The sequence below is a fragment of the Oncorhynchus tshawytscha genome, linkage group LG08, assembly GCF_018296145.1.
Source record: "Oncorhynchus tshawytscha isolate Ot180627B linkage group LG08, Otsh_v2.0, whole genome shotgun sequence".
NCBI lineage: Eukaryota > Metazoa > Chordata > Actinopteri > Salmoniformes > Salmonidae > Oncorhynchus > Oncorhynchus tshawytscha.
Window position 1 is genome coordinate 65,070,737 of NC_056436.1, and position 288,358 is coordinate 65,359,094.

A 288,358-nucleotide genomic window follows, 5' to 3' on the forward strand; every position below is an offset into this window, starting at 1 on the left:
TGCAGAATCAAACTTTAGCATGTTCTAAACGTGCAAAACAATCCTTAGCTCGAACAGACAAACCTACAACGTTTGGTGAATCTTGGAACAAAGGGAGCTCAAGACCCGACGCGCGCATGAAAGTACATGTATTTTCGCGTGACCCGGAGGTTTCAGCCCGCCAAAACTCGAGGGAGCGCGATTCTCACAATGAGAGGCCCCACTGAAAGGGGACATCGCGCTGAAGAGATAGGAACTGTTCCCAGATCCGTAGCTGGTTGGGAAGGGTGGGGGCGATGACGTCAAAGTTGGGCCAACTTTCATGATGGCAAGAGAGAGTTTGGGAGAATGGCTGCCCTGAGAGTTCTGCTTTACATACAGACATAATTTGAACGGTTTTAGAAGCTTTAGAGTGTGTTCTATTCAATAATAATTATTATATGCATATATTAGCAATTTTTGACAGATTTTTTTTCTGTTTACTATGGACACGCAATTCCTCCAAAGGGGGCAGTAGTCAGCCCTATCTTTAACAGGTTCTAAAGAAGCCTGTGACTGACGATGTATATTCCTCAATGTTGATGGATGAGTCCTGGTTGAATAATTCTTTGAACAAATAATTCAATCAGTATTCTCAAAACAATCCTGCAGCAGTGAGTCTGCCTCCTCTGTCCAGCCTCTCACTATTCTCTGTGTCGGTGGCTCCCTCTTGAGTTGCTGCTTGTAGGTGGAGAGTAGGAACAGAGAGACATGATCTGATTGGCCGAAGTGGGGGCGGGGAAATGCAGTAGATGTAGTAGATTTTGTCTTTCGTGTTACAGTAGATGTGTCTTTAGTGTTACAGTAGATGTGTCTTTAGTGTTACAGTAGATGTGTCTTTAGTGTTACAGTAGATGTGTCTTTAGTGTTACATTAGATGTGTATTTGTGTTACAGTAGATGTGTCTTTAGTGTTACAGTAGATGTGTATTTGTGTTACAGTAGATGTGTATTTAGTGTTACTGTAGATATGTCTTTAGTGTTACAGTAGATGTGTATTTGTGTTACAGTAGATGTGTATTTGTGTTACAGTAGATGTGTATTTAGTGTTACTGTAGATATGTCTTTAGTGTTACTGTAGATGTGTCTTTAGTGTTACTGTAGATGTGTTTTTAGTGTTACAGTAGATGTGTATTTAGTGTTGTAGTAGATGTGTCTTTAGTGTTAGTGTAGATGTGTATTTAGTGTTGTCTTTAGTGTCACAGTAGATGTAGGAGTTGCGGTAGCAATGGGCAATATCATCATTGATGATTTGGTAGTGTCAGTTGTGCAGTGATCTGTGCAAAGTTTATACTGCACAATGTATTCACTTCTGGCTGTAGAGAACGAGACAATATCTCGTCTAAAGTATTACACTAGTTTACTGTTGCAGTGGTATTAGACTGTGAGGAGGGTCCCACTCTGCTCTGAGCCGGTCCTGTTCTGAAGACTGTGCTGTTGTTCCCTCTTAACTCCCTGGGTTGTGTTGTAACTGCCCTCCTATCTAATAACTACTGGGCCCTCTACATCCCTCTAATTAGTGCTGCTGGGCCTTCACATTGACTCACACAATTACATGAGAGTGTGTGCACAGTCCAATTTACCCCCTGCCCCCTCATCTCTCCCTCTCTGTCCCCCCCCGTTCTCTCTCATGGGGCCCTCTCTTGCTAACAAAAAGAAAGTCCTTAGTCAGCTGCTGGCTGGCGGTATGACTCTTCAGGCCATCCGCTCATATGCTGGGAAAGGAGAAATTAGGAAGACGGCCAAGATTGAAAACAGACATGGGCACTCTGGTGTGGAGGGGTTAGAGAGAGAGAGAGAAGAGCAGGGCTGTGACGGTCATAACATTTTGGATGATGGTAATTGGTCAGCTAACTGACTGTGGTCACTGTCATAACCGTTCAAATTGCAACAACAAAATAGTTATTTAAAAATAAATTAAGACGCACATTTTCTCCTCTTTTCCCCTCCTGACTCCATGCGCAGCCATAGAAATAGAATGAATAGAATGGGCGTACAATCAAGTCAATGATGTCATAATGGGGGGACTGGCGGCCATTGAGATGAGCAAAGCAGGAAGTAAAAGCAGGAAGTTTACCCATCAATATGGTTCCACGGTAGATGGTCAAGTCAGTGTGTAACCAGGGTAGCTGTTGCTTTAAGCTACCCTGAGTTGTTGTACATGCAAGCCTATAACTGCACAGGATTATTTTCAGCGTCAAACCAATCAGAGCGCAGAATGTTTTCCCAGCCTCTCGAGCGGCTAGCACATAAGTTAGCAGCATGCCAGGCTGACAGTACATTGCTGACGGGCAGATTTTCTTCTCGTTCACTGATTCGTAATGACAGAAAACATATGATTTCGCTACCTGTGTAGCTTCTGTCAACTTGCTTCTGAAACTGAATGTGTTTTGTGCATAATCCGCTTTTTTACTCAAGCCTCCGATCCATCCTGTTGCCAATTTAACATGAATAGCCCATAGCCTATAGATGATTGTCTTATCCACTGTTTTCATAAAAGAAAACCAATACAAATGTTCGTCAGTGTTTGGTTACTCGTTTCATAGTTCAACTTGATAGAAATAAGTAGAACTTCAGAACTTCCCAGTTTAAGATCATTTAGCAGCCTGGGGTCCCTTCATGGGCCCCTGTGGCACAGAACACATCTTCTGATCTGAGGGGTGGAGTCTTTGTTTACAGGCCCCGTGGGAAAGTTGGCAAAAGCTCCACCTCTTAGTGATCACCTAGGTGACTCAGTGATCAAGTCTCAGTGGCAAGGGGTCAAAGAGAAATGCCTACATAGAGTACCTGAGGAAGAGACAAAACATTCCTATGAGGTAAGTTGTTATCTCCTTATACCATTACGCTGTTATAACAAAACAAATATCTATTCTGAAGTAATGGAAAGATAAAAGGGTGCATGGGTTAGTATCCACATTAATGACAACGTAGAGCTCAAGTCAAGTTTTTCAGTTGTCTATACTACCAAAACACCTGGAGGACATAAACCAAATGCTTTCTGGTAGTTTCCGAATCACACCACACACACAAGAAACAAAAAGGAGAGCCTGAGTGTGGTCAAATACAAGTTGTTGCAATTTCCTCAATGGTTTGGCAAATCGTGGGGAAATCCCATTCACTCCAAACAGTTAACAAAACCACCAAAACAGTTATGGTCAAATGGCTTTTCGTATAGTAAAGAAACCAAGGTATGCTAGAATAGGGTTTGCTGACAGAATAAGGGCAGCCCATGTGTGGTGGCATTGTAGTTTACCATCTTGATGGTGTTGGGGAAAGAGGAAGGCATATCCAAAAGGAGGCAGTAACAGCCCTCAGCCAGAGAAAGGAGGGGGTTAGTGGGAGCGCACCTATGACCACACAGTACACAAGATAAAACTAGCTGACCACCCCCCACAACATATAAGCTCATCGCTTAGGGGATGCCACTACACCCCCAGCCTATAACCCTAAGACAAGACTAAGAGTAGCATGAGACATCAGGGGTGCGACCTGAGTTGATCTCCTCCACCGCATGTTCCTCACATTATGCCAAACTAATCATGTAAAACTGTAATTCTGCACATCATATCCCTGTCCAGAAACAACCCCTAACCCCTGGCCACTTTATATTTAGGCAAAATAATTAGACAGGACATGTAGGGCTTTGTAATCGTTGGTATCAGTGGCAGATTTAGGCATAGGCGACATGCGCAGACACCCAGGGCGACCTCTCGTCGGGGACAGCATGGTTCACCCGCACAAAAAAAATATATATATATATTCGTATATGGTTACATTTGCGTAATCGGTTTTCTATCGCTCATTTGCACATCACGTCAATGATATCATGTCACCATGTGGGACTATGGGTCCATTAACCTTGTCGGAGTGTTGTGAGCTAGGCGGGCTACTGCCTGGGAAGGTCTCCCACTCAGAAGTACGTGATGGGGAGGGGGCCGGGGTTAGGTTGACCTCACATCTCCCCACTGGAAGCCCGAGGTAGGGGGAGCGGGAGAATCTATCAAATAGCGCACCTCTAACTTTGTGCAACTAATGCAATTAGTTGTGCAATTTAGTTTGTGTGTTACTTGTTTGAAGTGCAATAGTGTAATAATCTGGTTCTCTTCTTTATAAGTGTGTTATTCTATTTGTGTATTTGTGTGATATAGGATTTGTGCAATTTAGTTTTATTTGTGTGGTTTTTGTATTTATTTGTATTTATATACTACAATTAGTTTCTATTTGTTTTTGTTTCTTCTTTTTGATATTTATGAGTCTTATTTTTGTATATATTTTTATATTTACATTGTTTTAAATGTTATGATTATTTATTTGTGCTGATCCAAATGTCAGTGACAGTTTTGGGCTGAAGCGGGAGTTCGCCCAGGGAGCCATACCAACTACAACCTCCACTGGTTGGTATCAGTTATGTAAAAGTGAATGCAATTAGGTGATAATCTGGTCCTGTATTCATAAAGCATTGCAGAGTAGGTGTGATGATCCAGGATCATGGCTCCCTGTCCATGTATTCATTATGATATAAAAGGTATAACTGACAGCAGGCTGTTGTTTTGTTGTGGTGTTTCCTGTGAAGCGTACTATTGAGCTATTTTGGTTGCCATTTCTTCTTTCCTTTTCAAGTGTAGAAGAGGGCCTACTGAAACTGACAAAAGTTTCAGAAGAGTGGCATGCAATGCCTATCTCCTTTACTCTGCAGTCCAGGCCAGACTTCATGGTTGTTATAGAGAGGCTGTATGACATCCACAACGGCCATGATCCCTCAGATTCCCAAGATCAACACTGTGGCAGATCCACCCTATCTTGAGGAAGGAAATTCAGAGCTGGCTGCGTATTAGGATAACACCGTCAGTGATTCGGGTACTTTCACAGAATTTGCCAAGGCACACAGGCTCATGAACTTATAATTGAACATTGTTGTCACACCACAATGAAATCTGGGAGAGGACTGTGGATCTGTCTCTGTCCGTTCATACATAAGTCACACTCAATCATTCGTGTGGGACGACATGTTTCCTGTTGCTTTGTTTAGGTGTAATTTAAATGGAGTCAGCTATGTTTTATGTATAATATTAGAAATAATTCAGTTCTATACGAGCACCCTCTCCGAAAATCACTTTTCCCAGAGCATTAATAAGTGGAAAAATACCAGTCAAAGTATCAGTCAAAAGTTTGGACGCACATACTCACTCATTCAAGGGTTTGTCTTTATTTTTTACTTTTTGCTACATTGTAGAATAATAGAAAAGACATCAACACTATGAAATAACACATATGGAATCACGTAATAACCAAAAAAGTGTTAACAAGTCAACATTTATTTTTAATTTTGAGATTCTTCCAAACAGCCACCTTTTGCCTTGATGACAGCTTTGTACACTCTTGGCATTCTCTCAAACAGCTTCATGAGTTAGTCACCTGGAATGTATTTCAATTAACAGGTGTGCCTTGTTAAAAGTTAATTTGTAGAATTTATTTCATTCTTAATGCATTTGAGCCAATCAGTTGTGTTGTGACCAAGTCCATCATTACTTTAAGACATGAAGGTCAGTCAATAGGGAAAATGTCAAAACTTTCTTCAAGTGCAGTCGCAAAAACCATCAAGCACTATGGTGTAACAACAGAGATACCTCTGCTGCAGAGGAGAAGTTCATGAGAGTTACCAGCCTCAGAAATTGCAGCCCAAATAGATGCTTCACAGAGTTCAAGTAACAGACATCTCAACATCAATTGTTCAGAGAAGACTGCATGAATCAGGCCTTCATGGTAGAATTGCTGCAAAGAAACCACTACTAAAGGACACCAATAATAAGAAGAGACTTTCTTGGACCAAGAAACACAGCAATGGACATGAGACTGGTGGAAATCTGTCCTTTGGTCTGATGAGTCCAAATTTGAGATTTTTGGTTCCAACCGCTGTTTCTTTGTGAGACGCAGAGTCGGTGAACAGATGATCTCCGCATGTGTGGTTCCCATGGTTCAGCATGGAGGAGGAGGTGTGATGGTATTGGATTGCTTTGTTGGTGACACTGTCTGTGATTTATTTGGAATTCAAAGGCACACTTAAACAGCATTCTGCAGAGATACGCCATCCCATCTGGTTGGCTCTTAGTTGTTTTTCAACAGGACAATGACCCAACACACCTCCAGGAGGTTTTATTTTATTATTTTTTTGTTATATCATTCTATAGATGATGTTTATGTTTATTTTAATTGAAGAGGTTAATGTAAATGATATGCAGTGCCCTCGGGAGCCCATGCTTCACCATAGGGAGTTTGCCAGGTTTTCTCCAGACGTGATGCTTGGTATTCAGGCCAAAGAGATCTGTGTTAGTTTCATCAGAGAATCTTGTTTCTCATGGTCTGAGAGTCCTTTAAGAGCCTTTTGGCAAACTCCAAGCGTGCTGTCATGTGCCTTTTACTGAGGAGTGACTTCAGTCAGGCCACTCTACCATAAAGGCCTGATTGGTGGAGTGCTGCAGAGATGGTTGTCCTTCTGGGAGGTTCTTCCATCTCCACAGAGGAAGTCTGGAGCTCTGTCAGAGTGACCATCGGGTTCTTGGTCACCTCACTGACCAAGGCCCAGTTTGGCCGGGCGGCCAGCTCTAGGAAGAGTTTTGGTGGTTGCAAACTTCTTCCATGTAATAATTACGGGGGCCACTGTTCTTGGGGACCTGCAATGCTGCAGATATATTTTGGTACCCTTCCCCAGATCTATGCCTTGACACAATCCTGTCTCAGAGTTCTACAGACGATTCACTCCACGCCATGGCTTCGCTTAGTTTTTGCTCTGACATGCTCTGTCAACTGTGGGACCTTATATTGATAGGTGTGTACCTTTTCCAAATAATGTCCAATGAATTGAATTTACCACAGGTGGACTCCAATCAAATTGCAGAAACATTTCAAGGATGATCAATGGTAACAAGATGCGCCTGAGCTCAATTTCGAGTCTCATAGCAAAGGGTCTGAATACTTCTGGAAATAAGCTATTTCTGTTTTATATATTTTTTTATATTTTTGCATACATTTATGAAAACCTGTTTTAGCTTTGTCATTATGGGATATTTTGTGTAGATTGATGAAGGTGGAAAAATGTAATACATTTTAGAATAAGAAGGCAACCTAACAAAATGTGGAAAAGATCAAGGGGTCTGAAGACTTTCCGAATGCACTGTATATATTACAAAATACAGTGCTAGAGCGTTTGCCACTTGACGTACCCTGTACCCATACCTGAGACAAAGCCCATCGCGGCAGGTAATCTAGTTGTTGGAGAGTTGTGCCAGTAACTGAAAGGTTGCTGGTTTGAATCCTCGAGCTGACAAGGTAAAAATCTGTCGTTCTCCCTCTGAACAAGGCAGTTAACCCACTGTTTCCTGGTAGGCAGTCATTGTAAATAAGAATTTGTTCATAACTGACTTGCCTTGTTAAATAAAGGTTAAATAAACCTGTTGGCCAAAGCACATCACAACAAGAGGGATATCACAACGCCACATAATGTAAACCTGTTGGCCAAAGCACATCACGACAAGAGGGATATCACAACGCCACATAATGTGAAACCTGTTGGCCAAAGCACATCACGACAAGAGGGATATCACAACGCCACATAGTGTGAAACCTGTTGGCCAAAGCACATCACAACAAGAGGGATATCACAACGCCACATAATGTGAAACCTGTTGGCCAAAGCACATCACGACAAGAGGGATATCACAACGCCACATAATGTGAAACCTGTTGGCCAAAGCACATCACGACAAGAGGGATATCACAACGCCACATAGTGTGAAACCTGTTGGCCAAAGCACATCACAACAAGAGGGATATCACAACGCCACATAATGTGAAACCTGTTGGCCAAAGCACATCACAAAGACAAGAGGGATATCACAACGCCACATAATGTGAAACCTGTTGGCCAAAGCACATCACAACAAGAGGGGGATATCACAACGCCACATAATGTGAAACCTGTTGGCCAAAGCACATCACGACAAGAGGGGGCCACATAATGTGAAACCTGTTGGCCAAAGCACATCACAACAAGAGGGATATCACAACGCCACATAATGTGAAACCTGTTGGCCAAAGCACATCACAACAAGAGGGATATCACAACGCCACATAATGTGAAACCTGTTGGCCAAAGCACATCACGACAAGAGGGATATCACAACGCCACATAGTGTGAAACCTGTTGGCCAAAGCACATCACAACAAGAGGGATATCACAACACCACATAATGTGAAACCTGTTGGCCAAAGCACATCACAACAAGAGGGATATCACAACGCCACATAATGTGAAACCTGTTGGCCAAAGCACATCACAACAAGAGGGATATCACAACGCCACATAATGTGAAACCTGTTGGCCAAAGCACATCACAACAAGAGGGATATCACAACGCCACATAATGTGAAACCTGTTGGCCAAAGCACATCACGACAAGAGGGATATCACAACGCCACATAATGTGAAACCTGTTGGCCAAAGCACATCACAACAAGAGGGATATCACAACGCCACATAATGTGAAACCTGTTGGCCAAAGCACATCACAACAAGAGGGATATCACAACGCCACATAGTGTGAAACCTGTTGGCCAAAGCACATCACGACAAGAGGGATATCACAACGCCACATAATGTGAAACCTGTTGGCCAAAGCACATCACAACAAGAGGATATCACAACGGGATATCACAACGCCACATAATGTGAAACCTGTTGGCCAAAGCACATCACAACAAGAGGGATATCACAACGCCACATAGTGTGAAACCTGTTGGCCAAAGCACATCACAACAAGAGGGATATCACAACACCACATAATGTGAAACCTGTTGGCCAAAGCACATCACAACAAGAGGGATATCACAACGCCACATTTTGAAAAAAACTATGAAACACATTATAAAAGCACAAGGGACAAAGTACCCGCTGGGCAAAAAGTCGTTGAATCAATGTTGTTTCCACCTAATTTAAACCGCACAAATCTATGTGATGTTGAATCAACGTTGAAAACGAATTGGATTTGCAAAAAGCAATCAAATCAAATCAAATCAAATCAATTTTTATTTGTCACATACACATGGTTAGCAGATGTTAATGCGAGTGTAGCGAAATGCTTGTGCTTCTAGTTCGACCATGCAGTAATAACGAACAAGTAATCTAACTAACAATTCCAAAAAACTACTGTCTTATACACAGTGTAAGGGGATAAAGAATATGTACATAAGGATATATGAATGAGTGATGGTACAGAGCAGCATAGGCAAGATACAGTAGATGATATCGAGTACAGTATATACATATGAGATAAGTATGTAAACCAAGTGGCATAGTTAAAGTGGCTAGTGATACATGTATTACATAAGGATGCAGTCGATGATATAGAGTACAGTATCAACGTATGCATATGAGATGAATAATGTAGGGTAAGTAACATTATATAAGGTAGCATTGTTTAAAGTGGCTAGTGATATATTTACATCATTTCCCATCAATTCCCATGATTAAAGTGGCTGGAGTAGAGTCAGTGTCATTGACAGTGTGTTGGCAGTAGCCACTCAATGTTAGTGGTGGCTGTTTAACAGTCTGATGGCCTTGAGATAGAAGCTGTTTTTCAGTCTCTCGGTCCCAGCTTTGATGCACCTGTACTGACCTCGCCTTCTGGATGACAGCGGGGTGAACAGGCAGTGGCTCGGGTGGTTGATGTCCTTGATGATCTTTATGGCCTTCCTGTAGCATCGGGTGGTGTAGGTGTCCTGGAGGGCAGGTAGTTTGCCCCCGGTGATGCGTTGTGCAGACCTCACTACCCTCTGGAGAGCCTTACAGTTGAGGGCGGTGCAGTTGCCATACCAGGCGGTGATACAGCCCGCCAGGATGCTCTCGATTGTGCATCTGGAGAAGTTTGTGAGTGCTTTTGGTGACAAGCCAAATTTCTTCAGCCTCCTGAGGTTGAAGAGGCGCTGCTGCGCCTTCCTCACGATGCTGTCTGTGTGAGTGGACCAATTCAGTTTGTCTGTGATGTGTATGCCAAGGAACTTAAAACTTGCTACCCTCTCCACTACTGTTCCATCGATGTGGATGGGGGGTGTTCCCTCTGCTGTTTCCTGAAGTCCACAATCATCTCCTTAGTTTTGTTGACGTTGAGTGTGAGGTTATTTTCCTGACACCACACTCCGAGGGCCCTCACCTCCTCCCTGTAGGCCGTCTCGTCGTTGTTGGTAATCAAGCCTACCACTGTTGTGTCGTCCGCAAACTTGATGATTGAGTTGGAGGCGTGCATGGCCACGCAGTCGTGGGTGAACAGGGAGTACAGGAGAGGGCTCAGAACGCACCCTTGTGGGGCCCCAGTGTTGAGGATCAGCGGGGAGGAGATGTTGTTGCCTACCCTCACCACCTGGGGGCGGCCCGTCAGGAAGTCCAGTACCCAGTTGCACAGGGCGGGGTCGAGACCCAGGGTCTCGAGCTTGATGACGAGCTTGGAGGGTACTATGGTGTTGAATGCCGAGCTGTAGTCGATGAACAGCATTCTCACATAGGTATTCCTCTTGTCCAGATGGGTTAGGGCAGTGTGCAGTGTGGTTGAGATTGCATCGTCTGTGGACCTATTTGGGCGGTAAGCAAATTGGAGTGGGTCAAGGGTGTCAGGTAGGGTGGAGGTGATGTGGTCCTTGACTAGTCTCTCAAAGCACTTCATGATGACGGATGTGAGTGCTACGGGGCGGTAGTCGTTTAGCTCAGTTACCTTAGCTTTCTTGGGAACAGGAACAATGGTGGCCCTCTTGAAGCATGTGGGAACAGCAGACTGGCATAGGGATTGATTGAATATGTCCGTAAACACACCGGCCAGCTGGTCTGCGCATGCTCTGAGGGCGCGGCTGGGGATGCCATCTGGGCCTGCAGCCTTGCGAGGGTTAACACGTTTAAATGTCAACGTCAGGTCATTATGTATTTTCACCAATGACATGGTGAAACCTTCTGTTGGTTTCACGTTGACTTCACATTGACAACTCAACCAAATGTTCATCAAAACTAGAACTTGAACTGACATCTGTGGGAAGTGGGAAGGCCGCAAGATAAAACTGAAAAGACGACAGAGAGGCATAACAGACCAAGAACCATGTTACATCCAGAATAACTCTGATGCCGCTGCTATCAATCCACACAGAGAGACACTTTTCGTTTTACTTCTGATATATACAGTTATACCTTTCTCCTCTGGGGCCATGTCACCAATTATTGTGTCTACTGATGCAGACTTGCCCATTAGTCCAATGAATCTCCTTAGCCATGTCCCTACACTCATCTTCAAACAATGTATTAAACATTGTGGCGTTCGCCTCTTTCTCCTGTCCTGCCCCTGTCTTTTTTTTCTATGACCAAGATCTTTTGAAACACCAATTGAAAAAAATGGTGGCACAGCAAAAAGTAAGATAAATAAATAAATATCCATTAGAACATTTGCAGAACTGTCAGTGAAAATAGCCATTGATCTGAGCACCATGTGGTGACCGAAGGACTACTACTACCATACTCTCAGGTAGTTGCAGAGGGCTGTGTCTGACATCTTCTCTGGCCCATCAGTACGCTTCTTAATCTCCTCCAACTGATGCGGTATGTCCTTTTTTTTACCCATAATCCCCAGAACCCTTATCACGTGAATGCCTTCAAAAGATAAGTCAAATCATTTAAATCCACAGTAGCTGTGCTGCTTTTCTGGCAACCCGTAGCGTACAGTATTAACCTCTACTATTCGTGAGGGATAAACGCAGACCCTCTGTACATCATCTGGAAATAATGGACAACATAGTAGGGACGACACGCCGTATGTTTTAGGTATTCAAAGCCCTGCAACAGACTAACCTCCTGTCCAGGGGGTGTACTTGTACGTCAAGCTGCCTCACACCACAGAAACATGAGATAGGGCTGTCTTTAGATAATGTATTGGGTAGAGACATCTACTGTACATACATGCACTCCTCTCTGTGTCCTCTGTCAGCTGATTCATCTCCTGATCTGCATGTTCTCTGCAGTTAAAACACGTCCTTGGTCACCAGTAAATCAGGGTTTCTTATTATACCTGGTTTTGGAGATGTTTGAACATGTTGTTCCAGCCCAGTAGTAACACATTGATACGCCAATCAAGGGCTTGATAATTAGTTCATTCTAAGCTCGTCAGGCGTATTGGTGGCAGTGATTAGCTAGAATTAAAATGCACACATACACACATTACGAACTCTCTCTCCAACGCTCCCCTGTACCTCTCTCTGTGACAGTCGTAGCATATCATATCTAGCTAGCTAGTTAGCTAGCTGTATGTTCTAGTTAGCTAGATAGTTAAAACATTCATGGTTATCAAAACGTCAAGCCAGTATGCCTACACAAAACACAGCCTGAATGGTGGGAAAATGATTGGAAACATTTCCCTGTTGGACCACTAGGTTTTATGGGTATTATGACACCTCCAGTGTGGGGATCTATTGCGAGTGTACCCATGTGTTTACCAGTCAAATTGTCAGGGTTAGCGCTTCCAATTCTATTCATTCTATTTTGATGTGTGCTGCTGCTGCAAGAGCAACAACGTTTCATAATGTTGTTGAGTCCATGCTACTGCAGAAACAGACTCAACCGCACGCATGCCCGGCCACCCCGTCTTCTTTCCATTTTAAAACGGTTATTTTCATGACGATGAGAGAGAGAGCGAGACACAGAAAGAAACAGGGGGGTGAGATGAAGAGAGGGAAGGTGTGACTGTAAGAGAGAGACATTCTTTCAAGTTGAAAACAGAGCTCCTATGCACCATATGCACCTATGCACTCTCTCTTTCATACTTTATGCAGATGGGGTGATTATTACAGAAAGTGAAGCTGAGTTATTCCACTAAGAGAAAGAGAGACTTGTTTTTTATTTTATTTCTATAGCCTGGCACTGAGGTGTTTTCTTGTGGACCTCTCTCTCTCTCGTTCTCTCTCTTTCTCCCTCTCTCTCTTTCTACCTCTCTCTCTCTTTCTCCATCTCTCTTTCTCCTTCTCTCTCTCTTTCTCTCTCTCTCTCTAACTCTTGTGCTTCTTTTGACTCCTAGGTGTAGTCCAGTCCTGTTGCTAGTGGAGACTGTCGGAACTGCTACAGTTACACCTCAAACAAATCCCTTCAGTGTGTTTTTCTCTTACTCCTTTTCTCAGTTATCCCCTTCTCTCTACATCTCCCCCCTCTGTCTTCCTCCCTGGCCCTCCCTCCCCCTCTCACTCTCTCTCCCTCCCTCCCCTTTCTCTCTCTCTCTCTCCCTCCATCTCTCTCTCCCTCTCCGTGTGTTAGAGGCTCAGCAGTTGTGGACCACTGACACTATCCTCTGAGAGAGAGACAGTGTATGTCTCTGTTCACTGTTTGGCAGAGCAGTAGGCTGGCTTTATCAGTGTGTGAGAGGAGAGGAGAGGAGAGGAGAGGAGAGGAGAGGAGAGGAGAGGAGAGAAGAGAAGAGAAGAGAAGAGAAGAGAAGAGAAGAGAAGAGAAGAGAAGAGAAGACAAGACAAGACAAGAGAAGAGAAGAGAAGAGAAGAGAAGAGAAGAGAAGAGAAGAGAAGAGAAGAGAAGAGAAGAGAAGAGAAGAGAAGAGAAGAGAAGAGAAGAGAAGAGAAGAGAAGAGAAGAGAAGAGAAGAGAAGAGGAGAGGAGATCCCCTGTGATGTGACTATGTAACCAGAGAGCTCAGAGTGGTCACTCCTCCGGTGGAACTCCCAGGACACTGGAGAGTAACTCTAACCCACAACACTACAGCCCTGCACTTCAGAGGGATCTAGTCCAACCCCTAAAAACACAACTGGCTGGAGACTCTGTCCTCAGAAGGCGACTGACCGCCGGCTAGAGCACTTCTCTGATAGAGAGAGCGTTGGGGAGAAAGAGAAAAAGAGGGAGAGAGAAGAAAAGAGGGAGAGAAAAAAAGAGACACTAACAGAGACTTGATTATGTTTTAGGAGCCAAGACACAGCAGAGAACTGATACACTGAAGGTAAGAGGATGTCCCGTCTTATTGGCTCTTTACAGTTTTCTCACCTTGACTAACACATGTTTGACAGCTATAATAGAGACTGATTTACTGGACATGAAGGAAGTGTAAATTAAATCAGTCGAGACAGAGATCTCATTAGAACTAATCCAACTAATGTGTGTCACCTCAGTCATGCACTACTGTACTGTAGCTGTCCACAACTGGATAATGCCATCTCGTCTTAAAACATATTTATTCTACAATGATTGTCAAAGGATATTTATTTATTTTTGCTGAATTGTGCATACCGAAATGTCTGTTTAATATCATGAAATATCTTGCCAGACGTACACCCTTGTGAATGTGTGTGTGTGTGTTGGGGGGTATGTTTGTGATGCTTACACTTGTATGCACATTCTACACATTTGAATGTCTATGGAGTGACGAACCTGAGTCAACAACACCTTGGTTGTAGAGGTATTTTACAACATGGTGTAGCATCTCTGTACACATGTCTGTTTGTCTGTCGCCGCCACGGAACTTTAACAATGTTTACATTCTCACTATAGACGATACGCTTGACAAGGAGTCCCGGGGTGTCCGACACACACACACACGAATGCACACACTGTGTACCTTGGCCACTTTGTGCATTAGTGCTAAAGGGGCTGTTTGTACAGCTCTCTCAACTCACCCTCGGTGAAGCGCCGGTCCCCACCAGTGAATCATTGGTGCCCTGCATCCCTGTGTGAATGACCTTAACAGAATCAATCTTGTACGCATAGCTACACAGGGGAGCCACTCACAGCCATGGAGCATTATCATAGCGTCATTCACATCATTGGAGTCCTCAGTCTTCAGTTGAGGAGACAACTCTGTGTTGTTAAACCACATAGTGTTCCCCGGGAGCCCAGTGTGGCAGAGGAGGCTGGTGGGGGGAGCTATAGGAGGATGTGCTCATTGTAGTGCCTGGAATGGAATGGACTCAAACGTGTGGTTTCCATATGTTTGATGTGTTTAATACGGTTCCATTTGTTCTATTCCAGACGTTCCAATGAGCACGTCCTCCTATAATTCCTCCCACCAGCCTCCTCTGGTGTGTGTATGTGTGTGTATCTTTCGGAGGGGTTGGGTTAAAAGCGGAAGTCACATTTTGTCTGGAGCTTGTGTGCATTTGACCAATAAAGTGTTCATGTTAATAAGTGTACTACGTAGTTTAAACTCTGTTCGTGGTGAGCGTGTGGCTCTTGCAAACCAGTGAGTTGTATCTGTGTCATCCCGCCATAGAAGAGACATGCATAGGAACATACTGCTCTCTGACTCATCCCCACAGACCCCATCACTGTGGAGGTCTCCGTTGTTGAGCTGGCATACATATGACATACTGCAGGGTTATAGTAGTCATCTCTTCTCATAACACAAACATGTGTGGAATGTTACTCTGTCATCCAACAGACGTTGTCCTCCTGCGACTGCTTATCCATGACTACGTGCTCTAAGCGTTTGGTATGCCGGTGCTCTGGCATGGGCCACGTTACCTAGTAGTGCCACAAACAGACAACACTCAAGCACTGTAATGCAAATGGTTCCTTTTGATAGAACCGATGTTAGTATGTTTTATGTTGTCTCCCTTCCTCTTTAAAGGACAGTTCTTTATCTTGGGAAACCATCTTGTCACGAGACGTTTGGATATTTATTGCATGCATCTTAAAGAATTGTGTTCATATTATTTTAGAATGAATGTTTTAATGTATTGTTTTATAATTCTCCTCTATCTTAGAGCAGTTTATCACTCACATGCTATGTTAAACCTACGCTAAATCTATTCTCTCTCACGTTCTAAAACATCCAAAAGTTTAAATTAAGACAAGTTTTGAGCGTTGTGGGGATTTTTTCTTACAGTGTGTCAGGGGGTTGGTATGTTGGGGAGAGAGAGAGTTCTCCCTGCTCTGATGTAGTACTACACTCTGGAAAAAAAAGGTGCTATCTAGAACCTAAAAGGGTTCTTCGGCTGTCCTTTTTTCTAAGAGTGTACAGACCTCCCCTCTCCCCTTTCCTCCCATCCTTTCCTCGCCCCTCCTCTAAACCCCTTCCCTCTCCTCCCATCCCTTCCCCTCCCCTCTCCTCCCATCCCTTCCTCTCCCCTTCTCTAAACCCCTTCCCTCTCCTCCCATCCCTTCCCCTCCCCTCTCCTCCCATCCCTTCCTCTCCCCTCCTCTAAACCCCTTCCCTCTCCTCCCATCCCTTCCTCTCCCCTCCTCTAAACCCCTTCCCTCTCCTCCCATCCCTTCTCCTCCCCTCCTCTAAACCCCTTCCCTCTCCTCCCATCCCTTCTCCTCCCCTCCTCTAAACCCCTTCCCTCTCCTCCCATCCCTTCCCCTCCCCTCTCCTCCCATCCCTTCCTCTCCCCTCCTCTAAACCCCTTCCCTGTCCTCCCATCCCTTCTTCTCCACTCCTTTCCTTTCCCCTCCCCTCCCCTCCCCTCCCCTCCCCTCCCCTCCCCTCCCCTCCCCTCCCTCCCCTCCTCTCCTTTCCTCTCCTCTCCCCTCCCCTCCTCCGCTCCTCTCCCCCATTGGTCGTCAGCTGTGTCCCGGCTCTCAGAGCAGTGCTTCCTGCATGCCAGCTAAACTGAGAAATGTGCTTTACATTATGGCCATGCAGAAGACATGCAGTGTATCTAATTCAACAGGCGGCTCACAGACACTACCCCATACGGTCTGAAGTACCAGTGTGGTAACTTATAGCTACAAGTTTTGCAGCAAATTGAATAAGCCCCATGCTGTCTATACAGTGATTGATATTTTTCAGTCAAAGCCATACTTGTTTAGAATCAAGAACATACACTAATGCTGTTTAGATATTGGTACTAATAAAGGCTTTACCACCTGCCATTTAGCTCTCTCTCTCTAAGTGTTGCCATTTAAACTTTTACTCCAACACAAGCCTTAAAGTGGAGATCAACACTGCATCTTCCTGTTATCCCCAGAACAAAGAATTTGTCAATCATCTCCCAGTGGTCAATCATCCATTGATTCATTATGTATGACCTTCATACTTCTGGACGAAGAGATACCACTCTGACTCCAGTAAGGCCAGAGCCCGCTACTCCAAGCATATGCCTTCCTCCTCCTCATTCTCCTCCTCACTCCTCGTCCTCATCCTCCTCCTCCACCTCCCTGCTCGTCCTCCCCCCTCCTCCCCTCATTCTCCTCCTCCTCCTCCTCCTCCTACTCCTCATCTTCCCTCCTCCTCCTCATTCTCCTCCTTCTCCATCTTCCTCCCTCCTGCTCCTCCTCCTCCTCCCCCTCCTCCTGCTCCTCAGTACTAACCATTCCACTGACAGTCATTAGAACACAGACCACTAATGACCACTCCTCTACATCCGACCTCCTCCTCCTCCTCCTCCTCCATCACCTCCCTCCTCGTCCCTCCTTCTCAGTACTAACCATTCCACTGACAGAGTCATTAGAACATAGGCCATTAATGACCACTCCTTTCTGTCCCACCTCCCACACAACAACACTAAGAGAAGCAGCTGCATCATATCTGAGAGAGGGTGTGCCAGCTATCCAGCTGTGGAGGAGGACATTAGAAATAGAAGGGTTCATAAAAGCTTCGTTACAGAGTAATAAGGCTCTGTAACAGAGTAATAAGGCTTTGTAACAGAGTAATAACACAGAGTACTCCCAAGTGGCGCAGCGGTCTAAGGCACTGCCTCTCAGTGCAAGAGGCGTCACTACAGTCCTCGGTTTGGATCCAGGCTGTATCACATCCGGCCGAGTTCCATTGTCACGACTTCCGCTGAAGTTGGTCCCTCTCCTTGTTTGGGCGGCGTTTGGCGGACGAAGTCACCGACCTTCTAGCCATCGCTGATCCACTTTTCATTTTCCATTGGTTTTGTCTTGTCTTCCATCTCACCTGGTTCCAATTCCATCAATTACATGTTGTGTATTTAACCCTCTGTTCCCCCCCATGTCCTTGTCGGTAATTGTTTCTTGTAGTGCTTATGCTTGGTAAGCAGGTATTTACCAGGTTTTGTTTGACCCATGTATTGTATTGTTCTGTTGACGGTGGTTTATGGATATTAAACGACACCGTTGTAAATCAATTTTCGCTCTCCTGCGCCTGACTTCTCTGCCGCCAGTACGCACCTCACTACACCCATAGGGCGGCTTACAATTGGTCCAGCGTCGTCCGGGTTTGGCCGGGGTAGGCCGTCATTGTAAATAACAATTTAGGTTTCATTTAAATAAAACATATTTTTTAAATAAGGCTTTGTTACAGAGTAATAAGGTTTTGTAACAGAGTAATAAGGCTTTTTCTTAGGGATGGAAAGACTAAATAACCACTGTATGAGTATCTTAATAAAAACAGAAAAATTATTGTTTCATTTGAATATGTCTAATCTGTAAGGTCAGTTGACCCCCAGAGACTAAAGCTGCTGTGATGCACAAACTAACAAAGATCCCCCTTTCTCTCTTTCTCTCTTTCTCTCTTTCTGTCCTTCCTTCCTTCCTTCCTTCCTTCCTTCCTTCCTTCCTTCCTTCCTTCCTTCCTTCCTCTCTCTCTCTCTCTCTCTCTCTCTCTCTCTCTCTCTGAATAAGCATAAATATGGGTTGTATTTACAATGGTGTTTGTTCTTCATTGGTTGCCCTTTTCTTGTGGCAACAGGTCACAAATATTGCTGCTGTGATGGCACACTGTGGAATTTCACCCAGTAGATATAGGAGTTTATCAAAATTGGATTTGTTTTCGAATGGTTTGTAGATCTATCTGTGTAATCTGAGGGAAATATGTATCTCTAATATGGTCATACGTTGGACAGGAGGTTAGGAAGTGCAGCTCAGTTTCCACCTCATTTTGTGGGCAGTGTGCACATAGCCTGTCTTCTCTTGAGAGCCAGGTCTGTCTACGACGGCCTTTCTCAATAGCAAGGTTATGCTCACTAAGTCTGTACATAGTCAAAGCTTTCCTTAAGTTTGGGTCAGTCACAGTGGACACGTATTCTGCCACTTTGTACTCTCTGTTTAGGGCCAAATAGCATTCTAGTTTGCTCTGTTTTTTTGTTAATTCTTTCCAACGTGTCAAGTAATTATCTTTTTGTTTTCTCATGATTTGGTTGGGTCTAATTGTGCTGCTGTCCTGAGGCTCTGTGGGGGGTGTTTGTGTTTGTGAACAGAGCCCCAGGACCAGTTTGCTTAGGGGACTCTTCTCCAGGTTCATCTCTCTGTAGGTGATGGCTTTGTTATGGAAGGTTTGGGAATCGCTTCCTTTTAGGTGGTTGTAGAATTTAACAGCTCTTTTCTGGATTTTGATAATTAGTGGGTATCGGCCTAATTCTGCTCTGCATGCATTATTTGTTGTTCTACGTTGTACAAGGAGGATATTTTTGCAGAATTCTGTATGCAGTCTCAATTTGATGTTTGTCCCATTTTGTGAACCCAGACCTCACAACCGTAAAGGGCAATGGGCTCTATGACTGATTCAAGTATTTTTAGCCAGATTCTAATTGGTATGTTGAAATTTATGTTCCTTTTGATGGCATAGAATGCCATTCTTGCCTTGTCTCTCAGATCGTTCACAGCTTTGTGGAAGTTACCTGCGGCGCTGATGTTTAGGCCAAGGTATGTACAGTGTCTAGATGGAATTTGTATTTGTGGTCCTGGCGACTGGACCTTTTTTGGAACACCATTATTTTGGTCTTACTGAGATTTACTGTTAGGGCCCAGGTCTGACAGAATCTGTGCAGAAGATCTAGGTGCTGCTGTAGGCCCTCCTTGGTTGGTGACAGAAGCACCAGATCATCAGCAAACAGTAGACATTTGACTTCGGATTCTAGTAGGGTGAGGCCGGGTGCTGCAGACTTTTCTAGTGCCCGCGCCAATTCATTGATATATATGTTGAAGAGGGTGGGGCTTAAGCTGCATCCCTGTCTCACCCCACGACCCTGTGTGAAGAAATGTGTGTGTTTTTTGCCAATTTTAACCACACACTTGTTGTTTGTGTACATGGATTTTATAATGTTGTATGTTTTACCCCCAACACCACTTTCCATCAATTTGTATAGCAGACCCTCATGCCAAATTGAGTCGAAGGCTTTTTTGAAATCAACAAAACTTTGCCTTTGTTTTGGTTTGTTTGGTTGTCAATTAGGGTGTGCAGGGTGAATACATGGTCTCTTGTACGTTAATTAGGTAAATAGCCAATTTGACATTTGCTCAGTACATTGTTTTCATTGAGGAAATGTACGAGTCTGCTGTTATTGATAATGCAGAGGATTTTCTCAAGGTTACTGTTGACGCATATTCCACGGAAGTTATTGGGGTCAAATTTGTCTCTTCAAATTTGTCTATTGGGGTGATCAGTCCTTGGTTCCAAATATTGGGGAAGATGCCAGAGCTAAGGATGATGTTAAAGAGTTTTAGTATAGCCAATTGGAATTTGTTGTCTGTATATTTGATCATTTCAGGGATACCATCAACACCACAGGCCTTTTTGGGTTGGAGGGTTTTTATTTTGTCCTGTAACTCGTTCAAGGTCATTGGAGAATCCAGTGGGTTCTGGTAGTCTTTAATAGTTGATTCTAAGATTTGTATTTGATCATGTATATGTTTTTGCTCATTATTCTTTGTTATAGAGCCAAAAAGATTGGAGAAGTGGTTTACCCATACATCTCCATTTTGGATAGATAATTCTTTGTGTTGTTTGTTTAGTGTTTTCCAATTTTCCCAGAAGTAGTTAGAGTCTATGGATTCTTCAATTACATTGAGCTGATTTCTGACGTGCTGTTCCTTCTTTTTCCGTAGTGTATTTCTGTATTGTTTTAGTGATTCACCATAGTGAAGGCGTAGACTCAGGTTTTCCGGGTCTCTATGGTTTTCTTGGACAGGTTTCTCAATTTCTTTCTTAGATTTTTGCATTCTTCATCAAACCATTTGTCATTGTTGTTCATTTTCTTCGGTTTTCTATTTGAGATTTTTAGATTTGATAGGGAAGCTGAGAGGTCAAATATACTGTTAAGATTTTCTACTGCCAAGTTTACACCTTAACTATTGCAGTGAAACATTTTACCCGGGAAATTGTCTAGAAGGGATTGAATTTGTTGCCTAATTGTTTTTTGGTAGGTTTCTAAACTGCATTCCTTCCATCTCTAGCATTTATTAATGTTACTCAGTACCTTTGGCGTTGATGCCTCGTGATTTGGTATTGCTCTGTTCAAGTAGACTGTGATTTTGCTGTGGTCTGATAGGGGTGTCAGTGGGCTGACTGTGAACGCTCTGAGAGACTCTGGGTTGAGGTCAGTGATAAAGTCGTCTACAGTACTACTGCCAAGAGATGAGCTATAGGTGTACCTACCATATGAGTCCCCTCGAAGCCTACCATTTACCATGTACATACCCAGCATGCGACAGAGCTGCAGGAGTTGTGACCCGTTTTTGTTTGTTATGTTGTCATAGTTGTGCCTAGGGGGGCATATGTGGGAGGGAATGCTGTCACCTGTACCAGCTGTTTGTCCCCTCTCTCTCTCTCTCTCTCTCTCTCTCTCTCTCTCTCTCTCTCTCTCTCTCTCTCTCTCTCTCTCTCTCTCTCTCTGCTGTATTGTTGGAAGCTGCCATGGAAAACTAGATGAATTTAAAGCCAGTCAGAGCTGTAATTGTATTCATCTGTTTCTTTTTCTTTCCTTTATTTGAGGGGTGTGTGTGTGTGTAGGTGTCCTCTATTTCTCACGGGCCGGGGAAGGTTATAGGATGGGGGGGTCTGCTATTCCTTTAAGTGTTTGGGCTGGGGGTGAGGGGTATTTGACTTGCCAGATGGGGAGGGCTTAGTGAAGTGGGGTGAGGGTGTAGAGGGGAGAGGGCTGGGGTTAGTTTTCAGTGTCTACATCCGGTATTGTCCCTCTGAGTGGGAAGACTTCACTAAGGGTTTCAGTTGTCATTTTACTGGAACTCTGCCCTTAGTCTTTTTATAACATTATATCGTTGGCTGGCCTCACAGATACAAATGATGATGTCTCATTGGAAGTGATAGATAGATAGATAGATAGATAGATAGATAGATAGATAGATAGATAGATAGATAGATAGATAGATAGATAGATAGATAGATAGATAGATAGATAGATAGATAGATAGATAGATAGATAGATAGATAGATAGATAGATAGATAGATAGATAGATAGATAGATAGATAGATAGATAGATAGATAGATAGATAGATAGATAGATAGATAGATAGATAGATAGATAGATAGATAGATAGATAGATAGATAGATAGATAGATAGATAGATAGATAGATAGATACGTTTTTCCTTGTTAATGCTTTTCAAGCCTTTTCCTTCATTTTGTTTTTCAAATGAGCTGCAAACAAGATCATTAATCAGATATCAAACATCAGCCACATCTGAAGACTAGCACCCCTTTAAAACACTGGTTTTACCATAACCCTCTCATTTCCCCTCCTCTCCTACCATCCCCTCTCCTCTCCTCCTCTCCCCTCCTCTCCTACCCTCTCCTCTCCCCTCCTCTCCTCTCAGTTCCCCTCCTCTCCTCCTCTCCACTCCTCTCCTCTCTCTTCTCTCCTCTTCTCTGTAACGTAACAAATTGTGAAAAAAGTCAAGGGGTCTGAATACTGCACTGTAACAGTTAGTCTATAGAAGATTATCTGTGTGACCCTTACCAAAAGGTCAGTAGTATAATTGCTGGAAAGCTAAGATCCGTGAGGCTTGTAGAGCTGAGTTAACAAGGTGTTGTTGGTCCTATAAACACAAGTTACAGTTAATTTGCCAAAGATACTGCGACACAGTGTGAGGCAACTTTCAGTAGTGCGAAAAATGTATGGAATTTCCGCGATGGTGAAGTCTTTCTGGTTTAGTCTGTGTTGTCTGGCACTTTTGAAGCCGTTCTTACAGCCATGATCAAACCCAAAGTGCAAACCTAATAATAAATGCGTCACTTGTAGAAATAGGTCAATTCAAGAATGTTAAACAACTGTCATGTAGATGTATCTGCAATAGAATACATCTGTGTTCCAGTGACATATTGTTTACACACTACAGTTATGGATGGAAAATGGTCCTACACTAGTAGTGTTACTTATATCCCCTCTCACAGACTGACAGAGTGGTTATGGTACAGGTGTCATATGTTCATTTGACTCGTTTCTCACAGCTTGAAAACAATCTTGCATCAACAGGAAATGTGAATCATTATGTGGATTATAATTAACTGACATTGTGTACAGTATGTATAGCATGCTGAAGATACTATATATCTATAAAATCTCCCTATTTTGGGTGTGGGTTTGGGCATGTCAGACCTTAGTTTTACTGTCTCTCCTTACCCACTGGGCAAAAACTGGCTGAATCAACTTGGTTGGCATATCATTTAACAACAAAAAGTTAATGTGATGACGTTGAATCAACGTGGAAAACTGAGTGGATTTGCAAAAAGTAATCAACATCAGGGAATTGACTCTTATCCCCCCCCCCCCAACTAATTTAAGTTAGTTGAAAAATCAATTTAAATTCAAACTAGATGTTGAAATGACATCTGTGCCCAGTGGGTAAGTCAAAGAGGATAAGACTTAGGTTGAGGCAGCGTTAGGTGAGAGAGGGGGGCTGGAAGCAGTTCATTGTGGTTCAGATGCTCAGAGACCAGGAGTCTTGTCTCAGGGGGATTGAGTTCCTCTGTGAGGAATGATAAAAAAAAGAGGCTTATTTTAACAAGGACTCTCTGGATAAAACATTTTTTCCCACAGACCATGCCATGGGCCTGCTTTAGGGTCAATGTCAGAGACTGACTCTGTTATCTCAAGAGGGCTCCAGAAAGAGCTGGGGGATGACAATGATGTGTACACGTATGCTACTATTAGTTTTGTGATTTGGAAGTTGTCCCCTCCATGTACTGTATAGTTTTTGCTGTTAGTCATACTATTGACCACTACACTAGTTATATCACTGCACAGTTATGTAATGAAAAAAGGTGACCACAAAGTTCTAGAGGTTTGCTTTGTTCCTGTCCTGTACACATGTTGAGGATAGAAGGTACGCTTTGTGTTTGTTCTCTGTTCTGTACTGTTCTCCTGTCTTTGTGGTATTGTATCATAAACTGTGTTCAGCCTGTAAGCGTGTCACTTCTCTGTTTTGTTTGTAACGTCTGAGGTTGTGTTCTATCCATTGTTGAAGGTATCTCTTGTTCTTCTGTTCCACAATGTGTTTGATCTGATTCATATTCTGTCCCTTGTGTTGTCCTGTGTCGAGTTTTCACGTTGGAATGTGTTGATTTGTCTGTTTCAACCTGTCTTGTACTTTGTGTTGTGCTTCTCTCTGTCTCTAGTTTTCTTGTGCCGTGTTCAGTCTCTGGCCTGTGCTGTGTTCAGTCTCTGGCCTGTGCTCTGTTCAGTCTCTGGTCTGTGCTGTGTTCAGTCTCTGGCCTGTGCTGTGTTCAGTCTCTGGCCTGTGCTATGTGTCTGGCCAGTGGTCTCGGTGGTCTGCAGCATCACTGATTCATCACCCCCTCACACCCACACAGGGCTGCATGTTTCCCCATACAGGAAGTCAAGGCTCTCCAGATGTGCTCAGAAAAGCTTTTTGGAAACATTTCTGTCTTTTGTTATTGAACGTCTTTTTTTTTGGTTTCAAACACTGCCTCCCGCTTCCCCTCGGGACACACTCACTCAGTAAGGAAAACTCTCGGTTGAAAATGTGATTGGGAAAGTGGTTCCCACCTCATCATATACTGACTGCAACATCATTGCCAGATGTCCAACTCAAACACGGCACAGTATATATAGATAATCCCCAGAGATACAGAAAGTTTAAAGGCTGCCGAGGGACGTCAGTTTACACACTAACTGTATCCTGGCCTGTGCGTGGGCCTGGCCGCCTGCATGCTCCCTGGTGGGGTGGGTCAAACCATCTTCCATGTCAGGGGGATGGGGGGGTGACACTTTGAGTGTGGTGGGGTTAGTAATGAATGCTGGGAATACCAGCATCCCTGGGAAAATGTACACTCTGGGAACACAGTTTATTCTGCATGGGGATTACAATGACATCTCTAACGCAAACACTTTTCTTCACCCATGGCCAATGGGGGAATGGGACATCAAGTACTAGATCACTGTATTTGACCACTTAAGCCTGATAACACCCTTCAATTGTAGCATCACAATGAAGAAATAACATTGCTTACCATGGAAACAAATTATAATTGTGACATCACTCAAGAGTGGTAAAGCAGCTTTTACTGGTTCTAACATCAGACCTATAAGCTTGCTAAACAAACTGTTGGAAAAAATGGTTTGACCAAATACAATGCTATTTCTCTGTAAACAAATTAACAACAGACTTTCAGAATGCTTATAGAGAAGGACACTCAACATGTACTGCACTGACACAAATGACTGATGATTGGTTAAAATACATTGATAATAGATTGTGGGAGCTGTACTGTTAGATTTCAGTGCAGCCTTTGATATTTTTGACCATAACCTGTTGCTGAGAAAATGTATGTGTTATGGCTTTTCAACCTCTGCCATATCGTAGATTCAGAGCTATCTATCTAATAGAACTCAAAAGGTTTTCTTTAATAGAAGCTTCTCTAATGTCAAACATGTAAAGTGTGGTGTACCGCAGGGCAGTTCGCTAGGCCCTCTACTGTTTTCTATTTTTACCAATGACCTGCCACTGGCATTAAACAAAGCATGTGTGTCCATGTATGCTGATGATTCAACCATATACAACATCAGCAACCACAGCTAAGGAAGTCACTGAAACCCTTAAATTCTTATGAGCAGGTGGGACGGTCGGAACCCCTCGAGAACATTCCGCTGAAATTCAAAAATATTTTTTAGGAATATGTAACTTTCACACATTAACAAGTCCAATACAGCAAATGAAAGATAAACATCTTGTAAAAAAATGCTTTACAGCTAAAGCACAACATATGATTATGTTAGATCACTGCCAAGTCGAAAAAACACAGCCATTTTTCCAGCCAAAGATAGGAGTCACAAAAAGCAGAAATATATATGAATCACTAACCTTTGATGATCTTCATCAGATGACACTCATAGGACATCATGTTACACAATACATGTATGTTTTGTTCGATAATATGCATAATTATATCCAAAAATCTCTGTTTACATTGGCGCCTTATGTGCAGTAATGTTTTGATTCCAAAACATCCGGTGATTTTGCAGAAATACCCATAATAAACATTGATAAAAGATACTAGTGTTATTCACAGAATTAAAGATAGACTTCTCCTTAATGCAACTGCTGTGTCAGATTTCTTTTTTTTTTACGGAAAAAGCATAATCTGAGAACGGCAATCAGAACCCAAAACAGCCAGAGGAATATCCGCCATGTTGGACTCAACAGAAGTCAGAAATAGCATTATAAATATTCACTTACCTTTGATGATCTTCATCAGAAGGCACTCCCAGGAATCCCAGTTTGACAATAAATGACTGATTTGTTCCATAAAGTTCCATCATTTATGTCCAAATAGCCACTTGTTGTTAGCGTGTTCAGCCCAGTAATCCATCTTCATGAGGCGCAGGCACTTCATCCAGGCGAAAACTCTAAAAGTTCCGTTACAGTCCTTTAGAAACATGTCAAACGATGTGTGGAATCAATCGTTAGGATGATTTTAACATAAAACATCAATAATGTTCCAACCGGAGAATTCCTTTGTCTTCAGAAAAGCATTGGAACGAGAAGTAACTCTGTCGGGAGCGCGCGTCATGAGACCAAGGCTCTCTGCCAGATCACTGACTCAAAGAGGTCTCATGAGCCCCTCCTTTATAGTAGAATCCTCAAACCAGTTTCTAAAGACGGTTGACATCTAGTGGAAGCCCTAGGAAGTGCAACCTCATCCATATCTCAATGTGTATTCGGTAGGCCAAGCTTTGAAAACTACAAACCTCAGATGTCCCACTTCCTGGTTGGATTTTTCTCAGGTTTTCGCCTGCCATATGAGTTCTGTTATACTCACAGACATAATTCAAACAGTTTTAGAAACTTCAGAGTGTTTTCTATCCAATACTACTAATAATATGCATATATTAGCATCTAGGACAGAGTAGGAGGCAGTTCACTCTGGGCACGCTATTCATCCAAAAGTGAAAATGCTGCCCCTTATCCCAAAAAGGTTAACTTCTTGTTAATCCAGCCGCTGTGTCAGATTTCAAAAAGGCTTTACGGCGAAAGCAAACCATGTGATTATCCGAGAACAGCGCCCCGCATACAAACACATGAAAATCATATTTCAACCAGGCAGGTGCGCACAAAAGTCAGAAATAGCGATATAATTCATGCCTTACCTTATAAGATCTTCTTCAGTTGGCACTCCAAAATGTCCCAGAAACATCACAAATGGTACTCTTGTTCGATAATGTCCCAAAAATGTCAATTTATTTGGTGCGCTTGATTCAGAAATACATCGGTTTCAACTCGCCCAACATGCCTACAAAAGTATCTAATAAATTGCCTGTAAACTTGGTCCAAACATTTCAAACAATGTTCCTAATCCAACCTCAGGTACCCTAAAATGTAAATAATCAATCAAATTTAAGAAGGAATAAACTGTTTCCAATACCGGATAAAAACAACTTGAAGCGTACTCCAGTTCACGCGCATCAAAACAGTAGAGTTCACCAGGAGTGACACTTACAATGAATAGCACTACTTCTTCATTTCTCCAAAGAAAAATGTCAAACAATTTCTAAAGACTTTTCACATCTATAGTGGAAGCCATAGGAACTGCAAGCAGGTTCCTAATAATAAGGGCATCCCATAGAAACCTAATGGAAAGTCCTATGACAGGGTTTCGCTTGCTATATCAGTTCTGTTATGCTCACAGACAATATTCTAACAGTTTTAGAAACTTTATAGTGATTTCTATGCAAATCTACCAATTATATGCATATCCTAGCTTCTGGGCCTGAGTAACAGGCAGCTTTCTTTGGGCACGCTTTTCATTCGTAGGTGAAAATACTGCCCCCTACCCAAGAGAGCTTAACAAAGAGTTGTAGTCTGTTTTGGAATGGGTGGCCAGTAATAAACTAGTCCTGAACATCTCTGAAACTAAGCGCTTTGTATTTGGTACAAATCATTCCCTAAATTTTAGACCTCAGAATCTGGTAATGGATGGTGTGGTTGTTGAACAAGTTGAGGAGACTAAATTACTTGGCGTTACCTTAGATTGTGACCTGTCATGGTCAAATCATATAGATGCAATGGTTGTAAAGATGGGGACAGGTCTATCCATACAAAAAAAATGCTCTGCTTTTTTGACAGCACATTCCAAAAACAAGTTCTGCAGGTCAAGTTTTGTCTAATCTTGATTATTGTCCAGTCATGTGGTCCAGTGCTGAGACGAAAGAGCTAGTTAAGCAGCACATGGCCCAGGACAGAGCGGCACGTCTTGCTCTTCATTGTTGTCAGAGTAATTAAAAAATACTATGCTGCCAGTTTCTCTTGGCTAAAAGTTGAGGAGAGACTGACTGCATCGCTTCTTTTTATAAGAAACATTAATGTATTGAAATTCTCAAATTGTTTGCATAGTCAATGTACACACAGACACACACACTTACCCCACCAGACATGCCACCAGGGGTCATTTCACAGTCCCCACATTCAGAACAAATTAAAGAAGGCATACCGGGGCGGCAGGGTAGCCTAGTGGTTAGGGTGTTGGACTAGTAACCGGAAGGTTGCAAGTTCAAACCCCTGGGCTGACAAGGTACAAATCTGTCATTCTGCCCCTGAACAGGTAGAACTGTTCCTAGGCCATCATTGAAAATAAGAATTTGTTCTTACCTGACTTGCCTAGTTAAATAAAGGTAAAATAAATAAATATAGAGTCATTATTGCATGGAACTCTGTTCTATCTCATACTGCTCAAATAAACAGCACACCTGGTTTCAAAAAACAGATAAAGCAACACCTCATGGCACAACACCTCCCCAATATTTGACCTAGATAGTTTGCGTGTATGTATTGATATGTAGGCTATGTGTGCCTTCATTTTTTTTTTTATGTAGTTCGGTTCTTGAGCTGTCATGTCATGTTTCAGATTTTGTGTGGACCCCAGGAGGTATAGCTGCTGCTTTTGCAACAGCTAATGGGGATCCTAATAAAATACCAAAATACCAAAATACTCATACCTCCCTAATGATAACAAGATTGTACGATTCCAATTGTGGTTAGTGTGGTGATTGTGACATTGTCCAAAGTTACTCAACAGTGTTGCTTCATGTGCATCAAGTCACTGTGGTCCAAGTCAATGTATTTTTATCCATCTCCTTTGGGATCAACAGGTTCAACTGCAGATGAACGAATGAATGAATGAATGAAATTGTATTTTTGTGTCAAATCGCCAATTGGCAACCCATCCTTTATGGGATTAACTAACACATAAACAAACATTACAATAATTCACTGTGGTAATTAAATGATCATTCTTCTTCCGGCGTTCTCTGCATTGCGGATCTCATAAAGAGTGAAACAATTTAAATAAAAAGTTAATCAATACGTAATAGTAAATAAGGTTATCCAAACAATAATTACATCCCTAGAGCAGTAAAATAACATACATACATACATACATACATACATACATACATACATACATACATACATACATACATACACACACACACACCATATACACACACACACACACACACACATACATACATACATGCATACATACATACATATATACATACATACATACATACATACATACATACATACATACATACATACATACATACATACATACATACATACATACATACATACATACATACATACATACATACATACATACATACATACATACATACATACATACTGTATATATACACATACCTACAGTTGAAGTCAGACGTTTACATACACCTTAGCCAAATACATTTAAACTCAGTTTTTCACAATTCCTGATATTTAATCTAAGTCAAAATGTTTTAGGTCAATTAGGATCACCATTTTATTATTAGAATGTGAAATGTCAGAAAAATAGTAGAGAGAATTATTTATTTCAGCTTCATCACATTCCCGCTTCAAGGTTGGGATGTTGTTCTTCAGCTTGAAAGCCTCCCCATTTTTCCTCCAAACATAACGATGGTCATTATGGCCAAACAGTTCTATTTTTGTTTCATCAGACCAGAGGACATTTCTCCAAAAAGTATGATCTTTGTCCCCGTGTGCAGTTACAAATCGTAGTCTGGCTTTTTTATGGTGGTTTTGGAGCAGTGGCTTCTTCCTTGCTGACTGGCCTTTCAGGTTATGTCGATATATTTTGTACCTGTTTCCTCCAGCATCTTCACAAGTTCCATTGCTGTTGTTCTGGGATTGATTTGCACTTTTCGCTCCAAAGTACGTTCATCTATAGGAGACAGAACGTGTCTCCTTCCTGAGCTGTATGATGGCTGCATGGTCCCATGGTGTTTATACTTGTGTACTATTGTTTGTACAGATGAACGTGGGTCCTTCAAGCGTTTGGAAATTGCTCCCAAGGATGAACCAGACTTGTGGAGGTCTACACTTTATTTTCTGAGGTCTTGGCTGTTTTTTTTTACATTTTCCCATGATGTTAAGCAAAGAGGCATTGAGTTTAAAGGTAGGCCTTGAAATGCATGCACAGGTACATCTCCAATTGACTCAAATTATGTCAATTAGCCTATCAGAAGCTTCTAAAGCCATAACATCATTTTCTGGAATTTTCCAAGCTGTTTAAAGACAAACTTAGTGTATGTAAACTTCTGACCCACTGGAATTGTGATACAGTGAATTATAAGTGAAATAATCTGTCTGTAACCAATTGTTGGAAAAATTACTTGTGTCATGCACAAAGTAGATGTCCTAACCGACTTGCCAAAACTGTAGTTTGTTATCAAGAAATGGTGGTGTGGTTGAAAAACTAGTTCTAATGACTCCAACCTAAGTGTATGTAAACTTCCGAATTCAACTGTATGTCCAGGTCATGCCTCTGAGTGAGGAATGGAGCTTTATGAAGCGTTATGAAGCGGGATGAGAGGGTCAGAGGATCTATACTGCACATGTGTATCTTCTTACACAGTCTCACAGCCTCATTCTATAAAACCACAGAGTCCCTGATGCAGTCTGTCTTTCCCAGAAGCATGTTAATGCCCTAAGCACAAGCAGTGAGAGTGATTATCTATCCTAAGGGTCACCTCTGATGCCAACTCTAAAGACCTTTCCACTGGGATGTTTTGGCCTTCTGATCTCAGATGGTTTGTCCCAGTCAGCTCCTTAGGGTTTACTGGTCAATTTCTTCCTCAAAGACCCTCATTCAAACCAACGTCCTCACTGGACCACCAGGGAACACACCACCCTTCTCATGTCCACTACCCCCCCCCACACACACACACACCTCCTCTGAAGTCCTTTCAACTCCTAAAACAAGATCAAACTGGCAGAGATTACAGTTTCTCATTGAAGGGTTAGGTTACATGTGGTTTGAAGTAAGATGCAAGGAATGTCATGCAATTCATTTGCAGTAAAACAGTCATTTGTTTTCTAGTGTTCCACAGCAGTTTTCCCTTGCATGCTCAATGACGTTATTAATCACTGTCATAATAGCTACAATCGGAGTTCACTCCGTGAACCAAGTGACACATGCACTGCTGTCACCAAATTTGACACTCATCATCGTACAATCTTCAATCTTCTGTGACACTGAGGTGACTTGTGCTCATAAATAATCATGTGTGGTTTCCCGGGTAGCCAGTCGCTCTCTGAGTGTTTTGACGCATGGCCTTCTGGGACAGCGTGACCTCTGGGCCCTGGTGGTCCTGCCACTGTCCCCAGTGGATCATCGGGCCTGGGAACGTTTCACATGAACACTGTGGGAACTTGAACTGTACTGTACACCAGTGACACAGAGGGGGTGAACTGTGTATGTGTGTGTGTGTGTGTGTGTGTGTTAGTGTGTGTGTGTGTGTGCGCGTGCGTGCGTGCGTGTGTGTGTGTGTGCACATGTGTGTGTGCGTGTGTTTGTGGAGTGTGTGTGGTGTATGGGGGTGTGTGCACGTGTGCTTGTGAGTGTCTTTGTGAATGTGTGTGTGCATGCTTGCCAGTAAGTGTGCCTGTGTGTGTGTGTGTGTGTGTGTGTGTGTGTGTGTGTGTGTGTGTGTGTGTGTGTGTGTGTGTGTGTGTGTGTGTGTGTGTGTGTGTGTGTGTGTGTGTGTGTGTGTGTGTGTGAGAGAGAGAACAACAACAAAAACCTAAAACGGGAATCAGTCAAACATGACACGGGGCCCTAACTAGTATCAGGGTGATGGAGATTGGGAAGGAAATGTACGAGTCATGTTGTTGGAATAGTTTAAGGGTTTCAGTTTGGGGAATGGAAGTGCTAGTTTCTTTACACAGGCTTCAAGCTCTAAAGATGCACTATATCTATGTTCGATGAACTGTTAGCTGGGTAATCAGGGGATTTAACATTTTAAGAAATTCATCTTATTTATTTAGAACCTTTCATAGGCTACAATACCCAAAGTGGTTTACAGTAAGCTTTACAGTAAAGCAAACTAACACTAAAACTTTTTTTCAGCACGTTTTATGATTCTGTTATTTACTTCTAACAGAACAGTTCATACATTTACAGTATTTCAACCTGAATATAATGTATGGGACAATTAATAAAAGTTTGCCTTGTGCCACAGATGTATCATGATTAGATTAGAATTTGGAGAAGTTTTACTACACATGCTTTTAATTGTACACTTTCAGTCATCCAGTTCAAAATAGAAATAAACACATTTTAATACCCCAAATAATTTTGAAGATGTTTTTTTATCCACTGACTCCTTCAAAGGTTTTCCTCATCCTCATCCTTCTCCTCCCTCTCTTCCCAAGGCTCCTTTCTTCCACCCTCTCTCTGTTTCCCACCCTCGTCCTGCATACAGACCTGTGATCTATCCTTAACTGTTTCCAGACGTCTGCTGCTGCACCCCTCCAACACAACAACAACCACCCCTCCTGTCCTCCTCCCCTCCACCCCTACTTCCCTGCTTCTGTCACATTCTCTATGTTCTAGATCTCTCCCTCTGTCTTCCAAGATTATGATGAAGTGTTTACTCAGGAATACATTCCTGGTCTGTTATTGGCTGTATGTGGTCTGTGAGGGATGAGCCATGCCACCTTTGGCACATATTGACCTCTGCCTTTAAAGTAACAAAATATGTCTGCATCTCGAATGTCACTAAAGGGGTCTGGTAGTGAACTATATGTTGGAATGTTACTAAAGGTGTCTGGTAGTGAACTATATGGGGGAATGTTACTAAAGGGGCCTGGTAGTGAACTATATGTTGGAATGTTACTAAAGGGGCCTGGTAGTGAACTATATGTTGGAATGTTACTAAAGGGGCCTGGTAGTGAACTGTATGGGGGAATGTTACTAAAGGGGCCTGGTAGTGAACTATATGGGGGAATGTTACTAAAGGGGCCTGGTAGTGAACTATATTGTGGAATGTTAGCAAAGGGGTCAGGTAGTGAACTATATGGGGGAATGTTACTAAAGGAGCCTGGTAGTGAACTATATGTTGGAATGTTACTAAAGGGGTCTGGTAGTGAACTAAATGTTGGAATGTTACTAAAGGGGTCTGGTAGTGAACTATATGTTGGAATGTTACTAAAGGGGTCTGGTAGTGAACTATATGGGGGAATGTTACTAAAGGGGCCTGGTAGTGAACTATATGTTGGAATGTTACTAAAGGGGTCTGGTAGTGAACTATATTGTGGAATGTTACTAAAGGGGTCTGGTAGTGAACTATATGGGGGAATGTTACTAAAGGGGTCAGGTAGTGAACTATATGTTGGAATGTTACTAAAGGGGTCTGGTAGTGAACTAAATGGGGGAATGTTACTAAAGGGGTCTGGTAGTGAACTATATTTTGGAATGTTACTAAAGGGGTCTGGTAGTGAACTATATGGGGGAATGTTACTAAAGGGTCTGGTAGTGAACTAAATGTTGGAATGTTACTAAAGGGGTCTGGTAGTGAACTATATTTTGAATTGTTACTAAAGGGGCCTGGTAGTGAACTATATGGGGAATGTTACTAAAGGGGCCTGGTAGTGAACTATATGTTGGAATGTTACCAAAGGGGTCTGGTAGTGAACTATATGTTGGAATGTTACTAAAGGGGCCTGGTAGTGAACTATATGGGGGAATGTTACTAAAGGGGCCTGGTAGTGAACTATATGTTGGAATGTTACCAAAGGGGTCTGGTAGTGAACTATATGGGGGAATGTTACTAAAGGGGTCTGGTAGTGAACTGCATGGGGGAATAGGGTATCATTTAAGATTTTGCCTCAGCGTTGAGTGTTAAAACACAAAGCTACACATTGTATCACCATAGCACACCATCAGTTTATAAACAAAACCTCAAATTTGGTTTGTTATTGCTGTTTTGTGGTCGCCCCTTTTGCCTACTTACATTTGTTTACTTGGAAACCAATTAGTGGTTGAACACAACAGCTGAATAGTTTAAGACCCTGCAGCATTGTTTCTGACTGAGTGTTAAGGAGGCTCACACTGACCTGTTTGTTAGTTGGACAGAACACTGGCAAAACAAGAACAAAAACTCTCCAACATTGTTCTGTCCGTGTTCAGCAAGCCATCACATACCTCTCCTCTGAACCCATTCAGGACATAGAACCGGAATGTTGTGTTCAGAAATCCACATCTCTTTTTTGAGAGGGGAGTGAACTTACATTGTATTCTAAGAGCCACATCTATTCTGTTTATTCTATTTCCATGATTAGGCCAGGGCTCTTTCTGTGGCAAATAGTATTTTTGGATAAGGAACAGATTGTGCAGTCATGACATGTGATTTATATTGTAAGCTCCCAACTTTGTTAACCCTAACCCTGTTGGTCTTCCAGGGGTAAAATACATCCATCATGATATGAGCGTATCAGTTGTGTATGTAAAGAGATATTAATGTTCGGACCAACTGTGAGTACTGCTCTCCCCATGCCCAGAGTTCTGAGCTGTCATCATGATGAGTGAGCTCACTGGTTAAGCAGCGTAGGAGAGAACAACACCCGGACCCTAGCCTTGGAGTCATCTATATCTCTCTCTCAATCAACTTGTTTGTCAAATCAGCCTTTGGCTGTAAATCAGCCTTTGACTGTGAATCAACCTTTGACTGGGTGGGGAGTGTGTGTGGGGTTTTGTCTTTAACACACGGGTAAAGCTCAATATACTGGGAGGAATGTAGTGAATAAAAACAAGGGCTATCATGTAGATGATATTATTCAGTGTTTTTATTTTGAATATGTTTGCAGAATACATCTCTCCTGCAGCCTGTCACCATGAGGAGTGTCAGAGTGTCCACTCTCCATCTGACAGCCCTACTAACAGGTGAGAGGAACAACCTAATGAAATACCATAAAATATACTGTATTGACTGGAGTGTTTCCTGGTCAGGTTACATGGTAGGGGAAAAACGCCTAGCTCTAGTGTCCAGCTAAGTTGCCATTGAGATTGTTGCCTGTGTTCTTTAATATGGAAGGCAAAGAGCCTGTATCAGTTTAAAAATATAATTATCATCCCTCCTCCTTTCACCTCCAGACTCTTCACATCCCTCATCACTGTGTAATTGGATGGATTTCTGAGTTGTTATTGCTATATTAACCTTTGACCCTTGACCTGGGGATCTAGCTATTTGACCCCAAACCTGATCTTTCCTTGTTTGTGTTGACTGCAGCTCTTTTGCACTTCTGCCCTGAGTACCGTTGCGTGGAGATCTCCCCTAGCAACAGCGAGGTCGTCATGACACCGGGCGACTCCATGATCTTCACCTGTTCTAGCTGGGGGACAGTCGGATGGAGGTTCAAGCGGAATGACGACATTCCTTATTTTGGAGTGGAGAACCAGAACACAACCAGTGTTCTCATTCTGGACAACGTGACGTGGAAACACACAGGAGTGTACGTCTGTGCCGAGGCTTTGACGGACGAGGCTAGAGAGGTGGCAGTCTTTGTGCCGGGTGAGAACACCGTCATAACTATACACTCTGTCACAGATAATAACCTAGGTTAGCTTAATCAAATGTTTTGTTCCCAATTCCCAGGTAAATATTGTATATTGTAACAGCAATCTCAGCTCTTAGGCCTCAATATCTTGGTTCAATCATGATATGAATTAAATCTTCTTATCTCTCACATGGTGTGAAGTTATTTATCTTATTCCTCCAGCTAAGTCTTCCTCTCCTCCACACAGACCCTGAAGTGTGGTTCATTGAGAGCTCCCACGGCATGGTGACCAAGACCAGCGAGGAGGGGACCATCCCCTGTGTGGTCACCAACCCCCAGATCAACGTCACCCTCTACGAGACGGACAGTGACATGCACCTAAAAGGGGTCTACATCCCCAGTGAGGGCTACAGGGCATCCCTGGAGGACAGGACCTATGTGTGTCGTGGGGAGCTGAAAGGAGAGGAGAAAGAGTCCCAGGAATTCTACGTCTTAAGTATTGTTGGTGGGTACCTGGAAGGGGCAGGGGGTCGGTGATGGGGCTGGTATAGAGAAGAACACTATTGTCTGCTCAAACCTATAGCTTGTTTATTTATTTATAGGGGACAATGCACATTAATCAACATCAATATTACAATAATGCAACCTCCATGTGAATGTTGCCCGGGTTGTAATTACATGCCCTGTACTGTACAGCATTGTTGATGTACATGTCTGAATTAAACAAAGTATTGCAGTATTGCACAAGGGTATTCATCTATTGGTCTCACTTAAAAGGCTATCAAGCTGTTGTATGTCAGACTCAAAAATAACAATGAACTACTTTTCTCCTTCCTGCTCTCTGCCTCCCTCCCTCCCTCTTCTCCTTTCTCCCTCTCTCTCCACACACTTCTCGAGTTAGTCCCGGAGACAATCGACGCCTACATCAATGCGTCTAAGACGGTGCTGAAGCAGGGTGAGCCTTTGACAGTGAACTGCACGGTGCATGGAGTGGAGCTGGTCTTCTTCTCCTGGGACTACCCCAACAGAGACGTGAGTGGGAGAGAAGAGAGGAGAAGAGAACAAGGGCCTTTTGTTTGACTTTCCCTTCACTCGTCCCGGGGAGGCATAGAGTAAATTACATCAAGATGTCTGTTCAGCCACACCTAGATGTGTTAAATCCCGTTTCAATCTCACTCACAACAGACACATGGTTTTCATATCATTATTGATAATACAGTAAATTGACGGTGTTAAAATTGTTTTAAGTTTGAAGGCCCTTGCTATAGGATTTCACTGACATAATACTTATACAAGTGTATAAAATCAAACCTTCTTGTTAAACTTGTTGAATCTTATATTACTTAAATAGCCGGGGGACTAACTGCAGAAGATGTTTTGAGTAATTTTTTTATATGTTTTATTCCCTTTATATTAAAGCATTTGCGTGCATCTATAATCTCGTTTGCATAGTGGGATACAGTCGAGCAGAGGCGTTTAAAAAATTTCTACACAAAGGTTTTTAGCAGGGTAATAAAAGGTTTTATGAACGCATTTCATGCAATTCTTTGTCATTTATGACAGAAAACAATAGTAGAATATTTATTTAATTCCACAAATGACTGAAATAAGTGTCTACTCTGACAGTGACAAACTGAGACCAATAAAAACGCCCTGGTCTAGAATGCAAACAGGCCAATGAAGAGACACAGATTGCACATATTAGTAGGAATATATATATATATTATAGGCTTCAGTAGGCTACTAAATAAACGTTCCAGTGGCACTAGCTAACCCAGTGTTGACGATGAAGCCTTGCTTTCTCACCGGTGCTGTTCGCTCAGAATCGCTCAAACATCGTTGAGAAAAAAATGATTAGCAGACAGATTAATCTTTTCAGCAGTAGGCATTTGCTTTCCAAACTGTACATTTTTCTCCCGATTGTATTTAGAAATTTGCGAAAGGCAAACCATGGCAATATAATACATAGATGGCAGTTCCCATTCCAGTCAGGACTGGCAGCCATCGCTAGCGTTTAAAGGAAAACTCCACCCCAACATTTTTCTGCATGTCAGCAATCATGTTTTCAAGATATGTAACTTTCAAAATACTCAAATACAGCTGGTATGATGCATTGTGCATGATATGATGCTGTGTTTGCATCATATGACGCAACATGCATCATACTGGCTGTATTTGTGTATTTTGAAAATTAAATACCTAGAAAACTTGATTTCTGACATGCAAAACATTGTGGGACTATATACACAATGGACTAATGAAACAAATACCAAAATATAGTTGTGTGGAATTTTCCTTTGACATTCAAATGACCAGGTTTAGTGGTTCCAAGACACTTCTATAGATGATATGTCTATTGCCACAATGGAACAAAGTTGGTATTTTTTTAATATAATTTGAAGAAATGTATTTAAATTTATCAGGGGGTTCTGCAGCACCTCCAGCACCCGTACTTCCTGTGGCTATGATTACTTAGTTTGTACTTCAAAAGTCTTCTCACAGACTTCAAAATGTTACTGATGCATCCCTTTCCTCTCCTGTGTCTGCCAGGTGGACTTCATCGAGCCATTGACAGACATCCTGTTGTCCCAGAGCATGCGCTCCTGCCTCACCGTCTCTAAGGCGACGCTGGCCAACACAGGGCAGTACGTGTGTCACGTTCACGAGAGTGTCCAGGACCAGAGGGCAACCGCCAACATCAACATCACCGTCCTCGGTGAGAAGGAGACAGGGAGAGACTCTCTCAAAACAAACTATGACTGGATTGCTTATTATTATGGGTCTTTTTTAGACTGAAAGAGCTCCATTCATAACATGAACCTCCATGCACTAGGTGAGAGAGAGTTCTGTTCAAATAAACCACATTTGATTTATTTTACTTTTTCATGTAGCTTGCTATCATCATTGAGAATACAAGCATCTGTGTTTTGTGAGATCACCATCAATTAAAATCAAATTAATATTGAATTATTATTTTTAATAACATTAATCTACAAAATTCTCCAATCTGAGGGTTTGTATAGAATCAGAAACAGCAGTGCAAACTGGAAATATTTTTTATCTGTGTTTTTAACTTCTGAAGTTACTTAAAATGATAAAAAATCATTCAACTTAACTGCAGCTAACTGCTAATGTTTTTTGAAGGGTAAAACCAACATTTTTCTCTTTCACCTTCTCCGTCTTTGAGTATTGGATGTAGCCTAAGCTACAGTCGTGCCTCTGCTTACTCTGATCCCACTGAGGTGTGTTATATTTAGGCCACAGTAACCAGACATGTATAAACTGCCTAATTCAGAGCCAGGGTATGCTTGCTGTGAATCTGTCTCTCTCCAGTGCTCTGGACGAATGCTCTGGACAGCCCACTGGAAATGACAGATCCTCCTTTCAACCATTTCAATAGAGCACGCCATCAATCAAATCAAATTGTAGTTGTCACATGCACCGAATAAACCTTACAGTGAAATACTTACTTACAAGCCCTTAACCAACAACGCAGTTCAAGAAATAGAGTTAAGAAAATATTTACTAAACAAACTAAAGTAAAAAATTGAATAAAAAGTAACAAAATAAAATAACGAGGCTATATACAGGGGGTACAGGTACCGAGTCGATGTGCAGGGGTACAGGTTAGTCGTGGTCATTTGTACATGTACAGTAGGTAGGGGTAAAGTTACTATGCATAGATAATAAACAGCAAGTAGCAGCAGTTTAAACAATAACTACCTCATTGTATACAGTACCTAATTAGCAATAAACTGAATACAGTGCATTTAATACAAGGTACGTTTGATATCATAGTGTATAGGTTATCCCATACTGGGCACCAGATTATAAGAACACTGGGTATAGAGCTATGGATCACGATGTAAAGGCCTTAATGGTTTCTTCCCTTGCCTGGGTGCCAGTCTTTCACCGAGGCAAGGGAAGTTTTATCCTATTAGTCTATTTCTTCGCTCCTGCAGGCCACATGTTCTTTCAGGAAGTAAACAGAGGTGCTCTACTTATAATGTGGTCACTAATGACAACCTTCCTCCTCCGTCAGAGCGAGGCTTCGTGGAGCTGAGGTCTGTCCAGGAGCGTAACGTCTCGGCCCAGCTGCACCAGAACGTAGAGCTGAGGGTTGAGATCGAGTCCTACCCTGCTCCACGTGTCCGCTGGACCAAAGACAACGCCACCGTCAACGGAGACAACACCGTCATCACCAGGCAGGAGCACGAGACCAGGTGAGACCACCTGGACGATCATCAATTCTAATCAATTTGGAGATTGAATTTATCAATGACTTGGTCTATTTGTCATTGTATGAAAGCAGAACAACAGATCAACAGGATTTACAAGTACACTTGCATGGTATGCAATGCATCATGTTAGCCACTCATTGGGGAATTTACCCTCTCTGGTTCCTGCGGGTGTTAAATGATGTAGCCTTGCTGTCTGAGAGGATTGGGTTACCTGTTGGTATTATCTTGCATTGACTGATAGGGACTGGATGTCTCAGAAGTTCTTAGGGTCTTACAGATGTTGATGGATTGATTAAGATGCTTTGGTCCTGCTAACATATGGTTTTTCCAGGATCAGTTGTGAATGATTTCATGACGTTTATAACGGTGTGGCTCTCATTTTCTCTTCTAACTCAGGTACGTCAGCATATTGACCTTGGTGAGGATCAGGACGGAACAGAAGGGACTTTACACTGTTCTCGTCGCCAACGGAGACGACACCAAGGAAGTGACATTTGATCTGGAGGTCAAAGGTGAGTAGCCTTTAAAGAAATATAAACCATTGGGGTGTATCTCATTAGTCTTATGTGACTCCTCCTTTTCGTCATCAGCACTGATTTGAAATAACTACATCCACCGTGGTCCATTGCTTTCACCCTCCCTACGCTTTGAGATCAGTGCAAATAAAGGAGAGGCGATGAGGATAAAAAAGGATATTCAGACTTAAGGCTATGGAGAGGCAACATGGCTCAACATTGACCTATACTTATCATCTAGAGTCGGGGGATATGTAGTTCCTAACCCTGTATCCCTGTCTGTGTAGTTCCCCCTCAGATAACAGACCTGTCGGACCACCACCTCCCAGGGAAGAGGCATGCAGTGACCTGTGTGGCCGAGGGGGTCCCCTCCCCATCCATACAGTTTTTCAGCTGTGACAGCATGCTCAAGTGAGTCATGTCATCATCATCATCATCATCATCATCATCATCATCACAGTCTCTGTCACACTGTGAACACTAGAGGGCACACTTTGCTTACACTCGTTTTTGCCATTTGTGTTTTAGTAATTGCAGTTTAAACTGAAGTCAGGCCAGCTATGGGTTATTAGACTGCTACTATACCCGAGTCTGCTCTGAGGGGATTAGCTGACAGCATTTACCTCTGACACAACTGAGTAGAGGAAGCAGTAGTAGTACACCTGTACTACTGCATTATTGATTATCATTAGAACATCTCTCCCAGGTGCAGTAACCGGAGCACAGTGTGGCATCCCCTGGTGTCAGACCCTGAGACCCTGAGTATCCAGACCAACATCAGTTTCAATGAGAGCCGTAAGGTGGGCCAGGTCCGCAGCCAGGTCACCTTCCACAAGCCCCAACAGGTGACCGTCCGCTGTGAGGCCAGCAACGAGGGAGGAGTCCGCAGGAGAGACGTCAAACTGGTGTCCAGCAGTACGTATCTCAAATAGAAGACAACATATTGATGATATTATATGAAGACATTATTTTATCTATTGGGTTCTATGTATCTACGTACACATACTCTATTCAAGGAAGGATAAAGTAGGCAACTCAAGTCCTGAAGAGTTGCAGGGTATGCAGGCTCTTAGTTTATGTTCTGGGTGAATGTTTTACCAGGAAAAAATCTGTAGACTACTGTATTTCTACTATGTAATAGTTGGATGTTAATGTTCTGTGTTGTGTTCCAGCTCTGTTCTCCCAGGTGGCAGTGTTGGCTGCGGTTCTACCCCTGGTGGTCATCCTCATCACCTCCATCATCATCCTCATCGCTGTGTGGAGGAAGGTGAGACTACACAGAGAGGACACAGTGAATAATGTTTAAACAACAACTACAATCAACTCACTCATAGTATCTCAATGTCCCTGAGTGATTGGGTAACTCTAACTATTCTGTGTTGCCTCAGAAGCCTCGCTATGAGATTAGATGGAAGGTGATAGAGTCAGTGAGTCTGGATGGCCATGAGTACATCTACGTCGACCCCATCCACCTGCCCTACGACCTGGCATGGGAGATGGCTCGAGACAGCCTGGTGCTGGGTAAGTAACATGAACCACGGGAGAAGGGGGGTACCAATGCACAATATACACTGCAGTGGCGGTCTTGCCGTTTAAGATGAGGGAGGACAATTATTTTTTTCATGAGAATGGCATTATTTCTATTACAGCATAATGGATGACTGTCATTCGTATTTCATTCACCCAGTTCAATGTAACAGCGATAGATTTAGGCTACTACATGATACTAGAATTTTCCATATACCCATCATGAGGTTGCAGAACCTAGCCTGTGAATGAAAGTTATTCAATACCGCCTTGCACATTCAAGTATGTTTATCCCCGTTTCATTCCGTTTGCTTCCGTTTAAGAAACGTTTTTCAACAGAATCGACGGAATGAATACACCCCTGATCATACGCAAACACAGTTCAGTTTCATAGTAGCCACATACAAACAGCATGATCATGTTGCTCATTGTATAATTCCTTCTCGCATCTACGCACTCTCCTCCTCACCTTTTTGCTTTGCTTGTGGACTTCAGTGCACAACACATCAGCTGTCTGTGACCAGGCAAAAAAAACTTTCCAAGCCAAACCAATCATCACAGCTAACCGCTACACACAGCCTCCATCATTGTCACCACATTAATGTTATAGTAAACATACACAATATATACAAAAGTATGTGGACACCACTTCAAACTAGTGGATTCAGCCATTTCAGCCACACCCATTGCTGATAGATGTATAAAATTGAGCACACCTCCTTGCAATCTCCATAGATGGTAGGGTAGCCTAGTGGTTAGAGCATTGGACTAGTAACCGGAAGGTTGCACGTTCAAATCCCCGAGCTGACAAGGTACAAATCTGTCGTTCTGCCCCTGAACAGGCAGTTAACCCACTGTTCCCAGGCCGTCATTGAAAATAAGAATTTGTTCTTAACTGACTTGCCTAAAAAAAAAAAAAAAATAGACAAAACAATTGCAGTAGAATGGCCTTACTGAAGAGCTCAATGACTTTCAACATGGCACCGTCATAGGATGCCACCTTTCCAACAAGTCAGTTCGTAAACATTGTCTGTCCTCGGTTGCAACACGTGACCGCTGGAAACAACGTCAGCACAATAATTGTTCGTCGGGAGCTTCATGAAATGGGTTTCCATAGTCAAGCAGCCGCACACAGGCAATGCCAGGAGTCGGCTGGAGTGGTGTAAAGCTTGCAGCCATTGTGCTCTGGAGCAGTGAAAACGCATTCTCTCGAGTAATGAATCACCTTTCACCATTCCGACTAACGAATATGGGTTTAACGGATGCCAGGTGAACACTACCTGCCCCAATGCATAGTGCCAACTGTAAAGTTTGTTGGATGAGGAATAACGGCTGTTTTAAAACGGTTAAACTATGAAACTATTGTCTATCTCTTTCTTTGAGTCAACTACTCACCACATTTTATGTACTGCAGTGCTAGATAGCTGTAGCCTTTGATTTCAGTACTACATTCATGCTCTCATCCTTTTGGGTGGACAACATGTCAGTTGATGCTGCAAGGGCTTTGATAGGTTGTAGGACGTCCTCAGAAAGTTGTCATAATTACTGTGCAAGTTTATGGAAGGGGGTGAGAATCATGATCCTCCTAGGTTTTGTAATGAAGTCAATGTACCCAGATGAAGACGGAAACTAGCTGTCTTCCGGCTTCACCATGATGCTACCTTACAGTGTGCTGTTAAAGCTATTGTAGACCTTCATTGCAAAATAGTGTGTTTTAATCAATCCTGGTCTCCTTGTCCCTGATGCTGAAAGAACATCCCCACAGCATGATGCTGCCACCACCATGTTTGAGAGTCATGTAGGTGCATTCTGGCAAACTTCAAGCAGGCTGTCATGTGCCTTTTAATGAGGAGTGACTTCCATCTGGCCACTCTACCATAAAGGCCTGATTGGTGCAGTGCTGCAGAGATGGTTGTCCTTCTGGAAGGTTCTCCCATCGCCACAGAGGAACTCTGGAGCTCTGTCAGAGTGACCATTGGGTTCTTGGTCACCTGGCTGACCAAGGCCCTTCTCCTCCGATTGCTCAGTTTGGCCGGGCGGCCAGCTCTATGAAGAGTCTTGGTGTTTCCAAACTTCTTCCATTATAATAATGATGGAGGCCACTATGTTCTTGGGGACCTTCAATGCTGCAGACATTTTTTGGTACCCTTCCCCAGATCTGTACCTCAACACAATCCGGTCTCGGAGCTCTACGGACAATTCCTTCGACATCATGGCTTGGTTTTTGCTCTGACATGCAATGTCAACTATGGAACCTTATATAGACAGGTGTGTGCCTTTCCAAATCATGTCCAATCAATTGAATTTACCACAGGTGGTAAACATTTCAAGGATGATCAATGGAAACAGGATGCACCAGAGCTCAATATCGAGTCTTATAGCATAGGGTCAGAATACTTATATAAATAAGGTATTTCTGTTTTCGCTTTGTCATTATAGATTATTGTGTGTAGATTGATGAGGGATTTAACAAACCACAATGATAAGTATAGGTCAGTCAGATGATAAGTATAGGTCAATGTTGAGCCATGTTGCCTCTCCATAGTCTTAAGTCTGAATATACTTTTTTATCCTCATCGCCTCTCCTTTATTTGCACTGATCTCAAAGCGTAGGGAGGGTGAAAGCAATGGACCACGGTGGATGTAGTTCTTTCTTTTTGACGTAACAAAATGTGGAAAAAGGGAAGTGGTCTGAATAATTTCCGAATGCACTGTATATGCGGATACCACCGCCAATATTTATTTGATCGTGTATTTAATAAGGACAATACAAGTTAAAACGTTGACATATTGACTGTTCTGATTTGGGCAATGTTTGTGTTTCTGACTTTAGCCATGTTTGTGTTGTGTTCCAGGTCGTACTCTTGGGTCCGGGGCGTTTGGCAGGGTGGTCGAGGCGACTGCCTACGGTCTCAGTCATTCCCAGTCCAGCACGAAGGTGGCAGTAAAAATGCTCAAATGTAAGTGGTAACAATCATCTGCAGTTTTGATTCAGTATGTTTCTGCTTTAGCCAACTTGTCCTTGGTTTGTTTGGTAAGATAACAATCCAGTTTCAGTCTTAGTTCTTGTTCACTAACCTTTGTGTCCTCTGACCTCTGACCACCAGCCACAGCCAGGAGGAGTGAGACCCAGGCTCTGATGTCAGAGCTGAAGATCATGAGCCACCTGGGGCCTCACCTCAACATCGTCAACCTGCTGGGAGCCTGCACCAAACAGGGTGAGCTCCGCCCCCATCACCACAGCAACAATCCCAAACTAAAGTCATTAGCCTCTGAAATCCCATGCCTAGGGCAACACCATGTATACTGGAACATTGTTAATGTGGGAGGCAACCCATCTGCCTAGGGAGACTATAACGTCATAGCTACATACGTTCAATTTGATTAACCACATAATTGCATGTGTGACACACAAATGATTCTCTGATGAAGAGAAATAAGTGTCCTTTATTTGTGACTTTCACATCTCAGGTCCTCTCTACCTGGTGACGGAGTACTGTCGCTATGGAGACCTGGTGGACTACTTACACAGGAACAAGCACACGTTCCTGCAGTACTACGCTGAGAAGAACCAGGAGGACTCTGGTTGCCGCATCTCTGGAGGGAGCACCCCTCTCAGCCAGAGGAAAGGGTGAGTGCTACCTCCTCTTCTGGGGCTCGGGTCTGTGTTTGGAAGATGAAGTAGAGGTTAAATGTATAACCACATATGAATGGGAGCAAAAAAGACAAGCTGTCAATTACAAAAATGAGGCCATACATACATTGAGCATTTGTTTGTGGTTTTTTCCACTATCCTAATGTGTCCCAAATATCTTGGCAGCTACGTGTCGTTTGGCAGTGAGTTTGACGGTGGCTACATGGACATGAGTAAGGACGAGCCCACGGTGTACGTCCCCATGCAGGAGCTTAAAGACACCATCAAATACACTGACATCCAACCTTCTCCATATGAGTCGCCCTACCAGCACCACCTTTACCAGGAACAAGGTATGGAGTCCAATAAATACATGCTAATAACAAAGCCAAAGCGTACTGTATACTTTCTACAATGTAGGTCTATTGCAAGGGAGCCTGGTATAGGAGAACTGTCTCGTTGTAATGGCTGGAATGGAATATCAAACACATCAAACATATGGAAACCACATGTTTGACTCCGTTCCATTAATTCCATTTCACCCATTACAATGAGCCCATCCTCCTATAGCTCCTCCCACCAGCCTCCTCTTGTCTATTGCATGCCAGACATATGGGAAACACATGTGAAAGGATGGGCGGACTGACTGGCAGACAGGAAAGGACAGTGATATTGTTTATTTGACCTCCAGAAGCCTCTCTGTGTATTTTAGCAAGTCGGCGTCACTATACACATACTGTATATGCTGTCCATGTGTAACACCTGAACACCGATTCACCTTTACATTGTCTCCTTCCTCTTTTTGACCTCTGAACCCTTCAATCAATGTCTCTGCCCTCCCTGCCAGACCAGACCACAGTGGACAGTGCCCTGGTCATCAGTGACTGCCCTACCCTCAGCTATTCTGACCTCATTGGCTTCAGCTACCAGGTGGCCAAGGGCATGGAGTTCCTTGCCTCCAAGAACGTATGTTATGTTATATTGTATTATTTTAGATGAATCAAAACTTTATTGCTCTATATTTATGTATTATTCTTTATTGTGCCAGGTTAGTAAAGTACAGACCTGGATATAGAATATACTTCATCATCTGTACTAAATGTCCCAGCAGACCATTTCTCCCTGTAACCCTGTTGTTGAACCCTGTCCTCCCTAGTGTGTCCATCGTGACCTGGCCGCCAGGAACGTGTTGATCTGTGAGGGGAAGCTGGTGAAGATCTGTGACTTTGGTCTGGCCAGAGACATCATGCACGACTCCAACTACGTCTCCAAAGGCAGCGTGAGTGGCAGGCTCACTCAGGGTCACTCAGGGTCACTCAGGGTCACTCAAACACATGAAACATTACATGACCATTATGGTAACCACTACGTACATTTTGAAAGATAACAGTAAGACAACACCATAGATTATGACCTTCAACCTACTTCAATTGTAATTAGCCATAACTGCTACTGTAACCTACTTCTCAGTACCTGGCTGATGCTAATCTTACCTCTGACCTCTTCCCCCTCTCAGACCTTCCTTCCTCTTAAGTGGATGGCCCCAGAGAGTATTTTCCATAACCTGTACACCACCCTGAGTGACGTGTGGTCCTATGGCATCCTGCTCTGGGAGATCTTCACCCTGGGTAGGAGGACATACATGAAACAGAACCCCATTAATTATTACTAGATAGATGGAGGACAAGAGATTACTGTTTGATTAAACCAAAACAAACTATTAACTGGAGTTCATTTACGTTCAGAAATATTAGTAGTAGTGTGGGTGCAACTTTTGATTACATGACCCTGTTTATTTAATATGAACGTATAAAGGTTTCACTCTGTTTTAACAGACAGGCCATGAAGTTGTCTATCAGATTATCTAATCCTGAGTCTGTCTTCAGGGTCAGATGAGTTCTTGATGTTATCTACAGTCAGGGTTCATAATCAATTCATTTGGGGATTTTTTAAATCTTTTTGAAACTGCCGTGACAACAAGAGCACCTATTGAGAAGTTGTTCATTTAGGGTGAAGCCGCGTGATTTGTAAACAACCTTTTTCTTGGAAAACAAAACTTTTGGAAACTCTTGATTCAGCATGACTTTAAGATTTTCAAAGTACATTCAGACTGATCAGCTTTTAAATATTGTTTTATGTTCTGACAGGAGGAGCCCCCTACCCTGATCTGCCCATGAATGAGCTGTTCTACAGTGCCTTAAAGAGAGGATATCGCATGGCCAAACCTAACCACGCCACTGATGAAGTGTAAGTCTCTAGAATGGCACCAAGACCATCCCTCCCAAAGACCTCTCAGGATTCTAGTATTGTGTGTCAGAGAGAATTTAAGAAAGTAAATTTATATTTTCTGTACCTTGTCCTTCAGTTATGAAGTCATGCAGAAGTGCTGGGATGAGAAGTACGAGAGAAGACCAGAGTTCTCTTTTCTGGTGCACACAATGGGGAACATGCTCACAGACAGCTATAAAAAGGTACCTTATTAATATACAGGGTTCTTCTGCTTTACATGTATCTGTGCATCTGAGGACCAAGGTGTTTCCACATTGACATACACTACCATTCAAAAGTTTCACTTAGAAATGTCCTTGTTTTTGAAAGAAAAGCAAACATTTTTGTCCATAAAAATAAGATGAAATTGATCAGAAATACAGTGTAGATATTGTTAATGTTGTAAAAGACTATTGTAGCTGGAAACGGCTGATTTTTAATGGAATATCTACATAGGTGTACAGAGGCCCATTATTGGCAACCATCACTCCTGTGTTCCAATGCCACGTTGTGTTAGCGAATCCAAGTTTATTATTTTAAAAGGCTAATTGATCATTAGAAAACCCTTTTGCAATTATTTTAGCACAGCTGAAAACAATTGTTCTGATTAAAGAAGCAATAAAACTGGCCTTCTTTAGACTAGTTGAGTATCTGGAGAATCAGAATTTGTGGGTTCGATTACAGGCTCAAAATGTCCAGAAACAACTTTCTTCTGATACTTCTGATACTGATCAGTCTATTCTTATTACTGAAAATGAAGTGAAGAGGCAACTCCGGGATGCTGGCCTTCTATGCAGAGTTGCAAAGAAAAAGCTATATCTCAGACTGGCCAATAAAAAGAAAAGATTAAGATGGGCAAAAGAACACAGACACTGGACAGAGGAACTCTGCCTAGAAGGCCAGCATCTCGGAGTCGCCTCTTCACTGTTGAAGTTGAGACTGCTGCTGTACTATTTAATGATGCTGCCAGTTGAGGACTTGTGAGGCGTCTGTTTCTCAAACTAGACACTCTAATGTACTTGTCCTCTTGCTCAGTTGTGCACCAGGGCCTCCCACTCCTCTTTCTATTCTGGTTAGAGCCAGTTTGCACTGTTCTGTGAAGGCAGAAGTACACAGCTTGGTACAAGATCTTCAGTTTATTGGCAATTTCCCGCATGGAATAGCCTTAATTTCTCAGAACAAGAACAGATGGACAAGTTTCAGTAGAAAGTTCTTTGTTTCTGGCCATTTTGAGCCTGTAATCGAACCCACAAATTCTGATTCTCCAGATACTCAACTAGTCTAAAGAAGGCCAGCTTTATTGCTTCTTTAATCAGATCAAATGTTTTCAGCTGTGCTAACATAATTGCAAAAGGGTTTTCTAATGATCAATTAGCCTTTTAAAATGATAAACTTGGATTAGCTAACACAACGTGCCATTGAAACACAGGAGTGATGGTTGCTGATAATGGGCCTCTGTACGCCTATGTAGATATTCCATTAAAAATCAGCCGTTTCCAGCTAAAATAGACATTTACAACATTAACAATGTCTACACTGTATTTCTGATCAATTATTTTAATGGAGCAAATAATTTGCTTTTCTTTCAAAAACAAGGACATCTCTAAGTGACAACCAAACTTTTAAATGGTAGTGTATGTGAAATATGTATGCATTGTTTATGGATGTATGATTCATGCATCAGTTTGGTATTTATTGATTGTAGATATATGTTATTGATTGTTTATTGGTGTAGAGATACTGCCAGGTCAACGATGAGTTCTTCAAGCGTGACCACCCAGCCGTGGTCCGCACCAAACCCAGGCTCTCCTCTCACTTCCCCACTCCGGCCCTAACCCCGTCCACCGCCCCTGCTACCCCCCAGGACACAAACCCCTACCCCCTCACTGGGGACTTCAGATCCGAGGCAGATGGTGAGGAAGCTTCCTACAACGACTACATCATCCCCATCCCAGACCCCAAGCCTGAGGAGGAAGTCTGCTCCGAGGCTAACGACATGCCAACGAAAAGCCTCGCAAGGTATAGCCGTCTGACATACGTCTGCCTGACTGACTGACTGACTGCAGATGTGTGCCAAGTGCTTGGTATGCAGGACAGATGAGTCAGATTTACTCTAGAGGATCTTGTATTGTTACAACACCAACCCACACAGCCAGATGTGGGATTTAGACAAAAGCTGTTTTATGTTACGATGTATACATTGTGAGCAATAAGGATTGTGCATACAGTGCACAGGATATTTAAGCAGAAATCTAAGATGAGCATAGATGGCTTAAAAGTGATAGTTTACATGGAATTTATAGGCGCCTTACTGTGATTAATGCATAATTTTCACCTGAAATAAACCATAGAATCACAGAGAGGTTTGTGAAAGAACATGTGTGTTGTTATTCCCTGTAGTTCTCGGGCTCTGGAGGACGAGGAGGCTGATTCCATCTCCCAGGAGACAGTGGAGGCAGACACCATTCCAGAGGAGAAATATCTCCATGCCAACCAGGCCCTGATTCCACTGGAGTCCTCTGGAACACCGGAAGCGGAAGACAGCTTCCTGTAAGCCTTTCAAGGAACTTGGTGAAAGTATGACATTCCTGAATAGCTTTAGTGGATTAAGAGAAAAATGTAGCAAATTCAATTAGAAGGTGACTTTTACAACACAAACGACTCCCACTGCTTTAGCAAATATTCCACAATTGGTGCTTTCAAAAGAATGCTGTGTTGAAAATCTATTCAAAATCTATATTTACTATGAGAGTGACACATTTAATCATTGATGTTGATTGATGATGCAAACTACTCCATCTTGAATAAAGTATCATTTGCAAAGCCCTCGCATAAGAAAATAAGTATTAGTATCACATAAGAAGTTACTTTTAAGTTAGGGATTCATGATTTGTAAAATACTGTATGTAGCATTGTGGTCACTATTGCAGTGTTTCTATGGTGATTTGTATTCACATTTTTCCTTTCACATGTGTTGTATTTTTATGTTATTTTGTATTTTATTTGGATCCCCATTAGCACCAGCTACTCTTCATGGGGTCCACACGAAACATGAAACATAGCATAATACAGAACATTAATAGACAAGAACAGCTCAAGGACAGAACTACATGCAGAACTATATACATTTTGAAGATACAAACATTAAGCCTCCAAAACCCTTTCAGTTTTGAAAATCACTAAAAGTGGAGCATGTACTGTTACATTTTGCTTGTGTGAAAAAGTTCCAGTTTTCTGACAGGTACTTTAGTTGGTAAAAAAAAAAACATTAACACAATCTTATGGCATCTATACTTCTCAACATTAATTGAATATGATATTCTAGTTGCACTGAGGATTTTTTTGTTTTGTTTGTGTCCTTAAGTTACAAATGCGTACTTTCTATTTTCTACTCCAGGTTATTTTGCGAGAATGTAATTCATTTTGAGAAGAGCTAAGCATACATCAGCCTTAATTGAGCAGAACATTATACACTCAGTAAATGATATGTCTCAAATTATCATTTTATGTTGTCTTTAGTTTTATATAGATTTATTTTTTCATTTTATGTAGTGTTTGTTTTAAACAGTTCTGTATAAATGTTGCACTTTACAATGTTTAGGAAAACATTTCCAAGAAAAGGATTTGAGGTACAGTAGATAAGAGAGTGAATGATTATGAGAGATATGAAAGAAATGTATGTTTTTATTACAGCGGTACTGACTGAATGAGAAATAATCTGAGCATATCACTGCCTTAGCACACCTGGTACAAGATTAGTACGTTGTTTTGTACTGTGACTAATAATTGAGATATTTGAAGTGCTTTTGTATTGTATAAAGTTCTATGAAAGAAACAAATATATGGCCTATAGTATCCATACGAAAGGATATACAATAAGCATTTCTATGGAAGGAGATCTTCTACAGAAATATGGCTATAAATATTTGAATCTATTTTCTTCAAGCAATTATATGATACCTGAGATAATTTGTCACTTGCTGGCAGAGGTTCTCCTATTGTTACATACACTACCAGTGAAATATAAATGATATGCTTCCTTGTACATATTTGTCACATGGTATAGGAACACAGAATGCAGAACACTACATATTGTAGAATATTCACCACACACACGCTATTGTACCAAAACTTCTCTGTATGTTTACGAATGTATTTTTGTATGTAGTTTATAAACGTTTATGTGAAAATAAAAGTTTATAATGAAAATATGATAGATCATTTCATTGTGTCCTTACTGTCTTCTTTTAAACTAGCTAATGAGGGACAGTTCCTGTTGTCTATTTTTTAGTAGTTCAATGACATGCAGAGTACTGCTATTTAACAGAAAATATGAATTGTGTTGTTCAGCTGTCATAACTTCAACAACAACACATACTTGCTACACAGACTTGTCTTCTAATGCATTGGCTTTATTCAATCAATGTAGAAGAGATAAATCGTCCCCACATGAATTGAGCCTAACTCGAAGAGCTAGCTGTTGAGAATCAGCAAATCCAAACAAACTTTCCCAAGCCCAGCTAGACTTATATCATCCCTTATAAACCAGTCCTATCAAAGCCTCTCTTTTTTGAGCCTTCAGCAGAATCCCCCCCACACACACACACACACTCACACACACACACACACACACACACACACACACACACACACACACACACACACACACACACACACACACACACACACACACACACACACACACACACACACACACACACACACACACACACACACACACACACACACACACACACACACACACACACACACACACACACACACACACACACACACACACACACACACACACACACACACACACACACACACATACACTCTCTCTCTATTCCCTGGTTGCATTCTGAGGGCCATCAAAGAGGTCTTTTTACTGTCCTCCCAGAAGCCCCAGCCCTCTGCTCCACTTGTGGCTGAGGACCATGGAGGCCTGGGTTGGGGCTGGCTGGAACAGGCTGGGGCTGGGGCTAGGCCGGCAGGCTAGGCAGCAGTGCAGCAGTGTGACCACCATCACAGGAGATTAGTCTCAGCTCTCAGCACCATGGCATTAGGATTGGGAGGGCCGGCCTGTTTGCTAACCAAACCGAGACGCATAGTCATTAGCGGGGAGCGTGACACCTCTGTCTGTCCGTCTGTCTGTTTATATCTCTTTTACTGTCTCCGTGTCAGACTAAGAGAGACGGAGACTGAAGAGAAACAGGGTTGGCGGGACTTTACTCGCTCCTGGATGCTGGACCCATACAGCTTGGTGAGGTCAGATCTTACCACGGTGCTGAAGACATCTACAGGTACAGTAGAGTTCATCTGATGTTTACAATCTTAGCCATGTTCAAATCACATTTGAATCGGCATTCAGTAAGGTATGGCCTATATTTCCAGATTTCAAAGTGACAAATCCTGTATGTTTTGTTTTCCCACTCGTCCTTAGAAAAGAAGAAGTGTATGACAGCAGAGTTCCAACCTGATGACTCCTCATTTCTCTCCTTGACCACAGACGCAATAACAACACTCCGAGACATACAGACATACAGCCAGACACAGAGCTGGAAAAGTTCCAGGATGGTGCTGTACCTGGCCTTTCTGCTGGGGATCCTGCCCACTGCAGCTCAAGGTAAGTCTCAACACCTGTTGAGTACTGGATTATATTGGGATTCAGGTTCATGACTTGGTTTGGTTCTGTCGTTTAAAGGTCTTTTTTATTTGAAGGAGTGGAGCAGTCCCACACCTTTTGTAATTATTTTGCTTTTTGAATAGATAGTAAAGTTTGGAAAGACAGGGGAGATAGTGGGAGGGTGAGTCAAAGGGGAGGTGGGCCTGATTTGAACCCTCTGGCATACGTGTGTAACAGTTGGACCACACGGGCCACTTGGTAGTATTGTTGATATTGTATTTAATGCAGCTCTTGTGTCCTCCATACTTTTACGTGGATAATGCCAGACTAAAAATGCAATTTAAAGCTCCAATTCAGCAGTTAAAAACAATAACAACACGTTTTCCCCGCTACTGTTATTGTTTGGAGAAATGTAGCCACTCTCAAAGCAATAGACATGGCTATGGATGCAAAGACTGACCATCCATGATATCAAAATTATATTTTTAACCATGTTTTGAGGCTATTTAGTGCTTGTTTACATTTGCATTGTAGTAAACCAAGCTCATATTTTGGGTTCTCCCACATGAAAAAAATACTATAGTATACTATGGTATACTGTAGTATTCACTGTAGAGTTTTTGCAGAGTTTACTGTAGTATTCAATGTATTGTTTTTGCGGACAAAAGTCAGTACTGTAGTATTTAGTATTTACAGTTAACTATAGTATAAATACTGTAGTAAAATAATACTGTAGTTTATACTATAGTAATTAATGTAGTGTTTTACAGATTGTAGTATACTGTAGTATTTACTGTAGTGTTATTGCGGACATTATTGTAGCATTTACTACAGTGTTTTTGGGGGGGATAATACTGTAGAATTTACTATAGTGTTCTACAGTATACAGCATTCTATAGTAAGTACACACATGATCGAGGTTTACTATAGTGTGTATTATAGTATTCTACAGTATAATACAGTTTACTACAGAATTCTATAGTAAGTTCTGTAGTATTATATAGTAAACTGTAGAATTGTTTTCATGTGTGCTGATGGAGTATGACAGTTGAACTTAGCTCATGGGGCATTTCTAAGTTATATTCTTCAAGAATCAATGAGTACATACCATTTATTTGTTACTCCAAAAATGGGTGTAGCAACTGCTGATTGCCCCTTTAAATGTCACATCACATTTATCAGACAACATATCAAAGAAGCATGTGTCTGAGGTCTTGAATATGAACAATCATATGTAGGACAGTACTGTCCTGTACATATGGCTGAGGTCTTGCTCCATTGTATCACAGCCATATGTATTTGATAGGCAGCTAGTATACTTGGAGTCCATAGGGAGGTGGTGTGTAATGTTATCAGGAAATCTGGACCCAGAATGCTGAATGGCACAAAACCAAGAACAGCCCCCTCCCTCTGACCCTCTAAAGTTGAGCTGTGTACTGTGATAAATAAGAACATCTGCTGAACAACAAATCTCAGTTCTGCTTTGAGATAAAACAAGAAACAAACTTTACGTGTAAGAACAAATGGAGGGAACACTTAGGCTGCTGTAGTGTTGAGATGTTTCATGATGATGCTTCATCTGCTTCATGGTTGCCAAATACAGTAGAGTGAATGCTGAATAAAACTGCACCATGAGAAAGCCCAAATGAGGTTTTATAGATTTAAAAGAAGAAAACAACTAGAAATGTCCTTTAAAGCCATCTTCTACTGGAGATTTGTCTTGATGTTCTTAAAACCCCCTTGACCCCAATAAGTTGTTGGAGTGTCTCAAAGAAGGCATTGTTTCTCTGTGTGTCACCAGGCAGCAGTTAGCTTTGTCACACCCCAAGGGAGAACATCTCCATGGTCTTTACACCCCATATAGCTCCCTCTGTCTCCCTCTGTCTGCATCTGTCCCTTCTGTTTTTGGACGAGAAAACACTGAGTCAACTCTTTGTTTGTTTTTTCTTGTGTTTGAGGGTGTAAAAGGGCAAGGCAATAAGAGGGTATGGGTAGCCTATAGTAGACTTTGCATGCTGGGGTCATTGCTAGTTAGTAAGTCTCCTTTCATCATGACATAGATACAGAGTTGGAAAGCAGAAGTGAGAGAGGGAGTGAGACCTCTCCTTTAGGGCCAGCTCTGCAATGTGTTTCCTGAATTTGCAGTGTCCAAGTTAAATGTTTAACGCAGAGTGACCAGGACGACTTTCAGTTCTCCTCGGTCTTCATGGAAAGGTCAAAACAGAAGGAAATAGTGATCTGAGTTGAGTTGATGAACACCAATTGATTTAATCATGTTTTGAGTTTCCTGGTCTGTTCACATGGTCAAGAAGTAGTCCGTCCTAACCATTAAAGTGTATGTCCATGTACTGCTATAATAACAATCCATCAGCCCAATATAGTGATGGAGTTTTAACGTCTCTGGTCTCTGTTTCCCTCAGCACAATGGCGGCATCCTGTAATCAAGCTCAACTCCCAACTCGTGGTTGGGTCTGAGGTAGTACTGAACCCTGGCACCCCATTAGTCCTGAGGTGTGAGGGTGATGGGCCAGTCAACTGGCTGACCCGGTTGGCCAAACACAAGCGCTTCATCTCCAAGGTCAAGGGGAGAGTCAGAACCTTCAGGGTGGACCGTCCCTCTGCAGAACACACTGGGACCTATAAGTGTGAATATACCAGTGTGAACGTCAAGGGCCAGAACTTGTTTTCTACAGTGCACGTGTATGTGAAAGGTAAGCTCAGAAGAGTACTGAGTTGCTGTTAATTTACCATACCTGTAGAGAGAGTGATGATTTTGATTTTAAAAGTCTTGGGGGCATGGTTTTTGTTTGCTTATCTCCCCAGTATCTCTCATTCTAACACATCCCACCTTCTCCATCAGACCCAGACAGCCTATTTTGGACCAGCAGCACGTCCCTGAGTGTGGTGAGGAAGGAGGGGGAGAACTATCTGCTCCCCTGCCTGCTAACTGACCCAGAGGCTACAGACCTGGGGCTCCGCATGGACAACTGCACCTCCGTACCCCCAGGCATGAACTACACAGCAGACCCCCGCAGAGGCATCCTTATCCGCAACCTCCAACCCAGCTACAATGCAGACTATGTCTGTAGCGCCAAGCTCCATGGGGTGGAGAGGACGTCCAAGGCTTTCTCCATCAACATCATTCAAAGTGAGTAGGTTGAGTGTTGTGGAGGGATACTTTAGATAAAGTGACCAGACCTAAGTCAAAGCATACTGTACAAACTTGATCAGGCCCATGGTTCGTACTGTACCATACTGTACAATGTGTACAAATTTGATATTTTCAAAATTGAGTTTAATTGAAAAAGGAGTATGTTGCTTTATTATACATGTCGTGTATCTGGTTCCCTCTGTGTCCAGGGCTGCGTTTCCCACCTTACGTATTCCTGGAGAAGGATGAGTATGTTCGTATCGTGGGAGAGAAGCTGAGAATCCACTGCACCACACACAACCCTAACTTCAACTACAACGTCACCTGGAATTACAAGAGGGCAAGCACTGTCAGAGTTTCTGAAACAACCTATTTGTTCCACTGTCAGAGTTTCTGAAACAACCTATTTGTTCCACTGTCAGAGTTTCTGAAACAACCTATTTGTTCCACTGTCAGAGTTTCTGAAACAACCTATTTCTTCCACTGTCAGAGTTTCTGAAACAATCTATTTGTTCCACTGTCAGAGTTTCTGAAACAACCTATTTGTTCCACTGTGTCACAAGCTGTAGCTCTATCCAAGAGTTGGCCAAAACAAAGTGCATGATAATAGGTCTTCGGGATAAAAAATGTTTCCTGTCTCTTCTTACTTCTTACAGAGATCCACCATAGAGGAGAATGTCCAGTCTAAGGACAGCCGTCTGGACATTGAGAGCATCCTGACCATCCCTGCAGTAGACCAGTCAGACACAGGGAACATTACCTGCACTGGAACCAATGAGGCTGGAGTCAATAGCTCTGCCACCTACCTGCTGGTCGTAGGTTAGTTAATGCTGTGTCGTTCCACCAATTTTATGAAGTTGGCTTTAGCTAGCCCAGATAAGTTCCCAATCTCCCAACCTGCTGCATGTTTGAACAGATCATTTGCACCATTTGCACCATGTACTTTTAATGTAATCTCAATTGCAATCCAGGTCAGTTGGTTCTGTTATTAGATGATGCATAGTGATAACACATTCAGCTGTTGCATAAATAAACAAAATATCTGATATTACTGTATATTCACATTTTAACGTTGATGTGATTTTAAATGGTTGAAATCGTAGTGATAGACATCTGGGTGACAACTAAATAAAACATCTGACATTGTTTTTCCTTTGGAATTTGGTTGTGGTTTGTGGTTGATAACACATTGGAAACTCAACAACATTTTGGCGGTCTTTTTGAGTGTATGAATATAGGTTGTTATCTCATTGATCAATCTCATTGTCCAAATAGACAACAGCCGTGAAAAAGACAACCAATGGTTATAACCAACCAGCATCCAGGATCAGACAAACCCATTGTATAATAGAACACATTCCAGTCACATAACTGGATTGTATTCATTAGGGCAAACTGCAGCAAAACTTTTTACAAGGGAAAGGAAAATCTATATTTTTCATTTTCTTTGGTTTGGTGCCTAAGGAATACAACCCTGGCTAACCTTAAATATAACCCTTCCATGTTTCTCTGTGTCCCTGTCCAGAGGAGCCCTACATCCGTCTGTCCCCCCAGCTGTCCTCCAAGCTAGCCCACCAAGGCCTGTCCATTGAAGTGAACGAGGGGGAGGACCTGAAGCTCTGTGTCCTGATCGAGGCGTACCCCCAGATCATAGCCCAGAGCTGGGAGACCCCAACGTCCTCGCCCACACAGGAACACATCTTCACGCGCTACAACAACAGGTGAGCACAACAAGGTGAAGGGAACTGACTGAATGAAGCTACTGTATTGGGAAGACGTTTGGGCCTGTTGGACAAATGCGCAGCAACAGAAAACGGGTGTGAGACAGTGTCAATGTGAAATGTTCACAGATCAGAAGCTGACTTGTTCACAGTAAAAATGTAGAATGGGTAAGCAGCAGCAGCAGTGTATTAGTTGATCTGACACAAACTCAGCGGTCCAGAGAGTTCTGTACTATGAAACCAGAAGGAAGGAGCTTCTGTAATGTTTTACTTCTGTGATGAGGCATAGTAGCAACAGTCTGAGGAGAACCATGATGTAGTATTCAGCACATCACACCATCTGCACTCATTGCTCTTTGGTTAAAGAGCTCCAGTAATCTAGTTCACCAGCCGGCTCCCCCTCTTTCTATATGCGGTAACAATTGAGCATGGTGGTTAGACTCCAGTGGTTATTTCTTCAGTGGTTAGATCTCCAGTGGTTAGATCTCCAGTGGTTAGATCTCCAGTGGTTAGACTCCAGTGGTTAGATCTCCAGTGGTTATATCTGCAGTGGCTAGATATCCAGTGGTTATATCTGCAGTGGCTAGATATCCAGTGGTTAGATCTCCAGTGGTTAGATATCCAGTGGTTGGACTCCAATGGTTAGATCTCAAATGGTTAGATCTCCAGTGGTTAGATATACAATGGTTAGATCTCCAGTGATTAGACTCCAGTGGTTAGACTCCAGTGGTTATATCTCAAGTGGTTAGATGTCCAGTGGTTAGACTCCAGTGGTTATATCTCCAGTGGTTAGACTCCAGTGGTTATATCCCAAGTGGTTAGATGTCCAGTGGTTAGACTCCAGTGGTTATATCTCCAGTGGTTAGACTCCAGTGGTTATATCCCAAGTGGTTAGATATCCAGTGGTTAGACTCCAGTGGTTAGATCTCCAGTGATTAGATCTCCAGTGGTTAGACTCCAGTGGTTAGATCTCCAGTGGTTAGAATCCAGTGGTTGTAACTCAAGTGGTTAGATCTCCAGTGGTTTGATCTCCAGTGGTTAGACTCCGGTGGTTATATCTCAAGTGGTTAGATCTCCAGTGGTTAGACTCCAGTGGTTATATCCCAAGTGGTTAGATATCCAGTGGTTAGACTCCAGTGGTTAGATCTCCAGTGATTAGAATCCAGTGGTTGTAACTCAAGTGGTTAGATCTCCAGTGGTTGTATCTCAAGTGGTTAGATCTCCAGTGGTTAGACTCCAGTGGTTAGATCTCCAGTGGTTAGACTCCAGTGGTTATATCTCAAGTGGTTAGATCTCCAGTGGTTAGATCTCCAGTGGTTAGATCTCCAGTGGTTAGACTCCAGTGGTTATATCTCAAGTGGTTAGATCTCCAGTGGTTAGATCTCCAGAGGTTTGATCTCCAGTGGTTAGATCTCCAGTGGTTATATCTCAAGTGGTTAGATCTCAAGTGGTTAGATCTCCAGTGGTTAGACTCCGGTGGTTATATCTCAAGTGGTTAGATCTCCAGTGGTTTGATCTCCAGTGGTTAGATCTCCAGTGGTTAGACTCCAGTGGTTATATCTCAAGTGGTTAGATATCCAGTGGTTAGACTCCAGTGGTTAGATCTCCAGTGGTTAGATCTCCAGTGATTAGATCTCCAGTGGTTAGACTCCAGTGGTTCGATCTCCAGTGGTTAGACTCCAGTGGTTAGATCTCCAGTGGTTATATCTCCAGTGGTTATGTCTCCAGTGGTTATATCCCAAGTGGTTAGATATCCAGTGGTTAGACTCCAGTGGTTAGATCTCCAGTGATTAGATCTCCAGTGGTTAGACTCCAGTGGTTAGATCTCCAGTGGTTAGAATCCAGTGGTTGTAACTCAAGTGGTTAGATCTCCAGTGGTTGTATCTCAAGTGGTTAGATCTCCAGTGGTTAGACTCCAGTGGTTAGATCTCCAGTGGTTAGACTCCAGTGGTTATATCTCAAGTGGTTAGATCTCCAGTGGTTAGATCTCCAGTGGTTAGATCTCCAGTGGTTAGACTCCAGTGGTTATATCTCAAGTGGTTAGATCTCCAGTGGTTAGATCTCCAGTGGTTTGATCTCCAGTGGTTAGATCTCCAGTGGTTAGACTCCAGTGGTTATATCTCAAGTGGTTAGATCTCCAGTGGTTAGACTCCAGTGGTTATATCTCAAGTGGTTAGATCTCCAGTGGTTTGATCTCCAGTGGTTAGATCTCCAGTGGTTAGACTCCAGTGGTTATATCTCAAGTAGTTAGATATCCAGTGGTTAGACTCCAGTGGTTAGATCTCCAGTGATTAGATCTCCAGTGATTAGATCTCCAGTGGTTAGACTCCAGTGGTTCGATCTCCAGTGGTTAGACTCCAGTGGTTAGATCTCCAGTGGTTATGTCTCCAGTGGTTATATCTCAAGTGCTTAGATCTCCAATGGTTAGATCTCCAGTGGTTAGACTCCAGTGGTTATATCTCAAGTGGTTAGATCTCCAGTGGTTAGACTCCAGTGGTTAGATCTCCAGTGGTTAGAATCCAGTGGTTGTAACTCAAGTGGTTAGATCTCCAGTGGTTGTATCTCAAGTGGTTAGATATCCAGTGGTTAGACTCCAGTGGTTATATCCCAAGTGTTTAGATGTCCAGTGGTTAGACTCCAGTGGTTATATCTCCAGTGGTTAGACTCCAGTGGTTATATCCCAAGTGGTTAGATATCCAGTGGTTAGACTCCAGTGGTTAGATCTCCAGTGATTAGATCTCCAGTGGTTAGACTCCAGTGGTTATATCTCCAGTGGTTAGATCTCCAGTGGTTAGATCTCCAGTGGTTAGACTCCAGTGGTTATATCGCAAGTAGTTAGATCTCCAGTGGTTAGACTCCAGTGGTTAGATCTCCAGTGGTTAGACTCCAGTGGTTATATCTCAAGTGGTTAGATCTCCAGTGGTTAGATCTCCAGTGGTTTGATCTCCAGTGGTTAGATCTCCAGTGGTAGACTCCAGTGGTTATATCTCAAGTGGTTAGATCTCCAGTGGTTAGATCTCCAGTGGTTAGACTCCAGTGGTTATATCTCAAGTGGTTAGATATCCAGTGGTTAGACTCCAGTGGTTAGATCTCCAGTGGTTAGATCTCCAGTGATTAGATCTCCAGTGGTTAGATCTCCAGTGGTTTCATCTCCAGTGGCAGTGGTGGAAAAAGTTCCCAATTTACATACTTAAGTACACACTTGAGTAGATACCTTAATAGAAAGTTACTCAAGTAAAAGTGAAGGTCACCCAGTAAAATACTACTTGAGTAAAAGTCTAAAAGTATTTGATTCTAAATATACTTAAGTATCAAAAGTAAAAGTAAAAGTGTAAATCATTTCAAATTGCTTCTATAAAGCAAACCAGACAGGACCATTTTCTTGTTTTTAAAATAGAAGGATAGCCAGGGGTACACACTAACACTCAGACATCATTTAGAAATTATGCATTTGTGGTTAGTGAGTCAGCCAGATCAGAGGCAGTAGGGATGACCATGTGTTCTCTTAATAAGTGCGTGAATTGGACCATTTTCCTGTCCTGCTAAAAACTCAACATGTAATGAGTACTTTTGGGTGTCAGGAAAAATGTATGGAGTTAAAAGTACATTGTTTTCTTTAGGAATGTAGTGAAGTAAAAGTAAAAGTTGTCAAAAATATAAATCGTAAAGTACAGATACCCCAAAAAACGACTTAAGTAGTACTTTAAAGTATTTTTTCTCAAGTACGTTACACCACTGTCCAGTGGTTAGATCTCTAGTGGTGCTACGACAGATCCTGCCTGGTTTCCCCTCAGGTATTCCGCTACCCTGCTGCTAAAGAGAATGATTGCACAAGAGCAAGGCCAGTACACCTTCTATGCCAGGAGTGCCATGGCCAACGCATCCATCACATTCCAAGTCCAAATGTATCGTGAGTAAAGTATCAGTAGTGTCAATATCTATACACACAGACATAATGATACAGATGCACTGCATCAGTTCATACAACAACTCTCTGAGGAATACACGTTTTTATCAAGGCATCTATTGACTATCTGTATCTGTATTTAAAACATGGTTTAGTTAACCATGCTCTCTCGTGATTGGCAGAGAAGCCGGTTGCAGTGGTGAGATGGGAGAACATCACCAGCCTCATGTGTACGTCGTTCGGTTATCCTGCTCCCATCATCCTCTGGTACCAGTGCTCTGGAATCCGAGCCACGTAAGTGTTTGCATGAGGGTTACTAGAGGGCAGTGGTATGATATTGATGTGGTAAAATAGAGACTTAATAAGCACAGAAATACCCATCATTGATGATAGGAAAGACTAAATAGGTATAATGGATCATTCCACCAATTCAATGCCTTTTGAGAAGTGTAACTTGGTAAAAAAAAAAAATAATCATAATCATAAAGAGCACATGTTCAACTTCATAAAAAACATTTTTTCACATCGCAAAGATGTTAAATGACAAAAATGACTTCAGTAAGTGCCTATTAAGTGCCAAATAAAGTAACGGTTGACCATAACAGGGTTGACCATATCAGGGTTGACGACTTCATCTTAAATCAACCATGAACCCCCTTGTGACAGTGGGAATGGAAGCTTGTTGTTTGCAACAGCGAGTGGCAATTGAATGCAAACTTCACCCCCACAAAAGAACTGTTAATACTTCTCTAGCCTATCTATCTATTGGTAACACGGTTGACGTGTTATACACGACACGCTCAGTTTTCCACCACAAAAGAACTGTTATTACTTCTCTAGGCTATCTATCTATTGGTAACACGGTGGACGTGTTATACACGACACGCTCAGTTTACCACCACAAAAAAACTGAAAATCGCCTGAAGGAGTAGAACCAGCTCACCTGCTTTTACATTATGTTTTGATTATTAGATGTTTGTTCCTTTTGAATGAAAAAAACAATTTCACCATGTTAAAATGAGAGTTCAATTCACGTGACAGAGTTGACATTAAAATAAGCGACATATGTAAATGAATGACACAAAATAAATAGTAATCCTCAGAAATGACTCTGTCAAACCAACAAAATAGCTTGGAGAAATGTTGGGATTAAGTGGGTTAAAATCGACCAAGAAGTCACAGAGGCACTGAGCCACAAAATGCTGAATTTTTGCACTTCAGCAAGTCTTTATATATATTAAAAATGAGATGTATAAATTCTCCATGTTGTCTATGTTAAAGGGCACTACATTTAATATAACAGGCTTTAAAATTCAATATTGGTGCCAAATTTCTACTTAAAATATCAAAAGGCACTCTTCGCAGAATATCACTCCTATGGTGTTTTTTTTATATAATAACGTATTGGATGTCATAACTAAATGAGGGAGTCAATCTATCTCTTTCCCTTTCTATGAGAACAGGTGCAATGAGAACAACACAGGTCTCCAGATGCCTGCTCCTCTCCTGGCACAGACGGTGGAGGTCCAGAGGGAGGAGTATGGGCCGGTCGAAGTCGAGAGCGTCCTAACCGTGGGACCGTCCAACCGTAGGATGACCGTGGAGTGTGTCGCCTTCAACCTGGCCGGAGTTGGCAAAGACACCTTCGCCATGGAAGTTTCCGGTAAGAGTCAAAGCACAGTCATCCATGGCTATCCTCATGGTTACTGTCTAATCCTTAGTTCACACTCCTTGTTTCTGTGTCATCATAGTCAAGTACATGAACTGTACATGAACTGTCCGTTCATTTGTTGATTCAGATTCACATAATCTGTTACTTTAGCTACAGCTATTCATCCTCAGTTCCACATAAACCCATTCCAAAACCATTATACATAGAACATTCCGAGTGTCATCTACCCTCTCCCTCCTGACTCTCCGTCTGCTCTCTAATTGGATAGATAAAGTGTTCACCTCCACCCTATCGGGAGCAGCTGGTGTTCTGGCCTTCCTCATCCTGCTACTCATCATCCTGCTCTACAAGTACAAGCAGGTAGGACACACAACAGCCTCTGCCATATACAAAATACACTGAGAGACCAGTATGCAATCTCGTCTAAAATAAACCTTGGTAATAAATGGATATATCTATGAATAGAGTATTCACAAATATCTCTAGTTTCAAATCATTGTTTCCTTTTAGCTTTTCAAATGATTGACTAATGAACATTTCCCTCCCTTTGCAGAAACCGAGATATGAGATCCGGTGGAAGATCATCCAGGCCAGTGATGGAAACAACTACACCTTCATCGACCCAAGTCAGCTGCCATACAATGAAAAGTGGGAGTTTCCCAGGGACAAGCTCAAGCTAGGTTTGTGACCTTTTCTTAAACAGGATACTGTAGTGGTTTGGTACTTTGGAGATAGATATTCCACTCTTGTGTAATACATTGTATCTTGATTTGAAAAGGCAGTTCTTGCTGGTTGGCGAATGCATGGAATCTCAACTAAATGTACAACTATAAATTGTATTTACTTACGAAAATAAAGTATATTGACTTACAGTTACGTTTGTAAGTGATGTGTTGGCTGTGTGACCTGCAGGGAAGATCCTAGGAGCCGGGGCCTTTGGGAAGGTGGTGGAGGCCACAGCTTATGGTCTGGGGGAGGACGACAACGCGATACGAGTGGCTGTCAAGATGCTCAAAGGTCAGAATCCATTGAAAAGAGAACGCTTTTTAATCCAGGAGTAGAATTGATTAAAGCTGCAAAAATGGCTGTGATCTGAGTGGTACAGGGTAATTTCTCTCTCTCTGCAGCCAGGGCCCACTCAGATGAGAGAGAGGCTCTGATGTCAGAACTGAAGATCCTGAGTCACCTGGGACAGCACAAGAACATTGTCAACCTGCTGGGAGCCTGCACTCAGGCAGGTGAGAACGGAGCACTCTCCTTAAAATGCATGGAAAATACATATTACGTATGTATCATATCACGTATTTGAATCAAATTCGACCAACATTTTTAGCTTAAAAAATACAGTATATTTGGAAGTTTAAAATCTCTCAATTTCTATAAAATAATATTCATGAATCTTCTCTAAGGACCCGTACTGGTGATCACCGAGTACTGTAGTCATGGAGACCTTCTGAACTTCCTGCGACACAAGCAGGAGACCTTCCTGAACACTGTCATGAACATGCCAGAGGTACCAGAAGAGACCAGCGACTACAAGAACGTCTGTGAGGAGAAACAGTTCATCAGAAGGTATAGATCATATTGGCATGCACCAAGCTCATGAAAAAGCAGGTGAACTCTCAGTAACCTTTATTCAACATACAGCAGCAGCCTGGTGACGTAACCACTTTGTCTGATTAGCCTCCTCCCGAACCTCCCCCTCCCCCTCTGATCCCTTCCTCCCCTCCCCTCCCCTCTACCAGTGACAGTGGGATCTCCAGTGTGTCTTCTGATAGCTACCTGGAGATGAGGCCTGGTCCCCAGCCCGTCAACTCCTCTCTGGGTAAACAATCTGTCGCTCTACCTTCTCATTTATCAAGCACCAGTCACTGCACAAGTTTTCCATTGTATTGTTCTTTGACTAAGTTAGACATTTGGGTGGACATCGATATATTCTATTCTATTTTATTTTATTCTATTCTATTCTATCAGACTCTCTGTGTGAGGAGGGAGGGCCAGACTCATGGCCATTGGACATGGATGACCTGCTGAGGTTCTCCTATCAGGTGGCTCAAGGTCTGGACTTCCTGGCAGCCAAGAACGTGAGTCACATCAACACACAGTTTCAAAACAAAGCTTTCGAAACAAGGCTTGTGTAACTAGGCATTTTTCACAGTTTGAGATTATGTTTGGTGATAATTGGTCACACTATATATTTTTTAAATATCATCTGACAGGTAGAGATTACCCACGGGGCACAAACTGGTTAAATCAACTGTAACGGTTTTCTAGGTGTGAAGGAGAGTCGGAACAAAATGCAGCGTGTAGATTGCGATCCATGTTTAATGAACAAACGTAACACGAATCTAAATACAAACACTACAAACAATAAACGTAACGAACGAAACGAAACGAAAACCGAAACAGCCTACACTTGTGTAAACTAACAAAAACAGGAACAAGGACACTAAGGACAATCACCCACGACAAACTCAAAGAATATGGCTGCCTAAATATGGTTCCCAATCAGAGACAACGATAAACACCTGCCTCTGATTGAGAACCACTTCAGACAGCCATAGACTTAACTAGAACACCCCACTAGCTACAATCCCAATACATACACACCACATACAAAAACCCATGCCACACCCTGGCCTGACCAAATAAATAAAGATAAACACAAAATACTTCGACCAGGGCGTGACAGAACCCCCCCCTAAGGTGCGGACTCCCGAACGCACCTCAAAACAATAGGGAGGGTCCGGGTGGGCGTCTGTCCATGGTGGCGGCTCCGGCGCGGGACGTGGACCCCACTCAATCAATGTCTTAGTCCCCTCTCCTCGCGTCCTTGGATAGTCCACCCTCGCCGCCGACCATGGCCTAGTAGGTTCACCCAGAACCCCACTGGACTGAGGAGCAGATCGGGACTGAGGGGCAGCTTGTGACTGAGGGGAAGCTCGGGATTGAGGGGAAGTTCGGGAGTGAGAGGAAGCTCGGGAGTGAGAGGAAGCTCGGGAGTGAGAGGAAGCTCGGGAGTGAGAGGAAGCTCGGGAGTGAGAGGAAGCTCAGGAGTGAGTGGAAGCTCAGGCAGGTTGATGGATCTACCAGATCCTGGCTGGCTGGTGGTTTCGGCAGATCCTGGCTGACTGGCCGATCCTGGCTGACTGGCAGATCCTGGCTGACTGGCAGATCCTGGCTGACTGGTGAATCTGGGAGATCCTGGCTGACTGGCGGATCCTGGCTGACTGGCGGATCCTGACCGACTGGCAGATCCTGGCTGACTGGCAGTTCTGGCAGATCCCGGCTGACTGGCGGATCTGGAAGAGTCTGGTTGACTGGCAGATCTGGAAGAGTCTGGTTGACTGGCAGATCTGGAAGAGTCTGGTTGACTGGCAGATCTGGAAGAGTCTGGCTGACTGGCAGATCTGGAAGAGTCTGGCTGACTGGCGGATCTGGAAGAGTCTGGTTGACTGGCGGACCTGGAAGAGTCTGGTTGACTAGCAGATCTGGAAGAGTCTGGCTGACTGGCGGATCTGGAGGAGTCTGGTTGACTGGCAGATCTGGAAGAGTCTGGCTGACTGGCAGATCTGGAAGAGTCTGGTTGACTGGCGGATCTGGAAGAGTCTGGCTGACTGGCGGATCTGGAAGAGTCTGGTTGACTGGCGGATCTGGAAGAGTCTGGTTGACTAGCAGATCTGGAAGGGTCTGGTTGACTGGCAGATCTGGAAGAGTCTGGCAGATCTAGAAGAGTCTGGCTGACTGGCAGATCTGGAAGAGTCTGGCTGACTGGCAGATCTGGAAGAGTCTGGCTGACTGGCAGATCTGGAAGAGTCTGGCTGACTGACGGATCTGGAAGAGTCTGGTTGACTGGCAGATCTGGAAGAGTCTGGTTGACTGGCGGATCTGGAAGAGTCTGGCTGACTGGCAGATCTGGAAGAGTCTGGTTGACTAGCAGATCTGGAAGAGTCTGGCTGACTGGTGGATCTGGAAGAGTCTGGCTGACTGGCGAATCTGGAAGAGTCTGGCTGACTGGCAGATCTGCAAGAGTCTGGCTGACTGGCGGAACCTGGCAGACTGAAAGATCTGGCTGCTCCATGCTGACTGGCGGCTCTGGTTGCTCCACGCTGACTGGCCGCTCTGGCTGCTCCATGTAGGCTGACAGCTCTGGTGGCTTCTTACAGACTGACAGCTCTGGCGGCTCCTTGCAGACTGGCAGCTCCTTGCAGACTGACAGCTCCTTACAGACTGACAGCTCCTTGCAGACTGACAACTCCTTGCAGACTGGCAGCTCCTTGCAGACTGGCAGTTCCTTGCAGACTGGCAGCTCCTTACAGACTGACAGCTCCTTGCAGACTGACAACTCCTTGCAGACTGGCAGCTCCTTGCAGACTGGCAGCTCCTTGCAGACTGGCAGCTCCTTACAGACTGACAGCTCCTTGCAGACTGACAGCTCCTTGCAGACTGACAGCTCATTGCAGACTGACAGCTCCTTGCAGACTAACAGCTCCTTGCAGACTGGCAGTTCCTTGCAGACTGGCAGCTCCTTGCAGACTGGCAACTCCTTGCAGACTGGCAGCTCCTTGCAGACTGGCAGTTCTGGCAGATCCCGGCTGACTGGCGGATCTGGAAGAGTCTGGTTGACTGGTAGATCTGGAAGAGTCTGGTTGACTGGCAGATCTGGAAGAGTCTGGTTGACTGGCAGATCTGGAAAAGTCTGGCTGACTGGCAGATCTGGAAGAGTCTGGCAGACTGGCAGATCTGGAAGAGTCTGGTTGACTGGCGGATCTGGAAGAGTCTGGCTGACTGGCGGATCTGGAAGAGTCTGGCTGACTGGCAGATCTGGAAGAGTCTGGTTGACTAGCAGATCTGGAAGAGTCTGGCTGACTGGCGGATCTGGAAGAGTCTGGTTGACTGACAGATCTGGAAGAGTCTGGCTGACTGGCAGATCTGGAAGAGTCTGGTTGACTGGCGGATCTGGAAGAGTCTGGCTGACTGGCGGATCTGGAAGAGTCTGGTTGACTGGCGGATCTGGAAGAGTCTGGTTGACTGGTAGATCTGGAAGAGTCTGGTTGACTGGCAGATCTGGAAGAGTCTGGTTGACTGGCAGATCTGGAAAAGTCTGGCTGACTGGCAGATCTGGAAGAGTCTGGCAGACTGGCAGATCTGGAAGAGTCTGGTTGACTGGCGGATCTGGAAGAGTCTGGCTGACTGGCGGATCTGGAAGAGTCTGGCTGACTGGCAGATCTGGAAGAGTCTGGTTGACTAGCAGATCTGGAAGAGTCTGGCTGACTGGCGGATCTGGAAGAGTCTGGTTGACTGACAGATCTGGAAGAGTCTGGCTGACTGGCAGATCTGGAAGAGTCTGGTTGACTGGCGGATCTGGAAGAGTCTGGCTGACTGGCGGATCTGGAAGAGTCTGGTTGACTGGCGGATCTGGAAGAGTCTGGTTGATTGGCAGATCTGGAAGAGTCTGGTTGACTAGCAGATCTGGAAGAGTCTGGCTGACTGGTGGATCTGGAAGAGTCTGGTTGACTGGCGGATCTGGAAGAGTCTGGTTGATTGGCAGATCTGGAAGAGTCTGGTTGACTAGCAGATCTGGAAGAGTCTGGCTGACTGGTGGATCTGGGAGATCCTGGCTGACTGGCGGATCCTGGCTGACTGGCGGATCCTGACCGACTGGCAGATCCTGGCTGACTGGCAGTTCTGGCAGATCCCGGCTGACTGGCAGATCTGGAAGAGTCTGGTTGACTGGCAGATCTGGAAGAGTCTGGTTGACTGGCAGATCTGGAAGAGTCTGGCTGACTGGCAGATCTGGAAGAGTCTGGCTGACTGGCGGATCTGGAAGAGTCTGGTTGACTGGCGGACCTGGAAGAGTCTGGTTGACTAGCAGATCTGGAAGAGTCTGGCTGACTGCCGGATCTGGAGGAGTCTGGTTGACTGGCAGATCTGGAAGAGTCTGGCTGACTGGCAGATCTGGAAGAGTCTGGTTGACTGGCGGATCTGGAAGAGTCTGGCTGACTGGCGGATCTGGAAGAGTCTGGTTGACTGGCGGATCTGGAAGAGTCTGGTTGACTAGCAGATCTGGAAGGGTCTGGTTGACTGGCAGATCTGGAAGAGTCTGGCAGATCTAGAAGAGTCTGGCTGACTGGCAGATCTGGAAGAGTCTGGCTGACTGGCAGATCTGGAAGAGTCTGGCTGACTGGCAGATCTGGAAGAGTCTGGCTGACTGACGGATCTGGAAGAGTCTGGTTGACTGGCGGATCTGGAAGAGTCTGGTTGACTGGCGGATCTGGAAGAGTCTGGTTGACTGGCAGATCTGGAAGAGTCTGGTTGACTAGCAGATCTGGAAGAGTCTGGCTGACTGGTGGATCTGGAAGAGTCTGGCTGACTGGCGAATCTGGAAGAGTCTGGCTGACTGGCAGATCTGCAAGAGTCTGGCTGACTGGCGGAACCTGGCAGACTGAAAGATCTGGCTGCTCCATGCTGACTGGCGGCTCTGGTTGCTCCACGCTGACTGGCCGCTCTGGCTGCTCCATGTAGGCTGACAGCTCTGGTGGCTTCTTACAGACTGACAGCTCTGGCGGCTCCTTGCAGACTGGCAGCTCCTTGCAGACTGACAGCTCCTTACAGACTGACAGCTCCTTGCAGACTGACAACTCCTTGCAGACTGGCAGCTCCTTGCAGACTGGCAGTTCCTTGCAGACTGGCAGCTCCTTACAGACTGACAGCTCCTTGCAGACTGACAACTCCTTGCAGACTGGCAGCTCCTTGCAGACTGGCAGCTCCTTGCAGACTGGCAGCTCCTTACAGACTGACAGCTCCTTGCAGACTGACAGCTCCTTGCAGACTGACAGCTCATTGCAGACTGACAGCTCCTTGCAGACTAACAGCTCCTTGCAGACTGGCAGTTCCTTGCAGACTGGCAGCTCCTTGCAGACTGGCAACTCCTTGCAGACTGGCAGCTCCTTGCAGACTGGCAGTTCTGGCAGATCCCGGCTGACTGGCGGATCTGGAAGAGTCTGGTTGACTGGTAGATCTGGAAGAGTCTGGTTGACTGGCAGATCTGGAAGAGTCTGGTTGACTGGCAGATCTGGAAAAGTCTGGCTGACTGGCAGATCTGGAAGAGTCTGGCAGACTGGCAGATCTGGAAGAGTCTGGTTGACTGGCGGATCTGGAAGAGTCTGGCTGACTGGCGGATCTGGAAGAGTCTGGCTGACTGGCAGATCTGGAAGAGTCTGGTTGACTAGCAGATCTGGAAGAGTCTGGCTGACTGGCGGATCTGGAAGAGTCTGGTTGACTGACAGATCTGGAAGAGTCTGGCTGACTGGCAGATCTGGAAGAGTCTGGTTGACTGGCGGATCTGGAAGAGTCTGGCTGACTGGCGGATCTGGAAGAGTCTGGTTGACTGGCGGATCTGGAAGAGTCTGGTTGACTGGTAGATCTGGAAGAGTCTGGTTGACTGGCAGATCTGGAAGAGTCTGGTTGACTGGCAGATCTGGAAAAGTCTGGCTGACTGGCAGATCTGGAAGAGTCTGGCAGACTGGCAGATCTGGAAGAGTCTGGTTGACTGGCGGATCTGGAAGAGTCTGGCTGACTGGCGGATCTGGAAGAGTCTGGCTGACTGGCAGATCTGGAAGAGTCTGGTTGACTAGCAGATCTGGAAGAGTCTGGCTGACTGGCGGATCTGGAAGAGTCTGGTTGACTGACAGATCTGGAAGAGTCTGGCTGACTGGCAGATCTGGAAGAGTCTGGTTGACTGGCGGATCTGGAAGAGTCTGGCTGACTGGCGGATCTGGAAGAGTCTGGTTGACTGGCGGATCTGGAAGAGTCTGGTTGATTGGCAGATCTGGAAGAGTCTGGTTGACTAGCAGATCTGGAAGAGTCTGGCTGACTGGTGGATCTGGAAGAGTCTGGCTGACTGGCGAATCTGGAAGAGTCTGGCTGACTGGCAGATCTGCAAGAGTCTGGCTGACTGGCGGAACCTGGCAGACTGAAAGATCTGGCTGCTCCATGCTGACTGGCGGCTCTGGTTGCTCCACGCTGACTGGCCGCTCTGGCTGCTCCATGTAGGCTGACAGCTCTGGTGGCTTCTTACAGACTGACAGCTCTGGCGGCTCCTTGCAGACTGGCAGCTCCTTGCAGACTGACAGCTCCTTACAGACTGACAGCTCCTTGCAGACTGGCAGCTCCTTGCAGACTGGCAGTTCCTTGCAGACTGGCAGTTCCTTGCAGACTGGCAGCTCCTTGCAGACTGGCAGCTCCATGCAGACTGGCAGCTCCTTACAGACTGACAGCTCCTTGATAACTGACAGCTCATTGCAGACTGACAGCTCCTTGCAGACTAACAGCTCCTTGCAGACTGGCAGTTCCTTGCAGACTGGCAGCTCCTTGCAGACTGGCAGCTCCTTGCAGACTGGCAGCTCCTTGCAGACTGGCAGTTCTGGCAGATCCCGGCTGACTGGCGGATCTGGAAGAGTCTGGTTGACTGGCAGATCTGGAAGAGTCTGGTTGACTGGCAGATCTGGAAGAGTCTGGTTGACTGGCAGATCTGGAAGAGTCTGGCTGACTGGCGGATCTGGAAGAGTCTGGTTGACTGGCGGATCTGGAAGAGTCTGGTTGACTAGCAGATCTGGAAGAGTCTGGCTGACTGGCGGATCTGGAAGAGTCTGGTTGACTGGCAGATCTATAAGAGTCTGGCTGACTGGCAGATCTGGAAGAGTCTGGCTGACTGGCGGATCTGGAAGAGTCTGGTTGACTGGCGGATCTGGAAGAGTCTGGCTGACTGGCGGATCTGGAAGAGTCTGGTTGACTGGCGGATCTGGAAGAGTCTGGTTGACTAGCAGATCTGGAAGAGTCTGGTTGACTGGCAGATCTGGAAGAGTCTGGCAGATCTAGAAGAGTCTGGCTGACAGCTCCTTGCAGACTGACAGCTCCTTGCAGACTGGCAGTTCCTTGCAGACTGGCAGCTCCTTGCAGACTGGCAGCTCCTTGCAGACTGGCAGCTCCTTGCAGACTGGCAGCTCTGGCTGCTCCATGCACACTGACAGCTCTGGCTGCTTCATGCAGACTGACAGCTCTGGCTGCTCCATGCAGACTGACAGCTCTGGCTGCTTCATGCAGACTGACATCTCTGGCTGCTTCATGCAGACCGACAGCTCTGGCTGCTCCATGCAGGCTGGCAGCTCTGCCTGCGCTGAACAGGCAGGAGACTCCAGCAGCGCAGGAGAGGAGAAAGGCTCCGACAGCGCTGGAGAAGTGGGAGACTCCGACAGCGCAGGAGAGGCGAGGCGCACTGTAGGCCTGATGCGTGGTGCTGGTACTGGTGGTACTGGACCGAGGACACGCACAGGAAGCCTGGTGCGGGAGCTGCTACCGGAGGGCTGGGGTGTGGAGGTGGTACTGGATAGACCGGACCGTGCAGGCGCACTGGAGCTCTTGAGCACCGAGCCTGCCCAACCTTACCTGGCTCGATGCCCACTCTAGCCCGGCCGATACGAGGAGCTGGAATATACCGCACCGGGCGATGCACCCGCACTGGGGACACCGTGCGCACCACTGCATAACACGGTGCCTGCCCGGTCTCTCTAGCCCCCCGGTAAGCACAGGGAGTTTGCGCTGATCTCCTACCTGGCATAGCCATACTCCCTGTGAGCCCCCCAAAACATTTTTTGGGGCTGACTCTCGGGCTTCCATCTGCTCTGCCGTGCTAGCTCCTCATAATGCCGCCTCTCTGCTTTTGCTGCCTCCAGCTCGGCTTTGGGGCGACAATAATCTCCAGGCTGTTCCCAGGGTCCTTTCCCGTCTAGAATCTCCTCCCAAGTCCATTTCTCCAAGTAGTGCAGCCTCTCCCACTGTAGTTGCTGCTGCTCCTGCTGCTGCTGCTGCTGCTGCTGCTGCCTCTGTTGCCTCTCCTGCGGCTCCTGCCTGTTGACACGCTGCTTGGTCCGGTTGTGGTAGGTGTTTCTGTAACGGTTTTCTAGGTGTGAAGGAGAGTCGGACCAAAATGCAGTGTGTAGATTGCGATCCATGTTTAATGAACAAACGTAACACGAATCTAAATACAAACACTACAAACAATAAACGTAACGAACGAAACGAAACGAAAACTGAAACAGCCTATACTTGTGTAAACTAACAAAAACAGGAACAAGGACACTTCTGTAAGTCTTCACAAGGTTTTCACACACTGTTGCTGGTATTTTGGCCCATTCCTCCATGTAGATCTCCTCTAGAGCAGTGATGTTTTGGGGCTGTTGCTGAGCAACACGGACTTTCAACTCCCTCCAAAGATTTTCTATGGGGTTGAGATCTGGAGACTAGCTAGGCCACTCCAGGACCATGAAACGCTTCTTACGAAGAAGAAGAGTCTGGCTGACTGGCAGATCTGGAAGAGTCTGGCTGACTGGCAGATCTGGAAGAGTCTGGCTGACTGGCAGATCTGGAAGAGTCTGGCTGACTGACAGATCTGGAAGAGTCTGGTTGACTGGCGAATCTGGAAGAGTCTGGTTGACTGGCGGATCTGGAAGAGTCTGGTTGACTGGCAGATCTGGAAGAGTCTGGTTGACTAGCAGATCTGGAAGAGTCTGGCTGACTGGTGGATCTGGGAGAGTCTGGCTGACTGGCGAATCTGGAAGAGTCTGGCTGACTGGCAGATCTGGAAGAGTCTGGCTGACTGGCGGAACCTGGCAGACTGAAAGATCTGGCTGCTCCATGCTGACTGGCGGCTCTGGCTGCTCCACGCTGACTGGCGGCTCTGGCTGCTCCATGTAGGCTGACAGCTCTGGCGGCTTCTTACACACTGACATCTCTGGCGGCTCCTTGCAGACTGGCAGCTCCTTGCAGACTGACAGCTCCTTACAGACTGACAGCTCCTTGCAGACTGACAGCTCCTTGCAGACTGGCAGCTCCTTGCAGACTGGCAGTTCCTTGCAGACTGGCAGCTCCGTGCAGACTGGCAGCTCCTTGCAGACTGGCAGCTCCTTACAGACTGACAGCTCCTTGCAGACTGACAGCTCCTTGCAGACTGACAGCTCCTTGCAGACTGGCAGTTCCTTGCAGACTGGCAGCTCCTTGCAGACTGGCTGCTCTGGCTGCTCCATGCACACTGACAGCTCTGGCTGCTTCATGCAGACTGACATCTCTGGCTGCTTCATGCAGACTGACATCTCTGGCTGCTTCATGCAGACTGACAACTCTGGCTGCTCCATGCAGACCGACAGCTCTGGCTGCTCCATGCAGACTGACAGCTCTGGCTGCTTCATGCAGACTGACAGCTCTGGCTGCTCCATGCAGACCGACAGCTCTGGCTGCTCCATGCAGGCTGGCAGCTCTGCCTGCGCTGAACAGGCAGGAGACTCCAGCAGCGCTGTAGAGGAAGAAGGCTCTAGCTGCGCTGAACAGGCGGGAGACTCTGGCAGCGCAGGAGAGGAGAAAGGCTCCGACAGCGCTGGAGAAGTGGGAGACTCCGACAGCGCAGGAGAGGCGAGGCGCACTGTAGGCCTGATGCGTGGTGCTGGTACTGGTGGTACTGGACCGAGGACACGCACAGGAAGCCTGGTGCGGGGAGCTGCTACCGGAGGGCTGGGGTGTGGAGGTGGTACTGGATAGACCGGACCGTGCAGGCGCACTGGAGCTCTTGAGCACCGAGCCTGCCCAACCTTACCTGGCTCGATGCCCACTCTAGCCCGGCCGATACGAGGAGCTGGAATATACCGCACCGGGCGATGCACCCGCACTGGGGACACCGTGCGCACCACTGCATAACACGGTGCCTGCCCGGTCTCTCTAGCCCCCCGGTAAGCACAGGGAGTTTGCGCTGATCTCCTACCTGGCATAGCCATACTCCCTGTGAGCCCCCCCAAAACATTTTTTTGGGGCTGACTCTCGGGCTTCCATCCGCTCTGCCGTGCTAGCTCCTCATAATGCCGCCTCTCTGCTTTTGCTGCCTCCAGCTCGGCTTTGGGGCGACAATAATCTCCAGGCTGTTCCCAGGGTCCTTTCCCGTCTAGAATCTCCTCCCAAGTCCATTTCTCCAAGTAGTGCAGCCTCTCCCACTGTAGTTGCTGCTGCTCCTGCTGCTGCTGCTGCTGCCTCTGTTGCCTCTCCTGCGGCTCCTGCCTGTTGACACGCTGCTTGGTCCGGTTGTGGTGGGTGATTCTGTAACGGTTTTCTAGGTGTGAAGGAGAGTTGGACCAAAATGCAGCGTGTAGATTGCGATCCATGTTTAACAAACGTAACACGAATCTAAATACAAACACTACAAACAATAAACGTAACGAACGAAACGAAAACTGAAACAGCCTATACTTGTGTAAACTAACAAAAACAGGAACAAGGACACTTCTGTAAGTCTTCACAAGGTTTTCACACACTGTTGCTGGTATTTTGGCCCATTCCTCCATGTAGATCTCCTCTAGAGCAGTGATGTTTTGGGGCTGTTGCTGAGCAACACGGACTTTCAACTCCCTCCAAAGATTTTCTATGGGGTTGAGATCTGGAGACTAACTAGGCCACTCCAGGACCATGAAACGCTTCTTACGAAGCCACTCCTTCGTTGCCCGGGTGGTGTGTTTGGGATCATTGTCATGCTGAAAGACCCAGCCACGTTTCATCTTCAATGCCCTTGCTGATGGAAGGAGGTTTTCACTCAAAATCTCACGATACATGGCCCCATTCATTCTTTCCTTTACACGGATCAGTCGTCCTGGTCCCTTTGCAGAAAAACAGCCCCAAAGCATGATGTTTCCACCCCCATGCTTCAAAGTAGGTATGGTGTTCTTTGGATGCAACTCAGCATTCTTTGTCCTCCAAACACGACGAGTTGAGTTTTTACCAAAAAGTTCTATTTTGGTTTCATCTGACCATATGACATTCTCCCAATCTTCTTCTGGATCATCCAAATGCTCTCTAGCAAACTTCAGATGGACCTGGACATGTACTGGCTTAAGCAGGGGGACACGTCTGACACTGCAGGATTTGAGTCCCTGGCGGCGTAGTGTGTTACTGATGGTAGGCTTTGTTACTTTGGTCCCAGCTCTCTGCAGGTCATTCACTAGGTCCCCCCGTGTGGTTCTGGGATTTTTGCTCACCGTTCTTGTGATCATTTTGACCCCACGGGGTGAGATCTTGCGTGGAGCCCCAGATCGAGAGAGATTATCAGTAGTCTTGTATGTCTTCCATTTCCTAATAATTGCTCCCACAGTTGATTTCTTCAAACCAATCTGCTTACCTATTGCAGATTCAGTCTTCCCAGCCTGGTGCAGGTCTACAATTTTGTTTCTGGTGTCCTTTGACAGCTCTTTGGTTTTGGCCATAGTGAAGTTTGGAGTGTGACAGTTTGAGGTTGTGGACAGGTGTCTTTTATACTGATAACAAGTTCAAACAGGTGCCATTAATACAGGTAACGAGTGGAGGACAGAGGCGCCTCTTAAAGAAGAAGTTACAGGTCTGTGAGAGCCAGAAATCTTGCTTGTTTGTAGGTGACCAAATACTTATTTTCCACCATAATTTGCAAATAAATTCATTAAAAATCCTACAATGTGATTTTCTGGATTTTTTCCCCCTTGTTTTGTCTGTCATAGTTGAAGTGTACCTATGATGAAAATTACAGGCCTCTCTCATCTTTTTAAGTGGGAGAACTTGCACAATTGGTGGCTGACTAAATACTTTTTTGCCCCACTGTACATACAGGTAGGGGTAAAGGGATTAGGCAACAGGATAGAAAATAAACAGTAGCAGCAGAGTATGTGATGAGTCAAAAGAGTTAGTTCAAAAAGGGCCAAATCAAATAGTCCATCCTGATGTACTTTGTGCCCCCTCAGATTTTTGGGGTGCATGACGCCCCTGGTTTACTGCAACAATAGATGTCTACTTATGTAATCATTGAAACTGTACATGTTCATGGTCTCAGATCAGTGGAAATCTTGGCATTACTCACTTGTACCATGTACTTTAATGTAATATCAACTGCAATCCAGGTTATTTTGTTGTGCTATTAGATGAAGCACAGTGATAATCGTTGGACTAGTAACTGGAAGGTTGCAAGTTCAGACCCCCGAGCTGACAAGGTACAAATCTGTCGTTCTGCCCCTGAACAGGCAGTTAACCCACTGTTCCTAGGCCGTCATTGAAAATTAGAATTTGTTCTTAACTGACTTGCCTGGTTAAATAAAGGTAAAATTAAATTAAAATAAATAACCCATTAAGTTGTTGTATAAATACACAAAATATCAAATCAAACTTGATTTGCCACATGCGCCGAATACACCAAGTGTAGACTTTACCATGAAATGCTTACTTACAAGCCCATAACCAACAGTGCAGTTCAAGACGAAGAAAATATTTACCAAGTAGGCTAAAGTAAAAAGTAATTATAAAAAGTAACACAATAAGAATAACAATAACGAGGCTATATACAGGGGGCACCGGTACTGAGAGAGTGTGCAGGGGTACAGGGTAGTTGAGGTAATCTGATTTTTATGAATCGTTCAGCAGTCTAATGGCTTGGGGGTAGAAGCTGTTGAGGAGCTTTTTGGTCAGCTTGCCGTGCGGAAGCAGAGAGTCTATAACTTGGGTGACATGAGTCTCTGACAATTGTATGGGCTTTCATCTGACATCACCTATTATTTACGACCTAGATGGCAGGAAGCTTGGCCCCAGTGATGTACAGGGCCGTTCGCACTACCCTCTGTAGCGCCTTACGGTCAGATGCCGAGCAGTTGCCATACCAGGCAGTGATGCAACCGGTCAGGATGCTCTCAATGGTGTAGCTGTAGAACCTTAAGTACACGTCCTGGTAATCCGTCTGACCCACTGGCTTTGTGAATGTTGACCTGTTTCAAGGTTTTGTTCACATCGGTTTCCGAGAGCGTTATCACACAGTCATCCAGAACAGCTGGTGCTCTCGTGCAAGCTTCAATGTTGCTTGCCTCGATGCGAGCATAAAAGGCATTTAGCTCGTCTGGTAGGCTCGCGTCACTAGGCAACTCGCCTCTGGGTTTGTCTTTGTAGTCTGTAATAGTTTTCCAGCCTTGCCACATCCGAAGAGCCGGTGTAGTAGGATTCAATCTTAATCCTGTATTGACACTTTGCTTGTTTGATGGTTCGTCTGAGGGCATAGCGGGATTTATTCTAAGCATCCGGATTAGTCTCCCACTCCTTGAAAGCGGCAGCTCTAGCCTTTAGCTCGATGCGGATGTTGCCTGTATGGCTTCTGGTTGGGATATGTTCGTACAGTCACTGTGGGATGACATCATCTATGCACTTATTGATGAAGCCGATGGCTGATGTGGTGTATTCCTCAATGCCATTAGATGAATCCCGGAACATATTCCAGTCTGTGCTAGCAAAACAGTCCTATAGTGTAGCATCCGCATCATCTGACCACTTCCGTATTGAGCGAGTCACTGGTACTTCCTGCTTTAGTTTTTGCTTGTAAGCAGGAATCAGGAGGATAGAATTGTGGTCAGATTTGCCAAGTGGAGGGCGGGAGAGAGCTTTGTATGCATCTCTCTGTGTATCTGACTGTATTCCCAATTGAACGTTAGTGTGGTTTAAATGGTTGAAAGCGCAGTGATAATACATTTATGTCAAAACTAAACCAAAAATCTGAAATAGATTTTCCATTGGAATTGGGTTGTCCTTTTAGATCAGGGGTCTTCAACCCTTTCTTGCCCAGGGACCCCCTCCCAGGCAACCCAGCGACCCAGGGACTCCCATTATACGTTACCAGGCAAATGTGACCCCCGTCAATTTTTTGTATTTTTTATTTATTTATTATTTAGGGGTCATATGTTAGCAAAAAACATATAATTCACATGTCAGGTGAATTATAATGGCAAGGAGATGTGATCAACATTTTAAAATGAAAAGATTTGGTAGATAGTTTTTCATTATGTTGACCTCCCCACATTATAACAAGAAGATTCTAACAGCCTATTAGCTAGAAAGGTAACGCCAAACACATTTTCACTAAGAACAGTTATTTAGCTGGTTAAACAAAGGTTAGCAATAGTGTTGGCAAAAATGAATGTCCAAGTCAAGAAAGCTTACCAGCAGCCAGCGGTACTTGCCTCACTGGTAGCCTATTGACGGGTAGCCTATTGACTGGTAGCCTATTGACTGGTAGCCTATTGACTGGTAGCCTATTGACTGGTAGCCTATTGACTGGTAACCTATTGACTGGTAGCCTATTGTCTGGTAGCCTATTGACTGGTAGCCTATTGACTGGTAACCTATTGACTGGTAGCCTATTGACTGGTAGCTTATTAGCAGGTGCTTTTTCAAGGCTTATGTGAGATACTCCAGTGAGTGTGATCAGCTCCAGTGAGTGTAAATTGCTCAATATTAGGAGTTGAGAAACAAAGTCGACATCATTATAGATAATATATTCTCCTCTTTTCTACTGTAGGTATGTAATTCAAAATGTGTTTTGTCTGTTGTTGCTCGCGCTATTTATCAAAACATTGAAAATAAAAAATATTTTTTCAACTTTTTAATTTAAACAAATATTTTTGCAGTACCTTTGCTTTAGCCATGGACCCCTGGTCCAATACCCCTGTTTTAAATTGTGGAAAGTGTAGTGATAACACATTGGGAATTCATCTAACTGTTGGCTGTCTGTTTGAGTGGGTGAAAATATGTTGGAATCTCATTGATCAACATATCTAGCAAGTATTACACAATTCCCCATGTTGTCATGATGTGGTGTGCCCAGTGGATAGAGATGAGAGCTCTTTGTGAGGTTGTGGTAAGCCACTATAAGTGATCCTCTCTCTGTCTGTCTCTTTCTCTCAGTGTATTCACCGGGATGTTGCAGCCAGGAACGTCCTCCTGACAGACCGCCGTGTGGCTAAGATCTGTGACTTCGGCCTGGCACGTGACATCATGAATGACTCCAACTATGTGGTGAAGGGCAATGTGAGCGAACAACAACAACCTCAAATGAACAACCACCTCAATAACAACATTTTCTGTGTCAGTAACAACTATTTCATGTGTTTAGTAAGGGCCCGGGCCTGGGTTTCTACTACACTATATGGAATTGTTTTAAGATGGTCATACCAAGAATCATTTAGATATTTGAATTTAGAATTTTAGGCCCCTTGTCAGTATATACAAAATATTTACCAAAATGATGAAACATTGAATTTGGCCTGACTGCTATTATCCCATAGAAACACATTGAATAATTGTACATGGAACATGTACATTGTACATGGAAAAACAGATTGTAAAAAATAAATCAAAGGAAGTTTGTTTGGAAGTGTCCCATATCTGAGAAATATAAGAAAGATCAGGAAACTATTATAGTTTTGTTTAACCATATTTAGCCCCTTTATTAGGCACTAAACTACTTTAATATAGAGTATACTGTATACCTTTGTTTCCTGGTTAAACTCAAGGTTAAATAAATAAAATACTTCCATTCATTTTATAAACTTCCGGGGGACCTTCAGACGAGCCTTGTGATGCTTGTGGGTGTCCTAGAGCGTTTGTGAGAGTCTCGCCTTTCGATGGTGAGTGTTGAGCCCAAACTGTTCAGACACTACAGACAGAAGTTGGTAGATCAGCGGTACCGACTTCAGACGAGTCCCATGGCGCTTGTGGGGGTCAAAACGGAGAACACCATCGTGTTTGTGAGAGTCTCAACTTTCTAAACCAAACTGAACCATTCTCCTGGTCTGACAAACACCACTGTAGCTCTGCCACCTTCCACCGCAGATGCGGAAGGCCGACATGGGCGGATGTGGTGGACTGAGTCTATGCAAAACAGATATACAGATATATCAAGCTTAAACAGACATATTTTAATGGGGACTTTTGTATTAAGCTAATTGAAGTACACGTCGCGCTGACTTCGACTCTAGGGGGAAAAGGTCAAGACAGTCCATATCTCTGTTGCCTGTAGTCATGGCAATTGTAGTTTGCTTTTGAGGTTGTGTTGCGTATTAAATATAAACTGTTAAATATACACATTTTAATATGTATTTCCTCACACTATGTGTCTGTAGGCGCGTCTGCCAGTGAAGTGGATGGCTCCAGAGAGTATTTTTGATTGTCTCTACACTGTCCAGAGTGACGTCTGGTCCTATGGGATCCTGCTATGGGAGATCTTCTCTCTAGGTGAGCTGGCATAAACATGCATATCTTAACACAGTGGAAATTGACATCTCAATGTCAAAGTCATTCAGTCGTTCTTCTTAAATTGATTGTGTTTTGTTTAATTTCTGTAGGAAAGAGCCCCTACCCCAGTATCCTGGTGGACACCAAATTCTACAAGATGATAGAGTCTGGTTATCAAATGTCCCGGCCAGACTTTGCCCCTCCAGAGATGTAAGTTACACATTAAGGTCTTTTAGGTTTCAATAACCTTGTCCCCATGCTAAAATGAGGCGGAAGTTTTTAAGATTTAAAGCACCATATTTTTCCCCACTGAGTAAGCCTAGCTTCATTGAGATACAGATTCATGCATATTACAATATCCTTTTATATTTTTCTGGAATACTTAACAAAGACCCCCTATATTCCAATCATACTCCTTTTTCAGCATTTATGATAAAAATAAATATATTTATTGTGCCTTTTATTAATGCATTAAGCATGGCCGATTCCAGATTACTTCCTCTGAGACCCAAGTTACAAAGCTCCCCTCAAACATCAAACACACCACAGAAACAAGAAATAAATAGTGTATTTTTCCCCCGAGGCTCTGCACATCTGTGAGTGTCAATTTTCCGTGGTTGTCCATGGTTGTACCCAGAATATTTGTGTTGTGAGGCCAGAGACAGATAGACAGAGGCTACAGAGACTGAGTTATAACCTAGTCATCAGGGACCCTTTGTGTGGGGGTAAGTTAGTCCTCGATCAGGCATGGTACTGTGTGGTGGTGAGGTAGTCCTTGATCAACCATGGTTCTGTGTGGGGGTGAGTTAGTCCTCTGTCAGGCATGGTTCTGCGTGTTAGCCACATGATCAGCAGGCTGGAGTCCGGAACAGTGTCATTTCACAGCCCAGGCAGGGAGAAGACTGGTGGGACTGTGGTGGCGTTTATGGGGGGTGCCTCTCTGTGCGTCACAATCAACCATGCTTATCATTGTAGTGTCTAGAGACATAGAACACTTTTTGACCAAACTTTGGGATTGTAAGTAGTACAAAGCAGAAGTATGGCAGGTGAAAAGTACACCTTACAGTAGCAACAGTCATCCAAATTGTTAAAAGGTTTTAAAAACAATTATAGGAAATGAAACAGTTGGACAATGGATGAAGATACTTCAAACCTTTAGAATGTTTAAAGGCACGGGATAATTTAAAGGCACGGGATAATAGGCGTGTGTGTCTTCTCTAAATAAACAATTGAAATAGGGCTGCAATGCAACACATTAAAGCAGAACCTTTACATGTTTATGTTTCATAATCATCACAGTTAAAACAGGAGAGCAATATCTATCTGGTAAAGTCCACAAAACATAGATTTACAGTATAAAACAAACAGTTGGATGGTCACACTATTGATTCAGGAGGACAGTTACCACAGCCGTCGCCAAGAGAACAAGAGTGTGTGCCGCCATTTCAGCACCACCAGCTGGCTGGACAGAGCCTCTCCAGCCGTCTATAGCGGACCAGCATTCAAATCAAATCAAATTGTATTTGTAACATGCGCCGAATACAACAGGTGTAGTAGACCTTACAGTGAAATGCTTACTTACAAGCCCTTAACCAACAATGCAGTTTTAAGAAAATACCTAAATAAATGTGCGGGGGCAACGGTGCCGGGGTAATGAGGTAATGTGTATATGTAGGTAGAGTTATTAAAGTGACTATGCATAGATAATAACAGAGAGTAGCAGCAGCGGAGAAGAGGGGGGGTAAATGCAAATAGTCTGGGTAGCCATTTGATTAGATGTTCAGGAGTCTTATGGCTTGGGGGTAGAAGCTGTTTAGAAGCCTCTTGGACCTAGACTTGGAGATCTGGTACCGCTTGCCGTGTGGTAGCAGAGGGAACAGTCTATGACTAGGGTGGCTGGAGTCTTTGACAATTTTTAGGGCCTTCCTCTGACACCACCTGGTATAGAGATCCTGGATGGCAGGAAGCTTGGCCCCGGTGATGTACTGGGCAGTACACACTACCCTTTGTATAATGCCTTGCGGTCAGAGGCCGAGCAGATGCCATACCAGGCAGTGATGCAACCTGTCAGGATGCTCTCGATGGTGCAGCTGTTAAACCTTTTGAGGATATGAGGACCCATGCCAAAACTTTTCAGTCTCCTGGGGGGGAATAGGTTTGTCGTGCCCTCTTCACAACTGTCATGGTGTGCTTGGACCATCTTAGTTTGCTGGTGATGTGGACAACAAGAAACTTGAAACTCTCAACCTGTTCCACTGCAGCCCTGTCGATGATAATGGGGGCGTGCTCGGTCCTCCTTTTCCTGAAGTCCACAATCATCTCCTTTGTCTTGATCAAGTTGAGGGAGAGGTTTTTGTCCTTGCACCACACGGTCAGGTCTATGACCTCCTCCCTATAGGCTGTCTCATTATTGTCAGTGATCAGGCCTACCACTGTTGTGTCATCAGCAAACTGAATGATGGTGTTGGAGTCATGCCTGGCCGTGCAGTCATGAGTGAACGGGGAGTACAGGATGGAACTGAGCACGCACCCCTGAGGGGCCCCCGTGTTGAAGATCAGCGTGGCGGATGTGTTGTTACCTACCCTTACCACCTGTGGGTGGCCCGTCAGGAAGTCCAGGGTCCAGTTGAAGATGGATGTGCTTAGTCCCAGGGTCCTTAGCTTAGTGATGAGCTTTGAGGACACTATGGTGTTGAACGCTGAGCTGTAGTCAATGAATAGCATTCTCACATAGGTGTTTCTTTTTGTCCAGGTGTGAAAGGGCAGTGTGGAGTACAATAGAGATTATATAATCTGTGGATCTGTTGGGGCGGTATGCAAATTGGAGTGGGTCAAGGGTTTCTTGGATAATGGTGTTGATGTGAGCCATGGCCAGACTTTTAAAGAATTTCATAGCTACAGATGTGACAGTCATTTAGGCAGGTTACCTTAGTGTTCAATATCACAGGGACTATGGTGGTCTGCTTGAAACATGTAGGTATTACAGACTCAGACAGGGCGAGGTTAAAAATGTCAGTGAAGACAGTTGGTCAGCGCATGCTCGGAGTATGGCTTCTGGTTGGGTTATGTACGCACTGTCACTGTGGGGACGACGTCATCAATGCACTTATCAATGAAGCCAGTGACTGATCTGGTATACTTCTCAATGTCATCGGAAGAATCCCGGAACATATTCTAGTCTGAGCTAGCAAAACAGTCCTGTAGCTTAGCATCTGCGTCATCTGACCACTTTTTTATAGACTGAGTCATTGGTGATTCCTGCTTACATTTTTGCTTGTAAGCAGGAATCAGGAGGATAGAATTATGGTCAGATTTGCCAAATGGAGGGTGAGGGAGAGCTTTGCATTCATCTCTGTGTGTGGAGTTAAGGTGGTCTAGAGTTTTTTTCCCCTCTGGTTGCACATGTAACTTGCTGATAAAAATTAGGTAAAACTGATTTAAGTTTCTCTGCATTAAAGTCCTCGGCCACTAGGAGTACCGCCTCTGGATGAGTGTTTTCCTGTTTGCTTTTAGTGATATACAGCTCATTGAGTGGGGTTTTAGTGCCAGCATCGGTCTGTGGTGGTATGTAGACAGCTACGACAAATACAGATAAACTCTCTAGGTAGATAATGTGGTCTACAGCTTATCATGAGATACTCTACCTCAGGCGAGCAAAACCTTAGATACCGTGCACCAGCTGTTGTTTACAAATATACATAGGTCCCTGCCCCGTGTCTTACCAGAGGCTGCTGTTCTATCCTGCCAATAGAGTGTATAACCTGCCATCGGTATGTTATTAATGCCACGACTCGGTGAAACATAAGATATTACAGTTTTTAATGTCCCGTCGGTAGGTTAAACATGCTTTCAGTTCGTCCCATTTATTTTCCAGCGATTGAACGTTAGCTAACAGTTCGGAGGACAAAGGCAGATTAGCCACTCGTCGCGTGAACCTCATAAGGCACCCCGATCTCTTTCCGCGAAATCTCTGTTTATTTCTCCAACGAATGACGGGGATAACGGCCTGTTCAGGTGGTTGGAATATATTGTTCCCGTCCGACTCATTGAAGAAAAATTGTTCATCCAATTTGAGGTGAGAAATCGCTGTTCTGATGTCCAGAAGCTCTTTTCGGTCATAAGAGAAGGTAGCAGCAACATAATATGTACAAAATAAGTTACAAAAATAATAATAAATAGCACAGTTGGTTAAGAGCCAATTAAAATGACAGCCTTCCTGCCTGGGCCCCAAATGATACATGTCAGTCAAATATATATATATACAGTACCAGTCAAAAGTTTGGACACACCTACTCATTCAAGGGTTGTTCTTTATTTATACTATTTTCTACACTGTAGAATAATAGTGAAGACATCATAACTGTGAAATAACACATATGGAATCATGTAGTAACCAAAAAAGTGTTAAACAAATCAAAATATATTGATGTGGTTACTCGTGGTCTGTAGTTGTGAGGCCGGTTGGACAAAATGCAAAATTCTCTAAAACGACGTTGAAGGCCGCTTATGGTTGAGAAATGATCATAAAATTCTCTGGCAACAGCTCTGGTGGGCATTCCTGCAGTCAGCATGCCAATTGCACGCTATGTGGCATTGTGTTGTGTGACAAAACAGCACGTTTTAGTGGCCTTTTACTGTCCCCAGGACAAGTTGCACCTGTGTAATGATCATGCTGTTTAATCAGCTTCTTGATATACCAAACCTGTCAGGTGGATGGATCCTCTTGGCAAAGGAGACATGCTCACTAACAGGGTTGTTAACAAATGTGTGCACAACATTTTTGACAAATAAGCTTTTTGTGGGTATGGAACATTTCTGGGATCTTTTCTTTCAGCTCATGAAACCAACACTTTACATTTTGATACGGACATGGAGTGGTTTGAAAGACCATAGAGCCTCATATTGAGACAATCTTCTCCCTGATTCTTGAGGGCCTTGCATGATCTAGTAAAATGTAGTATTTTTAATACTGTATTGTGACCAATAACAATATGATCTTGATGCCCCACCAGGTATACGATCATGAAAATGTGCTGGAATCTGGAGCCAACAGAGCGACCCACCTTCAGTAAAATCAGCCAGCTGATTGAGAGAGTCCTTGGGGAGCAGCCCGAACATCTAGACCAGGTAACACAGAGAGGGAGATGGATGTTTAACATGGTAGATATCTCTCTTATCAGAATAAAACAGCATCGACGCTAAGGAGAACATAAAACATCTTCCATTGTCAAACTGGATTGACCATACAAAAGCATTATCTGAAGATAGGGTACTGCTAACTTCTAGGTGTTCTCCTCTCCCAGCAGTACCAGAACATCCAGCAACAGGACATGGTGATTGAGGAGTTGGAGCCGTGTGATGATGATGACAAGACAACGTTTTGTGATGGCTCCTGTGACCAGTCCTGTGAGCATGAAGAGGAGGAGCAACCTCTGATGAAGACCAATAACTATCAGTTCTGCTAAAAGCTCCCTGGCATCATCGAACTATCCACATTCTGATTTGAAATTCTTCATTCATTCTATCTTCTGCTCACTGTAGAATCATTCTAGGAGCGTATATCCATAGAAATGGAATTGGGATATTTTCGTAAAGCAATGAATGCCTGAAAAGCAATTTTTAAGTTCTCTTTTGGCTTGTAGATAGACAGGCAGCTGAAAAAGTAATGTGACTTACTATATACTGTGACTTGAGATACCATGTCTTACGCAGGAGATAATTGATCTAATCACAGATAGTGCCTTAGTTATGTACTTAATATATGTAATGCCTCATTGTATGTTCATTAATTACTTTTTCTTCTTCTATGGTTTGAGATTTTCTCTTTTAAGTCTATGCACCAACGATGGACATACTGTTCTGTCCACAGGCTTCTAGTTATTTCCTCTGTTCGTACATACTGTGCTGTTGGCACTATGGTGAGATTGAACAGACTGTTCTGTCCACAGCCTTCTAGCTATGTCCTCTGTTCGTACATATTGTTTTGTTGCCACTATGGTGAGATTGTTGATTTCTTAGTTGTAGAAAAGAGTGCTGCTGTGGTGTTTTAATTCACGTTTGTCAGCGGGTTCACTTCCACATTGTTGAACAAGCTTTTTTTAACATGCTATATGCAGTTTTCAGAGGCAGCAACAAGACAGTAGCAAACATAGCAGATTTTTGAATGTTTGCCTATATATGTTGGGCCAGTAATTGAAAAGTCACTGGTTCAAATCCCTCAAGGTGAAAAATCGGTTGCTGTACCCCAATTGCTTCAGGGACGTCATTAATAATGGCTGATCAAGGCTGTGACCCCACTCTCTGTGGGTGTCTCGGGGAGAGTTGGGATAGAGAGAGAGACATTATGTAACATTATATGCTATGGTAGGGAACGATCAGGATGAAAGGAAGGTAAAAATGTGGATCCAAGTATGGACAATACAAACATGTGTTTGATGGCCATGTACTGTTATAATCGCCACCCGGCACAGCCAGAAGAGGACTGGCTCAGAGCCTGGTTCCTCTCTAGGTTTCTTCCCAGGTTCCTGCCTTCTAGGGAGTTTTTCCTAGCCACCGTGCTTCTACATCTGCATTGCTTGCTGTTTGGGGTTTTAGGCTGGGTTTCTGTCTAGCACTTTGTGACATCGGCTGATGTAAGAAGGGCTTCATAAATAAATGTGATTGATTTATTTGATACCATTCCACTTATTCTGCTCCAGCCATTACCACAAGCCTGTCCTTACCAATTAAGGTGCCACAGACCCCCTGTGATATCTATACCGCTCAATATTTTGATGTTCATCATCAGTATGATAAAAGGTGTGAATTATGGCACAAAAATATTGCTTCATTGTTTTGAATGTAGCATTCAGCTAATACTGCCTACTGTAATTACCACGATGTCAGATAAAAGCAGCTCTTCTGAATACTGTTGCAGTGGAAATGAGAGAAAAGTAAGAGATTTCTAGGTAGTGTATGTATGGTGTAATGTAAATGAATAAATGTTTATTTTCACTTTACTGCTTGAAAGCCAAAAACAGATTCTTTGTCATTAAATCCTTTTAGTTGTTTGCTAACCAAATCACTGTACTGTCTTGGAAGGAAGGAGTGTAATTATATTCAGACAATATGCAAAAAAAAAAAAAAAGAAACTGAAATAAAGATGTCTCGCTTCCCTTGGATATACATTATATTTCCCTGTGGACTTGTTTCAACAACATTTCAGCCGACTCCATAGTACGTCATATGACAGTGAACAAAAATCTTTTTACCTCAGTTCCCGTTTCAAATGAAAATGCCTTCTCTGCAATCTTCTGAAGTTTCATTCCCTGTTCACATGGGAGGTTGAGCAATACCAGACCACCTAAATAGGAAGTAACAATCCCACAGAAACTTGATTCAACATTAGGAAATACTTTATTTGCTTTATTTATAATTCCTTAAGCAAAATTATTCAGAAATGGCTACATTCACCATATATTTTCTTATACCCCCTTGAGTGGGTATCAAGTTCCATCCGCAAATTGTAATAACTATGTCCATCACAGTTACATCATCAAGTCAATCATTGTCTTCTTTAGATTCCATTCAAGCAGCTGAGAGTAGATGATAGAACAGTCCTGACATTCAGAGCCACCCCTCCAATAGGAGCTCAGGCAAGAGTCTACTGTGGTCAAAAACACAATCAAAGGCCACAAGAACTACAGATTCCATCAGCCCATGAGGCAGATGTGAAAGGTTGTTTACCTTGAATACATTTCAGCCCAAAGGGCAACAACTGAGGTACAAGAAGATAGCATAGAACAGTGTGAAAGGTCTTACTAAGGATGAGAAAGCACGAGGACTCATTAAATACAGTTATTAAATAATAATAATTATTATTATACTTCTAGAAAGAACATTATGCACTCCAACAATGAAGTTAGTCAACATAAACAATGTTTTTAAACGTTGTTATCTATTCTAAAACTGTGAACCTTCCTTCAAAGTAAAGCAGAGCAGTTAGTAACATTCACGTTTTTACACTCTTCACTGGTTCTGCTCCTCTCACAAAGAAAACGAAGTGCCATTCTTTCATTTCAAACCAGCAACAAAGTCTCTGCTGGACTGATAAGTTACAGACTATCTGTCTGGTTAGCAGCAACACCTCTGTTCTTTGGAAACACTCAAGCATATTTTTGCACAGTACATTCAAGGACTACCAGCCTCCACACTACACGCTAGCTTTTTTGAACCAGATATCTCCATATATATATATATATATTGCCTTCTTTCTAAAAAAGGACTACCTCATAATGTGGCCCATATGTCCATAATATTAAACATTATCCCCCAATGTCAGGAAGTTATATTGGTTTGTTTACTTGTTGGGTCACAGCACAAAATAAGTCTCCAAAAAGTCACGGTCTGTCACTCTCAGAGAACCACTACCTCCTCATACCCAGTGTCTCCCTCCACCCCCCCGTCTCCTTCCCCCTCCTCCCCTTCCTCTGTGTTGATCTGTGCCACCCCCAGCCTGTAGAGGGCATCCCTGATCACCACCTCCCCAGGCTGGCAGGCCTTCAGCACTGTGCTGATCTGCTGGTCCACCACCTCCCGGCTGGACAGGAAGTCCTGCAGGCGGTTGTACAGGTAGTAGTAGGCCGTGTTGTCAAAGGCCAAAGGTCGCCGCCGCAATGATGTCACCAAACCCTCAGAACATTCCTCCTCAGTGATGTCTGACCCTTCTGTTACCTCGGCTTCAACCTTGAACCCATCCTTCCTCTCCTCCTTCCCTTCGTCCTCTTCTTTCTCGTTGTCTCTCTCCAGGTCTTGTACCAGGCTGCAGTAAGGTTCCAGCTCATTGCAGAGCCCCATTGAGTGGTGGTCCAGACAGGGGGGCTCCTGGCCATCTGTAGGCCCAGCAGGGTGCACTATCCAGCGGGAAGAGGACTTGGTGACAGGGTGGACCTGGGGGTTCTCCACCACGGAGGACAGGTCAGCACAGTAAGGCTGGTCCTGTAGCTCAGCACACGACACAAACTGATGGAGAGAGAGAGAGGTGAGATAAACAATAATAACATCCACAGTACCTAGTTTATCTATTATGTAAATAGAGACCAATTCATTCTTCAAATTGTATTGTCAAATCAGCATATTACAGGTTAAAAAACCTTCCGACACCATCCTGATTTGACCTCGGTTTCCCTCCTAGTACAATAATCAGACGTCAATAACTAAGTCCTTTCCATGCCCATTGTGAGGGCCTACCTCTGGTTTGTCCATGGGATCAGAGAAGCAGCCCTGGTTCCTGCCCCACATGGTGGAGGCCAGCTCAGGGTACTGCACGTCTGTACACAGCGCCACCTGGCGGGCAGAGTCGGTAACGTAGACGGGAGGCCAATACCGGGAGGACACCAGCAGGTCCACGTGGTCGCGTGCCGTCTCACCCTTCACCAGGTACTTGGAACCACACACCACCTGGAGGAGTATGGGAAAAGTAGTCTTCTATCATCTGTCTGGTTCTCATTATGTTTTTATTGGTCAATAGATTTTGTTATTGTGTGAGGCCTGATTGTCAGTCTATGAAAAATGATAGGTTAGCCAGATTAAATGCTTGATTGACAGAGTAATAGTTGAATGGATTCTGGTGGACGACTGATTGATTGACATTGATGGGTGAGATGTGTGCAGTTACCTGATGGGGGCAGATCTTGGACAGCTTGCCTGCTGTGAGGTGTGGAGGGGCTGGGGGGCCGTGGAGAGGCCGTTCTGAACACACGTACACAGGGAGATCAGAGAGACCAGCAACTCATCCTGACAGAGAGAGAGAAGAGACATGTGTCAATCTCCTAAACACACACAAGCAAACCAGAAATATACATACATAGAGATATCACAGACACACAGCGTTGATCTACACCTTGTTGCTCTCTGGTGCAGTGATCTCGCCACAGCATTCCAGTATGGCTTTGAGCTCCTCTGCACTGTGCTCATCCATTCGGTCCGGTCTGAGTTGGCCCTCGTGGATCAGACGCACCAGAACTGATGGGTCACCTGGAAAACACACACACACACACGCAATAGAATTTTACACACTTACATTTTTATTTATTATTGATAAACAGGGCATGAACAAGTAATGATCAATGAAATCTCTGAAAGACTTGAGAATGATGTTTATCCTTCCAGTGATTGGCTTATTCCCCATCCCTGAGAGAGTGACTTCCTACCTGTGTGCTGTGTGAGGAGCAGGGCCTTGTCCTTCTCTGTGTTGATGACAGTGGAGCTCCTCATTAGTGGTGGGATGAAGGGGGCGATGATGGAGGCGTCGACCCGGGTGATGGGGACGCTGCAGGGGAACGCTGCCTGCTCGATGGCCTCACTCTCCATGGTCAGCCAGAAGTCATCCACATGCACCTTGTCTGGAGCCCCGAAGTCTGGCCACGTAAACTACAGGAGGGAGAGCGAGACACAGGTATCAACATGACTACAACACTATGCACACCAGACAGCTTGACTGTCCTGGAATCAGGCAGGCTAAAACAAATTAAGTAAAGAAAATCATCTTTAATTCTCTATTTTGACGGTTTGGATCTTATCAGTCTCCCCCCGACCTCCCGTCTCCTCAGTCTCCCCCCGACCTCCCGTCTCCTCAGTCTCCCCCCGACCTCCCGTCTTCTCAGTCTCCCCCCGTCTCCTCAGTCTCCCCCGACCTCCCGTCTCCTCAGTCTCCCCCGACCTCCCGTCTCCTCAGTCTCCCCCGACCTCCCGTCTCCTCAGTCTCCCCCGACCTCCCGTCTCCTCAGTCTCCCCCCGACCTCCCGTCTCCTCAGTCTCCCCCCGACCTCCCGTCTCCTCAGTCTCCCCCTGACCTCCCGTCTCCTCAGTCTCTCTCACCTCCACATTCCTAAGCTCCAGCACGTTGTGTGTGTACCGCTGGGCGATCTCCATCTTGGGGGCGATGCCACACACACCACAGATCATGTCGTTGTAGTCCCTCACGGTCAGACACTCAAAGGCCCAGTAGCCACTAACCAGCAGCTCCTGGACATGGACCAACTCCTCAGGACTCAGAGTGTGGACTGATTGATATGGGGGGGAGAGAAGAAAGAAAACAGAGATATTAGAGACATGAACAGAACTCTGTTGAAAACACTCTGAACCGTATGTTGCTCCAAGAAGGTCTTACCAGCGTGGTTGTGGATGTGGTCCAGGATGGTCCTGACTATCTGGTTAGGATGCCGGCCCAGTCTGACCTGACTCCGGATCTTAAAGAACAGGTCCAGACTCACCAGCAACCTGTTGCCAACATTGAACAGACCTGGGTGGAGGTCGGTGAAGCTGTGCAGGGCCAGACACTGGGGGTTGAGACACACCTTCAGCTGGAGAGAGGCGGTCTGGATCAGAGAGTCAGTCAACAGCCAGCAGTCCTCCTGCCCTGCTAAAGAACTATGGTACAAAACACCAGAGAGACATGATAGAGAGACCTTTCCTGAAACCACACTATGGAATATGAAAAATGTCCAGAAATGTCCAACCCCTGTGCACCAGAAACATCCAACCCCTGAGCACCAGAAACATCCAACCCCTGAGCACCAGAAACATCCAACCACTGAGCACCAGAAACATCCAACCACTGAGCACCAGAAACATCCAACCACTGAGCACCAGAAACATCCAACCACTGAGCACCAGAAACATCCAACCACTGAGCCATAATAAACCCAAAACTACACAAACAAATCTTCTTCTCACCTCTGTCCTCCCTTGAATAGCGGGTAGTGACACAGAGCACAGTGTGTGGCTGCAGACTCATAGAACCGCGGCCAGCCTGACTGGACCTGCACCTCCCCCAGGCCCTCCCCTTCCGCTAACACCTGGTCCCCGGCCTGGGTGGTGGTCGTGGTGAGGACCACCTGGGTAGAGTTGAGTTCCTGGATGAGGGCCAGGGTGTCTTGGAGCTCAGCCTCACTCTCAGAGATCTGCAGGGCCTGACGCAGCAGCTGCAGGGTGGACTGGCGCTGAAGCTCCCTCTGGGCTGGGGACAGGGTCCGGTACGGGTCTAACAGAGCTACTGAACCACCCTGAGTGAGTGAGAGAGAGGAGGGTGATAGGATGAGGGAAAAAAACAGAGAGGGTTGGAGGATGAGAACAGAGAGATGAGGAAGAATTCAGACAGACACAAAGAGAAAGACAACAACACCAAAACATAGACCACATCCTAGATGGCTCCCAATTCCCTATAAAGTGCACTATTTTTGACCAGAGCCCGACAGGGTGCCATTTCAGACACACTCATAGTGGGATTCTCTCCAGACTGACCTGTGCCTTGGAGCCCTTGGCGTTCTTCCTGGACAGCTCCAAGCCACAGCAGGGGCACTCCGCAGGCTTGTGTCTGTTCTTATAAACATAGCCACATGACGGGTTCTTACAGCGACCCCTGCCCCGCGCCGTAGACAGACCCAGGTCCTGACACACACACACACACACACGTCAAACAGAGGACATAGTTATACAGACTACACTGAGCCTGCTAGAGGATGTGTGTGGATGGCGTATGCTCCCCAAAATGTAGTTAAAAAGGTGTCACTAACCAGTGTGGAGGTAGAGTTCTGTTTGAGAGGAACCACTGAGAGGATCTTCCCTACTTTATCAGTTACAATATACTGGCTTCTGTCCACAGGAGTAGGGAGAGTCTATAGGACAAAACAACACTGAGAAACCTGGAGACAAACACTTAATCAGCATGGTTCAGCAGTGTGTGTGTGTGTCACTGTGAGTTTGTGTGTACCTGTTCCAGAGGTGGTGTTGTCACGATCTGGCCGAGCTGTTTCAGAGTGTTAGGCTTCAAACCTACGATCATCTCACTGAGCTCTGTGGTCCAAACACAATCACCACATCAAACACGTTTGGTTACCTCAGAAACAACTAGTGTCACTTCCCTTAGATCAAAGTAACCACTTTGAAAACGAGTACCTTTAGCTTGGCTTGGGTAACCATTTTATCATTAAAACATATTATATAGGTACATGTGTGTATATCATACCTGTGGTTGATTTGCTGCAGTTGGTCTCCCCAACTTTGCCTTTATGAGAAGGGACAGTAACCCACTGGACTAAGGCCCGGCCTAGTTTCAGACAGACAAATGTGTGTTTACACCCCAGACAGCATTCGTCTTAACAGACTGACCTGAAATAAGGTTTTTGTATCTGTCCACAGCAGTGCCCACCTGTGTTGAATGGGGCTGGGAGGATGGCTCTCACAGGTCGCTTTTGACCAACCACACTGCTCCTTTCCTGTACTTTGACCCTGGCACCAGTCACAGGTGTTCCAACCAAAGCTCTGCTCAAAGACAGAACAACTGAAACTTAAAAATAAAACATTCTCTTTAACCAATCAAAACATGAAGCCCACTAAGAGAAATACTCTCACAGGGCTTGTTTGAAAAATGGTTTCTTAATGTGACCATTAAATTATAAACCATAAAAGAAGGGCTAAATTAAAGAACTAGATGCTCACATCATAGTAGTTGTCTGTGTCCCTGACACTGCTGGAGCAGGCTGTATGACTCCCTGGCTGTTGGCTCTGCCTCCCTCTAGTGGTGGTCCTGGTGTAACTGCACGCTGCTGCACTTGTCCTCTGGGCTCCCGCAGTCCTCTCCCTCCCTTCCTCCACCCAGACACCTTACTGTTCTGATCATCAGAGGGAGGCACACCAGTCTTAGGGGGGTACCCAGGGGTTTTGGGTGGTTTCTGGGCATAAGTCTTGAATGAAGCAGCAGCACCTGGAGTCTTCACCGCCTGAGACGTAAAACGTGGAAAGTTTGTCATACCTCGGAACTGTTAAGTGTACGACTCATTATTTTCCAACCAATAAAATGTCATATTTACTTCAACATTCATATTATGATGGAAGAGATGTTTAAGCCAGGGAATGTGTAGACTTACAGCAGGCACCCACTTGCCCCCCAGGTGGTTGCCACAATCAGGGCAGAAGGGTGGTTTGTGACGGGTCACGTAGACAAAGGAGCAGCCCGCTGTCTGACAGCTGCCCCGGCCTCTTCTGGTGTATTTATTCGACTAGCGACAAAGATGCTTTAGTAAGAATCTGCTAGTTACAGAGAATGTCTGACTGGTCAAATGACATGTGAGTATATAATACACTATTGTAATATATTGCTTGATGATCTAATCAAAGAAAATTGGATAACGGTGAATTGATGCAGTGGAAGAAAATCAGTCTGAGTAGTTTTACCAGTTTGTATGAGGGATTAGTGTCCCGTATCACCCTAGCTCCTACAGGTACCATGACAACAGAGGCTACAGAGCTGGCTCCTGGCAACGTCCTGTGCTCCATCAGATCCTGGGGAAACAAGCGTTTTATCTACCATTACTGCATTGAACAAACAGAAAAGGCAAATGAATAGTAACCCTAGACTGCTGAATGATCAGCAGTAAGGTAAGCCAACTCCCTGTGTCGTTGCTAACTAACCTGATTGGGTATGATGGTGACCAGCTCTGTTTTCACGTGCTGCACTGACGTCCCGCCCACACGTCTCCCGTCAGTCGCCATTCCAATGACACTATAGCCCCCGCCTACCATCCTGGGCTCCTCCTCCTTGAGCAGCAGACCGGCTGACGCCAGGTGAGGTGCATTGTGGGATTCGTGGGCGGCAGAGACTGAGGAAGAGGAGTGATACGATGAGGAGAGGACCCCCTGCAGGGCCCCGGAGTGTGTCAGGGTCACAGCCTTTTCGTCTGTCAGGCCCTCGATGGCGATGCACTGCTGCGACAGCTCCACCTCGCAGCCCAGCACCAAGGGAGGGTACTGGGGGGAACCAAGGGACAGGGAGGGCATCACCCCTTCCCCCACGGGAGAGTCCAGCCCCTCCATACACACCTCCAGCTGGGAGCCTGTCCTGTCGTCTGACATGGCCCCTTTGGGCAGGAGGACGTAGTTTGCCCTGGGGAGGATCCTACGGAAGCCTGGGAGCTCCTGGGAAGGGCCCATAGATGACTACAGAGGATACAGAGAGATGGAATAGTGTAATCATTATGACTAGGGCTAGGAGTTTCTCCTGACCACATGATCTTAGATAACAGACACACTGGTGGAAATATGAGGTAACCGTACAGTGTCCGTCCCTTCCTTCTCCAGCTTGGCCTTCTCCAGGTAGTAGCCCTTGTCTGCCACATTGAGCCTCTTCCAGCTCACACTGATCCTCTTGTTGATCTCAGACTGGGGCAGGCTGGGGAACTCTTGCTGCATGGTCTGGTGCACATCAAAGTAGTACAGCAGGTAGGCTGATCTGGAGTTGAGAGATCAAAACGTGAGGAATATATGTCATCTTGACCCATACAGCAGTCAACTCAACACAAAGATTGGGTCACTTGGTTTAGCTTTCTCCGCCTATCCAGGCAATCCAAATGAAGAGCACTCAAGTCAGTGTGAAAATAGTATGTCATCTGGGTAATTCTTGAATTGCGGTGGTAAATGCCTTCACTCAACTTTGGCACCACGTTAAAAACCTTTACAATGACAAACACATGACAAATAATACATGTCCTGTTTTATTTAACTGTTATTTAATAAGAAGTCCTTTGTACTGCAACACATATCTTTGTATGCATTGTAGAAAATACTGGGGGCAAATTGGCTTGTCCCATTGGTGTAGAGGTGTAGTAACATGTCTTGGGGATTTAGAGATACACTACATGGCCAAAAGTATGTGGAATCCCTTCAAATGAGTGGATTTGGCTATGGATTCAGCCACACCCATTGCTGACATGTGTATAAATTGAGCACACATCCATGCAATCTCCATAGACAAACATTGGAAGTAGAATGCCCCGTACTGAAGAGCTCAGTGGCTTTCAACGTGGCACCGTCATAGGATGCCACCCTTCCAACTAGTCAGTTGGTCAAATTTCGGGCCCTGCTAGAGCTGCTCCGGTCAACTGTAAGTGCTGGTATTGTAAAGTGGAAACACCTATGAGCAACAACGGCTCAGACGCAAAGTGTGAGGCCTCACAAGCACACAGAATGGGACCGCTGAGTGCATAGTTTTGGCGGATGTCAGGAGAACGCTACCTGCCCCAATGCATAGTGCCAACTGTAGAGTTTGGTAGAGGAAAAAGAATGGTCTGGGGCTGTTTTTCATTGTTTGGGCTAGGCCCCTTAGTTCCAGTGAAGGGAAATCTTAACGCTACAGCATACAATGACATTCTAGATGATTCTGTTGAATGAAAGCAAATCCCTGCAGCAATGTTCCAACATCTAGTGCAAAGTTTTCCCAGAAGAGTGAAGGCTGTTATAGCAGCAAAGGGAGGGACCAACTCCATATTAATGCCCATGATTTTGGAATGAGATGTTTGACGAGCAGGCTTCCACTTAGATACTTTTGGCCATGTAGTGCATCAATTATTTTGAATGTTAGACAGTGAAAAAAATATATTTAATATATTGTATAGATCAATAAAAACAAAGGCGGCTATTTTTTACTAGTACAATGTGTGTCCCTCAGTTTTATGTCATCACTAATTCCAAAGATATTCAAGGACCTTGAGCATTGTCGCCAGTGGAAAAGTGTTTTCGGGGTGGATATTAAATACGACCCATCTGCATTGATAGGAGGCGTTGGTGTTTGATTGTCTGGGAGCAGTAGGTAGACTACCTGGGTTTCTTGGGTTTCTCCATGATCTCCCCCTGCTGAGCCTTGTTCTTCTTCCTCTTCTTGGGAGAGGTGACCTCCATCAGGGTGTAGCAGCTCTCCACCTCCTCCGTCATCCTCCGATCAGTCTCCTCATACACCTCCATGGTCTCCATGGCTAAAGGGAACCGAGGAGAGCCTGGGGAGGTTCAGTAACATTGATTCATTTATTTTGTGTCCATGTGAAACAGAACAAATAATGACAAGGGGATAGGTATTAGGGCTACAGGAGCTATGTACATTGTTTATTAATACATTGAGCACCATCATGATAAGGAAAGTATAACATGTAGGCCACCATTAGGCAGGTGGCCTAGTGGTTGGAGCGTTGGGCCAGTAACCGTAAAGGTTGCGAGATCGAATCCCCGAGCTGACAAAAAAATCTGTTGTTCTGCCCCTGAACAAGGCAGTTAACCCACTGTTCCTAGGCCGTCATTGTAAATAGGAATTTGTTCTTAACTGACTTGCCTAGTTAAATAAAAAAAAATATCACAATTATGTTATGGCAATGTAGATAAATGTATGGCCTTCAAAACAAGAGATAAAAGGCCCTAGCAGTTGTGCAAACTCAATCGCAACCATTGGCAACATTGAAACATGGAAGAGCTGACAGAAGACAACAGCAGACTACCTGCCTGAGAGTGCACCAGTGGAGGCTCCTCAGACGAGGAAGGGGAGGAACATCCTCCTCAGTGAATTTCATTAAAATAGTAAAACATTTAAAAAAGTTATCCTTTTTAAATAAAACTATACTAAATATATTCACGTCACCAAATAATTGATTAAAACACACTTTCGCAATGAAGGTCTATAGTAGCCTCAACAGTACTCTGTAGGGTAGCACCATGGTGTAACTGGAGGACAGATAGCGTCCATCCTCCTTGACAATACAAAACCTAGGAGGGTCATGGTTCTCACCACCTTCTATAAAGTTACACAGTAATTATAACAACTTCTGTAGGACATCTTCCAACCTATCAGAGCTCTTGCAGCATGAACTGACACATTGTCCACCCAATCAAAGGATCAGAGAAGGAATCTACAACTGAAAGCATAAGCTACAGCTAGCTAGCACTGCAGTGCATAAAATGTGGTGAGTAGTTCACTCAAAGAGAAAGACAATAGTTGAACAACTTTGAACCTATTTCTTCAAAAATGAAGGAGAAGCAAGAGAGAGAGAGAGAGAGAGAGATATTTCATCATTCTTTTCACTTTCTTAGCTAGCTAGTTTAGCCTACTCAAACACCGGCTCAATCCTATGTTAGCTAGCTGGCTATGACTATCCAACACAAAACGGGAACTCTTCCAAGTCAAGGTAAGCTTTTGGTTTGACTAATTTATTGCCATTGGGGCCGGCCCGTGTAACTGCTAAACTTCTTACTGACTGTACACAAACGTTACTGCATGATTGTTGCGGGTTTACTAACACTTTAGTTCTATTAGCCATGTTGATTATGATATTACTTTAATATGGTGACAACGATGTAGACTGTGTAGCCATTATGATATGGTTTGGTTAGGAAAGGTTTTTTCGCCTGGTCACATACAGATGATGTGTTGTGCATAGAAGTCCACAAGCAAAGGGAAAACATGAGGACGGTGCGTAGATGCGAGAATGAATACAACATGGCTGCTATGAAAGTGAACAGTGTTTACGTGTGCTCATGGGGTCTTCATTCTGCCGATACTGTTGAAAACGGAACTAAACATACCTGAATTTGTCCAGTAGAAACTCTCGTTTACAACTGTTGGACTAATGATTACACCACAGGAGGCTGCTGAGGGCAGGTCAGCTCATAATGTCTCGAATGGAGTAAATGGAATGGTATCAAACACATGGAACCATTTAATTCAATTCCAGCCATTACTATGTGCCTGTCCTCCCAAATTACGGTTCCACCAGCCTCCTGTGAATTACACCCTCAATTAGTACATTTCTCTCGACCTGTGTGCACTTATGTTGTGAACTTCCATTGATAGGCTTGGTTGTAGCAACGTCATGATTTGTATCATGTAGTAGCCTAAACTGATGTCACATTGAACTGGGTGAATGGAATATGATTGGCAGTCATCCAATATGCTGTAATATAAATAAAGCCATGTTCATAAAAAAAAAATAAGAATCGTCCTCCCTCAATTTAAGGCACTGACCGCCACTGCAGTGCACGTGGGGAAAAATGTGACTATGGACATTCCCGGGAAACGACCGTGAAGTAGAGTTAAATGCAAACATACAAAAGTTGCAAATAAAGTACGGAAAACAACAACACAGCGGATACAACTTTCTAATTATTCTCCCTCCCATGACATTCTCTGATAATTCGTGTATCCTAATACTGACTGCAGACTCGGCAAATTATCCAATGAGAAGCCTCCTTGTTGAACCCTTACCTCTGTTGCCCCGAAGAACTCTCAAACTAGATCTGAGATGGCTTCAAGCGACGCTGAAACTGAACTGCAACGCTCACATTGCCTAGAATAAGTATATTTCTCTATATTTTGCCTTAAACTGGGCTAATTCGTTTTTAATCTAAGGGCCTCAAAGCGCTCGATTTGTCCTAGTCTTGCAGCAAACATGGCGCTGTGTTGTTATGGTTGTCAACCAATCCAGTGAAGGAATGAACAAAAAAAGGCCAATCAGAAAATACGTTTTAGACACGTGAAAGCAATGCGTGAACTGGAAGAGGTAGACGTTTCCATAAAGCACAGATCTAGGATCAGTGTACCCTGTCCATATCCACCTTGATGAGCAAGAGGTAAAATAGCTCAACTGACTTGCAATCAGTACAACTTTACGCAAAAGCAAATAATGTTCCAGGCAAGATAAATTGCTCTGATGTTGGTTTCCACTCCAGGCATACGAGTAGATCACAGAACATTCAATCGAGCAAAAAATGGCGGATGACAAGGTGAGAAGTGATTTTTGCTTCAATCGTATTATTTTCTATATATATATATATATATATATATATATTAGAACAGCATGATCGAGCTCTTCCTACAGCAACATGCTTTAACTCAAAACCGGACAGGCCGGTTTGTTGGTATTCGGGCGTGTAGAAAAATAAATACAATACAGGTACACAAACATAAAGTGTCTATAGGGCGTTGAGTCGCCAGAACAGCTTGACTGCGCCTTGGCATAGATTCTACAAGTGTCTTTAACTGGAGCAATGCGACACAATTCTTCCACGAAAAATTCCATAATTTGGTGTTTTGTTGATGCTGGTGTAAAAGGCAGTGTGGTGCCAAAGCCTCAGTCAGTGTTACCTATGCTCATTGTATTAATTGAATGTATAACTTATTTGTATGTGTTCTAGGATCCTTTCAAACAGATGAAGGATCTCAACCAGCTCAAGAATCAGCTGGAAGAGATCCAGAAACGTGTGGAGAGTGAATTTGCAGAAGGAATCCCGCAGGTATGTTGTTATTATCCAAAGTTAAAAAGTAGGTGAAATGTCACCTTATGAAACAGAACAGCAGACATACTCAGTCCTGAAAAATCATAAAGGATCAACTATTAATTATCTATCATTAAAGAGTTGTAATGTCAAGGCATATTTTTGTATTTTGTGTGCATCCTTTGTCCTGACTGTTTCCTGTTCTTCCTCAGGGGGGCTCTGTGCTGGCATCTCCCTTCCTGAAGGGCTTCCTGGCTGGCTATATGGTGGCCAAGCTCCGCTCCTCAGCTCTCATAGGAGTGCTACTGGGAACATTCACAGGCATCTACGCTGCACAGAACTATCAGGTTCCCAACATCGAAAGCACCCTGAAAGACTATATGAGTTTGTTTAGAAAAGGACCCAAGTAATGGGAATAACCAGGCCTAGGCTTCATCTTCTAACTGCCTGAGGTGTGTGGCACAATCACCATGTCTCTTTGTCAGAGGCTCAAACCTCTCCTTTGTATACTGTAAAAAATAATATTTGGTTTTAACTGGATTTTGGTGTGAAAGAGTGGGTTTACGCAAATGTTAAAGGGTACAATATATTTTATTCTCTGCTGATCAGATTATAAAGTGTGTAAAAGGGGGTAAGGTTATGTGCCTTGAGTGTAAGCTTACATTGCAGGGGTGTTTGACTGCTTGCCTTAGTAACATTGCCTGGTGCAGCCATCTAGGCCTAATTGATTTTGAATCATTGATGTGAACAACAAGACGGTGTCCTTTTTTTGTTTTCTGAGCAGAAATACCTTTTTTACCATCTTAAAATACAAACATACCTTGAATAGATTTGGCCAAAATTATGGGATTTGTTGCTAATTTAGATGTTAAGACTTAAGGTCAGGATATTTGTATATTCAGACATATACTAGTTACTCAGGAGTGTTAGTGACATGCAGTACTGAGAATGAGTGTGATCCAGAACGTGGGGTCTGGGTTCCTGTTGCAGCAGGTGGTGGATGAAGGGGAGTCTTCCTGGCCACTCTGCTCCTGACTGGGTACATGTCTGCCCTGCACATCTCCCTGTCCCTAGGCTGAGGACCAGGTGAGTCCCAGCCTTCACATCACAGCCTGAGGCCTTGTGCTGGTCTACTATTTCATCTCAGGGCTAGTAGCTGTCTACACAGAGCGGTTGCTGAAGAGCCAGCGACTACCCCTGTACCTGCATGTGTTTGGAGTGGCCATCAACTGGGTTTCCCACCTCTCCAGCATGGGGGGGGGGGGAACAGGGTTTCCTGGAGGATTACTCAGGGGTGGTGTGGGCCATTGTGGCAGGGCAGGCAGCTAACGGGTTGCTGATGTCAGTACTGCTGAACGATGGTAGTGGCATCCCCAGGCTATTTGTCATCTTCTGGTCTATGCTGGTCAACACCCTCCTATCCTGGGTTCTACTGGGCCTGCAGTTCACCCCCTTCTTTCTGTTACCCACATCTATGATCAGCCTGGAAGCCTAGCTGTACTACAGGTAGCAGGACTCTGCCTGAACATACCTGTGTTATGGACAGTGGACCTCTGCTGAACTCCCATTCCACTGCTCCACCACAATCTCTGGCAGCATTATTTACCAGATGATGCATTGACATTGCTTGACATTCAGGTTGGAATGTTTTTTTTACGCTGCATTTATATATATATATATATATAATTTTACTTTAGTGACTCAGTATTTTTCATTTAATGTCCCAAATAGTTTATTTAGTTTATTTGAATATTACAATTATGCAATAGAAGCTGTACTTTAGGTGAGTCTTGCAGACCCTTCCATCACATTGTTACTGGTTTATTTGCTACCCATAATGCACAATGCCTATTTTTCAACTAGCCTTTGTTTTCCAGTTTAATCGAATTCTGCCGTATTCATACTTGTCTTTTCTTCAATATATCATTGGTGCACTCATATAAATAGTTGGGTTTGGGTAATACATCTACATTATTTCTACATTACACAATACTTGAGTGGTGCTATGATTGTCAGTATGGGTATTTACCTAGCATTTATCATTTCCTCTGCCAAGTAAAATGTCAAAGATACAATATGGTGCAGAAAGTGTTAATGAAATATTTCATTTTATTTCTTTAGTGTTTTCTATTTAAAATAAAATGCCATGAATTCACAAATATTTTCCCTTTTTGTCACTGTTGCTTGGATACCCTGTCCCATGAGGTCATCCCGCACACAGGATGTCCTTTAGCTCAGCCAATGCTACAGAGGAAAGAGGGAGAGGACATTTGCAGATACAGATTTTTGGATTAACTAGGTTTAGTTAACTTAATGTATGCAATAGCAATGAAATGCATCATTATTTCAGTGATTTAAAATACATTTTCTTAAATTAGGATCTAGGACAGGGATGGGGCCTTTTCTAGGCCCTCGGATGAATTCCCCCAGTTGGTGTCTAAACTTACTGTTGAGTTTGAATAGTAGATTTCACAAGGTGCAATTAAGACATTTCGCTGTGTGCATCAGCAGTTTCTCTCTTGTAATGTCAGTCACTCAATTAGCCAATGCCCATCCTCAAACAGTCTATTTTGCAAGCTCTGTCAAGTTGGTTGAGTATGGCTGTCCAGCAATGATCAAGTTTGCAATAGATTTTTAAGTCGATTTAAGTCAAAACTGTAACTAGGCCACCCGGGAACATTCAATGTGGTCTTGGTAGGCAACATATTTCTGTTTTAGGTTATATCAAGAGAATTTAATTCCAATGATAATCAATAGCTCTTGATCAATCCCCGAGATCTGTAAGACCACGAGTTTAATAATAATTAGTCAAAGACTCAGCTTATGCAAAAAGATAAAGTTCTCTGAATAAACGGTACTAAAGTCAAGAATACAAAGACATCCATTTTATAGCTGCGCACATGCTTCCACACAAACAGTAGGTATCCTACGCACATACCTACACACAAACAGTAGGTATCCTACGCACATACATACAAACAGTAGGTATCCTACGCACATACATACACACAAACAGTAGGTATCCTACGCACATACATACACACAAACAGTAGGTATCCTACGCACATACATACACACAAACAGTAGGTGATTATTATCCTTCTCCACAGTTCTCACCACTGTATCACTACCCAGCCGACAGTTCCATTACCCCGAGATTAGGGAAACCTTGAAGTACTCACTGTCCTCTCCCAAGTCTCTGAGGCCTAGCCAGGTCGGTCCAAACACAGATTGAATTGTTCTTTGATATTTTACTAGGCACACACACACACAAGTTCAAATCCTAAACTACGCCTTGCTCAGTCAGTCTGTTTTTCCACTATACAGATATTGTTTAACCTAATTCCGACTAAAACTACACACATCAGATTATGATCAATTTCATACAGTTAAGGTTTCAGAGTGGAATTATTTTATCAGGTTACTTTCCCGTTGAAAGGTGAATTTGTCTCCAGTGTCTGTTGGAAAGCAGACTGAACCAAGTTTTCCTCTGATTTTCCTTCCTATATATTGAAATACTCCCTAGTCCTTGCCGATGACAAATGTTGTGACATCTTTAAAATATGTTGTGTTGGTGATGTGTTGTATTTGCCCCAAACATAACTTTTTATTCAGGACGTAAAGGTTCAGTTCTTTGTGCCATTTCTAGCAGTTTTACTTGCCTTTTTGCAAACAGGATGCATGTTTTGGAATATTTTTTTAGTCTGTACAGGTTTCCTTTTCACTCTGTCATTTAGCTTAATATTGTGGAGTAAGTACTATGTTGTTGATCCATCCTCAGTTTTCTCCTATCACAGCCATTCAGCTCTGTACCTGTTTTAAAGTCACCCTGAGTGTTTCCTTCCTCTCCGGTAACTGAGTTAGCAAGGACACCTGTATCTTTGTAGTGACTGGGTGGATTGACAAATCATCCAAAGGTTAATTAATAACTTCACCATGCTCAAAGGGATATTCAATGTCTGCTTTCTTAATTTTTACCCATCTACCAATAGGTGCGGTTCTTTGCGAGGCATTGGAAAACCTCCCTGGTCTTTGTGGTTGACTCTGTGTTTGAAATTCACTGCTCATCTGAAGGACCTTACAGATAATGAATTTAATGTGTGTGGTACAGAGATGAGGTAGTCATAAAAAAAATAATGTTAAAGACTATTATTGCACTCAGTGAGTCCATGCAACTTCTCAAGCAAATGTTTACTCATGAATACTTATTGACTCAAGACATTTCAGCTTTTCATTTATCAATTAGTAAAAATGTCTAAACATAATTCCACGTTGACATTATGGGGTATTGTGTGTAGGCCAGTGGCAAAACAATTAAATTGAATCCATTTTAATTTCAGGCTGTAACACAACAAAATGTGGAATGTGAATACTTTCTGAAGGCACCATATGTTATACGTCATACAGGTGAGTAAGTCACCTTTGCGGTGCCGTTTGTTGTCTGCCTGTAGCTGTTGGTTCTGAGGACAGACAGACTGCATCCTGTATGGCTGCCAGCCAGCCCTACCTGCAGACTCTCCTCCTCCCGTGCTGCTGGGTCTCCAGGTCCCTCGGCCTACAGGACCTGTCTCTCTACCCAGGACCAGCAGCTCCCTCTGGTGGCCCTCAGCCTGACCACAAGGGGAGAGTTATGGAAGCAGGACATTTGACGGTTTGATTGTCATAAGACGTTGGCAATATCTTCACTAAATCAATCTCTGTGTTTAACTCTTAGCCTAAAATTTCTGCGCCCCGACAATCTAATTGACCTAATAATAAAATGCCCATCAATCTGTCTAAGCTAGAGATACACTACATGACCAAAAGTTGAACATGTCATGAAAGAAGAGGATGTTATGGCAGCCTTTCCACTAGATGTTGGAACATTGCTGCAGGGACTTACTTCCATACAGCCGCAAGAGCATTAGTGAGGTCGGGCACTGACGTTGGGTGATAAGGCCTGGCTCGAAGTCGGTGTTCAAATTAATCCCAAAGGTGTTCGATGGAGTTGAGGTCAGGGCTCTGTGCAGGCCAGTCACTTTCTTCCACACCGATCTCAACAAACCATTTCTCTATGGACCCCGCTTTGTGCACAGGGGCATTGTCATGCTAAAACAAGAAAGGGCCTTCCCTAAACTGTTGCCATAAAGTTGGAAGCACAGATTTTTCTAGAATGTCATTTTATGCTGTAGTGTTAAGATTTCCCTTCACTGGAACTAAGGGGCCTAGCCCGAACCATGAAAAACAACCCCAGACCATTATTCCTCCTCCATCAAACTTTACAGTTGCCACTATGCATTCAGACAGGTAGCATTCTCCTGGCATCGCCAAACCCCGATTCGGCCGTCAGACTGCCGGATGGTGAAGCATTATTCATCACTCCAGAGAACGCATATCCACTGCTCCAGAACCCAATGGCTATGATCCTTACAACATTCCAGCTGATGCTTGGCATTGCGTATGGCGATAGGCTTGTGTGCAGCTGCTTGGCCATGGAAACCCATTTCATGAAGCTCCCGACAAACAGTTCTTGTGCTGACGTTGCTTCCAGAGGAAGTTTGGAACTTGGTAGTGAGTGTTGCAACCGAGGACAGACTATTTTTATGCGCTTCTGCACCCGGCAGTCCCATTCTGTGAGGTTGTGTGGCCTACTACTTAGCAGCTGAGTCGTTGTTGCTCCTAGTCGTTCCCACTTCACAAAACAGCACTTACAGTTGACTGGGGCAGCTCTAGCAGGGCAGAAATTTGATGAACTGACATGTTGGAAAGGTGGCATCCTGTGACTGTTCCACCCTGTGACTGTGCCACGTTGATCTGATCTTCAGTAAGGGCATTCTACTGCCAATGTTAGGCTATGGAGATTGCATGGCTCTGTGCTCAATTGTATACAACTGTCTGCAACAGATGTGGCTGAAATAGCAGAATCCACCAATTTGGATTCTGGACACCAAGGGATGTCCACATACATTTGTATCTAGTGTCCCTTTCTAACTAATAGACTATGTTAAGAGTTTACACTGCATCTTCCAATGAAATGTGGGCAGGTCAAAATAATCTATTCATTTTAAAATGTTGATTACTTCTACATGCCATTGTTATTTACAGTTTTTGTTATTTTGTGGAGGATAGACTCTAAGAGTCTTGAAACAGTGTTCCAGTAGGAAACAACATACTTTATTAATTCTGTCTGGTTCACATCTCTTGGTAGAATCACTTCCCCAGATCCTCATTCATAATAGTAAAAGCATGCATTAAAGAGATGGACAAATAGATGTTAATCTATGTTATATTATATAGACAGTAAGCCTTTCAAACAAAGCCCTATGGCAATCTATGGGGAGAGGCAGATGAAAAAAAATAGGTGGGGCTAGCCCCCATTAGAGGGGTATGTTTGGAGGACCAAGGTAAGGGACTAGGGGTAAATATTGACAGGAGTAGGGTCAGGGTTTGGGGATGGGAAAGTTTGGGTGTTGTGCGCATGGAGTAAAATGTAACATACACTTCATATGTATATCTCTAGCAATGCTTAACATAGCTGAGCTCACAAGATAACATTTGAATAGTTTAAGCCTTATATGCTGTCCAAAGGCAAATCATCCAGAAATCAAAAGAGAACATTGATCGGTTTGCCTTCCAGGTAACTTAGCTATATGATGATAAAGGAAGAGTGAGAGACAGAAGGAAAATGGTGTGTATTTTTTTTTTTTTTGAGGGGAGGGGTGAGATATAGGAGAGGACACTTGGTGAAGAAGGCCATCAGGTGCTGTGGTTGAGCTGTGGTTTACTCATCTGCAAAATATAGAGAAAAGAGTCAACCATATGTGCCAAACTATCATGCAATGCATTCAGATGAACAGTCTAGAGACACAGTAGACAGACATGTGATCCAAAGCATTGTACATCTCTGTCTGTTTGTTATTGAGTTTCTATCTAACACTCACTCTTGTACTCCTTCATCTGCATCATCCTGGGGTAAGATGCCCTCCTCTGATGGGGTACTGTGGGAAACAAACAGTAACATGAGACAACTGTCCCATCACCACCACTATGTACCTACCAGACATAATGTTCTTGAGAAGAGAGGAAAATAAGAGGAGAGAGGGAAAGAAGAGAGGAGAGGGAAAGAAGAGAGAGAAGAGGGAAAGAAGAGGTAAGGAAGAGGGAAAGAAGAGAGAGGAGGGAAAGAAGGGGGAGAGGGAAAGGAGAGAGGAGACGGAAAGAAGAGGAGGGAAAGAGGAGAGAGGAGGGAAATAAGAGAGGCAAGGGAAAGAAGAGAGGAGGGAAAGAAGAGAGGAGAGGGAAAGAAGAGAGAGGGAAAGGAGGGGAGAGGGAAAGAAGAGAGGAGAGGGAAAGAGGAGAGGGAAAGAAGAGAGAGGAGAGGGAAAGAGGAGAGGGAAAGAAGAGAGGAGAGGGAAAGAGGAGAGGGAAAGAAGAGAGGAGAGGGAAAGAGGAGAGGGAAAGAAGAGAGGAGAGGGAAAGAGGAGAGGGAAAGAAGAGAGAGGAGAGGGAAAGAGGAGAGGAGAGGGAAAGAGGAGAGGGAAAGAAGAGAGAGGAGGGAAAGAGGAGAGGGAAAGAAGAGAGAGGAGAGGGAAAGAAGAGAGAGGAGAGGGAAAGAAGAAGAGAGAGGAGAGGGAAAGAAGAGAGAGGAGAGGGAAAGAAGAGAGAGGAGAGGGAAAGAAGAGAGAGGAGAGGGAAAGAAGAGAGAGGAGAGGGAAAGAAGAGGAAGGAAAGAAGAGAGGAGAGGGAAAGAAGAGAGGAAGGAAAGAAGAGAGGAGAGGGAAAGAAGAGAGCAATGGTGAATTTATATTAAATACTTGGTTTAGGGGTGGGGTGGAAGAAATAAGAGAGGGAGAGAAAAGAGACATGAGGTTATGAGGTGGTGGGGGTGAGGAGGAGGTGGTGAGGATGAGGTGGTGAGGAAGTGATAGTGGGGGTGAGGAGGTGGGGGTGGGGGTGAGAATGAGGGGGTGAGGATGAGGTGGTGGGGGTGAGGATGAGGTGGGGGGGTGAGGATGAGGTGGTGGGGGTGAGGTGGTGTGGGGGTTTGGAGGTGTTGATGGGGGGGGATAAGCTCACCTGGCTGAGGTGTGGGGAGAACAGGGGGCTTCTCCTGGGCCATCTGGAAGAGCAGCCAATAACGCGCCCAGGTCTCAAAGCCCTGAGGGACACAGTCAGGGTTCAGGGTAAGATAGGGTTGGGCGATATGGTATTTTACGTTTTGAATAATAAATGTTCTAAATATGCTTAGTGAGTATCTTATGAGCCTAGGGTGGCAACACATACATTGTAAGTGATTTCAATGGGGCTTTCTTCACTTATACTGTTCAATCGAACTCCAAACTAAAATCATTTTCAGCATTTTCAACCATTTCTGGATTTCCTGCACTTTATTTATAATTTCCACACTGTGCCACACAGCATGATATGGGCAAACATTGGTGAACTTTTAGAATCATGGAAATATAACAATTGTTCTGATTCTATAGTTGGAATATAGTGGGCAGAACCTTGAAAACATTGTTGTTTGACAAGACACTGACTGAATAAGCCATTGAGGAATTATAGACAGGGTAGGAACCAAAGTGTTGGTCTGTGTTTCCAAGTGACCCTCATTAGATGTTAAATTACATGTTGTTTTCTTACTTCGTATAGCTAGCTAACCAACATATTCCTGCTTCGGCTTTTTCCTCTCTGATAAGATACCGTTGCACAAAAATGCTAATCTAAGTCTACACCAGCACTGGTACCAGACAGTATTACCTAACGAGCTACGTTCACTCTGACTGTTAGTACATTTAGCCAGCTAACTAGCGATTAGAGGCTAACAGTAATTATTTTTTACAACACCTTGCCAAGAATAGAAACTAGCAGACCGTAGTTTGCAGACAGCAAGATACACACACTAAGTGTAATTATAGAGTGCTAGTGGAAAGCGAATGTTGCATCCATCTGACCATGCGGAGTGAACGGCAAGAACGTGCTCATGACTCAGTGGTCGAGCAACTGCTCTCTCCTTGAGTGACAGGGGCAGGGCTTAGTGTAGTTAGGAGCACGTAGCGGCAGGAGAGAGAGAGAGCGATTACTTAAGTAGCAAACAGAGTAAACTATAAAAACAGACATTATTCGCGCCGGAGTATCTATCACATTTGGTTTAGAAGGTCATTTAAAAACTCAAACCGGTCCTTGCATCATTACCGATATATAGTAAAACACTGGATATTCATACATGTGTCTTAGGGTTTTATCAGGGTCCCTATACAGTGCACTACTTTTGATCACAGCCTTATGACCCTGGTCAAAAGTAGTGTACTAAAGAGGAATAGGGTGCCATTTGGGACGCATCTAAGTCTCACCTCCCACTCAGTCTCCTCCACCTGTTTCTTCAGGCTCTGCAGGTTGGCAAGGAACGTCTCGTTGAACTGGGGCAGCTGGGGGTTCTGAACAATACAATAATCAATCAATGTCTGATATTTAAACTGTTCCTGTCTTTGTAGAGGGGACTTCAATGCAAAGGGTGGATTTATTAATTAATTTACCTGCAGCAGATTCTTCACTTGCTCCTCCAGGCTCACAATTGCAACTGCAGTGGCCTCCAGGTTCTGATGGGAGAGCAGACAGTCAGACAGACAAAAATACACAATACTCATCTTTTTATTTTAATTTCAAAGGAGCAGGAAGAGGGAGCTTAGTCCTAGGGGACACAAGTTGACATTTGCAAGTGAGCTTGTTGCTGCCATCTAGTGGCTGTTTCCCCTCAGTTCATAAAAGCCTTTAAGACAGCCTTTCTTAAAGTATGGGTCACGGACCTATTAATAATGTATCAACAGACTAATTGTCTTTATTTTTTTAAACTCAAAGGCCATGAACTCCTGAACTGTGTGAAGTGGCATGTGTTATGGTTACTATGCCTGGTCTTGTGAGTGTATATTGTTTTAGTGTGTGTATCGGTCTAATGTATTGGTCTAGTAGTGTGCATGCTGTATCTAGAGAAAATGTTATCTTTTTAATGATTGTGTTTACAGATGTTGGTTCATCATTTGATCACCCTGTTGCAGGAAATTAAACACTTGTAGTGTATTTGAGGTTTAAAAAGACTTGTAAAGTTTGTAATTTCCACTTACAAATTTCAGACTTGATTTTCACATGAATAATATATCAACCCCTACAAAAATGTCCATTAATAGTGGGTCGCGAAAGTGTAGTTATTTCATTCATTACTAGAATTGATTTGGCCATGTGCAACTGCTCTCTCTGTAAGTGCGCTCCATGCTTATCAGTGGTGTCTCTGCTCAGTTTGGCAGCTGCACGAGCGGGAGGGAGACGCCTGTGTGCTTTGCGGTTTACATCATTTTTTTCTCTGCAGTTTTATTGAAGATCCCTCCGCGACCCACACGCTGCAGCGCTGTCGTTCAGCAGCAAAATGATGCCCTCTCAGCCATTGACTTATCATTCCCACTTGCCATCACTCACAGCTGTCATCAAATGGACTCAAGCTAGCCACATGTTCTGACTGAACTCAATCGTCAAGAAACCCAAACACAGCAATGAGTTTCGCTCTTTTTTTCCATACAACCTTTGAGAAATAACGAGGAGCGCGTAGATGTTCTGATCCAGTTTGGCACCACATACCTGTGCGAGTCAAGGTTCTCAACTCTGGCATACTTAAAAAACAAGTACAGAAACAGACTCCATGCTGAGCATGACCTCAGGGTTGCACTGCCAAAAACTGAGCCGAGAATAGACAAGGCTGTTCAAAACTTCAACCAACCACACACCTCTCATTAGGACTGTGTTTGTGTTCTGTTATACATCTGTGTGATGTGATCAATCAGTTTATTCCAGTTCAGAATGAAAATGATTTCTTGTATTTTAACAGCAACAGTTCCAACCTAGACAGATATGCAAGTGTTTTTAAATGGGGAAAAATACATATGAATTGCTATTTATATGGATATTTCATTTAATTTAATTGTTATTTGTTTTTGTCTATATTGCATTTGTTTTATGCATAAGTGCAATGAAATGTACCGATACGTACAATATAGTTGCATGTTTTCATAAGCTTGGATCCCAGGAAAACACAGAATATATCATTTGGGTCCCAGGCTGAAAAAGTTAAACAACACCTGCTCTAAGAAGGGAAAGAGGAGTCATACCGTCATGGGAGTCTTGACGTCCTCATCGGTGAAGTCGATCAGCCGGGCCATGTTGAGCATGGGTGTCTGCATCTTGACAGGGGCCACAGCTGGAGCAAGGAGGGGAAGACGACGACAGGTCAGTGTGAATAAGATAAAACCCTTCCAATTGGGATTGAAGGTGGCCCCTCCCAAATTTCTACATTAAACATGGTTGGGGAGTAATGACAAAAAAAATTGTAATCGTTACATTACCAGCTAAACTATTGTAATGAGATCGCAGAAACTTGTGAAAAACTAGATGCTAACTTTTATCATGACTTTTAAATTCCGAAAGGATGTTTGCGGAAAATTATTTTACACCTTTCTGTTTTCTCAATGACATTCAAATCAGCGTTGAAAAAAGGTTTGTTTCGCCTGAGCGAGTCTAACCACAAATCAGACCACTATGATGACACACCAAATGCTTGATGGGTCGCGGGAAAAGAGCAGGAATAGGCTTTTGTAGGCTACAGTCCAAGCTATGTCTTCCAATGGTGCGACTGCTGTCGGCACCCAAAGATTATCCAACTTGAATACACGCTTGGTGGTAAGGATGATAGCAGTGGTGTAGTCTACAGGCGATACTGATATCACTTATTATTGATATCTACACTATATAGCGCATTGATGAGAATCACAATGCTGCTCTCCCATTTATTTGCGCCTTACGGATTGTGGTTGTTGTGGTTGGCTGTTCACTAATGTACTGTATATTTTGTTTAAGCTGCCTATCAAATCATTGTTTTTGCGTCCAGGGGTGTATTCATTACGGAAACCGTTTAAGAACCAAACGGGAGCAAACGAGAGTCTGTATTGGACAAATTCAGGTAGGTCCCTCCACGTTTCACTTGCTTCTGTTTAAGAAACATTTTGCAACAGAGCCAGAGTCATGAACACCCCCCCCCCCAGTGGGCAGCCAGTGAAAAATGTGCTCTTAACAACAGATGCATAGTGCTGATCTCAGCCTATGGAATAAAAGTTTGAGTTCCTGCCTTCTAAACTCCCCTGTGGTATTGTGCTCCATACTGTCAACAAGCTTTTATTTTCTTAATGGAAAACTACCATCTAGTTTTTCACATGCAAATAGCACTTTCCTGTAGTGCTCAAAGCATGCCATTTCTGAGAGCAGCATTTATTTTTCAACTCGAAGCAATGAGCCCAATCAGTCCTCCATGACAACACAAAAAGAAAAGATTAGGCTAAATAGTCATTTGTTTTTTGGAGTCATGCTCATGTAAAACAAGTTATCTAGATTTCCAAGTCCTATTCTTGAGGATCAAGGGGTATTAAATCATTGGAACGACTAGAAATCTGACACTTTGGTTAAAGATATAATCTAATCGTATTATTATCTGTAGTAGAAAGCAATGGGTTAGAAGAAGCCTACATAACCAACCCATAAAGGAAAATGTAACATCCATTGATGGCCAGCTATGTGAACTCTAACATTGATTTATCCTGCAATAGATGTTCAATTGGTAACATACATTTTTGACTTCTTCTAATGCCTATTAAGCAGGTTGACATTTATTGGGACGAGTCGTCCTTAAGGTAGAATGGGCCAGCTTCAAAGTCAAAATTGGCTATATTGTAAATATATATAAACCAAAAAATTGCTTTTTGGTCTTTATTTAAAGTTATGGTTAGGCATTAGGGTTAGCAGTGTCGTTAAGGTTAGATTTCAAATTTCCAATTTTAATTCCAATTCCAATTTTAAGACGGTCTCTGCCAGCTACTAACCTGTGCCTCTTAGGGAAAGTCATCTAAAAGTAACAAAGTAATCGGATTACATTACTGAGTATGGGTAATCCGAAAGTGACGTTACAGATTACAATAAATGTAATTTACCCAACTCTTACAATAATAATATATGCCTTTTAGCAGACACCTTATCCAAAGCAACTTACATAAAAAATATGGACTCATGACTGTATGGGTGGTCCCTTCTGTGGAATAAAACCCCTACCCATTCCATTCCTCTTTTCTATCCAGTCCCCCCAGTCTCTCTTTCCACATAAGTAGATCTCACTTCCCTCTCCTTTGGCCACCAACTCTACACATCAACACCCCTCCTTCCCTCTCCTCCAATCCCCTACCCGGTGGTCTGTTTCTCAGCTGCTTGCGCATGTTGTCGTTGCTCTTCTGCATGCCATGGATCTGGTCCCTCTGGTTGAAGACCAGGTAGGCTGTGAGGGCCTGGCCGGCTAGGAGAAGACACGCCAGCACTGTGAGCCCTGCTACCTTAAAAGCATGGCTGTTAGAGGCCCTACAGGAGGGAATGAGAGCAAGATCGGTAGATAAAGGGGGTGATAGATTAGACGAGATGGAAAGTAAAAAGAGAGGGAGTAATATAAGGAGAGAAACAAATTGAAATTATTCCTTGATTTATGGAGACCAAACATTATTTACTTTTTTTAAAAGATTATGGGAATCAGAATTGCATTTCTGACATGTATGGGGTTGTCCTTGTGACATCCCTGCACCTCCAAAAACGAATCAGAGACCCGGTGCAGAGACAAAAGCTGATCCTAAACCAGTAAGAATGAAAATGTTCAACACTGTTTTCTGTTCCTCATTCCTGAGCCCATGATAAATACAGGTTTGGGAGACATCAGTAGTTACTAGGCAGAGGCTTCATCTGAGTGTAAAGGAACGATTGAAAGCATAGGGAATGTAGTCAGCATCAGCAGACAACTCAAACCAATGATAATACTCCCAATATCATTTATGCATACTTTCAATAATGACGTGAATTCACAATAGCATACACGTTGTAAATAAGTTATATAAAATATTGCACTTGTTGATGGATTTTCTTTGTGTTTTACATAATATTTTGAGTTTACACATACTTGAACCTTACTTTGGGGAATGAAGAAACATACTATAGACAATACGCAGATGCATGTAACGAAGTAACTGCAACATCTATAAAATGTGTTTCGTAAATTACTGCTAGAAATGTCACCTTGTGTTGTTGGTTGTTATTGGGAGGATAACGTCCTGGCTCCCTGCGCGCTCCAGGAGCGCATCATCGTGTCTCTGCTGCTGTTGCTCCTCCATTCTCTTCAAATCTATGTTCTCTCAAATTCTGCAATCAGTAAAAAGGGAAGAGATCTATTCGGAGAAAGCGTCTGTCTGAAATGACAGGCAGTCGAGCCAGGATTGGAAAGCCCCGAGTCTATAAAGTGATGGGCAGGTTCAACTAGACTGTAGAGTTTGAACTAAGCTGTCATTGGTCAACCTGCACTGCATCACTTGTTGATAGAGGCAGACAAATCTGAAGCGATGAAAAGAAAGTAGTTAAACTTCTCACGAATGAAAAATAGTAGATAGAAAGTAAATAGAAAATCCCTCAGATTTTACATTTGAAAATCGACATCCCATTTGATTGTTTTTAAGGAAATGCATTCATTCTTAAGATCTTAATTCATTCAAAAATGGAGTCCTAAGGTTAAACAACAATCCAGCTATTATCTAGCACTATACCTATGCTGGGCCAGTAACCATAATATGCATTCATTTTTTATCAAATAATAGACAGAATACTTATGGACAGAGGTTTGCACCAGTGCAATATTTAGCTTTTCTTGTTTTCAAGCAGTAATAAAAATACATACAAAAGAAAATCAAGATGATGTTTTTTGTCCTTTATTCTATATTGAAATAGTGTGAATAGGATAGAAATACTTTTGAAGCTACAGTATGGTAATAAGAAAAGTTAGTGGACATTTATGATCTTACAGTTGATAATGATGCAAGATGTTGGAAACCTTTCTCCCTAGAGACAACACTGCCAAAGCTCTATACTCATTGGATGCCTTGAAGGCTTTCATTTAAGTCTGTAAACCAAATCAGTCATTCCATAGAAGTGTGGATCAGAATTCCACTTATTCTATCTACAGTGAATGTTGGGGATTTTCCATTGTGGTAGCGGTGATGAGAAAAGTGCAGAAAGATAAAATCCACAGAAGATGCAATTAAAAGGAATCAGATCATGCCGTAACGTCAGAAAGTAATCAACATAGTACTCATTTACTCTCAAAGACCGTTTGAACCCAGTTTGGACTCTTATGGACAGTTTGAACCCTGGAGGTTGATGTTCGTACTAGAGGTCTTCACGGGTCCAAAAAGTTGGGGGACCCAGACCTGAACGGACCAGAGAACAATCAGACCCGAACCCAAATGGGCTAGACTCTAGGCCAGACCCGATTGGACCAGAGAACAATTAGACCCGAACCCAAATGGGCTAGACTCTAGGCCAGACACAATTGGACCAGAGAACAATCAGACCCGAACCCAAATGGGCTAGACTCTAGGCCAGACCCGATTCGACCAGAGAACAATCAGACCTGAACCCAAATGGGCTAGACTCTAGGCCAGACCCAATTGGACCAGAGAACAATTAGACCTGAACCCAAATGGGCTAGACTCTAGGCCAGACCCAATTGGACCAGAGAACAATCAGACCCGAACCCAAATGGGCTACTCTAGGCCAGACCCGATTCTGGTGAACGGAAAGGCTCTGGAGCAACGAACCGCCCTTGCTGTCACTGCCTGGCCGGTTCCCCTCTTTCCACTGGGATTCTCTGCCTCTAACCCTATTACAGGGGCTGGGTCACTGGCTTACTGGGGCTCTCTCATGCCGTCCCTGGAGGGGGTGCGTCACCTGAGTGGGTTGATTCACTGTTGTGGTCATCCTGTCTGGGTTGGCGCCCCCCCCTTGTGTTGTGCCGTGGCGGAGATCTTTGTGGGCTATACTCAGCCTTGTCTCAGGATGGTAAGTTGGTGGTTGAAGATATCCCTCTAGTGGTGTGGGGGCTGTGCTTTGGCAAAGTGGGTGGGGTTATATCCTTCCTGTTTGGCCCTGTCCGGGGTGACCTCGGATGGGGCCACAGTGTCTCCTGACCCCTCCTGTCTCAGCCTCCAGTATTTATGCTGCAGTAGTTTATGTGTCGGGGGCTGGGGTCAGTTTGTTATATCTGGAGTACTTCTCCTGTCCTATTCGGTGTCCTATGTGAATCTAAGTGTGCGTTCTCTAATTCTCTCCTTCTCTCTTTCTTTCTCTCTCTCGGAGGACCTGAGCCCTAGGACCTGAGCTCCAGGACTACCTGACATGATGACTCCTTGCTGTCCCCAGTCCACCTGGCCATGCTGCTGCTCCAGTTTCAACTTCCACCTGACTGTGCTGCTGCTCCAGTTTCAACTGTTCTGCCTTATTATTATTAGACCATGCTGGTCATTTATGAACATTTGAACATCTTGGCCATGTTCTGTGATAATCTCCACCCGGCACAGCTAGAAGAGGACTGGCCACCCCACATAGCCTGGTTCCTCTCTAGGTTTCTTCCTAGGTTTTGGCCTTTCTAGGGAGTTTTTCCTAGCCACCGTGCTTCTACACCTGCATTGCTTGCTGTTTGGGGTTTTAGGCTGGGTTTCTGTACAGCACTGAGATATCAGCTGATGTACGAAGGGCTATATAAATAAATTTGATTTGATTTGATTCGACCAGAGAACAATCAGACCTGAAACCAAATGGGCTAGACTCTAGGCCAGACCCAATTGGACCAGAGAACAATTAGACCTGAACCCAAATGGGCTAGACTCTAGGCCAGACCCGATTGGACCAGAGAACAATTAGACCTGAACCCAAATGGGCTAGACTCTAGGTCAGACCCAATTGGACCAGAGAACAATCAGACCTGAACCCAAATGGGCTAGACTCTAGGCCAGACCCAATTGGACCAGAGAACAATTAGACCTGAACCCAAATGGGCTAGACTCTAGACCAGACCCGATTGGACCAGAGAACAATCAGACCCAAAACCAAATGGGCTAGACTCTAGGCCAGACCCAATTGGATCAGAGAACAATCAGACCTGAACCCAAATGGGCTAGACTCTAGACCAGACCCGATTGGACCAGAGAACAATCAGACCCAAAACCAAATGGGCTAGACTCTAGGCCAGACCCAATTGGACCAGAGAACAATCAGACCTGAACCCAAATGGGCTAGACTCTAGGCCAGACCCAATTGGACCAGAGAACAATCAGACCTGAACCCAAATGGGCTAGACTCTAGGCCAGACCCGATTGGACCAGAGAACAATCAGACCCAAAACCAAATGGGCTAGACTCTAGACCAGACCCGATTGGACCAGAGAACAATCAGACCCAAAACCAAATGGGCTAGACTCTAGACCAGACCCGATTGGACCAGAGAACAATCAGACCCAAAACCAAATGGGCTAGACTCTAGACCAGACCCGATTGGACCAGAGAACAATCAGACCCAAAACCAAATGGGCTAGACTCTAGACCAGACCCGATTGGACCAGAGAACAATCAGACCCAAAACCAAATGGGCTAGACTCTAGACCAGACCCGATTGGACCAGAGAACAATCAGACCCAAAACCAAATGGGCTAGACTCTAGACCAGACCCGATTGGACCAAAGTGATAAAATATTGATGTTTATCAGCAAAGTTGCTCTTCTTGTTAATGAATATCTCTTTATATGTTGGCTAAGCCTTCTATAAGTCATACATTCACCTTATTAGCGTAAAATCTATATGCTATCGGCTATGCAGAGCCGTGGTCGGGTCCATTTGGGCCTATCAGCTGTAGTTACATAGAACTGAGACCAGATGACAAACAGGATCTGACTCGGACCCGAGGGGAAATAGTATAGTCTGTACTGATATATAGTCTGTACTGATCTGATCTCATACCTAGCTTCAAACTGAAAACATAATACCGGTACTATTCAACTGAAACCATTATACCCCTGTAAAAATATAGTAAAACCTCTCCGTCCCGAGTGAGACATTCTCTCATGCCCCCATGAGAGACTGTGATCTTCATCTCAGGTTTGAGGTGTAATCTGCTTCTCCTTGCCAAATGATATCGTACTTCTCTGAAAACACTTGTGTATCAAACATTCAGAAACACACACAGGGGTCTCAGTGGGGAAAGACAAGAACATTTCTGAAAAATATAAAAAATCAAGTGGTTTTATTTGCTAATTAAAAAGCACTGACAATATTAGTTACACTGTAAAAATGATTGACAACAATTACAAGTCTTTATCGTACAGTCCGGGGAGATTAGTACCATCATTGCTGTTATTGTGTTATTATCATGTCAATAATACTTTAAATAAAGAAATCAAGGAGCTCTGTACAACAATTGGCAGTGTGGGGGTAGTTGAGGGGAGGAACATTCGTATGAACAGAGGATGAAAGAAATCTGTCGGGACTTCAGCAGATGGCACTATATTAAGATCCATAGCAGTGACAATTCAATACTACCTGGATGATTCTGTCCCACTGAATACCTCTTTCGTTGCATTATGAGAGGGGGCTGAAAGAGTTTCACCTCAATCGCATTCAATAATTGATGTCTACAACATTAGATTACAGAGTCAGGAAAGAAAGAAACAAACAGCATGTGCGTTGTTATTAAGTCTGAACAACGTTGTACAAAAGTATTGCGGTAAGAGCAGCTTTTTGTTATGTATGCTTGCAGTGGTAGTACCATGTGACTAATGTCTGAGTTACAACTACTACTATAACTTGGGCCATACTGACTATGTCAGATGTTCATGATTTAGATTCTCCCTGATGCAACTCAGAAATACTATGAACAACTGCTAAAACAAATGAAATGGAACATTCAAAATAAGAATTTGTAAAAAATAATCCTCACACTGCAGATGACTGATGGACTTGAGTGCATTTAAACTTAGCTTATGTCAGACTTCACGTTACCACTGTAAACAAAGTACAACTTATAAACGCTTGAAAGAGCATACATTAAGGCTTTATAAGCACTACATAAACGCTTCACAATTAGCGTATGACACTATGAATGGTGTATAAGCATACAGTGTGTTTGTCACATTTGGCAATTCATCCTACAGTGGGAAGTGTAGTCACCTTTTATACACCATTTAGAGTATGAAATATGATTATAGATGATTTGTGAAGCATTTTTGTAGTGCCTATGAAGCCTTTATGTATACTATATGAAGCCTTCATAAGTTGTACTTTGTTTAACTTGGGACCGACTTCACATACTGTAATATCTGTGTTATGACTGAGCTTTCAGACAAGCTGTTAAACTAGAATGACTGTGCTTTCAGACAACCTATTAAACTAGAATGACTGTGCTTTCAGACAAGCTGTTAATTAGAATGACTGTGCTTTCAGACAACCTATTAAACTAGAATGACTGTGCTTTCAGACAACCTATTAAACTAGAATGACTGTGCTTTCAGACAAGCTGTTAATTAGAATGACGGTGCTTTTAGACAAGCTGTTAATTAGAATGACTGTGCTTTCAGACAAGCTGTTAATTAGAATGACTGTGCTTTCAGACAACCTGATAAATTAGAATATGTGTGTATCTGTAAAGTCTATTTATGAGATGTACCAATACTTTGCATATTGTGCTTTCAATGTGTGCAGCCTGGCTGTCTGCCTGACACTTCCTGTGCTGTGTATGCAAACCCATCTGAAACAGAAACGAAGCAAAATGTGTTTCTGGTCACCTTTTACAATAACATGTCTCCAAATCCCAATCTTAAAAAATAAGAACTGTCAATAGGCCAGGTAATGTAGTGGTGAAGACTCTGTCAGGGCACTGGTAAATGTGTTCATGTCTAGTGTCTAAAGGCCTAGTGAATAAGACCACATCACACCTGTAGCCTGAGTCAATATACATAATACCACCCCCCTATGGTTTTTAGATAGAAACCACAGGCATTTTCAACTAATGTCATTCGTTCTTTAATTGATTCAAGTACTAAATGATCTCTGCTCTAGTGTAATATCTGCCCTTATTTCACCTCACCCAGGCTTAAATGACTGGTACTGTGCAGGCTAGGCAAGTCTCACTCTTCCTCTTCATCCTCCAGTTCCTCTCAAGAGTAAGGTCCAAGTCCATGTGAGGAACGCAAGGGATAGTCAAAGAAAGAGGGGATGAGGGTTGACCACACCCTCCTCTCCATCCCATCCTATCTGTACCGGTACCTTCACACCCCTCCACCTCTGTAAGAGGTGGCACAGTCTTGTGGGTAGTCTCTTCATAGAATGTACCAAGTAAGGGTGGTGGTATTTCATGGGGAGGTACAATTTAGGGAGAGAGAGGAGTGCACTTAGGGCCTAGGTTATGAGACATTGTAGACTCATCGACCACAGGTCACCATCCCTGCTCTCCCTTCCTCCCTGTTCTTCCCTCTTATGAAGAGCACATACAGAAGGAGAGGCCTTCATCAGAACACACCCCTTTCTTACCCTCCTATGGATCCTCCAGGGGATTCATATCATACTCCTCCATATGGGGGGTGGTTAAGCTGTGGTACAGTCCGCTGAGCTGTCCCCCTCCCCCTGCTACCTGGTATGGACCAGTTCCTCTCGGAGCCAGCTGGGCAGGGGCTGGCCCATCCTGTACAGCAGCTTAGATAATGCTATGTTTTGATCCCTGTAGTGCTCCCTGAGGAACAACTGGGACTGGAGGATGGAGAGAGAGAGAGGGAAAAACATGGATTGGAGTGAGGTAGGGAGAGAGAGAGGGATGGAGAGAGAGAGAGATAGATGAGGGATAGAGAGAGAAAAAAGGATAGGAGTGTGGTAGGGAGAGAGAGAGAGATAGAATTATCATTACAGACACAGCCAGGATTCAATCAACGTTATCTGGCGCTCACACACATAAAACCCCCCCTTACCAGTTACAAACAAAATAATCCTAGAGGTAATTAACAAACATGAATCTTAATGAACAAATATCAGTGAACAACTTGCATTGGCAAAGGACAACTCTTACCTCTGGGTCCATGTCAGGGTACCTCCGCCCCTTGCTCTTCCCCAGACACTTGGTCTTCCCTCCCTCCAGCAGCTGACACCAGAAGCCTTTGTTGGGGTCAAACCTGGAGAAAACACATTACATCTTAATCTGGGAGCCTCAGTTTTAAATGCACAGGACAATTAGCATTTTTAAATGCTTGTGGTTACAATACATCTAAGCCCGTATTGCCATATGGAGGTAAGTGGCTAGGGAAGTTATCTGCTCTGTTTGTGAAGTGACTCACGCTAGGATCCTGTGGTAGTTGACCGTGTTGACCAGGCCTAAAAACCTCTGGATCCTGTCCATGACTGAGGCCGGCTCAGTCTTCAGCTGCTGCCCATCCAGAACCAGGACCTGACTGGAGTGGTAGTGGTTGAGCCATCTCTCCAGGTGGATGGCGTACCAGCCCGGAACCAAGCAACGGTTCTGGAGCACACGCAATCTCACCGGGGCATCATGGGTAGCCACGATAACATCATGGAAGGAGTATTTCAGAGCCACTGGGTCGTCATGAGCGCGCTGGTGCTGTAGGATTAGAACATGACGTAGGATTAGATCATGACGTAGGATTAGATCATGACGTAGGATTAGATCATGACGTAGGATTAGAACCTGACGTAGGATTAGAACCTGACGTAGGATTAGAACCTGACGTAGGATTAGATCATGACGTAGGATTAGAACCTGACGTAGGATTAGAACCTGACGTAGGATTAGAACCTGACGTAGGATTAGAACCTGACGTAGGATTAGAACATGACAGTCATACTGAGGAATAGTTATGTATCGTACAGACCTGGTACCATGAGTAGTAATATACAACAGTATTATATACAACAGTTATAAGGAGTTATAAACCAACCTGGTACCAGGAGTAGTAATTATGTATTATATACAACAGTTATAAGGAGTTATAAACCTACCTGGTACCAGGAGTAGTAATTATGTATTATATACAACAGTTATAAGGAGTTATAAACCAACCTGGTACCAGGAGTAGTAATTATGTATTATATGCAACAGTTATAAGGAGTTATAAACCAACCTGGTACCAGGAGTAAGCGCGGTCAGCTGGGTTGATGAGGATGGTGATGATCTTGGATTTAGGCAAGAGGGCACCCGCCCGCTCCGCTGCCACTTCAGAGTCAAAATAGTTGGCACTTTTCTCAAAGTAGTAGTCTGAGCTGGTGTTGGAGGGCAGGGGGAAGTACTCCATGTACCTGTGTGTTCACCAAAAGACAAAACAGATACACTAACTAAACTATACACTAACAGAAAACTGACAGAAGCCAACCCCTGGACTAGAAAACCTGTTTAATGGAAAGTCCCTAGACCAAGGGTGTCAAACTAATTTGGCCCTGGGGGCCACATGCGGTCTTCAACAAGGTCCAGAATGTAGGTCCGTTATAATGTCTAAACAGTTTCGATTTGATTTTAGTGTTTTACATTTGAGTAATTTAGCAGACTCTCATTTAAAGTAGTACTGAATACTGAGTTAGTTCCCCCCACAAAAAAACAAGGTTATAAGGGTACACTTTAGTATTTTTAGATCATAAGGAATAAGATTAGATGGATGGGGGGGGCTGATCCTAGATCAACACTCCTACTCTGAGACCCTTTAAGAATACGTCCCAGAGCTCTTTCTCTGTGGTAGTCGTACCAGTCGATGCCTCTGTGGTAGTTGTGTCCGTTGAAGAACTGGATCTCCTCAAAGGTCTCCTTGTTGGGGTAGTTACTGGTCAGGTCAGGGTGCATGCCCAGGAACAGATAGAGGGCTGTAGAACCTGGGATGGAGAGGGAGACAGAGAGAGGGAGGGAAGGGGGATGAAGCGGGGAGAGAGAGACAGTGAAGAGAGAGTGTATATTTTGAAGCATTAAAACATTGACTTTGCAGCAGCCATGACAATGAATGATCAAATAAATCGTCTCGTGAGTGTCCTGTTCCCATTAGTGTTGGTGAGTGTTTCTCATAAACCGCCTTCTGCTTTCTCTGCGGAGAAGATAGTGTCAGTCGGTCATGTGTGACAGGCCAGTTCCCGTAATTTTGTTCTGTACTGAGAATGTGTAACTCCGAGAGAACAACACCTCCTCTGCAGACCAAAGTCTCAGAAACCTCCCACAGGCCAGAGCAAATACCTGTCAGCTCGAACTACTCATCACTGCGATAATTACATATGAGGAAGGGAAGTGAATCACAAGTGAGGTGAAATCAAGGCTCCGTCCCAAATGGTACCCTATTCCCTATATAATGCACTACTTTGACCAGGGTATGGCTCTGGTCAAGAGTAGTGCATTATACAGGGAATAGGGTGCCATTTGGGATGGGGAGCGAGCAGAAGTGAGATTGTGGACAGAGTCATGGCTAGTGATGTCCACTAGGTGGTTCTGGTGTTCCATCTCTCACCTGTCTTCTGAGGCCCAATGACAAGCAGCTTGGGGAAACGGTCGCATGTCTTCTCCTTTGACCAGATGTCCTTGTGCCTTTTGTCCTCGCAGGGATCCTGTAGGACCAGGGTTTATGAGTCCTTAGTCATTCTTACATGTATCCAGTTGTTTAACCTCTAAAAGTCTATGCTGTTGGGGGGGCTTGGGTACTAAGCTAACATATGAAATTGTTTTAAGATGGTCATACCATGGATAATTTAGCTATCTGATTTAGAATTTTAGGACCCCTTTAGGTATAACATTTTTCTATTAATGTTTTTATTTACTACTGCCAATAGAAACGCATTGAATAACACATTCATAAATGGCAAAACAGACAGTCAAAAAATAAATCATAAGGATTAAGGTTTTGAAGAGATAGAAGAAAGCTCAGGAAATATTTTTGTTTTTTGAAAACATATTTAACCCCTTATTTTTTGGGACACAAAACTACATCCATTCTTCCATTCGTTTGTATGGGTTACCTTCAAATTAGTCCCCTGACACTTGTGGGGGTTGTAGAGCAAAACGGAGAACACCATCGTGTTCGGGAGTCTCCCCTTTCCATAGAGGGGTCATATTAGTTTGTCCAACTGGACGCTTTCATGAGAAGACAGATTATCGGGATGTCTCTTGATCTGACAAACCGCTGTAGCTCGGCCCCCTTCCCCCACAGATGCAGAAGGCCAACATTGGCAAATGCTGTGAAAATAACTGATATCTCTAGCTTAAACTGACGGATGTTGAAGGGGCTTTTTAAAATGATGTTAGATTGACGCATGGGTGCGTCAATAGACTCTTAAGGATTAATGAACCCTGAACAAATACATACAACATCCTGAGGACGTGCGGCTACATTGGAACTGTCAATGGAGATGCCCTTTGAACACAAATACAATACTTGGCAGCAGTTTGTGGTCTACAGGACAAGGATACACCCAGGAGTCATGTTAAAGGCCTATCTAAATGAGACTAAGCTGTGTAGTCAGGTTAAAAGGATGTTCTGCTCAAAATACAACCTAACATGATTTTTCCACTTGTAGTCGATTTCCCAAGATGTTTATCACATCCCAGTATTCGTCAATGCACACATCCAGTTCCAGCCAGTCTCTCTCTGTCCCACAGACTGACCTGCCAGAGTGGGTCTCTCTCGTTAGGGAAGAGGCTGAAGTATCTCTGGGCCAGCTGGATGGGAGGCAGGGTCTGCAGCCGCAGGTTGGTCCAGGTTTGCAGGAAGGCCACCAGGCTCTTAAAGGTGTACAGGCCCAGCCGGTCGTTACCGTAGTTAGACAGGTGGGTCATGAAGATACTGATCTGGAGGAGGAGGAGGAGGAGGAGAGAGAGAGAGGGAAAGACAAAGGTTAACTTAAATTCACTCTGATAGTGGGAGTGGCCAGCAGTGATTGGATGTATAGTGTGTGCGTGTGTGTGTGTTAACTCACAGGGTTGAGTAGAACAGTGAGGAACAGCTCTCCTCCGTTAATGAGTTTGTCCAGTTCGTTGGGACTGCCTGGGTACTCCTTATAGAAGATGGTGTGCGTGAACAGGCCACATGTCTGCCTGGGCAAGACCTGCAAACAAACAAACAAACACTTATAAGTCAATGACACACACAAGCATGCACGCGCACACACCAGCGCCACTGGTCTATTCAATGCAAAACATTCCAAACCCCAGGCAATATCAACACTTTTGCTTTCAATAATCTTCATATTATTATTATCATTTGGAAAGGCCTATATGGAATTCATTAAAAATACACACGCAACTAGAGAGAGTCTGGGGATCTGAATATCAATCGTCTACAGGAAGAGAGAGATGCCGACAGACAGCACGAGAGGAAAACCTACTGGCAGCACAACATAGTGTACTACTGGGGTTTCAGATAGTGTTTTTAAGAAGATTAACTTGTGTATTGGTGGTGTGCCGTCAGGGTTTATGTTGTGGAGGGAAAAGGCTCTCTGTTGTTGATGTTGTTGTTGCATTGTTAAAGGCGTATCCAAGAGGTAGTGTTTGGGGGCCAGTCAGAGCGGTTGGTAGTGTCTGGGGGTCAGGCGGAGATAGGTGGGGTAATAGAGTTATGAAGGTGGTGAGATAGGTGGGGTAATAGAGTTATGAAGGTGGTGAGATAGGTGGGGTAATAGAGTTATGAAGGTGGTGAGATAGGTGGGGTAATAGAGTTATGAAGGTGGTGAGATAGGTGGGGTAATAGAGTTATGAAGGTGGTGAGATAGGTGGGGTAATAGAGTTATGAAGGTGGTGAGATAGGTGGGGTAATAGAGTTATGAAGGTGGTGAGATAGGTGGGGTAATAGAGTTATGAAGGTGGTGAGATAGGTGGGGTAATAGAGTTATGAAGGTGGTGAGATAGGTGGGGTAATAGAGTTATGAAGGTGGTGAGATAGGTGGGGTAATAGAGTTATGAAGGTGGTGAGATAGGTGGGGTAATAGAGTTATGAAGGTGGTGAGATAGGTGGGGTAATAGAGTTATGAAGGTGGTGAGATAGGTGGGGTAATAGAGTTATGAAGGTGGTGAAGAGAGTGGAAAAGAGAAGGCAGCACCATCTTGTTTACACCTATTCTGTAACTTCAGATCTGCAAAGGAAGACAGAACAAACCCAGAGACGGAGAGAGTGGAACCTCTGTGCGTGTAATTTTTACTGTAAATTTGTATTGTTTTTTTCACTTTTGTTTATTATTTACTTCACTTGATTTGGCAATGTTAACATATGTTTCCCATGTCAATAAAGCACTTAAATTGAATAGAGTAACCGTCAGTAGGGTCCCTGTGACTCACGCTGATACCACTGTGTATGAATCCCCGTCTGAAGCGGGCAGGTTTGAGGTGGGGGTACTCCTCCGTGCTGGTCACCCTGATGCCCCACACCTTCTTCCAGGCATCGTACAGCTGCAGGTGGACCGGGTACACCCCAGAGTGGTGGGGTGCCACCGCATAGCCCATGTTAGTGGGGATACCGTGCTCCTGGAAAGAGAGGGGGGGAGGCAGAAGAGGGGTAGATTGGGGGAGGAGAGAGACAGATAGAAGATAGGGAGGAAGAAGGAATCATCATTAAAATCACAGCCAGGAGTCAGACTGATATGACCTGACACACATAACTCATGTCCAAGTGATTTCTCTCATTCAGCACAAGCCCTCACAGTATTGCTCCTCATTAGCAATGATAAGGCTAGCCCAACACAGCACATAAATGGAACCGTAGATCTGTCATGATACAACAGGATGTGTGAGATAAAGAGCAGCATTAGTTCTGGTGTTTTGGACAAGTCATCATTTCAGAGGTGTTAGCATCGTTAGAATTTCAGAAGGGGAGGGGACATTCAGCCCGTAACATACAAAGAGAGAGGGTGGAGCTCTACACTCCAGTTCCGATCCACGTTCTAGCTCTTCTCTTAACAAGTATGGACCCAGAACTTAATTGAACATCTGACCAATTATGCAAGACTTTAGTTCTGGATTAACCGAGATTAGGCTAACGTCAGCATTTCTAATGATGAACAACACAGTGATGTGGGCTAACTGTTAGCATCCCACTGCTAGCCCCCAGACCGACAGAGACTCACCATAGCGAACCTCTTGTTGAGCAGCATCTGTTCAGCTAGCACTGACTGGTTGTGGAAGAGGTGGGGCTGCATGTGGCTCCACATGTGGGGGAACCACCAGAACTCCTTGACGTAGGAGAGGAGCAGGTCATCCCCCAGGTCCTCCTCATCTGACCCTGGACATGAAGGGAGATGGATGGGAGCAGAAAAGGTAAGAGGATGGGAGGTGTGCAGAGGGAGGACAGGGACGGAGCAGGAGAGTAGCAGCGAAAGAATGAAGAGACGGAAAGGGGAGAAAAACATTTGTTTGATGAACAGTGTGGTGTATGTCCTCAAGTTATAAAAGCAATATGTATACTGCTTGGATTTGTTAATGCAATCCCATAATAACCTGTGAAGTGTGTACATTAATGCTGGTGTGAGTTTCATACCGCAGGCTCCCGTCTGTCTTACCTGCATGGAAGAACTTCCCTGAATAGCCCAGGTTGAAGGTGAAGTTGGGTACATGGTTACGCAGCTCTTGCTGGGTCTCCAACAGGGCCTGACACAGGGAGAAGGGGTGGGGGGGTGAGCAAGGCAACACACATACACACACACACCTCATCTTGTTGTTCTGTAACTCTCCCCGTTCACATCCTCATCAACCCCTGGTGGCCTCTATTCTCTCCTCCATTCCACTTGAGATCTCTCTCCTCTGATTTGAGTTTGTTTAATTTATTCTCTGTATATGAATCCACGCTTCATCTCTCTCTCTTTCTCCCAGTATCCCTCTCCTGCCGTGTCAGGTTCCTTCCATAACCTCACTGTTCAGATGCCAAGAGATGAAGGAAGCCTTGATATAGTCCTGGTATTCTAATGTTCTACCCCAGCACATGAGAGGAGGTACAACTCTGATGAGGGATGCAGAACAACACAGACAACCAAAAAAAGTCATATTCTGTGTTGAAATATGAATGAATATGGTTCTTGAGAGAGTGTGTCGCCCTATCAGAACACCTGTCAACTCTGAGGAGCCTACTGAGATGAATACAGAGATAGATGGGGTGGAGGGAGAGAATAGGTTTAATATAATACTAGGAGCGGCAAGATGCCTGTCATGTGCTGTACCAACCCACTTACGGTGTCTTCGGAAAGTGTTCAGACCCCTTCCCCTTTTTCCACATTGTGACTTTACAGCCTTGTTCTAAAAATAAATAAAAATATATAAACAATCCATCAATCTACACACAATACCCCATAACAGCAAAGAGAAAACAGGTTTTTAGCCAATTTTGCAAAAAAATATATTAAAAAAAATACCTGTAATAAATTAAATTGATTGGACATGATTTGGAAAGGCACACACCTGTCTATATAAGGTACCACAGTTGACAGTGAAGGTCACAGCTAAAACCAAGCCATGATGTAGAAGGAATTGTCTGTAGAGCTCCGAAACAGGATTGTCTCGAGGCACAGATCTGGAGAAGGGCACCAAAACATTTCTGCAGCATTGAATGTCCCCAAGAACATAGTGGCCCCCATCGTTCTTAAATTATAGAAGTTTGGAACCACCAAGACTCTTCCTAGAGCTGGCCGCCCGGCCAAACTGAGCAATCGGAGGAGAAGGACCTGGTCAGGGAGGTGCCCAAGAACCCAATAGTAATAACTCTGACAGAGCTCCAGAGTTCTTCTGTGGAAATAAAATAACCTTCCAGAAGGACAATCATCTGCAGCACTCCACCAATCAGGCCTTTATGGTAGAGTGGCCAGACAGAAGCCACTTCTCAGTAAAAGGCACATGACAGCCCGCTTGGAGTTTGCCAAAGGGCACCTAAAGGACTCTCAGACCAGGAGAAACAAGATTCTCTGGTCTGATGAAACCAAGATTGAACTCTTTGGTCTGAATGCCAAGCATCACGTCTGGAGGAAACCTGGCACCATCCCTACGGTGAAGCATGGTGGTAACAGCATCATGCTGTGGAGATGTTTTTCAGCGACAGGGACTGGAAAACTAGTCAGGATTGAAAGATTAACTGAGATCCATGATGAAAACCTGCTCCAGAGTGCTCGGGACATCCGACTGGGTCTAAGGTTCACCTTCCAACAGGACAATGACCCTAAGCACACAGTCAAGACAATGCAGGAGTGGCTTCGGGACAAGTCTCTGAATGTCCTTGAGTGGCCCAGCCAGAGCCTGGACTTGAACCCGATCGAACATCTCTGGAGAGACCTGAAAATTGCTATGCAGCAATGCTCCCCATACAACCTGACAGAGCTTGAGAGGATCTGCAGAGAAGAATGGGAGAAACTCCCCAAATACAGGTGTGCTAAGCTTGCAGCGTCATACCCAAGAAGACTCGAGGCTGTAATCGCTGCCAAAGATGCGTGGCAGAGTTTTAAATGTTTTAAACATAACATTTCTAAAAAACAATTTTTTCTTAGTAATTATGGGGTATTGTACGTAGATTGCTGAGGTTAAAAATACATTTAATACATTTTAGAATAAGGCTGTAACGTAACAAAATGTGGGTCTGAATACGTTCCGAATACACTATACCTGCCTAATGCTTCATTACAAACATATAATGCAGCATAATTACAAGGTGTCAGAGATGGAAACATTGGAAATGGACATTTCTTTATTCTAAGTATACATCACCTTAACATCATCCACCTTCATCCTCGTGCCCTCCTTCCCAACAAAGATGTCATCTATATCGACCAGTAGGTGTCGCTCCAGGGAGAGAGAGAGCCTCTTTCCCGTCAGGAAGCCCACCGCGTCCACAAACACCAGCTTGTGCAGCCAGAAGTTGAGGTTGTTCCCAAACAGAACCCTCTGGATCCCATCATGGAGCCCCAGGTCCTGCACCACGGAGGGAAGCAGTGCGACCGTCGTACCCAGTGAGGGGACACTCTCTGCGGACTGGGTCTTGGCCAGGAGGACGGGCTCGTAGGTGGAGTGGTTGGACTGAAAGACGGTCCAGTCGTCACCGGGGAGGGGGCCTGGGAGGGGTTGGCCGGAGCGGGTGATGAAGAGGAGGGGGGACTTGGAGTTGACCGTGCAGTCTTTCAGGCCCAGGTTGGAGTGGAGGAAGAGGGGGAAGCCTTTGAGCTGGGCACTCAGCAGGCTATTCTCATTGGCCTACAGGAGGGAGGAGGGTGGTCAATTACATCATCAAGAAGGGACAGAGAGTTACAATTTCATTCCAGTAAATTCTATTCAGATCATTGTCGATAGAAATCTGTTGCATTGCATTGAATGGACAAAACTTCCAATCTTGTGGAATAGAAAATCCTTTTAGCTCTGTGGAATACATTTCCAAGTGTCACCCTATTGAATAAGCTTGACTATGAAATACATTCTATAGAGATGAAGGGGGTGGTAATTCAATTCATTAGATCCTATGGATGTCCAATCTCTTTCTCCTAAACTGCCTCTCCCAATCCTCCCTCCCACCCACCCACTCACTCACTGGAGGCTTAGTCAATAACTATCTTACATGGCTGTGTGGGCGTCTAAGAAAACAATGTTATTAAGTTAACACTCACCCACACACACTGAGGATGTTCCCACACACACAAAAGCAACTTTCCCCCAATGCCCACGGAAGTATGAAACATATTCCTGTTCAACATTGATGATGTCATTGAGATTAATTTCTCACCCTCACTTTCTCTCCCTGATAGACTGATCACAAACCCCACTAGATTGACCAGGTATTCATGCTTACCCACCTACCACTCCTCCCTCTACCTCTGCTCTTTCACAAGACCTCCAAACTGTCCTTTGGTTACCAGGCTCTACTGGGATTACTAAGATAGAGGGAGAGGAATAGAGAGAGAGAGGAAGAGAGAGAGAGAGACAGTGAGAGAGAGAAAGGAAGAGAGAGAATGAGAGAGACAGAGAGCAAGAGTGAGAGCACATGAGACAGAGAGAGAGAGAGCCTGCCATAAGATGAGGGACAGAGTCTGACAGATCAATGAACCTGCACATGTCCTCTACTGTATGCTTATTGTTATTGTTCAATGTATGGTTATTTTGACCCTTTGTTATTGTTGTTATAGTTGTCCCGTTGACAATTTGGTTCTTATTATTTTCATATTGTAAATATCCAAAGTAAGCTTTGGCAATATGTACATTGTTACGGCATGCCAATAAAGCAAATTGAATTGAATTGAGAGCACAAGAGACAGAGGACCAGTGAGAGAGACAGAGAGAAGAGAGAGAGCGAGAGAGACAGAGAGACAGAGAGAGAGAGAGACACAGACAGAGACACAGAGAGAGAGAGCAAGAGAGAGAGGAATAAGGAGAGACGCAGCACACTAGAGAGAGAGACACAGAGAGGAAGAGAGAGGATGAGACAGCGCGCGAGAGAGGCAGAGAGAGAAAGAGAGAGAGGAATAAGGAGAGACGCAGCACACGAGAGAGAGAGACACAGAGAGGAAGAGAGAGAGGAAGAAAGAGAGAGAATGAGACAGCGAGCGAGAGAGACAGAGAGAGAAAGAGAGAAGAAGAAAGAGAGAGAATGAGACAGCGCGCGAGAGAGACAGAGAGAGAAAGAGAGAGAATGAGACAGCGAGCGAGAGAGACAGAGAGAGAAAGAGAGAGGAAGAAAGAGAGAGAATGAGACAGCGAGCGAGAGAGACAGAGAGAGAAAGAGAGAAGAAGAAAGAGAGAATGAGACAGCGCGCGAGAGAGACAGAGAGAAAGAGAGAAGAAGAAAGAAAGAGCATGAGACAGCGAGCGAGAGAGACAGAGAGAGAAAGAGAGAGGAAGAAAGAGAGAGAATGAGACAGCGAGCGAGAGAGACAGAGAGAGAAAGAGAGAGAAGAAGAAAGAAAGAGCATGAGACAGCGAGCGAGAGAGACAGAGAGAGAAAGAGAGAGGAAGAAAGAGAGAGAATGAGACAGCGAGCGAGAGAGACAGAGAGAGAAAGAGAGAGGAAGAAAGAGAGAGAATGAGACAGCGCGCGAGAGAGACAGAGAGAAAGAGAGAAGAAGAAAGAAAGAGCATGAGACAGCGAGCGAGAGAGACAGAGAGAGAAAGAGAGAGGAAGAAAGAGAGAGAATGAGACAGCGAGCGAGAGAGACAGAGAGAGAAAGAGAGAGGAAGAAAGAGAGAGAATGAGACAGCGCGCGAGAGAGACAGAGAGAGAAAGAGAGAGGAAGAAAGAGAGAGAATGAGACAGCGAGCGAGAGAGACAGAGAGAGAAAGAGAGAGGAAGAAAGAGAGAGAATGAGACAGCGAGCGAGAGAGACAGAGAGAGAAAGAGAGAGGAAGAAAGAGAGAGAATGAGACAGCGCGCGAGAGAGACAGAGAGAAAGAGAGAAGAAGAAAGAAAGAGCATGAGACAGCGAGCGAGAGAGACAGAGAGAGAAAGAGAGAGGAAGAAAAGAGAGAGAATGAGACAGCGCGAGAGAGACAGAGAGAAAGAGAGAAGAAGAAAGAAAGAGCATGAGACAGCGAGCGAGAGAGACAGAGAGAGAAAGAGAGAAGAAGAAAGAGAGAGAATGAGACAGCGAGCGAGAGAGACAGAGAGAGAAAGAGAGAGGAAGAAAGAGAGAGAATGAGACAGCGAGCGAGAGAGACAGAGAGAGAAAGAGAGAGGAAGAAAGAGAGAGAATGAGACAGCGAGCGAGAGAGACAGAGAGAGAAAGAGAGAGGAAGAAAGAGAGAGAATGAGACAGCGAGCGAGAGAGACAGAGAGAGAAAGAGAGAAGAAGAAAGAGAGAGAATGAGACAGCGAGCGAGAGAGACAGAGAGAGAAAGAGAGAGGAAGAAAGAGAGAGAATGAGACAGCGCGCGAGAGAGACAGAGAGAGAAAGAGAGAGAGGAATAAGGAGAGACGCAGCACACGAGAGAGAGAGAGACACAGAGAGGAAGAGAGAGAAGAAGAAAGAGAGAGAATGAGACAGCGCACGAGAGAGACAGAGAGAGAGAGAGAGAGAGGAATAAGGAGAGACGCAGCACACGAGAGAGAGAGACACAGAGAGGAAGAGAGAGAGGAAGAAAGAGAGAATGAGACAGCGCACGAGAGAGACAGAGAGAGAAAGAGAGAGAGGAATAAGGAGAGACGCAGCACACGAGAGAGAGAGACACAGAGAGGAAGAGAGAGAGGAAGAAAGAGAGAATGAGACAGCGCACGAGAGAGACAGAGAGAGAGAGAGAGAGAGAAGAAGAAAGAGAATGAGACAGCGAGCGAGAGAGACAGAGAGAGAGAGAGAGAGAGAGAAGAAGAAAGAGAATGAGACAGCGAGCGAGAGAGACAGAGAGAGAAAGAGAGAGAGGAATAAGGAGAGACGCAGCACACGAGAGAGAGAGACACAGAGAGGAAGAGAGAGAAAGAAGAAAGAGAGAATGAGACAGCGCACGAGAGAGACAGAGAGAGAGAGAGAGAGAGAAGAAGAAAGAGAATGAGACAGAGTGAGAGAGACAGAGAGAGAGAGAGAGAGAGAAGAAGAAAGAGAATGAGACAGCGCACGAGAGAGACAGAGAGAGAGAGAGAGAGAGAAGAAGAAAGAGAATGAGACAGCGCGTGAGAGAGACAGAGAGAGAGAGAGAGAGAGAAGAAGAAAGAGAATGAGACAGCGAGCGAGAGAGACAGAGAGAGAAAGAGAGAGAGGAATAAGGAGAGACGCAGCACACGAGAGAGAGAGACACAGAGAGGAAGAGAGAGAGGAAGAAAGAGAGAATGAGACAGCGCACGAGAGAGACAGAGAGAGAGAGAGAGAGAGAAGAAGAAAGAGAATGAGACAGCGAGCGAGAGAGACAGAGAGAGAAAGAGAGAGAGGAATAAGGAGAGACGCAGCACACGAGAGAGAGAGACACAGAGAGGAAGAGAGAGAGGAAGAAAGAGAGAATGAGACAGCGCACGAGAGAGACAGAGAGAGAGAGAGAGAGAGAAGAAGAAAGAGAATGAGACAGCGAGAGAGAGAGACAGAGACAGACAAGTCTTTCTCACTCTGAGGATGTCAGTAATATCTATTCCGTTAGGGAGGAAAGAGGAATGAAGAGAGATGTTCTGATAGACAGATGGAGAGGTGGAGATAGAAACACCCTACCGAGTTTCTCTCTGACCTGGAAGACATAGTACTAACCTTAAAGCTAGAACCCTTAAATGAAACAATAACCAAGCATCACGCCACCTCTGTTTTGGCAAAAACAAAAACTGTGGGATGGACCAGAAGAGATATGGATGCAAGGACCATCCACATCATTAAAATTAAAGTTGTAACCATGTTTACACTTACAAGGTTATATTTTGGGTTCTGATGGGGTACAACAGTCGATCTAACCTCACGAGGCATTTTAAGTTATATTCTTTAAATATCAATGGGTATATGTCATTAATTTATAAGCTACAATACCGGTCAAAAGATTTAGAACACCTACTCAAGCAAAGGTTTTTCTTTATTTTCTTAATTGTAGAATAATAGTGAACACATATACTGAGCTGGCTGCTTTTCCTTCACTCTGTGGTCCGACTCATTCCAAACCATCTCAATTGGGTTGAGGTCGGGGGATTGTGGAGGCCAGGTCATCTGATGCAGCACTCCATCCCTCTCCTTCTTGGTAAAATAGCCCTTACACACCCTGAAGGTGTGTTTGGTCATTGACCTGTTGAAAAACAAATGATAGTCCCACTAAACCCAAACCAGGTGGGACGGCGTATCGCTGCAGAATGCTGTGGTACCCACGCTGGTTAAGTGTGCCTTGAATTTTAAATACAGTGAGGGAAAAAAGTATTTGATCTCCTGCTGATTTTGTACGGTTTGCCCACTGACGAAGAAATTATCAGTCTATAATTTTAATGGTAGGTTTATTTGAACAGTGAGAGACAAAATAACAACAACAAAAATCCAGAAAAACACATGTCAAAAATGTTATAAATTTATTTGCATTTTAATGAGGGAAATAAGTATTTGACCCCTCTGCAAAACATGACTTAGTACTTGGTGGCAAAACCCATGTTGGCAATCAGAGGTCATACGTTTCTTGTAGTTGGCCACCAGGCTTGCACACATCTCAGGAGGGATTTTGTCCCACTCCTCTTTGCAGATATTCTCCAAGTCATTAAGGTTTCGATGCTGACGTTTGGCAACTCGAACCTTCAGCTCCCTCCACAGATGTTCTATGGGATTAAGGTCTGGAGACTGGCTAGGCACTCCAGGACCTTAATGTGCTTCTTCTTGAGCCACTCCTTTGTTGTCTTGGCCATGTGTTTTGGGTCATTGTCATGCTGGAATACCCATCCACGACCCATTTTCAATGCCCTGGCTGAGGGACGGAGGTTCTCACCCAAGATTTGACGGTACATAGCCCCGTCCATCGTCCCTTTGATGCAGTGAAGTTGTCCTGTCCCCTTAGCAGAAAAACACACCTAAAGTATAATGTTTCCACCTCCATGTTTGATGGTGGGGATGGTGTTCTTGGGGTCATAGGCAGCATTCCTCCCCCTCCAAACACGGCGAGTTGAGTTGATGCCGAAGAGCTCCATTTTGGTCTCATCTGACCACAACACTTTCACCCAGTTGTCCTCTGAATCATTCAGTTGTTCATTGGCAAACTTCAGACGGGCATGTATATGTGCTTTCTTGAGCAGGAGGACCTTGCGGGTGCTGCAGGATTTCAGTCCTTCACGGCGTAGTGTGTTACCAATTGTTTTCTTGGTGACTATGGTCCCAGCTGCCTTGAGATCATTGACAAGATCCTCCCGTGTAGTTCTGGGCTGCTTCCTCACCGTTCTCATGATCATTGCAACTCCATGAGGTGAGCTCTTGCATGGAGCCCCAGGCCGAGGGAGATTGAGAGTTCTTTTGTGCTTCTTCCATTTGCGAATAATCGCATCAACTGTTGTCACCTTCTCACCAAGCTGCTTGGCGATGGTTTTGTAGGCCATTCCAGCCTTATGTAGGTCTACAATCTTGTCCCTGACATCCTTGGAGAGCTCTTTGGTCTTAGCCAATGGTGGAGATTTTGGAATCTGATTGATTGCTTCTGTGGAAAGGTGTCTATTATACAGGTAACAAACTGAGATTAGGAGCACTCCTTTTAAGAGTGTGCTCCTAATCTCAGCTCGTTACCTGTATAAAAGACACCTGGGAGCCAGAAATCTTTCTGATTGAGAGGGGTCCAAATACTTATTTCCCTCATTAAAATGCAAAACAATTTCTAACATTTTTGACATGTGTTTTTCTGGATTTTGTTGTTGTTATTGTCTCTCACTGTTCAAATAAACCTACCATTAAAATTATAGACTGATCATTTCTTTGTCAGTCGGCAAACCGTATGTCACGCCCTGGTCTTAGTATTTTGTATTTTTCTTATTTATTTGGTCAGGCCAGGGTGTGACATGGGTTTATTTTGTGTTGTGTTTATGTATAGGGTTTTTTTCGTAGGTATTGGGATTGTGGCTGAGTAGGGGTGTCTAGCATAGTCTATGGCTGCCTGAGGCGGTTCTCAATCAGAGTCAGGTGATTCTCATTGTCTCTGATTGGGAACCATATTTAGGTAGCCTGGGTTTCACTGTGTGTTTGTGGGTGATTGTTCCTGTCTCAGTGTGTTTGTATTCACCAGATAGGTTGTATAGGTTTTCACGTTCCGTTTCTTGTTTCTGTATTTTGTCGTGTTTATTCATTTATTAAACATGTATCGAACTAACCACGCTGCATTTTGGTCCAACTCTCCTTCGACGGAAGAAAGCCGTTACACCGTACAGAATCAGCAGGGGATCAAATACTTTTTTCCCTCACTGTAAATCACAGACAGTGTCACCAGCAAAGCACCCCCACACCATAACACCTCCTCCTCCGTGCTTTATGGTTGGCAATACACATATGCGGAGATCATCCGTTCACCCACACCGCGTCTCACAAAGACATGGCAGTTGGAACAAAAAAGTTCCAATTTGGACTCCAGACTAAAGGACACATTTCCAACTGTCTAATGTCCATTGCAGGTGTTTCTTGGCCCAAGCAAGTCTCTTCTTATGATTGGTGTCCTTTAGTAGTTGTTTCTTTGCAGCAATTCGACCATGAAGGCCTGATTCACACAGTCTCCTCTGAACAGTTGATGTTGAGATGTGTCTGTTACTTGAACTCTGTGAAGCATTTATTTGGGCTGTAATTTCTGAGGCTGGTACCTAATGAACCTATCCTCTGCAGCAGAGGTAACTCTGGGTCTTTCCTTCCTGTGGCGGTCCTCATGAGAGCCAGTATAATAATAGCACTTGAAGGTTTTTGCGACTGCACCTGAAGAAACTTTCAAAGTTCTTGAAATGTTCCACATTGACTGACCTTCATGTCGTAAAGTAATAATGGACTGTCATTTCTCTTTGCTTATTTGAGCTGTTCTTGCCATAAAATACTTTTACTAAATACGGCTATCTTCTGTATAACCCCCCCCCACACCTTTTCACAACACAACTGATTGGCTCAAACGCATTAATAAGGAAAGAAATTCCACAAATTTACATTTAACAAGGCACACCTGATAATTAAAATATATTCCAGGTGACTACCTCATGAAGCTGGTCGAGAGAATGCCAAGAGTGTGCAAAGCTGTCATCAAGGCAAAGGGTGGCTATTTGAAGAATCTCAAATATAAAATATATTTCGATTTGTTTAGCACTTTTTTGGTTACGACATGATTCCATGTGTTATTTCATAGTTGTGATGTCTTTACTATTATTATACAAGGTAGAAAATACTCATAATAAAGAAAACCCTTGAATGAGTAGGTGTTCTAAAACTTGACTGGTTAGTGTATATTCTTCAACAATTAGTGTATATTCTTCAACAATCAATGGGTATATATCATTAATTTATAAGTTATACTCGTCAACAATCAGTGGGTATACAGTTGAAGTTAGAAGTTGACATAAACAAGTTTTAATGACTCCCATCTAAGTGTTTCAACCACTCCACAAATTTCTTGTTAACAAACTATAGTTTTGGCAAGTCGGTTAGGACATCTACTTTGTGCATGACACAAGTCATTTTTCCAACAATTGTTTACAGACAGATTATTTCACTTATAACTCACTGTATCACAATTCCAGTGGGTCAGCAGTTTACATACACTAAGTTGACTGTGCCTTTAAACAGCTTGGCAAATTCCCGAAAATATAGGCTTTAGAAGCTTCTTATAGGCTAATTGACATGATTTGAGTCAATTGGAGGTGTAACTGTGGATGTATTTCAAGGCCTACCTTTGACTCAGTGTCTCTCTGCTTGACATCATGGGAAAATCAAAAGAAATCAGCCAAGACCCAGAAAAAAAATTGTAGACCTCCACAAGTCTGGTTCATCGTTGGGAGAAATTTCCAAATGCCTGAAGGTACCACGTTCATCTGTACAAACAATAGCACGCAAGTATAAACACCATGGGACCACGCAGCCGTCACACCGCTCAGGAAGGAGACGCCTTGTCTCCTAGAGAGGAACGCACTTTGGTATGAGAAGTGCAAATCAATCCCAAAACAACAGCAAAGAACCTTGTGAAGATGGAGGAAACAGGTACAAAATTCTCTATATTCACAGTAAAACGAGTCCTATATCGACATAACCTGAAAGGCCATTTAGCAAGGAAGAAGCCACTGCTCCAAAACCACCATAAAAATGCCAGACTATGGATTGCTACTGCACATGGGGACAAAGAGCGTACTTTTTGGAGAAATGTCCTCTGGTCTGATGAAAAAAAAAAAGAACTGTTTGGCCATAATGACCATCGTTATGTTTGGAGGAAAAAGGGGAATGCTTGCAAGCCGAAGAACACCATCCCAACTGTGAAGCACGGGGGTTGCAGCATCATGTTGTGGGTGTGCTTTGCTGCAGGAGGGACTGGTGCACTTCACAAAATTGATGGAATCATAAGGGTGGAAAATTATGTGGATATATTGAAGCAACATCTCAAGACATCATTCAGGAAGTTGAGGCTTGGTCGCAAATGGGTCTTCCAAATGGACAATGACCCCAAGCATACTTCCAAAATTGTGGCAAAAGGGCTTAAGGACAACAAAGTCTAGGTATTTGAGTGGCCATCACAAAGCCCTGACCTCAATCCTATAGAAAATTTGTGGGAAGAACTGAAAAAGCGTACGCGAGAAAGGAGGCCTATACTCCTGACTCAGTTACACCAGCTCTGTCAGGAGGAATGGGCCAAAATTCACCAAACTTATTGTGGGAAGCTTGTGGAAGGCTACCTGAAATGTTTGACTCAAGTTAAACAATTTAAAGGCAATGCTACCAAATACTAATTGAGTGTATGTACTCGTCTGACCCATTGGGAATGTGATGAAAGAAATAAAAGCTGAAAGAAATAATTCCCTCTACTATTATTCTGACAATTCACATTCTTAAAATAAAGTGGTGATCTTAACTGATTAACTTCTTGGATATAGGGGGCGCTCTTTTAATTTATGGATAAAAAAACGTTCCCGTTTTAAACAAGATATTTTGTCACGAAAAGATGCTCGACTATGCATATAATTGACAGCTTTGGAAAGAAAACACTCTGACGTTTCCAAATCTACAAAGATATTATCTGTGAGTGCCACAGAACTGATGCTACAGGCAATGCCAGGAAATGCCTCAGATTTTGAATGCGCTTTGTTCCAATGTCTCCTTATATGGCTGTGAATGCGCAAGGAATGAGCCTACACTTTCTGTCGTTTCCCCAAGGTGTCTGCAGCATTGTGACGTATTTGTAGGCATATCATTGGAAGATTGACCATAAGAGACTACATTTACCAGGTGCTCCGGTTGGTGTCCTCCGTTGCAATTATTGCGGAATCTCCAGCTATGTGTATTTTACCATTTGCTTCAGAGGAGAAACCAAACTGCCACGAATGACTTATCATCGAATAGATATGTGAAAAACACCTTGAGGATTGATTCTAAACAACGTTTGCCATGTTTCTGTCGATATTATGGAGTTAATTTGGAAAAAAGTTCGCCTGAATGTAATGACTGAATTTTCGTTTTTTTTCTTAGCCAAACGTGATGAACAAAACGGAGCGATTTCTCCTACACAAATCATCTTTTTGGAAAAACTGAACATTTGCTATCTAACTGAGAGTCTCCTCATTGAAAACATCCAAAGTTCTTCAAAGGTAAATGATTTTATTTGAATGCTTTTCTTGTTTTTGTGAAAATGTTGCCTTCTGAATGCTAGGCTTAATGCTATGCTAGCTATCAATACTCTTACACAAATGCTTGTGTAGCTATGGTTGAAAAGCATATTTTGAAAATCTGAGATGACAGTGTTGTTAACAAAAGGCTAAGCTTGTGAGCCAATATATTTATTTCATTTCATTTGCGATTTTCATGAATAGTTAACGTTGCGTTATGGTAATGAGCTTGAGGCTACAATTACGCTCCCGGATACGGGATTGCTCGAAGCAACAGGTTAAATGTCAGGAATTGTGAAAAACTGAGTTTAAATGTATTTGGCTAAGGTGTATGTTAACTTATGACTTCAACTGTATACTCTTCACCAATCAGTGGATATATATCATTCATTTATAGAGCTAACTGATTTGTTTTTTGTTTGTCCGATACCGATATTTGGGGGACAACACTTACCGATACCAATATACAGTATCTGCCGATATAATGGTTTAGGGAAATGAAAAATACATATTTTTCCACACAGTTTTCAAATTTCCATCCAAAATGTCAATTGTCCAAGAAATATCTAAAATGTTGATTTCTTATATTGTGAAATGAATGAAATCATGCGATTGTGTTGGGATCAGCATGAGATTGTGTTGGGACCAGCATGAGAACGTGTTGGGACCAGCATGAGAACGTGTTGGGACCAGCATGAGAACGTGTTGGGACCAGCATGAGAACGTGTTGGGACCAGCATGAGAACGTGTTGGGACCAGCATGAGAACGTGTTGGGACCAGCATGAGAACGTGTTGGGACCAGCATGAGAACGTGTTCGGATCAGCATGAGAACGTGTTCGGATCAGCATGAGAACGTGTTCGGATCAGCATGAGAACGTGTTCAGATCAGAATGAGAACGTGTTCAGATCAGAATGAGAACGTGTTCAGATCAGAATGAGAACGTGTTCAGATCATTATGAGAACGTGTTCAGATCATTATGAGAACGTGTTCAGATCATTATGAGAACGTGTTCAGATCATTATGAGAACGTGTTCAGATCATTATGAGAACGTGTTTAGATCATGAGATTTACCTTTTTCATCCTATTTATTAAATAATGGTTATCGGTGGAGTTATCATCTGATAACAATATAGGCTAGAGCTAAAAGGCCAAAAATGTATGTAGCAACTACGGACTCTGACCTTAAAGAAGCCGATGATGCCCACTCCGTATTCCACACAGTACTTGTCCAGCAGCTCTCTGTTCCAGGCGTCCAGGTTAACGTACTTCAGGATGTTCTCATAGATGACCAGCGTGAAGCGTCCGTGCTCCTTATCAGTTAACGTGGGCATGTCCCCTTTACCGGGAGAGATCTCCGTCCGGTACCGGAAACGTCCCGACTCCAGGATGGCCACGATATCCTGGCCCAGCTGAGAGTACTGGCTCTCTACAAACACCAGCACCACAGGGTCTGTCCTCACCCCTCCTTCGCCCCCGGGTCCCCTAGACACCGCCCGCAATGGGAGCAGGCGCGACGGGCTCACCCGGAGGTCATCGTAGACGGCCGACGCCACCTCGCCACCAGCCACGCCCCCTCCTGAGTGCTCGAGCTCCTGTTTCGCGCCGTACAGGAAGTACGCGGAGACGAAGACGCTGACGGTGCAGAAGAGGAAGAGGAGGAGAAGGGAGGTCTGGAGGGGGAGGTGGCGGACAAGACGGACCAGCCGACGCAGGCGGGACACACATCCCAGCATCGTCACGCACAACGCCTGACCCGGCTGAACTACTGACCGAAACGGGCTTGTTGGTAGGGTAGGACAGGATAGTGTAGGCTAGCCTAGGGTAGGCTTAGCAGAAATAAATCAGTCCCAAGTCAGTGTTGTTTTTTCCAGTCTTCTGGTTAGTAATCCACAGGCTATAGAAGTAACAGCAGCAGCAGCAGCTTGAGCAGCTACTGGGGATAGAAATGAGACGGTTTCACCATATTGGTTCTCCCACATGCTGTGTTGCTGATTATGTCACCATGGCAGAGATGTGGGGGGTCTCCGTCCTGGTGGGGGGAGCTGGCACTGCACGCCAGGGAGGGGAGGGAGGGGAGGGGGAATCAGAGCAGGAGGGTGCAGCTAGAGGTCTGGCTGGTCACCTGTCAATCACTGGAACCAGCCAACCACATCCCTCAGGGTTCCTAATTGGTGGTTGATCTTTACGGGGGCGGGCAATGGTGAGGTCACAAAGGTCATCCCAATAGCAACATTCTCCTGGATGGTTTGTGGTTATGACCTAGAATGAAACAAGAAAGAAATATAAAAAAATCAAACAAGAGGGCAAAGCACATTCCCTTTTCATAACTCACACTCATGCCATATTTGTTGTTTGTTTACATGTGTGGGAGAGGTGTAGGATACAGCGCCGGTGCTCCTCTGAAAGTTCATTTTAAAAGCAGTCATTGCATTCACCTACGCACGCTATTAGAGCTGCCAAAACCCCCAACACACACACACACACACCACCCCACCCTTGGCCCTCACACACACAATCGATAGATGGAGAGAGAGAAAGAGAGAGGGAGAAAGAGAGCGAGCGAGAGAAAAGAAACTGGAGGCGAGCTGCTAAGCCAGTCTGTTCAGAGAGGGCTCTGTGGCTGCATGTAAAGTGAAGCCATGGCCCTTGGGGAAACTCACCTCCTGTCCCTCAAACACACATAGGATCAGAGGGGAGGGGAGAGAAACAAGCAGCCAAACCGTAACCCAAAAGAAATGAAGCCAGCGGACAGGGACAGACAGAAACAAATGGGAACTTATATCTCTAAATAGCACACCGTGCTATCACACTGCATCTGCGTTGGATGTGCAAGCTAATTAAACCAATCAAATTACACCAGTGTCTTATTGGCTGTTATTGACCGTGCTCTGATCTCTGAGGATACAGTCCCAGTTTCAAAAGTTTGAAAAAGGTGAGAAAAGCAAAATAATCACCTACATAAAACCATTCTCATTTATCATAGAGAAAAAAACTACTAGAGAAGTGTATTATTTACCACTGACTGATGTACTCAAAGTACTCGGTAGAGCTGGGATGATAAACCAGGAAATGAATCGACGCTGACCATACCAATCACTTATCGCATGCATTTTGCCGATATCATTCATAATGCAATCCAAAAGGTGTTAAAGGGAGAGAATTATCAAAGGTTTATTACAGGACACCACAAAGCATAACACTTCACAACACATGAGTAGATATCTGATATCATTCCATGGTTCTGCATAGAATTCCTCATGGAATTCCATGAAGGAAAGCTCAACATCATTCCATATAGCATTCCCTGTGGAATACCATGGAGAAATTCCTCAAATCTCTCCATACAAAACAATCAACTGTGAGAACTAGGCTATACATTATTGTAAAGTCCCTCTGGTATTCCTTCTTCAGTCACAATCTTCAAAGATGCCCAAATCTCCCTCCCGAGTCGTGCTGCTGCCGTGGAGGATATCACACCTCCAACTGAGCCGCTTCCAAATTTCCATTCAGAGGACCAGAGTTTTTAAACGTAAAAAGAGGCTGTTAAAAAGAGGTGGGTGTGGAGAGAAAGTAACGCTCGAGATCAGACAGAAAAACACACAGCCCTGCTATGCTGAAGACTCCCGTTCCTTCTGTCAGGAGCAAGGTCCGTGCCACGGCATATAAAAACAAGATTAGCCGCTGCGGCACAGCGCAGAGGCTGCTGAAAAGCAAAGCAGAGGACGAGTCGCTCCGAGAGAGTAGTAAGGTTTTCTCAGGTGGGTGGTGGTTCTGCTGCTTTAATAGAAGGTTCGACATATTACTCAGCCACAGATGTGGCTTTGAGAAGCCAATTCTTACCCTTCTTAGAATATTGTTTTGCTAATTAAATCCCACTAATGATATAATGTTATCTAAAGACAAAGGTCTGAGGGGATACAAAGGCTGACGTGACACTGATAACAATGGTGGTGACAGAGGTTAGCAGGTGCAGGTTAAGCAGTACAAGACCATCTATTCATCTATCTACAGTAGGTCTCGGCCATCTATCTACAGTAGGTCTCGGCCATCTATCTACAGTAGGTCTTGGCCATCTATCTACAGTAGGTCTTGGCCATCTATCTACAGTAGGTCTTGGCCAACTCTCAGCAGTGATGACTGCCCCCCCAATGTCGACCTTCAGCCTGGGCCAAAGAACTACAATTAGATCAGAGAGAGGGATGGGGGGGAGAGAGAGAGAGAGAGAGAGAGAGAGGGATATAGAGGGGGAAAGACAGAGAGAGAGAAAGAGAGACAGACAAGCTGGAGGCCTTGGGTATGAGGGGGAGAGAGGGAGGAGAAGAAAGCATTAGACTGTAATGTAGGTTAGTGGGAAGCGATATGTAGCTAGGTACACCAGAGCTGCATTTACACTGAGTGGAAGAACAAAGACTGATGGCTGTTGTAACCCTCTCTATCTCCCCTAACAGCATTTCCTACTCCTCTCTCCACAATCAACAGAGACAGCCTCCTACAAACCCCCCATTCCAAAAAATTATAAAATAAATGTAAAACAACGGCAAAAAGAAAGAAGCATGAATATTTTATGCCCTGAGTAACCTGATGGGATGAGGGCCAACGTATCAACAAGGTTGTACATTTCAGCAGCGGAGCGGTGGAGAGCAGCTGAGAGGTGGAGAGCAGCGGAGAGGTGGAGAGCAGCGGAGAGCAGCGGAGAGGTGGAGAGCAGCGGAGAGGTGGAGAGCAGCAGAGAGGTGGAGAGCAGCTGAGAGGTGGAGAGCAGCTGAGAGGTGGAGAGCAGCTGAGAGGTGGAGAGCAGGGGAGAGGTGGAGAGCAGCGGAGAGCAGCTGAGAGCAGCTGAGAGGTGGGGAGAGCGGAGGAGAGGTGGAGAGCAGTGGAGAGGTGGAGAGCAGTGGAGAGGTGGGAGAGCAGCGGAGAGGTGGAGAGCAGCGGAGAGGTGGAGAGCAGCGGAGAGGTGGAGAGCAGCGGAGAGGTGGAGAGCAGCGGAGAGGTGGAGAGCAGCGGAGAGGTGGGAGAGCAGCGGAGAGGTGGGAGAGCAGCGGAGGTGGAGGTGGGAGAGCAGCGGAGAGGTGGGAGAGCAGCGGAGAGGTGGGAGAGCAGCTGAGAGGTGGAGAGCAGCGGAGAGGTGGAGAGCAGCGGAGAGGTGGGAGAGCAGGGGAGAGGTGGAGAGCAGCGGGAGGTGGAGAGCAGCGGAGAGGTGGAGAGCAGCGGAGAGGTGGGGAGAGCAGCGGAGAGGTGGGAGAGCAGCGGAGAGGTGGAGAGCAGCGGAGAGGTGGGAGAGCAGCGGAGAGGTGGAGAGCAGCGGAGAGGTGGAGAGCAGCGGAGAGGTGGAGAGCAGCGGAGAGGTGGAGAGCAGTGGAGAGGTGGAGAGCAGTGGAGAGGTGGAGAGCAGTGGAGAGGTGGAGAGCAGCGGAGAGGTGGAGAGGTGGAGAGCAGCGGAGAGGTGGAGAGCAGTGGAGAGGTGGAGAGCAGTGGAGAGGTGGAGAGCAGGGATGTGACAAATGTCAAACAAAACATTTATCTTTAAACTGCTATTTTTTCAAATTTAAACGTTTAAAGCAAATCAAACGACGTGGATTCCAAATTCCGATATGGTCACATATGACCCCTAGGGGGCAGTGCAGTTCAATCTACCACAGTCCTGGCTAGTTACTAGACAGCTCACCTTACTGCTGTCCCCCAACCACTCAGCAACGATGCTATTAATGCCGTTTTATGTTCTCAGTACATGAGACTTCATGTCCCATTTGTCATCAATGTGATGGTTCGTTGCAGTGATGTATGACAGCATGTTCATAGATGTTCAAAAATGGTTGTTAACACCACGCATGTTGTTTGAGAGCTCGTGATTTGTATTTGCAGAGCAATCATTCTACAATATCTCCATCAGGGCCGTGCCGGTTTTTCAACATGGTATCTTGTAGCCTGGTTCTAGCTATGCAAACAGGGCAGTGAAGCCGACATCCTTTACCACTGACAATGGTTGCATATAAACTGCAATCATTTCTGTAATTAGCACTGTGATTTTCTCACTCGATCCCCAATGGGTTGGGTCTCATGGTGCCTCTCCTTCAGCATTGCACCTGTACTGCCACTGTAGCTCATTTCTGCCTCGCAAAGTTTGGATTTTATCACCTTCTCATTTAACTTCTCAAAGTATTGCATTAGAGGACTTCACTGGTATTGCTTCCCTGTCATTTTCCCAACTATTAACGACAATGACGTGCGGAGCGCTTTATATCCGTGGCAAATCATTGTAAATATGCACATCTCCTCTTACTGACCTACCTCCTCACAGCATTGTTGCATTAGGTATTTGTTCAAAACAGTTTTTGGCCTTTAAGATGATAATCTCGGGACCTGTTAGTGATAGTTTTGTGTTAACTGCACTGTGATATTAATACAATTTTAAAAATACAAATAAAAAGTCTCTCTCTCTCCCTCCATCCATCTATCATCCCAGTCTGAACAGAGGATGAATCAGTCCTTCCTCTCCTTAATCATGCATAGAGAGGACAGGTAGAGAGGTAGACAGACTGAGACTAACACGTATTTGATAGCTAACCTTTTCAAGCTCTTTGACAGCTAGAGCTCAAAGTGAATATGAGGGTTGTAATTGGCTGTGTGGATGGAGGGAGGTACCATATGAGGGAACATACACAGACGGGGGGGGGTGCAGAGAGAGTGAGACAAGAGAAAGTAAGACAAGAGTGAGTAAGACGAGAGACAGAGACAAGAGAGAGTGAGACAAGAGAAAGTAAGATGAGAGACAGAGACAAGAGAGACAGAGACAAGAGTGAATGAGACAAAGCAAGAGAGGGTGAGACAAGAGAGACAGAGCCAAGAGTGAGTGAGACGAGAGACAGAGACAAGAGAGAGTGAGACAAGAGAGACAGAGACAAGAGTGAATAGACAAAGCAAGAGAGTGAGACAAGCGAGAGAGTGAGACAAGCGAGAGAGTGAGACAAGAGAGAGTCAGACAAGATTGAGTGAGACAAGAGAGAGTCAGACAAGAGAGACCGAGACAAGAGTGAGTCAGACAAGAGAGACCGAGACAAGAGTGAGTGAGACAAGAGAGACAGAGACAAGAGTGAATGAGACAAGAGAGAGTGAGACAAGATTGAGTGAGACAAGATTGAGTGAGACAAGATTGAGTGAGACAAGAGAGAGTCAGACAAGATTGAGTGAAACAAGAGCGAGTCAGACAAGATTGAGTGAAACAAGAGAGCCAGAGCAAGAGAAATGTGATGCAGTAACATAACATATTTTCCCCAATATTAGCTTGGGATTAACGGAAAATACAGTGGGTAAAAAAACATAGCACATGACAGACAAGGCTGAGTACTGTAGTGTTTAGCCTCTAGGTGGGTGGTCAGTCAAACCCACAGCACTACCATTCTACTGGGCACCAGATGAATGAAGAGATGGGGGGGTAACAGAGTGTGGGCCTGGTCTGGGCCTCAGCTGTAACAACTCCACAGATAATCATCCCTAAGGTTGGCCATATGCAGGCAGGCATCTCTCTCAATTAAATGATCAATTTAAGGGCTTTATTGGCATCTCTCTCTCTCTCCCTCCCCAGAGGTGCCCCTTTTTGAGGAAGGTATTGTTTTGGGAGGAAGGTGGCCCTCTCCTCTCAGCCCCTCAATGCCCCCTACGTCCCCCTCCTTACTGACAGAAATAAATGATGACCCTCAGTGTTCCTTTTACAAGTTCCTTGGCAACCGCACACTCTCCATGGTAACGACACAAAGTGGCAACAGCATGGTAACTCTGTTCTGGAGGGAATGAGGCTGTGTGTTATGCCAATGGGACTAATGGGGGCTTGTTGTCGTTTCTTATAGTATAAACTACTGCATTAGGAAGAAGGGATCACTTAGAAGAGGAAATGCTCATACAATACACACAAGTCATTTTTTGCCAAAAACATAAACACACACACAGCAGCACCGTGCCAAACTGGACAGTGCCAGGGTCAGAGCGGTATAATTCCTACAACTGGAGCAGGATTTGAACCAGCGACTGCAGTTATGGGGTGAGCACATTACCACCTGCGCCATTCAAGTACAGACCTCTTCACAGAGTCTGTAGCATGTACATATAGGGAGGCTACGGTTCTTCTGACCACTGATGGTAGCTTTTTTTTTTACAGCAGTCAGATGTCCCTGTCAGAAAGTAGCGGAACTTCTTACAGCTAAACTATATCTCACAATGTGCATTCATCCTGTCCTTTCTATCCTGTAGAAGATTAGGGACTTCAAAAGAAAGTGAAAATTCCCCTTTGCCGTGCGATGCCTAAAGCTAAAAACAACATGCACACATGGAAATGCAAACAGAAACTCATTTTCTTAGACAGGTTGTATTTCAGATCCAGCGACAGTTCCCTCCGTCTGGCCTAAGCCCCCCCATTGCTATCCGTCAATACAGGATCAATAGATCTGAAATTCTAATTTCATTTCATGCATCCTTGTGGCTCCAGCGATTAAAAGCTTAGGCCGTGAAAAAAGTGTGAAGAATTTACTGTGACGGTTTCTCTCTCTCCTGCTCCTCTTCTCCCTCAGCCCATGTGAATGTACAGAACAGGCGCCGTCTCATTTAGCGGCACGGCAAACCTTTAAACTGACTTCTCTCATCGATTCATTTCACGACTGTGAAGGACAGAGGAGTCGAAGCCGGAAAGGAGAGAAAATGCAGTTTTGTATCGTTCTAATTATCAGGGAAAGTGACTTTCAGACCGACCTCCTCCTCCTACAAACCTCCACTGAATTATCACAGAATGTTGCAGTGCCTCAATTTCTTTCCCCAAGACTGAGGCAATTTCACCAAGGAAAATAACTAAAACGTTTTTCCTCAAATGGCCCGTCCTTCCATTTATGACTTTTTATGCCCCCAATTCTGCAGACCCCAGTCCTGGCTCTGTGGTTACTGAAATGATTGCATTGTTATTCAGCAATGAGGTAATGGGACAGAGTGCTTGGGCTGATCTGGAAGTTCACTCTCAGAGCCCAGAGCACACACCATCCCTAAGAGCAATTATGACTAAGAAGACAGTGAAAAGGTATGTTCTAGGAAAGAAATGAGACCGAATGAGGCCATTTCTGTAGACTACCTGCATATTCAGGAGTGGACAAAGCCCCCATTTCTAGCCCCGATAATGTAACCACATCAGCTCAACTGATGTGATTGTATCTGATGGTATCTGGCCCAGAGATCCCCAGCTTGAAGCTAACTGCAGCAGGCACAGTATAATAGCATGATTATACACTCAGAATGTGGAGAGCCGATTAAGGCTGAGAGGAATAAAAACATGGGGGAGAAAGAAGGTTAAATATGTATGGGTCTTCTCCACTCAGATGGCCTGAAAAACCAGCTTCTCCACATTACGAATGTGGGATCTCCGATACTGCCGCGCCTCACTGCAGCTACGGAGGATCTGAGGCGATCGGGAACATGTGAAATGGATTACTACGCTCTGGGAAAAGCAGACGGCATTTTATTCCCACACACTACAGGAGAAAAAGATAAATGAACAGCTTTAACTTTACCAACCACCACCCCCCCTACTGGTATAAGACAAATCGCCACCCCTGCCCAGTCGGCCTCTACGGCTACATATAGACATGTACATTCACTATATCAGACATGAAGACTCAATGTAAAATACATTGGTCCACTCGCCATTGGGAAAAAGGCAACCTTGTAAGTGCTCTGAGCGAGTTCAATAACAGAACAGATTAAAGGTTACATTGGCTGTTACAGGACAGGGAGATAAAGAGTAGCAGTAAGACAGGAATCAGTGAATCCACTTAAAGATCACAACATCTGATGAAGGGACCAAATGTGGTTTGAGCATCTGCTTTTTCTTCTTTATGGCCAACCTCATCCTCTGCGCCAACTCATTTCAAATTCGTTCCAGTTGGATATTGAGTTATGATTAAGCAATCAAGGGGAAAGGATAATTTATATAGTATCCTGTATATAGATTCATTCACTCTACCATGTATCCTGTATTGATATTAATCCCATAGTGTAAACTGTATATAGATTCATCCTACTGTGTATCCCATTTAGAGACTCATCCTACAGTGTTTTCTGTGTATAGAGTGGTTGTCACCGACAGGTTAATGTGTGGAAATTAAGATGGCCTGGGGCAATGAATAAATATGCACGTGCGCACGCACACAAGCACGGAAAAGTGGAGGTTAACTTTTGATTTTTCTAAGAAGGGAAATAAGAAAAAAAAAAAAAAAAAAAAAAAATAGTCCCTGAGACAACCGATGCAACGCAGAAGGGGGGTTGGAGCAATGGTGGTCATTTATCATGTTTTGGCAGGGTTAGAGGGAGAGAAGGGGGTGAGGGGTGGCTTTCATATGAATTGAGTGCATGTGGAATCTGGTGGTGGTGTGTTGAGCTGGGAAGAGCGAGAGATAGAAAGACGGAAAGATGAGCGAGAGACCCTGGGATCTATGTGAGTGGCAGGAGTGTTTGTTCAGATAGTTTATCCACTGCCACCTCAGGACACAATACTGAAGGACACTGGGGCCAGCAGCAATACAATGAGTTTCCATTGGGAGAAAGAGATAGCGGTCTCAAGGAGTGAGTGAACTCAGGATTCCCCATGTGTTTTTCTGTTGCTCATTATGAAAAACGAGATTTCAGTCTTGGGGCTGTGGTTTGATGTGGTTGTGTTATCGTACCCTGGTAGTTACTGTTGTTTGTCGCTTTTGAGACAACATAGCAACAACATAGCCAGTAGTACCACTTCTTCAAAATGGTCAGAATTAATCTAAGATAAATCAGTAAATCTGTAATAAATTGACGTTTTTGTTGAGGTTTTAATCACGCAATTTTACATCTAAGATGTTTGGTGCAGTATTTCTCAAATAAAAAAATGGGAAGGAAAACTAGTAGTACTCCGCAGACAGTATGTACGCTGCTGTCAGGACTGATTTCTGACAACATTCATCAGCAAGATGTCAAACTATGATAGATAAAGCACCAGCTACATGCTGTTAATCAGTGCCCAGCAGGGACATTGAGCAGGCAAGACACGCTAGCTAAATCAGCTTAGCAAGTCACTGGCGAGTGTGACGTGTGTGCTTCGGTGCCGTTATGTTTTTACAGCTATCCTTTTGTGAAACAGATGCTATGGATTTGCTGAGTAAGTCCAAGAAATGAATCTCTCCTATGGACTATAGATCATTTCGACCCACGGTAGCATAACACTAATGTGCACTGACACAATATAGAATATCATGTGAACTCATATGTAGTAACCCATTTATAATATATATGGTGAAACAATAAAATATACACATGCCAAACCTGTCAGAAACAATAAAATATACACGTGCCAAACCTGTCAGAAACAATAAAATATACACATGCCAAACCTGTCAGAAACAATAGAAAATATACATGCCAAACCTGCCAGAAACAATAGAAAATAAACATGCCAACCTGCCAGAAACAATAGAAAATAAACATGCCAACCTGCCAGACACAATAGAAAATAAACATGCCAACCTGCCAGACACAATAGAAAATAAACATGCCAACCTGCCAGAAACAATAGAAAATACACATGCCAAACCTGCCAGAAACAATAGAAAATACACATGCCAAACCTGCCAGGAACAATAGAAAATACACATGCCAAACCTGCCAGAAACAATAGAAAATACACATGCCAAACCTGCCAGGAACAATAGAAAATACACATGCCAATGCTGCCAGAAACAATAGAAAATTCACATGCCAATGCTGCCAGAAACAATAGAAAATACACATGCCAAACCTGCCAGGAACAATAGAAAATACACATGCCAAACCTGCCAGAAACAATAGAAAATACACATGCCAAACCTGCCAGGAACAATAGAAAATACACATGCCAAACCTGCCAGGAACAATAGAAAATACACATGCCAAACCTGCCAGAAACAATAGAAAATACACATGCCAATGCTGCCAGAAACAATAGAAAATACACATGCCAAACCTGCCAGGAACAATAGAAAATACACATGCCAAACCTGCATGCCAAAGAAACAATAGAAAATACACATGCCAATGCTGCCAGAAACAATAGAAAATACACATGCCAAACCTGCCAGGAACAATAGAAAATACACATGCCAAACCTGCCAGAAACAATAGAAAATACACATGCCAAACCTGCCAGAAACAATAGAAAATACACATGCCAAACCTGCCAGAAACAATAGAAAATACACATGCCAAACCTGCCAGAAACAATAGAAAATACACATGCCAAACCTGCCAGAAACAATAGAAAATACACATGCCAAACCTGCCAGAAACAATAGAAAATACACATGCCAATGCTGCCAGAAACAATAGAAACCACATAGGCTGTTTACATAGCCATTGATCTTTTGACCACTCAGATCAACTCTGGAAAAGATCTGATGTGATTGGTCAAAAGAGCAAATAGCAGCCATAGAGGGTGTGCCAAAACAAAAACAAGGCTTCTGAAACACAGGCTCCAGATCACCATCATGGCCATCCTCCTGGCTTCCTCCCACAATCTGGCCCAAACAATCTGTTGGCCGAGGGGAAACACTGGCTCTAATGGCTGATCAGACAGTGATATGCAACACTACAATAGCTGCTCATGAAATGATGAGCTAGATTGAAGAGCCTGTCTGGCTGGGTGTCAGGTACCAGAGCATTATCACCCTCAAGGGATCAAGACTCCCCCCACCCCCCTCTCTCCACCCCCTCTCCATCTCCCCCAACCTCCACCCACCATTCCCCCCTCTCAAGTCCAGATAAGACAAAGGAAAGCAGCTGTACAGATGTGCCTGTGATTCATGCAGCCGAAAGAAGGTTCCCATGGGAATACCGCAGTAAGGAAGAATAGCTGGCATAAGAGAGTTAGAGAGGGAGAGATGGTATTATGCCGCGCCGCCCATATTTTGGCTCAGCCAGATCAAACGAATGGGATTTTCCACTAGCTAGTGAGGATGGGGAGGCATTCAAAATCCTCATCAGCGTGCTTTCAGAGTCTAATCAACAACAGCAGATTGGCCTGGCTGGATACAGAATAACAATCTATATAGACATTAGTCATGCTTTGCAAAAACAGAAGACAGAACTCTGTGCCCTCATGACTGTGAATGGTCTGATGTTACTCACTACTCTATGGAAGACAAACCTACCCAGCCCCGTCATCCGTCTGCCTTTACACCCACAGACTCAGCCAGCTGTCCTACCTTCCCAGCCCAAGTCACTCTCTGCAGTCTCTGCCCCGTCCCCAGCCAACCCCCTACACTCTCCCAGACTCTCCACCCTCCCAGTCCCCTGCTATCGCACAGCCAGCCCCCCATGGATGCTCCCAGCCCTAGGTGAGAGATGTTAGGGAGATGATGGGTCTATCTGGGCTCTGTCTGTTACCCTGCCTCCCTCCATTTCTACCCTTCACTGTTCCTATCCCTCGTCTCCTCTCCTATCCCTTCTCTTGTCGCCTCTTGTCTCCCCTCCCCATGACTCAATCTTGCTTCTCCCCACCTACAAACAAAGACTCAAGAGGGAAGTTCCGGTGGTCTGTACAGCATTGGTCCAACCAATCAAAATTCACACACTTGGACTGGAATATGTTCTGGGTCACTTATGAAGATAATATCGATGAACACGCAGACTCAGACACCGGATTCATCAAAAAAATTCATAGACGACGTGATACTGATAGTATCTTTCAAAACGTACCCGAATCAAGAACCGTGGATTGATAGCAGCCTTGTAGGAAAACTGAGAGAGAGATGGTGCTTATAAACATGGCAAGGTGACAGGGGACAATAGTTTGGTTAAACAGTACAAATACGTCCTATGCAGATCGATCAAGATGCCATAACATAGGGACAAAGTGGAGGAGCAATTCAGCGGGTCGGACACAAGGCGTATGTGGCAGGGGCTCCTAACAATCACGGATTGCTAAAAGAAAGCCAGCCACATCATGGTCAGCAACGCCACCCTTCCGGAGGAGCTAAACACCTTTTAATCACGATTCGAGCACAATGAGCTACTGAGGAGAGCCCCCGATGACAACGTGGAAGTCATTGAAACGCCCTTTGCAAGGCTGTGTGCATGTGAAGACCAGCTGGCTGTTGTGTTCTTTGACATTTTCAATCTCTCCCTACCTCAGGCCGTTTATACCCACCTTCTTCAAGATGTCCACGATCATCCACGTGTCCAAGAAAGGGAAAGAAACTGAACTGAATGACTACTGACCTGTATGTCCCGTCATCATGAAGTGCTTTGAAAGTTTAAAAAAACATATCACCTCCTCCCTCCCGCCACACTCAACCCTCCCCAATTCGCCTACCGCCCTGACAGAACCACAGACAATGCAATCGCCATTGCACTGCACACTGAACTTACCCACACCTTCAACGGTAACTGACCTGTGTCTCCCACGATTCTTTCTCCTGCCCCCCCCAAATCTCTCCCTATGGCATTGGACATGTATTTATGCATCACTGCTACAGTTGTGACGATGTATATAGTGCTATTTCTAGTTACCTTGTTGACTTTCATTAGCATTTTCATTATTTTATTTCACTTAGTTCTGCATGTTGGGGCTCGGAGTTGAAGATTTTCACTGTACCCTGCCATCACACCTGCAACCCTGTGCATGTGACTATTAAACACTGTACCCTGCCATCACACCTGCAACCCTGTGCATGTGACTATTAAACACTGTACCCTGCCATCACACCTGTAACCCTGTACATGTGACTATTAAACACTGTACCCTGCCATCACACCTGCAACCCTGTACATGTGACTATTAAACACTGTACCCTGCCATCACACCTGTAACCCTGTACATGTGACTATTAAACACTGTACCCTGCCATCACACCTGTAATCCTGTACATGTGACTATTAAACACTGTACCCTGCCATCACACCTGTAACCCTATGCATGTGACTATTAAACACTGTACCCTGCCATCACACATGAATCTCTTCTCCTCCTCCCTTCCTCCTGTCTCCTCTTCCCCTCTCCTCCTCCCCTCTCACAGTAGTGGAGCTGAGAGATGCAGGCAGTCAGGGACAGGCTACGTTGTTGTCTGCCCGGTGTGTGTGTGTGTGACTGGAACAGAACGCTTTTGGAATTCAAACTATATATCAGCTTGTCTTTGGGTGGATGGGTGTGTGTGTGGCTCACTGATTTTCGCTGTCAGTTCTGGGGAAGCCTGACTGTCACAGTTCTGGGGAAGCCTGACTGTCACAGTTCTGAATTAAGTTCCAGTGTGCAGCAGCGCATTCACACTGTTGACAGTTTAATGGTGAGTGTATGCGAAAGAGGGGGAGTTAGGGGCAACAAATCACACACACAGCAGCAGAGCTGTGTCAAATGTGAAACCGGTCTCTGGCATCACATACGTGACATGCCACCACCTGCTAACACCAGTTCAGCCACAAATGGTCACCGTAAACCCAATGTAACAGATTTCCCATTTGTTTCGCCACACACACACACACAGCCATGTTCTCTCCTGCTGCCTGCGACAGCTGTGGTAAAATAACAGAATTGGGGAAGGAAAGAGCCCGAGAGAGAGAAAGAAAGAGAGAAAGCGAGAGAAAGAAAGAGAAAGAGAGAGAAAGAAAAAGAGAGAAAGAAAAAGAGAGAAAGAAAAAGAGTGAGAGCGAGGAAGAGGAAGAGTGAGAAAGAGAGCGAGGAAGAGAGAGTGAGAAAGGGAGCGAGAAAGAGAGAGAGAGAGAGCGAAAGAGCAGAAGAGAGAGAGATGATCTACCCTGTAAGAGCCAGTCTGTGACCCTGACTACCACCTCCCCCACTCCTGATGGGAAGTTCCAATCAGAACAGGGGATCAATACATCCTGGGTTTGTGGAGCTGGATCTCTAAAGCTAACGACTAGAACCTTAGCAGAAAGGAAGTGCATATTGATTAAAAGGGCTTAATAAGACCCAGCAGTCTGCCTAACATTGGGTGATTGGGTTGTGTATTGCCTGATTGATTAATTGACACAGACAGTAAGAGTTGACTTACTGTAATGACCCAAGATTATATCTAATATTACTGAAGGTTCATGTTTCTTACTGAATAAAAGATGCTAAGATAATGTCCATGGTAAGATAATGGTGTGTAATATACAGTGGGGCAAAAAAGTCTTTAGTCAGCCACCAATTGTGCAAGTTCTCCCACTTAAAAAGATGAGAGAGGCCTGTAAATTTCATCATAGGTACACTTCAACTATGACAGACAAAATGAGAAAAAAAATCCAGAAAATCACATTGTAGGATTTTTAATGAATTTATTTGCAAATTATGGTGGAAAATAAGTATTTGGTCAATAACAAAAGTTTATCTCAATACTTTGTTAAATACCCTATGTTGGCAATGACAGAGGTCAAACGTTTTCTGGAAGTCTTCACAAGGTTTTCACACACTGTTGCTGATATTTTGGCCCATTCCTCTATGCAGATCTCCTCTAGAGCAGTGATGTTTTGGATGTTTTGCTGGGCAACACGGACTTTCAACTCCCTCCAAAGATTTTCTATGGGGTTGAGATCTGGAGACTGGCTAGGCCACTCCAGGACCTTGAGATGCTTCTTACGAAGCCACTCCTTCGTTGCCCGGGCAGTGTGTTTGTCTGAAAATTACAGGCCTCTCTCATCTTTTTAAGTGGGAGAACTTGCACAATTGGTGGCTGACTAAATACTTTTTTGCCCCACTGTATATGGCTGCTAGAAATCCAAAATGGATGGTGTTGAGAGATACAGTAGATGGGAGGGGTTGAATGGAGCTGAAGGGTGGGACTAATAACAAGATAACCAATGCAAAACATACAGGGTCTGTAAAATGTATATTCGTTTAGAAATGTTGTAAAATAGCACAGTTACAAATAGAAATCAAACTGGATGGACATCAGAAATAGAGGAAGGACTAAAAACAAACCAAATATAACTATTGTAAAATAGATTGTGTCTGTAAAATGTGTACAAGATGTATATACTGAAGGTAGTGTGAAGTGTTATTGTTTATTAGTTTACTCAAATTGGGGGAAGGGTGGTAGGGTTTGTGGGGAATAATAAAGGTATATTCTAAAGATGTATGTATGTCTATATAGGTATGTGTATGTACAGTGGAGAGAACAAGTATTTGATACACTGCCCGATTTTGCAGGTTTTCCTACTTACAAAGCATGTAGAGGTCTGTCATTTTTATCATAGGTACACTTCAACTGTGAGAGACGGAATCTAAAACCAAAATCCAGAAAATCACATTGTATGATTTTTAAGTAATTCATTTGCATTTTATTGCATGACATAAGTATTTGATACATCAGAAAAGCAGACCTTAATATTTGGTACAGAAACCTTTGTTTGCAATTACAGAGATCATACGTTTACTGTAGTTCTTGACCAGGTTTGCACACACTGCAGCAGGGATTTTGGCCCACTCCTCCATACAGACCTTCTCCAGATCCTTCAGGTTTCGGGGCTGTTGCTGGGCAATACGGACTTTCAGCTCCCTCCAAAGATGTTCTATTGGGTTCAGGTCTGGAGACTGGCTAGGCCACTCCAGAACCTTGAGATGCTTCTTACGGAGCCACTCCTTAGTTGCCCTGGCTGTGTGTTTCGGGTCATTGTCATGCTGGAAGACCCAGCCACGACCCATCTTCAATGCTCTTACTGAGGGAAGGAGGTTGTTGGCCAAGATCTCGCGATACATGGCCCCATCCATCCTCCCCTCAATACGGTGCAGTCGTCCCCTTTGCAGAAAAGCATCCCCAAAGAATGATGTTTCCACCACCATGCTTCACGTTTGGGATGGTGTTCTTGGGGTTGTACTCATCCTTTTTCTTCCTCCAAACCCGGCGAGTGGAGTTTAGACTAAAAAGCTCTATTTTTGTCTCATCAGACCACATGACCTTCTCCCATTCCTCCTCTGGATCATCCAGATGGTCATTGGCAAACTTCAGAAGGGCCTGGACATGAGCTGGCTTGAGCAGGGGGACCTTGCGTGCACTGCAGGATTTTAATCCATGACGGCGTAGTGTGTTACTAATGGTTTTCTTTGAGACTGTGGTCCCAGCTCTCTCCAGGTCATTGACCAGTTCCTGCTGTGTAGTTCTGGGCTGATCCCTTACCTTCCTCATGATCATTGATGCCCCACGAGGTGTGTGTCATGTGCCTTTTACTGAGGAGTGGCTTCCATCTGGCCACTCTACCATAAAGCCTGATTGATGGAGTGCTGCAGAGATGGTTGACCTTCTGGAAGGTTCTCCAATTTCCACAGAGGACCTATACATCGCTGTCAGAGTGACCATCGCGTTCTTGGTCACCTCCCTGACCAAGGCACATATACCCCGATTGGAGTTTGCCTAAAGACTCTCAGACCATGCCAGGCATCACGTCTGGAGGAAACCTGGCACCATCCCTACAGTGAAGAATGGTGATGGCAGCATCAATCTGTGGGGATGTTTTTCAGCGGCCTGGACTGGTAGACCAGTCAGCATTGAGGCAAAGATCAACGGAGCAAAGTACAGAGAGATTCTTAATTAAAACCTGCTCCAGAGCGCTCAGGACCTCGGACTGGAGCAAAGATTGACCTTCCAACAGAACAACGACCCAAAGCACACAGCCAAGACAACGCAGGTTGGCTTCAGGACAAGTCTTTGAATGTCCTTGAGTGGCCCAGCCAGAGCCAGGACTTGAACCCGATCGAACATCTCTGGAAAGACCTGAAAATAGCTGTGCAGCGATGCTCCCCATCCAATCTGACAGAGGTTGATAGGATCTGCAGAGAAGAATGGAAGAAATTCCACAAATACAGGTGTGCCAAGCTTGTAGCGTCATACCCAAGAAGACTCATAGCTGTAATCGCTGCCAAAGGCGCTTCAACAAAGTACTAAATACAGGGTCTGAATACTTACGTAAATGTGATATTGGCATGTTTTATTTATTTATACATTTTGCAAAAATGTCTAAAAAACATTTTGCTTTCTCATTATGGGGTATTGTGTGTAGATTGATGAGGGGGAAAACAATTGAATCCATTTCAGAATAAGGCTGTAACGTAACAAAATGTCAAAAAAGTCAAGGTGTCTGAATACTTTCTGAATGCACTCTATGGGGTGCAGGTAGCCTAGTGGTTAGAGCATTGGGCCAGTAACTAAAAGGTTGCTAGATCAAATCCCAAAGTGACAAGGTAAAAATCTGTTGTTCTGCCCCTGAACAAGGCAGTTAACCCTCTGTTCCTAGGCCGTCATTGTAAATAAGAATTTGTTCTTAACTGACTTGCCTAGTCAAATAAAAAATAATCTGTACATATTTAAAAATCTATATATATATATATATATTTTTATAATGGCCTCTGCCATTCGTAATAAAACTAAATATAAATGCCGGGTCTGACAAGCAGAACAGACAATAACGGCTATAGTCCAGACCAAACAAAAATAGGAGAAAAGAATAAGGTTTGAGAATGCAATGACACGCCTTGCACCCAAATCAATAATTAAACACTACCCTTTCAAAGTCTTTAATAATACATCAACGTTAAGATAACAAAGGCTAGGGCACTAGAGCAACTTCCTGTTGGTTCAAAACCCCACCAATGAAACAGGATGTACTGTGGGTACATTCAGGGAGAGGGGAGGAAGATGCCCTTAGGCCTGGTTTCCCAATGTCAAGCTGTCAATTCATGACGTGTCCAAATTGCTCACCGTGTGATCTGAGATCAAAGGGTTAACTGGTGCTCTGGACCCAGTGGGTCTTCATTATTCAACAGGCCCTTACAACAGAGAGAGAGAGAGCGAGACAGACAGAGAAAGAGAGAGACAGAAAGACAGAGAGGGAGTGAGGGACACCGAGAGAGAGACAGTCACAGACAGAGAGAGAGAAAGGCCTAAAGAGTAGGAACCAGAACTTCACCAAATAAATCAGAAATACAGACATTGTCATCCTACAAGAAACATGGTATAGAGGAGATGGACCCACTGGTTGCCCTCTAGGTTACAGGGAGCTGGTTGCCCCATCCACCAAACTACCAGGTGTGAAACAGGGATGGGATTCAGGGCGTATGCTAATTTGGTATAGAGCAGGCCTAAATCACTCTATTAAATTAATCAGAACAGGAACATTTGACATTTGGCTAGAAATTCTAAAGGAAATTATCTCAACAGAGAAAAATGTTTTCCTGTGTGCTACCTATACTCCCCCACTTTAATGAAGACAGCTTCTCCATGCCCAGGGACATGTACTAGTCTGTGGTGACCTAAATGCCAGAACTGGATAATAACCTGCCACCCTCAGCACACAGGGGGAGAAACACCTACCTGGAGGTGATAGCATTCCCTCCCCCATATGCCCCCTAGGCACAACTATGACAACATAACCAACAAAAACAGGTCACAACTCCTGCGTCGCACGCTGGGTATGTACATAGTCAATGGTAGGCTTGGAGAGGACTCCTACGGTAGGTACACCAATATCACTTAGCCATAAAACCTGAGCCTATGCCTTCACTATGGTGAATCACTAAAACAATACAGAAATACACTACGGAAAAAGAACGAACAGAAAGTCAGAAATCAACTCAATGTAATAAAAAAATCCATAGACTCAAACCACTTTTGTGAAAATGGGAAAGAACCAAACAACACAAATAGTTATCTATACAAAACGGAGATATGGCTAAACCCCTTCTCCAATCTTTTTGGCCCAAAAACAAATAACAAACAGAAAAAACATATACATGATCAAATACAAATCTTAGAATCAACTAATAAACACTAGCAGAACCCACTGGATTCTCCAATTACATTGAATGAACTTCAGGACAAAATACAAACCCTCCAACCCCATAAGGCCTGTGGGTGTTGATGTTATCCTCAATTAAATGATACAATATACAGACCACAAATTCCAATTGACTATACTTCAACTCTTTAACATCATCCTTAGCTCGGGCATCTTCCCCAATATTTGGAATCAAGGACTGATCACCCCAATTCACAAAAGCGGAGGAAAATTTGACCCCAATAACTACCGTGGGATATGCGTCAACAGCAACCTTGGGAAAATGCTCTGCATTATCATTAACAGCAGATGGGTACCTTTCCTCAGTGAAAACAATGTACTGAGCAAATGTCAAATTGGCTTTTTACCAAATGATCGTACGACATACCGCGTATCCACCCTACACACCCTAAATGACAAACAAACAAACCAAAACAAAGGCCAAGTCTTCTCATGCTTTGTTGATTTCAAAAAAGCTTTTGACTCAATTTGGCTAGAGGGTCTGCTATACAAATTGATGGAAAGAGGTGTTGGAGGAAAAACATACAACATTATAAAATCCATGTACACAAACAACAAGTGTGCAGTTAAAATTGGCAAAAAACACATTTCTTTCCACATGGATGTGGGGTGAGACAGGGATGCAGCTTAAGCCCCACCCCCTTCAACATCTATATTAACGAATTGGCGAGGGCACTAGAAAAGTCTGCAGCACCTGGTCTCACCCTACTCAAATTTGATGTAAAATGTCTACTGTTTGCTGATGATCTGGTGCTTCTGTCCCCAACTGAGGAGGGCCTACAGCAGCACCTAGATCTTCTGCACAGATTCTGCCAGACCTGGACCCTGACAGTAAATCTCAGTTAGACAAAAATAATGGTGTTGCAAAAAAGGTCCAGTTGCCAGGATCATAAATACAAATTCCATCTAGACACCATTGCCCTAGAGCACACAAAAAAACTAAATATACATCAGCGCCACAGGTAACTTCCACAAAGCTGTAAATGATCTGAGAGACAAGGCAAGAAGGGTCTTATATGCCATCAAAAGGCACATAAAATTCAACATACCAATTAGGATCTGGTTAAAAATACTTAAATAAGTTATAGAACCTATTGCCCTTTATGGTTGTGAGGTCTGGGGTCTGCTCACCAACAAGTAATTCACATAATGGGATAAACAGCAAATTGAGACTTTGCATGCAGAATTCTGCAAAAATATCCTCCATGTACAACATAAAACATCAAATAATGCATGCACAGGAACATTAGGCCGATACCCGCTGATTATCAAAATCCAAAAAATAGACGTTAAATTGTACAACCACCTAAAAGGAAGCGATTCCCAAACCTTCCATAACAAATACATCACCTACAGAGAGATTAACCTGGAGAAGAGTCCCCTAAGCAAGCTGGTCCTGGCAAAACAATTAGACCCAACCAAATCACAACAAAACAAAAAGATAGTTCTTTCCAATGTGTCAAGTAATTAACAAAAAAACAGAGAAAACTAGAATGTCTTGTGACACTAAACAGAGAGTACACAGTGGCAGATAACCTGAACACTGTGACGGACCCAAACATAAGGAAAGCTTTGACTATGTACAGACTCAGTGAGCATAGCCATGCTACTGAGCATAGGATTGCTCAAGAGAAGACAGGCTATGTGCACACTAAGGCTGGGCAGTATACCGTATTTTATGATATACCAGTATTGATGCACGGACCGGTTTGGGTTTTTACTTTACCTTTTATACCGGTATTGGAATGTTCGGTTTGTTAAATGTGATACGCCATGTGTAATGTCAATTTTTATAATTTACTTCGCTACTTGAGTCATCGCTCTCCCTGTGCCACTTTCCATACAGACTTAGCCATGCTCCCTGTCACTCATAGGGCACATTTGATGTTCCTCAACCACCAGACACTTGCGTTCAGTCTGCATGGTCAACGTAGCACATGAAACAATGTTGATGACAACAATGCTGTTTTCACTTTGCTTCTGAATATAAATCCACTAGCGTTCTATAATGACACTATTAGTTTGTGTTTCTTACGTCAGCAAACAGCTAGTTTGTCTTTTCTTAGCAAGTTGCCCTAAATCTTGTGAGATGCTAATTGCTAGCCACTAATAGCTAGCTAGCTAATAAATGTACTGAGTAAGAGCAAACGTAGCTAGCTAATACCAGTGATGGTGTAGACTTGAATCAGAATGTTGTTTGTTCAACAGCATCTTCAAAATCAAAGAGGAATATGCAAAGCAAAAATATGTTAGCTACATGAAGTAGCTAAGAGAAAACATGCAATGTAGCCAAAGCTTATAAAGTCCCCTATGAAACACTTAACACTTTAGTTCCTACCCTGTCACAAGAACTCCTCCCTGGCATTTTAATTTGTTGTCATCTCAAACAACAATGTATCCAAATTGCCCACTATTATATTCTAACTATAGAATTAGAATAGTCATTCTATTTCCATGATTTCAACAGTTTTGCTCTAATTCGCAAGTCAAATCGCAATTGCAACATTTGGTTAAATATAAGTCCTACATTATTTGTCCATTATCGTGCAGCCCTATGTGGCAGTGTGGAAATGATCTCTATTGAGCAGTGGTGTAAAGTACTTAAGTAAAAATACTTTCAAGTACTACTTAAGTCATTTTTTGGTATCTGTACTTGACTATTTTTTATTTTTGACAACATTTACTCTTACTTCACTACATTCCTAAAGAAAATACTGTACTTTTTACTCCATACATTTTCCCTGACAACTAACAGTACTCGTTACATTTTGAATGCTTAGCAGAACAGGAATATCAAATCAAATAGAAATGTTATTAGTCACATGCGCCAAATACAACAGTGAAATGTTTACTTACGAGCCCCTAACCGACAGTGCAGTTTCAAAAAATACGTATAAGAATAAGAGATAAAAGAGGAGCTGTAAAAAAAAAAAATATATATATATATATATATATAATATATATATGGTGCCGGTACGAGTCAATGTGCAAGGGCACCAGTTAATCGAGGTAGTATGTACATGTAGGTAGAGTTAATTAAAGTGACTATGCACAGACAACAACTGAGAGTGGCAGTGGTGTGGAGAAGGGGGGGCAAAGTGAATAGTCTGGTTCGCCATTTGACTAGACATGCAGGAGTCTAATGGCTTGGGGGTAGAAGCTAATTAGAAGCCTCTTGGACCTAGACTTGGAGCTCCGGTACCGCTTGCTGTGTGGTTGCAGAGAGAACAGTCTGTGACTAGGGTGGTTCGAGTCTGACAATTGTCATAGGCATTTCCCTGCCTATGATTAGGGTTTGGCTTTGGAGTGAATAAGCTCACACTAGATCTGTACTTAAGGAGACAGAGCTCTTACCTTCCCAAAACAAGATGTCTGCCAAATGTCCTCCAACGGCTCCCAACAGGTAGCAGACTAACACGCAAACCGGTCTTCTCTCTTCCCTCTGGATTCACCTTGAGAAGAAAACAACCGAACAAGGATACATCCATCAGATGAAAAATGAAATGAGTGAAAACATATTTTGCGAGGGGCTCCTGTGTTAGTAATGGTCCCTCAGTCTATCAGCACTGCCTCAGTGAGCCACCTCCTTTGTTCATTAATTGATTGTCTCTCCCCTGCTGAGCTCCAGTAACTAGGTTACATGGATTCATGAAAAGGCAGAACCGACACCTCTCGTCAAGTGAGACCAGGAGATGAGAGATGGATGAAGACTCCAGGGCATAGAGGAACCAGGAACCACTGGCTCTTAATAGAACTAATGGAGTAAGGTAGAAGATGGTAGCTTTATTGAAATAACTCTCATTTAATTAGCCTGAGTGATTGACGAGAGGAAGGAAGGGGCCGGGGAGATGGGTGAGAGGAAGGAAGGGGCCGGGGAGATGGGTGAGAGGAAGGAAGGGGCCGGGAGATGGGTGAGAGGAAGGAAGGGGCCGGGGAGATGGGTGAGAGGAAGGAAGGGGCCGGGGAGATGGGTGAGAGGAAGGAAGGGGCCGGGGAGATGGGTGAGAGGAAGGAAGGGGCCGGGAGATGGGTGAGAGGAAGGAAGGGGCCGGGGAGATGGGTGAGAGGAAGGAAGGGGCCGGGGAGATGGGTGAGAGGAAGGAAGGGGCCGGGGAGATGGGTGAGAGGAAGGAAGGGGCCGGGGAGATGGGTGAGAGGAAGGAAGGGGCCGGGGAGATGGGTGAGAGGAAGGAAGGGGCCGGGGAGATGGGTGAGAGGAAGGAAGGGGCCGGGGAGATGGGTGAGAGGAAGGAAGGGGCCGGGGAGATGGGTGAGAGGAAGGAAGGGGCCGGGGAGATGGGTGAGAGGAAGGAAGGGGCCGGGGAGATGGGTGAGAGGAAGGAAGGGGCCGGGGAGATGGGTGAGAGGAAGGAAGGGGCCGGGGAGATGGGTGAGAGGAAGGAAGGGGCCGGGGAGATGGGTGAGAGGAAGGAAGGGGCCGGGGAGATGGGTGAGAGGAAGGAAGGGGCCGGGAGATGGGTGAGAGGAAGGAAGGGGCCGGGGAGATGGGTGAGAGGAAGGAAGGGGCCGGGGAGATGGGTGAGAGGAAGGAAGGGGCCGGGGAGATGGGTGAGAGGAAGGAAGGGGCCGGGGAGATGGGTGAGAGGAAGGAAGGGGCCGGGGAGATGGGTGAGAGGAAGGAAGGGGCCGGGGAGATGGGTGAGAGGAAGGAAGGGGCCGGGGAGATGGGTGAGAGGAAGGAAGGGGCCGGGGAGATGGGTGAGAGGAAGGAAGGGGCCGGGGAGATGGGTGAGAGGAAGGAAGGGGCCGGGGAGATGGGTGAGAGGAAGGAAGGGGCCGGGGAGATGGGTGAGAGGAAGGAAGGGGCCGGGGAGATGGGTGAGAGGAAGCCATTATGTGAAACTGATGATTTCACTCGAAAGGATGTGTATCATGTGAATCGATTCAAGGAGAGGAGTTCAAGTTTAAAAATGTATTGTCATGTGCACAAGTACAGTGAAATGTCTTTCCTGCTTACTCTTTCCAACAATGCAGTAATCAATATAGGACTGACCCCATTTAGTCGACCGGTCGATTTAGATTTCTTTCGTAGAGCAGGAGCTAAAAAAATATACATTGCCAGTCAAATGTTTGGGCACACCTACTCATTCAAGGGTTTTTCTTTATTTTTACTACTTTCTACATTGAAGAATAATAGTGAACACATCAAAACTATGAAATAACAAATACTGAATCATCTACAAACCAAAAAAAGTGTTAATCAAATCAATCTATTTTATATTTGATATTCTTCAAAAGTAGCCGCTCTTTGCCATGATGACAGCTTTGCACACTCTTGGCATTCTCTCAACCAGCTTCATGAGGTAGTCACCTGGAATGCATTTCAATTAACAGGTGTGCATTGGAATTTATTTCCTTCTTAATGCGTTTGTGCCAATCAGTTGTGTTGTGACAAGGTAGGGGTGGTATACAGAAGATAGCCCTGTTTTGTAAAAAACCAAGTCCATATTATAACAAGAATAGCTCAAATAAGCAAAGAGAAACGACAGTACATCATTACTTTAAGTGATGAAGTTCAGTCAATCTGGGAAATTTCAAGAACTTTGAAAGTTTGCATGAGGAAGTTCTTTGTTTCTGGCCATTTTGAGCCTGTAATCGAACCCACAAATGCTGATGCTCTGGATACTCAACTAGTCTAAAGGCCAGTTTCATTGTTTCTTTAAACAGAACAACAGTTTTCAGCTGTGCTAACATAATTGCATAAGGGTTTTCTAATGATCAATTAGCCTTTTAAAATTATAAACTTCAATTAGTTAACACAACGTGGAGTGATGGTTTCTGATAAATGGGCGTAGGTACGACTATGTGGATATTCCATTAAAAAAACAGCCATTTCCAGCTAAAATAGTCATTTACAACATGTCTACAGTGTATTTCTGATCAATTTGATGTTATTTTAATGGACAAAAACAATGTGGTTTTCTTTCAAAAACAAGGACATTTCTAAGACGTGCTACTACATATATATATCATGGTGTACAAGACCCCTGTCTGATTGGCGCCTGTGAGTGGACTGATCCATTGTGGAGGCTGTGGGGATGGTACAGTCCATCACAAAGACGTGCTACTGAAATGGTATATGATTATATTACATAAGAACAATGGTGGAACAATGGTGGTCACTGTCCGCAGTTCTGAAACACATCAGTGCGCTGTTGAATTGGCAACATTTCTAGACCATGTTGCTATGTGCATAATAGCCAAGTTAACCACCATATTGGTGTTGAGATATCAGAAGAATGAGGAGATGAGAAAACAGCCCTTGCCTTATTGTCAAAGAATAGTGAAGAGAGCGGAAACCCCAACTTAATTATGTCTACAATCAATGGCCTAACTGTTACATGTGTCTGGCTTTATAAATCATCCATATATATCTACAGAAATAAGACAGCTTCTGCTACTGTTGCCTGTTTGACTGTTTAATATCCTACTGATTCTGTGAGCACCAAGCTTCACGCAGCAACATGTCAAGTAGGGGTGGGCGATATAGGCAAAATATTATATCATGGCATTTGAAAAAAATTGGACAGTATGACGGTATTTGCATTATTTTTGTTTTTGAATAATACAAGTTCTACATCTGCTTTATGAGTAGTGAGTGATCTTAGGGTGGCAACACATACATTCTAAGTGATTTCAATATGTATTTATCCATTCTGATTGTTTTATACTGTTCAATTAAACTTCAACCAAAACAAATTTCAGCACTTTTATCACATTTGCATTTCCTGCACTCAGTTGCAGTGGTGGAAAAAGTACCCAATTGTCATACTTGAGTAAAAGTAAAGATTCTGTAATAGAAAATGACTCAAGTAAAAGTGAAAGTCACCCAGTAAAATAATACTTGAGTAAAAGTCTAAAAGTGCTTGGTTTTAAATACACTTAAGTATCAAAAGTAAATTAATTGATAACATGTACTAAAGTATCAAAAGAAAAAGTATAAATCATTTCAAATTCCTTATATTAAGTAAACCAGATTGCACCATTTTCTTGTTTTTATTTTATTTTACGAATAGCCAGGGGAACACTCCAACACTCAGACATAATTGACAAACAAAGCATTTGTGTAGTGAGTCCTCCAGATCAGAGGCAGTAGAGATGACCAGGGATGTTCTCTTAACAAGTGCATGAATTGGACCATTTCCCTGTAAGTAAGCATTTCACTATAAGGTTGTATTTGGCGCATGTGACTAATAACATTTCTATTTGATTTGATTTTCCTGTCCTGTTAAGCATTCAAAATGTAATGAGTACTTTTAGAGATGTAAGGGAAAATGTATGGAGTAAAAAGTACAGTATTTTCTTTAGGAATGTAGAAGTAAAAGTAGAAGTTGTCAAAAATAAAAATAGTCAAGGACAGATACCAACAAAAATGACTTAAGTAGTACTTGAAAGTATTTTTACTTAAGTACTTTACACCACTGCTCAATAGAGATCACTTCCACACTGCCACATAGGGCTGCACGATATGGGCAAATCTTGGACTAATTTTTAACCAAATGTTGCAATTGCGATTTGACTTGTGATTTAGAGCAACACTGTTGGAATCATGGAAATAGAATGACAATTTTAATTCTATAGTTAGAATATAATAGTGGGCACTTTGAATACAGCGTTGTTTGAGATGACAACGAATTAAAATGCCAGGGAACATTTATTGTGACAGGGTAGTGTTGATAAATGTTTCCTAGGGGACCCTATAAGCTTTGGCTACATTGCATGTTTTCTCTTAGCTACTTCATGTAGCCAACATATTCCTCTTTGATTTTGAAGATACTGTTGAACAAACAACATTCTGATTCAGGTCTGTATCATCATTGGTATCATCAGGCTGTATTAGCTAGCTACGTTTGCTCTTACTCAGTACATTTATTAGCTAGCTAGCAATTAGCATTAGCGGCTAACAATTAGCATCTCACAAGATTTAGGGCAACTTGCTAAGAAAAGACAAACTAGCTGTTTGCTGATGTAAGAAACATGGCTCGGTCGGTGTGGAAAGTGGCAGGGAGAGAAAGAGTGGAGAAAGATGACTCAAGTAGCGAAATAAACTATAAAAATTGACATTACACATGGCATATCACATTTAACAGACCAAACATTTGAATACCAGTATAGAAGGTAAAGTAAAAACCCAAACCGGTCCCTGCATCAATACCGGTATATCATAAAATATGGTATACCGCCAAGTCCTAAACAATTTCAGCTGTTTTTAATCTTTGCTTTACACTTATTTTCCCATTAATACAGTCTCTGGTATTATTTATAATAAGCAAAAAAAGATATGTCCTCTCACTGTCAACTGTGTTTATTTTTAGCAAACTAAACATGTGTAAATATTTGTATGAACATAACAAGATTAAACAACAGACATAAACTGAACAAGTTCCACAGACATGTGACTAACAGAAATGGAATAATGTGTCCCTGAACAAAAAAAGGGGGGGGGAAAATCAAGATCAAAATTAAGTCAGTACTGCAGTGCATCTCCTCCTCATGGACTGCACCAGATTTGCCAGTTCTTGCTGAGCGATGTTACCCCACTCTTCCACCAAGGCACCTGCAAGTTCCCAGACATTTCTGGGGGGAATGGCCCTAGACCTCACCCTCTGATCCAATAGGTCCCAGACGTGGTCAATGGGATTGAGATCCGGGCTCTTCACTAGCCATGGCAGAACACTGCCATTCCTGTCTTGCAGGAAATCACGCACAGAGGCAGTATGGCTGGTGGCAATGTCATGCTGGAGGGTCATGTCAGGATGAGCCTGCAGGAAGGGTACCACATGAGGGAGGAGGATGTCTTCCCTGTAACACACAGCTTTGAGATTGCCTGCAATGACAACAAGCTCAGTCCGATGATGATGTGACACACCACCACAGACCATGACGGAACCTCCACCTCCAAATCGATCCCACTCCAGAGCACAGGCCTCGGTGTAACGCTCATTCATTCAACGATAAATGTGACCATCACCCCTGGTGAGGCAAACCGCGACTCGTTAGTGAAGAGCACTGTTTGCCAGTCCTGTCTGATCCAGCAATGGTGGGTTTGTGCCCATAGGTGACATTGTTGCCGGTGATGTCTGGTGAGGACCTGCCTTACAACAGGCCTACAAGCCCTCAGTCCAGCCTCTCTCAGCCTATTGCGGACAGTCTGAGCACTGATGGAGGGATTGTGCGTTCCTGGTGTAACTCGGGCAGTTGTTGTTGCCATCCTGTACCTGTCCCGCAGGTGTGATGTTCGGATGTACCGATCCTGTGCAGGTGTTGTTACACTTGGTCTGCCACGGTGAGGACAATCAGCTGTCCATCCTGTCTCCCTGTAGCGCTGTCTTAGGTGTCTCACAGTACGGACATTGCAATTTATTGCCCTGGCCACATCTGCAGTCCTCATGCCTCCTTGCAGCATACCTAAGGCAAGTTCACGCAGATGAGCAGGGACCCTGGGCATCTTTCTTTTGGTGTTTTTCCAGAGTCCGTAGAAAGGCCTCTTTAGTGTCCTAAGTTTTCATAACTGTGACATTAATTGCCTACGGTCTGTAAGCAGTTAGTGTCTTAACGACCGTTCCACACGTGCATGTTCATTCATTATTTATGGTTCATTGAACAAGCATGGGAAACAGTGTGTTAACCCTTTACAATGAAGATCTGTGAAGTTATTTGGATTTGTACGAATTATCTTTGTAAGAAAGGGTCTTGAAAAAGGGACGTTTATATTTAGTATTGTTTACACTCTTCCAAATTGTCTGAAAAAGTATATTTATAATAATAACGCTCCTTTTTCCTTGATCTCCTTTGTTATTATTATTACTGTTATGATGATGATGGTGATCATTATAATAACAAGTAATATCATTATCATTAGTAGGCTTGGTATAGCAGCCTTGTATAACCAAGCTGTAGGACTAAGAGTGCATCATATTATGTATTAATACTGTAACTTACTTAGGCCTATATTTCAATACTTACAGTTGAAGTCGGAAGTTTACATACACCTTAGCCAAATACATTTAACCTCAGTTTTTCACGATTCCTGACATTCTAATCCTAGTAAAAATTCCCTGTCTTAGGTCAGTTAGGATCACCACTTTATTTTAAGAATGTGAAATGTCAGAATAATAGTAGAGATAATTATTTATTTTAGTGTTTATTTCTTTCATCACGTTCCCAGTGGGTCAGAGGTTTACATACACTCAATTAGTATTTGGTAGCATTGCCTTTATATTGTTTGTGTGTGTGTGTGTGTGTGTGTATGTACGTACAGTGGGCTACAAAATTACTGGCACCCATGACTGGCAATGCACAAACATACTTTAAAAAATATAAACAATATAATTAGAGAGAAAAACTCAAAATACCAACATGTGAGAAATACTACATTTTATTACATTTTCAATGGAACCCACCAAAATCATTATTGATTTAATTAAAAATCAATGTCCTCCAAATCAAGGTTTCACAATTAATTGCACCCTTAAATATTATTATAAATAACATTAAACCAGGAATTAAATCCCACTTATTTAAATGTATCTAAGTCTTAAGGAACTATTGAGCCATTACATCACTTCCTGTTTCACCAGGGTATAAAAATGAGGTAATGTGCACGCAATATCCCTTTGTCATCCAACACCATGAAGAAAACAAAAGAACTGGCTGTTCAAAAGAGACAGATGGTCGTAGACCTTCATATATCTGGTAATGGCTACAAGAAGATCCACAAACGATTGAATATACCACTGAGCACTGTCAGGGCAATTATTAAGAAATTCAAAAGATATGGAACGGTTGAAAACCTCAAATGCATTTTGCCCCCTGGATAGGGAGGAGGATGGTGAGAGAAGCAACAAAATCCTCAAGATTCACTGTGAAAGAATTGGTAGCATCTTCAGGTCGCCAGGTTTCAAAAAGCACCATCAGACACCACCTCCACAACCACAGACTCTTTGGAACTGTTCCCAGAAGAAAGCCCTTTCTGACCACAAGACACAGACGCAAGGGCCTGGAGTTTGCCAAATGTCATTTAAATTATGACTGGAAGAAGGTGCTCTGGTCAGATGAGACCAGAATAGAACGTTCTGGTCAGATACAGCATCAGCATGTTTGGCGCCGAAACAGAGATGCATACCAGGAGAGGCACCTCATACCCACGGTGAAATGTGATGGTGGGCCAGTGATGTTGTGGGGCTGTTTAATTTCAGAGGTCCAGGGGCACTGGTTAAGATTGATGGCATAATGAATTCCACCAAGTATCAGGCAATTCTGGCTGACAATCTGGTTGCCTCTGCCAGAAGGCTGGGACTTGGCCATAGGCGGACTTTCCAACAAGACAATGACCCAAAACATACCTCAAGATCCGCACAGAAATGGTTCTGTGACCACAAAATCAATGTTTTGCCATGGCCATGTCAGTCGCCGGACCTCAATCCAATCAAAAACCCGTGGACTGAGTTGAAGAGGGCAGTTGATAAGCGCAAACCCAAGAATGTGAAGGATCTTGAAAGGATCTGCATAGAGGAATGGTTCAAAACCCCTCCAAATGTGTTCCTTAACCTTGTCAAACATTACATGAAAAGACTCCATGCTGTTGTCCTTGCCAGAGGTGGTTGCACTTAGTACTAAATGAGGAGTGCCAATAATTATGAAACCCTGATTTTGGTGAAATTTTGTATTAAATAATTGTATGATTTTGGTTGGTTCCACTGAAACATTAATAAAGTGTAGTATTTCTCACATGTTGGTATTTTGGGTTTCTCTCTATAATTATATTGTTTATCTTTTTTTAAATGTATTGCTTGTGCATTGCCAGTCAGGGGTGCCAGTCATTCTGGAGCCCACTGTATGTATGTGTGTATGTGTGTGTAGCAGGATTTAGAATCAGACGGGGGATACCGGAGATGGAGTATAGGCTAGAATTCTCGGCCGTGACATATTTTAACTCAAAATATGGACTTGATAAGATATGGGAACAAGATTGTATTTTTTTATTCTGGACTGGTTGTCATTCAGTTATGTTGTTTATGTTGTGTCTCGTTGACTGTATATGCTGTTGGTAGCCTAGTAGTTGGTTCAGTTGTTTTTGTAAAATGAACAGCGTATTTTGCAATAAACAATGTAAATGTGTTAATGCATGTATTATTTGGGCTTTGTAGTTCCCTAGCCTCAGAGCCCATGCCAGACTAAAATCAGCTGGGGGCCACTCTTTTTGATGCCTTATTAATAGATTTATAAAATCTATGCAACGAATCTTCCACCAACTGGTTTCTGTGCATGCCAATGCACCACAAAGCACTAACATTGTTTCCGATATACACAGGACCAGAGCCATTTATTTGGGCCGGAATAACCAATTATGGGGCCCAGAGGGCAAGAACGTCTTTACCCAACTGTAGTCGCAAAAAAGACATGTAAATCGCAACATGGCGGTGCCACATGTAGTGGCATGTTGGGAAAGCAGAGACACGTGCTGGCCAAATTGATAACACCAGTCTGATCACAACGCAACAACAGAAATGAAGGAATTTACTTTAGGAAACTTTCTAAATGGACATTTAGAGAATTAGGAAACTGACACACGCACACCTGTCAAAAGGACACATCAATCATAGCCACCAGCATATCTTAAACACACAAGAGCAAATCACATTAGTCGTTTCCTAAAAACGTTGGCTATTAAAAACCAATAGGCCTATGTGATAATGCTAAAACAATATAGCCTATCAAATGAATTGACAAGGAAAGTTTGAAGGGGGATAGAGAGACAGCTATGCAATAGAAGGCATATGATGAAGATTAAATGTACAACTATTAGCCATTTGAGTGTGGTTATGCTGATACCACATTTTAATCTAAATCTGTCCCCGGCTGATATTTTTTGTCTCCGTCTTGCATAGCACCTGTTCAGGTGGTATGGCAACATAGGCTTACGAATCATAGACTAATATATGACTTACAATAATTTGTAACACATCTGTGTTCACTGTTCCCGTCTTGCACAATTCACACATCTCTGCTAGCATCAGCTCCACAGGCCTCTCTCTCTTCTGCTCTCCTCTCTCTATTCATAATAGCTCTTCAAACCAGTAGCTCTAAGCTGACTATAAAGTAGGTTGCAGGGTTGGAAAGGCACTGGCGGCAAGTTTGAATGATGGTGGTGGTGATAAACGCAAAGCCTAAATTGCTGAACTGATGTGTTGCAAACGTGAAGGAGATAAATTCATTAGCACAACACCTGCTGTAGATACTGGTGAGGGTAATGTTTTTCATGTGTCCTAGCAAGTATGAGCGTGCTTGATATCAACATTTCCATCCATGTGCCATATTTGAATTGTGTTATCATTCAAAATGCCGATACTGAAATGTAACTGTTCAACAAAAATGCGAGAAGGAAAAAATGTCTAAGCATTATGATGATAAATAAATATGCAACATTAATATTAACAAGTGTTCGAACAAAAATGTCCATATTTAAGCTATTGAAATGTCTGATAAATGCAATTAAAAAATGACAAAGAAAAGAGTCACATCACAACAGAATTCGATCTTGATAAATCCAATACATCAAAGGAATATTGTCCATAAATCAAAATCAAAACCAACATTATGAAATTTAAATTTTTTATACACAGTACCAGTCGAACGTTGACACTGGAGGTCGACCGATTATTATTTTTCAACACCGATACTGATTATTGGAGGACCCCCCAAAAAAAGGCGATACCGATTAATCGGACGATTTTTAAAATGTATTTGTAATAATGACAATTACAACAATACTGAATGAACACTTATTTTAACTTATTACAATACATTAAAAAATCAATTTAGCCTCAAATAAATAATGAAATATGTTCAATTTGGTTAAAACAATGCAAAAACAAAGTGTTGGAGAAGAAAGTAAAACTGCAATATGTGCCATGTAAGAAAGCTAACGTTTAAGTTCCTTGCTCAGAACATGAGAACATATGAAAGCTGGTGGTTCCTCTTAACATGAGTCCTCAATATACCCAGGTAAGAAGTTTAAGGTTGTAGTTATTATAGGAATTATAGGACTATTTCTCTCTATAACATTTCTTTTTCATATAACTTTGACTATTGGATGTTCTTACAAGCACTTTAGTATTGCCAGTGTAACAGTATAGCTTCTATCCCTCTCCTCGCCCCTACCTGGGCTCGAACCAGGAACACATCGACAACAGCCACCCTCGAAGCAGCATTACCCATGCAGAGCAAGGGGAATAACTAAGTCTCAGAGCGAGTGACGTTTGAAACGCTATTAGCGTGCACCCCGCTAACTAACTAGCTAGCCCTTTCTTATTGGTTACACCAGCCTAATCTCGGGAGTTGATGGGCTTGAAGTCATAAACAGCGCAATGCTTGAAGCACAGCAAAGGGCTGCTGGCAAAACACACAAAATTTCTGTTTGAATGAATGCTTTCGAGCCTGCTGGTGCCTACCATCGCTCAGTCAGACTGCTCTATCAAATCATAGACTTAGTTATAACATGATAAACACAGAAATACGAGCCTTAGGTCATTAATATGGTCGAATCCGGAAACGACTATCTTCGAAAACAAGACGTTTATTCTTTCAGTGAAATACGGAACTGTTCCGGGTGACATCCATAAGTCTAAATCGGCCCAAATTAAATCGGCCATTCCGATTAATCGGTCGACTTCTAGTTGACACACCTACTCATGAAAGGGGTTTTCTTTATTTTTACTATGTTCTACATTGTAGAATAATAGTAAAGACATTAAAACTATGAAATAAAACATTTTAGATTCTTCAAAGTAGCCACCCTTTGCCTTAATGACAGCATTGCACACTGTTAGCATTCTCTCAACCAGCTTCATGAGGTAGTCACCTGGAATGCTTCTCCAACAGTCTTGAAGGAGTTCCCACATATGCTGAGCACTTGTTGGCTGCTTTTCCTTCACTCTGCGGTCCAACTCATCCCAAACCATCTCAATTGGATTGAAGTCGGGTGATTGTGGAGGCCAGGTCATCTGATCCAGTATTCATCACTCTTTCTTGGTCAAATAGCCCATACACAGCCTGGAGGTATGTTTTGGACTCATTGTCCTGTTGAAAAACAAATGATAGTCCCACTAAGCGCAAACCAGAGGGGATGACGTAACGCTGCAGAATGCTGTGGTAGCCATGCTGGTTAAGTGTGCCTTGAATTCTAAATAAACCACTGACAGTGTCACCAGAAATGCACCCCCACACCATCTCTTCTTCTTATTGGTGTCCTTTAGTATTGGTTTCATTGCAGAAATTCGAGTCTCCTGTGAACAGTTGATGTTGAGATGTGTCTGTTACTTGAACACCATGAAGCATTTATTTGGGCTGCAATCTGATGTGCAGTTAATTGCTGATTTCTGAGACTGTTAACTCTATTGAACGTATCGTCTGCAGCAGAAGTAACTCTGGGTCTTCCATTCCTTTGGCGGTCCTCATGAGAGCCAGGGTCATCATAGAGCTTGATGGTTTTTGCGACTGCACTTGAAGAAACTTTCAAAGTTCTTGAAATGTTCTATATTGACCGACTGCCATGTGCATGCCACCACAACAGAACAGGGGCGGGTCTGCTTGTTAGACTGGGGTCAAGTTTTACTGACATACAATATTTTATTTTCCAGTCGTCTTGACTCGGGCGTATATATCTGCTCCATCCTCCCAGTCGAAGAACTCACGGTATGTGACTGTTGGTCTTTTTGGCTGTGAGGGTCCTGGCTCTTAAACAGTGGGGGGGACATACGGCTCCGGCTCCACTCTCAAAGCCCAAAGTCACAATGAGCTCTTTGGTTGCCTCCTCTCATGCATCTTCACCAGACACCACTTGGAGGACAAAAACGCTGCAATCATAAAAAGATTGTGGAGAAACCGTAGTCACTAGCCTGCATGCGACTTCAAGCTAGGCTATATGTTGTTTGAGGTCAGTCATTTTGTAGGCCTACCGCTTTAAAGAACAACGTTTTACAATATCATGGACAGAACAAATGTAGTTCAATAAAACAAGAGGCGTTGTGTTTTTAGCCGGCGTGCGGTGAAAATCACCGGCCATTTATTTCTGTAGGCTATAGGATGGCTGCATTAGATTAACTAGACCGATCTGGTTGAATAAAGGTGAAACCTGGTTCAATAAAAATTAAGATTAAATTGTTTTCTTGTTTAGCACATGGGGATGTGTGAAACTCAATCCCCAGTCTGAAGTTTTCAAATTGCGCCAAACAATAGCTTGCTTTTCACATGGCGGATTGGTAAACCGCTTCAGAAGGGCGGTCACATGTGCTAGCAAGGCAGAGGTCCCGAGATGGTGCCAGTTATGGGCCGAATCGGGGGGAAGCACCAAGAAAGCAGAGTGACGTCCTTTACATTTGCATGCATCAAACCTATAGGCATACCCGCATTAATGATAACAAATATATATGTTTTAGCCTTCGTTGTGTTTGTAGAGCAGTGCGAAATAAACTCGATTTAAATGTCTAGTTTTAGCTCGCACTGGCCATCACAGACCGCAAGCAGCAGCTATTCAACACACCACGCACATAGCCATGGCCCAAACCGGCGAGAGGAATGAATGAACTGGAGAGAGGAGAACAATGAATTAACAATGAAATTGCACCAGCAAGACTTATGCGATTTTATAGCGTAGAAATAGTTTATTCAAGATGGTTTGTTAGGTGCTAAGTTACATGTTCGGTGACTTGGTGAGACGTATCAGTAGCTATGTTAGGCTCAATGTAGTCCCCATATCAGCCCTCGTGCGTGCGTGCGTGTGTGGCCAGAGGCCATGACAGAACCCCATCTGAACCAACAGCTCAACAGCTGACCCCACCAACAGACTGGCCCTGGTATGGCCTGCAGGTGACAACTAGCTCCTAGCACCTGCCCAATAATGTGTAGAAAAACTGAGGGTGAGAGGATTGGAATGGGAAGAGTTTACGGTGGTGATATTGGAGTTGTCAGTACTAGGAGTAGAGGTGGTGCAGTAAGGTGAGTCAGGAACGAGTATGAGTGAGCAGTAAGTCCAGCTCAAGGCAGTCGGTAGGCAACATCAAAAGGAACACAAAATTCAACATACCAATTTGGATCTGGCTAAAAATACTTGAAATCAGTTATAGAACCCATTGCCCTTTATGGTTGTGAGGTCTGGGGTCCACTCACCAACCAAGAATTCACAAAATGGGACAAGCACCAAATTGAGACTGCATGCAGAATTCTGCAAAAAAATATTCTCAATGTACAATGTAAAACACCAAATACTGCACGCAGAGCAGAATTAGGCCGATACCCGCTAATGATCAAAATCAAGAAAAGAGATGTTAAATTCTACAACCACCTAAAAGGAAGCGATTCCCAAACCTTCCATAACAAAGCCATCACCTACAGAGATATAAACCTGGAGAAAGCTGGTCCTGGGGCTCTGTTCAAACACAAACACACCCCACAGAGCCCCAGGACAGCAGCACAATTAGACCCAAGCTAATCATGAGAAAACAAAAAGATAATTACTTGACACATTGGAAAGAATTAACAAAAACACAGAGCAAACTATAATGCTATTTGGCCCTAAACAGAGAGTACACAGTGGCAGAATACCTGACCACTGTGACTGACCCAAACTTAAGGGAAGCTTTGACTATGTACAGACTCAGTGAGCATAGCCTTGCTATTGAGAAAGGCCGCCGTAGGCAGACATGGCTCTCAAGAGAAGACAGGCTATGTGCTCACCGCCCACAAAATGAGGTGGAAACTGAGCTGCACTTCCTAACCTCCTGCCCAATGTATGACCATATTAGAGAGACATATTTCCCTCAGATTACACAGATCCAAAGACTTTGAAAACAAACCCAATTTTTATAAACTCCCATATCTGATGGCACACTGGGTGAAATACCACAGTGTGCCATCACAGCAGCAAGATTTGTGACCTGTTGCCACAAGAAAAGGGCAACCAGTGAAGAACAAACACCATTGTAAATACAACACATATTTATGGTTATTTATTTTCCCTTGTGTACTTTAACCATTTGCACATTGTTACAACACTGTATATATACACATAATGACATTTGTAATGTCTTTATTGTTTTGAAACTTCTGTGTGTGTAATGTTTACTGTTCATTTTTATTGTTTATTTCACTTTTGTATATTATCTACCTCACTTGCTTTGGCAATGTTAACACGTTTCCCATGACAGTAAAGCCCCTTGAATTGAATTGAGAGAGCAAGTGTTCAATAGAGTAACTTCTCTTTACTCTGGAAAAGCTGTGATCAGCCACTTTGCAAATTGAGAAATCCTAACAGTCCATCTGAAGCAGGTTGTATCTGTGAGCCTGATCACTAGACTTATTTCCCAGGCAGGCAGTGTTACAGAGTGTATCTTTTAGAAGTCGACCGATTAATCGGAATGGCCGATTAATTAGGGCCGATTTCAAGTTTAAATAACAATCAAAATTGGTATTTTTGGGTGCCGATTTTTTAAAATTATTATTATTATTATTTTGTTATACCTTTATTTAACTAGGCAAGTCAGTTAAGAACACATTCTTATTTTCAATGACAGCCTAGGAACGGTGGGTTAACTGCCTTGTTCAGGGGCAGAACAACAGATTTTCACCTTGTCAGCTCGGGGGACCCAATCTTGCAACCTTACAGTTAACTAGTCCAACGCAATAACGACCTGCCTCTCATTGCACTCCACGAGGAGCCTGCCTGTTACGCAAATTCAGTAAGCCAAGGTAAGTTGCTAGCTAGCATTAAACTTATCTTGTAAAAAACAATCAATCAATCATAATCACTAGTTAACTACACATGGTTGATGATATTACTAGATATTATCTAGCGTGTCCTGTGTTGCATATAATCTGACTGAGCATACAAGCATACAAGTATCTAAGTATCTGACTGAGCGGTGGTAGGCAGAAGCAGGCTCGTAAACATTCATTCAAACAGCACTTTCGTGCGTTTTGCCAGCAGCTCTTCATTGTGCGTCAAGCATTGCGCTGTTTAAGTGCCTATAAGAACATATAAGAACAAAGTGCCTATAAGAACATCCAATAGTCAAAGGTTAATGAAATACAAATGGTATAGAGGGAAATAGTCCTATAATTCCTATCATAACTACAACCTAAAACTTCTTACCTGGGAATATTGAAGACTGTTAAAAGGAACCACCAGCTTTCATATGTTCTCATGTTCTGAGCAAGGAACTGAGTTAGCTTTCTTACATAGCACATATTGCACGTTTACTTTCTTCACCAACACTTTGTTTTTGCATTATTTAAACCAAATTGAACATGTTTCATTATTTACTTGAGGCTAAATTGATTTTATTGATGTATTATATTAAGTTAAAATAAGTGTTCATTCAGTATTGTTGTAATAATTCTCATTATTACAAATACTTTTTTATTTATTTTTTATTTTATTTTTTAAATCGTCCGATTAATCGGTATTGGCGTTGAAAAATCACAATCGGTCGACCTCTAGTACCTTTATCATCCCTCCAATTAACAGCAAGTGGACGAAAGGCCCTAATCAATCAACCTCTGAAAGGAGAACGAGTCACAAACACTGTTCTTGTTCCTCTGCAGAAAACAGGCCTCCACATGTTGGGATTCATGAACGTTCACGTAATCAGCAGTGTTTACACTGCGAGATAAAAAAATATCCTACTGCTGTACCGCATATTAATTCCAATATGCTGTCGTGCTGCGAACGGAGAATGCTTGTTTTTGTATGTTTTAATTAGTCGTATGACAAAGTCTGAGTGACATTGCTGTTGTTGTGCACAACAAAAGGAATGTTGCAGAATGTCCATAACTTTTCAAACTCTCTGTAAATCAATCAATAGAAAAACAAAACACTAAACCTTTATCCCCCTCTCCATCTCTAGCTCTCCCTCCCTCCATCCCTCGCTCCATCCCTCCCTCCATCCCTCGCTCCATCCCTCGCTCCATCCCTCGCTCCATCCCTCTGCTCACACAGGGAAGCTAGACAAATCTAATTAGTGATGCCATATCCTCCGTGTCCCCCAGAGACTCCACGGTTCCCTGTCGCAGTGGGAGATTAACCACAACAACACTAGTAGGAGCCGCCACATCAGCCCCAACATCAACACAATTAAGCAGGAAATTAGACGCATGACATGTCGTCACATCCCCTCGACTTCATTAGATTGCCGATATTTCCTCCACAGGTGTAATGTGAGGAGCCTACATTATAAACGTTGCTAGGGTTAGAGCTAGGATATATATTGTAGTCTAGACTTACGTGACCTCAGCTGCACTTTGAGGTCCCTGTAGGTGGTGTTTTACTTGACAGCACTAGGCCTATATGAAGGCCGGACACACGGACAGACAGATAGGCCGACCGACAAACTGACAGTATTGCCCTCTCATAACATAGCATCACGCCCAACCTTGATGGTTGTTATAACAACATTGACATATAAACAATGCAATTAAGGTTTTTCTGGAGAACATATTTGTTCTGGTAGAGAGCCGTCAGACAGAGGGGAGGGGATAAGCAACAACATGTTTACTGCTGATTTCCATGGCCTCGCTGACTTGTCACAGACAGACGGTAGAACTAGTTTGCCTGTGGCCCTGTTTGACAGCTGGCTCAGCTGCTGGACTCAAGTGGGGATGAAATGGGCCGCTCCACCGCACGCCAGCCTGTCGTCACCAGCAACTAAACCAAACAACTAACTAACTTCAATACCGGTACTAGGTTTAGTATCACGATACCAGGGTTTTGACTTCGATACCGGTACCATGTTTGGTATCAATCGATACCAAAATGCTAGCAAGGTAAAAGTAAAGGTCACAGAATGGCACTTGATCCAGACAGATAAACTCAGCTACTGCTCTGTTCAATCGTTGGGCATCTTTTGAGTTCAATATCATGAACCTCATCATTTTTCAGAGACACAGACATGTATGCATTAATTAATCAATTGTACAATCAATAACATACATAACCTTCAGAATGGTAATCAGAGTCCCACGTGCCCAAGAAAGCAAAGGGAACCTGCCTAAATGATTACCGCCCCGTAGCACTCATGTCGGTAGCCATGAAGTCATGAAGTGCTTTTAAAGGCTGGTCTTGGCTCATATCAACACCATCATGCCGGAAACCTGAGACCCCCTCCAATTTGCATACCTCCCCAACAGGCGGTGTAGGCGGTGTCAGAGGAAAGCCCATAAAATTGTCAGAGACTCCAGCCTTTCTCTTGAGGACCTGTATAAAACTAACTACAGCAAATGAATTGATGTGATAACCACAGATCTTAGAAGATGGACAATTAAGATGTATTGAAGAACAATCAAATGAAATAATTCGGAGAACTAAATTCAGACTTTCATTTGCTAAAGTAAGATTTCTTTCACTAATTACAGGGATTGGGACTGTAGTGACGCCTCTTGCACTGAGATGCAGTGCCTTACACGGAACCCAAACCAGCTGCGCCATCACGCGCTATTGTGCATAGATTTATTTTGTCCCCCTACACCAAATGTGATCACGACACACAGGTTAAAATATCAAAACAAACTCTGAACCAATGACATTAATTTGGGTACAGGTCAAAAAGCATTAAACATGTATGGCAATTTAGCTAGTTAGCTTGCACTTGCTAGCTAATTTGTCCTATTTAGCTAGCTTGATGTTGCTAGCTAATCTGTCCTCGGATATAAACATTGAGTTGTTATTTTACCTGAAATGCACAAGGTCCTCTACTCCGACAACGAATTCACACAGAAAATGGTCAACTGACTCGTTTCTAGTCATCTCTCCTCCTTCCAGGCCTTTTCATCTTTGAACTTATATGGTGATTGGCATCTACACTTTCATAGTATTACCATGACAACCGGCACAACAGATAGTCTTTCAATCACCCACGTGGGTATAACCAATGAAGAGATGGCACATGGGTACCTGCTTCTATAAACCAATGAGGATTTGGGAGAGGTAGGACTTGCAGCGTGATCTGCGTTAGACATAGGAATGACTTCTATTTTATCCCTTGGCAACGCAGACGCTCGTTGGCGCACGTGAGCAGTGTGGGTGCAGTAATTGAATAACATAGATTCCTAAATGTATTTTGCAACGCTCATGCATGCGACGCGAGCAGTGTAGTCAGGGTATTAGACCGCTGCGCCACTGAAACACCCCAACTGGGTAAAAATGAAGAGGGACCACTCTCCCATAGAAAAACACCTAATAAATGAATCACAAAAGGGCAAGTAGTAGTTAACAAATAACAAAACTATACTGCTGTCATGACACAGTAATACTCTGCAAACTAAGTGCCAGTGGGAATTTGAACTTGGGGAGAACATTGAAAATGAAACTTGGGATGCAGTCTGTAGGAATACATTACACACACTCAAACATATGGAAAGAGTATCAAAGGAAAACCATTAGCAGGCACTTTCTAACTCCAGACAAAATGGTGAAGATAAGACAAGGAACAAACATTGGCAGAGTGGACTGGTAGAGTGGAAGAAATGTATTTAATGGAAAAGATGACCCTAAAATAAAACTGCAAACAGATGTATGTGAAACAAAAGATGGGAACCGCACCGTGTAAATAATATTGTGCAGACATAAAACGTATTAGTCTCAAAGCAACCGAACATATGATAAATGTGATGACATAATTTATCATTTTTTTTGAGGGGGGGCTGGACAATAATAATGATTATGCTGAAAATGAAGCCTCCACTACCACTTCGATAAAAAATATATATATATATATATATATATATATATACACACACACAATACCAGTCTAAAGTTTGGACACAACAACTCTTTCAAGGTTATTTATTTCTACATTGTAGAATAATAGTGAAGACATCAAAAGTATGAAATAATACATATAGAATCATGTAGTAACCAAAGAAAGTGTTAAGCAAATATATTATCCAAATATATTTTAGATTCTTCAAAGTAGCCACCCTTTGCCTTGACAGTATTGCACACTCTTAGCATTCTCTCAACCAGCTTCATAAGGAATGCTTTTCCAACAGTCTTGAAGGAGTTCCCACATATGCTGAGCACTTGTTGGCTGCTTTTCCTTCACTCTACGGTCCAACTCAGCCCAAACCATCTCAATTGGGTTGAGGTCAGGAGATTGTGGAGGCCAGGTCAGATGGGATGATGTATCGCTGTTGAATGCTGTGGTAGCCATGCTGGTTAAATGAGCCTTGAATTCTAAATAAATCACTGTCACAGTGTCACCAGCAAAGAACCCCCATACCATCACACCTCCTCCTCCATGCTTCACGGTGGGAACCACACATGCGGAGATCATCCGTTACCCTACTCTGTGTCTCACAAAGGCATGGCGAATGGAACGAAAAATACCCAATGTGGACTCATCAAACCAAAGGACAGATTTCCACCGGTCTAATGTCCATTGCTCATGTTTCTTGGCCCAAGAAAGTCTCCTCTTATTATTGGTGTCCTTGAACTCTGTGAAGCATTTATTTGGGCTGCCCTCTGAGGCTGGTAACTCTAATGAACTTATCCTCTGCATCAGAGGTAACTCTGGGTCTTCCTTTCCTGTGACGGTCCTCATGAGAGCCAGTTTCATCATAGCGCTTGATGGTTTTTGCGACTGCACTTGAAGAAACTTTCAAAGTTACTGAAATGTTCCAGATTGACTGACCTTCCATGTCTTAAAGTAATGGTGGAATGTTATTTCTCTTTGCTTATTTGAGCCGTTCTTGCCATAATATGGACGTGGTATTTTACCAAATAGGTATATCCTCTGTATACCAATCCTACCTTGTCACAACACAACCGATTGGCTAAGACGCATTAAGGAAAGAAATTTAAAAAAATAACACAAGTTAATCCCCTGTAATAATTCCCCAGATCGTTGCTGTAAAAGAGAATGAGTCAACTTACCTGGTCAAATAAGGGTTAAAAAAATAATTATAATATAACTTGGTACACCTGTTAAATTAAATGCATTCCAGGTGACTACCTCATGAAGCTGGTTGAGAGAATGCCAAGTGTGCAAAGCTGTCATCAAAGCAAAGGGTGGCTACTTTGAAGAATCTCAAATATATTTGGATTTGTTGAACACTTTTTTCATTACTACATGATTACATATGTGTAATTTCATCGTTTTGATGCCTTCACTATTATTCTACAATGTAGAAAATAGTTGTTTTTTTTAAGAAAGAAAGAAAAACGCTGGAATGAGTATGTGTGTCCCAACTTTTGACTGGTACTGTATATATATTTTTTAAATAACAAAACGTATAAGATCTTCTAAGTTCGTGTTTACTTACCAGAGACCTTTTTTAGTGTCAATCAGCTTTGAAGTCAACATATTTTGAGTTATGGTTTGCATATTATCACAAAGTACTAGGATAGTGAATTGATGTTAGCTTCAGCTGTCAGCTAGCAAGGAAAGTTAGCCTACACATCTGAAAGCTACCCGTATCTTCTTCCAATGTAAAGGGTTCTAGCCTGTGTGGACAATGTTTTGCAAAGAGTAAATAACAGTTTCAACATTTTGTCTCACATTATTTAAGACTGTGTTAACTTCTGTGCAGAATGAGTGGGGAGCTAACATGATGCAGCCCAGACTCACAGTGCAGCCTAGCAATGAGTAAGTGGACCTAACAGGATGCAGCCCAGACTCACAGTGCAGGCTAGCAATGAGTAAGTGGACCTAACATGATGCAGCCCAGACTCACAGTGCAGCCTAGCAATGAGTAAGTGGAGCTAACAGGATGCAGCCCAGACTCACAGTGCAGCCTAGCAGTGAGTAAGTGGAGCTAACAGGATGCAGCCCAGACTCACAGTGCAGCCTAGCAGTGAGTAAGTGGAGCTAACATGATGCAGCCCAGACTCACAGTGAGTAAGTGGAGCTAACATGATGCAGCCCAGACTCACAGTGAGTAAGTGGAGCTAACATGATGCAGCCCAGACTCACAGTGCAGACTAGCAGTGAGTAAGTGGAGCTAACATGATGCAGCCCAGACTCACAGTGCAGCCTAGCAGTGAGTAAGTGGAGCAGGCAGGGTGAGCTATGATAAGGGGTCGGCTGCTCCGATAGAAAGGCTTGATCTGTGAGACACAATTAACAGAAGTACCGAAAGTAACACAAATTCTAGTAGCGAACAGTTATCATGTTCTAGGATTGAAAAAGTACCTAAGTTTCCGTGGTATACCGTGCAACACCAGAACACAACACAAGAGCAGAGCAAAGCAAAAGACAACACAGCCAATCAGAACATAGAACACAACAGAACCGAACAGACGTTGATTGTGTACAGCTGACCCCTGCATATCCCAGCAGGCATTGCATGATGAATGAGCTCAGGCAATGACTATGACCCACATGCCCCCTCCTCCTCCATCCTCTCCATCACCACTATGACTTTCCTCACTACCAGTCCCTAAACCACAGACATTCAGCCACTGCCATCCTACAAGACTCATTTGCATTCAGTTCACTTAGGCTTGGCATTGTACTCCGGCACAATGACACAGAGCCACGCACAAATACAGCATTGGATAGGTCTATAACAGTAGAGGTCTGGGGTATCTACCTAGGTCTATAACAGTAGAGGAGAGGTATCTACCTAGGTCTATAACAGTAGAGGTCTGGGGGGTATAGTTCTAGGTCTATAACAGTAGAGGTCTGGGGTATCTACCTAGGTCTATAACAGTAGAGGAGAGGTATCTACCTAGGTCTATAACAGTAGAGGTCTGGGGTATCTACCTAGGTCTATAACAGTAGAGGAGAGGTATCTACCTAGGTCTATAACAGTAGAGGACTGGGGTATCTACCTAGGTCTATAACAGTAGAGGACTGAGGTATCTACCTAGGTCTATAACAGTAGAGGACTGAGGTATCTACCTAGGTCTATAACAGTGGAAGGCTGGGGTATCTACCTAGGTCTATAACAGTAGAGGACTGAGGTATCTACCTAGGTCGATAACAGTAGAGGACTGGGGTATAGTTCTAGGTCTATAACAGTAGAGGACTGAGGTATCTACCTAGGTCGATAACAGTAGAGGACTGGGGTATAGTTCTAGGTCTATAACAGTAGAGGACTGAGGTATCTACCTAGGTATATAACAGTAGAGGACTGGGGTATCTACCTAGGTATATAACAGTAGAGGACTGGGGTATCTACCTAGGTCTATAACAGTAGAGGACTGGGGTATCTACCTAGGTCTATAACAGTAGAGGAGAGGTATCTACCTAGGTCTATAACAGTAGAGGACTGAGGTATCTACCTAGGTCTATAACAGTAGAGGACTGAGGTATCTACCTAGGTCTATAACAGTAGAGGAGAGGTATCTACCTAGGTCTATAACAGTAGAGGACTGAGGTATCTACCTAGGTATATAACAGTAGAGGACTGGGGTATCTACCTAGGTCTATAACAGTAGAGGACTGGGGTATCTACCTAGGTCTATAACAGTAGAGGACTGGGGTATCTACCTAGGTCTATAACAGTAGAGGACTGAGGTATCTACCTAGGTCTATAACAGTAGAGGACTGAGGTATCTACCTAGGTCTATAACAGTAGAGGACTGGGGTATCTACCTAGGTCTATAACAGTAGAGGACTGGGGTATCTACCTAGGTCTATAACAGTAGAGGACTGGGGTATCTACCTAGGTCTATAACAGTAGAGGACTGGGGTATCTACCTAGGTCTATAACAGTAGAGGACTGAGGTATCTACCTAGGTCTATAACAGTAGAGGTCTGGGGTATCTACCTAGGTCTATAACAGTAGAGGACTGGGGTATCTACCTAGGTCTATAACAGTAGAGGAGAGGTATCTACCTAGGTCTATAACAGTAGAGGACTGAGGTATCTACCTAGGTCTATAACAGTAGAGGACTGAGGTATCTACCTAGGTCTATAACAGTAGAGGACTGGGGTATAGTTCTAGGTCTATAACAGTAGAGGACTGGGGCATAGTTCTAGGTCTATAACAGTAGAGGACTGGGGTATCTACCTAGGTCTATAACAGTAGAGGACTGGGGTATCTACCTAGGTCTATAACAGTAGAGGACTGGGGTATCTAGCTAGGCCTATAACAGTAGAGGACTGAGGTATCTACCTAGGTCTATAACAGTAGAGGACTGAGGTATCTACCTAGGTCTATAACAGTAGAGAAGAGGTATCTACCTAGGTCTATAACAGTAGAGGACTGGGGTATAGTTCTAGGTCTATAACAGTAGAGGACTGGGCTATAGTTCTAGGTCTATAACAGTAGAGGACTGGGCTATCTACCTAGGTCTATAACAGTAGAGGACTGGGGTATCTACCTAGGTCTATAACAGTGGAGGGCTGGGGTATCTACCTAGGTCTATAACAGTAGAGGGCTGGGGTATCTACCTAGGTCTATAACAGTGGAGGGCTGGGGTATCTACCTAGGTCAATAACAGTAGAGGACTGGGGGTTATAGGTCTATAACAGTAGAGGGCTGTGGTATAGTTCTAGGTCTATAACAGTAGAGGACTGGGGTATCTACCTAGGTCTATAACAGTAGAGGACTGAGGTATCTACCTAGGTCTATAACAGTAGAGGACTGGGCTATAGTTCTAGGTCTATAACAGTAGAGGACTGGGGTATCTACCTAGGTCTATAACAGTAGAGGACTGGGGTATCTACCTAGGTCTATAACAGTGGGGGGCTGGGGTATCTACCTAGGTCTATAACAGTGGAGGGCTGGGGTATCTACCTAGGTCTATAACAGTGGAGGGCTGGGGTATCTACCTAGGTCTATAACAGTGGAGGGCTGGGGTATCTACCTAGGTCAATAACAGTAGAGGACTGGGGTATAGTTATAGGTCTATAACAGTAGAGGGCTGTGGTATAGTTCTAGGTCTATAACAGTAGAGGACTGGGGTATCTACCTGGTCTATAACAGTAGAGGACTGAGGTATCTACCTAGGTCTATAACAGTAGAGGACTGGGGTATCTACCTAGGTCTATAACAGTAGAGGACTGGGGTATCTACCTAGGTCTATAACAGTAGAGGACTGAGGTATAGTTCTAGGTCTATAACAGTAGAGGACTGTGGTATAATTATAGGTCTATAACAGTAGAGGACTGGGGTATCTACCTAGGTCTATAACAGTAGAGGACTGGGGTATCTACCTAGGTATATAACAGTAGAGGACTGAGGTATCTACCTAGGTCTATAACAGTAGAGGACTGAGGTATCTACCTAGGTCTATAACAGTAGAGAAGAGGTATCTACCTAGGTCTATAACAGTAGAGGACTGGGGTATAGTTCTAGGTCTATAACAGTAGAGGACTGGGGCATAGTTCTAGGTCTATAACAGTAGAGGACTGGGCTATAGTTCTAGGTCTATAACAGTAGAGGACTGGGCTATCTACCTAGGTCTATAACAGTAGAGGAGACAGTAGAGGACTGGGGTATCTACCTAGGTCTATAACAGTGGAGGGCTGGGGTATCTACCTAGGTCTATAACAGTAGAGGACTGGGGTATCTACCTAGGTCTATAACAGTAGAGGACTGGGGTATAGTTATAGGTCTATAACAGTAGAGGGCTGTGGTATAGTTCTAGGTCTATAACAGTAGACGACTGGGGTATAGTTCTAGGTCTATAACAGTAGAGGACTGAGATATCTACCTAGGTCTATAACACAAGAAGACTGGGGTATAGTTCTAGGTCTATAACAGTAGAGGACTGGGGTATCTACCTAGGCCTATAACAGTAGAGGACTGGGGTATCTACCTAGGTCTATAACAGTGGAGGACTGGGGTATCTACCTAGGTCTATAACAGTGGAGGGCTGGGGTATCTACCTAGGTCTATAACAGTGGAGGGCTGGGGTATCTACCTAGGTCTATAACAGTGGGGGGCTGGGGTATAGTTATAGGTCTATAACAGTAGAGGGCTGTGGTATAGTTCTAGGTCTATAACAGTAGAGGACTGGGGTATCTACCTAGGTCTATAACAGTAGAGGACTGAGGTATCTACCTAGGTCTATAACAGTAGAGGACTGGGCTATAGTTCTAGGTCTATAACAGTAGAGGACTGGGGTATCTACCTAGGTCTATAACAGTAGAGGACTGGGGTATCTACCTAGGTCTATAACAGTGGGGGCTGGGGTATCTACCTAGGTCTATAACAGTAGAGGACTAACAGTGGGGGCTGGGGTATCTACCTAGGTCTATAACAGTGGAGGGCTGGGGTATCTACCTAGGTCTATAACAGTGGAGGCTGGGGTATCTACCTAGGTCTATAACAGTGGAGGGCTGGGGTATCTACCTAGGTCTATAACAGTGGAGGGCTGGGGTATCTACCTAGGTCAATAACAGTAGAGGACTGGGGTATAGTTATAGGTCTATAACAGTAGAGGGCTGTGGTATAGTTCTAGGTCTATAACAGTAGAGGACTGGGGTATCTACCTAGGTCTAGGTCTATAACAGTAGAGGACTGAGGTATCTACCTAGGTCTATAACAGTAGAGGACTGGGGTATCTACCTAGGTCTATAACAGTAGAGGACCTGGGTATCTACCTAGGTCTATAACAGTCGAGGACTGAGGTATAGTTCTAGGTCTATAACAGTAGAGGACTGTGGTATAGTTCTAGGTCTGTAACAGTAGAGGACTGAGGTATCTACCTAGGTCTATAACAGTAGAGGACTGAGGTATCTACCTAGGTCTATAACAGTAGAGGACTGGGGTATAGTTCTAGGTCTATAACAGTAGAGGACTGGGTATAGTTCTAGGTCTATAACAGTAGAGGACTGGGCTATAGTTCTAGGTCTATAACAGTAGAGGACTGGGCTATCTACCTAGGTCTATAACAGTAGAGGACTGGGGTATCTACCTAGGTCTATAACAGTGGAGGGCTGGGGTATCTACCTAGGTCTATAACAGTAGAGGACTGGGGTATCTACCTAGGTCTATAACAGTAGAGGACTGGGCTATAGTTATAGGTCTATAACAGTAGAGGGCTGTGGTATAGTTCTAGGTCTATAACAGTAGAGGACTGGGGTATCTACCTAGGTCTATAACAGTAGAGGACTGAGGTATCTACCTAGGTCTATAACAGTAGAGGACTGGGCTATAGTTCTAGGTCTATAACAGTAGAGGACTGGGGTATCTACCTAGGTCTATAACAGTAGAGGACTGGGGTATCTACCTAGGTCTATAACAGTGGGGGGCTGGGGTATCTACCTAGGTCTATAACAGTGGAGGGCTGGGGTATCTACCTAGGTCTATAACAGTGGAGGGCTGGGGTATCTACCTAGGTCTATAACAGTGGAGGGCTGGGGTATCTACCTAGGTCAATAACAGTAGAGGACTGGGGTATAGTTATAGGTCTATAACAGTAGAGGGCTGTGGTATAGTTCTAGGTCTATAACAGTAGAGGACTGGGGTATCTACCTAGGTCTATAACAGTAGAGGACTGAGGTATCTACCTAGGTCTATAACAGTAGAGGACTGGGGTATCTACCTAGGTCTATAACAGTAGAGGACCGGGGTATCTACCTAGGTCTATAACAGTAGAGGACTGAGGTATAGTTCTAGGTCTATAACAGTAGAGGACTGTGGTATAATTATAGGTCTATAACAGTAGAGGACTGGGGTATCTACCTAGGTCTATAACAGTAGAGGACTGGGGTATCTACCTAGGTATATAACAGTAGAGGACTGAGGTATCTACCTAGGTCTATAACAGTAGAGGACTGAGGTATCTACCTAGGTCTATAACAGTAGAGAAGAGGTATCTACCTAGGTCTATAACAGTAGAGGACTGGGGTATAGTTCTAGGTCTATAACAGTAGAGGACTGGGGCATAGTTCTAGGTCTATAACAGTAGAGGACTGGGCTATAGTTCTAGGTCTATAACAGTAGAGGACTGGGCTATCTACCTAGGTCTATAACAGTAGAGGAGAGGTATCTACCTAGGTCTATAACAGTAGAGGACTGGGGTATCTACCTAGGTCTATAACAGTAGAGGACTGGGGTATCTACCTAGGTCAATAACAGTAGAGGACTGGGGTATAGTTCTAGGTCTATAACAGTAGAGGGCTGTGGTATAGTTCTAGGTCTATAACAGTAGACGACTGGGGTATAGTTCTAGGTCTATAACAGTAGAGGACTGGGGTATCTACCTAGGTCTATAACAGAAGACTGGGGTATAGTTCTAGGTCTATAACAGTAGAGGACTGGGGTATCTACCTAGGCCTATAACAGTAGAGGACTGGGGTATCTACCTAGGTCTATAACAGTGGGGGGCTGGGGTATCTACCTAGGTCTATAACAGTGGAGGGCTGGGGTATCTACCTAGGTCTATAACAGTGGAGGGCTGGGGTATCTACCTAGGTCAATAACAGTAGAGGACTGGGGTATAGTTATAGGTCTATAACAGTAGAGGGCTGTGGTATAGTTCTAGGTCTATAACAGTAGAGGACTGGGGTATCTACCTAGGTCTATAACAGTAGAGGACTGAGGTATCTACCTAGGTCTATAACAGTAGAGGACTGGGCTATAGTTCTAGGTCTATAACAGTAGAGGACTGGGGTATCTACCTAGGTCTATAACAGTAGAGGACTGGGGTATCTACCTAGGTCTATAACAGTGGGGGGCTGGGGTATCTACCTAGGTCTATAACAGTAGAGGACTGGGGTATCTACCTAGGTCTATAACAGTGGGGGGCTGGGGTATCTACCTAGGTCTATAACAGTGGAGGGCTGGGGTATCTACCTAGGTCTATAACAGTGGAGGGCTGGGGTATCTACCTAGGTCAATAACAGTAGAGGACTGGGGTATAGTTATAGGTCTATAACAGTAGAGGGCTGTGGTATAGTTCTAGGTCTATAACAGTAGAGGACTGGGGTATCTACCTAGGTCTATAACAGTAGAGGACTGAGGTATCTACCTAGGTCTATAACAGTAGAGGACTGGGGTATCTACCTAGGTCTATAACAGTAGAGGACCGGGGTATCTACCTAGGTCTATAACAGTAGAGGACTGAGGTATAGTTCTAGGTCTGTAACAGTAGAGGACCGGGGTATCTATCTAGGTCTCTAACAGTAGAAGACTGAGGTATCTACCTAGGTCTATAACAGTAGAGGACTGAGGTATAGTTCTAGGTCTATAACAGTAGAGGCCTGGGGTATAGTTCTAGGTCTATAACAGTAGAGGACTGGGCTATAGTTCTAGGTCTATAACAGTAGAGGACTGAGATATCTACCTAGGTCTATAACACAAGAAGACTGGGGTATAGTTCTAGGTCTATAACAGTAGAGGACTGGGGTATCTACCTAGGTCTATAACAGTAGAGGACTGAGGTATCTACCTAGGCCTATAACAGTAGAGGACTGAGGTATCTACCTAGGTCTATAACAGTAGAGGACTGAGGTATCTACCTAGGTCTATAACAGTAGAGGAGAGGTATCTACCTAGGTCTATAACAGTAGAGGACTGGGGTATCTAGCTAGGTCTATAACAGTGGAGGGCTGGGGTATCTACCTAGGTCTATAACAGTAGAGGAGAGGTATCTACCTAGGTCTATAACAGTGGAGGGCTGGGCTATCTACCTAGGTCTATAACAGTAGAGGAGAGGTATCTACCTAGGTCTATAACAGTAGAGGACTGAGGTATAGTTCTAGGTCTATAACAGTAGAGGACTGAGGTATCTACCTAGGTCTATAACAGTAGAGGAGAGGTATCTACCTAGGTCTATAACAGTAGAGGACTGAGGTATCTACCTAGGTCTATAACAGTGGAGGGCTGGGGTATCTACCTAGGTCTATAACAGTAGAGGAGAGGTATCTACCTAGGTCTATAACAGTGGAGGGCTGGGGTATCTACCTAGGTCTATAACAGTGGAGGGCTGGGCTATCTACCTAGGTCTATAACAGTGGAGGGCTGGGGTATCTACCTAGGTCTATAACAGTAGAGGAGAGGTATCTACCTAGGTCTATAACAGTAGAGGAGAGGTATCTACCTAGGTCTATAACAGTAGAGGACTGAGGTATCTACCTAGGTCTATAACAGTAGAGGACTGAGGTATCTACCTAGGTCTATAACAGTAGAGGACTGAGGTATCTACCTAGGTCTATAACAGTAGAGGAGAGGTATCTACCTAGGTCTATAACAGTAGAGGAGAGGTATCTACCTAGGTCTATAACAGTAGAGGACTGAGGTATCTACCTAGGTCTATAACAGTAGAGGACTGAGGTATCTACCTAGGTCTATAACAGTAGAGGACTGAGGTATCTACCTAGGTCTATAACAGTAGAGGACTGAGGTATCTACCTAGGTATATAACAGTAGAGGACTGGGGTATCTACCTAGGTCTATAACAGTAGAGGACTGGGGTATCTACCTAGGTCTATAACAGGTATCTACCTAGGTCTATAACAGTAGAGGAGAGGTATCTACCTAGGTCGATAACAGTAGAGGACTGGGGTATCTACCTAGGTCTATAACAGTAGAGGAGAGGTATCTACCTAGGTCTATAACAGTGGGGGCTGGGGTATCTACCTAGGTCTATAACAGTAGAGGACTGAGGTATCTACCTAGGTCTATAACAGTAGAGGAGAGGTATCTACCTAGGTCTATAACAGTAGAGGAGAGGTATCTACCTAGGTCTATAACAGTAGAGGACTGAGGTATCTACCTAGGTCTATAACAGTAGAGGTCTGGGGTATCTACCTAGGTCTATAACAGTAGAGGTCTGGGGTATCTACCTAGGTCTATAACAGTAGAGGACTGGGGTATAGTTATAGGTCTATAACAGTAGAGGGCTGTGGTATAGTTCTAGGTCTATAACAGTGGGGGCTGGGGTATCTACCTAGGTCTATAACAGTAGAGGACTGAGGTATCTACCTAGGTCTATAACAGTAGAGAACTGAGGTATCTACCTAGGTCTATAACAGTAGAGGTCTGGGGTATCTACCTAGGTCTATAACAGTAGAGGTCTGGGGTATCTACCTAGGTCTATAACAGTAGAGGTCTGGGGTATCTACCTAGGTCTATAACAGTAGAGGTCTGGGGTATCTACCTAGGTCTATAACAGTAGAGGTCTGGGGTATCTACCTAGGTCTATAACAGTAGAGGTGAGGTATCTACCTAGGTCTATAACAGTAGAGGTCTGGGGTATCTACCTAGGTCTATAACAGTAGAGGTCTGGGGTATCTACCTAGGTCTATAACAGTAGAGGACTGAGGTATCTACCTAGGTCTATAACAGTAGAGGACTGAGGTATCTACCTAGGTCTATAACAGTAGAGGACTGAGGTATCTACCTAGGTCTATAACAGTAGAGGACTGAGGTATAGTTCTAGGTCTATAACAGTAGAGGACTGAGGTATCTACCTAGGTCTATAACAGTAGAGGACTGAGGTATCTACCTAGGTCTATAACAGTAGAGGACTGAGGTATAGTTCTAGGTCTATAACAGTAGAGGACTGGGGTATAGTTCTAGGTCTATAACAGTAGAGGACTGGGCTATAGTTCTAGGTCTATAACAGTAGAGGACTGAGGTATAGTTCTAGGTCTATAACAGTAGAGGACTGGGGTCTTTCTGAGAGGATTATTCTGATAAATATTAACAGAGCAAGACAAGCTCAATAAAGAATATGACTGATGTACAGCAGCACAGACAGACACTGACAACCAATCTCACCAAGAGTCATTATAGTACAGTTAGATTCCTCCAATATCCAGACGCAATGAGTCAGAGAAGACTTTGGTTGGTAGGCCTAGCAGCAGTAGAAGGAGCCTAGTTCCGTATAGGCTAGATTTGGGCAGTGAGAGTAAGAACAGCAGGAGAGAGGGGAGGGAAAGAGAGCGGGACGGTGTTACTCCATTAAAAGCCCCGAGGATAGAGAAAGTAATGCATGAGAAATTGGGTTTTTCCTCCCTCGCTCTCCCTGCTACTGTTGTTCCATTGAGCCCGCGCGGGTCCTGGGAGAGAGAGTGGGAGACCAAATTAAATTTGCCACAACGTCTCCAGCCATCGCTGGAGAGCGCCTGGGGGCATCAGAAATGGATTCTGGAATTTAAAAATAAAGAAATAAAAAGGAGAGAGAGAGAGAGAGAATTGAATTAAATTGAATTGGGAGAGAGAGACAGAGAGAGACCAGGAGAAGGTGCTGGAGACAAAAGCACAGGGGGAGGTAGAGAGAAATGAGAGCAGTGCTTTTGGGGCTGGGAGGGGGGCGGAGATGGGTGGGAGGGAGACAAGGAAGGGGTGGAGGGGAGCGAGACAAGGGAGGTTTTATATAGGCTGTCTAGATCCACTGTATGGTTCTTATTCACAGGCCAGGAGCTTCATCATATGTAGAGGTCACAGGGTTACTAACACACGGTGAGATCAGCTACCGCGAACAGAGAGACACCTAAACATGGAGGGTTACCGGGAGGTCAATGACCCATTACCTCACCCTCATCCTACAGATGGGTCAGAGTGTGTGTGTGTGTGTTTTTGACCCCAGGGGGGGGGGGGACACCACAACAACCCTACTCTTCTCATTACACAAGACTTCTACTGCAGTGTCTCTCATGCTGGTTCGTGGCCAGTCCCCCATGGCTCATAAGTCAGGTTGTGGATAGAAGCATGGTCTTTGGTCGTGGGTCATAAGAATATCTCAATGTTGGAATGTCTGAAAGGCTTTAGGTGGGTCACAACACATGTTGTAGAAGCTCTGCTCCAAACACAGACAAGTATTCAATAGAATGGAGTAAGGGAAGGAGGATGGGAAGAAGGAAGGAGGGGATGAGGAGGGGAAGAGTGAATGATGAGGAGGGGTAGAGGGAAGGATGAGGGGAAGAGGGAACGATGAGGGAGAGGAGAGTGAGGTTAGTTTGAATATCAAACCTGATCAGGGCTGAAGAATCCTGAGACCTCTTTGGAGCTTGTTTATGTCTGTGTTAGGGAAGTCTGTTTTAAAACCACCCACTCTTCCTCATTATATGAGCCCTTCTCCACTCCTCCACCCCTCACGCAGCAGGCTAGGATGGAGAGACCTACGGCCCATTGAGAGCCACTGAGCTCTGAGCAGGCCTCATTAAGATGATAAAACCAACACACACAATGGGCCTATCATACACACACACACACACACACACACACATACACAGAGCCACAACACACACAAACACCAGGCCACATGCACATGCACACACACACGGCCACAACACACACCAGAACCCAGCAGAAACACACACACACACACAGCCTGGGCCAACACCTGTGTCCCATTCAGGGGAATATCCGGCCACTTAACACTCCTAAAGGGGGAAGGGAAGGGTGCTGTTTTTGTTTGTGTGGACCAGACAAGACCCCATCCCTCAGTCAGTCCCAACACCCAAACAACCCCTGAATCTACTCCTACTGCCACGGGCAACCTGGGGCCTAAACACAGTGACCCAAAAACCCACTGAGTCTAGTCAGTCGTGTTGCCCCTGGTGTCATTTCAAACGAGAGACCCTATTTTAATTTACACTCCCCGACCAACCCCCATCCATCGTCCTGTCACCTGCAGCCTGCGGGGTCCACTTTGTGTATAGGTGACACAGCTGTGTGTGTGGTTGGGTACTGACCCCCTGCATGCCAACACCTGTCCCATAGACCCCCATGCCACCCAGGATGGGCAGACACACAGATGGACAGCAGGCGGGCAGACAGGGCAGCGGAGGGGCACAGTCCAAGCTGGCAGAGGAGCTGGGGGTCAAAGCCAATTCAATTCTCTCCATTCAGTTATTCAAAACAGAGAAAGACACGCTGTGGGGAATTGGCTATGGTCAATTTTGCAGTGGCCGATACACAACTCCCGACTTGGAAATTAAATGGAACTGACCCTAACCAACTCAGCACGTTCTCTAATTGTGTTTACTTGATAGCTACCTACACAAATAGCTAGCTAGAATAAAGTGTTAATAACAAGATAAAAATTCATTAAAAGACTTAAATGCAATACAAGTATCACTCCAGAGGCTACGAGGCTGATCTGTTTAGATGTGGGCGGTTAGCATGAGCATTAACACGCACACAGAGCACTGTGTTTACAGTTGGGCCACATGGAGCCGCTCAGCACCAGATGCCCTGCGGATGGAGCCGCTTGGACACCAGATGAGAGAGATAAGAGAGAGGAGAGAGCGAGAGAGACAGGAGAGAGAGACAGAGAGAGACAGGAGAGAGAGCGAGACAGAGAGAGCGAGAATGAGAGAGACAGGAGAGCGAGACAGAGAGAGCGAGAGAGACAGGAGAGAGAGAGAAAGAGAGATAGGAGAGAGAGACAGAGAGAGACACACAGAGAGTAGGAGAGACACAGAGAGAGAGAGAGTCACAGAGAGTGGAGAGAGAGAGAGAGACTGAGACAGAGAGACAGAGGAGAGAGAGACAGAGAGACAGAGAGGAGAGAGAGATAGAGAGAGAGAGAGATAAGACGAGAGGAGAGAGAAGAGACAGAGAGAGTAGAGAGACAGGGAGACTGAGCGAGAGGGAGAGAGAGAAATTAACCACAAACCATAGACAGATAGAGGTCATGGTGGTTTGTGTGTGGACAGCGCTACGGCTCTGACTGAGGCCTACTGGGTGTGAGTGTGTGAGGTATCAAAGTGCAGGCAGGGCCAAGTGGGTAAACAGAGAAGTGTCCCTTCCACCTGTCACACTTCATACCCCAACTGAGCTTTAATCCCCCACAACCATTATTCCTTAAACCCTGAATCTCAAACTCCCGTACCTACACACACACACACACAACAAGGCGCGCAGGCAGGTGCACGCACACACACACACACAATGACACACACACACGCACAATGATGGTACACACCCGCACACAAATAAATGGCTAAATTGATCCACAAAACATATTTTATTAGATCTGATAAGCGATAGCACTTATCATGAGGACACGATCATAGCATCCAGTGGTGAAGCAGTTCCCATTAACAGACTACACTGCTCTCTCTCGCCCACTCTAAAATGCCTTCATTAAGAGCTAGCGTAGCGCTGCTAGCACTGGAGTGCTTCCATGCTGTGTGACTGTAACCATGCCCCGAGGGCCCGCGCCAAACACGGAGGTGAAGTCCATTACCATCAAGCCAGCTTGTTTTAAACCACTAAATAAAACAGGCAACATTTTACATCTTTGAGTATAAATAACCTTTCGTAGCAGAGGAAGATAAAGAGAGAGAGAGACAGAGAGAGTAAGAGAGAAAGAGAGAAAACAGCAGTTCACTAGGGGTTTGAATGAAAGTCTCTGATATACACTACTAATAATCGGCCAGTCTACGTGGAACTCTCATCTCTATTATTATTCAGCTCTTCTTAGAGTCATGTGTATGAAAGGGCTTTTACATAGCCGTTTGTCACGGAAATGTACAGGACTTAGGCTAACCACAGCCATACACATACAGAGCTCGTGTAGATGGGCAAAACTGGTCCGAACTCTGTTTGAGATTTGGAGATGTAATCAGAGCTCTGTTGGCATCAGATAAAATGCAACTCAGAATCTTATTGGGAAACACTTTACATCAATTGCTGTTATACTTCTGTAATAACAATGTAATTAGCATCCTCTATGACATTGGGAAGATTTAGTGAAACTGTAAAGCAAGGCGAACCAGAAACAGGAGAAGGCAACGTATAGGTGAGCCATGAGAAGACCTAGCCCAGACATGTCTCCTATAACTTTAACTAGCAGGCCTACTGTTAATTTGGCAGGTCTCCTTGTCTCTTATAGGAAACTAGAGCTACATAGAGCTATAAAGAGGCCACCGTTCTCCTCTCACTTTCCCAGCCCTCACCATCCAATCATGTGTGATGTGGTGTAATGCTACACCCCATACCTCCATTATCCCTGGCTAGAGGAGTCTCTGGAATGTATCTGATTCCAGCCCAGGGGGTGAGCAGCACCTTGGAAACGCACCTCCACCTCCCCCCTCTCTCGCGCTCCCCTGCCCGCCTGAGCCCCCCTTCCAACTCCTAACTTTAAAACGAGCTGAATTCCTCCAGAGGCTCGACTGCCTAGTTATGATGTGTTTCTGGCGGCGTTGTGATTTCCGTCTGTCTGACGAGATGTGGACACACAGTGGGTTGTGGGTTTCAAGGCTATTCTGTTTCTGGGACTTCTCGTTTCTTCACTTCAGCCTCATTCACTCCCACTCCCAGTCTCCCACTGACTCCCAGTCTCCCACTGACTCCCAGTCTCCCACTGACTCCCAGTCTCCCACTGACTCCCAGTCTCCCACTGACTCCCAGTCTCCCACTGACTCCCAGTCTCCCACTGACTCCCAGTCTCCCTCCCACTGACTCCCAGTCTCCCACACTCCCAGTCTCCCACTCCCAGTCTCCCACTGACTCCCAGTCTCCCACTGACTCCCAGTCTCCCACTGACTCCCAGTCTCCCACTGACTCCCAGTCTCCCACTCCTAAATCAGCACCAGCCTGAGGGACATCCTACAGGGTCATCAACAGGTTGATCTCCCAGCTATATTATAAGAAACCCATGTATTGAACTTTCTGACCACAAATCCAATAATAAAAAAATCCCCAATGCAGCGTTTTTAAAAAATCTCAATATCAAATCATTTCTGGAAAACAATTAAGTACCTTACCGTGATTGTTTTCGATTCAAATGAAACAAAAATAGCTTTTTAGCTAAATGCAATGTGTCAAGCAACAACTGTCTGGGAGTTGTCTGAGAGAAAGGCCTAATTGGAGGAGCCTAATGTAACCTGAAAACTAGCTGTTATAGGCAGATAGGAGGGCAAACTCTCTTATTGGTCTATTAACTTAGACTGCCTGGTAGTCCAAAAAACCCACCCCACCAAACAAGCTGAAATTTCAGCTGGTCTTTTCAAACAACATAGTGTTGTAAAAAAACAGGATTTTTCCACTATCTCTTTAACCACTAAACATAGGCTAACCTTTTCACTAGTCTAACACACCAGCCGTCCTGGGAATCATTTCAAAGAATAATTCAATTCATTTGTAAAGCGCTTTTCACACACCCCATGCTACCTTAACACCGGCCCTATCTCCTAATCTTTGATTAAGAATAAATGACATACTGTGCTCAGGAAATCTTACAATATAGCCCAATTTCATCCTTCCTACCGTGAGTCATGACCATCTAATGATTACCGTCAAAAGGGGTTTACCTCATCTCCCTTCTCCTGAGAGAGAGTCATCATCACTACCGTGCACAGTAACTAAGCCTATATGGTATGTGTGTATGAGTCACTGGCCAGGATAATTCAGTGGGGGAATTATGACAGAGGAAAATCATTTCCCTGGGCCACTGGGGGAGAGGAGGCCGTGGCTAATCGTTCAGTAATATGATCTACTGCATACTGGCGGGTTCAGGCACAGGCACAGACAGACACACACACACACACACACACACACACATTCAGCTACATACGTTGTACTCACACACAAGGCCACACATAAACACACTGCCACGCACACACACGCAAACTTACACATACAAGTGGACACCCTCCTGACTGCCAAAAATCTGAATACCTTAATATCTTTTCTATTCAAAATAACTCAAGGTTACTATCTGGTGATTCACTAATACTGGTTCCTACTGTAGCAGTAGTAGTACTCTAGTACTGGTTACTACTGTAGTAGTAGTACTCTAATACTGGTTCCTACTGTAGTAGTAGTAGTACTCTAATACTGGTTCCTACTGTAGTAGTAGTAGTACTCTAATACTGGTTCCTACTGTAGTAGTAGTACTCCAATACTAGATTCTACTCTAGTAGTAGTATACTGATACTGGTTTCTACTGTAGTAGTAGCGGTAGTAGCAGTACACTAATACTGGTTTCTACTGTAGTAGTAAGAGTAGAGGTAGTACACTAATACTGTTTTTACTGTAGTAGTAGTAGTAGTAGTAGTAGTAATCTAATACTGTTTTTACTGTAGTAGTAGTAGTAATCTAATACTGGTTTCTACTGTAGTATTAGTTGTAGTACAATATTATTGGTTTCACTGTAGTAGTAGTAGCAATAGTAGAGTCGTACTCTAATACTTGTTTCTACTGTAGTAGTAGTATCCAATACTAGTTCCTACGGTAGTAGTAGTAGTACTCTAATACTGGTTCCTACGGTAGTATTAGTACTCTAATACTAGTTCCTATGGTGGTAGTAGTAATCAAATACTGGTTCCAACTGTAGTAGTAGTACTCTAATACTGGTTCCTACTGTAGTAGTAATACTCTAATTCTGGTTCCAACTGTAGTAGTAGTACTCTAATACTGGTTTCTACTGCAGTAGTAGTACTCCAATACTAGTTTCTACTGTAGTTGTAGTATACTGATACTGGTTTCTACTGTAGTACTAGCGGTAGTAGCAGTACACTAATACTGGTTTCTACTGTAGTAGTAAGAGTAGTTGTAGTACACTAACTGTTTTTACTGTAGTAGTAGTAGTAGTAGTAATATAATACTGGTTTCTACTGTAGTATTAGTTGTAGTACAATAATATTGGTTTCACTGTAGTAGTAGTAATAGTAGAGTCGAACTCTAATACTTGTTTCTACTGTAGTAGTAGTACACTAATACTGGTTTCTACTACAGTAGTATTACTCTAATACTGGTTTCTACTGTAGAAGTAACTGCTCTAATACAGGTTTCTACTATAGTAGTAGTGTTACTCTAATACTGATTTCTACTGTAGTAGTACTCTTACACTTCTACTGTAGTAGTACCACTGTCCAATGTGTTTACTTCTACAACACTCTCCCAGTTAGTGGCCTACTGAAAGCCAATCAGAATTGAATTAGACAGAGAGTAGAAAACTAAATTTCAAGAATGTCTTTTCAAAGACGTCCAATTTCAACATATTGGACAGTCAGCATTATTCTAATCTGAATAAATATTCTATATAAACATCTAAATAAATGCATTCCTTACATTCAATTGGCCAGAGTGTAGAGGACCAGCTCTAGTAGGGGGAGAAGTCATAGCATGACGGACTGAACGGAACAGCCAATGGATGGACTATGGGGGCAGGCAGTCCTGTACTGGGTAGAATGATAGGGTCAGGGGCCCTAATTCATTGGAAGTTTGCCTGGTTCCACTCTCATTCTATAGACTGGGTTCTGGATTGGCCCCCCACACACACTGAGCATGGCTTTGAAGGGCACTGACATGGAAAAATACAAGAACTGGCATGTTGTTGGGACTCTGTGGTTCCCATCAGCATAAACTATCCATGAATAACATGACATGCTATAGGTTAGACAGCAGCATGTTTATAACATGTTTATAACAACCTTACATAGCCAATATAACATCCCATTGGGATGAAGGAGCAGCAGCAGGCATCAGACATTCAGAACACCTGATCACAGAGGGCTTGGTAGTCAGAACTATCAGATGGAACACATAGCATAACCAGACAAACCGTTGGCACAGCTAGACAGAACACAAAAGCAAGTCTCAACATTTCACAATGGATTTAATCAAATTAATGCAATTTTGACTTGAGTTTTTATCCAATAAAATAGCCCTCCTGTTTCCCAACACAGGCTTTTTGGTGACAAGCTTTCTCCCAAAACATGTTCCAGGGTCGTTATCCACAACACGTCTCAGAGTATGGGAGCTGATCTAGGATCAGTACATACAATCATATTCATTCTCATTTAAAAGTCCAAACTGATGCAAGATCAGCATTCCTACTCTGAGACGCTTTGTGGTTAAGGGCCCTGGTCCTGCTTTCTTAAGCAAAGGCTGAGATTGAGAGAATAGATAGATTGCCGAACACAAAGACACAGCTAAATGAATAGTCTCCCTAACTTTCTCTCACACACAATATAAAACAAGACCCCAGGCTACAAATTTCAGGCAGGTCTAGACTGCCCCTGTTCCCGCCGAGGAGTCAAATGTTTATATACAGTATCTGATATAGCACGTCTCTATGTGAAAGCGGTCTGGCTGACTCAATAGGAAAATGTGTGCGTAACAACGTGTCGAAACATATGTGCATCGCCACCACCTCATGAAGGAGGTTATATAGCGTACAGCTAATCAAATATCGAATTTAGTGTGGATACTGTCGTTTACTATACAAGAAGCCTAAAAAGCAAAGAAATACCGTACTGCCTATTCTATTCACATCAGCCAGTCCTAGCGGAACATAAGCAACTTTCCACTGTCATGTGAAACGTTATTGAATCACAAATGAATTGATGGATGCAATCGGGAGGGGAAGAAACGTGTTTTCCAAGCAAACCTTTTTTTTTTATCCTTCTTTAGGTACAATAATATATAAATGTTCTCGCGTAATTCCACTACACATTGCAATAAATGAAGGCATAACACAGCAAGTTGTTTTCCCACGTCAGCAGTGTTTTCAGAATGTTTTTAAGCACACACTCCTCAGGCTACATAACAATAAAAAATACTATACAGTTAACGTTACATTGTATCCTACTGCGTCAGAAACAGCAACAATCAATAACTAGCCTGCTAACGATACTGCCATGCCATAAAGTTACAATAACAAGTTACTTTCTTTCTTGTTCGTGGTAAATTGTATCACGGGGTTTCGCTTGCTTGATGCAGACATTCCAACACCCCTACACATAATTCCAGGCAAAAAACTTCGACAAGAATTCACCAAAACGGTGGCCTTCCTATTGATTAGCCAAAAGCAGCTCTGGGATTCAACTCTTTCCCCGGGCTTCATTTTCGATCCAGGGGAAATTCAGGCCAAAACTGTGGCTGCATTTTCAATCTGCGCCAAGATACAAGCCAGTCGAGGCTAGTAATTGAACGACTGAGCAGCGTTCAGCTCGTCTTGACCAAAACATTTGCACCAGTAAAGGTTTTACTTCGCCACACTCACCTTCGAGGTCCGAGTGAAAGCCTAGAGACGATCTGGTAGAATGAATGTTTGGATTCAACCCAAGCTCACCCGGTGCTTACGTCTTGCTTTACCAGCGGCTCCGGTCTGCCGTTCTACTTCTTACAGACTTGTCTGATGGGAGAGAAATTTGAGAATGTCTCTCTTTTTGCAGAGCTATGCGGCTCTGCCCAACAATGGTCAACAGAGGGCGCCAGCACAGCATTGTCCATGAAGAGGCTAAAGTCTTTAATGGATAGTTAGTTCACGCAATTTACATATGAAACTCATCTTCTTGACAGCCAGTTCACGCAATATTTCAATTTGTTGATTTAGTACTAAAGATGAAAAATAGTTCATAAATAGTTTCTAACTGTTAATAATACATTGGTTGAAAATCTGTGATATTCATTCATTAAAGTACTGCTTGCCAAGTACTGAGATTATTATGGCGGCATTTAAATACCAATCACACAATTCAGACCATTGTCCCCCCCCCACTACTTTCAAGAGGCTCTCCAGACCAGTGAAGACCCCAACCCAGGAGGAATTCATCCAAAAACAACTCAATAGTCATCCGACTTTAGCCTAAGGTGTGCTCTTAAGGAGCGTTACTTCTCAAGGTGAAATGACTTAATATGTAATTTTCAGAGATAGCCTGTCTCTGGCAGCCAAAACAGACTAATACTCCATCTAAACTTGAATTGATTCTCAATTACAATAGGGTCCTAGAAACATAAATCCCTCTACTTTCATATCACATCAAAATAATGTGATATGTGTGTTTTAATCAGCTTCATCCCAGTTGCAGCCGACAGTATTTTTCAGTGACAACACGTTTCTGGCTGGCTTTTCCCCTTACACACAGGAGTTCGTAGCATGCTAGATAGCTGTTTAGCACAGGTGGTCCCTCTGTCTTCCATCTGTAATCTGTAAACACGCGCTGTAACATGGCGATATGGCCGGGAGAGAAGACTAACCCAACAAAGGTGTGTATCAATTTATCCTTTTGTTTCTTTAAAATTATTTCTTGCTGTTGTGAAAGATAAGGTTCCAAAACCGTACCACGAGCGATGCGTGTTCATGTTCAGACAGAGCGTCATGGCTATTAGCGAAACTCCCCTGTACAGAAGAAGCCTTCGTCCGATGACTCTTATGTGTAATGTAATGGGACTGAGAGTCATGGTCAAGGGCTAGGCAGACCTATGAACATGTCATCTGTAATAATAAGTACAAGTAGACTGCCATTTTAACCACACTTCATGTGGACTTGTGTTGCATATCTTTGTCAAGGTTGCTATGGACAACACCCCACTGACAGACTAAACCAAAAACAAACATACTGCGTGTATACAAGATTTACTGTGGACCACTTCAAATGGAGACTTGCAGTTGAAGGCTATGCAAATATATAGCTGGAAACATTGGCCGTTTCCATGGCTTCACCTTTTTTCTTTCTAAAACAGAGAGAGGCAAACAACAAGTGTCTGTGTCAAAGTCGATGTCTTATTCCAAACCCTGTTTACTTTCTCCCCCTCAGCAACTGATCTAGGATCAGCTCTTAATTCCTCAGTCCATACCACAACCACCATGAGCAAATACTAATATGACCCAAGATCAGTTGTTTGGGGAATGAAGTCACCACACACATCTGTCCTCTGACCTTGTGACACATACGGTCTGTGATTTGATTACAGAGGACCTAAACCTGGGACAAAGTCGTCCTTCAAAAAGCTTTTCCTGTTTGACACAGGGGGCAACACAGCTTTGCCTGTCTCACCCAGATCACATGAAAGGGGGAAACACAGCTTTGCCTGTCTCACCCAGATCACATGAAAGGGGGAAACACAGCTTTGCCTGTCTCACCCAGATCACATGAAAGGGGGAAACACAGCTTTGCCTGTCTCACCCAGATCACATGAAAGGGGAACACAGCTTTGCCTGTCTCACCCAGATCACATGAAAGGGGGAAACACAGCTTTGCCTGTCTCACCCAGATCACGTGAAAGGGGGAAACACAGCTTTGCCTGTCTCACCCAGATCACGTGAAAGGGGGAAACACAGCTTTGCCTGTCTCACCCAGATCACATGACAGGGGTCAACACAGTTTTGCCTGTCTCACCCAGGGCACATGACAGGGGGCAAGGGGGGTAACACCACACAACTCAGCCCAGGAAAGACAATGAAGTCAACTCTGAGTTACCTTTTATGTCCTTGTCTTGCCCCGATGAAGCAGACACAGTACTCACTCAATACGCTGTGTGTCCTGCGGCCTAATGGGCGAGAATCAGGCATTTAAACTCATCCCCCCTTCTCCTCATCAGCCCTGGCCACAGCCTGTGGCTACTCAATCAATAAACTGATGTAGTCTGATGAGCACATAATTAAAAACTTTATTGATGTTCTGACGGGAGGGACTGTGGCTGTCTGGCATGAGTCTGGACAGATGACCTCGAATTCACATGGATGTGGAGAGTACTGTGCCATGTGAAAACACAGGAGATTGCTGTACCAAATGACATGGGTGAGCGGGTTCACGGCAGGAGAGGACATGACTGCCTTTGTATGTACCACATCCAGGTTAGATCAAACAAGGTCTTCAACATAGAGGTTACCTACTCAAATCGGTTCAGAAAATTGATTTCAACAAATAAAAAAGGCCTATACTCTCTATGAGAAAGTTCACAATTTCATGAACTTCAAACAACCTACACTTCCGTTCAAAAGTTTGGGGTCATTAAAATAACATCAAATTGATCAGAAATACAGTGTAGAAATTGTTAATGTTGTAAATGACGAGTGTGGCTGGAAACGGCATATTTTTAATGGAATATCTACATAGGCGTACAAAGGCCCATTATCAGAAACCATCACTCCTGTGTTCCAATGGCACGTTGTGTTAGCTAATCCAAGTTTATAATTTTAAAAGGCTAATTGATCATTAGAAAACCCTTTTGCAATTATGTTAGCACAGCTGAAAACAGTTGTTCTGATTAAAGAAGCAATAAAACTGGCGTTATTTAGACTAGTTGAGTATCTGGAGCATCAGCATTTTTGGGTTCGATTACAGGCTCAAAATGGCTAGAAACAAAGCACTTTCTTCTGAAACTCGTCAGGCTATACTTGTTCCGAGAAATGAAGACTATTCAATGCAAGAAATTCAAGATCTCTTACAATGCTGTGTACTACTCACAGAACAGAACAGTGCAAAACAGTACCCGCAAAACACCAGTCTCAACGTCAACAGTGAAGAGGTGGCTCTGGGATGCTGGCCTTCTTGGCAGAGTTGCAAAGAAAAAGTCATATCTCAGACTGGACAATAAAAATAAAAGATTAAGATGGGGAAAAGAACAGACACTGGACAGAGGAACTCTGCCTAGAAGGCCAGCATCCCAGAGTCGCCTCTTCACTGTTGGAGTTGAGACTGTTTTTTTGCGGGTACTATTTAATGAAGCTGCAAGTTGAGGACTTGTGAGGTGTCTGTTTCTCAAACTAGACAATAATGTACTTGCCCTCTTGCTCAGCTGTGCACCGGGGCCTCCCACTCTTTTTATTCTGGTTAAAGCCAGTTTGCTCTGTTCTGTGAGTAATACACAGCGTTGCATGAGATCTTCAGTTTCTTGGCAATTTCACATCTGGAATAGCCTTCATTTCTCAGAACAAGAAAAGACTGGCCATTTTGAGCATGTACTCGAACCCACAAATGCTGATGCTCCAGATACTCAACTAGTCTAAAGTTTTATTGCTTCATTAATCAGAACAACAGTTCAGCTGTGCTAACATAATTGCAAAAGCGTTTTCTAATGATCAATTAGCCTTTTAAGATGATAAACGTGGATTAGCTTACACAACGTACCATTCGAACACAAGAGTGATGGTTGCTGATAACGGTACGCCTATGTAGACATTCCATTAAAAATCTGCCCGTTTCCAGCTACAATCGTTATTTACAACATTAACAATGTCTACACTGTATTTCGGATCAATTTGATGTTATTTTAATGGACAAAAAATGTGCTTTTCTTTAAAAAACAAGGACATTTCTAAGTGACCCCAAACTTATGAACGGTAGTGTATTTCTGGCTGGGACTGTAATGGAGTTGACCCCCAGGTCTGTCCCAGCCCAACCTCCTGCCTTTGTCAAGGTAAGTGTGGCACTGTCAAGCACACGGCTCCAGCCCTATTCTAATCCCTGTCTGTGGTTTCTCAGCAGAGAGCCTCCTCCACAACCTTAAATACATATTAGGGGATTAGGCCTCCATTAGTGTTGATCCCTAATCTGAAACATCCTCCAACCACCTCTCCAATGTTCTAATTAAGGTTTTCCACCCCGGCTCACAAGGCCCTGCTGCAAATAGCATGATGCAGAGTAAACCATCACATACTAGTTAAGGCAAGAGGTTTGATCAGAATAAATACACACACATGCAAACTCACAGGCACTTCTTCAATTCATTTCAGATGTCCATTAATAAAGTTGCATAATGATTAATGAGTGTCGTACAAGGCTTTGTGTTGCATTGTGGGATGTGACTTTATTTTCGTGGCGTTGCATGCGCAGTGGGGTTGTTTTTCCCCCCTACAACAAGTAAAAATGGCGACATCCTTAAGAGCTAACATAATAGGGAAAACGCGGTACGTTTTAAATCGTTGAGTATGTTAACCTGGAAAATGATGGTACATTAATGTATAAACTAAAGGCGTAATTAATTTCAGTATGCCAGTACTTCGATATGTGGATGATGATTTGTTAGCAAAGGCTAGCTAGCAAACGTTAGTATTTCAACAGAAAAAATATACACTTAATGTAGAAGTTTTGCACAGATCCATAAGTTGTGTGCATGCAGTTGACTAACTAAGTTACCTCCACAGTCAAGCTTTTAAATGTTTTGATTTGTATGTAACCTTTTAGTTAAGCTTATGCATGCATAGATGGCAAATTAGCACAGGTGTCAGCCAGTCTTGCTTCTGTAAACTTTAGGGATGCAGGAACAATCGGTACAGTTCCATATCGTATTGTATCGTTTGGTTAATATCGCAATATTATTTTAGCCCTAGTTGACTGTACCTGGACCAAAACTCCAGTATCCCCCCCCCCCCTGCATAGATTGTGATACATATTATTTTTAAATAGGGAGCCAATTTGTTTTCTGTACCTTTTATTTCTATAACTAATCGAAGCTGGTTTCTCATGGCTCTCTCTTGTCCCTCTGCAGCATACATACAGTGAGAAATATGTTTGGAACATCAAATCGCAATAAAATCACAGTATCGAATCTCATAAACAACTGTGAGAATTGCAATACATAGGTGCTGATTGGCAAAGTATCGTGAGAACATCGTATGGTGAGGTCCATGGCAATTCCCAGCCCTATTTAACAAGCGATGTAACGTGGAGATATGGCCGTGTGGGAACCCTAGCCCTATAAAGATGTAGTAATTTACCGTTTAAAAAATATATATTTATTGCTTTTATGAAAGATAAGTTCCTTATTTTTCCCAAAGCAATTAGCTTTTATGAATGGGGTATGTTTGGCTTTGTAAAGATCCTTAACTTGGTGAAACTTCCTCAATTCCCAATTTGGAAGACAAGCAATGTCCATGTCTAGTTTCAGGGGGTTCGTTTAAGGAATAAGGGACGGGGGGATGTGGAATATGGACAATATATGCTGTTCTTAAGCAGGACGCAACTCTGAGTACCTGGGTACAGCCCTTAGCCGTGGTATATTGGCCATATACCACAAACCCCAAAGGTGCCTTATTGCTATTATAAACCGGTTACCAACGTAATTACAAGAGTCAAAATATCACGACTTCCCCAGAAGTTGGCTCCTCTCCTTGTTCGGGCGACGATCGACCTCACCGGCTTTCTAGCCATCGCCGTTCCATTTTTCATATTCCCATTTATTTTGTCTTGTTCCATACGCACCTGGTTTTTATTCCTTAATCACACTGAATTTATTTAGTCCTCTGTTCCCCTCCATGTCTTTGTGTGAAATTGTTTTGATGTTATGTGGGTATTGTTACATGCCAGACTTTTGTTTATGTTATGCGTTTTGGGCACATTTTATGTACTTATGTGCTTTTGTTTGGACCGGAATAAAAAGTGTGCCTGCTCTCCTGAAATCTGCTCTCCTACACCTGACTTCGCCTCCAGTACACACCCTTAACACAAAATATAAATATTTTTTTCATACTATGGTATATGTTCTGATATGCCATGGCTTTCAGCCAATCAGAATTCAGGGCTCGAACCACCCAGTTTATAATTGAATATATAAACTGGCTAGTTTGGGTCCTGGATGCTGATTAGCTGAAAGCTGTGGTATATCAGACAATCTACCACAGGTATGATGCAAAACTAATTGTTTACTGTTCTAATTACTTTGGTAACCTGTTTGTAATAGCAAAATGACACCTCAGGGGTTTGTGGTATATGGCCAATTTACCATGGCTAATGGCGTGACACAACAGAGTATACCATACCTCCTCGGGCCTTATTGCTTAATTAGAAAATGCTCTGTTATGACATTCATTTTTTACTCAATGAAGTAATCCAACAATGTGTACAACTCCATCTTGTCTACTTCAAATCTTCTCTCATTGATGGTTGTCACGAGTTACCACCAGGGGTGAAAGGAGATTTTAATTTCTTCCTGCTACGGGACCTCCTATGTGTGCATGCACCAAAAATGTTTCTGAGCCTAATCATAGAATGGTGTTATATAATCCATATTAATTCAATAAGATCTCTGTGGGCCTGGTCGTAAACATTTGTCATTTCACTTTTAAAATGTTTGACCTTTTATTGTGGCATAAACACAACCAGTCATGATGTTTTCATCTGATTGTCAAACTCACTTTAAAGGGCTCCTTTACTAGGCTACCTGCACACCTTCATCCACTTGCAACATATTTCCAGCCTCCAAAAACTGGTGAATGGAAAGAGACATCTGTGACACAAAACACCAAAAAGTGCCATGACATTTGGTGGTTGTCATTAGGCCAGAATTAATGCGACCTCTGCTGTCTGTGCGCCTCTAGGTATCAGGCCCTTATCTCCTTGGCAAAATGTCAGTGTTCTCGTCGAACCACATTGTAGGCTAAACCACCCGTTTTCAAGTCCATTCGCACATTCTTCATGTCTCACATGCAGTAAAGATAAATAATGGAGTTATAGCCTACAGTTTTCTTGATATTTTGTTGTATTTATTATGATGGGCTCATGTTTTACCGGTACGGTGTACCCCCCGCTATTGTGGTTGCCACAAAGTAATAATTGGCTATAATGTAAAAATTCATAACAATTCGTTTTGGTCTTAATAAAAGGTTAGGCATGATGTTTGCATTGTACTTAGGGTTAGGTTTAAAATCAGATTTTAAGAAGATAAATTGTAAAAAAAATATTTAAAAAATAATAAACTAGTTGGGGGTTAGCCATAATTTTGACTGTGGCGGTGGTAACTAGTTTTCCCTCATATTTGCGTATGTTGTAGCTTAGACCCTAGTCTGACGTTTTTGTGTTGTGCCACCATTGGATGACACACAACATGCTCTTGTCAGGTTGCACAGATAGTATTCTGTGTTGACTTAGGAGGATGTTCCTCTCTTTTCCCAACTACTTGTCCCTGTCCCTGTGCCTCCAGTTCCCATATGGGCCCTGTCTGGCCCGCACACAATGCATTTGTAAAGTATTCAGACCCCTTCACTTTTTCCACATTTTGTTACATTACAGGCTTATACTAAAATGGATTAGATTGTTTTTTTCCCCTCATCAATCTACTCACAATACACCATAATGACAAAGCAAAAACAAATTATTTTTTTTGCAAATTTATGAAAAAAACTAATAAATTATCACATTTACATTCAGTACCACTCAAAAGTTTGGACACACCTACTCATTCCAGGATTTTTCTTTATTTGGACTATTTCTTACATTGTAGAATAATAGTGAAGACATCATGATGAAATAACACAAAATATATTTTATGTCTGAGATTCTTCTAAGTAGCCAAACCAGATGGGATGGCACATTTAGGCTTTCTGGTGAGGTGGTTGATATTGAAGACCTGAAGGTTAGTAGTTGGACTGAGACCAACTTCCTACAAATGGTAGAGTAGGCGCTATTAAGGCGCTTCACCAATCACAGGGCCAGAGTACACACAGTAAGGGTTACGTAAAGAGAGGTGTGGCTTGTGCCCAGAGAAACCACCAGAGGATGTTACAATGATAAAATGGTATTGCTGCGTGCTGGTTGCAATTATGTTTTACTCAACCTGCATATCTTCCTTCTCCAGGATTTCTCAATTCTGCGTCGGACATGTTTGGGGGAAAATCCATACATCCGCATAGTAAGTAGTCTTGATTTGGCAAAATATTTTAGCTGCTAGTTTGCATCTGTCATTTATACTGAACTAAAATATAAACGCAACATGTGAAGTGTTGGTCCCATGTTTCACGAGCTGAAATAAAAGATCACAGAAATATTCCATACTCACAAAAAGCTTTTCTCTCAAATTGTGTGCAAATTTGTTTACATCCCTGTTAGTGAGAATATCTCCTTTGCCAAGATAATCCATCCAAGTGACAGATTAAACAGCATGATCATTACACAGCGCACCTTGTGCTGGGGACAGTAAGAGACCACTCTAAAATGTGCAGTTTTGTCACAACACAATGCCACAGATGCCTTAACTTTTGAGGGAGCGTGCAATTGACATGCTGACTGCAGGAATGTCCACCAGACCTCCACATCGAGTTTCTTCACCTGCAGGATCTTCGGAGACCAGCCAACCGGACAGCTGATGAAACTGGGTTTGCACAACCTAAGAATTTCTGTACAAACTGTCAGAAATTGTCTCAGGGAAGCTCATCTGCATGCTCGTCGTCCCCACCAGGGTCTTGACCTGACTGCAGTTTGACGTCGTGACTGACTTCAGTGGGTAAATGCTCGCCTTCGATGGCCACTGGCATGCTTGAGTGTGCTCTTCATAGATTAATCATGGTTTCAACTGTACCGGGCAGATGGCAGACAGCATGTATGGCGTTGTGTGGGCGAGCGTTTTGCTGATGTCAAAGTTGTGAACAGAGTGCCCCGTGGTGTCTGTGGGATTATGGTATGGACAGGCATACGTTACAGACAACGAACACAATTGCATTTTATCGATGGCAATTTGAATGCACAGAGATACCGTGGCAAGATCCTGAGGCCCATTGCCGAGCCGTGCATCTGCCACCAACACTTCATGTTTCAGCATGATAATGCACAACCCCAAGTCGCAAGGATCTGTACACAAATAATGTCACTTTAATAATGTTTACATTTCCTACATTGCTCATCTCATGTACAGTGAGGGAAAAAAGTTTTTGGTCCCCTGCTGATTTTATATGTTTTCCCACTGATAAAGAAATTATCCGTCTATAATTTTAATGGTATGTTTATTTGAACAGTGAGAGACTGAATAACAATAATAAAAAATCCAGAAAAAGCAATCAATCAATCAAATTCCAAACTCTCCACCATGGCCAAGACCAAAGAGCTCTCTAAGGATGTCACGTACAAGATTGTAGACTTACACAAGGCTGGAATGGGCTACAAGACCATCGCCAAGCAGCTTGGTGAGAAGGTGACAACAGTTGGTGCGATTATTCGCAAATGGAAGAAACACAAAAGAACTGTCAATCTCACCTTGTGGAGTTGCAATGATCATGAGAACGGTGAGGAATCAGCCCAAGGCAACAAAGGTGTGGCTCAAAAAGAAGCACATTAAGTTCCTGGAGTGGCCTAGCCAGTCTCCAGACCTTATTCCCATAGAAAATCTGTGGAGGGAGCTGAAGGTTCGAGATGCCAAACGTCAGCCTCGAAACCTTAATGACTTGGAGAAGATCTGCAAAGGGGAGTGGGACAAAATCCCTCCTGAGATGTGTGCAAACCTGGTGGCTAACTACAAGAAACGTCTGACCTCTGTGATTGCCAACAAGGGTTTTGCCACCAAGTACTAAGTCATGTTTTGCAGAGGGGTCAAATACTTATTTCCCTCATTAAAAAGCAAATCAATTTATATTGTTTTTGACATGCGTTTTTCTGGATTTTGTTGTTGTTATTCTGTCTCTCACTGTTCAAATAAACCTACCATTAAAATTATAGACTAATCATTTCTTTGTCAGTGGGCAAACGTACAAAATCAGCAGGGGATCAAATACTTTTTTCCCTCACTGTATATACTGTATTTTAAACCATCTATTGCATCTTGCCTATGCCGCACAGCCATCGCGCATCCCTATATTTATATGTACATATTCTTATTCCATCTCCTTATATTGTGTGTGTGTATAAGGGAGTTGTTGTGAATTTTTGTTAGATATTACTGCCCTGTCGGAACGAGAAGCACAAGCATTTCGCTACACTCGCATTAACATCTGCTAACCATGTGTATGTGACTTTTTATTTGTTAAGGTATCTGTGACGAAGAGGTGCATCTGTATCCCAGTCATGTGGAATGCATATATTACTGCCTAATTAATATATTTCAATCGACTGATTTTCTTATATGAACTCTAAATCAGTAAAATCTTTGAAATTGTTCTGTTTATATTTTTGTTCAGTGTATGATTCAAGAGAAGTGACTGGCCTGGTATTAGGAGTGTGCTTCACTTGGATCCTGTTTGGTTTATATCAAGCTTCAGAAGCCTGGAGTATGGTACGTCACTGATGTCTTACCTGGAGTATGGTACGTCACTGATGTCTTACCTGGAGTATGGTACGTCACTGATGTCTCACCTGGAGTATGGTACGTCACTGATGTCTCACCTGGAGTATGGTACGTCACTGATGTCTCACCTGGAGTATGGTACGTCACTGATGTCTTACCTGGAGTATGGTACGTCACTGATGTCTCACCTGGAGTATGGTACGTCACTGATGTCAGACCTGGGGTATGGTACGTCACTGATGTCAGACCTGGGGTATGGTACGTCACTGATGTCAGACCTGGGGTATGGTACGTCACTGATGTCAGACCTGGGGTATGGTACGTCACTGATGTCAGACCTGGGGTATGGTACGTCACTGATGTCTCACCTGGAGTATGGTACGTCACTGATGTCTCACCTGGAGTATGGTACGTCACTGATGTCAGACCTGGGGTATGGTACGTCACTGATGTCAGACCTGGGGTATGGTACGTCACTGATGTCTCACCTGGAGTATGGTACGTCACTGATGTCTCACCTGGAGTATGGTACGTCACTGATGTCTCACCTGGAGTATGGTACGTCACTGATGTCTCACCTGGAGTATGGTACGTCACTGATGTCAGACCTGGGGTATGGTACGTCACTGATGTCAGACCTGGGGTATGGTACGTCACTGATGTCTCACCTGGAGTATGGTACGTCACTGATGTCTCACCTGGAGTATGGTACGTCACTGATGTCAGACCTGGGGTATGGTACGTCACTGATGTCTCACCTGGAGTATGGTACGTCACTGATGTCTCACCTGGAGTATGGTAAGTCACTGATGTCAGACCTGGGGTATGGTACGTCACTGATGTCTTACCTGGAGTATGGTATGTCACTGATGTCAGACCTGGAGTATGGTACCTCACTGATGTCTTACCTGCACCACCTTACTACCTGTTTAAGCCACGGCTACTTTGTATTGACTAGAGCTGCCTGTAGAAGTACCAAATCAAAGGTTTTAAGACACCGGGCTGGACATCAATGATGACGTGCCGAAGTCAGACGTAAACAAGGAGCACTACAAACAATATGGAGAGAGACGTATGGAGGGGGAGAGGAGGCTGCAGCCCTGTTATTTCTGTGATCACATATTCAACAGCCAGTGTTTTCCCCTGTTACCGCCCTCATCTCCCCAACTCCCTGTGCCCCCAGATAGGGAACTCTGACAGGACACGGCCGGAGGGTCTCCTGGGTAAGGCCCCCTGCTCCAGTGAGATGCTGCTGAAGCTGGCCCTATTACAAGAGGAATAGACCCCACATCTGCTCCTTCTGGGTGAAGGGAGAGTGCAAGAGAGGAGTGTCCCTACAGGTGAGAATGCCATTAAACGATAGCTCTATCTCTTGTCTTGTTTATACAGTCCAATGACTAAATACAGCCCTGGCTACCTCCTGTCTGAATGACTTGTAATGATGCTGAAATTTCACTTGGTGGTGCTGTTGAGCAATAAATCTCCTGCATTGACTGGGGACAACTCTCCTCCTTCCTGCTTTCTCTTCAACCCCAGGCACGAGAGGCCCACAGACCCAGACGATCCCCTGGCAGACTAGAACATTATGGACCGTTACTATGGTATCAATGACCCTGTGGCTGACAAGCTGCTGAAACGAGCCTCCTCCATGCCCCAACTGGATACGCCCGAGGATACCATACTCGATGTAGGGGGCTTCCGAAATATCCAACAAGGATATTTGGGGCAGTTTCAACGATCTGTGACAGATGGTTGTGGTGTGCTCCTACAGGAATCGCTTCTACCAGATTGGGGAGATCTGGACCACCACCATCATCCAGAAGCAGCAGTGTGCCTTCATCCTGTTTGCCACATGGCAGGCCGCTGAGCTCGCCGCTTAGAAGTCCTTCAACAAGCTCATTATCAACCATGGACGCAGGCTTACCGTCAAGTGGGGCAGGTAAGAGATCAAGAGGAGAGGAACAGAAAGTACTGCATGTCCCTCCTTTCTAACCAGATGGGGACAACCCTGTAGATGGGGCAGAGTGTAAGACTTGTTGACTTATTGGGTATTTGGGCTCCATGTGACAGTCTACCTAGTAATCCTGTACTGCAATGAGTTGTGACTAGCCAGGTCCCAGGCAGCCAGAGGAAAGGAGGCCATCAAGGACAGGGACAGTGAGATGGGAACCAAACTGGACCCTGTACCAGGACTGCCTGGAGGTGAATGTCTGATGTCTGGGATGCATTGAGATGGTGTGTGTGTGTGTGTGTGTGTGTGTGTGTGTGTGTGTGTGTGTGTGTGTGAGCCTGTGTGTGTGTGTGAGCCTGTGTATGTGTGAGCCTGTGTATGTGCGTGCAAGCCTAAGTCTGACCGTCTTCTCTCTCCCAACTGCTCTACTAACTACTTCAACCTGGAGCCTGTTACCTCTCCTAATGTCATGAACCTCTCCCGGTACCTCTCCTAATGTCATGAACCTCTCCCTACCTCCCGGTACCTCTCCTAATGTCATGAACCTCTCCCTACCTCCCGGTACCTCTCCTAATGTCATTAACATCTCCTTGCCCCCCAGTACCTCTCCTAATGTCGTGAACAACTCCTTACCCCCCACTACCTCCAGGTACCAGTCTCTCCTTTGTCCTGTGATGGTTAGGGGAAACTGCTGGCTATACTTGTGCTATATCACTGAGCTACCTCTATGTTGACCCTGCTGTGATTCTGTTGTGCGTATTTCTTCTCCCCTTCAGGTTTTGGTGGTCCTATGTTTCACATGGGTTCCATGGGTCCCCCTCTTCCCCCTTCATGGGTATGAGATCCCCAGGACACATCCACTACCCTTCCCACGATCTCCAGCGCATGGGAGCCCACGCTGCCCGCCACGACGACTAGTTGCCACGTCGGTACTTCGCTATGCCAAACAGCTCTGTGGTCGAGAGAATTGCTCTGGGTAGACGTTTCTCTTAGGTACAGATCTAGGATCAGCTTACCTTCCCCCAATCCTCGCCATAGTTATTAGGGGGAAAAACACAGAACTGACCTGGGATCTGCTTCTAGGGGCAACGTCATCATCTAGGGGCAACGTCATCATCCTACGTCTTGAGGTTCAAATCAAATCAAATCAAATCAAATTTTATTTGTCACATACACATGGTTAGCAGATGTTAATGCGAGTTGTTAACAAGGGTGTTACAAAATGTCTGCCCACTCACTCAGTTTAACCATATCTCAGCAGTGGATTTGAGTTAACAGCAAACAACTAAAGGCGTGAAATCAAATCCAACTCAATCTTGGAATTTGGTATCAAAAGTGTATTCTTTTAAGTTTTAAGGGCTACTGTGTTTTGTGCGTGGTGGTGCATAATGTAATCTGTATACCCACCCGTCATGGATCTGTGTATTTAGTGTACATCATAAGAGTTGTTGAAATGTGCCAAGCATCCTGCAGAGTCGATCTCTTGAGAGGAACATTTTTAGATTCTCATTCATATTATGGATTTGTTTCTCACTTTGATACAATTTTATTATTGTAATGTTTCACGTATGTTGTCCGCTTATGCCATTAAAACAAGTACTCTATCATTTACATTTACATTAATCAAGATCACACTGTCAGTCCTTTATAAACAGGGGGGGTCTGAAAGAGGGAGCGATGAGTGAACAGGGGATGGGAAGGGAGGCAAGTGGTGAGGTGAATGGGGGAGTGAGGATGGGTAAGAGGGCATTAAGATGAAAGAAAGGAGGAGTGACTCAATAACAGGGATCACTCGAGTTACAAGTTGCCCCTAACCACAGATCTACCCTTATCCTAACTATTAAACAGATGAAAATATCTGTATTTAGGGGCAACTTCTTCCTAATCCGGATAGGTCATCTTTGAATCCAGAGGGATGAGGATGGGTAATAAGAGCAGATTAATGCTTCAGTCTTTTCTGTGATGTCACCAGAAGTTTGAAGGACGTGGGTGAGCAGTGGGCCAATCACAGGTCGGTGGATTCAGGGGAGTAGTCATGACCCCATCCCCGTGGTGCTCTGTTGAAGTTGGGCCGTTTACACATGCGGTCCAGGGTCGTACCAGGGAGGTGCTGTGAGTCCAACAGCTCGAACCCCATCACTGGGATCACCCTCTTACTCTGCTGCTGTGGGCCTCCAAAAGGTGTGGCCGCTCTGAGAGAAAGAGGGATGAATGTGTTGTAAGTGTTTGAGTGTATCTTTGAGGGAAGGGAATGACTCGGTATATCCAGCCTTACATAACCTCAAATACATCCGCTGGGTACCAGATCTTTCTCACTCAACAGTCAGATCTAAAGTGGAAGCTTTTAGATTGTTATGTGATGCCCAGTCATCCACACAGCTCTAATGACCCTGCCTGGCATGGACTAGTGACATTTTAGGTCTGAAATAATTCAGGAATCATTTGACTATAGATGGAGCGCTGTGGCCCACACAGTTTGTGTGACTCAGACTTACTTTATATTATACTCAATTAAACCCACATACCTTGTTAATTAAAGGAGTAAACCAATCCATCCATGTGTGGTTCAGTTACTGAATGACTGGCACCACATGAGTGGCAGTGCACTAATGAAGTGTGACGTTTAGCCTTTATTCTGGGAGTTGCCTCACACTGCGTGTGCCAGGGTAAGAGGAGCCCCTTCGTGCACCATCGGTCTTTAAGGGACTGACTCTTCCCCTTCTTTCTGGAGCCTGCTTTAAAATAGCCAAATGCCGGACAGTCACAGTCCAAGGAGGTGCGAGCCAGAGACAGGATTACTTTTCAAATGGAGTGGAAACATGGACGGGCGCCGAGAGAAGCTAATTTGAGATAATTGTGTTAATAATTTGATAGCATGCTTCGGTCATCTGCGGCTTTATTTGAAGATGGGGGTTTGAGATTGGTTGTCTTTCCAAAGAAAACAATGCATAATATTGTCCTGCTTTTGAAGTGTGAAGTCGTCAGAGGTCCTTTAGTCTAGCCTAGTTGTTGTCAGCGTTACACCTCAAGTTAGTGGGCCGGGTCTCTACGTTTGATCTGGCTGCACCTTTTGTTGTCAGGGTTACATCTCTAGTTGGCGGGCTGTAGTGTGGCCCCCTGTGGGTTAGTGAGGTGGTGAGACTGACCTGTTGAAGCACCTGTAGTTGGCAGGCTGTAGTGTGGCCCCCCGTGGGAGCTGGGTGCTGAGAGTCAACAGGAGCCTGTCACTGTCACCCAGGGCTTCCCTCCAGGGGGAACAGTAGGACCTGGTTGTCAGGTTGAACTTCTCACAGGGGATCTCCTTCAGGGGGCTCCCGTAGCCTGAGGTGAGAGGCAAAAGGTCAGACAAGACTCAAGACAGTCCCTGAAAGCACTTAGGGCTTACACATCTACATAAAATAATCACTAACCTAGTATCAGGACATGGTTACCCTGACTAACCTAGTGTCAGGACAGGACATGGTTACCCTCAATAACCTGGTGTCAAGTCATGGTTACCCTGACTAACCTAGTGTCAGGACAGGACATAGTTACACTCAATTACCTGGTGACATGTTATGGTTACCCTGACTAACCTAGTATCAGGACATGGTTAACCTGACTAACCTAGTGTCAGGATATGGTTACCCTGACTAACCTAGTGTCGGGACAAGGTTACCCTGACTAACCTAGTGTCAGGTCAGGACATGGTTACCCTGACTAACCTAGTGTCAGGACAGGACATGGTTACCCTAACTAACCTAGTTTCAGGACATGGTTACCCTGACTAACCTAGTGTCAGGACATGGTTACCCTGACTAACCTAGTGTCAGGATATGGTTACCCTGACTAACCTAGTGTCAGGATATGGTTACCCTGACTAACCTAGTGTCAGGATATGGTTACCCTGACTAACCTAGTGTCAGGATATGGTTACCCTGACTAACCTAGTATCAGGACATGGTTACCCTGACTAACCTAGCGTCAAGTCAGGACATGGTTACCCTGGCTAACCTAGTGTCAAGACAGGACATGGTTACCCTGACTAACCTAGTGTCAAGACAGGACATGGTTACCCTGACTAACCTAGTGTCAGGACAGGACATGGTTACCCTGACCAACCTAGTGTCAGGACAGGACATGGTTACCCTGACTAACCTAGTGTCAGGACATGGTTACCCTAACTAACCTACTGTCAGGACAGGACATGGTTACCCTGACTAACCTAGCGTCAGGTAAGGACACGGATACCCTGACTAACCTAGTGTCAGGTCAGGACATGGTTACCCTGACTAACCTAGTGTCAGGACATGGTTACCCTGACTAACCTAGTGTCAGGACAGGACATGGTTACCCTGACTAACCTAATGTCATTTAAGGACATGATTACCCTGACTAACCTAGTGTCAAGTCAGGACATGGTTACCCTGACTAACCTAGTGTCAAGTCAGGACATGGTAACCCTGATTAACCTAGTGTCAGGACATGGTTACCCTAACTAAACTGGTAACAGGACATGGTTACCCTGACTAACCTGGTGACAGGTCATGGTTACCCTGACTAACCTATTGTCAGGTCAGGTCAGGACATGGTTACCCTAACTAACCTAGTGTCAGGTCGGGACATGGTTACCCTGACTAACCTAGTGTCAGGACAGGACATGGTTACCCTGACCAACCTAGTGTCAGGACAGGACATGGTTACCCTGATTAACCTAGTGTCAGGACAGAACATGGTTACCCTGACTAACCTAGTGTCAAGTCAGGACATGGTTACCCTGACTAACCTGGTGTAAGGACATGGTTACCCTGACTAACCTAGTGTCAGGACATGGTTACCCTGACTAACCTAGTGTCAAGTTAGGACATGGTTACCCTGACTAACCTAGTGTCAAGTCAGGACATGGTTACCCTGACTAACCTAGTGTCAGGACATGGTTACCCTAACTAAACTGGTTACAGGACATGGTTACCCTAACTAACCTGGTGACAGGTCATGGTTACCCTGACTAACCTAGTGTCAGGTCAGGTCAGGACATGGTTACCCTAACTAACCTAGTGTCAGGTCGGGACATGGTTACCCTGACTAACCTAGTGTCAGGACATGGTTACCCTGACTAACCTAGTGTCAGTACAGGACATGGTTACCCTGACTAACCTAATGTCATTTAAGGACATGGTTACCCTGACTAACCTAGTGCGAGGACAGGACATGGTTACCCTGACTAACCTGGTGTAAGGACATGGTTACCCTGACTAACCTAGTGTCAGGACATGGTTACCCTGACTAAGCTAGCGTCAGGTAAGGACATGGATACCTTGACTAACCTAGCGTCAGGTAAGGAGATGGATACCCTGACTAACCTAGTGTCAGGTCAGGACATGGTTACCCTGACTAACCTAGTGTCAGGACAGGACATGGTTACCCTGACTAACCTAATGTCATTTAAGGACATGGTTACCCTGACTAACCTAGTGCGAGGACAGGACATGGTTACCCTGACTAACCTGGTGTAAGGACATGGTTACCCTGACTAACCTAGTGTCAGGACATGATTACCCTGACTAACCTAGTGTCAAGTCAGGACATGGTTACCCTGACTAACCTAGTGTCAAGTCAGGACATGGTAACCCTGATTAACCTAGTGTCAGGACATGGTTACCCTAACTAAACTGGTAACAGGACATGGTTACCCTGACTAACCTGGTGACAGGTCATGGTTACCCTGACTAACCTATTGTCAGGATATGGTTACCCTGACTAACCTAGTGTCAGGACATGGTTACCCTGACTAACCTAGTATCAGGACATGGTTACCCTGACTAACCTAGTATCAGTACATGGTTACCCTGACTAACCTAGCGTCAAGTCAGGACATGGTTACCCTGACTAACCTAGTTTCAGGACATGGTTACCCTGACTAACCTAGTTTCAGGACATGGTTTCAGGACATGGTTACCCTGACTAACCTAGTGTCAGGTCAGGAAATGGTTACCCTGACTAACCTAGTGTCAAGACAGGACATGGTTACCCTGACTAACCTAGTGTCAAGACAGGACATGGTTACCCTCACTAACCTGGTGTCAAGTTATGGTTACCCTGACTAACCTAGTATCAGGACATGGTTAACCTGACTAACCTAGTGTCAGGATATGGTTACCCTGACTAACCTAGTGTCGGGACAAGGTTACCCTGACTAACCTAGTGTCAGGTCAGGACATGGTTACACTGACTAACCTTGTGTCAGGACAGGGTTACCCTAACTAACCTAGTTTCAGGACATGGTTACCCTGACTAACCTAGTGTCAGGACATGGTTACCCTGACGAACCTAGTGTCAGGATATGGTTACCCTGACTAACCTAGTGTCAGGATATGGTTACCCTGACTAACCTAGTGTCAGGATATGGTTACCCTGACTAACCTAGTATCAGGACATGGTTACCCTGACTAACCTAGTATCAGGACATGGTTACCCTGACTAACCTAGCGTCAAGTCAGGACATGGTTACCCTGGCTAACCTAGTGTCAAGACAGGACATGGTTACCCTGACTAACCTAGTGTCAAGACAGGACATGGTTACCCTGACTAACCTAGTGTCAGGACAGGACATGGTTACCCTGATTAACCTAGTGTCAGGACAGAACATGGTTACCCTGACTAACCTAGTGTCAAGTCAGGACATGGTTACCCCGATAACCTGGTGTAAGGACATGGTTACCCTAACTAAACTGGTTACAGGACATGGTTACCCTAACTAACCTGGTGACAGGTCATGGTTACCCTGACTAACCTAGTGTCAGGTCAGGTCAGGACATGGTTACCCTAACTAACCTAGTGTCAGGTCGGGATATGGTTACCCTGACTAACCTAGTGTCAGGACATGGTTACCCTGACTAACCTAGTATCAGGACATGGTTACCCTGACTAACCTAGTTCCAGGACATGGTTACCCTGACTAACCTAGCGTCAAGTCAGGACATGGTTACCCTGACTAACCTAGTTTCAGGACATGGTTACCCTGACTAACCTAGTTTCAGGACATGGTTACCCTGACTAACCTAGTGTCAGGTCAGGAGATGGTTACCCTGACTAACCTAGTGTCAAGACAGGACATGGTTACCATGACTAACCTAGTGTCAGGACAGGACATGGTTACCCTGATTAACCTTGTGTCATGACAGAACATGGTTACCCTGACTAACGTAGTGTCAATCAGGACATGGTTACCCTGACTAACCTAGTGTCAGGACATGGTTACCCTGACTAACCTAGTTTCAGGACACCACATGGTTACCCTGACTAACCTTGTGTCAGGTAAGGACATGGTTACCTTGACTAACCTAGTGTCAGGTCAGGATGTGGTTACCCTGACTAACCTAGTGTCAGGACAGGACATGGTGACCCTGACTAACCTAGTGTCAGGACAGGACATGGTGACCCTGACTAACCTAGTGTCAAGTCAGGACGTGGTTACCCTGACTAACATAGTGTCAGGACATGGTTACCCTAACTAACCGGGTGTCAGGTCAGGACATGGTTACCCTGACTAACCTAGTGTCAGGACACTGTTACCCTGACTAACCTACTGTCAGGACAGGACATGGTTACCCTGACTAAGCTAGGGTAAGGTCAGGACATGGTTACCATGACTAACCTAGTGTCAGGTAAGGACATGGTTACCCTGACTAAGCTAGGGTAAGGTCAGAACATGGTTACCCTGACTAACCTAGTGTCAAGTCAGGACATGGTTACCCTGACTAACCTAGTGTCAGGACAGGACATAGTTACCCTCACTAACCTGGTGTCAAGTTATGGTTACCCTGACTAACCTAGTATCAGGACATGGTTAACCTGACTAACCTAGTGTCAGGATATGGTTACCCTGACTAACCTAGTGTCGGGACAAGGTTACCCTGACTAACCTAGTGTCAGGTCAGGACATGGTTACCCTAACTAACCTAGTTTCAGGACATGGTTACCCTGACTAACCTAGTGTCTGGACATGGTTATCCTGACTAACCTAGTGTCAGGATATGGTTACCCTGACTAACCTAGTGTCAGGATATGGTTACCCTGACTAACCTAGTGTCAGGATATGGTTACCCTGACTAACCTAGTATCAGGACATTGTTACCCTTACTAACCTAGTATCAGGACATGGTTACCCTGACTAACCTAGCATCAAGTCAGGACATGGTTACCCTGGCTATCCTAGTGTCAAGACAGGACATGGTTACCCTGACTAACCTAGTGTCAAGACAGGACATGGTTACCCTGACTAACCTAGTGTCAGGACAGGACATGGTTACCCTGATTAACCTAGTGTCAGGACAGAACATGGTTACCCTGACTAACCTAGTGTCAAGTCAGGACATGGTTACCCCGATAACCTGGTGTAAGGACATGGTTACCCTAACTAAACTGGTTACCCTAACTAACCTGGTGACAGGTCATGGTTACCCTGACTAACCTAGTGTCAGGTCAGGTCAGGACATGGTTACCCTAACTAACCTAGTGTCAGGTCGGGATATGGTTACCCTGACTAACCTAGTGTCAGGACAGGACATGGTTACCCTGACCAACCTAGTGTCAGGACAGGACATGGTTACCCTGATTAACCTAGTGTCAGGACAGGACATGGTTACCCTGACTAACCTGGTGTAAGGACATGGTTACCCTGACTAACCTAGTGTCAAGTCAGGACATGGTTACCCTGACTAACCTAGTGTCAGGACATGGTTACCCTAACTAACCTGGTGACAGGTCATGGTTACCCTGACTAACCTAGTGTCAGGTCAGGTCAGGACATGGTTACCCTAACTAACCTAGTGTCAGGTCGGGACATGGTTACCCTGACTAACCTAGTGTCAGGACATGGTTACCCTGACTAACCTAGTGTCAGGACAGGACATGGTTACCCTGACCAACCTAGTGTCAGGACAGGACATGGTTACCCTGACTAACCTAGTGTCAGGACATCGTTACCCTAACTAACCTACTGTCAGGACAGGACATGGTTACCCTGACTAACCTAGCGTCAGGTAAGGACATGGATACCCTGACTAACCTAGTGTCAGGTCAGGACATGGTTACCCTGACTAACCTAGTGTCAGGACATGGTTACCCTGACTAACCTAGTGTCAGGACAGGACATGGTTACCCTGACTAACCCAGTGTCAGGACATGGTTACCCTGACTACCCTAGTCTCAGGTCAGGACATGGTTACCCTGACTAACCTAGTGTCAGGTCAGGACATGGTTACCCTGACTAACCTAGTGTCAGGTCAGGACATGGTTACCCTAACTAACCTAGTTTCAGGTCAGGACAAGGTTACCCTGACTAACCTAGTGTCAGGTCAGGACATGGATACCCTGATGTACTGAACACTATCAGCCAGAATGTTATCAGATATTCATAAACACTGCTTTATAAACAAACTGTCAATCAAAATAGTTTCCTTACATTGTCCTTCCTGCATACTCCTATAGTAGTTGTTCTTATATACCAACATTGGTGGTAAAACGGAAACTCAAAAGGATATTTCACCCCAAAGTCAAAGTTTATAATTTCCGTACCTCAAAAGTCATCTGAAGTAAAACTGACCCCATATTCCAAACTCTGAATTAGACGTGACCTAGTTCTGTTTACTAATCCCCCCTATCAACTTCTGATTTAGGGGTGACCTAGTTCTGTTAACTAATCCCTCCTGTCAACCTCTGATTTAGGGGTGACTTAGTTCTGTTAACTAATCCCTCCTGTCAACTTCTGATTTAGGGGTGACCTAGTTCTGTTAACTAATCCCTCCTGTCAACCTCTGAATTAGAGGTGACCTAGTCCTGTTTACTAATTAATCCCTTTTGTCAATCTCTGAATTTGAGAAGACCTAGTCCAGTTTACTAATCTCTCCTGCCAATCTCTGAATTAGAGGTGACCTAGTCCTGTTAACTAATCCTTCCTGTCAACCTCTGAATTAGAGGTGACCTAGTCCTGGTAACTAATCCTTCCTGTCAACCTCTGAATTAGAGGTGACCTAGTCCTAGTAACTAATCCTTCATGTCAATTCTGAATTAGAGGTGACCTAGTCCTGGTAACTAATCATTCCTGTCAACCTCTGAATTAGAGCTGACCTAGTCCTAGTAACTAATCCTTCCTGTCAACCTCTGAATTAGAGGTGACCTAGTCCTAGTAACTAATCCCTCCTGTCAACCTCTGAATTAGAGGTGACCTAGTCAGTCCTGTTTACTAATCCCTCATGTCAACCTCTGAATTAGAGGTGACCTAGTCCTAGTAACTAATCCCTCATGTCAACCTCTGAATTAGGGGTGACCTAGTCCTGTTTACTAATCCCTCATGTCAACCTCTGCCAACCCCTCCCCTCCAGGGTTGCCAGCTACCTGGGGCGATGACATTGGGGCTGCCCTTCTTGGCCACAGTTTTCTGTAGGGTGGTGATCAGGCTGTGTTTGCCAGGCATCATATATGCCTGGTTCTCCTTCCCCCCCTGGGGCTCTTCTACTGTCTGGGAAGGCATGGGCTCTGGAAGGCCCTGGACAGGGACAGAATCATTTTCTGTGTTAGTGCCATGTCAACTCTGTATCTCTACTATTTCCTGTTATGTACTTTGTGTGAAAGCTGTACATGGATGGCAGGTGTAACACTGTGCAGTTATCTTGCTCTTATTGGTCTATGCCTAGCAGCTGACCTACTAGATGCATTGTCATGGGAATGTTTGTTCAATGGTCATTTGACCAATGTTTCTTAATGTTCCAATAACCTTGTCCAAGTTGTCATCCTCCAAGGAACCGTGAGCGGGGACAGGCCAAGGTGTCCCTGCCTCATCAAACACAGCTGAGTCATAAATCGAACAGGCTAACAAGCTGCTGTACTGTACGTCAGGGAGACAGGTCTAACAGGCTAACAAGCTGCTGTACTGTACGTCAGGGAGACAGGTCTAACAGGCTAACAAGCTGCTGTACTGTACGTCAGGGAGACAGGTCTAACAGGCTAACAAGCTGCTGTACTGTACGTCAGGCAGACAGGTCTAACAGGCTAACAAGCTGCTGTACTGTACGTGAGGTAGACAGGTCTAACAGGCTAACAAGCTGCTGTACTGAACATCAGGTAGACAGGTCTAACAGGCTAACAAGCTGCTGTACTGTACGTCAGAGAGACAGGTCTAACAGGCTAACAAGCTGCTGTACTGTACGTTAGGGAGACAGGTCTAACAGGCTAACAAGCTGCTGTACTGTACGTCAGGGAGACAGGTCTAACAGGCTAACAAGCTGCTGTACTGTACGTCAGAGAGACAGGTCTAACAGGCTAACAAGCTGCTGTACTGTACGTTAGGGAGACAGGTCTAACAGGCTAACAAGCTGCTGTACTGTACGTCAGGGAGACAGGTCTAACAGGCTAACAAGCTGCTGTACTGTACATCAGGTAGACAGGTCTAACAGGCTAACAAGCTGCTGTACTGCACGTCAGGGAGACAGGTCTAACAGGCTAACAAGCTGCTGTACTGCACGTCAGGGAGACAGGTCTAACAGGCTAACAAGCTGCTGTACTGTACATCAGGTAGACAGGTCTAACAGGCTAACAAGCTGCTGTACTGCACTTCAGGGAGACAGGTCTAACAGGCTAACAAGCTGCTGTACTGTACATCAGGTAGACAGGTCTAACAGGCTAACAAGCTGCTGTACTGTACGACAGGCAGACAGGTCTAACAGGCTAACAAGCTGATGTACTGCACGTCAGGTAGACAGGTCTAACAGGCTAACAAGCTGCTGTACTGCACGTCAGGGAGACAGGTCTAACAAGCTGCTGTACTGTACGTCAGGGAGACAGGTCTAACAGGCTAACAAGCTGCTGTACTGTACGTCAGGGAGACAGGTCTAACAAGCTGCTGTACTGTACGTCAGGGAGACAGGTCTAACAGGCTAACAAGCTGCTGTACTGCACGTCAGGGAGACAGGTCTAACAGGCTAACAAGCTGCTGTACTGCACGTCAGGGAGACAGGTCTAACAGGCTAACAAGCTGCTGTACTGCACGTCAGGTAGACAGGTCTAACAGGCTAACAAGCTGCTGTACTGCACGTCAGGGAGACAGGTCTAACAGTCTAACAAGCTGCTGTACTGCACATCAGGGAGACAGGTCTAACAGGCTAACAAGCTGCTGTACTGTACGTCAGGTAGACAGGTCTAACAGGCTAACAAGCTGCTGTACTGCACGTCAGGTAGACAGGTCTAACAGGCTAACAAGCTGCTGTACTGTACATCAGGGAGACAGGTCTAACAGGCTAACAAGCTGCTGTACTGTACATCAGGGAGACAGGTCTAACAAGCTGCTGTACTGTACGTCAGGGAGACAGGTCTAACAGGCTAACAAGCTGCTGTACTGTACGTCAGGGAGACAGGTCTAACAAGCTGCTGTACTGTACGTCAGGGAGACAGGTCTAACAGGCTAACAAGCTGCTGTACTGCACGTCAGGGAGACAGGTCTAACAGGCTAACAAGCTGCTGTACTGCACGTCAGGGAGACAGGTCTAACAGGCTAACAAGCTGCTGTACTGCACGTCAGGGAGACAGGTCTAACAGTCTAACAAGCTGCTGTACTGCACATCAGGGAGACAGGTCTAACAGGCCAACAAGCTGCTGTACTGCACGTCAGGGAGACAGGTCTAACAGGCTAACAAGCTGCTGTACTGCACGTCAGGTAGACAGGTCTAACAGGCTAACAAGCTACTGTACTGTACGTCAGGGAGACAGGTCTAACAGGCTAACAAGCTGCTGTACTGTACGTCAGGTAGACAGGTCTAACAGGCTAACAAGCTGCTGTACTGCACGTCAGGGAGACAGGTCTGCAGGTCTAACAGGATATCTCACTGGATATGTCTCTACCACAGGAAGTTGGTGGCACCTTAGTTAGGGGAGGACTGGCTTGTGGTAATGGCTTGAGCGGAGTAGGTGGAATGGCATCAAATACATCAAACACATTGTTTAAGGCCATTCCATTGGCTCCGTTCCAGCCGTTATTATGAGCCCTTCTTCCCTCAGCAGCCTCCACTGGTCTCTCCAGTATGGCCTTGTTGTTTTTCCATAGAAATAGAATGTCTTTGAACATTGATTGAACATTCTGTTCTGCATTGAAATGGCATGGCATCTAGCGGATAGATGCAGGGCTATGTGTGTGTGTTCTTACATTGCTGTATAATTCGTTGACTTGGTTCTCCAGAGTGAACCTCTCCACCCTCTTCAGTCTCTCCTGGAACATGCGGGAGCCACGGTTGGACTGAAGGTTCAACTCCTCCATCATCACATCCTTGGGTATGCTGATCTTCTTCCCCAAGTTCAGACCTCCTGGTACACACACAAAAGCACAGAATAAAGAGTATTATATATGACTTTCCCTAGGTCTCAAAGTGCTTTCCATTGTATGGTAACTCATCCCATTTGCCACTAAATAATTAATCAGGGGAAGACATGAACTGACAGACACAAACAGACAGATGCTCACAGAAACTAAGACACTGAAAGCGACACAGACTCAGATCTGAGAATAGAATCTGATTTATCCATTTGACTGGTACAATGGCACCTCCACCCGCTGGCCCGTGTCAGTCAGAGAAACCCAGTGGATGACGCAACAGAGAGAGAACCCGGCTTCCCCCAGCAACATGGGTTGCCTCAGGACTCGTGCTCCCTGTAGTGTTCTGTATGTGGGATATTAAGGTCTATTCTTACTCTCAGCTCCAAACAATTCATTGAGGATCAACTGACCCGACCAAAAGCATAACTCCAACTATCACATCATCACTAATCCACAAGCCTAGTGTTGAGTTTACTACTATGGGCCAAATGTATCACAGTACTACTCTATTGCAACTTTGGAATACCCCTGAGAGTAGAAGGGTGTGTAATGTTTGTTGTGGTGCAGTGTCGGGTATATAAATAGAATGTTTGGAAGAAGCAGCTCTTATAGGAACTCTGTCTCTCCCTCTCTTTCCTCTCACTCTCTCAGTAAAGGGTTATGTGAATTCCTGCCTTATGCCAGTTGCGTTGTCGACAGGAGTTGCCTTTTGACGGGCCTGTATAGTATAAAACCAGCCAGCCGGGGGTCGATCACATTATGCTGAGTCCGATGGGTCTGATGCCAATGCCTGTAACTGGCTAAGACCATCGGAAAACCAACAGACCCAGGCGGAATGCCCCCTGTGGAATGTTCAGCCCTCTGAGACTTCTAACTCCAGAGTTCTACAGTATACTTCTTGAGTTCAGGGGTTTACTCCCCCACATGCTCTTAGCTGAGGAGAATGCTTTGATGCTTTACTATACTACCGATGAAGACCAGAGCTGTGATGACAGAGTCAATCCAGCCTATATTAATCTATACTTATAAGTGTGAGTAATAACATGTCAAAATATGTAGCTAAGTGAGTAATCATTTCTTAACATATATCTAAGTGAGTGTTAAAACGTGTGATTCATTTCCATTCTACAGTATATCCTATGCCTGTGTGTCTGAACGGTTTGCTACTGGTGGCAAACCTAATGTCCCACCTCTGGAATTCAATCAACTGTATTCAATTCCTTCTCTAGGCTGATAGACATTCAAACTCCGCTGTTCTCATAGCTTATTTCCCTCCCCGGAGGACAATGAAGTATAATCAGTTGAATGTCCCATAGAATTAAATAGAATAGTAATTTAATATACAGTGGGGTCCCAAATTATTGACTCCCTTGATAATTCAAATATTTAGCTATATTGTATGCTGAAAAAATTGGGAAATGATATTATTTTATGCTAATATAATTGCTCAAAGACAGAGATTTACTGTTACAAGAAATACAAAATTAATCTCAAAATGGTATGGGTCACAATTATTGACACCCCTAAAGATTTTTATGAATAAAGTAGTCAAAAGTCTAGCATTTGGGTCCATATTCCTAGCATGCAATGACTACACACTTGGATGCATAACGTCCCCTGTTATTGGTAATGGAGAGAGGTTAGCATGTCTTGGGGGTATGATATTTGAACCTATGTAACTTTGTCACTCTTTTTCATGGCCATTTTTATCAAGGAGTCAGTCATTTTGGACCCCACTGTATCTCTAAGTTCTTACCTGGCCCGGCCTCTGAACACAAAGCCCTGGACTGCTGCATCCTCTGCTTGGCCAGGTCATCATAAGCTGATTGCATTATCTTCCTCTAGTGGGGGACAGGTGGTGATGTGGATGGATTAAGAGAGGTTAGGTACTGGTTCAGAAACACACTCGCTCAAATACACCATTTAAATATTTTACAAGATCAGTAGGCTACTGTAGATTAAGCAACAGTTTGTCACTCAAACACAAAAACATGCACATGAATGAATCATAGTATCATTTTAACAGATAAAAAAAGAACAATCTGTCAAGTATGTAAACATGAATAGAACTCATTAATATGTTGTTTGAGCGTATTATATTCTCTCCATCTTATTTAGAAAGCCCCTTGGAGATGAGCTTGTTTTCTGGGATCCTGTACATCACATTGAGATGAGCTTGTTTTCTGGGATCCTGAATATCACATTGAGATGAGTTTGTTTTCTGGGATCCTGAACATCACATTGAGATGAGCTTGTTTTCTGGGATCCTGAACATCACATTGAGATGAGCTTGTTTTCTGGGATCCTGAACATCACATTGAGATGAGCTTGTTTTCTGGGATCCTGAACATCACATTGAGATGAGTGTTCCAGACATAACCCCACACCTGCTCCCCCTTAGCTTGGCTGCTAGCTAGAAAACCAATGAGATGTGTGAACACAGTTGTAAAACCTGGTATGTAGATCTTCACCCCACAATGTGCTGGCCAACAGCCAAGTTGGAGTAAAACCTTGTAGGATTCATAGCTCAACACCAGTTCCTGCTGGCTGTGATTCAGTCTTACCTGTCTCGCCTGTCTCCTCTCACAGATTCAGCAGTAAAGTTGAAGTGATATGAGATTAGTATATCGCTGTGTGGTTTATCCTCCTGAATCTGGGATGCTTCCCTATCCCACTCTGACGCTTCTGATCTGCGAGGCAACAGTTTGTATACCAGTGATCCCTCGGTGCTTACATCACTGGGTTATTTTAGCAGAGGCGAGGGGTGAGAGAGCCAGGGGGCGAGGGGGCTAGATGGGAGGGGGGTGTAAGGAGATGGAGTTGTAGGGGGATGAGAGGGGGGAGTAGGGGGTAAGGTTAAGGATCTACATCTCTGCCCTCCTATGTCCCTGATAATAAAAATCTGATCCCCTCTGTGTGTGTGTGTGTGTGTGTGTGCTGAGAGAACAGCTGCTGACTCAGTGCAGACAGTGACACTGAGCCCTCAGAGACAGAGACCAAACATTCAGCTGCTCCTTGACATGACAAACAGATAGATACACACACACACACAATCTTGTACAGCTAACCTTGTGGGGACACAATTCAGTCCCATTCAAAATCCTATTTTCCCTAACCCTTAATCCTAACCCATACTCTTACACTAACCTTAACCCTAACCTTAATCCAAAAACTAATCCTAGCTCCTAACCCTAAAACTAATCCTAGCTCCTAACCCTAAAACTAATCCTAGCTCCTCACCCTAACCCTTAACATAATTCTAACCCTAACACTAATTCTAAGGTTAAACCTAAACCCCCTTGAAATAGCATTTGACCTTGTGGGGACTAACAAAATGTCCCAAGTTGGTCAAATTTTTGTTTGTTTACTATCCTTGTGGGGACTTCTGGTCCTCACAAGAATAGTTAAACATGTCGACACACACACACACACACACACACACACACACACACACACACACACACACACACACACACACACACACACACACACACACACACACACACACACACACACACACACACACACACACACACACACACACACGCAGGATGACGTCAGGAAGATGCCCACCTGTGGTTCACAGTAATAGACGGCAGAATATGTGAAGTGCCAGTCAAAGTAATGAGATCATTGGGGTGGAAAGGCCATAGGCGGGTCAAGGGTTAAAGGTCAAAGTGCCTGGCAGAGTTCTATTTTAACAACTGTGCGATTTTCCCTGACACACAGAAGACCGTTGATGCATTGTGGAGCTTGTGCTTCCATATTGAATTACTTACAAGTAGTGTTTTTCCACTCACTGCTGTCAGCAACAAGTGCTCAGACATTAATATTCTCTAGCGTAGCTGATCACCATCATTTGAGGTGGTCGTCAAATAATTACCTGTTGTTTTCATGTAAACCTTTTTACTCATTATTTTAGAATATCTACTTTTCTAAAGCCGTAACCAATGTAATCCAAATGTTGTTTTGGGACATTGATTAATGGCAGAGTTTTTCTGGATGTTTTCTCCATAACAGGCATGAGATTGCTAATGGATTGTCTCACCATTAGAAAGGCTCTACAGTCCCCTCTCTGTCCTGACAGAAAACAGCCCAGTCATCCTGACTCATAGTCCCCAGACAGAATTTGACAACTACATAAACTACTGAAAATTGCCCAAATAAATCATATAGTCTAGAGTTTAAGGAACAATGTAAAACCATGTAATTACACTGTACCTGCTAATTTAGCACCACTGAACGTAAAATGTGACACCTTTTGGTTAGTGTATGTTTTTGAATAGATAAATATCATCTTTCTTGAAACAGTAGACAGTGATACATTATCAAACTCTTTTGCACAAAACATAGAGGGGCGGAAACCCACTTGACTTGTGTCTTCTGCTAGTGAGTGCTGGCCCCTATACAGGGTGTTGCTGTCAGCTGGAGGACCACCAGGAAGTGACAGCTGACAACTGTACAATACTCATTGAAGCTCAAAGGTTTGTGTTATGAAGGTTCCTTTTAAATGGATTGTCTAGAGGATCTGTCGATGAAACAGTGGCTGCAAGGAGGAAAGGAAGGAAAGAGGAAGTCTTCAGAAGGTAGTGCTATAGACAACAAAAGAAAATTAGACAGTGCCCTAGGAAAGTGTTTGTAAATGCAGTGTAAAGTCATACAGAGCAACGTCACATTGCTTTTAGACCTTGGTAACAAGGAAACGATTTGATTTTGAACAACTCATCAATCAAATGGACCAAACTGTATAAGGAACCCAGTCTTTGAGCTTGGGTTAACCTTCATTTAATCGTCTGTTGCAGGTGCATGTCAGAGGACTGTTGGCCTATTGAAACTCTCCCTCCTGGACTATGTTTCTCTGAGCTGGTTCTGGGAAGTTCGGTTACGACAGGATCCTCAAGGTGGGCCCAGCGCTGAAACTGAAACTGTCCAAAATATGTATTTTTAATTGATGGTTTGATTGTTCTTCAGAATATTATCTATGTATTGTGTCTGTGATGACTGGTTGTGTTCTGTTCTGTTGAGAAGGGTTTTAGATATCTCTGTATTGTGTCTGTGATGACTGGTTGTGTTGTGTTGAGAAGGGTTTTAGATATCTCTGTATTGTGTCTGATGACTGGTTGTGTTGTGTTGAGAAGGGTTTTAGATATCTCTGTATTGTATCTGTGATGACTGGTTGTGTTGTGTTGAGAAGGGTTTTAGATATCTCTGTATTGTGTCTGTGATGACTGGTTGTGTTGTGTTGAGAAGGGTTTTAGATATCTCTGTATTGTGTCTGTGATGACTGGTTGTGTTGTGTTGAGAAGGGTTTTAGATATTTCTGTATTGTGTCTGTGATGAGTGGTTGTGTTCTGTTGTGTCTGGTACAGTAATGGTGCAGGGCCTCCTCATGCAGTTCCAGCAGGACTTTTATGGGATCAAAGAGAGAACACAGCAGGAAAAGCTCTCTCTCTGTGACGACTCCCCCATCCTGAGTGAGTCTGATCACACCTCTTCAAACTGTCCTGCAGACGAGGATAGTCACCCACCCAGAGCTGAACACACCTCTTCAAACTGTCTCGCAGACGAGGATAGTCACCCACCCAGAGCTGAACACACCTCTTCAAATTGTCCTGCAGACGAGGATAGTCATCCCCCCAGTGCTGAACACACCTCTTCAAACTGTCCTGCAGACGAGGATAGTCTCTCCCCCAGTGCTGAACACACCCAGGTCCCACAACTGACTGCTCCTCCATCATTGAGAGGGATGCACTGAAGGACAAGGTCAGAAAGCTGAGGTGTGACAGAGAGCAGGACACCCCCCCCATACAAGACAGCAGAACAGCCCACCTCATGCCCAGACCACAGCCTCAACGGGACAGACAGCACAGGACCCACCAACCCAACAGACCCCACCCCCTCCTACCAGCCCTCCTGTCAGCTCCCCCAATAGCCCTCCTGACAACACCCCACATCCACTGAGGACACACAAAAGCCAGAGATTGTGCTCCTCATTGACTCAAATGGCAAATACGTTCAAGAGGGTACACTTTTTCCCTAACACAAACTGGCTAAACTCTGGTGGCCAAACACTAGGCATGCCCTGGAGCTGTTGTCAGAGGACAGACTAGGGTCCCCCAGCCGCATCATCATTCACACGGGCACAAATGACCTGAGGGCCCAGCAGGAAAGAGTGACAACAGCACTCAAGGGAGTGATTGAAAAAGCTTCTTCCACTTTCCCCAACGCACAAGTGGTTATCTCCACCCGGCTACCACGAAAGTACTTTCACCCTGCCACCATACAGCAGATGCATTTTGCGAGACTGTGCCTCAAAACCTAATATATATATACACCTGGCCCACCACTCCACTCTGGACTTGAACAGCCTTCACGACCAGGTCCACCTTTTGCCAGGACCCTGAAGGACGTCACTCTCAACCATAGACTCAGCACCTCACACAGGAGCAACAGAGCAACAAACCAGCACGACACCCTCCCGAAGGACCTTTACTGAGAGAACACATGCCAAGAGGACCTACACCCAGACCACAGCATCACCAGCCACACCCCAACCAGCTAAGACCACCCCAAACAAACCCTGGCCAAACTCTTATAGGCCCCCCCATATCAGACCTATGCCTCTTCTGCCCACCCCTTGCCCCCCCGCCCCTGTGGCAAGGACCTCAGCATGACAGCAGGACATATGCCCAGGCTGTGACCAGAGTAACAGGCCCAACCCCCACGATTACACCTGCCCAAGCCCCATCCTGCGACATAAGAGGTATGTATCAGATGATCAACATGCTCTGCTCACACCTACTGTGATGGTCCAGGCCTAAACCACACAAAAACAACACTAGACACAATGGAACACAAAGCTTTTACTATCTCATCCTGGAATATACAAAGTCTGAGGTCATCTGCCTTTGGCCTAAAGAGCAGTAACCCAGACTTCATCACAGAAATTGAAATACAGACATTGTCATCCTACAAAAAACATGGTATAAAGGAGACGGACCCACTGGTTGCCCTCTATGTTACAGAGAGTTGGTAGTCCCACACACCAATCTACCAGCTGTGAAACAGGGAAGACACTCAAGGGGTATGCTAATTTGGTATAGAGCAGACCTAACCCACTCTATTAAATTAGTCAAAACAGGAACATTTTACATCTGGCTAGAGATGTCCTTTATCCCCCCACTAGAATCCCCATATTTTAACGATGTCGGCTTCTCCCTCCTAGAGGGGGAGATTTCCTGTCTCAGGGACATGTACTAGTCTGTGGCGACCTAAATGCCAGAACTGGACAAGAACCCGACACCCTCAGCACACACAAACACCTACCTGGAGTTGACAGCATTCCCTCCCCCATATGCCCCCCTAGACACAACTACGACAACATAACCAACAAAAACGGGTCACAACTCCTGCAGCTCTGTCGGATCCAGGGTATGTACATAGTCAATGTTAGGCTTCGAGGGGACTCCTATGTTAGGTACACCTATAACTCATCTCTTGGTATGAGTACTGTAGAATACTTTATCATTGACCTCAAACCAGAGTCTCTTAGAGCGTTCACAGTCAGTACACTGACACCCCTATCAGATCACAGCAAAATCACAGCAAAACAGGCATCAAAGCCAAAGGAACTAAATTGAATTTACTATAATAAAGAAATGCTATAGATATGAAGCAGAAAAGTGTGGAAATCCACCCCAAAAAAATTAGGCAACAACAAATTCAATTCCTTTTAGACAATTTCCTCGAAAAAATTTTGCACTGTAACAGTGAAGGTGTAAACTTGGCAGTAGAAAACCTAAACAGCATATTTGACCTCTCAGCTTCCCTATCAAATCTAAAAATGTCAAGTAGACAACCTAATAAAATGAACAATGACAAATGGCTTGATGAAGAATGCAAAAACCTAAGAAAAAAATTGAGAAACCTATCCAAACAAAAACCTGAGCCTGTGCCTTCACTACGGTGAATCACTAAAACAATACAGAAATACACTACGGAAAAAGAAGGAAAAGCATGTCAGAAATCAGCTCAATGTAATTGAAGAATCCATAGAATCTAACCACTTCTGAGAAAATTGGAAAACTCTAAACAAACAAGAACATGAAGAGTTATCTATCCAAAACAGAGATGTATGGTTAAACCACTTCTCCAATCTTTTCGGCTCTATAACAATGAACAAACAGCAAAAACATATACATTATCAAATACAAATCTTAGAATCCACTACTAAAGAGTACCAGAACCCACTGGATTCTCCAATTACACTGAATGAACTACAGGACGAAATGCAAACCCTCCAACCCAAAAAGGCCTTTGGGGTTGATGGTATACAGACCACAAATTCCAATTGGCTATACTTAAAACTCTTTAACATCATCCTTAGGTTTGGCATCTTCTCCAATATTTGGAACCAAGGACTGACCACCCTAATTCAGAAAAGTGGGGACAAATTTGACCCCAATAACTACCATGGGATATGCAACAAACAGCAACCTTCGGAAAATCCTCTGCATTATCATCAACAGCAGACTCATACATTTCCTCAGCGAAAACAACGTACTGAGCAAATGTCACATTGGCTTTTTACCAAATTACCGTACGACAGACCACGTATTCACCCTGCACATTGACAAACAAGCAAACCACAACAAAGGCAAAGTCTTCTAATGCTTTGTTGATTTCAAAAAAGATTGACTCAATTTGGCATGAGGGTCTTCAATACAAATTTATGGAAAGTGGTGTTGGGGGAAAAACATATGACAGAAAATCCATGTACACAAACAACAAGTGTGTGGTTAAAATCGGCAAAAAACACCCACATTTCTTTCCAGAAGGCCGGGGGTGAGACAGAGATGCAGTTTAAGCCCCACCCTCTTCAACATATATATCAACGAATTGGTGCGGGCACTAGAACAGTCTGCAGCACCCGGCCTCACCCTACTAGAATCTGAAGTCAAATGTCTACTGTTTGCTGATGATCTGATGCTGTTGTCCCCAACTGTGATAAAGTCATCTCGGTGAGAGTTGTAGGAGTCAGGCACAGGAGAGCAGGGATTTTTTTGAGAAGCGTGTTTAATGTAGAGATCTGTACACATAGTCCACCAATACAAAATTGGCCCAGATGAATGTCCAAGCAAACTCGTGTCAGTACACGGAGGAACAACTGCAGTTCCGACACTACCTACACATACGTCAATGCGAAAACAATAAACAGCATAGAACACTGAACGCTAATACTCACAAGCTTAATCCTGCACGAATTACGGCAGGTGCCCTATATACCCACAGAAATCAAAGCAATTGAAACCAGGTGTGAAAAGGAACACAGACAAAACAACCAGAAAAAGAAAAAAGGATCGGCAGCGGCTAGTAAACCGGCGACGCCGAGCCCTGCCCGAACAGGGAGAGGAGTTACCTTCGGTAGAAGTCGTGACACCAACCAAGGAGGGCCTCCAGCAGCACCTAGATCTTCTGCACAGATTCTGTCAGACTTGGGCCCTGACAGTAAATCTCAGTAAGACAAAAATAATGGTGTTACAAAAAAGGTCCAGTTAGCAGGACCATGAATAAAAATTCCATCTAGACACCGTTGCCCTAGAGCACACAAAAAACGATACATACCTCCGCCTATACATCAGCACCACAGGTAACTTCCACACATCTGTGATCGATCTGAGAGACAAGGCAAGAAGGGCCTTATATGCCATCAAAAGGAACATAAAACTCGACATACCAATTAGGATCTGGCTAAAAATACTTGAAACAGTTATAGAACCAATTGCCCTTTGTGGTTGTGAGGTCTGGGGTCCGCTCACCAATAAAGAATTCACAAAATGGGACAACCACCAAATTGAGACTGCATGCAGAGTTCTGTAAAAAATATCCTCTGTGTACAACGTAAACCACCAAATAATGCATGCAGTCTCAAGTAGAATTAGGCCAATACCCACTAATTATCAAAATCCAGAAAAGAGACGTTAAATTGTACAACCACCTAAGGAAGCGATTCCCAAACCTTCCATAACAAATACATCACCTACAGAGAGATAAACCTGGAGAAGAGTCCCCTAAGCAAGCTGGTCCTGGGGCTCTGTTCACAAACACAAACAGACCCCACAGAGCCCCAGGACAGCAACACAATTAGACCGAACCAAATCATGAGAAAACAAAAAGATAATTACATTGGAAAGACTTTACAAAAAAAACTGAGCAAACTAGAATGCTATTTACTCTCCCTAAACAGAGAGTACATGTGGCAGAATACCTGAAATTTGACTATGTACAGACTCAGTGAGTGTAGCCTTGCTATTGAGAAAGGCCGCCAAAGGCCGCCGAAGGCAGACCTGGCTCTGAAGAGAAGACAGGCTATATGTACACTACCCACAAAATATGGATGGAAACTGAGCTGCAGTTTTTAACCTCCTGCCAAATGTATGACCATAGAGACACATATTTCCCTCAGATTACACAGACCCACAAAGAATTTGAAAACAAATCCAATTTTGATAAACTCCCATATAATATTGGGTGAAATACTACAGTGTGCCATCATAGCAGGAAGATTTATGATCTGTTTCCACAGGAAAAGGGAAACCATTGTGGAAATAAGTTATATATATATTTTTTAATTCATTTTCCTTTTGTACTTTAACTATTTACACATCATTGTAGCAATCCAACACTGCTTGGACCGACCAAGCTGATTCCACACTCCAAGACTGCTTCCATCACGTGGACTGGGATATGTTTCGTATTGCGTCAGACAACAACATTGACGAATACGCTGATTCAGTGTGCGAGTTCATTAGAACGTGCGTTGAAGATGTCGTTCCCATAGCAACGATTAAAACATTCCCTAACCAGAAACCGTGGATTGATGGCAGCATTCGCATGAAACTGAAAGCGCAAACCACTGCTTTTAATCAGGGCAAGGTGACTGGTAACATGACCGAATACAAACAGTGCAGCTATTCCCTCCGCAAGGCTATCAAACAAGCTAAGCGTCAGTATAGAGACAAAGTAGAATCTCAATTCAACGGCTCAGACGCAAGAGGTATGTGGCAGGGTCTACAGTCAATCACGGACTTCAAGAAGAAAACCAGCCCAGTCACGGACCAGGATGTCTTGCTCCCAGGCAGACTAAATAACTTTTTTGCCCGCTTTGAGGACAATACAGTGCCACTGACACGGCCTGCAACGAAAACATGCGGACTCTCCTTCCCTGCAGCCGAGGTGAGTAAAACATTTAAACGTGTTAACCCTCGCAAGGCTGCAGGCCCAGACGGCATCCCCAGCCGCGCCCTCAGAGCACGCGCAGACCAGCTGGCCGGTGTGTTCACGGACATATTCAATCAATCCCTATACCAGTCTGCTGTTCCACATGCTTCAAGAGGGCCACCATTGTTCCTGTTCCCAAGTAAGATAAGGTATCTGAGCTAAACGACTACCGCCCCGTAGCACTCACTTCCGTCATCATGAAGTGCTTTGAGAGACTAGTCAAGGACCATATCACCTCCACCCTACCTGACACCCTAGACCCACTCCAATTTGCTTACCGCCCAAATAGGTCCACAGACGATGCAATCTCAACCACACTGCACACTGCCCTAACCCATCTGGACAAGAGGAATACCTATGTGAGAATGCTGTTCATCGACTATAGCTCGGCATTCAACACCATAGTACCCTACAAGCTCGTCATCAAGCTCGAGACCCTGGGTCTCGACCCCGCCCTGTGCAACTGGGTACTGGACTTCCTGACGGGCCGCCCCCAGGTGGTGAGGGTAGGCAACAACATCTCCTCCCCGCTGATCCTCAACACTGGGGCCCCACAAGGGTGCGTTCTGAGCCCTCTCCTGTACTCCCTGTTCACCCACGACTGCGTGGCCACGCACGCCTCCAACTCAATCATGAAGTTTGCGGACGACACAACAGTGGTAGGCTTGATTACCAACAACGACGAGACAGCCTACAGGGAGGAGGTGAGGGCCCTCTGAGTGTGGTGTCAGGAAAATAACCTCACACTCAACGTCAACAAAACTAAGGAGATGATTGTGGACTTCAGGAAACAGCAGAGGGAACACCCCCCTATCCACATCGATGGAACAGTAGTGGAGAGGGTAGTACGTTTTAAGTTCCTCGGCATACACATCACAGACAAACTATCATCCAGAAGGCGAGGTCAGTACAGGTGCATCAAAGCTGGGACCGAGAGACTGAAAAACAGCTTCTATCTCAAGGCCATCAGACTGTTAAACATCCACCACTAACATTGAGTGGCTGCTGCCAACACACTGACTCAACTCCAGCCACTTTAATAATGGGAATTGATGGGAAATTATGTAAAATATATCACTAGCCACTTTAAACAATGCTACCTAATATAATGTTTACATACCCTACATTATTCATCTCATATGTATACGTATATACTGTACTCTATATCATCTACTGCATCCTTATGTAATACATGTATCACTAGCCACTTTAACTATGCCACTTTGTTTACAAACTCATCTCATATGTATATACTGTACTCGATACCATCTACTGTATCTTGCCTAAGCTGCTCTGTACCATCACTCATTCATATATCTTCATGTACATATTCTTTATCCCCTTACACTGTGTATAAGACAGTAGTTTTTTTTGGGAATTGTTAGTTAGATTACTTGTTGGATTATTACTGCATTGTCGGAACTAGAAGCACAAGCATTTCGCTACACTCGCATTAACATCTGCTAACCATGTGTAAGTGACAAATAAAATTGGATTTGATTTGATTTGATTTTCTGTACATGGACTTAATAGGACAACGTCTTTGTGATTGTAATGTTTACTGCTAATTTTGTATTGTTTATTTATTTCACTTGCTTTGGCAATGCAAACATATGTTCCCATACAATTCCCCTTAAATTGAAATGTAAATGACAGAGGAGAGAAAGAGAGAGGAGAGAGAGATGGGAGACAGAGAGAGGAGAGAGAGAGAGGGAGAGAGGAGACAGAGAGAAGAACAAAGAGAGAGCGAGAGAAGAGAGAGGAGACAGAGAGAAGAGAGAGAGAGAGAGAGGAGAAAGAGAGAGAGATGAGAGAGATAACAGTATTACTCCACCAACCATTCACCAACAACACTCTCACCCCTCCCCTCCCCTTCCATCTGTGTCCTGTAGGAGTAAGCATACAGGCTACCTGCACTACACCATAGGCCAGTTGAGGCAGATGGAGAAACAGTTCTACGACACAGACATCCATGTGGAGGTGCTGTCTGAACAGGGGACTACTCACACGTCACCATGAGGTCAGAAACATTTTTTAAACAAATCAACCTGCATTAGATTCATAAATGTCAGATTTGTAAGTCTGAAGTCATAAAATTGATAATCATGGATTTCATCCACAGTTGAAGTAAAAAATACATACGCTTAGGTTGGAGTCATTAAAACTCATTTTTCAACCACTCCACAAATTTCTTATTAACAAACTACAGTTTTGGCAAGTCAGTTAGGACATCTACTGACATAAGTCATTTTTCCAACAATTGTTTACAGACAGATTATTTCACTGTATCACAATTCCAGTGGGTCAGAAGATGACAAACACTAAGTTGACTGTGCATTTAAACAGCTTGGAAAATTCCAGAAAATTATGTCATGGCTTTAGAAGCTTCTGATAGGATAATTGACATAATTTGAGTCATTAGGAGGTGTACCTGTGGATGTATTTCAAGGCCTACCTTCAAACTCAGTGCCTCTTTGCTTGACATTATGGGAAAATCAAAAGAAATCAGCCAAGACCTCAGAAAAAAAATGTGGACCTCCACAAGTCTGGTTCATCCTTGCGAGCAATTTCCAAATGCCTGAAGGTAGAACGTTCATCTGAACAAACAATAGTACGCAAGTATAAACACCATGGGACCACGCAGCCGTCATACCGCTCAGGAAGGAGATGCGTACTGTCTCCAAGAGATGGACGTTGTCACGCCCTGGCCATAGAGAAGCTTTTATTCTCTATTTTGGTTAGGCCAGGGTGTGACTAGGGTGGGCATTCTAGTTTCTTTATTTCTATGTTTTCTATTTCTATTTTTTTTTTTGTGGGCACACGGGGAGATTGGCGGAGTCAGGTTGTAGACCTGAGCCAACTCCCCGTGCTTACCGTAGGGAGAGAATGACTGGTCAAGCACCGTGTTATCCGGTTCTGCGCACCATGCCTTCGGTGCGTAGCCACAGCCCTGTGCGCTCTGTGCAAGCTCCCCGCAGTGGCCGTGCTAGGGTGGGCATTCAGCCAGGACGGATTGTGCCGAAGAACACCATCCCAACTGTGAAGCACAGGTGTGGCAGCATCATGTTGTGGGGGTGCTTTGCTGCAGGAGGGACTGGTGCACTTCACAAAATAGATGACAACATGAGAAAGGACAATTATGTGGATATATTGAAGGAACATCTCAAGACATCAGCCAGGAAGTTAAAGCTTGGGTCTTACAAATGGACAATGACCCCAATCATAGCTATTGGAGTGGCCATCACAAAGCCCTGACCTCAGTCCCATAGAAAATGTGTGGGCAGAACTGAAAATGCGTGTGAGAGCAAGGAAGCTACAAACCTGACTCAGTTACACCAGCTCTGTCAGAAGTACTTTGTTAGTAATTTGAGTAACAAATTAATATTTCTTAACACACAATTACTGCACTGTATCAGTGTGCTAAAGCCACACTAAAGCTATCCATGCTAAAAGCTTAGCTATCCATGCTAAAAGCTATCCATGTTAAAAGCTTAACTATACATGCTAAAAGCTTAACTACCCATGCTTAAAGCTATCCATGTTAAAAGCTTAGCTATCTATGCTAAAAACTATCCATTCTATAAGCTTAGCTATCCATGCTAAAATATATCCAGTCTATAAGCTTAGCTATCCATGCTAAAAGCTTAGCTATCCATGCTCAAAGCTTAGCTATCCATGCTAAAAGCTTAGCTATCCATGCCAAAAGCTAGCGTATTTCATTGATCTCTGTGTGCTCTATGTAGGTCATGGTAGGGCACTACGTGGGCTCTAGCATGGCCAGTCTTCCTTGACCTGGATGGGAGGAGGATCAATGATGCCTTCCTGACTGTGTTAGTGCTAGGGCAAAAACTAAAATGTGCACACCTTTGAGTCCCCAGCTCCAGGATTGAGAAACACTCTCACATCAACACTAACCTAACCCTGGGGAAAGGGGGATACCTAGTCAGTTCTACAACTGAATGCCTTCAACTGAAATGTGTCTTCCACATTTAACCCAACCCCTCTGAATCAGAGAGGTGAGGGGGGGCTGCCTTAATGTGTGTTTGTTTTTGATGCAGTGATAGCAGCCGCTGTCTGAAACTGAAGGGTCAGATGAGATACATGACTGAGTCAGAGTCCATCATCTTCCTGGGACGGCGGGTAGCCTAGCAGTTAAAGTGCTGGGGTAGTAACCAAAAAGGTAGCTAGTTCGAATCCCCGAGCCAACAGGGTGAAAAATCTGTCAATGTGCCATTGAGCCTTTGTTATTGGCAGACCCTGGCCGTTACCCCACTCTCTGAGGGTGTCTCAGGAGGAGTTGGGATATGAAAAAAAAACAATTCCAGTTCACTCATGTATAAATACGCACTATAGGACACATACTGTATAATCACCCACCTAATTATTATTATTACAAACATCAAAAATCTAATCATATTGAGTTACTTCCATGCATTTATTCCAATATCTTGTTGGTTACCAATATCATTGTTGGTTACCCCTTTTCTCTTGAATAGCGTTAGTTAATCATAATCATAATTTTTTTATACAACACCAATTATCTCTGTTTCTGATGCTCTTCAAACTTGGCAGCGCTTCAAAATTAGTACCTCAACAAAGCACACTGAGAGTCGGGAAGAAAGTTCAGAGAGTGAATACTTAATAACTATATGACCAAAACAAGACACACAAACAGCGCACCGACATGAAACAGGAACAATGACGACTGGGGAAGACACCAAAGGGAGTGACTTATAAAGGGCAGGTAATCAAGGAGGTGATGGACTCCGGGTGAGTGTCATTATGTGCGTACCACTGGTGACAGGTGTGCACCATAACGAGCAGCCTGGTGACCTAGAGGCGGGAGAGGGAGCACACATCATTTACTAAGCACATCATTAGCTGCCAATGAGGTTTTAATCAGGCAGTCTGGTTCTTTTACAGCTAATTGGCCAGTGATTGTTCTTCTCTGGAGTACATTCACAGGTGGCCGTTGGCACCTTAATTGGGGTGGATGGGCTCATAGTAATGTCTGAAACGGAATCAATGGAACGGTATCGAACACATCAAACACCTGGCTTCAGTGTGTTTGATACCATTCCATTTACTCCTTTCCAGACATTGTTATGAGCCGTCCTCCCCTCAGCAGCCTCCTGTGACATTACAAGATACAACATTACTTAATCAAGTTACCTTAATACACCCACCCACACTCAATCAATCACATTTATTTTATAAAGCCCTTTTAACATCACAAAGTGTTTTACAGATTCCCAGCCTAAAACTCCACAGAGCAATGCAGATGCACAATCCTTTACACTGGTTTTCCCTCTCTCTCTGTTTACAGGTGTTCATTTCTGCATACCGGTAATAACATAGGCATGTTCATGTTTATCTCTAGACAGTGTTAGCTCACTGAACTAAAGGTAATAGCTCTGGGATCTGTGTGTGTACTTCTTCAGAATGGAGAGTCTGAGTGCCATGTTTAAAACCGGTCTCTATATCAACGACCTGAGTATGCATGAGTCCAGTAGAGCCGTGGTACTGGCACTATAAAGGGAATAGGGTGCGACCAACGGTACGTCTATGGTCAGATTGACTCAGTGCTGTTACTCCTCTCCGTCGCCCCCTGTGGTGATTGTAGGAACAGAAGAAGTGGAGGACAGTATGAAGATGCTGGACTTGGCAACGAAGAAGACAGAGGATCTGCTATACGGGATGATCCCCAAACCCGTGGCCAAGAGACTGCGCAAGGAAGAGCCTGCTGTCAACATCTGTGAGGTCAGGACTACGTGCGTGTGTGTAATAGGTTAACCCATTGCTCTCCTCCTAGTTTGAGACCATAGGTGATGCATGCATTGTGGTGGCAGGGGCTCCAGAGAAGACCACGCCCACAACATCTGTGACATGGTGGCGGCTGGGGTATTGGGTCATAAAAAGCCATGCTACAGTCTCCATGGCGACACAGTCCACACTGCATCAGAGAGAGAGAGAGATTCTGTTTATGGCCATCTCACTTACAACACAGCTGGAGGACGAAGGCCATCATAACTGACATTATTTCCAAATCACTGCCATCAAAACATTATTATATTCTGTAATCAGATGTTTTTGTAACATGATACTCCCTGCCGTTGAACCACTTTGTTGCAAAGGTTTCTGAGAGAATCTGAGAACGAGGGAACAAATATATTATTGTGTGAACTATTTTAATCAACATCACCCTAAACTGTCATTCACAAACGCTAGCTTGGAGTTGGGGCTTTAACTGTCATCACTGGTCTGTCTATGAGTCTGTGCATTAAATTAAGTGCTAAAGTCAATGACTGCTAAAGGTTTGTGAGCCAGCTAGCCGATCATCAGGTGGCAGCAGTGACTCACCTTCTCACCAAAGGCTCTCTGACCGTCTGCTCTCTGCAACTTTAATGATCAACATCCCAGCTGTCCATTTAAACCAACACTCCTTATCACTTACTCACACAGTGTGTGTGTGTGTGTGTGTGTGTGTGTGTGTGTGTGTGTGTGTGTGTGTGTGTGTGTGTGTGTGTGTGTGTGTGTGTGTGTGTGTCTGTCTGTCTGTCTGTCTGTCTGTCTGTGGGTTTCTCAAAATGAATACTACTGTGCTCTGAGCACAGAGGGCACTACTCAATGCATCAATGCAAGCTTCAACTGAAAGTATGCAAAGAAATATGATGCAACCACATTACGCAAAAATTCTTGAAATCAATTGTGGCCATTATTTAAGCTGAAGTTTACTCCAATTAGGGGAGGTGTGGTAGGCTTAGGGGAACATAATAAAGGAAAATATATAATTTCCAATCCCCCATATATTTATTGTGTAAATGTATACACAACCGTTCAACAGTTTGTGGTCACATAGAAATGTCCTTGTTATTGAAAGAAAATCATATTTTTTTTGTCCATTAAAATAACATCAAATTCATCAGAAATACTGTGCAGACATTGTTAATGTTGTAAATGACTATTGCAGCTGGAAGCGGCAGATTTTTTATGGAATATCTACATAGGCATACAGAGGCCCATTATCAACAACCATCACTCCTGTGTTCCAGTGACACGTTGTGTTAGCTAATCCAAGTTGATCATTTTAAAAGGCTAATTGATCATTAGAAAACCCTTCTGCAATTATGTTAGTACAGCTGAAAACAGTTGTTCTGATTAAAGAAGCAATAAAACTGGCATTATTTAGACTTGTTGATTATCTGGAGCTTCAGCATTTGTGGGTTCGATTACAGGCTCAAAATGACTAGAAACAATGCACTTTCTTCTGAAACTCGTCAGTCTATTCTTGTTCTGAGAAATGAAGGCTGTCTATATATACACAGTTGAAGTCAGAAGTTTACATACACCTTAACCAAATACATTTAAACTCCGTTTTTCACAATTCCTGACATTTAATCCTAGTAAAAATTCCCTGTTTTAGGTCAGTTAGAATCACCACTTTATTTTAAGAATGTTAAATGTCAGAATAATAGTAGAGAGAATGATTTATTTCGGCTTTTATTTCTTTCATCACATTCCCAGTGGGTCATAAGTTTACATACACTCAATTAGTATTTGGTAGCATTGGCATTTAAATTGTTTAACTTGGGTCAAACGTTTCAGGGAGCCTTCCACAAGCTTCCCACAATAAGTTGGGTGAATTTTGGCCCATTCCTCCTGACAGAGCTGGTGTAACTGAAGTCAGATTTGTGGGCCTCCTTGCTCGCACGCTTTTTCAGTTCTGCCCACAGATTTTTCTATAGGTTTGAGGTCAGGGCTTTGTGATGGCCACTCCAATATCTTGACTTTGTTGTCCTTAAGCCATTTTGACACAACTTATGCTGTGCTTGTGGTCATTGTCCATTTAGAAGACCCATTTGCAACAAGCTTTAACTTCCTGACTGATGTCTTGAGATGTTGCTTCAACATACAGTATATAACATACTTTTCCTTCCTCATGAAGCCATCTATTTTGTGAAAACGCACCAGTCCCTCCTAAGCAAAGCACCCCCACAACATGATGCTACCAACCCGTGCTTCACGGTTGGGATGGTGTTCTTAAAACTTGCAAGCCTACCCCTTTTTCTCCAAACGAAACAATGGTCATTATGGCCAAACAGCTATATTTTTTTTTATTCAGACCAGAGGACATTTCTCCAAAAAGTACAATCTTTGTCCCTATGCAGTTGCAATCCGTAGTCTGGCTTTTTAAACATTTTGGAGCAGTGGCTTCTTCCTTGCTGAGCAGGCCTTTCAGGTTATGTCGATATAGGACTTTTACTGTGGATATAGTTACTTTAGTACTTGTTGAATCCAGCATCTTCACAAGGGTCTTTGCTGTTGTTCTGGGATTGAAGCACTTTTACACAAAAGTCTACTTCATCTCTAGGAGACAGAACTCTCCCTCCTGAGCAGTATGACGGCTGGTCCCATGGTGTTTATACTTGCGTACTATTGTTTGTACAGATGAACGTGGTACCTTCAGGCATTTGGAAATTGGAAAAGGATGAACCAGACTTGTGGAGGCCTGCAACTTTCTGAGGTCTTGGTTGATTAATTTTGATTTTCCCATTATGTCAAGCAAAAAGGCACGGAGTTTGAAGGTCGGCCTTGAAATACATCCACAGGTACACCTCCAATTAACTCAAATGATGTCAATTAGCCTATCAGAAGCTTCTAAAGCCAATTATCTGCCTGTAAACAATTGTTGGAAAGAATGACTTGTGTCATGCACAAAGTAGAAACTATAGTTGGTTAACAAGAAATTTGTGGAGTGTTTTAGAAACATGTCAAGGATGATCAATGGAAACAGGATGCACCTGAGCTTAATTTCAGAAAGTCTCTAAGCAAAGTGTCTGAAAAAGTATGGAAATAAGGTATTTCAGTTTTTTTTATTTCTAAAAACCTATTAAAACTTTGTCTTTATGTGGTATTGCGTAGATTGATTAGGAACATTTTTTATTTAAACTTAAAAGAATAAGGCTGTTATGTAACAAAATGTGGGAAAAGTAAAGGGGTCTGAATTAAAACAATGCACAGTAGCTAGTTCATTTTGAACTCTAACTGTATTCTGCCTTTCAATGTTAGCTCCTGCTACATGACTGAGTCTTCTTCCTCACGCAGAGCCGACTGCACTAACTGAACAGAAAACTATAAAACAACACGTCTACTGCACTAACTGAACAGAAAACTATAAAACAACAAGTCTACTACACTAACTGAACAGAAAACTATAAAACAACAAGTCTACTGCACTAACTGAACAGAAAACTATAAAACAACAAGTCTACTGCACTAACTGAACAGAAAACTATAAAACAACAAGTCTACTGCACTAACTGAACAGAAAACTATAAAACAACATAGTCTACTGCACTAACTGAACAGAAAACTATAAAACAACACGTCTACTGCACTAACTGAACAGAAAACTATAAAACAACATGTCTACTGCACTAACTGAACAGAAAACGATGAAACAACAAGTCTACTGCACTAACTGAACAGAAAACTATAAAACAACAAGTCTACCTCACTAACTGAACAGAAAACTATAAAACAACATAGTCTACTGCACTAACTGAACAGAAAACTATAAAACAACATAGCCTACTGCACTAACTGAACAAAAACTATAAAACAACAAGTATACTACACTAACTGAACAGAAAACTATAAAACAACGTAGGCTACTGCACTAACTGAACAGAAAACTATAAAACAACAAGTCTACTACACTAACTGAACAGAAAACTATAAAACAACAAGTCTACTGCACTAACTGAACAGAAAACTATAAAACAACAAGTATACTGCACGAACTGAACAGAAAACTATAAAACAACAAGTCTACTACACTAACTGAACAGAAAACTATAAAACAACATAGTCTACTGCACTAACTGAACAGAAAACTATAAAACAACATAGGCTACTGCACTAATTGAACAGAAAACTATAAAACAACATAGTCTACTGCACTAACTGAACAGAAAACTATAAAACAACATAGTCTACTGCACTAACTGAACAGAAAACTATAAAACAACGTAGGCTACTGCACTAACTGAACGGAAAACTATAAAACAACGTAGGCTACTGCACTAACTGAACAGAAAACTATAAAACAACATGTCTACTGCACTAACTGAACAGAAAACTATAAAACAACACGTCTACTGCACGACCTGAACAGAAAACTATAAAACAACGAAGGCTACTGCACTAACTGAACAGAAAACTATAAAACAACAAGTCTACTGCACTAACTGAACAGAAAACTATAAAACAACAAGTCTACTACACTAACTGAACAGAAAGCTATAAAACAACAAGTATACTGCACTAACTGAACAGAAAGCTATAAAACAACAAGTATACTACACTAACTGAACAGAAAACTATAAAACAACAAGTCTACTGCACTAACTGAACAGAAAACTATAAAACAACACGTATACTGCACTAACTGAACAGAAAGCTATAAAACAACAAGTATACTACACAAACTGAACATAAAACTATAAAACAACATGTCTACTGCACTAACTGAACAGAAAACTATAAAACAACATGTCTACTGCACTAATTGAACAGAAAACTATAAAACAACATAGCCTACTGCACAAACTGAACATAAAACTATAAAACAACATGTCTACTGCACTAACTGAACAGAAAACTATAAAACAACATGTCTACTGCACTAATTGAACAGAAAACTATAAAACAACATAGCCTACTGCACAAACTGAACAGAAAACTATAAAACAACAAGTCTACTACACTAACTGAACAGAAAACTATAAAACAACAAGTCTACTGCACTAACTGAACAGAAAACTATAAAACAACAAGTATACTGCACTAACTGAACAGAAAACTATAAAACAACATAGTCTACTGCACTAACTGAACAGAAAACTATAAAACAACATAGGCTACTGCACTAATTGAACAGAAAACTATAAAACAACATAGCCTACTGCACTAACTGAACAGAAAACTATAAAACAACATAGGCTACTGCACTAACTGAACAGAAAACTATAAAACAACAAGTCTACTGCACTAACTGAACAGAAAACTATAAAACAACATAGTCTACTGCACTAATTGAACAGAAAACTATAAAACAACATAGCCTACTGCACTAACTGAACAGAAAACTATAAAACAACATAGGCTACTGCACTAACTGAACAGAAAACTATAAAACAACAAGTCTACTGCACTAACTGAACAGAAAACTATAAAACAACAAGTCTACTACACTAACTGAACAGAAAACTATAAAACAACAAGTCTACTACACTAACTGAACAGAAAACTATAAAACAACAAGTCTACTGCACTAACTGAACAGAAAACTATAAAACAACAAGTCTACTACACTAACTGAACAGAAAGCTATAAAACAACAAGTATACTGCACTAACTGAACAGAAAGCTATAAAACAACAAGTATACTACACTAACTGAACAGAAAACTATAAAACAACAAGTCTACTGCACTAACTGAACAGAAAACTATAAAACAACACGTATACTGCACTAACTGAACAGAAAGCTATAAAACAACAAGTATACTACACAAACTGAACATAAAACTATAAAACAACATGTCTACTGCCCTAACTGAACAGAAAACTATAAAACAACATGTCTACTGCACTAATTGAACAGAAAACTATAAAACAACATAGCCTACTGCACAAACTGAACATAAAACTATAAAACAACATGTCTACTGCACTAACTGAACAGAAAACTATAAAACAACATGTCTACTGCACTAATTGAACAGAAAACTATAAAACAACATAGCCTACTGCACAAACTGAACAGAAAACTATAAAACAACAAGTATACTACACTAACTGAACAGAAAACTATAAAACAACAAGTCTACTGCACAAACTGAACAGAAAACTATAAAACAACATAGCCTACTGCACTAACTGAACAGAAAACTATAAAACAACAAGTATACTACACTAACTGAACAGAAAACTATAAAACAACACGTCTACTGCACTAACTTAACAGAAAACTATAAAACAACATGTCTACTGCACTAACTGAACAGAAAACGATGAAACAACAAGTCTACTAAAACAAGTCTACCAAACAGAAAAACAGGCTACTGCTCTAATCACCTAATCATCCTCAACTTACAATTGGCTCATTTATCCCCACTCCTCTGTAACTATTCCACAGGTTGTTGCTGGAAATGTGAATGTGTTCTCAGCCAACTTACCTGGTGAAATGAGGGTTAAAAAATGCAAATAAAAAATAATAAAACTGAACTGAACAACATAGCCTACTGCACTAACTGAACAGCACAACACTGACAGACAACATAGAACAACATCGCCTACTGAACAGAACGACATCGCCTACTGCACTAACTGAACAGAACAACATGTCAACACTGTGTGGAAATAAAACAAGGTGACGGCATAACTGGAGAGAGTCTAATGGAGCTTGTTTTCATTGACATACACACATACTGAATTCCTCTCCTCTCAGCCTTCCTCTCCTCTCAGCCTTCCTCTCTTCTCAGCCTTCCTCTCCTCTCAGCCTTCCTCTCTTCTCAGCCTTCCTCTCCTCTCAGCCTTCCTCTCTTCTCAGCCTTCCTCTCCTCTCAGCCTTCCCTCTCCTCTCAGCCTTCCTCTCTTCTCAGCCTTCCTCTCTTCTTAGCCTTCCTCTCTTCTCAGCCTTCCTCTCTTCTCAGCCTTCCTCTCCTCTCAGCCTTCCTCTCTTCTCAGCCTTTCTCTCCTCTCAGCCTTCCTCTCTAGTTCTCTCACGTACTCGCCTCCATTCAGACCACGTTCCCAACCGACTGGCAGTCGGAGGAGCTGCGGCAGAAGGTGGCATCCTCACGCTCCAGACTGCAGCTGTGGGCAGGCCGGGAGTCTTTGGGGGATGGCTTCAGTGTGCAACGGATGCAGAAAGCGTAGAAGAAGGCTACCAGGAGCAGGAAGCAGACCACACAGAAGATGATGACAATCAGGATGGTGTGTACCTGCATGTGCTCCTCCTCCATCCAGGGGTAAGGTGTCGGGGTCATGGGGATGACCAGGGTCAAGACGGGATTAGAAGTCATGGCAGCTGACAGAGGGTCACTGGAGGTAAGGTAGGGGGCCGCTGTCATGGCTGACTGGTTGGTTTGCTGTCTTGGCTGTCAGAGTTGCAGTGTCAATGATAATGCAGCCACTGTCCCTGAAGGAGAGAGTGTTTGTAATTCTACATGCATTTGTGGCTTCACACATCTCAACAGTGAGACAGTCTGGACTTCAGATGAACTACACTCTTCCCGACTACCTCTTTATTGGTTACAACAAACAATGACAATGAGCAAATATCAATGCCATCCGTTTTAGGAAGATCTCTAATGCAATTCACAATCAGCAACAGGAGCACTCTGGCAAATAATGCTACTGTACTGCTCACTTAATGTAGACTAGGGGCTCTACTCAATCTGTGTCGCGGAAATTCAGCTTTACAGTGTGATGGAAATTTTAAGGCAATGTTCCCGCTTTAGCAGAGACCACATTCAAGGTAAACACTGCATATGAAATGACCTTTACATTTCAATGCGGATTCTGTAACGCTTCAATTTTACAGACTGAGTAGAGCCCTAAATCTAGAAGCAGATAAGAATCTCTGCAGTAGGTGAAGCACCCTGCCATCCCCCTCCTCTAGCAGGGGGTTCACTTTTGTCGGTGGACAGAGAAAAAGCACAAACACCCTCACTTTCACTTTCATCCTCTGTCTCTGTTCTTACCAGCAATGTCCACTTCACTTCAATGTTCATCTGCAGAGGTGTCCAGCCTCTTTGTGTGGGAGGCTAATACTGTTTTGTTTTCCTGTGTGGAGCGAAAGAGAAATAGAAGATGAGGAGAGGTGGGGATGGTGGGATAAAAAGAAGGAGGCGGAAGAAGTGAAGGGGCCAATGAGGAAGGTTACCATGACAACCCTTCCTCTCTCCAAGTATGGGTAGCTGCAGCCCAATATGGTGACCGGAGTATGGGCGAGTGGTTGTATCGAAAGGAGTGGCTGTATGGAAAGTGAATCAACTAATTGGGCAGATTTGTTGCCCCTCAAGGCTAATTGGGCTGTGCTACAGTGCCTTTACATTGCCTCCCACTACTACATAACAGTCAATATAAGGGTGACAGTAAGCACACGCATGCAATGCATGAAGCAACAGTACACCCCTTCATCAGTACTGTAATAAAAAATAAACAATTGTCAGTTTTATAACTGAAAATGTATAATTATTTGTGTAAAACTAACAATGAAGTATGACTGACTTATCCTGTCGCTTTAAAACAGAAGTCCAAACTCTCGCTGTACGGAATGGAAGAAAACAAACACAGTTCAATCAAAACCGTCTAACCTGTCGCCAATACTCCGCTTGCCATATTGGGCTGCAGATTCCCCCTTCTCGATGAGAGGCGCGACATCACAACTTAATCACATGTTGTGGAAAATGATCATGCCAAGAGACAGCAACATTATGCTGAAGCTTTCAAATCAAAACCAACAGGTAGCAGTCTCTCTTCTGCACACAACAAAATCACCTTCATTTGCAGAAGACAGATTGTAAATAAAGTTCAACTCATTTCCCTTCCAATTTGATCAAACCTACATTCATGTAGATTGGACTGTTCAATCAAATCAAATCAAATGTATTTGTCACATGTGTCACAGTGAAATGCAAATAGTCCAGGTTGCCATTTGATTAGCTGTTCAGGAGTCTAATGGCTTGGGGTTAGAAGCTGTTAAGAAGCCTTTTGGATCTAGACATGGCGCTCCGGTACTGCTTGTCGTGCGGTAGCAGAGAGAACAGTCTATGACTAGGGTGGCTGGAGTCTTCGGCAATTTTTAGGGCCTTCCTCTGACACCACCTGGTATAGAAGTCCTTGATGGCAGGAAGCTTGGCCTCAGTGATGAACTGGGTCATACGCACCACCCTCTGTAGTTCCTTGCAGTCGGAGGCCGAGCAGTTGCCATACCAGGCAGTGATGCAACCAGTCAGGATGCTCTTGATTGAGCTGTATAACATTTTGAGGATCTGAGGACCCATGTCAAATCTTTTCAAACTACAGAGGGGGAATATGCGTTGTCGTGCCCTCTTCACAACTGTCTTGGTGTGTTTGGGCCATGATAGTTTGTGGGTGATGTGGACACCAAGGAACTTGAAGCTCTCAACCCGCTCCACCACAGCCCTGTCGATTAGAATGTGGTGTGCTCGGCACTCCTTTTCCTGTAGTCAACGATCATCTCCTTTGTTTTGATCACGTTGAGGAAGAGGTTGTTATCCTGGCACCACACAGCCAGGCCTCTGACCTCCTCCCTATAGGCTGTCTATAGCATAGCAGGATTTCTTATGAGCGTCCGGGTAAGAGTCCCGTTCCTTGAAAGTGGCAGCTCTACCCTTTAGCTCAGTGCAAATGTTGCATGTAAACCATGGCTTCTGGTTTGGGTATGTTTTTATGGTCACTGTGGGGACAATGTCCTCTATGCACTTATTGATGAAGCCAGTGACTGATGTGGTATACTCCTCAATGTCATCGGAAGGATCCTGGATCATATTCCAGTCTGTGCTAGAAAAACAGTCCTGTAGCTTAGCATCTGTGTCATCTGACCACTTCCCTTTTGAGCAAGTCACTGGTACTTCCTGCTTTAGTTTTTGATTGTAAGCTGGAATCAGGAGGATAGAGTTATGGTCAGATTTGCCAAATGGAGGACAAGGGAGAGCTTTGTACGCGTGGCCTACCGGTGTTCTAGAGTTTTTTCCCCCTCTGGTTGCACATGTAACATGCTGGTAGAAATTAGGTAAAACAAATTTAAGTTTCCCTGCATTAAAGTCTGCGGCAACTATGAGCGCCGCCTCTGGATGAGTATTTTCTTGTTTGCTTATGGCCTTATACAGCTTAGTGCCAGCATCAGTTTTTGGTGGGAAATAGACAGCTGCGAAAAATATAGATAACAACTTCGGTGTGGTCTACAGCTTATCGTGAGATTCTCTACCTCAGGCAAGCAAAACCTAGTGACTTCCTTAATATTTGATTTTGTGCACCAGCTATTAATGACAAATAGACACAGACCGCCACCTCTTGTCTTACAAGAGGCAGCTGTTCTATCTTGCCGATGCACGGAAAACCCAACTACCTATATGTTATCCATGGCATTGTTCAGCTACGATACTGTGAAAGATAAGATATTACAGTTTTGAATGTCCCGTTGGTAGGATAGTCTTGATCGGAGATCATCCAGTTTATTTAACAATGATTGCACGTTGGCTAATAGGACTGATGGTAGAGGCGGATTTACCCACCCCGGCCTACGTCCCCGGAATCTCTGTCTCTTCTTTATGCGAATGACGGGGATTTTGGCCTTGCCCATTATCTGCAGTTCATCCTAGCGTATGAATCGTTAAATAAAATATTTTCGTACAGTACGAGTTGAGTCATCTCATATCGGTCATAAGAGACGGTGGTAGAAACATTACGTACAAAATAAGTTACAAAGGATGCAAAAAAACACACAATAGCACAATTGGTTAGGAGCCTGTAAAACGACAGCCATCTCCTCCGGGGTCATTATATGTGAGATATGGGATTAGGTTTAAGAAGACTGTGTAGGAAGTGAAATGTAGCTTTTCTCTGAGTCATCACCACGAAGGCTTGCCAAGATTCATGTGTGATTCAACAGGCTAATCTTGTGATGTTTCTGTTTGTGATGTGTCACAACCACATTCTCCCTGCATTTCAATTGGTCACATCACAGGTTGTGATGGCATGACTTTATTTTCAGCCACTACAATACTGCCATCTGTAGGTAACACAGGTTCACTTCAATATCATGTGACCAAGCAGGATGTTGCAAGAATAGATATTATTAGTCAGACACAGAAGGGTATCTTTTATAAGCTGTAGGCTAATCAAATCGGCATACAGGTTGCTATGGAAATTCCTTTATCAAATATTATATTGCTATGGTAACACATAATTAGCCATTTTGCTAGCAATTAAGATTTGCCTTGTACTTAGCGTAGCTGGTCAACACAACACAGCCACATACAGCTGAACAGTCAAAACAACTATCATTAAACAATCCATTAAGAGAGTGGAGGGAGTGGTGGGTCTAGTTTGTGCAGGACATAGCCATCATGGGCCTGTATGACAACAAGGCCTTTTGGGCCTCCAAGACTGGGGGTATCCTGGCAGCCATCTGTCCATAGGAAGTGAAGGCTGTGGTGGGTAAAGACAGAGGAAGTCTCCTGCAGGAGGGGGTCACCGTTGGAGGCCGGAAGGTGGCAATGGTACCAGACCATATGACAGGCACTGAGAAAGAGATCATATTCGTTGACCTCATATCTCTCATGGTTGCCCTGGTGACCAAGGCCCTGGTGTCTGTGATGGGCAAACGAGGGGTGTATAGTCGTATAGTATAGTCAACAAGAAGGTGTGTGACATAGCCAAATTCCTCCGTGAGAGTGGGGTGTGAAGACCTCCGTCCATGATATTGTGTACCAGTGTATCGGAGAGACGGGCTATTCTTCATTAAAAACTCTGAGGTGTTCCATGAGCAGGAGTGAAAAAGGTTGACACTTTTACCACTTGATAGAGGATTTAAAACCAAACAGACTGAGAAGAAAATATAACTAGCGCTTTAAATGTAAAAAATCTCTTCATACAGACTTTATACATATACACTACTCTGGTGTTTACCAAACTGACGGACTGACTCAAACAATATGACTTTATGTCAGTTCTCTCCTTGTGTTACATTACAAATAAAAAAACACAGACACCCCATTGGAAGCTTCCAGATATAGGGTAAAACAGAAATGATATGCACATAAATGGAGAACAAAGCCAACTTAAGGCAAGTAGATCATTTCATTACAGTATAATCAAATATAGGGCCTATTTGTAAATATAAAAACAAACCATTAGTTCAAATTTTAAGGCCAAAATCTTTCATTGGAGCACTCTTTAAAATAAGGTATCTCACACACAGTGCAGTAATAAAACAACCAATGTAAAAAATAAAAGAGGTGGGTGTGTTTCTTTCTGGTGAAAAAGAGGATTGGTACAGTAGGGCTGGTTTATTTCTTCTTTACAATGTTATTGCAAATCCAGTTCATGTCATGCTATTGTGATGGACAGGGAGAGGAGGAGAGAGAGAGACAGAGGGAGAGTGAGAGATGGGAGAGAGAGAGACAGGAGAGAGAGAAAGAGAGAGAGAGAGAGAGAGAAAGAGAGAGAGAGAGAGACAGGAGAGAGAGAGACAGGGGGAGAGTGAGAGATGGGAGAGAGAGAGATACAGAGAGAGACAGGAGAGATAGACAGAGAGAGAGAGAGAGAGACAGAGGGAGAGTGAGAGATGGGAGAGAGAGAGATACAGAGAGAGACAGGAGAGAGAGAGAGAGAGAGACAGAGGGAGAGTGAGAGATGGGAGAGAGAGATACAGAGAGAGACAGGAGAGAGAGAGAGAGAGAGAGAGAGAGAGAGAGAGAGAGAAAGAGAGAGAGAGAGAGACAGAGAGAGAGAGAGAGAGAGATGGGAGAGAGAGATACAGAGAGAGAGAGAGAGAGAGAGAGAGACAGAGAGAGAGAGAGAGAGAGAGAGAGAGAAAGAGAGAGACAGGAGAGAGAGAGAGAGAGAAGAGAGAGAGAGAGAGAGAAAGAGAGAGAGAGAGAGAGAGAGAGAGAGATACAGAGAGATACAGAGAGAGACAGGAGAGAGAGAGAGAGAGAGAGAGATACAGAGAGATACAGAGAGATACAGAGAGAGACAGAGAGAGAGAGAGAGAGAGAGAGAGAGAGAGAGAGAGAGAGAGAGAGAGAGAGAGAGAGAGAGAGTAAAAGGAAATAGGTTCAAATTCAAATATTATCAACCAGGAAGTTCTTCTCAATGATATTGCATTTTAGGTGTTCTACCTTACATACGTATCCTCATCCTAATGTAAAACTCATTTGTGTTACACAATCCTTCCTGAAGAATGCATTGATTTCCTGATTCTGGCTTAAGCGCACCTTAATGCACTGTAATCAACCAGTCAATAACTCGGTCTAATTCCATTTATACTGTGTGATTAACTCTGATCTGTACTCCTTCCCTGGACACTGCTGAGCAGGCCTGGATCTGCCACTGGCGGTCCTGATACGTGTGCAGGTTGAGTCCTTCAGTGGGCGAAGCAGTGACCAGGTCCTGTTTATTGGCAAAGATGAGCACTGGCACGCCCTTTAGATTCTCCTCATCAATCAGATATTCCAGCTCCTAAAGAGAGGAAGAGAGAGAAAAGAAAGAGAGATAGAGAGAGAGACAGAGACAGAGAGAGAGAGAGAGAGAGAGAGAGAGAGAGAGACAGAGAGAGAGACAGAGAGGGAGAGAGAGAGGGAGAGAGATAGAGACAAGATAGAGAGCGAAAGAGAGACAGAGACGTACAGATGCAGATTATTGACAGTAGGTAATGATAGCAATTAGACATGATAAGACAATGAATGTCTTCAAATCTGCTAGACAGTTATTACAGATGGCTATTATAGACAGCTGTTACAGACAGCTATTACAAACATCTATTATAGACAGCTACTACTGATAGCTATTATAGACTGCTATTGCAGACATCTATTATAGATCTGAGGTGTGCCATCCTTACCAGTCCCGTCTCCTCAAATGGCTGTTTGTCTGCGCTGTCTATGACATAGATCTGGAAGATGAAAATAATGAACCAGAAACATTCACATAGTTATCCAAAAGTATAATTTCACCATAGCCATTACATATTTACTACATGCAATATTCATCCTCAAGGCCCACAATTTATATCATGGGATTGTTGGGAACGGCTGTTCTCCTTACAGTAATGAGCTACCATCTCAGTAATACAGTCACAAGTTACCATCTCAGTAATACAGTAATGAGCTACCATCTCAGTAATACAGTCACAAGTTACCATCTCAGTAATACAGTAATGAGCTACCATCGCAGTAATACAGTCACAAGTTACCATCTCAGTAATACAGTAATGAGCTACCATCTCAGTAATACAGTAATGAGCTACCATCTCAGTAATACAGTAATGAGCTACCATCTCAGTAATACAGTAATGAGCTACCATCTCAGTAATACAGTCACAAGTTACCATCTCAGTAATACAGTAATGAGCTACCATCTCAGTAATACAGTCACAAGTTACCATCTCAGTAATACAGTAATGAGCTACCATCGCAGTAATACAGTAATGAGCTACCATCTCAGTAATAAAGTAATGAGCTACCATCTCAGTAATATAGTCACAAGTTACCATCTCAGTAATAAAGTAATGAGCTACAATCTCAGTAATACAGTAATGAGTTACCATCTCAGTAATACAGTAATGAGCTACCATCTCAGTAATAAGCTACCATCTCAGTAATACAGTAATGAGCTACCATCTCAGTAATACAGTAATGAGCTACAATCTCAGTAATACAGTAATGAGTTACCATCTCAGTAATACAGTAATGAGCTACCATCTCAGTAATAAGCTACCATCTCAGTAATACAGTAATGAGCTACCATCTCAGTAATACAGTAATGAGCTACCATCTCAGTAATAAGCTACCATCTCAGTAATACAGTAATAAGCTACCATCTCAGTAATACAGTAATGAGCTACCATCTCAGTAATAAGCTACCATCTCAGTAATACAGTAATAAGCTACCATCTCAGTAATACAGTAATGAGCTACCATCTCAGTAATGAACTACCATCTCAGTAATACAGTAATAGTAATGCAGTAATGAGTTACCATCTCAAACACACACATTACTGGCAATCACTAGTGCACGCATGATTGTTGTTGTTGAACGCTGTCGAACACTGTTGAACACTGAAACCTGAACTAAAGACTGACAGTGTTTTATATACTTTTATTTTATTTTGAATCCAGCAAGCTCTGTTGGGCTTAATTGCTGTGAGAACTGCTATCTGTCCCGGGATCCTGCCAGATTCCGTATAGGGGGAGAGACGTGAAAGCCCAGCTAGCCTAGCTGGCTCGGTGGTCTGAAATGGATGCTGCTATTGAACTTTTCCAGCGTTACAGGTGCTGTATTTGCTTTGCTTTGTTCCGGGACAATGTGGACCACACTGACTTTCAATGTAGCATCTGCTTGTTTGCAGATGACTACAGGAGTGAAGTAGCTACTCTTAGCAAGCAAGTAGCAAACCTAAATAAGCTACTGGGGAACCCACACCAACCTACTTTTTCTTTTTCTTCCACCCCAGCAGCCGGATGCTGCTCTGGTCTGGTGGAAGTTTCGCCTCGGTGTCGGCTCTCCACAGCCGACTGGCCGGTGCAAGCCGACTGACCCCTTCCCTGGAGAATGGAGCTGTTCTTGACCCAACCAACCAGCCATGGAGGAAGTTGAAGAAGGCATCCTCTGGCAACGGGGGTCTCCAATGGAGATGTTGAGCCTGGAACTGACACAGACCAGAAACAGCTTTGCCGCCCTGTATCCAGATATTCCGGCGACTTCGTCCTTGGTGGCTTCCCAATCAAGATTGGATCCAGACGTAGCTGCACCTGCACCTTCATCCTTAGTTCTGTCTCCCTCTCCGGTGTCTTCTACCTCAGGTTCAGATCCTCTGAGCTCCAAGTAACCAGGCTGTGAGGCTGCCTGAGAGACCGGCCCATTCAACATCACCAGCTGTCATCATAGGCAGCACTATGGTGAGAAATATCTCAGTTCCCAAGGCAAAAACCCTGTGCTACCCAGGAGCACGATTACAGGACATAACAAGGCTGCTTCCGACTGTTCTATCATAGATGCCGGGAGCTGACACTATCGTAGTCCATGTGGGGTCAAACGACATCAGGAGGGCTAGCTAGGAACATTTTAAAATATATTTTAAAGAATTGATTTTAGCATTAAAAGACAAAAAAACGGCCAATAATTTCAGGTCCAGTACCATTGTTGGGCTGCGGGTGTGAAAGATTCAGCAGACTGCTGGTATTACACATCTAGCTAAAAGACTACTGTACCTCTGCTGGAGTCACATTTATTGATAACTTTGACACCTTCTGGAAACAGAAGATACTCTACAGGAATAACAGAGTCCATCCATATCTTGGCTCCTGGACTCTGTCCACGCATTTCAAGGCTGTGTTGAAACAATGACTGGTAAATTATCCAAGACTAGCTCAGTTAATCCCTACCATTGTGACAATGAGTTGTCATAATGCTGCATTAAATGTACATGATCTTAGGGGCATTGGCAAACACAACGTAAGTAATTTCATTGATGTACCCCTAATTGCACTGAATACATCTGTTTATCCTACAGCTATTGTGAGCAGTAATCATGAGCCTATAAACCAGAGTTACATTGTAAGCACTGAGGCGGTGTGCAATAGCAGGAAGACCACTTTATGCAGCTCACCCTGTACGATCACCTCCAATGTAAATAACATGAGTAAGTCTACCTCCGATAAGCTTCCTAGTAAAGCATTAAAAACAATCAAGCAACCCAGAAAAGTGCTAAAAATAGCCAATATTAACATATGTAGCCTAAGAAACAAGGTCCATGAAGTCAACAACTTACTTGTAACAGATGGCATTCATATTCTGACTATCTCTGAAACTCACTTAGATGATACCTGTGATGATACAGTGGTAGCAATACATGGTTATAACATCTACCGAAAAGACAGAAATGCCAACGGAGGCGGTGTTGCGTTCCACATTCAGAACCACATTCCTGTAAAGTTTAGAGATTATCTAATGTTAAATACTGTTGAAGTAATATGGCTACAGGTTCACCTAAAGCCCATTCTTGTGGGACGCTGTTATAGACCACCAAGTGCTAACAGTCAGAATCTGGATAATATGTGTGTAATGCTTGATAATGTATGTGATATCAACAGAGAAGTATAATTTCTGGGTGATTTAGATACTGACTGGTTATCATCAAGGATAAAACTTCAAACTGTAACCAGTGCCTGCAACAGGTTGTCAGTCAACCTACCAGGGTAGTTACAAACAGCACAGGAATTAAATCATGAACATGTATTGATCACATCTTTACTAAAGCTGCAGATATTTGCTTTAAAGCAGTGTCCAAATCTATAGGATGTAGTGATCACAATAAAATAGCCATATCTAGGAAAACCAAAGTTCCAAAGGATGGGCCTAATATCGTGTATAAAAGGCATACAATAAGTTTTGTAGTGATTCATATGTTATAAAGAATATTTACTGGTCTATGGTGTGTAATGAGGAGCAACCAGACTCTGCACATGACACATTTATGAAACTCCTTATTCCAGTAACTAATAAGCATGCACCCATTAAGAAAATGACTGTAAAAACTGTTAAATCCCCTTGGATTGATGAGGAATTAAAACATTGTATGGTTGAGATGGATGAGGCAAAAGGAATGGCAATTAAGTCTGGCAGCCCAACTGATTGGTTAACGTACTGCATATTAAGAAAGGATGTGAATAAACAAAATAAAAATAAACTACACTATGAACTAAATATAAATTATATAAAGAATGATAGTAAAAAGCTTTGGGGCACCTTAAATGAAGTTTTGGGACAAAATGCCAACTCGGCTACTTCATTCATTGAATCAGATGGCTCATTCATCACAAAGCCCACTGATATTACAAACTACATGAATTACTTTTTCATTGGCAAGATAAGCAAACTAAGGGATGACATGCCAGCAACAAACACTGACACTACACATTCAAGTATATCGGGTCAAATTATGAAAGACAAGAATTGTACTTTTGAATTCCGTAAAGTCAGTGTGGAAGAGGAGAAAAAAGTATTGTTGTCTATCAACAGTGACAATCCACTGGGGTCTGACAATCTGGATGGAAAATTACTGAGGATAATAGCAGATGATATTGCCACTCCTATTTGCCACATCTTCATTTTAAGCCTACTAGAGAGCGTGTGCCCTCAGGCCTGGAGGGAAGCTAAAATCATTCCGCTACCCAAGAATAGTAAAGCCCCCTTTACTGGCTCAAAAAGCCGACCAATCAGCCTGTTACCAACCCTTAGTAACCTTCTGGAAAAAATTGTGTTTGACCAGATACAATGCTCTTTCACAGTAAACAAATTGACAACAGAATTGCAGTATGCTTATAGGGGAAAGGACACTGAACAAGCACAGCATTTACACAAATTACTGATGATTGGCTGAGAGATATCGATGATAAAATGATTAGGGGGCTGTCTTGTTAGACTTCAGTGCAGCTTTTGACATTATCGATTATAGTCTGCTGCTGGAAAAAACTTGTGTTATGGTTTTACACCCCCTGCTATTACGTGGATAAAGAGTGACTTGTCCAACAGAACACAGAGGGTGTTCTTTAATGGAAGCCTCTCATAAATAATAATACAGATAGAATTAGGAATTCCCCAGGGTAGCTGTTTGGGCCCCTTGCTTTTTAATTGTTTTACTAACGACATGCCACTGGCTATGAGTAAAGTCAGAGTGTCTATGTAACACTATACCTGTCAGCTACTAAAGTGACTGAAATGACTGCAACACTCAACAAAGAGCTGCAGTTAGTTTCAGAGTGAGTGGCAAGGAATAACGTATCCCTTAATATTTCTAAAACTAAAAGCATTGTATTTGGAACAAACACTCATTAAACCATAAACCTCAACTTGTAATAAATAATGTATAAATTGAGCAAGTTGAGATTATTTAACCGCTTGGAGTATCCCAAGATTGTAAACTGTCATGGTCAAAACATATTGATGCAGTAGCTAAGATGGGGAGAAGTCTGTCTAAAATAAAGAAGTGCTCTGCCTTAACACTATCAACAAGGCAGGTCCTACAGGCCCTAGTTTTGTTGCACCTTGACTACTGTTCAGTTGTGTTCAGTTGTGTACTGTTCAGGTGCCACAAAAAAGGACTTAGGAAAATTGCAATTGGCTCAGAACAGGGCAGCACGACTGGCCCTTGGATGTACACAGTGAGCTAATATTAATAATATGCATGTCAATCTCTCCTGGCCGAAAGTGGAAGAGAGATTGATTTCATCACTACTTCTGTTTATGAGAGGTATTGAAATGTCTGTCTAAACTACTGGCACACAGCTCAGACACCAATGCATACCCCACAAGACATGCCACAAGAGGTCTCTTCACAGTCCCCAAGTCCAGAACAGACTATGGGAGGCACACAGTACTACATAGAGCCATGACTACATGGAACTCTATTCCACATCAAGTAACTGACACAAGCAGTAAAATTTGATTTAAAAAAAACAGATTAAAAAAACACCTTATGGAACAGCAGGGACTGTGAAGCAACACAAACATTGGCACAGACACACACACACACACACACACACACACACACACACACACACACACACACACACACACACACACACACACACACACACACACACACACACACACACACACACACACACACACACACACACACACACACACACACACACACACACACACACACACAACACACACACACACACACACACACACACACACACACACACAAAGGGACACCTGTATTTGGTGAGTTTCTCCCATTCTTCTCTGCAGATCCTCTCAAGCCCTGTCAGGTTGGATGGGGAGCATTGCTGCACAGCTATTTTCAGATCTCTCCAGAGATGTTCGATCAGTTTCAAGTCAAGGGCTCTGGCTGGGCCACTCAAGGACATTCAGAGACTTGCCCCGAAGCCACTCCTTGTCTTGGCAGTGTGCTTAGGGTCGTTATCCTGTTGAAAGGTGAACATTCGCCCCCAGTCTAAGGTCCTGAGAGCTCTGAAGCAGGTTTTCATCAAGGATCTCTCTCTACTTGGCTCTGTTCATCTTTGATCCATCCTGACTTGTCTCCCAGTTCCTGCCCCTGAATAACATCCCCACAGCATGATGCTGCCACCACCATGCTTCACCGTAAGAATGGTGCCAGGTTTCCTCCAGACGTGAGGCTTAGCATTCAGGCCAAAGAGATCAGTCTTGGTTTAATCAGAACAGAGAATCTTGTTTCTCATGGTCTGAGAGTCTTTATGTGCCCTTTGGCAAACTCCAAGCGGGCTGTCATGTGAATTTTATTGAGGAGTAGCTTCCGTATGGTCACTCTACCATAACGGCCTGATTGGTAGAACGCTGCAGAGATGGTTGTCCTTCTGGAAGGTTCTCCAATCTCCACAAAGGAACCCTAGAGCTCAGTCAGTGACCATCGGGTCTTGGTCACCTCCCTGACCAAGGCACTTCTCCCCCGATTGCGCAGTTCCGCCAGGGGCCATCTCTGAGTTATTGGGGACCTTCAATATTGCAGAAATGTTTTGGTACCCCTCAACACAATCCTGTCTCGGAGCTCAACAGACAATTCCCTTGACCTCTTTGCTTGGTTTTTGCTCTGACATGCACTGTCAACTGTGGAACCTTACATAAACAGCTCTGTTCCTTTCCAAATCATGTCCAATCAATTGAATTTACCACAGGTGGTCTCCAATCAAGTTGTAGAAACATCTCAAGGATGATCAATGGAAACAGGATGCCCCTGAGCTCAATTTTAATTCTCATAGTAAAGGGTTAGAGGTCGACCGATTAATCGGAATGGCCGATTAATTAGGGTCGATTTCAAGTTTTCATAACAATCAGAAAATCAATATTTTTGGACATCGATTTGTTTTTCTTACACCTTTATTTAACTAGGAAAGTCAGTTACGAACACATTCTTATTTTCAATGAAGGCCTAGGAACGGTGGGTTAACTGCCTTGTTCAGGGGCAGAACGACAGACTTTTACCTTGTCAGCTCGGGAATTCAATCTTGCAACCTTATGGTTAACTAGTCCAACGCTCTAATCACCTGATTACATTGCACTCCACGAGGAGCCTGCCTGTTACTCGAATGCAGTAAGAAGCCAAGGTATGTTGCTAGCTAGGATTAAACTTATCTTCTAAAAAACAATCAATCAATCAATCATAATCACTAGTTAACTACACATGGGGCAACGTGTGTCCTGCGTGGCATATAATCGATGTGGTGGCATTCGCGAAAAAGCACTGTCGTTGCTCCAACGTGTCTTTCAATACACAAGTATATATTTTTAAACCTGCATATTTAGTTAATATTGCCTGCTAACATCAATTTATTTTAACTATGAAAAATGGTGTCACTTCTATTGCAACAGAGTCAGGGTATATGCAGCAGTTTGGGCCGCCTGGCTCATTGTTACCTGTGTGAAGACTATTTCTTCCTAACAAAGACAGCCAACTTCGCCAAACGGGGTAATTTAACAAAAGCGCATTTGCGAAAAAAGCACAATCGTTGCACGACTGTACCTTTTATAGCCGATTTGGACATATTTGTATAAAAGACAGAACATACAGAGCTCCATGTACATTTGTGCAAATATATTAGTGTATATGATGAAATATTTGGTACGTACCTTTATGATTTATATTTACCTGGTTGAGATATATTAATTTGTTGGCCCCCCCTCTTGCCCATTCATTGTACTGTGGTAATTGTGTTAGGATAAAGGCAGGAAGTTGGGCCTTCAGGGGGAGGAGTCCTTGCTAGACGCGGGAGCGGTCTAGTTTTTTGACCATACAGACATACAGACAGGCATACAAACAGGTCATATTATGTATTTTCCATATCAAGTATTCTATGCTTTAAGTTGATTGGAGAATATTTATTTTGTTACCTTTTTAGATATAAGAAGAATAAACATTTTTGTTGCACCATTTTTGTTGCACCACGTTTGGAAACATTGAGTGTGGACTGTATGCGTACGAAACAAACCCGCTTCAGGCTTGGGCAGTGGCTATGGTAAAGAGGAAAGGAAGCCACTACGGTACCTAACCATAAACATCAATGCCTTTCTTAAAATCAATACACAGAAGTATGTATTTTTAAATCTGCAAATTTAGCTAAAAGAAATCCAGGTTAGCAGGTGTCACTTCTCTTGCGTTCATTGCACGCAGAGTCAGGATATATGCAACAGTTTGGGCCGCCTGGCTCTTTGCGAACTAATTGCCAGAATTTTACATAATTATGACATAACATTGAAGGTTGTGCAATGTAACAGGAATATTTAGACTTATGGAGGCCACCCGTTAGATAAAATACGGAACGGTTCTGTATTTCACTGAAAGAAAAGTTTTGTTTTCGAAAGGATAGTTTACGGATTCGACCATATTAATGACCAAAGGCTCGGATTTCTGCGTGTTACTATGTTATAATTAAGTCTATGATTTGATATTTGATAGAGCAGTCTGACTGAGCGGTGGTAGGCAGCAGCAGGCTCGTACGCATTCATTCAAACAGCACTTTACTGCGTTTTTCCAGCAGCACCTCGCAATGCTTCAAGCATTGAGCTGTTTATGACTTCAAGCCCATCAACTCCTGAGACGAAGTTGGTGTAAGCGATGTGAAATGGCTAGCTAGTTAGCGGGGTGCGCGCTAATAGCGTTTCAAACGTCACTCGCTCTGAGACTTGGAGTAGTTGTTCCCCTTGCTCTGCAAGGGCTGCGGCATTTGTGGAGCGATGGGTAACGCTGCTTTGAGGGTGGCTGTTGTCGATGTGTTCCTGGTTCAAGCCCAGGTAGGTGCGAGGAGAGGGATGGAAGCTAGACTGTTACACTGGCAATACTAAAGTGCCTATAAGAACATCCAATAGTCAAAGGTATATGAAATATAAATCGTATAGAGAGACATAGTCCTATAATAACTACAACCTAAAACTTCTTACCTGGGAATATTGAAGACTCGTGTTAAACCGAACCAGCAGCTTTCATATGTTCTCATGTTCTGAGCAAGGAACTTAAACGTTAGCTTTTTTACATGGCACATATTGCACTTTTACTATCTTCTCCATCACTTTGTTTTTGCATTATTTAAACATGTTTCATTATTTATTTGAGACTAAATTGATTTGATTGATGTATTATATTAAGTTAAAATAAAAGTGATCATTCAGTATTGTTGTAATTGTCATGATTACAAATAAATAAATCAAACTTTTAAAAAAATTGACCGATTAATCGGTATCTGCTTTTTTTGGGTCCTCCAATAATCGGTATCGGCATTGAAAAATCATTTAAAAAATCATTAAAAAATCAAAATCATTAAAACCTGTTTTCGATTGTGATTATGGGGTATTGTGTGTAGATTGCTGAAAATTTAGGCATGTTGATCTGGTCAGTAGCCATAGATTTCACGACCAAGCACCTTCCAGATGGCAGAGGAAAAAAATGACGGCTACTCGGGCTCAGTAATATATAATTTCTATGCTGCACTAATGTGAAGTGGGGATAGCTGCAGGAACCGGACAACTCCTGCTTCATTCATTATTCAAGTCGTCACAACGCTAGCAGCATACTATTTTCAGGCTACTCTACATAAAGTACCCAATAGAAAACATCACCTAACCTACTTGCCTGGCTTCTATAAATGTAACTGCGGACTATCATGTGTCGGCTACACGCGGCCTCTGGACACTTATGTTAGGCCCCATTCATTATACACTGCTCAAAAAAATAAAGGGAACACTAAAATAACACATCCTAGATCTGAATGAATGAAATATTCTTATTAATCCTTTTTTCTTTAAATAGTTGAATGTGCTGACAACAAAATCACACAAAAATTATCAATGCAAATCAAATTTATCTACCCATGGAGGTCTGGATTTGGAGTCACACTCAAAATTAAAATGCAAAACCACACTACAGGCTGATCCAACTTTGATGTAATGTCCTTAAAACAAGTCAAAATGAGGCCCAGTAGTGTGTGTGGCCTCCACGTGCCTGTATGACCTCCCTACAATGCCTGGGCATGCTCCTGATGAGGTGGCGGATGGTCTCCTGAGGGATCTCCTCCCAGACCTGGACTAAAGCATCCGCCAACTCCTGGACAGCCTGTGGTGCAACGTGGCGTTGGTGGATGGAGCGAGACATGATGTCCCAGATGTGCTCAATTGGATTCAGGTCTGGGGAACCAGTCCATAGCATCAATGCCTTCCTCTTGCAGGAACTGCTGACACACTCCAGCCACATGAGGTCTAGCATTGTCTTGCATTAGGAGGAACCCAGGGCCAACCGCACCAGCATATGGTCACAAGGGGTCTGAGGATCTCTTCTCGGTACCTAATGGCAGTCAGGCTACCTCTGGCGAGCACATGGAGGGCTGTGCGGCCCCCCAAAGAAATGCCACCCCACACCATGACTGACCCACCGCCAAACCAGTCATGCTGGAGGATGTTGCAGGCAGCAGAACGTTCTTCATTGCGTCTCCAGGCTGTCACATGTGCTCAGTGTGAACCTGCTTTCATCCGTGAATTGCACAGGGTGCCAGTGGCGAATTTGCCAATCTTGGTGTTCTCTGGCAAATACCAAACGTCCTGCACGTGTTGGGCTGTTAGCACAACCCCCACCTGTGGACGTCGGGCCCTCATACCACCCTCATGGAGTCTGTTTCTGACGGTTTGAGCAGACACATGCACATTTGTGGCCTGCTGGAGGTCATTTTGCAGGGCTCTGGCAGTGCTCCTCCTGCTCCTCCTTGCACAAAGGCGGAGGTAGCGGTCCTGCTGCTGGGTTGTTGCCCTCCTACGGCCTCCTCCACGTCTCCTGATGTACTGGCCTGTCTCCTGGCAGCACCTCCATACCCTGGACACTACGCTGACAGACACAGCAAACCTTGCCACAGCTCGCATTGATGTGCCATCCTGGATGAGCTGCACTACCTGAGCCACTTGTGTGGGTTGTAGACTCCGTCTCATGCTACCACTAGAGTGAAAGCACCGTCAGCATTCAGAAGTGACCAAAACATCAGCCAGGAAGCATAGAAACTGAGAAGTGGTGTGGTCACCACCTGCAGAACCACTCCTTTATTGGGGGTGTCTTGCTAATTGCCTATAATTTCCACCTGTTGTCTATTCCATTTGCACAACAGCATGTGAAATTTGTCAATCAGTGTTGCTTCCTAAGTGGACAGTTTGATTTCACAGAAGTGTGATTGACTTGGAGTTACATTGTGTTGTTTAAGTGTTCCCTTTATTTTTTGAGCAGCGTATAAATACAAACATACACATAAATGTTTATTAATAAATATCATGAAGTTGACATATTATTTATTGGGACAAATCTCCAAACTTGCTGTGTGGCACTGCCAGAGGATCAACATATCTGTGGCTCTTCCATGTTAACAACACTGACTTTGAGATAAAATTGTGTTGATTAAATTGCAAATACAACAATAAAATTGTTAGCTACATATTTATCCATTTACAGTGTAATCATATCACATTTTTTGCCATTTTCTCATGTAGGACATTTGGTGGAATTTGCAGAAAATGAAACACTACTCAGTTGTAGTTCTCCGTAGGTTCTGAGCATTCTGCTGCCTCCTGTTCTTTGTCTTTGCTATAGAGAGAAAGAGAGCGAGAGAGAGTTTACATCACATGCAAAGTTACACATTTACTGTTTTATTCTTGGTTTCTCTTGTTGGGATCACTCACCAAATTCCATCTTCAGCATGATCTTCATGCCTATACCCATGGCCAGGATCAGCACCACAGCAGACACACCACAGATCACTATGACCAACATCGTCACGACTAACACACATGGAGACAGCACAGAGGGACAGACATGGGGACAGCACAGAGGGACAGACGCCCCCAGGAATTGGTAGGAAATAAAAATACTTTTCACACAATAGGCTCATTTGCAGAGTAGTAAGACAATGCAATATCTTGACAGATCCAAATCCAATTATAGATGTAAACATTGTAAATATTCAAGTCTCAAATATGATTGGCGAATATGTCTACCTTCAACTTCAATCTCCTTTGGTTCTGAGGTGAAGTTGCCACAGGGACTCTGGATGGTGCAGGCATATTTCTCCTTGCCAGAGGTATCTATACCAACCTTCTTCACGGTGAGCAGGCTACTGTTCTTGCCCTTCAGGTGGATGCCATCCATCAGCCAGACAAACACCAGCGGGCTTTTTGGTTCCACCGGCAGGTTATGGGAACACTCAATGTCGAGGTTATCACCCTCCTGCACTTTGAACCCAGAACTGGTGTTCAGTAACACTTTAAAATCTGTTGGGTTAAAGAGAGGTTAAGAAATGGTTAAAAAGTGTTGTGTCATAGTTAGGGTCAAGAGTTGTGATTTTTTGGGTTCACACACACACACACACACACACACACACACACACACACAATTACCTTTTGAGCAGTACTGTTGAACTGAAAGAGGCAAATAAGGAAAAAGAATATTAGAGTCCCTGCCTCTGGTGTACAATATATCATCTTCATCTCCTCCTCAATGTTATCTCAGAGACATAATGTCATAGAGAGTCATGTATACACTGCGTGTACAAAACATTTCCATGACAGACTGACAAGGTGAATCCAAGTGAAAGCCATGATGCCTTATTGATGTCACATTTTAAATCCACTTCAATCAGTGTAGATCAGGCGTGGGCAATTCCAGTCATCGAGGGCCTGATTGGTGTCACAGTTTTGCCCCAGCCCCAGCTAACACACCTGACTCCCATAATCACCTAATCAAACTGATCTTCAGTTTAGAATGCAATTTAATTCATCAGCTGTGTTTGCTAGGGACGGAGAAAAAAATGTGACACCAATCAAGCCCTCGTGGACAGGAGTTGCCCACCCCTGGTGTAGATGACGGGGAGGAGACAGGTTAAAGAAGGATTTTTAAGCCTTGAGACAGATTGGGTGCGAGTGCCATTCAGAGGGTGAATGGACAAGACAAAAGATTTAAGTACCTTTCAACGGGGTATAGTAGTTGTCGGTGCCAGGTAAAAATATTCTCAGTGTGAAATAGTTCCCAATCTTTCTGATTGTGATGTCATGTATACTTCTTACAGCACGTGCTTGCATTTGTGTGGATGGCTGAGCTCGTGTAGATGTCTCTCTCACACTCTCCCTCAACCTTAAAGTTCTTTGGGCATGTGCATTTCTACATCTGCAAATCCGGACTCGCGCTCAAATTGCTGAGAGTTGGTTTGAGGAGATTGTTGCGATCGCAAAGACATGGCTCTGCTTTTTCTATTGACAGTGCATACAGTATAGTTGTTCAAGAAGGCTCTCTCAAAACAGGACCTGGGAACATCTGCTGATCTATCTACTAGGTTAGTGCTTATGTTCTATCTTTCAAAGTGATCGATCACAAGCTGACATTACTTCTCCTTTGCTAGCGAGCCAATTCAATCTTATTGGGGAAGCTCATCCCTCTCCATACTTGAATTGTGACCCGATTCAGGAAACTAGGCTTATGTCGCTGGTCACAACTTAACAACTTTAAAATCAAAATGCATGTTTTGGCCGAAATGCCTTCTCGAACATGAACTTTCATGCGCCTTAATAATGTGTATGCCATCTGTAAATACAAATAAAATTGTTTAAATTACAAGCCTTGTAAAAAGCAGAGACACGGAGCTACAAAATGGTAGATCATACGCTGCATTTGACGAACAGCTTGTAACCTCACTTGAGAAAGTGGCCTTTGAATGTTTTCGTACCTAGTGGAGGGTTCTTCTTTGTCTACACCCGTACAGCATCGTTCACACCCGCTTTAGCCCCACCTATCTCTTTAAGGGATGATCTGAGCGTTCTGTACTAACAGCAGTAGTCAAGCACCCAAGCTAACTGGTTAACTTGCTAGCTACTTCCAGACACAAAAGAGAGAACAGCTCACTGACCATTACTCACCCTAGCAAAGCTGGTTAGGCTGTTTTTATGTTATCCAGTTCATTGGTGACTGCAACTGTGCTGTCAGATTGTCCATTCATAAATTCAGAGCGTTTTGCTCTCAGAGCGTACAGAGCGCACACTGCACTGGACTCTCTGGCAGATGAGTGGGTTGATCCGAGTGTTCTGACCTCACAACGGCAGTCGAGCACTCAAGCTATCTACTTCCAGACACAAATGAGAGAACACCCCACTCTGACCATTTTACTCGTCCTAGCAGAGCTGGTTATCCAGAGCGTTGGTGACTGTGCTGCTGGCAACAATTGAATTATGCTTTTTTGCTGACAGTTACTGACACAGGCCATATTTAACGTGTGTTGAGCGTTCATAAATTCATTAGTTATTCTGCGCTAAGGCACACACAGACAAGAGTTCTCTGAAATCGGAGAAGATGGCCAGATTGAATTTACGAACACACCCAAAATGGTTACTTGCATAGTTGAGTCTTTAAGACATCTAGCTAGCTAAACAACGAACCATAATCCCAACTCATGACATTACTACCCTGCATGAATCTGCAGGTAGCTAACCAACCACCACCAACTAGCAAAGCAAATGGCTCTGTGATACGAATAATAAGTTCATACACGTAACGTTAGCTAGCAAGCCAGCCAGCTAACGTTAGCTAGCTAGCTTACAGTACACTTTAACTTCAAATGAAAACGATTGTCAAAATTAGAAATGTAACAATTGAAAATGTAGCTAGCCAGACTACTTTACCAGTGCTCTGAAATCGGAGTAGATGGCCAGAGCGAGTTTACCAGCTGACAACAGCTGTTGCAGTGGCATTCTATTGAAATGTAATATTTTGTTAAGACATTTGGTAGCTCAACAATGAACCATAACCAACTCATGGCGTTACTACCCTGGATGAATCTTAGCTAACCTTAGCTAATCGTAGCTAACCAACCAGGTTCAATGTTAGCTAGCTAACATTAGGCTGTAACTAGCAAAGCAAACTGCTCTGAGATCATACACGTAACGTTAGCTAGCGAGCCAACTAGCCAACGTTAGGTAGCTAATAGTACACTTAGTTTGAAGATGTAATCTGGAGACAGGTGTTTTCTCCATCTCCTTAGCTATCGTCCTGGAATTCCACTGATTTCAGAACTCGGTCCTCCAGAAAGTGGAGTGTTTTATGCAGTTTCATTACACAATAAAAAGTTTAAAGCCGCATTAGACAGGATTACCTAGACATACTTACCAGCTCAAATAGACAGAAGAAGCATGCTATATGGCAGACCAATCCAAACTCATCTCTCGGTTTGTCCAGCCCACTCATTATCTCAGTCAATCATGGCTAGCGGGAAGGTTGCTGTTTTTTTTCTGTGGCTAAACCAACTAGGCTCTTAATCTAACAATTGTATTTGTATTTAGAGATAACACACATTTGTTATTAAGGCACATGGAAGTTCATTTTCCAGAAGGCATTTCTGCCAAAAAAAAACACATTTGAGATTTTTTTAAAGGTAACTTTCAACCGGCTCTCCTGTGAAGTAGCGACCAGCGACATACACCTAGTTTCGTGAAACGAGTTTGCAAAAGTTGCCGGGTACAAGTATAAAGGGATGCATAACAAAATAATGTATTTTATTGCAGCAATGTCTTCAGGAACATCTGAGATCTGAGTGAATGGACAGTTGTGACCCATAATAATGGCGCCAGACAATTTGAGTGTTTGTCTGCTCTGTAAATAAACACGTCATTTAAATACACAACCTGTGTGTTCCAGCTTCTGAACCAAGGTTCTGAATAAGGATGTTCAACTCCATCATATTGTTGCTGATGTATTACAGATGGCAGAACTGGAGGTTTACAGCATTTGGGTGGAGACACAGGAACTCCATCAGTCAGCATGGTGGTGGAGACACAGGAACTTGCCTGAAGAAATTATTCTGATTGTCTTGATGAGTTTCTAAACTACCATTTGCTTACAATTCACATGACTAACAGTACCCTTCCACGTAAATATTAACACTCCACAGAGCTGGGCTTTACAGAAGTGGCCAGAAAAAAAGACATTGCTTAAATACAAAAAAAATTAGCAAACACCTTTTTTGTTCGCCAAAAGGCATGTGGGAGACTCCCCAAACATATGGAAGAAGGTACTCTGGTCATATGAGACTAAAATTGAGCTTTTTGGCCATCAAGGAAAGTGCTATGTCTGGCGCAAACCCAACACCTCATGACAACACCTCAAGGAAATCCTTGAGGGAAACCTGTTTCAGTCTTTGAGATTTGAGACTAGGACAGAGGTTCACCTTCCAGCAGGACAATGCCCCTAAGCATACTGCTAAAGCAACACTCGAGTGGTTTAAGGGGAAACATTTAAATGTCATAGAATGGCCTAGTCAAAGCCCAGACATCAATCCAATTGAGAATCTGTGGTATGACTTGAACTTGAAGGAGCTGGAGCAGTTTAGCCTTGAAGAATGGGCAAAAATCCCAGTGGCTAGATGTGCCATGCTTATAGAGACATACCCCAAGAGACTTGAAGCTGTAATTGCGGCAAAAGGTGTCTCTACAAAGTATTGACTTTGGTAAGTATTGTCTTTTATTTCTTGTTTTATTTTAATTCCAGGTTGTAAGGCAACAAAATAGGAAAAATGCCAAGGGTGGTGAATACTTTCGCAAGCCACTACGTGTGTATGTATATATGTGTAGTTGATGCCATGACACAATCACTCATATTCCACTAACATTTCAAACAACCGCCATGTAAAAATTGATAACTCAACTATCCATTGACAGTATGAAATGAATACTGACCAGTAGCATTGAAGCATTGGGTAGTGTCTGAGCACAGGGTGTCACAGATGGCTGAGGGAGTTGGATGGAGAGGAAGAAAGCTTTGAATATAGATTTTGACTGAGTTTCAAGAAAGATCAAGTTAACACAGAAATACAACAAGCTAGAATACTGTAATGGTCTAATGTAAAAGTCTGAAGGTCAGGGGAAGGAGTAGGTTTGCAAGCTACCGGTAATTTAACAGTTACCGGAACATTCAGTAATTTAGGTCATTAACATGTAATCTATGGCAATCTATTCAAATTTATGTAATTTATACTTGAATACGTTTAAAAAATGTTATTTATATATATATATATAAATATATAAATATATATATAATATAATATAATATATATATATATATTTATTTTTATATCTGTGTCCATGAGTTTCTAGTGGATAGAGCATGTGGTTCAAGACAAAAGCCTAATTAAATGAAAATAATGCATTGTTGATAAGATTCTTTTTTCATTAACTCTTCGACCTATTGACTTTTCACAACTGCCACCAATTTAGCACATACACATTTACTCCAAAGACATATTGACATAGAAAAATACATTAAAAAAAATGATATTCATGCTGAAACCCTTTATCAAACGCCAATGGTATTCACTAAGTTGATGGTTTATATTTAGCATAAGGTTTTACAGTTTCGTCATTCTATTTCTTATTTTAAAATGATCTTATTTGATTATCTTATATCACATGGAAAATAAGGCCACACAGAGGGCCAGAAATAATTACAGAAACCTGTGATAATCTGAAGTACCCCAAAAGGCCCTCCTCCAAGAAAAGTTTGTAAAATTCTGTCAGTTTAATGGTAAACTTAAAGTTACCAGTAATATGCCCTCCCTTTGTAACCCTAGGATGGAGTAATAAAGTGGAATGGTTACCATTGTCTGGTAATCCCTCAGCAGATATTCCAGGTGAGTGGGTTAAGTTGCACTTTAGACACATCAAGGGAACACAGGTAGAACAGACACTACCTACGGAGAAATATATTGAGAAGGTTGAGGCGGGAGAGGGAAAGGGAGGGAAGAATGACAGCAGGGATAAAGGGAAAGAGAGAGGTGTGTGTGTATAGAGGATTGGGTCACAGGAGACAGAGAAGGGGAAAAAGTGAAGGCTTCAACAGTAACTAATAAATCCAGAATATTCACGAGGTAATATCAAACTGGATTTTTTTTTAAAGGGAAATGGGATTGTTCCTTACTGATCATGAGAAGGCAAGCAAGTGAATACAAGCCTGTCCCTGTCCTCGCCTTCATTGGTACCATCTGACAAAGATGAGATGTCATTCAGTTTCTATTCATTCAAAAAGTTAATCAAAATAGAAATGGGTTCAAATGTAAATGAAACCCACTAAGAATATTTAATTCAGGACATTCTCAATGTCAAAAACCTAGAAATGTTACTAAAAACTCTACAAATAAAACCTGTTGATAGGATCATTAAATACATTAGCCTACATCATTACATTGAATAAAATATTTTACCTCTTGTGCTGGATCTCTGGTCATGCACGGAGTTCCCTGGACGAAGAGTGAGTGAGCATCTCTACAGAAAGTTATTGTACACTGTGGCTGATATAAACACTGATATGAATGCAAATCACCTCACCAGCCACAGCCCACGGCTACCAGACAGTAACACAAGCAATATACAGATAATACCGGAACATGTTTGTGCCCTGCTTGGCACCTGGAGTTTGATGTTCATGAAAAGGAGTGATAAGACTGTCGGTGGTACTATTGGACTGTTTTACATGATTCAGAACACATTTAGTAAGTCTCCTTGCCCGAGAGCAGATCTTTAGTTTCTGTAGCATGAGGTAGTTTGATGGACCCGCTAGACAGGACTCTAGTCTATCGCATGGCCTTACCTTCAATCTAGCTCCTCGATGTGGAGTGCCAAGCAGAGACGCATCGGGTTCCATTTTTACACCCTTTGGTATGATTCAGCAGGGGATTGAACTCCCAACCTTGTGGTTAGTGTCCACCCTAAGGCCAATGAGTTGGTTAGAACAAAATGCCAGCGGTCAAACCTGGACATGGCTATAATATTTCATATTTTGGCATCATGTCTGCCTCCAACACATATTTGCACATGCACACACACTATAACTCCTGAAGACTGATGTCAATGCACCTCTTATCAGAATTAATTGCTGACTTTATAGTTGAACCATGCAAATTGTGTGTTGACTTCCAAAGGATCAGGAGCCCTTTTCACAGACAGCACATTTCAAACAAATTATGAGCAGTACAGTACAAAAGTACACTGCATCATGGGATATGAAGTTCAACTCTCCTCACTACCTGTCAGTCTGGCTCTGAAGCCATAAAGGTCTGTTCTCTGGACTTCAGATTCACTTCCTCTGTGGCCACCAGAGAGTGCTGTTGATCAAACAAATAGTTACCCACCACATTTCTCCCCCTTTCTGTCTCTTTTACATTTAAAACTTGCAGTGATTTGCCGTCATTTATTCAGGCCTGCCTAACTGAGGATAAACACATTTTTCTCCTCCCAGAGAGCTCAAATAAATAAATTCCTATTAGTCTGGGCAGGAGAAGGAAAGGTCCCCTGACCCATATATTCCTGTGACAGCCTCTCTGCTCTGCTCTCCTCTGCTGATGGAATGACATTCTATTGGCCTGAGAGAAAGCCCTAAAGCAGCAATGTGGATGTGCCATGTCCTGCCTCATAAAAAAAAGAGAATCTGTTCTGTAAACGTTGGTTTGTTACGCAAAAAGCCACACTAGTACAAAAAGGTGAAGAATAAGAGCGATGAGCAACTATTTCTTCATTTTGGCTTGATTGGCTCCACTTGAATGGTTCCACTTGATTGGCTCCACTTGATTGGCTCTACTTGATTGGCTCTACTTCATTGGCTTTTAGATTTGATCCATAGGTGTTTCTAGCACCATGCTCTGAACTTTGACTTGGAGAGAGGCAAGGTGAACTAAAGTGGTAGTCTCACATAGTGGTATGCAAATACATTTTAATTCAGTCCCAAACGCATTTTCTCCGGAAGATGGTGGCCTTCAGCGGGCTCTGCCGAAGTCTCTCTCGGCTGGCGAAGAGAACTGCTCAGTACAAGTTTGGGAAACTGAACACCTACAGCGATACCTGTCCACCAACTCAAATAAAGGTATGCCTAGTTGTAGAAAGACTCAAACAACTCGTTGGCATTTTTGGAAATAAATTAGACTATTTTCTTCCGGAAATATTTACTTTGAGTAGCCTATTGAATGTTTCAATCTTTGACTGGATGTGCCTTTATCCACTGGCAATTATAGGGCTGGCTGGTGACAACGCTATCTCTAATTGGGTGGGAAGCACAGTCACAGCTCTTGTGGTTGGATCCACAACCTGTTCTCATAATGCACTGTTGGTGCTATATCAGGTAGCCATATTTGCTCTGGCGAGTTTTCACCTGAGTTAAGTCTCACAGCCTACACTGTCTAGTCTGAAATACAGTAGGACAGGAACACAAGCACACCACCCACATCAGAGAGTTTCTCAAGAGCCAAGATGAAAGCAGTTTGATCACTGTAACCCTGCTTCCCCTTTTGCGGCCCATTGCCACAGCAACCCTTCCTTTCAGACAGGAAATGACAGGGAGTCCTGAATGAGGAGGACCTAAGTGTGTCAGTGCAGGGTGGATCACTTCGCTGTGACACCCTCAATGGGTGCGCATAATTTTGGATTCCCACCGGTACTTCAGCTATGTCTAAGAACATAAAGACTCTGGGTGTTCCTGGTGTTGGTCACATGGTAAGTTGTCTGTTTCTCTGTTGACTTTGGTTGAATTCAGTGAGGTGTAATGTTACATACTGTTCAGATAGACATATCATGTGAACAGACATGCATCTCTGCCATGTATAGTAGGAGTCAACTCAACAAAATTCTATCTGCGTTGTTCAAAACGTTGAGTCCTTCTTGTTCTCCACTGCTCTATCTAGAGCTGGCCTCAAGTCAAGATTCCTTCTGGGTCACCTAAGGATCTATTGGCAATGCGCATGCCCCACCCACCTCAGGATCTTTTTTTTTCAGCCATCTATTTCCTGTGTTTGAGGGGGTGCAAAATTCATTTGACACACATCTCGTAGGATTGATTCCTTATATTTTACTCCTGCAACTCTTCGTGCCATTTTTTTTCTAAGGTTTTATTCCCTTTTCATTTCTGCTTAATTATATAGCCAAGTCTTACTGCCTGTAGCCCAGGCCCTGAAGCAAGGATATGCATATTCTTGGTATCATTTGAAAGGACACATTTAGAAGTTTATGGAAATGTGAATGGAATGTAGTAGAATATAAAACAATAGATCTGGTGAAAGAAAAAAACAACTTTTCTTTTGTATTCTTTGAAATGCAAGGGCGAGGTCATAATGTATTATTCCAGCCCAGGTGTGGTTTGATTTTGGCCACTAGATGGCAGCAGTGCATGTGTAACGTTTTAGCCTGATCCAATGAACCACTGCATTTCTGTTCAAAATTTGGAATCGAGACTGCCTAATTTGTTTTAATTACTTCATGTTCAAAATTGTGCATCCTCAAACAATAGCATGGTATTATTTCACTGTAATAGCTACTGTAAATTGGACATCGCAGTTAGATTTAAAAAATGTAAGCTTTCTGCCAATATCAGATATGTCTATGTTCTTGTTACTTACAACCTCATGCTAATCGCGTTAGCTCAACAGTCCCGTGGAAGGGACACCGATCCCGACGTTACAACTGTGGAAGTGTTTGTAATGACCTGTCTGTGCGTAATGCCTGAAATGGGATACATTGTCTTTCCTTTGAATCTCTAAGAACGCTGAAGCTTTGACGGGGATTTAATGCGTCGTCTAGACACTTACATCACAAAGAGCTCCTTTGATGGATGTTCATTTTTTTATGCAATTGAAGTCATTTTATACAGTTGCAATGTTTACAAATGCGTTGAAATGAAAGCAACTTCTGAAAATGAACACTCAGATTAGTGATTTATGTCTGATCTCACAAATAATGTGAAGTATTTAATCTCGAGCTAAATTTATTTATAAAAAAAAAAAAATGTAATAGGGTATCCTGATTAACACACTTGGTAAATTGTACAACAGAACGCGACAACCGTAATTAATGAGGAAGTATAGACAGTGCAGGTAGGCCTAGGTGATGGGTGGTTCCAACTCTGTTTTCTCTTATGTTAATTTATATAGGTAAATACACCCAGTGTAGTTATGCAAATGACGCAACATAATTGAACAAAATACCTGATACAATGTATGAGTGCGTTCGCAAAAAGACTGACATTTGACAAATTGAAACCTTAATTCCCCCCAAAATTACTGAACTCCATCGGTCTGTGCCAGAAATGTTTTATGTGCTATAATTCAGTCAACATCTGGATTATAAACCATTCTAAAAGTTTGGAGTATTTTCATCCATTCTCCAACTGTTGACTTTATTAGAATTTCTTTTTAAAACATTTTAATAATTGCTATTTCCATAGGAGGAGATTAGCACAAGCCTGTTGGTGATCAGGCCTGCTTTTAAAGCGTTTCCTGACATTTGTGCTCCGCTATCAATGGAAAAGGGCTATGCTTAACTGCTGTTTCTGTTTGAGTAATGCCTTTCAGGTGAAGACCATGTGATTTTTTTAAATTAATAACTATGAAGCTACTGCCAAGTAGACTGGGGTGTGATACCAAAGCTGCTACAAGACAATGTTGGCTGTTAGTGAAACCGACTAGGCATCTAAGCCACTGTCAAAGTATACAGACATTGTTTACAGATTGCCCTCAGCGACATCACATCCAATCTCTATGGCATGTGGTGGTGTCCCCACCCGTCCCTCTGCCTCTGTGGCGCAATCACTGATGACTGAGTCACATAACACTGGGTGGTGATGTCAGGGAAATGACTCATATCCTCAGGAGGCTGTTGAGACATCTTAAGTGAGTCCGGTTGGATACGAGGAGTGGCGTGATTGGAGTGCCCACGCTCAAAGAAATGCATGCTTATGGTGGTCTCGTGGAAGGACGCATCTTGTCATTTGCAGCGTCACTATTGTACACAACACAGTGAGTTTTCAAGGATCTTTTCTTTCATCAGGGACCTTATTCATAAAGCGTCTCAGAGTACGAATGCTGATCTAGGACTAGTTAACTTCGGATCTTAATAAGACATGGACAGAGGGGACCTGATCCTAGATCAGCACTCCTACTCTAAGATGCTTTATGAACACCTCCCCATAACCAGAACACTACTAGTGGACTCATAAAGTTATGTTTCCTCATCTTAGCAGTTAGCATGCACCTTATGCATGAGGCTGTAGGGTTTGCTTAGGTCCATATAGTGTGCTCTGAAATGTAGAATGTCTGCTTGTGTTTTGTTTGCATTCAGTACAGCATGCACATTCCTGTCCCGAATTCACCTTTCCTTGGGAAAGAACATGACGTCTAAGCTTCACTGGAGCTGAAAAAAACAAACATTCTCTGTCCTGAAAGCTGAATGAGAGCAGTACAGTGACACCCACTCTTCCTGTGTGAGCTGGGGCCTTGCCTGCTTGAGTGCTCTAACGTAGAGGAGCGCTGTCAGATCAAAGACATGCAGCTGTTTGTCTTCTATCACTTCCTGATGCTGCATTGGTGTGTTTTTGTCCTTAATTCACTGCCTGAGATTTCTCATTGTCAATACCTGGTTGAGTGATTGTTCCTGTTTTGAATGCTATTCTGGTCTATAATGTTGGTCTGTATTTCTATTCCACGAAGTTGGTCTCCACTTTTACATTACTGACTTTAGATTTTAATGTCTGTGGAACTGTTTTGTATTGATGGATCATGTGATATTGTATTTGACTGAGACTGACACACTTTCCCCTTGTCTCTGCAGAGCCAGGCAGTGTCAGATGGCGGTAAGCCTGTTTGTGCCTGTCTGTCTCAGAGCTGTTTCTCAAATATGAGCATGCCTGTGCGGGTAGTAGTGTCAGTCTGCTTCCCTGAGGCTTCAGGGTGTGGATGGGTTTTATTAGTGTGTGTGATTTTTCTCAGAGCTGAACATGTCTGGTCGTGGCTGTGGGGGCAGTTGTACCAGTCTGCCAGAGGCCCAAGGGGGAGATGCCCAGGCCAGCAGTGTCGTCAGCTGGGCTGTGTCCTTCGAGACGCTATTGGAAGACCCCATGGGAGTATGCTACTTCAAGGTGAGCCACACGCACTCAGCTTCAGAAATCATTGCTTT

At 43.6% G+C, this 288,358-nt stretch overlaps 11 protein-coding genes and 1 long non-coding RNA gene across 39 annotated transcripts in view; 5 read left to right on the forward strand and 7 right to left on the reverse strand.

Annotated features, from left to right (window-relative positions):
• Nucleotides 1–13,607: 13,607 nt before the first annotated feature.
• LOC112256098 (platelet-derived growth factor receptor beta) lies at nt 13,608–52,430 on the forward strand. 3 transcript variants are annotated; one of them, XM_024429086.2, is made up of 23 exons: nt 13,608–14,037; nt 35,342–35,417; nt 35,764–36,045; nt 36,279–36,536; nt 36,933–37,063; nt 38,582–38,747; nt 40,074–40,254; nt 40,669–40,784; nt 41,075–41,198; nt 41,494–41,702; nt 41,960–42,054; nt 42,176–42,308; nt 45,170–45,274; nt 45,422–45,532; nt 45,786–45,945; nt 46,135–46,301; nt 46,796–46,914; nt 47,105–47,227; nt 47,465–47,576; nt 48,096–48,195; nt 48,314–48,419; nt 49,952–50,235; nt 50,617–52,430. In XM_024429086.2, exons 2-23 carry the CDS (start codon nt 35,369–35,371, stop codon nt 50,768–50,770), a joined length of 3,285 nt encoding a protein of 1,094 aa, XP_024284854.1. In that variant the 5' UTR covers nt 13,608–14,037; nt 35,342–35,368; the 3' UTR covers nt 50,771–52,430. The 3 variants fall into 3 exon arrangements, with proteins under 3 accessions (XP_024284854.1, XP_024284856.1, XP_024284855.1); XM_024429088.2 differs by having other exon boundaries at nt 50,081–50,235; XM_024429087.2 differs by having other exon boundaries at nt 42,179–42,308.
• Nucleotides 52,431–53,411: 981 nt separating this feature from the next.
• LOC112256097 (macrophage colony-stimulating factor 1 receptor 1) lies at nt 53,412–88,964 on the forward strand. Of its 3 annotated transcripts, none has more exons than XM_024429085.2 (22): nt 53,412–53,522; nt 53,729–53,845; nt 56,266–56,556; nt 56,706–56,993; nt 57,206–57,336; nt 57,653–57,815; nt 58,522–58,717; nt 62,512–62,627; nt 62,807–62,918; nt 64,088–64,287; nt 64,565–64,656; nt 64,850–64,976; nt 65,209–65,313; nt 65,424–65,534; nt 65,706–65,868; nt 66,042–66,121; nt 66,271–66,380; nt 81,076–81,198; nt 82,293–82,404; nt 82,515–82,614; nt 87,417–87,531; nt 87,708–88,964. In XM_024429085.2, the coding sequence occupies exons 1-22, from the start codon at nt 53,462–53,464 to the stop codon at nt 87,867–87,869; spliced, it is 3,075 nt and encodes a 1,024-aa protein (XP_024284853.1). In that variant the 5' UTR covers nt 53,412–53,461; the 3' UTR covers nt 87,870–88,964. The 3 variants fall into 3 exon arrangements, with proteins under 3 accessions (XP_024284853.1, XP_024284852.1, XP_024284851.1); XM_024429084.2 differs by having other exon boundaries at nt 53,416–53,522; nt 53,663–53,845; nt 87,711–88,964; XM_024429083.2 differs by having other exon boundaries at nt 53,417–53,522; nt 53,663–53,845.
• An 816-nt stretch (nt 88,965–89,780) lies between these two features.
• hmgxb3 (HMG box domain containing 3) lies at nt 89,781–101,678 on the reverse strand. Its single transcript, XM_024429080.2, is given in 21 exon segments — nt 89,781–91,404; nt 91,633–91,842; nt 92,060–92,125; nt 92,128–92,178; nt 92,285–92,418; nt 92,595–92,814; nt 93,262–93,446; nt 93,554–93,813; nt 94,120–94,448; nt 94,687–94,833; nt 94,959–95,060; nt 95,156–95,238; nt 95,411–95,491; nt 95,594–95,706; nt 95,884–96,164; nt 96,312–96,443; nt 96,619–96,726; nt 96,856–97,380; nt 97,498–97,672; nt 99,038–99,212; nt 101,465–101,678. Coding segments are annotated over 20 exon segments (3,960 nt in total). The 5' UTR covers nt 99,190–99,212; nt 101,465–101,678; the 3' UTR covers nt 89,781–90,798.
• Nucleotides 101,679–101,827: 149 nt separating this feature from the next.
• LOC112256096 (SLC35A4 upstream open reading frame protein) lies at nt 101,828–104,635 on the forward strand. The gene is made up of 3 exons (XM_024429081.2): nt 101,828–101,982; nt 102,394–102,492; nt 102,687–104,635. Exons 1-3 carry the CDS (start codon nt 101,968–101,970, stop codon nt 102,882–102,884), a joined length of 312 nt encoding a protein of 103 aa, XP_024284849.1. The 5' UTR covers nt 101,828–101,967; the 3' UTR covers nt 102,885–104,635.
• Nucleotides 104,636–108,605: 3,970 nt separating this feature from the next.
• Nucleotides 108,606–116,797, reverse strand: LOC112256094 (HLA class II histocompatibility antigen gamma chain). Its single transcript, XM_024429079.2, has 8 exons — nt 116,599–116,797; nt 115,727–115,896; nt 113,610–113,698; nt 111,990–112,052; nt 111,807–111,890; nt 110,530–110,611; nt 109,395–109,451; nt 108,606–109,242 (listed from the first exon to the last, which is right to left on the reverse strand). The coding sequence occupies exons 1-8, from the start codon at nt 116,691–116,693 to the stop codon at nt 109,235–109,237; spliced, it is 648 nt and encodes a 215-aa protein (XP_024284847.1). The 5' UTR covers nt 116,694–116,797; the 3' UTR covers nt 108,606–109,234.
• A 3,829-nt stretch (nt 116,798–120,626) lies between these two features.
• Nucleotides 120,627–211,762, reverse strand: LOC112256093 (bifunctional heparan sulfate N-deacetylase/N-sulfotransferase 1). Of its 3 annotated transcripts, none has more exons than XM_042325838.1 (15): nt 211,706–211,762; nt 166,747–166,844; nt 143,757–144,834; nt 132,100–132,582; nt 129,915–130,002; nt 129,483–129,637; nt 128,698–128,883; nt 127,344–127,472; nt 127,033–127,215; nt 125,882–125,978; nt 125,138–125,261; nt 124,523–124,697; nt 123,722–124,002; nt 123,457–123,559; nt 120,627–123,143 (listed from the first exon to the last, which is right to left on the reverse strand). In XM_042325838.1, exons 3-15 carry the CDS (start codon nt 144,306–144,308, stop codon nt 123,024–123,026), a joined length of 2,676 nt encoding a protein of 891 aa, XP_042181772.1. In that variant the 5' UTR covers nt 144,309–144,834; nt 166,747–166,844; nt 211,706–211,762; the 3' UTR covers nt 120,627–123,023. The 3 variants fall into 3 exon arrangements, with proteins under 3 accessions (XP_042181772.1, XP_042181771.1, XP_024284845.1); XM_042325837.1 differs by lacking the exon at nt 211,706–211,762 and adding an exon at nt 207,272–207,433; XM_024429077.2 differs by lacking the exons at nt 166,747–166,844; nt 211,706–211,762 and adding an exon at nt 207,272–207,433.
• A 52-nt stretch (nt 211,763–211,814) lies between these two features.
• LOC112256090 lies at nt 211,815–221,030 on the forward strand. Of its 9 annotated transcripts, XR_006083916.1 has the most exons (7): nt 211,815–211,903; nt 215,569–215,622; nt 217,877–217,971; nt 219,167–219,323; nt 219,520–219,670; nt 219,755–220,185; nt 220,711–221,030. XR_006083916.1 is itself a non-coding variant. In XM_042325846.1 (6 exons), exon 3 carries the CDS (start codon nt 217,983–217,985, stop codon nt 218,997–218,999), a length of 1,017 nt encoding a protein of 338 aa, XP_042181780.1. In that variant the 5' UTR covers nt 211,815–211,903; nt 215,569–215,622; nt 217,877–217,982; the 3' UTR covers nt 219,000–219,323; nt 219,520–219,670; nt 219,755–220,185; nt 220,711–221,030. The 9 variants fall into 9 exon arrangements, 7 of the variants coding, with proteins under 7 accessions (XP_042181780.1, XP_042181779.1, XP_042181775.1 ...); XR_006083917.1 differs by lacking the exon at nt 217,877–217,971; XM_042325846.1 differs by having other exon boundaries at nt 217,877–219,323.
• Nucleotides 221,031–221,065: 35 nt separating this feature from the next.
• On the reverse strand, nt 221,066–236,014 carry LOC112256091 (myozenin-2-like). The gene is made up of 6 exons (XM_042325847.1): nt 235,844–236,014; nt 235,036–235,120; nt 233,112–233,269; nt 230,312–230,462; nt 223,081–223,255; nt 221,066–222,126 (listed from the first exon to the last, which is right to left on the reverse strand). Exons 2-6 carry the CDS (start codon nt 235,109–235,111, stop codon nt 221,940–221,942), a joined length of 747 nt encoding a protein of 248 aa, XP_042181781.1. The 5' UTR covers nt 235,112–235,120; nt 235,844–236,014; the 3' UTR covers nt 221,066–221,939.
• Nucleotides 236,015–263,641: 27,627 nt separating this feature from the next.
• On the reverse strand, nt 263,642–264,548 carry LOC112257043 (ADP-ribosylation factor-like protein 3). The gene is made up of 3 exons (XM_042326304.1): nt 264,519–264,548; nt 264,222–264,272; nt 263,642–263,839 (listed from the first exon to the last, which is right to left on the reverse strand). The coding sequence occupies exons 1-3, from the start codon at nt 264,546–264,548 to the stop codon at nt 263,642–263,644; spliced, it is 279 nt and encodes a 92-aa protein (XP_042182238.1).
• Nucleotides 264,549–275,669: 11,121 nt separating this feature from the next.
• LOC112256088 lies at nt 275,670–282,711 on the reverse strand. 2 transcript variants are annotated; one of them, XM_024429073.1, is made up of 8 exons: nt 282,628–282,711; nt 282,345–282,408; nt 282,025–282,117; nt 281,108–281,158; nt 276,788–276,808; nt 276,389–276,661; nt 276,074–276,172; nt 275,670–275,978 (listed from the first exon to the last, which is right to left on the reverse strand). In XM_024429073.1, the coding sequence occupies exons 1-8, from the start codon at nt 282,649–282,651 to the stop codon at nt 275,917–275,919; spliced, it is 687 nt and encodes a 228-aa protein (XP_024284841.1). In that variant the 5' UTR covers nt 282,652–282,711; the 3' UTR covers nt 275,670–275,916. The 2 variants fall into 2 exon arrangements, with proteins under 2 accessions (XP_024284841.1, XP_024284842.1); XM_024429074.1 differs by lacking the exons at nt 281,108–281,158; nt 282,025–282,117.
• A 304-nt stretch (nt 282,712–283,015) lies between these two features.
• Nucleotides 283,016–283,886, reverse strand: LOC112256089. Its single transcript, XR_002954372.2, has 3 exons — nt 283,720–283,886; nt 283,450–283,527; nt 283,016–283,131 (listed from the first exon to the last, which is right to left on the reverse strand). It is a non-coding gene; the product is annotated as an uncharacterized LOC112256089 (long non-coding RNA).
• Nucleotides 283,887–284,057: 171 nt separating this feature from the next.
• The window catches only part of rgs14a (regulator of G protein signaling 14a), a 16,663-nt gene continuing 12,362 nt past the window's right edge, over nt 284,058–288,358 (forward strand). For 9 of the 13 annotated variants that reach the window (XR_002954371.2, XM_024429060.2, XM_024429061.2 and 6 more), the window contains exons 1-3: nt 284,058–284,282; nt 288,014–288,035; nt 288,172–288,320. Coding sequence is in view for 12 of the 13 variants with exons in the window: in XM_024429060.2 (XP_024284828.1) it covers nt 284,166–284,282; nt 288,014–288,035; nt 288,172–288,320 (288 nt within the window). In the remaining variant the exon portion in view is untranslated. Of the gene's footprint in view, nt 284,283–284,782; nt 284,909–286,759; nt 287,203–287,665; nt 287,770–288,013; nt 288,036–288,171; nt 288,321–288,358 lie in introns of those variants that run through there. The other 4 variants (XM_024429068.2, XM_024429069.2, XM_024429070.2 and 1 more) reach the window with 3 other exon arrangements.

Excerpts from the sequence above, each read along its gene's own strand:
- LOC112256098 (XM_024429086.2), top strand. The coding sequence starts at position 35,369 with ATGAGGAGTGTCAGAGTGTCCACTCTCCATCTGACAGCCCTACTAACA. Across the intron at positions 36,046-36,278 it reads GGTGGCAGTCTTTGTGCCGG|ACCCTGAAGTGTGGTTCATT; the intron begins GTGAGAACACCG and ends TCCTCCACACAG. Across the intron at positions 41,703-41,959 it reads CGTCAAACTGGTGTCCAGCA|CTCTGTTCTCCCAGGTGGCA; the intron begins GTACGTATCTCA and ends GTTGTGTTCCAG.
- LOC112256097 (XM_024429083.2), top strand. The coding sequence starts at position 53,462 with ATGCTGGACCCATACAGCTTGGTGAGGTCAGATCTTACCACGGTGCTG. Across the intron at positions 56,994-57,205 it reads CTCCATCAACATCATTCAAA|GGCTGCGTTTCCCACCTTAC; the intron begins GTGAGTAGGTTG and ends CTCTGTGTCCAG. Across the intron at positions 66,381-81,075 it reads ACTTCCTGGCAGCCAAGAAC|TGTATTCACCGGGATGTTGC; the intron begins GTGAGTCACATC and ends TCTTTCTCTCAG.
- LOC112256096 (XM_024429081.2), top strand. Across the intron at positions 102,493-102,686 it reads TTGCAGAAGGAATCCCGCAG|GGGGGCTCTGTGCTGGCATC; the intron begins GTATGTTGTTAT and ends GTTCTTCCTCAG.
- LOC112256094 (XM_024429079.2), bottom strand. The coding sequence starts at position 116,693 with ATGGAGGAGCAACAGCAGCAGAGACACGATGATGCGCTCCTGGAGCGC. Across the intron at positions 115,897-116,598 it reads ATAACAACCAACAACACAAG|GGCCTCTAACAGCCATGCTT; the intron begins GTGACATTTCTA and ends TCCCTCCTGTAG. Across the intron at positions 110,612-111,806 it reads TGGAGGAGACTGAGTGGGAG|GGCTTTGAGACCTGGGCGCG; the intron begins GTGAGACTTAGA and ends TGTGTCCCTCAG.
- LOC112256093 (XM_042325838.1), bottom strand. The coding sequence starts at position 144,308 with ATGCTGGGATGTGTGTCCCGCCTGCGTCGGCTGGTCCGTCTTGTCCGC. Across the intron at positions 124,003-124,522 it reads GCGCTTACTCCTGGTACCAG|CACCAGCGCGCTCATGACGA; the intron begins GTTGGTTTATAA and ends CTAATCCTACAG. Across the intron at positions 123,560-123,721 it reads AACTACCACAGGATCCTAGC|GTTTGACCCCAACAAAGGCT; the intron begins GTGAGTCACTTC and ends TGTTTTCTCCAG.
- LOC112256090 (XM_042325840.1), top strand. The coding sequence starts at position 215,498 with ATGATAAAATGGTATTGCTGCGTGCTGGTTGCAATTATGTTTTACTCA. Across the intron at positions 215,623-217,951 it reads AAAATCCATACATCCGCATA|CTTCAGAAGCCTGGAGTATG; the intron begins GTAAGTAGTCTT and ends GTTTATATCAAG.
- LOC112256091 (XM_042325847.1), bottom strand. The coding sequence starts at position 235,111 with ATGCAATCAGCTTATGATGACCTGGCCAAGCAGAGGATGCAGCAGTCC. Across the intron at positions 223,256-230,311 it reads CCCCAATGTCATCGCCCCAG|GCTACGGGAGCCCCCTGAAG; the intron begins GTAGCTGGCAAC and ends CTCTCACCTCAG. Across the intron at positions 222,127-223,080 it reads AACTACAGGTGCTTCAACAG|AGCGGCCACACCTTTTGGAG; the intron begins GTCAGTCTCACC and ends TCTTTCTCTCAG.
- LOC112257043 (XM_042326304.1), bottom strand. The coding sequence starts at position 264,548 with ATGGTAGCTCATTACTGTATTACTGAGATG. Across the intron at positions 264,273-264,518 it reads ATTACTGTATTACTGAGATG|ATCTATGTCATAGACAGCGC; the intron begins GTAACTTGTGAC and ends TTCATCTTCCAG. Across the intron at positions 263,840-264,221 it reads CATTTGAGGAGACGGGACTG|GAGCTGGAATATCTGATTGA; the intron begins GTAAGGATGGCA and ends TCCTCTCTTTAG.
- LOC112256088 (XM_024429073.1), bottom strand. The coding sequence starts at position 282,651 with ATGACCAGAGATCCAGCACAAGAG. Across the intron at positions 282,118-282,344 it reads TGCTTGCCTTCTCATGATCA|GTAGTGTCTGTTCTACCTGT; the intron begins GTAAGGAACAAT and ends ATTTCTCCGTAG. Across the intron at positions 276,809-281,107 it reads CCAATGCTTCAATGCTACTG|TTCAACAGTACTGCTCAAAA; the intron begins GTCAGTATTCAT and ends TGCCTCTTTCAG.